Here is a 229,304-nt window from a genome sequence, read left to right on the forward strand (position 1 = left end):
TGGGGTAAGACAAACGCAAAAGGACATTATATCTCTTCCGAGAAGGCCTATCTCTTCACCCTTACGAACAATCAAGATGTACCACCGACGAAGTATGACATCGTAAAGAAGCCCTTCGCGATTTGTTACCACCCTGAGTAAGAAATCTTTCTTAATGTAATGCACGATTGTTTAAGAAAAATTCATCTTTTCATTTTGCTCCTGCTTTTAGTATAGGGCCGATATTTGGAGCTGGAGCCGATCTGCTGATAGCCAGCAACTGCAACGTCAACATGGACAGCTATAGTAATCTTCCCCATAGCTACGACGGCGAACACGCATCCAATACCGTTCTCATGGGTGACTATCACTTCTCCGTTCTTGACTACGAGGTCTTCACGCCGAATCATTCCGTAGCTAAGTCCAATCATTAATTCCTAAATGACTGTCGACGTCGATCTCGATACGTTCCTTGTAAATAGATTAATATGTTTGGTCGTAAGTCACATGATTTGAGGTGGCATCTAATGGAACCCCGTAAACCCGTGTCATAATTCTCGTATATTGTAAGTGTCGGTAGATTCCCGAGGGACGGTTATCTCGTGGAATTTACTTATAGCATGCTCGGGCGCACCATTTTTCTGGTACAAATTTTTCCATTTAATAAAGTGTTTTGTAAGAGTCTTTTACCCAGGACATGTGGAACATTCTATATACCGTATCGGACACCAAGCTAATACTTAAGTTATAATTTAATTTCGAGAGGAGTTTTATAGTTTCTACGACTTGCGCGCTTTGATTATTACATTATTTATTTATTAAATACGTTCTTCGGCTTCTGTATCGACATTTACATGTTTCGCAACATAAAAGGGTAGACAACGATGCCTGCTTTTATGACGAACGTGGACCGTACCGAAATGTGCGTCAGCCACCAAGTCATACCGATAGGGAGATTTAAGGACGCTAATTAATTGTAGAAAACTTTATAACGCGTCAATTGAATCGCTTTATATGGTTTTATCTTTAGACCGTTTGTATGCGTCTGTTAGATCTACTTGGCATGGGAATAGTACAGGATGATAATCCATTAGCCGTAATCCCAGTTCCTTTTTAGAGGCGTTACAAAGGTACATCTCTACCGTACAATAAAACGATGCTACGGTTTAACATATTAAATTCAGGGAACACCTCTTGCGAGGTCCGTTGGCTCTTCGTGGAGGAAATTGATATCCAATGCCGAATAAATCCTAAGAGGCAGGCAGGCAGTCGCATGGTAATCTCGAAATAACTCCTAAAAGCTACACGGATTGGGTAGAGCCCCCTAGGTCGGCTCGGGATCCCTCTACAGACGATAAATCGGTTTAATTGATAAGTAACAGTCGAGCGCCTATAGTGGGACCACTCGAAAACGCGACCTGGGAATGCGGCCCACTTGTAAACCCGCCGATATAAATTTCCCGCCTGGCACGTAGTAGTATGGCGAGACCCCTCCGAGGGCAGGAAGGGTGCAACGGGCACCAAGAAAAAAAAGGAGAACAACATCCTGGGACTCTTGGTGAGGAATACCGAGGGAATGTAAATGATCTGCTGAGGATATTTTGGGGAAATTGGACCTGGAGGTTTATTGCCATCGTAGCTTGCATAAGCGATTTTCATCCCAGGAACGTCAAGGATGCATCTTGGTAGACTGTGGTGAGTACTCCAATTTCTATTAGTGTTTTATTTTACCGTCACGGCTAACCATTCTCAGAATATTCCTTAAATATTCCTAATGCTCCTGGCGATGGTCTTAATCCGTGTGGAATTTTTTTCTTTTTCAGAATCGATGCCCCGTTCCAGCGGTGCGTGTTCCAGTTTACCCGGGACGGAGACGTAACGATCAAAGGGAAGCATTAAAGTCGGGACGATTCTCGCCGGTCGTCCCGACACGCGAGGATAAACACGTACCCTGTAACGTAACGTCGGGCACGACGCGACCGGTGATTATTCGGTAGTAGGAGCACCAGGGACGCGGTCGTGTTTAATAATGTGAGGTGAACCGTAACTCAGACCCGCGGTAACCCCTTGAACCGTGGTCACATAAACCAGGGATTTATATGCGTGGTACATTGCGAGGCCGGAGGACCGGCCGCGAGGCGACGCGGAGGGCTCCTCCATCGGCTCCGTCCTCTTCGTCCTTTTTCATCATTGGCCCGGCCTCCTCTCCCTATTTTCGGCGAGACCCCGGAATCCTCGGCCAGTCCCTTTACGCCCCCCAGGACCTACCTCCACGTCCAAGGTAATTCAAAGGACTTCCATCCCAGAATGATGTACATTGTACCGCGAAGTGGACCTACGGCGGCCTCTAATTTACCCTCCGCTTTTCATTTCAGAGCTCGACCGAGCCGAGAACGAAGTGAACCTCGGCGGACCTGGTGAATGAGAGCGGAGCGCCTTAGGACAATGGACCTCGTCGGCGCTCCCGTTTCGGCGAGAAATCCCCGACGGTTTTCGGCATCTCCGTGGCGCCGTGCATAATCGATTTCCCGTCTCCGTCTAGGACCCTTTATTCCGCACCGAGCCCTCGGTATTTCACGTACGGCCCGGAATTTATACGCGGCGTTGAATATTCATGCCGGGGCGTTATGAGTTAGTGCCGCCATCTTGGCCCCGAGGTTTATTATATTACCTATTTATGCTCGTAACCTTTCTACCTTCGGGTTCACACGCAACCTCGTATCTTCGCCCCGGCGACGACGTCGATGCTCCCCGGTGCATACCCGAGCCGCGTGCCGATCGCTCGTTAGAATTTCGCATGGCCGGTGGCTTTCATGCCTGATTCCGGAGTCGCTTCACGCTCCTCTCTTCGGGGTGTACTTTCCTCTCTTCTTGGCCCCTGCCGACGTACTCACCTGCGTACTTACCTGCCTCGATATCCCGGTATGCCCTGGGACTTTTCCTCGTGTGCGTACCCGCCGGTATCCCTACCAGCGTCATCGAGCGATCGTCATTCGGCGCGACGTCGCCTTACGTACAAATTATGCTTAACTAATGAGAATCTACAGTCCGATATCCTCATGAATCCCAACGGGGCACGTAGAGCTCGGCGACGTAGAAGAGCACGTCTCCTGCCTCTCTGTGCTTCTCCGACAGCGCCGTGGCACGATAAATCGATTTTTTTTTTGTTGTTTCTTTTTTTTTTTTCTTCCGCTTACCGACGCTACTTTGCATGCCGTATGAGCGAGGATTGCTAACTACCGATGTGTCGGGCTCGTCTTATTTTTCTTCTCCTCGCTTCTTTCGTTGTACCGGAGAGGAAAGGTATGGACGGTGTACGTGAAAAAAGGGGGTATTATATTATGTCGAATTGTACACGCGGTACTCTATACATTTAGTGCGACGCTGTCGATTCTCCTTGTTCCGTTGCAATTATGTACAATTACTTGGGCGATTAAGGTCGGCGTACCTTTCGCGTGATAACGTCCTTTCGGCTATCTACAGCTGTATGGGATGTGAAGCATCGCTAAATTTACAACCGCGGTAAATCCAGCACCAACGACAGTTGAAGGCTTAACTCTAGGTCTCTATACGACGTAATCACAATTGCACTCTGTTGAGGGAGTCTTATCACTTAGACTCTGGATATACGCTTCAGACGGCTCTAGCGCTCGTGCCTTATCGGGAACTCCCTTTTCCCTGTACACCGATCGGCGCGTATTTTAATCCTTGCGGTATTTACAAGTGTACTTCATTTAGGCTTATCTAGTCCGACATGCAGGACGAATCTCGGTCGTCGGGCGTACTGGAAAGTCCTGGGGATCCCCAGATGACAATCGTCACCGTGGCGTCCCCATGGCATCCCCATGAAAGACAGAGTCCGCGTATGTACAGGTGTACTTAACTCTAATTACCGAGAAGTTATCATAAGTACATGTAAACGTTACACCGATAAGGGGTGGTAGTCGTAAGGGTATCGTCGGCCGGATTCGACCCTTTCGGTCGATCCTCTTCTACCTCGGTCTCGAGGCAGAAAAAGGAAGCCGAGGGTCCAGGTTGGCATCTCGTTTACGGACCCGGAGAACCCTGGATACAAACGGCGCGTCCACGTTCTCGTCCCTAAGAGCGAATCTGTGTTCTGCCCGGGACGAGCCCGCGGGCGCGGATAACGCGACGGAAAGGTATTGTCTACCGAGCGACCCTGAAGAGCCGGGTTGAAGTGATCGTCCTAAGTCCGCGGAATTTCTTCCAGGAGCCGCTGTGGGTCGCCGAGGTGGTCCAGGTCGTCTTCGCGATGCCGATATCCGGGATCTTCGGGCTGCTGGACACCTGGGAGTGGAAGGGAAGAGTCCTCGAGGGACAATAAGAGGCAAGCGGGACCCGATGAAGGCGTACATTGGCAGGCGTCGAACACCGTGTAAGATAAAGCCCCTCGAAGCGTCGATACTGTCCGACACGTGTCCCCGGGTTGGTAACACGTCCCCGAACACGCGCCCGCGACCTGCCGACGTGTTTATCGGGCGACAGGTTGGTAAGAGGCGATCGTGCCCGTTAATTAAACCCCAGGAGTCTTCCTCGATTAACCCGCGTCCCGGTGCGGATATCGATGGATAGGTTCGTAGAGATTTGATTAGGACACTTTGGCCACTTTCTTCGGGTCTAATGGACCTAGTTTCGCGTCTTCCTCGAGGATTTTGGGGGTACCAAGTGATAGCCGGTATCGCTAGTCCGATGATATACGCTCCTGATTGATGGGTTTTTGTTATCTAGCTCTTCAGGCTCATGGAAATGGACTCAACGACCTGACGGATGTCTTCGTCTCGCCAGGGGAAAGGATCTTCCTCTGCGCGTTGACTTCGTCGAGTATCCTGTACCAGGGGATCACTAGTCGGTGGCTTATGGAGCGTGGAACACCTTCTTAAGACCTCGTCGTCAGGTCCATGGGCGCTGGTCGCCTCTTCAGGGGTGGGCTGTCCCTCTCGCTGGAGGTCCCCATGTCGACGTCCTCGCTCCCACTGGTCTCGCTCGCAGGGGTCGCACATTCCCTGGGACATCCTGGAGCCTTCATCGACAGGTCCATGGGGTTCTCCTGCGGCGGCGACCTGGGGCTAGCCGGCTCCGGGGTATTCCCCGGCGTGTTCCTTTCGGAGTGCGCCTTGCTCGAGGCTGGGGAATGACTCGGCGGCGTCCTCTGGCGCTTCAGGACGGCGTCGAGGTAGAACCTCTTCGAGTACGTCTCCATGGGATCCGCAAAGACCGCAGGTACGTCGCCGGTGTTCAATTGGTTATGGACGTAGCGGTCGTGGTTGCTGATGTCGTTGTTGTTGTTGTTAATGCTCCCTGTGTTCTCGTTGCAGGGGCCTTTGGCAGTGGGGATGGAGGCAGTGGCAAGGTTCGTGGCGACGGACTCCTCGTTGCCGATTGGCGAGTGTCGCAGGATCCCTGATGGGTGGCTCGGCATCAGGGGATGCGGTGCCCCGGGTGGAGGAGTGTATAGGTGGTACGGAGGGAACATCGCCAGGCTGGGAGGTGGGAGGAACGTCGGCGGGATCAAGGACATGCCTCCGAGGTGGAAGCCAAGGGGAAGACTCATCATCTCCTTGCCCAACGCCGACAAGTCGGCGCTCGCGTGGAGGTGCGGGTGAAGAGGTCTGAACCCCGGGTGGCCCAGGGCTGCTCTCCTTTCGGACACCTCGACGGAGCTGTCGCTGTTGTGTGACTCGGGCGAGCTGATGCTGGGCGACGTGGAGTTCTTGTAGTCGTCCAGGCCCAGCATCAGGACGTCGTCCTTACGCGGGACCTGGTGCATCCCCATGGGGGGGCTCGTCTGGCTACCCTGCTGCTGCATCGGCTGGTGGTGCTGATGGGAACGCTGGTGGTGGTGCAAATGATGGTGGTGCGATGACGGAGGTTGCTGCTGTTGCTGCTGCTGCTGTTGCTGCTGCTGTTGCTGCTGCTGCTGTTGCTCCTGCAGCAGGCAGTGGATCTTGAACCAGTTGGAACGGCGGCCGTATCTCGAGCCCGATTTTGACATCCCGACAAGGAGACATTTTCTTAAGCGGCATGCCTTGCAGGCGGTGCGATTCTTCTTGTTGATCACGCACTTCCCGTCGTTCTTGCACTCGGATATGCTGCTCAGGTTGTTGTAAGACCTCCCGAAGAAAGACTGTAACAGAGAAATGGGGAGACTTCAGTCCTGCGGTCCGAGGTCTGGAGCTAATTCTAATTCTAAGTCGTAGGATCACCTAGGTCCTGTCTTTATAATTAATACACGGACCTTGATGTATGTCGGATACTTCTGAAGCTATCTTTAAAAGATCTAGAATAAGCAGGACCTTGGCTCCAGGTACCGAGATTTTATACCACGCGTGGTGTAACTACTTTGCTTCGGTATTACCCATATGTTACCGTTCCGAATTGCGAAATTCTCGATTATTGTACCGATGTTTAGATGACGGTTAGGAGATAATGCTGCGAGGTAGATACGTGTTCGGTGTACTACATAACCCGCGGTATAAATATTAGGATCCTGTCGTCATAGGCCGAACAATTGGTGAGAAAACTGGAGGCGTCCGGAGTTCTTCGCCGAGAACGGAACACTAAATCGCCACGTAATTTGGTAAATCAGGGCCGCGCTATTGTATTCGGGCCGAGTGACATTACCGTGACCACACTCTCGTTGTTTCATTCATCGAGAGGGTCCCTGCCCCTCTGGCTCCCCTCTGTTCCTTGCCTTCCCAACGACGATGCTCCCCGGAATACGGAGGCGCGTGCGGCCTACTATTCGAGATAATTGCCCAAATGGTGCAACCAAGTGCGATTCCGACACGATTCCGTGACGGAAAGTGATACCGCTCACTTAGACTCGATGACGACAATGGGGACGGATCGACTTCGGACGCCATTGTTTACGGTTTCACTTTTGGGTATATTGGAGCTAAACCGGTGGTATTGTTTAATGAACGTTGTCGTTTATTTATGGGACGGTGGAGTACATTTTACATTTAGTCCGTTTCACATGCGATGACAATGTTAACCGCGGAATCTTTCAGGGAAAAGTGGCGACTTTGAGAGTCCAGGGCGACGTTGATGGGTTCTCGGTCTTCCTCCATTGTCTGACAGAGAGTTAGGACCCTTATAAGGATCGATAGGCGATAGCGAATCGCACGGCTCCGTTCTAGTTGTCGGCTTTACCGCGTACGTAACGCCGCGTAATGTCTGGCCTAAGTCTCTACGTTTGTCCGGCCGTGCAACGCCGGGGCAACGGAGCATGGGCGCTGCAACGACGCCCAGAAGTCCCGATGACACAATCGTGAAAATGCCACCTTCCACGTTGCGACGTCCCCTGGTTACGCAAACCCCCTACCGTAGACCCGCGAGTTCGGCTTGGACGCGCGTGCTCTGAATCCGACCTGGTAGTTAGGAGGAACTAAGTAGGTCCGCGATAGCCCGAGATTGTTCGAGGGCGACGAGGTTGCGATAACGACGAACTGCGAATTCCCTGATACCCCGGTTTCTTTGTACAATTGGAGTTTGCGGCCATTTTTATGGAATTCTTTAGACTACGGGAAGGTATCGCGAGGATAGATGGGGTTGAGGTAGGTCGAAGGCAATGAGTTCGCGATAACGACGAACTGGGAATTTCCTGATACCCTGGTTTCATTGTAACAATTGTTCGGTACAATTGGAGTTTTCGGCCATTTTTATGGAATTTTTTTAGATTATACCGGAAACGTATCGCGAGGATAGATGGGGTTGAGGTAGGTCGAAGGCAATGAGTTCGCGATAACGATGGGATGTGCAACGATAGGAAACACTAGTGCGTTTTTTTAAATATATTTTATATATAGTTATGGGAGTTATGGGACCCGATGTAGTTATGGGAACACGCACAGTCCGCTTTTACACCTGGGTGGACTTCGTGCACCCATAGAGGATGAAACGGTTCTGCTGTAAGTGAGTTTGCAAACAGCCCGGAGATGTACGAATCATTAGTGACGGTCGGTTTGTCCACGGGAACATCTCCTAGAAAATTTATGATGAATCCGAGATTTCTCGTCGCATTAATCGTAGATGCATCGTGCATTCCCTTCGTTACCATTTTTTATTCTCCCGCCGGTATGCAAATTCGTCGCATCGGGGAACCTCGCTCGAGAGCTCGAACCAATTGTTTCTATTTTTTTTTTTTTAAACGGAAAATCCGCGAAAAAATCGGAAGGGGAGAATTTCCTTTTTATTTAACGCAAATTGTGGAAACACCGAGGAACGACATCCGGTATGCACGTGCAAGGTGCATCAGGATATATCCATTAAAAAGACCGTTACGAAGGATGACGTATGGCTCTTCGGCCTTGTCCTTGGGCGGTTTTGCTCGCGCGAATCTCGGCTATTCACGGTGGAAGTCATTCTCGTGCTAGGATCGCGATTATCGTTCGGATTCGCGACAAATGGAGCGGAAGAGGCGTAAAAGCCTCCGAGGTGCTGGAGCGAAAAGGACGCGATACGCTTTCAACGGACATTCTCTTCGGGTTTAACCTGTAGGGTCGAGCCTTGTCTATTTCGTGTCAAAGCTCGACGCAATTTTTATGCAAAATCTTTAAAAGCCAAAAATCCCGCCGTTACGTCAAACGGTATAAATTATTACATTTTTGTTAAATGATCATTATCACTCGATGGGACATGTACCTTCTATTTTAAGAATTGCAGAATAATTTGCGGTTTAATTTTAAAAAATCCCAAGAGACCAATTCGGATTGTTTTGTTAAGTAAAGGACCTCTCGTAGATCTCGTGAGAAGTTTCAGATCATTTACGGTCGATCATTGATACCATATCGATGATCGATGCAGGATGCAATTTTAATGTCAAATCTCTAAAAGCCAAAAATCCTGCCGTTACATCAAACGGTATATACCGTCATTAGAAATTATTACATTTTTATCAAATGCTCTCTATATCCAGGCTCGACGGTATTGATGGGACATATACTTTCTATTTGAAGAATTGCATAAAAATTTGCAGTAAAGCTAAATATCCCCCTTTATATCAAACGGTCATTAGAAATTATTACATTTTTATCAAATAATCCTTATCTCTCCATATCCAGACTCGACGGTATCGATGGGACATATACCTTCTATCTGAAGAATTGCATAAAAATTTGCGGTTTAATTTTGAAAAATCCCAAGGGACCAATTCGGTTTGTTTTGTCAAGTGAAGGGCTTCTCGGGGGTCTCGGATGTTTCGGATCGCTGATACCCGTTATCGGTGATCGAGGTGGGATCGCGGCTCGTGCTCGCGATTTCCCCGGGCCGAGTCGGCGAGCCGTTTCAAAGCGGGCCGGCTTCCGGCGCTTCGCACTTGTCCGCCGCGATTGTTTGTTTCCGCCCTAGTTAACGATTACGTCAGCTCGACATTGTTTCGTTTCGTTATTTTCGTTTTCAGGCCCACCGTAGCATGTCACCTCCCTCCCTGTTCGCGCTCTGCTTGAGCGCGCCCTCGGCGCGACGCGTCGAGCTCTCCGGGCCGGGCCGAGGAACGATCGACGGACCGAAGCCGCGAGGAAAACCGCGGCCCACCTTGCCCAGACCGACGATTTGCGAAACCGATGCGGACCCGATGCGGAGAGCCCGCTTTTGCGAAACCCGGACCTGGGAAAGATCCCCGCCGGAGCGCGACACGAGTCTCCGAGACCCTTAGAGACCTAATTGTCAGTTTTTTCCCCATTTCTCGTGCATTTCATATATTTATTTACATACATTATGGGTTAAGATTGTTAACGAAAAAAATCCACTTATTTTAATTCCGCCAGACGGATCGAATCCAATGATTCTCGCCAATTTCCGAGACCCTTAGAGACCTAATTGTCCGTTTTTTCCCCCATTTCTCGTGCATTTCATATATTTGTTTACATATGTTAAGGGTTAAGATTGTTAAAGAAAAAAAAACTCTTATTTTAGTTCTGTCAGACGGATCGAATCCGATGATTCTTGCCAATTTTTGGTAAAATTCTTGACAATGATCCGCGACGATATTTGGAAACAGTTTTTCCTTCATTTTTTCTTTTCTTTTTTTTAAGTATAATCTGTAAAGAATCGTCATTTTATTCCCCGAAAAACAACTTTTGCGATCCATTTTTCTGTATGATTCTTTTATTAGTTTTTATTTTTGTTTCTATTAGTTATAGTTTTGTATCAGGCTAGGTCATGGTTTGAATACTCTTCCTAGCCATGTTGCGATATGACTGTTGGCAGTTTATGTACTTGGTCAGCCAAAAAATTAATCGACACCGATAATTGCGCCGATACTTTGAGAAATCTATTCCACGACGTGAAGTTCACGGTTTTGCGAGGAGCCGAACGCTTTGGCTTTAAATGGAGCTCGAGGGATTGCGAAAACGTGCTACGCGAGGCCGGAAAATTTTCTGGGGATTGAGACACTCGACCCTGGGACGAATTACGGATGGAAATGAAATCTATGACCGTCTGTGCGAGATTTCTAATCTTAACGTTCGATCCGTACTCGAGTGACGTTAATAATCGTTATCGTTTCAACTGGGACACTTTTCCTGCCGTTTTCTTCCGCAATTTCGCAGCTTGCCTCTCGAGTTCATACGATCAACTTTTACACATGCAAAATTAACAATTTCATATAAGAGTTTCAAATGTCGTCTAATGATGGGGCTTCGCAATAGTGCAAAATTTTTTCATGTTAATCTTTTCATATGTGAAGAAAATCCGTATGAACTAGAGAGCTCTGAGATCCGATTTTTGAGTTCATACGATCAACTTTTACATACGCGAAATTAACAATTTCATATAAGAGTTTCAAATGTCCAATGAAGGGGCTTCGCAAAGATGCAAAATTTGTTCACGCGAAAAAGGATCCGTATGATCTCGAAAATAGGAGACTAGGACCGATTGAGACGAATCCGGTAATCGAACGGCGATTAAGAAAACCCTATTGGGAAAAGTGTAGGAAACGGTCGCCGAGTTCCCGTTGAAAATTCAGTGGTTTAATCGGCTTTCGCGATTGACGACCGCACACGAAGATATTCCCACTTTCTACCGTCCCGGAGCTCGCCATGGGCCAATTGTCGTTCCTTACTTCGGTAATAAGAACCAGGTCCGCGAAAAGATTCGCGATGGACTGCGACATCCGTCCCGGACGGAACTCGCTATCGCTGAAAGGGGGATCTTTTTCTACCGCGGCGGAAAGTCCGCAATGCTTTTGGGGAAAGGGAATGAATTTCGAAACTATCCACTGACAATTGATTTCTAGGGTTTCGGGCTTGATTAATGATTGCGCGACATCGGGGCTGTTCCATTTTGCTACTTTCGTTTCCACCTCTTCGCGAGCCAGCCGATCGGCAGTGTCATCCTGCAATATTCCCGGCATTAAGTAATATTCATTTCTCCGGGATCGATTAATTAGGGTCCAATCAGCGATCTAGGGAGATCGATCCGTCCGGACAAATCGACGTCTCATCGGGTCGGTCGATCATTTCCGATCCTTCCTCTATCGGCGGCACTTTCCCTTCGTTCCAATGTCCCTTTAGAAATTTCCTTCGATTTTTCGCGGAGTCGGGAAACTCCCGCTCATTTCCTTACCACGCATCGAGCTCTCCGACCCGCGGGTCTAGGCGGTAACATTTAACCTCGATCGTCGGCGGGTCGTGAAAGCGAGTGCCCGAGGCTTTGTGAAATCGTCCTGGGAGGAAGGAAAAAGTCCCAATGTGTCGGGAAATTTGTGGACCGGTGGGCGAGGAATAATCCACGGGGATCGGGGGTCGTAAAGAGGCTGGGAAAAGAAATCTACGTACAGGGAAAAATTAACGAGGCAGTCATTGCGCGCGGCGTTAGATCGACTACTTGAAAATCCGGATAAAAAAAATTGAAAATCGATCTTTCGGTTATCAATATGGATACTGGGAATAATCCACGGGGATCGGGGGTCGTAAAGAGGCTGGGAAAACAAATCTACGTACAGGGAAAAATTAACGAGGCAGTCATTGCGCGCGACGTTAGATCGACTCCTTGAAAATCCGGATAAAAAAAATTGAAAATCGATCTTTCGGTTATCAATATGGATACTGGGAGCGATCTCGATGCGATTCGCGTCCAAATCTCGTTAGAGGAGGGAACTTAGCGATAAAGATACGCATCGCAGGGGGTCCATTCAGGGGCAATGCCTATCACATCCATCACGCTCGCACCGATAGCCATCTAAGACGCCTAATGTACACGGAACTTATCTCTGTCGATAATGTCTCTTTCGGTGGACTTACCTTACAACCTTCGCAGGTGAAGGCGCCGAAATGGAAACCGGCCGCAGGCTCGCCGCACACTTTGCACTGCTGATTCATCTGCGAACAGAAATTCCGAGGGAAACGTGAGCTGGTCACGGCCGAGAAGTCGCGGAAATACCGCGGAAATATCCCCGGGTGCCGTTAATCGGGAGAGACAGTTGCGGAAAGGGCGGGAAAAAAGGACGCCGCGCGGAGAAATTGTAGCGAATCCGGGAAAAAAGGGAGGGCTCATCCCCTGGACCGCAAAGCCATCCTCGGACCCGGAAAATGTGGTTTCAGAGGGATACTTGCGCAACTTCGGTCCTCGTTTCACTGTTAAATAAGACCTGCCACGCAATAGTTATCCGCTGCACCTGTTCTGAATTTTTTGGACCACCGAGAAAAATATAATAAAAAAATATCTGCGATTTTTTATTCCGCTCCCGAGTCGAAATGCTTATTCCATTTACAAGCTCTACTTATACTTGCGTACGTCTTGAAACAGTGTAAGAAAGGGTACTTTTCAATCGAGGTCCCACTTTGGACCTTGAGTGGCAGGTATTTAATTTTTTTTTTGTTTTCCCTTTTAATTCCAGGCTTATGCAGAATTTAATTTCCGTCGACGTCGATGATAGGGTCGGATTAGAATTTATTTATTATTTTTGCACGGACTCGGAGCGGGGATAAAAAATCAATCCGGGCTGGCGGTCTTCTGAGCGCGCGGTGTTATTCAAGAGCAATTTTGCGGAATTAATCAAAGTCACTTTTGGTATTGTGGAACGGCAATCTCGGTATTGCGTAGCATGCGAGAGGAAATCGTAAGGAGCAAAGGAAGCGACTGATTATTCTCCTCGAAACGTATTATTTCCGCCGACCCAGAAAACGCCGTGGCGGATTGTAGTACTTGCGGCAGGGCTGTATTTTGAATAAACTCCGTGGCGTAATCGGTATCGTGCACTTGTTACGACCCGCGGCACTCGGGAAAAGGTTTCATTAGGCATTACGCCGGTTGTGTCATGCGGTATTGCCGATGATGGACGTGCGTAAAACTCACGTCAAACGGGAAAGGATCGCTCGTCGAAACGCATTACCAACCCCTCCTGCAATTACTATTTCGCCAGTTCTTCCCGGACCCTCTTTACAAATAATTACCCGCGGCGGCGAGAAAGAGAAATCCAGAAAATTAATCGTCGATTAATTACCCGCGAGGGTGTTTAACTCCACTTTGAATAATTTCCCTGATTAACTTCCGCCGCTAAGTTAAGATCGAAACGGGGCTGCGTGTCGCGAAAATTGTATCGAAACGTGAAAATAGGTGTACCAACCCCTCGTGCAATTACTGTTTCGCCAATTCTTCCCGGACCCTCTTTACAAATAATTACCCGCGGCGGCGAGAAAGAGAAATTCAGAAAATTAATCGTCGATTAATTACCCGCGAGGGTGTTTAACTCCACTTTGAATAATTTCCCTGATTAACTTCCGCCGCTAAGTTAAGATCGAAACGGGGCTGCGTGTCGCGAAAATTGTATCGAAACGTGAAAATAGGTGGAAAAGGAGTAATTGCGGAGGAATCGCGACGGGCGTCGAAGGGGGTTGTTCATCCCCATAACGTATCATTTTCCCCGCCACCCGGAAAAGGGGTTCCCCGGGTATCTATAGTATTTTCCGTAACGCCATATCGAACCGTAGAATAAATCCCACCGTTCTAATCGTTATCGCGCACTTGCTCCGATCGGTCGGGGTTGAGAAAGAGAAGAGGAGGCCGCGCCGCTAGTTGCGCAATTCGGCATCGCGAGTCGGTGGATCGTGGCGATGCGGTGCGTTTTACGGCCACCCAGCGGAAAATCCTTGCGTGAGTGTGTATCCTTGGTACCAAGGTACAAATAAGGCAAATTCGGCCATTATCGCGGCCCGCAAGTCGCGAAGAGCCCTCGGAGTTCGCATCCTCTGCCGCGGAAAACCCGCCACGGCGAAGTTACGCGGAAAACGCGTCCCCAGCGACGTTCCTCCGGGATCTTTGAGATCCTGGCTTTCTTTTAGTTCCTATGTGAAGATGCGATCCGACCCTTCGGTTTCCTTCAAATCGACGGAATTGAAGATAGGATCGGCGCGAGGCGACGCTGTCCTATCCTCGGGACAGCGACATTTCTAACGCGGCATTAATCTTCGAGGAGAGCCTTCCTCTCTTCGAGTACTCATTACTTATGCGCAGATCGGTCAAGTATCCGTCTCCGGCATTTGCCTATACCAGTGTCAGACCATTCGGGTGTCGCAAGTCGCTCGTCGTTGTCGTCTATAAGTTTCGCCGGCGTCGGCTCGAACGACGCTCCCGCTGACTCGGGACTTTCGATCCCCTCGTAAATTAACATTTTCGACTTACTACGGCTCCGCGTAATTAACACTGTATTAATCTCCCGTAAGATCCTCCCGTCCTTCGGGGGAACACGCTCGCCGGCGAGAAAACCCGGATTGACCTTAAAGGATTACAAGCCGCGGAATCGACGCCGATCGCCGCGGGATCGCGCAACCGAGGCTCGCCATGATTTACGGGTTTATAAATCGGAGTGCATTATATTCCGGGATTTTCTCAGTCACACCCGGGGCCCGATACCGATCGCCGATAATCGCGAGATCGAGAGGCCCTTCTCTCCTATGCCACTTGCTCGGCTGAACGTAGAGGATAGGGAAACCGACAGGTGGATTCCAACTTTTGAGACCCTTCGGTGTAATTGCGAGTACTCGATGAATAGTAAAATAGTGGAATTCACGGTTTATACGGTAGGGATGGAAATGAAACGTCTATCCACCCACGGGTTTTCCTTTACGTTAAGGCGAAGTGAAACCCCCTTCAAATCAGTCGATTCGAACACAACACTTTTTTTTAAGGGTATTAGACCAAACTGTCCGAAACTTTGACGCATCACTCCTGATCGTCTAAGAATTGTCCTGGCACATTCAAAATTTGGATTTCTTTTTTTTTTTTTCATTTTTTAACTCAGCCCAGACCAGAACTAATATGGCGTCCACCTCTCGTATTTCGATCAATGTACAATTATCGAAGGCTCTGATATGAGGGCCGCAGAAAGCACGAATCCAGAGGATTTCTGGAGTTTTACTTCGATTTCTTTGTAATTATTGCACGGAAATGACAGGTGGAGTATGCCATTTGGTACAATACCCAATATAATTCGACACAGCTGTCAATATAAAAACCAACGTCGGCAAAGTTAGCATTTAGAAAAATCTTTTTTATCGACGTCGATCAAGTTCCTCGACGTGTTTCACTTCACCTCAATTACACGTTAATTGCGCGCTAATTATATGCAATTGTTAACGAAGGTTCGGCCCGATCTAAGGTGCGACCACGTTGGAGTTAACGTGTGACTATATGTTATTTTGAAAAAATATGTTAATAATTGTCGAGGTTGATAAAAAATGAATTACTTTGAGGCACGTCTCGGCTGTAATGCCCTACGATGTAATACTTTAAAGTGCCAGGAGAAAGACGCGTTGCAACGCCGATTTGCATTTCGACTTTATGGCACACGTAACGGAGAATTTATTTTCTTCGGTGTCTACTCTTTGCCGGATTTCAAGGCAGGTGCATTTCGAACCGAGCCCGGCTATAAGTCGAAATACTGACCCACATAAAGAATCTCCCCGACATTCGAGACTTTCATACGTGACGGTCTGTCGCTAAATGGGAAAGCAAATTTAAGCTAATGGAAGAGACATCGACTGTTTGATCAACCGTTTCGAGCATCGATGTCTCCTTTTCAACCCCTCTCGTACTTCGGCCCCATGTCCCTCTCCTTTTTCCTGACCTATACCCCACAGTCATTGACTCTTCCCATTTCGCATATCCGGGAACTCGAAGAGTCGGCATTTTACCGAGACATATTTGTTTTCCCATCCGTCGATATTTTTTATTGCCCTTTTAAACGAGGTGATAGATATACGCCGGGTTGATAGGAAATTCCTGGGATATTGTTTATAAAGCTCTCCTATCCGTACTACGATATCGCGACCCTGGTAGCATAGAATAATTTCTAAATGTTTCTTGAAAATCTCAATGACATATTTACATTCAATAATTTACAAACATATAGAGAAATATTTTTTAACTTATTAACGTAATGAAAATACATTTTTTACTTCACGACTATTGTCGCACACTTCATTTGGTATGAAAAAACACGAGAAATCTTTTTAATATGTTCGGCAGATAATATTTAAAAAATACTTGTATTAAAATGAAACGAAATGTTTTGTACGTCTGGTAGAAAAATATCATGAAAACACATGGAGCTGATATATAAATATTATAGAGATAATATTCTAAAGTAAACGTTTTGCAAATATTCCAAATGTCTGGTAAATGTTTACAAAATTTAGGATATTCGTTAAATATATAGAAAATATAGGAGAAATATTTTGTGCTACTAGGGGAAGGACGATCGATTTTCCAAACGATTTTATCGCGCGGCTCGAATATACCGATCGTTTTCTTTATTTAATTACGGGCTCTGCCTTGTTGCGTGGCATTTGTTGGCCGAAAGCTGATCGAGCTTTCTGCTCTCGGTGATCTATTTCTTCCGTTCTTTGTGCGTCCGGGTTATTGCATCGGGCCGCAAATGAGTCACGGCGCGCAATGACGAGCGACCGAATGAAGAATTTCACTCTTGCCGCAGGCTTTTCGCAATTGTCACAGCCGCCTGAACATTTTCGAGTTTGCCGGAAAAACCACTGTCATCGAGTGTGGTAATCGAGTCACGGTCCGCTCGGCGTACTTTGGCGGCCGTCTTCGCAAAACACCGGCCGCGCTTACGCTCGACACTTAATCCGATTTAAACTAAGTCCTCGGACGCCGTTTGCTCTCGTTTCGTTTTCACTTTTCTCGGGTGTACGCACGTGTACCCTGTCGTTCGACCGCTCTCTAGCAAGCCTAGGTGTCTAAAACCGAGGAAAAACGGTAAACAGACGAGGAGCAAGAAACTACTTCCTTTTATCCTAGAAACTCGCTCGAGTTTCGAGCCAGATACATTTGCGGCGAGAACCGCGATGTCGAGAGTCTATACGTGAATCTCGCATTTAAAAGCGTCCTCACCTTCGAAAGGTGTTGCCAATGCGATAATGGAGCTGACGACACTTTTTTTTTCGAGGATTTCTTATTAAGAGATGCATCGAATTGCTTCTTTTATTCGACGTTGTCAGGAAATCGAGCTTCGACTCAAATACATTTGCGGCGGGAACCGCGATGGCGAGAGTCTATACGTCAACCTCGCATTTAAAAGCGTCCTCACCTTCGAAAGGTGTTGCCAATGCGATAATGGAGTTGACGACACTTTTTTACGAGGATTTCTTATTAAGAGATGCACCGAATTGCTTTTTATCCGCTATCGTCAAGAAATCGAGCTTCGATTCAAATACATTTGCAGCGAGAACCGCGATGTCGAGAGTCTCGCATTTAAAAGCGTCCTCACCTTCGAAAAGTGTAGCCAATGCAATAACGGAATTGACGGCACTTTTTTCCAAGGATTTTTTATTAACAGATCCACCGAATCGCTCCTTTTACCGTCGTCAAAAAATCGAGCTTCGACTCAAATACATTTGCAGCGAGAACCGCGATGTCGAGAGTCTATACGTCAACCTCGCATTTAAAAGCGTCCTATAGCCAATGGTATAACGGAGTTGACGGCACTTTTTCCCGAGGATTTCTTAACGAGATGCATCGAATCCGAATATCGGCATCGATTTACTTAAGGAATCTCACCGTCACCTCCACTCGCGTTCGATGGCGATGGCTCCCTCGAGGACTTTCAGACGACTCTCGGCGTTTTCTATAAATTATTCCCCGTCCTCTCGACATTATCGACGCCGGTCTCGCGAGGATCATCGCCGGCCTCGCGGATCTCGCACCTCGATCATCAGGATCGAGAGGATCGCCGAGAGGCAGGCCTTGCCGAGTCCTCTTGCGCGATCCAGCCGTCCGTGAGAATCGTAACAGCTCCTTAAGGCGCGACTTTCATCGCAATCGTTTGCACGACGATCCTCGGAAATCGCGAAACGATCCACGGCCAGTCAGCATGGCGAGGAAATTCTTTCAGCTGGACTTAATCGATCCAAACTTGACGGCTTGCCCAATGATCGACGCTGCGAGAGATCGAACCCCTTCGATCGGTATTTCCGAGATCGGCGATCCCTTATGTATCTTCGTTCCCGTGATTTCAAGGCGAGAGATCAGAAATTCCCCTTTTTAATATCCTCCGATCCCAGTTGCATGATTTTGCATATGATATAACGAAAAGACAATGATCCATAATCGTATGACGGACCAATGTGCGTGTATTAATTCTTGGGAGTGCGTTTCATTGCGGAATAAGTAATAACAATTTCATGAACCGGATTTCTATCTCTAATTGAATTCTATAGCAACACCCTGGGATAAGAAAATCTTCATTTAATTAAAGAAATATTCCGGTAATTCGAAGAATAATTATTTCGCTCAGATATAGGACGAGGCATTTATCCGGAAGAACAATTTTTTTGAGTGAAATTAATTATTCTGCTAATTGACTGGACATTTCTTTGGCACTGTTCAAAGTAATAGTATTTAGGTTGAATGAATTTTTCCTTCTCACTGTGGAGTCACCACTTGTATTCCCGGTGAGAGTGCACCAGACCTTCGCGCACTTAGAGGAGCGGATTGCGATGAAAAATGTCGAATTCAGGGGCGAGTTGTAAGAGCGTGAAAACCAGTCGGCAGGTTTACGAAATCCTGATATACCATGCGGAATGAGGTATCCTACATATATCTTGTAAAGTCGGCCCGCCGATGGGGAAGCGAAACTGACCTACGACATCGAGTGTCGCGTTGACCCTCTTAACGTGAACCACGTCGAGCGAAAATCCGAAAGGAAAAAAAAAAAAGAACTCGGGGGAAGAAAAAGAAAAGAAACCGTCGGACAAATCGATCTTTATGGCGTCGTAAAGAGTGGCTCGATCGTTAACGAATGGACGCCATTTAACAGGGACGGGAATTGGACAGGGTGCGACACTGACCTTTCCCAACGAGAGCGTTTCCTCTCGTAAAAGAGAGTCCGACCTTCGGCACCTCCTCGGTGCCCTGTTTTCCTCCCTTTTTAGGACGCCTCGGAAAAAAGGAGAGAGACAAAGAGAAAAAATTGTAAGAGCGTGACAATGAGGGATTAAGCTTTACGACACCTCGCCCACCTTCTCGGTTTCCCCGAGCCTAGGTGCCGTGTTTTCACGTTCCGCACGTTTTTACGTGCTGTAAAAAGGACCCGGGGGAAAGAAGGGAAAAAAAAAAGGGCAGATAGAGTTTACCCGACTTTTTGTCGGCACCCTCCATTCCGTTTTATTATATCGACCGGGACGGACACTGTCGGAAATGAGGCTCCGAAGTTGTGCCAACAAGCCGATGAGCTAAACGGGGCAGTAAAATGGCGCTGCGAAGACTGCAGGCCCCAAAAAGGGACTCTGGGAGGAAACGGTGTTCCTGGTATTTTTTTTCTTCCCCCTCGGCAGGAAGAAATTATCGGGGCGGATTATTTGAAATTGTTTAAAAGCTCCGAGCGGCTCGCGGTTATTTATTTTACCTACGATTTATCTTCACTTTCGCTTCGGGTATTTCTACCGATACGTTCACCTCGTGGAACTCTTACTAAGTACTTCGCGCTTCTCAATCAATTAATTAAGCCTGAAATTCGCAGGACCGTCGCCTTTAATTATATTCATTAATCGCCCAGCAAGGATACCGATATCGATCATTTCAGAGCCTATCACCTTTCCCTCTCGTTATCGCGAAAGCTTTGTCCTGTCCTTCGGAAAACGATTCTAATGAAATCAGTTCCAGTTGTTTCGCGCTCACTTACTCGCGTACTCTACTTATTAGTAAATCGGTCATTGAATCGTTATTATTGACCCGTCGCATTAACCTGCAACCATGTACAAGGAGATTAGAATTCTCACGAACTTAAATCGGTGGCATCGAGTTCGATCAAGTACTCTGTGCTCCATTACTTAACCCAGGGCATACGCGTCAAGGTAATGCATCTAGAACGAAGAAGGGCGTCTTTCTTGTATTCTAGATAAAGATTGTATCGAACGTATCGGGAGATAAAAAAGGAATAGTCGCATTGCAATTTAATAATTTAATCGGCCCGCACGTGACTCAAGTTCTCCATACGAGGTACTCCTTATCAGTGAGGCATTATCCTAGGGGATTTTCATACGAGTTCGTAATTCCTCCCACTTTGTTCGCCATGTCTCACGGTTCATACACGGTCCCGAGTTTCGCGTGCGTTTCCACGGGTGGTTTAACAAAGTTCGTTTTGTCACGAACGGCTCCTTCGACACCCGGAGCGATCAATTTCGTCCGCTGCTATCATTACCCCGGCCTCTTACCGATCTCCGTTACCGACAATCGGGGATACAAAGAGGATGTTGACTGTATATCGCGGAGTCAGACATGGCAGAACCGAACATGAACCCCGTTCACGGAGTTCCGAGGAGGAATCTCTTCAGCCGCACGGTACTATCGCTAAGTTCTCTAAAACCACTAATTTCGGAACGGAACGAAAGATTTCTGCAGTTCGGAGCGTAATCGGTTCCCCTAGGGAGAATCGCGGGGTTAAGCGCGTGCAACGACGAAATGCAGATTGCGGTGGGAATGCAACGGCGTTTGGGTCATTAGGATCATTACGAATATAATGGAAGAAGTAGGCATGTACAATGGCGGACATGAATGCCTCCCCTGCAGATACGGCATCCCCTGTGTAGGATGGGAGGGCATTGATGTTTCCCAGTGTACAATGGCGGACATGAATGCCTCCCCTGCAGATACGGCATCGCTTGTGCAGGCTGGGAGGGCATTGATGTCTCCCAGTGTACAAGGAAGCTGCACAGAGCCTACCGATATTGTCACGCTTCCGCCTTAAGGGGATAAAAAAGTGCCATTCTATACATATGAAACGTCAAAATATTGATAAGACTTTCCTATAAACTGGATGCACCGAATCATTTGAAATTTCACCACGTGATTATGGAGGAATCCTAAGGAAAGACGCGTTTATGAAATTTTATAATACAAAAGAGATACGTAAAGAAATATTTTTTTAGGTGCACCAGTTAATTCAGTGCCGCGATATGAATCTGAATTCATCGTTTCGAGATTCTGAACTATATGAAATTAGTTTGATAATAAAGGGTTATTATTTCTAGGGTCATTGCAGGAATAGTTTGATCGAATCCAACATGGCGTTGCAGTTAATACCTCTCTCCGTGTCCTGTACTTTCTATTAAACACCTGACATTTTTTTTCCCCATCGAGGTTAATTCACCGATATTGACATTGATCCCCGGGTAAAAGTTTCAATTAAAATGTATTACATGCATGACATTTAGCGGGGAAATTGAAGAAAGGGAAAAGCGACCAGGAGACAGCTTTATAAGCGCTAACTTTCATGGCACATTTTCACTTGGAACGCGGAGAGTGATAAGAGGGAATACATTATCTAAAGATGATCAATTTATTTTATTAATGCGTGCAGGGGTAGCGATAAGCCGATGATAATAGAAATTTACCTTAATTAAAATAATTACTTCTGCAGTGGCAATGACAATCCTCGGACAGAACACTCATCCAGGCAGTGTACTCCGAAACAGTCGGCAATTTCCGGTACACCGTCACCCCCGGCACACCACGATCACTGTTCGATCCGAATCCCTAATTCGGCACTGGCCCAATTGGTCGTAAGGCCCAAACTTCGGTACCGACGACGGAATCTCGAAATCACCGTCCCCGAACGTTGCCGGGCATCATCGATTCACCCATCCCCATCCCGTCACCGTGTCCAAGGATGCTCCTAATGAGTCCCAAATCGGAGCCACAAGGCCCAGAAATAATTGTCGGCGTCCTTCCGACGCCACGTGACCTCGAGGTCGGGCGAAGAAAACAGTGCCCGAGATCAGGATTCACCAAATCACCTCGCACCTTGCTCCCGGAGCGAAAGGTCCCAGGGGCCAGTCGAGATCTAAGGCCCCGAAAACGCGGCGGTCCCGCGGTAGGTCCCCTCGGGTCCTCGGCATGCCCGCTCCTCTTCCTCCTTATCGCGGATAGGCGATGTCGCGATCGGTCGACGGGGCCCAAACTGTCCACTCTTCCGCGGTCCCCTGGGCCTCTTCGGTCACCTTCCCCCTCCCGGGGCCCTGTGGCCGGTACCTTCGGGATAACGGAGGTTATCCCGGGACCCGTGCACGATGTGGCTGCCGCACGATGACCGTTAGGTGAATGACTTTCGAAGCCGAGGGTGCAGTCCGTGGCCGATTCCTGAATCGCCGGCCCCCACCTCGGGGCCCGATCCGAGCGAGCGCCGCGATCGGTCGCGTACTTCGGGGCCTTACGGCCGCGCGACTCTGGGCGCGCAAGTCGCTCGGAGGATCACCGGAGAAGCGTGCTCGGCTCCATCCGCGGTGTGGCACAGGTGGGCCCGCTCGCCGGGTCCGAGCCGCCAAGTGGTGGGGACCGGGTGGGACTCACCTGGCCCCCGGGGAAGGGGCAGCGAGGGGAGGGGCCTCGGGGCTCCCCTCTCGGGCCCGGAGCCCTCGCTGGCCCTCCCCACGGGAAAACTCCGGCCGCCAGGAGTTTCCGCTCTGCCGAGCCGAGCCGCGACAGACTGCGGGGGCCTGCGCGGATGAAACGTCATTCTAGATTTTTTTTTTTTTTCATGAAAGGCCCAGAAATTCGGACCCACGTCCGAATGATAATTCGATGATATCGTTGCCAGAAAGTTATTGCCATTTTTGGGATTCAAGATTTGACAATGTGCCTCGCCGAGAAGCGACAGACTGCGGGGGCCTGCGCGGATGAAACGTCATTCTAGATTTTTTTTTTCATGAAAGGCCCAGAAATGCGGACCCACGTCCGAATGATAATTCGATGATATCGTTGCCAGAATGTTATTGCCATTCTTGGGGTTCAAGATTTGACAATGTGCCTCGCCAGGCGCGATAGACTGCGGGGGCCTCTGCGGATGAAACGTCATTCTAGATTTTTTTTTTCATGAAAGGCCCAGAAATTCGGACCCACGTCCGAATGATAATTCGATGATATCGTTGCCAGAAAGTTATTGCCATTTTTGGGATTCAAGATTTGACAATGTACCTCGCCGAGGAGCGATAGACTGCGGGGGCCTCTGCGGATGAAACGTCATTTTATATTTTTTTTTTCATGAAAGGCCCAGAAATTCGGACCTACGTCCGAATGATAATTCGATGATATCATTGCCAGGAAGTTATTGCGATTTTTGGTGTTCAAGATTTGACACCTCGTTCTTGAATGAAGCTGTTTTTCCGTGAAACATATTTTAACGACTTATTATGTTCATTGGTATATTGGCTAATTTTAACCTCGAAGGCTAATCAAAATGTGCCTTAATAAATTTTAATTGCGTCTTTTTCGGTGCTCGAGTGATAAGACATGGAGCAATAATTCGAGAAATTCCGGGGAGTAGAAAGGGGGTCAAGAAAGAATGTTACAATACCTCTAATTACTCGTAAGGCCTTGAGCCTTGTGAACTCGCGACCGTAAGGAAGGTCAGCATCAAGACCTATTATCTTGAGAAAGCAGATTAATGAGCAAAAGCAGACGTCGAATTCTCTATCATCCATCCCAATTCTGTGCATTTCCTATTTCTCGATTAACCGTCAACCTCCCGTATTTCGTATTAACCATCACAGACATAACACGAAGCAACAATGGAGAAACGAAAGGTTGCTGGCGATGCAATTGTTCAATAAGCAATTGCGCCCGCAAGTCGGAGCATCGTCAGCAGTTCTTCGGGGCTAATATTACTACTATTCGATTACGTACAAATGATTACTCCCGTGGTACAATAGTGCTCATGGAAAATCGTCATCGGATCGATGATTTCATAAGTCGCTCTCTTATTTATAATGCTTACTCCCCCACTTTAACCACTGTCATAATTAACGCGGAGCGAGATTAATTCGTTGCAACCTATAAGTTACATTACTTCGAGCTGCAATAACTTGTGTTTAGAATAGAATTAGAAAAACAAGCTTGCAACGCCTTTTTTATAACAATTCGACGTGCGGTTAAGTATATCAGAAGTGACAGTGGAGTACTTATCGCAGAAAAATAATCGAGGAAATGGATAAGTCGTGGAATTTTCAAATTTCGGGAACGGTGGGCATTCGTTTACTAAATGGTAATCCCATTTCGTAAAACGATGTCACTCGCTCGGACCGGGAATTATTTCGAAAGAGGCTACCAGTTATCGTGCAGTCGATCGCTCGATTTCTACGATTCGACGAAATTTCAGCCTCTCTCTGATTTTCTCCTGATCTGCCCTCTCTCTCGGTGTTAGAGGATTGCCTATCGGACCCTCTCTGTCGCACAGAGGTTCGGCTCTACGCCGTCTGATGTTACGAGCTCGAAACCCCCCGCTGGGAAAGGCGATGAGCGACAATTAGTGATACTCTCGAAGTGCCCTCCGGGTAGTCGGTAATTACCACCTTGTAGCTACACTTGAGAACTTTTACTTGCTTGTACGTCGTACCTTGAAACCCTGATTTTCTGACGATACTGCCCGTGACAGGAGGACAAGCTGGAAGGACGCCCGATTTCCGCCTCGACGCTTCTTCGTCGATCCACGTAATGGAACTCGGATCGATCGTATATCGGGAAAATCGAAAGTAACATTTCGTTCGAACGAGGCCAAATAATATAGAAATATACCCTGGATGAAGGGAATTGTCCTGCTGTGTTTCAGAATTTCGTTCACCTGAGATGTACCGCTTTCCGCGCCGAGAAAAAAATCCCATTTAACTGGAGGAGGATTTTCTTCATTTCAAGAATATAATTACTCGACTTATTTTACTCACTTGATTTATTCCAGTTTATTCCTTGAATTAAAAAAATATTTCTATATGCCATACATGTTTCCTTACAGACTTGTCAATTATATCACACGTGTTGCGATACCACTTGACCGTACAGTTTCTTATATTCGGTACCGTCTAATTTCAGAGCATCTAGACACGATCGATACTGCATAGAATATTAGTTTCATGAATTCTAAAGTCACTCTATTGTAATTGTCGATCGTTAGTCGTATGACGGTGGAGACATTACCGTAACGGTAAGGAAGTCCTTTTCCCACGCGTCTTCAAAGGGGCAGTGCGCCCTGTTTGAAAGGGGAAATCCCTTTTGGGCTCGCAATTTCTATTAGCTTACTTCTACCGAGGATTTCCTTACGGTCGTAGTTTTATTTCGAGGAAAACCGGGGGACTTTCAAGGAAAAGTAGGAAATCTGCCTGGGAATTGAGGGCATGCCCGAAGGACGGAGTGGGAGACAATGCCGGTGCAGGCCATTGTGTACTTCGCTCAAAAGGCCTCGAATGTCGTAAACCGATGATGGTGGTTGTACCGATCGTTTAATCGGTTTTCGGGTTTTACGATAGCGCTGCTTCGCCTCGATTGGACCCCGTAGACGCGTTTGCCTATGCGCGTTGTAAAAGCGTTGTAAACGAAAAATCCTTATTCGAAAATTCCTTTTTGCTCGCTGTCCGTTTCGGCTTTAGTGAATGTCCATTTTAAGCTGATCGGTGGAAAAATAAAAGGTTCGTTTGTCGGCGTTTATTCCAGGTCAACAGAAGCACCGAAAAGCAGCCGGTGGACTGCTAAAAGGATATTTTTTCCATTTTTATATCTCAATTAATCCGTGTATGACGAAAATGGCCCTAGCGAGTGATTCATCTCCGAAATTATTGCCTCGGTTATTTATACTTAATGCAAATAATTCAAATCAATGGCGAACGTGCATAATTATCATTGATTTTAATAGCACCTTATGAAGAGTTGAATTTAATTTTCACGCCTTCGGGAAATCGATTAATTAAAATAGAGCAGGATTTTTTTTAACGAGTTTGATTTTTCTTTACGTTAGCGATATTCGTCGCAAATTTGCCCTTTTAAGGAGAGACAAGGAAGTATCCCAATTCCTCGGCGGTCGGTGGATCAAAGATCTCGTAGGTATGGAAATCATTAAAAAATGCCTATCCATCAAAGCCGAGAGAAAGGGTGCGGAGCTTGCCACACGCACGACAGGACAAGGAAGACACGTGCGAACGTGTAATTCGTATTCGCACGATACTGGCAAGAAAACGGAGAAATAATTACACGACACCTCTTGGTAACCTCTCAACTTTGTTGCGAGATCCACCGAGGAGAGTATCGGGGTACTCCTCGTTTTCAACGCCGACATTTCCGAGAGGGAACGAGCAGGTGTATATACAGTACTTTCAAATAATATGACACCTTACATTAAAGATATCAGATCCCAAAACATTCCACTTGTCACCTGTAAATTTGAAAATCCCGCCGCCAATTCTCACCTGGCCCTTTGGCTACTAAAAGCGCCTAAAGCCTTCCGACGTTTGGTCGAATGTTGCCTGCACGTGTCGATGAATTTCGCCCATATGTCGAGAAGGTTCCATAGTCGAAAAACAATTTCTACGCTAACTCGGGGTAGATATATCGTATAAAAATTGAACGCACTTAGATGAAAACCCATTAAATTATTTATTATTATTGGCAGTAGCTTTTAGAATCATTAATTATCTAAACTTAAATGTTTATATCTAGGAAAGTTATACACCACGAGGACGTTCGGCTGACTCGATTAGCCGTTCTCATTCTTTGATATATATTTTTATTAATACAGTATGGATACTGGCGGCTATGTTCTTCCTTGTTGTAATGTATCTAGCGGAAGTGCATTAAAAATAATTGTTGAGGAGCATTGCAGAACCGGCTCGTCAGCTTTTGTACCACCGCGAGCGATGCTGGACGGTGGTAGTTCCGCGTTGCTCCGCGGAAGTTCTAACAGGTGGCGCCACGCGCACTGACCGGTGTGGCCACGGCAGTCGACGCGGTTCAAGGTACCCTCGCGTTTGTGTACAAACAGAACTTTGCGGACAAAGCGGGCGTGGACGGGAGAACGGATTTCGGGAGAAATATTCAGTCCGATTACGGCAGGTAGTCGGTGAGGATCTTCAATGGCGATTGATCACAGGTGAATTAATCATACTTATTCTATTATAACCTAAATACGAAGTAGCGAACGGGACAAAATGTCGGACGTAACGCCTCGCGAAGTTTCTAGAAAACGACGGTCGGTGACGGTTATTTTTTTAATTAGATATTCTGAAGGTAATAGAAATAGTTACTAGAGTAAAGTCGGTAAGAATGATATTCGTTTCAACCTTTCATGGAGATATGTAAGGGTACGTTTCTTATTAATACAGTCTATTATCGTTATGTTTCCTGGGATTTAATTCCTACATCATGATGATGCAATTCTAATCTAGATACGAAGTAGCGAACGGGACAAAATGGCGGACATAACGCGTCGCGAAGTTTCTAGAAAAAGACGATCGGTAATGAAATTATTTTTTACATTCGATATTTTGAAAATGTTAATATGTACTTATAGTAAGTTTATTTCGTTGGATATAAAAACCACTTAATGTGATTATTCGAGGCGATGTAGATATTAATACGTACAGTCAATTAATTTAATAACATACAAGATCTACAGATGCTAGTCACGTGTATTTGGTTTCCCATATATGTCCGAGATGTTTCAAGTATTTACAAAATTTGTCATCCATTAGCTAGAACAAATGAAGTGCTTTTCAAGGATAAATTGTGAAAAAGTGTAGGTTTTATATCAGTGTAGGTTTAAATCGTGTTTTTCTCGAACGATCAACAACAACTGGCTCGTTGGTCTAGGGGTATGATTCTCGCTTCGGGTGCGAGAGGTCCCGGGTTCAAATCCCGGACGAGCCCGTGGAAGATATTTTTTTTTATATTTATTTCCCTCCCCCGATTTTTCTCATCTTAATAGTATTCAGAGGACGTCCACGCATACTCAAGTTTTCTGAGCGATTCGCAAATTTATTCGTAATTCACAAGTCGTGTCCAATCGCGAGGCATTTGCATGAACTCGGACTGCGTACTCATAATGCAAGACGCGTAAATTACAGACTTTGTCTTCATCAGAAGACGACACGTACATACCTCTCCCTCGATTTTGCATCTCGTGAATTCAAAGTCGGAAAGGGCATAACGTCATTCGTTACGTTCTAACCTTATCCAGGATATATGGAATAATAACTTGAAATGAGTCCAGATATTAAACTCTGATATGAAACAAATGAGAGCGCTTTGCATTATTGCATGTAACACCCCCTCTAAGGATTATTATACCGTTGGGATTATTTTTCAACTACGATTTCACGTTCCCTTTTACACGCAAGGAATTATCCTTTTCTCATTTTTCCATTAATGACAATTAATTGGGAATTGGTTGGTCACCTCTTACGTGATACTTCCCTCGGCTTGAAATAGTGTAATGTACGATTGGAGTAGAAATACCGCGACCTTGTAAAAAATGAACGTCAAGTCTGCATGAGATATTAATTTCCTCTGTAGAATTTTTTAAATCTTGATCATGCCAGTTGGTTACACGGATTAGTACGAATATCTTCAGATTATGAATCGCGAATCAGGAGTCATCAGGGTGAAGACCGCTTAAGCGGAAACTTTCGGACTAATCGGAAGATCCATCATTAATCACGGATCCCGTTCGTTTCGTAAACGACTCAATTTCAAGTAACCGAGCAAAGTCGGGTATAGGACCTCTCCTTCGATATAGCACATCTTTAAATTCATCAGCGCCTGCAGCATAAATGCTGACATTTATGAGAGCCATCTTGGGATCGATGGGCTTTTTTATTTAAGACCTCATTGTAATTATTTTTAATAATTGCTCCCGCCTACGCAAAGAGGCCAGGTCGAACGTCTTATGGACCTCTTATGAACGTTTATGGACATCTTATGGACGTCTTATGAACGTACTATGGATGTCTTATGAACGTCTTATGAATGTACTATGAACGTACTATGAATGTACTACGGACGTACTATGGATGTCTTATGAACGTCTTACGGACGTCTTATGAACGTCTTATGAACGTCTGATGAATGTCTTACGGACGTCCGAGTCCCCTGGAGATCGCATCGTCCTCGGGTCGCATGAATCATGGTGATCTCGGTGCAAGAGGGATCGATTCCGGGCGAAAACGATAGATCGATCGGCGCGATCGGATGTTTCGCGGTCACTCGTCTGCGACCCCTGACAAGGCGAAATTAGGCGACCGATCGATCGATCGATTGACATCCCGCGACAGGTTCAATGGGGATAGGACGAACGTGCGATTCGATCGGTCGATTGCGTCCCCGGGTTTGGACATCGGGAATTAACGGGATGCCGAGTCGGTTTTCTTTTTTTTTTCTGTTTTCTTTTCTTTTTTTTTCCTTCCTCTCGATTATGGCGCCCATCGGGACAGGTTTTACAGCCAGGTCTTACTTTTTAACAGTCCCCATAAGTGGGCTCGGCGATCCCGAGCGACGTGTCATTTTGTTGTCGCTACTTAAAAACTATACTTTTGCGGAAGATTTATGGAACTGCGGGAGATAAAGCGCGGATACTTTTACGCCGGTCAGGAGTAAGTAGGTCTAGCTTTCGGATTGCACGTCATTTTTCTTTTTTTTTTTTTCTTTCCTTTCTTTCTTTCTCTCACTTTTACGTACGTTCGACCGACTTTTGATGAATGCCGGACAGCTGGGGGGTCTTTAAGGGAACCTTCGGTTAAATTATGGCGACTTTATGGATACACTGCCGATATGGACGAAATGTTTAACTGACGGGCCGATAACGGGAACCCCTTCGACTCGTTTTTCGATTATGGGCTACATCGAGGCTTTACTACCGGGGTGTTACTTCTTAACAGTCGCGCCGTTACATTGTTATCGACCTCCGTTAAAAACGTTTGGTCGTCATTAGGGGGAAATAAAGTTCCGCTGATTGATGGGGTTTTCGGTAACAACCCATTGCACCTCGCTGTGCAGGGATATTGCGCTTATCAACGTTAAATGAATGCCTTTTATCTTTGCTCCAGGCTCTCCGGACAGAAATCAGCTGATCGCGAAAAAGTAGGTGCGAAATGCAGGACAATCTGTGATTTTATTCCTCCCGATAATTGGTGCAAGTGTATGCGGTGCATTCACACGGAGTCTACATCGTCAACCTCTGCTCTGGTGAGTAGCTCGTTTATCAGATTGCCCACCAATATCGTTCATTTATCTTAACAATGAATTTCAATCCATGCTCTTTATCTCTTCTCCAGGGCTCCCGGGCACCAATCAGCTGATCGCGAAAGTGTAAGTGCGAAGTGCAGGACAATCTGTGATTTTATTCCTCCCGATAATTGGTGCAAGTGTATGCGGTGCGTTCACACGGAGTCTACATCGGCGACCTCTGCTCTGGTGAGTAATATCTATAATTCGCATCCTGCATGCCTATGTGGCTCGCACTCGTTAATACGGAGGCGCGATTCTCTCATTGCGGTTGCCGTTACTCTTACGTAAGCATCCGCGGATAGGCCTCGGTCATTTTTATTCGGCCGCGTGTCCCCGGTGCGAACGTGCCCTAAGAAAGCAATTAAGCCCCGTACACAAGTCCCGCCGACCTGGCTGCGTTTCGCACCTACTCGCAAAGAGCAAATAGAAATCCGCTCTTTAAAGCGTAAACTCGACGGCGCCAATTGCGTGGCCGGGTTTTCGAAAATCCGGGGAATTTCCATTGGATTAAATCGACCCGCGGTGAAATTGACGGCCCTGGGAAACGCGACTCGATTAGACCTCATGTGGGTCAGATGTAAATCGAGATGGGCGTAACTAATTAAGGCCTAATTAAATTCCCGCGTGCCCCGCCGATACGTGCGTACTATTACCTCGATACGCCCCGTTATCTATCCTTCTTTCCAGAAATGAGTCATTCTATCAGCTCGCATTCTACTACATTAGTTGCCTCGCTAATGACTCGCCGGTAACGAGGCACTTAGTACAAGGGAGACAATTAATTAGAATCAGAGGTTAAGGCTAGAATTTATCGGTAATACTTGAAGGGTCTCTTTTTATTTCTCTCCTGGGAAGTAGTCTCTCTGAATAGTCTTTCTCTTAGAATAATTGAACGTAAAGGATGAAAATTGAGGAATTTCTGTATTATTTACTTGTTTTATTTCTTAATGGAAAATTTGAGGAAAATTCGGTACGTCCTGATTGCTGTAATGTTGCGACCATCTCGTGATCATACTTTGTTTTATTTATTATTGGAAAATTTGAGGAAAATTCGGTACGTCCTGGTCGTCGTAATTTTGCGACCACCTCGTGATCATACTTTGTTTTATTTATTAATGAAAAATTTGAGGAAAATTCGGTACGTCCTGGTCGCCGTAACGTCGCTACCACCTCGTGATCATACTTTCGACACTTTCGAGCGATTGCTCAGTGCAAAGAAGAAGAGTCATTACGCAACCGACGACCGCCAGCGACGGCGGCGATGTCGAGGATGACAACCGAGTTGCCATAAAAGTGAATGCTTAACCGATAATACCTTTTGGCAATCGGCTGGTCTATCGCATCCGCGATCGCCTTAAGGCTTAAGGCCGGTCGCCGTCGACTTCTATTTTTCCTTTCTTTTTATTTCCAAGCTTATGTAAAGGTCACTCGATCGTCCAGAAGAGAATTTCCAGATTGACAGCCAAATGGAACGTCTCTCGCGAACACCCGGGTAACCGGTTGTATCCCATCCATTCGCGGGGATTTATTAATAACAATGACGACTTTGTTTACAATGCCGCGATCGGAGATTAATCGACGCGGTTACCGGGCCGGTGGTAAAAGGAGACACGTAATTGCAGGACATTTAGTCCCCTGTCGGCACGTCCTACGTGTATTGGAAAAGGCGTCCGCCTTCGGGATCTTCCTCCTAGAAGGAAGGTCCATTATCCGCCCGGTAATTATTTATTTTACCGCGCGATAACGGATCATTAGATCCGATACCTGGGATTATCTCGCCTTGGGAGAAAAAAAAAATCAGGAGACGCAGATAATGGGGCCAAAATCCAGATTCACTTATCGGATCCGCACTTGTTACGTGTGTTACGGCGATAACCCGGTACCCCGTAATTGCAGCTGATATTAATATTAATAATTAGCTAGAGGGGGGTAATATCCACGGTTCGATTCATAGTCGGCGGGCATTGCCGTGTGCACCCCGACGTGCAAACAAGATCACTCGCGGTAATTGCCATCACTTGTACGTGTGCCGGAGGCGTCCGTGTCGGTGCGCAACACTTACGCGAAATGAATGAAATTCTCATAATTAATCCCGCACCACCGTGACGTACTTAGACGCCGTTCCTAGGCATCATCCCTTCTCTCCTCTCTCGCGGGTTTAATTTCCCTCTCGACGCCGCGTAAATTAGCCGCTCCTCGCGCCTCTAATTAACTCAGATCAGTTTGCGGATTATTAATTGCGGCCTGCTCGCCGGGGTAATGTACGTCCCGGGTAAGATGGGGTTGAGCCGAACCTAGAGGCTTCGTGAAATGGCGCCCTTCTCACGGCACTTTGCGGATTCGCCGACATACGTGGTACGCAATGTCCACGTACTGTACGGTTACGCGCACTGTACACGATATGTACTCTATATTCTGGGACTACCCACACGCATGCCTCGGCGTAATGCGGCTGTACACGTACCGAGGGCACGCGCGCGCGCGGTACTGCGTGGACTGCAAATGCCCAGGGTCCGCACGCGTGCGCGTAATGCTCGCACTTATGCGTGACCGAGTCACTTGTGGTTACTATTTCCTTAGACCTTACGCTTTCAATTACCGAGGAGGGTCGCCTCACAGTTTTGCGCAATCTTCCCCCCTAGGCAAGGCGTGCGCGAGGTGAGAATAGACGGTGAATGATTGGAGAACAAAGGTTGATTATCGCGGGCCGTAAGCGTCGCGTGCGTCTTAATTACTCGTTATCGTGCCAAAGTAGTCGTTTATAATTCATTACTTCGCTACTATCACCGGTAGTGCCATCGGTTTAATCGCGATTCATGTCTAGGAGAGAGTCGCAGAACTCTGATAACGCCACTTGGGCGCTTATCAACGACCGTCAGACCGTTTCCGATGGTTCCTTCGCATTTGCTACCTCTTCGCCGAGACCGCTCTAGCCCTTGATCATTCTTATCATGTCTTTTTCATATTTTCCTACTAATGACATATGTCTTATCGGACTCCAATCGACTATTATATATAAACGTTAAATCCGAGCAAGGTCGAATATATAAAGGAGGACCGGAAAACCTTATCAACGGTTATCAGCTCCCGTTTCCGATGGTCCCTTCGCCTGTGCTACCCTTTCGCCGAGACCGCTCAAGCCTTTGACCATTCTTATCGTGTCTTTTTCATATTTTCCTACTAATGACATATGTCTTATCAACCATTCCGACTCCAATCGACTATTATATATAAACGTTAAATCCGAGCAAGGTCGAATATATAAAGGAGGGCCGGAAAGCCGTAATGACGCCACCTCGACCCCATCAACGGTTATCAGCTCCCGTTTCCGTTGGTCCCTTCGCCGGTCCGCTTTCCGTTGGGTCGCCCATCCCGTCCGAGCCCTTGACCCGGGTTCAGCCCTTAATCGCGCGTCCCTTTTTATCCCCTCGCAAATCACGGAGGCGTCGCCGATTACGCAAGCTCGCACCGGCAGCCGTAACTCGGGAGGTTACTCCCCGGACCCGGGGGGCTTAGGTTCGACCGGAGGGACATTAACGATCGGCGCGACCCGTAATGGGATTACTTTGCGTAAATCACCTGGGAGTCGCGCCGAACGCCGGACGACGAGTTCTCGGCCGCCTTGAGATACGTCCGACGTTTAACCCCGGGGTCCCGTCGGACCCGGCGTCGTCGCCGACGTCCCTGGAACCCCCTCCCCCGGGTATCGATCGCTTGGTCCCGCCTTTCCCGACAGCATCCGGATCCTCCTTTCTCTGCCTCCGCCCCGGTGCCACGGGTAAGCGTTACCTGGAACTCCGGGAATCTCTCTCCCGAGGGATACCCGTTCCTCTAATCGAGACTTTACGAGCACCCTCTATTCCGGCATGCGTGCCTCGTAAATGACCCCCCAGGACCCTCGACGACCTCTCCCACATTACCTCCTCCACGCACCTCGTTCGATAAGCCGCGGAACCTTCGCACCTTCGCCTGGTACTTGTTCCCTTGGGAAGGGTTAAGGTGTATCGGGAGCACCCCCCTGCCCTCTTAGATCGTAGCTAAGGCGACATTCATGATTCTAACCACTTATCAGGGAAAGTGGTTCCATATGGATGCTCGTTGGGTCTTTTTACCCGGCGGGACTCCACCCAGAAGAGACTCGGGCTCGACGAGCGTCGACCGCTTCCACTTCTTCGCGCGCCTCCACTTTTACGCCAATGTCGACTTTGTATCGGGATTGAGTATGAGGACGTTTATTCACGGGATGGATTCTTCTGAATTCCCGTAGGGCCCTGATTAGGGGGAGATAAAGACATCTTCAACACTCAACGTACTTCTGCTTTACGGAGGCGACTCTGGGGATGGGTCGACGGGATAAAAGGGCGACCTTGTACACCAGGGCCCCGTAATTTATTTTTACTTATTTCTCGGGAAGGGGCTCCTGTCGTCGTTTACAAGGCGAGGAGATCGACCGGGCGGATGGGAGGAAGTCTCGTTGAAAATTATTAATAATCCACGTCGAGCCATCCCTCCTGGCGCTCTCGACGCCTCTTGGACGAGCGATGGCGTCTTTGTCGAGACCGGCTTTTGCACCTTATAGAGGAACCCAGATGGACGGAAGAAAAGGGTGTAGGATCTCGGTGGATGATTGAATAACGCTAATAACAGCCCCGGTAGCTGTAACTTACAGGTTACGCGAGCGCTTCGGGCACCTCGTAAGTCATTCTCGAAACGTCGGCTCGACGGGACTCTTCTTGGTCGTCAAACCGGGCTCGGAAAAACTCCCCCTAACCCTGGATATACGAGATAAGAGACTCCCTGATAATCAGCCACGCAATTCCCCGCGTCTCTTTCGCTCTCTCCCTCACATCACCTCTTCTTCCCCGAATTGAAAAATTTGTATTTCATGTCATGGTAATGTAAAGTAACAGACGTTGAACGTCGAGTTCTTAGGAATACATCGAGATCGATGTATTACTTAACAATCTGACTATCCTAGACCCGTAGTTTAATATCTTAGGAATTTTCTTATCACGCTCAAAGTCACCCTTAGGTACGAGTACCGAAATGTGGACCTCATATGATAATTTAAGAATTTTAATTTAATTTTTTCTATCTTTATCCGTTAACGCGGACCTTTTTACACATTTCCCCGCTTTTCTTGAGTATCGGATTATTCATCAATTTCGTGGACTTAATCGACTCGGGCTCGTAGATACGTGCCCATAATTATGAAAGTGGTCTAAGTCATGTATTTTTTGTTTCGAAATTACATTGAATTAATTTCCTTTGAAATAATATGGCGTGAAATAACTGATAAACTCACTTTTTTCTTTAATCTTGACTTAGACCATTTTCATAATTATGGGCATATATGAGAAAAATCTCCTCGCGAGGTCTCTCCGACTGTTCGGGTCTCTCTCCCTCGCTTATCGGCGCCCCTCGCTCTCTCTTTATCCCTCTCGCAGCGCTAGAGGTGTAGTAGCAGCGGTTCGCACTTTGACCGCGCGAGGCGCTGGGTGCGCGCAGAGGGCGCTTATGCGGATAGATATATTGCGAGCAGCCTGGGCTTCCCCTTGAGGTCTTCATCGAGCGGCGACATTGAGGGATATCTCACCTCTGCCACGAATCGCTCGGGCATCGCTGCCGAGCGCTAATCACGCGGCCAAAGCGGGGAAAACAGACGAGTCCCGGTGTCTCTCATTAGCATAGTTCCCTGCCCCATTAGCACGCGGTATTAATAATCACGCGAGGGGCGAAAAAATCACCCGAGTCCTCTTCATCACGTCGCCCGGTGGAGGCGCCGATGAAGGCTCGCGTTAAGAAATTCCCCATCGGGGATTTTACGCACCTAACTTATCCTGCACTTTCGCGGGACTATTCATGGTTAGGAAAAATTACCTGGACATGTAATTACTCGGGTTAAGGACTGGGAGAAAGGAGATTTCCGTCGACGGTGGTTAAGGTCCTGGGAATACGGGAATTTTTTATACGTCATTTGATACTTGTTAACCCCTTCACACAGATTTTTTTTAAAAGAACCGGCTAAAAGAATCAATTTTTTTGATGTAAAAAAAAGCACTAGAACATTGTCTTGGCAAAGAAATAAAATTCTCGATTATATTCCAGGGTGCAAAAATTATAGTAGCATAAAATACAACGCCGCTCGAATTAACTCGAGCGCACAAGTTAAGGGGTTAATATTTCGTTACACCTGGAATTAGTAATTCATTTAACGTATTTTTTTGATGTGTGAAGTTATGTAAAATGCGTTAGATATTATGGTTGATGATGACGCGGGGCATCCAGCGGCGAGCCGCAGGAAATCTTGCGTTAACTTCTTATATGTTTATCCGTACGCTTAATGACATTGTGGTATTTAATTCGTACGTTTACTTCTGGCAGGAGGGTCGCTGGGGAATAAATGGCGAGCTCGGCTCTAGATATAAAGATTGGGAGATAAAGAGCGAGTTTTTGGTGGCATGCGGAATATGTGCGTCAGGGAGCGGAGGTATCGCGAATCGCGTGACGAAAAGCGGTTAGTAGCGAGTTACCGTGCTACCGCACGTCGCTATCTGCCACTTAATGCTCGATTAAAGTCACCCCGCAAGTTGAAGTCCACTTTCGAAACGTCCCGATGTTTCCCGGCCGATAAACACCCTCGAGGTTTGCCATATCACTTATGCCGCAATCCTTCAAACTTCGGTCATATGATCCTAAAGTTTCAAATTAACCCCACCGTTTTAAAAAGTAAACCGCGTACACACACCGGTAATTTCATTCTCCTCTTCTGCTCAACGTTCGAATACTTCGACAGAACAGGAAAGTTAATCTAGAAAGTTTGCGGATAAATTCGATATACCGTAAAAATTGCAACGAGGCACGGTATCTGGAGGTAGACTGGGAGACATCGATGCCCTCCCGTCCTGCACAGGCGATGTCGTATCTGCAGGGGAGGCATTCATGTCCGCAGGGTATACTGGGAGACATCAATGCCCTCCCGTCCTGCACAGGCGATGTCGTATCTGCAGGGGAGGCATTCATGCCCGCCATTGTACACCTAGGATTTTAATAATTAGCGCGCAATCCCGTCGCTATTGATAAGAGCAATTCGTGGGAGATTCGATAAACTTGTGTGTATAGAAAATCGGAAGAATCTTGAAATTAACTATCGACCTTTCTTTCTTTATCGGCGACGAGCGTAGGGATGGACTCGATTTTTTTTCTTCCGGCATTTTGGAGGCATTGCGTTCATTTTGGCATCGACGTTATCAGTTGCGGCGAATCGGGGCTTGGGAAACCGATTCCTTTCTATGGGAGTATCTGACAGTCATTTGCGGTTGTCCGATTTTGTAAATGTACGGTGACCCGCGGGTTCGCCTAGGCCCTCTCTTGCGGGTCGCGGGGTTGTCGAGGTAATTGGCATATGCACTTGCGTCGTGCATCAGGCGAATGCGCTTGTTGCTTCCTTCCACGTATCGCATGCCACGTCGGGATATAATCGCGCCAATCGATTACTTTGGACGGCCGATTTTCCGTCACGCGGATTCCGATCACGATTTTCCCCGGCAGCCCCGGGCGAGAGTTCTGCCCTTGGGAACGTGAATCCGGCACGTGATAGCAGACCTGACATGCACTTATCAAAAGCAATCCAGCTCTCGTTCAGAATCTATCTTGGGACCCCACGTGGCCCTATCCGTGATAAGGCAGAAAATCGCGATAATGGTTACACCCGAGTCGACATTTTTTTCATCCTACTCGGTACTTCTAATTACAGGCCTTAATTGGGGGTAACATCAGGAGGGGTTATATTTCTTCATTATTTATTGATATTTTGATAGGGGTGCCTCGTTTGTTATTGTTCATATTTCAATAATGGACGCCTTCGAGTGAGGATGATAGTGCCATTGCATCTTACGGTGGGAAAGATCTTGACGTAACGTGCCACTTGAGAAACAGGATTCGTCCACAAAGCGGTAATCCGCAGTGATAGGAACGTTTTATTATCAGTAATGTGAGCAGCCGGTCGCACCTATGCATCAGTGAGCAGAGAGATGATAGGCAGCCGTGCGGGAAATTGATATTGCCTCGAAAATTCCCTCGTGATAATTCCTAATTGAGACCCCGGTATATCGGAGGCTGTCGATTACCGATTATAGCCGGATAATCAATCGGATCCGTGGTGGCTCGATGTCGCGATAGGAATAACCGCACGGAAATGAAAGTAATGCGCCTTGATTTATGACCCTGGCCGCCGGTATTACGCGATTGCGAGCTCTCGGTGTCCCTTGGCTGGTTGGACACCTTCTTGGGCCAATTAGCATCTTCTTCGAGCATTTTCGGATAAATTATGGCACCTACATTACATGCACAATTATTTATTTCGATCGGAGGTCATCTCGATTAATATCATATATTTGTTATTCCTCGTCTTAAACAATGAAACACCGAGGATAGTAACGCTAAAAGGAGATATTTTACATACGCGGAAACAACCTCGCGGGAATTAAATGTAGGAGATAGAGTCCAGGAAATGTTGACAATTAATATAGTTGTTGTATAAGTTGTACCAAATGTGCGTTTATATTTATTGTAGTGGGCCCAAGGTCCCCCGGGGTTTTTAAATCCTTCCGATAATTCATTATTACTAGATTCACGTCGTCCGGTATAAATAAATCTCGGGAATATGGAGATGAAAAAGTAAGTAGGCTTAATTTATGGTCCCGGCCGCCAGTATTACGCGGGTGCGAGGCTTCCTCTAGGTGGTCTTCGAGTTTCGCTGGTCGAACACCTCCTGGCCCGAAGAAGATCCGCGTCGATCCTTCCAGGATAAAGGATCGGATCGGGTTTTGCGAGGCGTGGTAGCGCCCGGGAACGACACGGGGGTACACGCTCCTTTTAGTTCGGGATATCTCCTCGGCTACCCCGGTTGACGCGAATGCAAATGAGACCAGGGGAACCCCGGCCGACGTCCATTAATCACTCCGGACCAACCTCGCTCGCCTTCCAGAGATTCTTCGGTAAAAAGAGGCCACCCGAAGGCGGCTGCTCCTTTCTTTCCATTATACCTCCCCCGGGGACAGTTTTTCCCTTTTCCTTCCCCCGTATTTGTTCGAGAGTTTCTCAGGTGACAAATTGTTCCGACCGTAGTTCCGACGCCCGAGCTGGATTTACGTATATAACGCATTAAATTTACCAATCGATTTCGTTCATATTTCAAAAAAAAACCCTAAAAATAGCCCTGTATGTGTATGGCGTGGAACTCTACCGTGTCCTTTAATTTTGTATAATAACGAGACGGTAAGGTAATTGTCTAGATTAATGACGCTTTTAGGCGCCCTCGAGTGATTCCGAAAATCAGTTTTTCAGGTATTTGATGTTTCGTAATTATTTGTTTATGCCGGTGATCCCGTGTCTGGGTTTAGGTACCTTCGATTGACATTTATGCGTATGACGTCACTTAGTGGATTTAGTTACCTTCAATTGACATTTACGGGAATCGCGCCGCTTATTCGGGCTTACCCGCGGAGTGATATTAATCGAAGCCGCGATTTCGCAGCCGCTCGAGGGCCTACACGTGAAAAGGAATTATAAAAGCTGTCACACTCTTTGTCGGAATTAATGTCCCACTCGGGGGACCACCTTCGAGGGGTACCCTCCATGTGTTCCCGAAATTAAGATGCCGTGATATCATTCGACTCGCCACTTAAGCCTCGTCACGGTCCCGCTTAATCGTACATCCAGCCTCCACGTGAAAGTAATCGTAACGACCGGTGGAACGGTCAGGTCTTCTTTTCTCGGCGACAAAAATGGTCACACCTGACCGCGACTTTTCACCCACTCGCGCGAAACTCCGAATTTTTTGTTCGATACCCCTTTATAAATTGCTCCAAAAAAATAAAATAAAAAACGACGCCCCCGAATATCAAATGGCGGTATTTAATCCCTGGGGACGTATTTCATGAAAACGTCACCGAAGCGCTCAGAAAGGCAGAAAATGGCGTTTCGTTTCTTAGTGCAGCCACTATATCCGCAGAACTTCCGATTTTTTGTTCGATACCCCTTTATAAATTGCTCCAAAAAAATAAAATAAAAAATGACGCCCCCTTAATCCCTGGGGACGTATTTCATGAAAACGTCATCGAAGCGCTTAGAAAGGCAGAAAATGGCGTTTCGTTTCTTCGAGCAGCCACTCGATGCGCAGAAGTTACGTTGAGACCTCGTGTCCGGATTACGGTCTTCGGGAGGAACCGGGACCACCTTAGAGGGTTCTTAAAGATATTCTCGATATAAAGGTGGCATAATTTCACTCAACTCGCCACTTAACGTTCGTCAGTCGCTTCACGGTTCGGGTTTAATCGCGAGGGTTGCTCGGGAGAAGAGGCCTCGAGGTGGCGACGGGAGGCTCGGAGTGGAGGCCAGCCGGGGAAGAGGCAGAGATTGAATTAAAAAGCCGATGAACCGAGGCACGCAACGAGATTAAACGGGTAAAAATGAAGGAAGTTACGAATGCCCGCTGCGCATGCAACGCGTACCAAATGTGAGAACGTTCTAAATTACGCCCAGCCGATCCGGTGTGAACCCTCATCATCGCTCCGAGGATCGCGAGGAGGAGAGTCTTACGCCTTGGAGGGATCAAAGTGCGTACCTGTACGTCGGATAATTGCCGTTGAATTAATCACCCTAGGAAAGAAAAGCCGCAGTTTAGGAGCGGGGTTTAGCTGCAACCGGTGGACCGATAATTCATTACCCTAATGATCTCCCCCGTGAATGATTTCCTCGAGTTTCTTCCGCCCCGTGAGGAGGGTACGCTTCTTTTCTTTTTTTTTTCGACGGGCTTGCCAGTCATTTTGTTAAGGGGATGTGAAAGTGGCATCCGAAAGCTCAATCCTTCATAAAACTTTTAATAGAACTGGGTGTCTCTAATCGTTTCATACTTTAAAACGTGAATATGGAGACCATAAGATAAGTCCTGAAACTCGTGAAATTTCATTTTTTAGAAAATATTTTTAAGGCACTGAGAAAAATGTACGACTGGAGGGGAATCAATTTTAATCATACATGAACCTAGGAGACTTTTACTTATTTCTACATTTTTCGTCTAGTTGAAAGTACTTCACCTTTAATCCCCGTAAAGAAATAATTATTTCAATCATTGAAGGTTGCACTTGAGTCGACTATCCGATATTTAAACAGGCACATTTATTCGATTTCAAATACCTCATTTTTCTTAGTGCAGTTGCATTTCGAAGCTGGGGTCACCTGGAGGCCGAAAAATCGGGGTTCGATTAAAAAATCCCTTATCTCTATAAGAACGGGGTGTAGCTTCGTAATAGCTTCCGAGGTGTCATGAGATGGAGGGAATTTTAGTAGAGAGAGTCCAGAGGACTCTATTTTGAATCCATATCCATATTTATCTCCAGAAACCATATTTATCTCCAGAAATCATATCTATCTCCAAAAACCATATTTACCTCCAGAATCCATATTTATCTCCAGAAACCATATTTATCTCCAGAAACCATATTTATCTTCAGAAACCATATTTATCTTCAGAAACCATATCTATCTCCAGAAACCATATTTATCTCCAGAAACCATATTCATCTCCAGAATCCATATTTATCTCCAGAAACCATATTTATCTCCAGAAACCATATTTACCTCCAGAATCCATATTTACCTCCAGAATCCATATTTATCTCCAGAAACCATATTTATCTCCAGAAATGAAAGGGTCGCGAATCCTTCGCCCGAAAAATCGCGTTCAATTAAAATAGTCCCGACCGAAGTTGGCATTCCCGTCCTCGTTCGGTCATCTTTTTTATCCCCCTCCTTTCGGCCGTCCTGGTCTCCTACAAGGACTGGCACATCTTGGGGGGACGGCATCAAAGCGACCGAGTGATTTTACGGCCTACCTAAACAGGGAGCGCGCCGTTGCATTACGTCCAATTATCCGCGGAAGTACGACGAAACGAAGCGAAAACCGGGGCCTTGAAGACGCTTCGAAGACGTCCTACACCGGCGCACCGGTGGCGTAGACGTTGACCCGTGCCTACGAGGACGAGCTCGCTAATCCCCGGCAACTTCGACGACGCTTACCCGAACCTGGACAATACTTTGTCGCGGGCGCAATCACGCGGTTGCGTAACGCAATTAGGCCTATGCACGGCGGAACGAGACGCAACCGGGATTTGGCTGTTACGGCTAAAGCCACGCAGCTGGCCACTGCGAAGTGCATTTGTCTTGGACGTGGAGTATAACAATTATTCCTGGTGAAGCTGCATCGACTAATTAGAATATTTCTATATTCACCAAGGCGCCGTACACGTATAATCATCCCTAGTAGCATAGAATAATTTCTAAATATTTCTTTCTAATCCTTGCTAAGTATCTCTCGCGACAGATTTTTTAAAATGTCTCGTAGATTTCGTTCGAAGATATTTAAAATATTTGTTGAAAACCTCAGACATATTTAGTTTCAATGATTTATGTACATGTAGAGAAATTATATTTTTTTTTACTTATTAACGTAATAAAAATACATTTTTCACTTCGCGACTGTTATCGGACACTTTGTTTGGTATCAAGGAACACGAGAGATTTTTCTAATATTTTCGTGTGAATTTGATTTTAAATATTCTTAAAACTTTTGTAATGTATTCGAGGGATAATATATATAAAATACTTGTATTAAAATGAAACGAAATGTTTTGTATATCTGGTAGAGAAATATTATGAAGACACAGTGAAGTCACGTTACTTTTCAATGGGTTGTTGGGTTCGGGGGATGCATTTCCTTGCAGGATATGTACCGTCTAGTATTTTGTACAACATTAATTGGTACCGAGTCGTTGATAAGTATGTTCGAATTTCATGGAATTTCTGTACTTTCATTTCGAGTGGCGCAAAGACAGAGGGTCACATTACTTTTCAATGGGTTGTCGGGTTCTGGGGGTGCGTTTCATTGCAGGATATGTACTATCTAGTATTTTGTACAACATTAATTGGTACTAAGTCGTTGATAAGTATGTTCGAATTTCATGGAATTTCTGTACTTTCATTTCGAGTGGCGCAAAGACAGAGGGTCACATTACCTTTCAATGGGTTCTCGCGCTATCTCGAGCTGAGTGACATTACCCACATTCGGCTTTGCATAGCTAGTTGCGGTGATTCCGCGTGTTGCAACGGCAAGCGGCAGAGAAATGAAGAAAGCCAGCCGAATGATTTGGAAGCCAGCCAGGGGATAGGCGATGGGACACTAACGACGTGAAACGCTTGGGAATAAATGAAAATCGCTGGTGGATCCGCCAATCAGAATTTACGGCCGAGATCGCTATCGTTCATTACAAAGTCCTCGGTGATTTCACTCGAACGCGTCGTCGAAGGCGCATTTCTTCCGGAAGTTAGGGAGCGGCTACCTCGACGTACTTGGACGTCAATTTCGCGATTTCAAGCGAAATGCTGTTTATTCCAGCAAAAGCGCACAACTCGTTACGGCGCTAAGCATTGATCGAAATCATCAGAATGGAGGATAACCGATGATTATGCATAGGAAATTGTAAATAGAAAATGCCTCTTGATAAAAAAGGTATACGTTACAAGTGCCCCATTTGTCAGATTTTCCCGTGACTTTCAACGAAATGAATTCCACGACGTTGAGACTTAATTTCCGAGAGAGAGAAATTAATTTCATTGTTCTCCTTTGTCGATGGGGGTGTTTGAAAAATCCGAGATGCTTTAAGGATGGTCTGTATGTGGTTAAAAAAAAATGAGAGGAAGAGCGGAGATGCGCCGACATGGCGGACCAGTTCGGGGTAAGGATGCGAACTCCTTTCCCGCGCGAAAGGATCACGTTTGTCAGGATTAGGGAGGTCCTCGGGGAGGGTTTGGATTTCTCGGCGGTGCTAACGGAGCATGTGCGAAAAATTAAGGCCTAAACTGAGGAGAGTCTTTGGGATAAATGTGCGCTTTCGTGGGACTTTCGTCTCTCGTCGTCCGGACGGTCTCGCGGAATTAATGCGTCCAGGGATTTGGTGGTTGTCCCCCGAGAGGGGGCCGGTCCTTTATTTTGACAAGACTAATATTTATAACTACATTTCGAGACGCGAAATCCCCGCCTGCCATTTCGCCTTTTTCTTTGTCGACCTTTAATCCGATCCAGGTCACTTTATGCAAAGCAGGCTTTGCATACTATTTGGTGCTGATGCCGCTTTAGGGTGAACTCCTATTATGGGGTACTTACGGCTTATAAACTCCGAATTTCCGTGCCGAGACATTGCAACCGTGGAATTAGAAAGTTAATTGCGCGATACGTTGCTACGGAATTATTTAAATTCCTACAAAAATATTGCGCCTTTCGGTTAGAGCATTTTAATTGCCAAGACGATTAATCCCTAACGTATTACCGTAACTTGAGTTCTTTTATTTGCACATCTCGGATTAATATCGGATGACTCTGTTTTAAAGGAAAAAGGTAGAAACGTTCAGCGGCGAGAATCTCAGGTACTGGTTATTCCTTAATGCATTACCAGTAATAGTTTTCCGACTCGGTGACGACAGGACACGTCAAGCCCGATGTCGATAATCCGCTTAGCAAGTGCCTCGAAGATCGGTGAGACCTAAAAAAGAGTAAAGCAAGTCCTTCAAAACGTCACCGGCGTGATTGGACGATTTTTTAGAATACACCCTGAGCCTTATCGTCGCCAAAGTATGACTAAACGTATCCATGAGGTGTGAAATAAGTGGTCGACATCTTCGGCGTCAGCCATCGATCACCTTTTCCTCCTACCTTAACCGGCGATCTTAACCCGGCTGTTAATCCGATTAATTAGCGCATCGACAGTAATCTCTGACACCTCGACATCCTCTTAACGGAAACAGGTGCGCGCATATGCTTACCAGAAAATTAAAAGAAAAAAGAGAAATGCCGAAAAGAGCGGAGGACAGGAAACACGGGCCAAGTGTCCACCTCCATCGATCAGCTGATCGGCTCCCGATGAATTATTTCCAGGGGCGATTACCCCTGATTAGTGGGATAACCTGCAACCTGGCCGGCACATCTACATCGTCTCGACAGGTGTCCTTAGCCCGGATCATCTCGAGGATCCTTGTTCTCTAAAAAGAGGATCGGGGCCGCTGCACAAAGAAGAAGGCCGCCACCTCTAGCCAGAATAAATTCACGGACCGGGTCGTAGGCGCGAAATCCCGGGCGAAACGCTTCTTGCCTTAATGGCCGGCTCCAAAGAGCCGGAGCTGGACAATCGGTTTAATTGCACCCGGTCCCTGGTGGGTTCCTTTTCGATTTGGACCAAACGAGCGCGTAGGCGAGCCTCGCTCCTTCTTTTTGGCACTCGAGGTCGGCTGGTCGGCCAAAAACGTCGCGGTGTTTGCCAGACGTCAAGACTTGACTAGACCGTGGCCTTTGTAAATCTCTCCTTCCTCTACCAGGAAGCAGATTATACTTCTCGATGGACAGCCTCGTCCTGACTCCTCTCCTCTGGGTCGAAATCCTTCCCGCAAGGCCATGCCAGAAAAACCGCGGCCTGCCACTTTGCTCAGGCTTCCGCGTAGGACGTTCGTCTCTATATCGACGATTTTGATAGCGAGATCGGGATCTATGTACTGGCCGATGATCTACAGAGTTCAATTAGAGAGGGTTGACGATAAATCGTCATTAAGTCACTTTATTGTGTTTTAGGAGCGTCTTAGATGTCTGTTCTGTCTAACCCGCGAAAGAACTAGGATTGGTTTCGCGCCTAGTTGATTCTTCATTTTTTATTCTCTATTCCATGATATATCTGTTATATGTGCCCATAATTATGAAAGTGGTCTAAGTGATATATTTTTTGTTTCGAAATTACATTGAATTAATTTAGTTTGAAATAACTGATAAACTCATTTTTTTTTTTTTTCAATTTTGACTTAGACCACTTTCATAATTATGGGCACATATCATGCTGGGAAACATTCTCAATTCTTATTCTAATTGTTGTCTCGCCATTATTGGGACCATTATCCTTCCTGGAGAAGTGGAGGTAGGTGAGACTTTGCTTGTGTATGTCCTAGAAGTAGGACCTGGAACATCCCCTAGGGTTTTATGTAAGAAAGGGGTGGATGATTCCAGTCTAGCTCCCTCTTTTCTCTCGTTCTTTCAACCCCGACCAAAGGAACCAAGGAAATCTACGGGGACTCGCTCGCGAATGTCCGGGGAGAGCCTAACCCCTTCTCGGGCCCTTCTACAGGCTGATCCTCAATTCGACCGCAAACTCGTCCCGACTCTCCGCGCTAATCGACTTAGGTATATCCCGTGAGTAATATCATCCCATTAACCCCGGGGTCCTTTGGTCGTGCGCATAAATAGAATCGTCTTTGCCCGTGAACGCGATCTCGGCTCGGCGGGTTAATAAATGCGCATGCGCGCGGGTCAAGTCCCTTGACTGGATCGCCGGATGCGAATAGCGTTGAGGAGAAACTCCCGTAAATCCGCAATCCCGATAATGCGGATCAGCCGACACCTGCTCCGAATGGTAGAATGTGCACCAAGAAAAGGAAATCCAAGGTGAAGCTCTTACGCACTTCCAAGAGGAGTTGATAAGGGCCTATGTGTTGTCTTTACCTCCGATAGGAGCATCTTGGTGATATCTAATGATGTAAATCTCCAGCTTCAGGGGTGGCATTAATTATCCCGCAATTACGGGCTCTTTATGGTGTATATACAACTCCTAAATGTATCTCTTATCACCTCCGATTATGTGTTATTAAAATAATCTCACCTGACGTTCACTCTCCAGAATGCAACACATCATTTGTCATTCATCTTCGGGGATAAATAACGATTAAACGCTTTTCCTTTACTTGCTGAATTATTTTCGTAATTAAAGTAAGAGCTCTTGTAGATACCGAGGCGTGTTAACATTGAGTACCGGGCCCTTTCGACATATGGGCGAAATTCATCGAAGCGTGCAGGCGATATTGGACCAAACGCCTTTAGGTGCGTTTAGGGCAAAGCGATAACATGGAAATATTTTCGTATATTAGTCGTATTATTATGGGTGTATATTTTCAGTACGTGTCTCTATCTAGACTATTAGAAATGATCGAATGTTTATTAGTCCGGTTTAAATTCCATTTTATTTATTTATCTTTTGTTGTATGTACGAGGGACAGAGACGGCGTGGTCGGAAGAAACGAGCGGGGGTGTTTCTCTTTCTTTTCCTTAGATCGGACCTCGCGTAATCGTCCGATTAGGACACGTATGGAAACGCGGCACCACCTTCCGGAATCGCGTGCGGATCGGTCGCGGTTTCCTGCGGCCGGTGATTCATTCACTTTGCGCGGGACTGTTCGACGTATGCCACATCCCACGTGTCCATTCCACCGCAAGCTTACGGTTAATTACGAGCGCGTTGCGAGTACCGCCTTAACATCCAGAACGGGAAAGGTGGACGGGGCACCGAGAGTTTACTTTCGTGCGGTGTACGAGAGGAGCGTTAATCCGACCGCATGATTTTCGATTTAATGCCGATGGAAACGGACGTTAACGGGCTAACTTAAATTACCCCCGCTCCGTTTCCGACCACCGAATCGTTGCCTTAACTCCTTCGGTTAATCGACTGGTGGGCTCGCCCGAACGGGCGACTTCATAATTCATAAATCGCGTACAGATATGTACGACATGTCTGTCATTGACAGATATGTACTCGAAATCCAAGTCCCATAAGCCCGCAATCTAATCCCAGGGACTAATTGTCCGTAATAATTCTCTAAAGATTCTCCAGTCATTTTGGGGCAAGTGCTGGGAATTTAATTGCAGGTACCAACTGTCTAATTAGCTGAGAGATAATCGGTTAAATGAATAAAAACATGGCTATGTAGAGTATGAAATGCAATGCAAACGAACGGGCGACTTCATAATTCATAAATCATGTACAGATATGTACTCGAAATCCAAGTCCCATAAGCCCGCAATCTAATTCCTGGGACTAATTGTCCGTAATAATTCTCTAAAGATTCTCCAGTCATTTTGGGGCAAGTGCTGGGAATTTAATTGCAGGTACCAACTGTCCAATTTGCTGAAAGATATTTCATTAAATTAATAAAAACATGGTTATATAGACTTTGAAATGTCCATTTGACACGGCAACGTTCTTCGGTTAATCTTTTATCGCTTGCATTAAACCCTGTGGTAGGTGAATGTAATTTGGTAGAATTAACAGGAGTACTTGGTTTCATTCCCTGTAATATCTTTGAAAATTTATTAAAAAACAGTTTCCCCAAGACTCGATCGAAGGAAACGAGCTCGGCTAATTCAGTTCACACTGAGTCATGTTCCTTAAAGATGGAACGAAGCTAATAAATCGATTTTTGCGGAATTAACCAGATAAAGAGGCGGACAAAAGTGTCCGCGCGACGATCCTCCGATAATTCCGCGATGATCGGGAAATAATTCCGCAAAAATCAGGAAATAATTCCGCAAGAATTGGGAAGTTTACCCACGGTTCCTTGCGGTCTCTCCAGCTCGTAAGGGGGAAAAAGGTCCTTGCGGAGGACCGATCGCACCAGGACAATCTTCTCGGAGGTGTATCGAGTCCCCCGGGTCTCTCGGCGTCGCGAGTAACTCGGCGAGCAGAGCGCCTCTCGAGACAATGGGCGTCGATTGCGCAAATCCGCTTCCGGCCGCGGTTCGCCCGCGGATATTTCGCAACGGAGCCGCGGCAGGATGTCGGCGAGGCCCGGTGCACGGTTCCGTGGACGCGCCGATCCTGATCCCGAGGACCGGCGTCCTCCGCGCTGCCGGGGCTAGGTTGCGTTTCCGCCGCTAGACAAGGACGAGACGGGACCTCGCGCTAGATGCATCCTTCGCTGCACAAGTTAGCGGCTTTCTCAAGCCCGGCCGGTCAACTCGGACGGAACCGCGTGTCGCGAGCGTTGCCTCCGATTGCGACGACCGACTCGTGAGGACAATAGCCGCGACGAGTATGCTCAAAGAGGGATATGGATGCGGTATGGTGGAACGAGTGTGCTCAAAGAGAGATTTGGATGCGGTATGGTGGCATGAGTATGCTCAAAGAGGGATATGGATGCGGTATGGTGGTACGAATATGCTGAAAGAGAGATATGGATGCGGTATGGTGGAACGAGTGTGCTCAAAGAGAGATATGGATGCGATATCGTGGCACGAGTATGTTCAGAGAGGGATATGGATGCCCTGTGGTGGAACGAGTATGCTCAAAGGGAGATATGGATACGATATCGTGGCACGAGTATGCTCAAAGAGAGATATGGCTGCGGTATGGTAGCATGAGTATGCTCAAAGAGAGATATGGATGCGATATGGTAGCATGAGTATGCTCAAAGAGAGATATGGATGCGCTATCGTAGTACGAGTATGCTCAAAGAGAGATATGGATGCGATATCGTGGAACAAGTATGCTCAAAGAGAGATCTGGATGCGATATCGTGGCAAGAGTAGGCTCAAAGAGAGATATGGATGCGATATCGTGGCACAAGTATGCTCAAAGAGAGATATGGATGCGGTATGGTCGCACGAGTATGCTCAAACGAGATATGGATGCGGTACGAGTATGCTCAAAGAGAGATATGGATGCGGTACGAGTATGCTCAAAGAGAGATATGGATGCGATATCGTGGCACGAGTACGATTGCGCTTATCTATACGTACGTATGGATAATCCTGCTCTTTGGTGACTGTCGATCCTCCTGGGAAAGCCTGGGAAAGTCGGTGGAGGTTTTGCAACGGTAGTCACGTGGTCGATTCATTAGTTAGATCAAGCCAGAGACGTAATCGCGGAGGCACAGGTAAAGGTGATTTCCACGATGCGTTCGTCGTTAGGGTCAGGGAGCGCTAAAACGGAGAAATCGATTTTTTTCTTCCCCCGTAATTAAATAACATTTAATTCCGAGTAAAAATACGGTTTACGTGTTACCTACGCGGAGGGACACGGCATATATTCCCACCGCGTGAATTATGGCCACGCAAGGCTCATCACGAGATTCCCAGGTGATGGCGATGTCAATCAAGGGATATCGACACGTGCTGATTTGCTCAAAGGGGAGAAATTACTGCAACTGTACGAGAACGGGGAAAATAACATATCCCCATTGTCGAGAAACATTGAATCTCGAGCGGCCTCGGATCGTCTTCGTGGCTCGCATGTTCCTTGTTCGGATAAATGCGCAGTACCTGCAATTACTCCGAGTACATGAAAATTATTTTACACGTTTCGAAAAGAAGAAACAAAAAGAAATAACACTACGAAGGACATCCAGTTTCTTCATAATCGGACCTTACGCCACTCGCGTGTAATTTCGAGCCTGCTGTTAACTTTATCATATTAAATGATATTATGATAAAAAATGATATTATGATATTAAAAGTTCTCTTAAGATTTCTAATAAATACCGTTTAATTCCCTCGATTAGTTCCCTCAGAAAATTGAGTCTACTCTGCTTAGAAAAGGCACATGTGTATGTATGGCTTTTTTAGTACGGTAATCAAAGCTCCGATTCGTTGGTGAAAATTGATCGGTCAAGCTTCCAGATCCCTATCGGCGGTCAATTTAATCACTCTTCAGCTTCGATTGGATAAACCGATCGGGGAAGTTAGGTACGAAGGTCCGAAATACTTTGTACACCTCGTTGGACAGGGCTTGTAACGATCGTTTGTCTGCGATGGTATGATTAAGTCCCATTGTCGAGGATGCGAAGTCCGAAGGCGCTCCACGCTCTTCACCTTCGATCACCTATTATTGATGCGTGTCTTCGCCGGATCACGCGACAATGGAGGCCGACGCAATGAAAGGTCGATTCAGCGACTATCGCGCCTTAAGGTGATGTGAAAGTGGCCTCGAAGAGGTTTTGTCTATAAAACTTTTCTCCCAACTCGGTTTACCGAATGGTTTGAAACTTTACAACGTGAATAGGGAGACTACAAGGAAGGTCCTGAAACTCATGAAACTTCAATTCTTTTCAAGTTTCTTTATAGGTATTTTAAAACTATTTTATAAAAAATGAAATTTTACGAGTTTCAGGACCTATCTTAGGGTCTACATATTCACGTTTTAAAGTATGAAACGATTTGTGACATCCAGTTCTATGAGAGGTTTTATGAACGATTGAGCTTGAGAATCCGAGAGCTGGGTCAAAAGTCATTGCCGAAGTGTCATGCGACAAGTACTCGCGGTTATTTCGAGCCGAGGCATACGCATCGGGAGATATCATTTATGCGCATTATCGCGATACTATTATTAAGCCCCGCTGCAGGTGAAAGTCGGGGCATTACGCAAAGTCCGAAGATGGGGCCTCGTGTCCGATTGCCCATTATCGGCGCAAGTCTTCCATGGAGCACGCGACAATGCAAGGAATGGAAAACTTAGAAACAATTCTGGATCATTGTCTTTAAGAATGGGCATAATTATTGTAAACTGCTCTCCGCTCGTTACAAACCCTTAAGGTGACGTGAAAATTCCGTCAGGAGTTCTTGTTAATGAAACTTTTCTTCGAAATGCATGCAACGAGTCGTTCCAAACTTTACGTCGGATGAAATTTAAATTTTTAAGAAATTTCTATGTAGGCGTTTAAGACATTTTTTTTAAGACATCGAAATTTCATGGCTTTCAGGACCTTCCTTCCAGCCTCTATATTTACATCGTAAAGTCCGAAGCGATGCCAGTTGCACATCCCCTTAATATATAGAATCAGTAATTTCTAACCTATGAACGAGACTCAAAGTCGTTGCATCGTAAATCTGCACTTTGCACATGCAGTCGGATCGATTTAATTTCTCATCCCAATGATCATTTTTCTCTACCAGGGATATCCGCAATGAATTCAGGCGATATACGTAAAAACGCGTTATGGAGCGCGTAATGATGTCGGGTATGGACAGAAATTATCAGGTGGTGTCCAAGTAACGTCGATGTCTCTCATTATCAAGTTTCCCAATGAACGCCACTCCAGGACAGGTCGGTCGAGTAATGATCCGAAAACCCGAAGGATTCATTCGGCGTGAATAAAGAGGGAGGTAATCATCGGGCCGTCGCCGTCCTTAACGAATGGAGGAGGGCCGTGGCAAAAATGCCGATATATACCGCGTATGCATAATGCGCATATGTACGTACACACGGGGTAATATCCTTGCGATATATATTCCCGCGTCCGTAAGATCGAATAAGTAGGCGTTCGCTCGTACCTCCGAGAGTTTACAGCTCCGGAGTCAAGAGTCGCGGTCCTCTCGCACTCGGCGCACGTCAAACGCCCGGAGATACGAGGACTTCGACGTCGCCGTCGAGGATGCGGTTTCGTATTCATGTATGCGGACACGCCCCGGTAGTGGCGGCGGTCTCTCGCTTCTTGCCCTGGTGTCTGGTCTACTTCATTAGCGGCCCTCGTGTCCGCGCTTACCGAGTTTTACATATCCCGGAGAGAGAGAGAGAGAGAGTCGCCTCCCCTTCAGACTCGAAAACCAGGATAATGGGGCTTTCGTGTGGCGTCTCCACCTTCGAGACAAATTTCTTCACCTCTGGGTGGTGGATCGACAAGGGTTAAGTCGGAGATCCAGTTGATTATATTTTTTAATTGTTATTTTTTAATTAAACCGAGTTTTATATTTTTCGGAAAGAGTCGCATCTCCTTCGGACTCGAAAACCAGGATAATGGGGGTTTCGTGTGGCGTCTCCACCTTCGAGACAAATTTCTTCACCTCTGGGTGGTGGATCGACAAGGGATAAGTCGGAGATCCAGTTGATTATATTTTTGATTCGAATTATTCTTTAATTACACCGTGTTTTATATTTTTGATTCGAATTATTCTTTAATTACACCGTGTTTTATATTTTTGATTCGAATTATTTTTTAATCAGACCGAGATTTATATTTTTGATTCGAATTATTTTTTAATCAGACCGAGTTTCATATTTTTTATTCGAATTATTTTTTAATCAGACCGAGCTTTATATTTTTGATTCGAATTATTTTTTAATCAGACCGAGTTTTATATTTTTCGGAGAGAATCGCGTCTCCTTCGGACTCGAAAACCAGGATAATGGGGTTTTCGTGTGGCGTCTCCACCTTCGAGACGGATTTCTGGATGGTGGATCGACAAGGGATAAGTCGGAGACCCATTTAATTCTTTCTTTCGACTTAATGTACAAATGAATGATTAAAGGAAACCAGAGAGAATAGCGAAGACGTCGGAAACGTCCCTAACATTTGAGGAGATTCCAAGCGAAGCTACAATTGCGGCTTTCCGCAGAACTCCATTTCGTAACTACACCCCATTTTCCACAAAGTGGGGCCTGGAACGAGTCTCGGGGCTCTTACAAAATCCGCTCCTTACCTAACTAATCCATAGACCACGTAATAAAGGACACCTAACAAGGATTACAGAACGGCGAACCTAATTCCCGGCGCTTGGTAATCCGCCATTCGGGTATTCCAGGACCTTGCCTTTTTCACTCCCACAAAGTAGCGAACCATGTCGCGCGATCAAGTCCTAATTTCCATGGGGTAAAAAGATTCGCCCTGACGAGGAAATAATTGATATGCAATCTAATGATCGATCCCTTTTCCTGGGGCGCTATCGAGCCGCGCTCCCACGTGCATCCATGCATGGTGCATCGGATGGGTCCAAAGAAATTTCAATACCCTCCGAAAGGCCTCCACCTTCCACCTTGTTGCATTCCTCCGGATCCAAAGGAACCGTTCCATCGTTTCTCCGGTGATTTACGAGATCGCCGAGGCCCTCTAGTGATCTCATTGTCCCGAAACGGGAAGACTCGAGGACGGCGACGATCCCATTCTGGGCGAGGTCGATCCCTTGAATATGCATGCGTCGTAACAATGTGCCGTTGTTGGGTTGACTTTAATAGCGTCGTATCATGCCAGGGGTGCCCAAAGACGGGGACCATCCGAATAAAGAGCCGACAGGGCTGTCTTGGTTTCAACCTTTTCAGTCCCATCTCGCTGTTCGGATTTCACGTCGAGAACATCCCAGTCTGTTTGAACCCCATGATAACGCGATGTCCTCGGACTACAAGTTTATTTAGAAATTGGTAATAAATGTATATCACTTGTAGGACATAGTTGATGCACTTGTAGGACATAGAATTTATAATTCTACCACAGTTATATGTGCCCATAATTATGAAAGTGGTCTGTCATATATTTTTTCTTTCGAAATTACATTGAATTAATTTCGTTTGAAATAATGTGGCGTGAAATAACTGATAAACTCATTTTTTTTTTTAATTTTGACTTAGACCACTTTCATAATTATGGGCACATATGTACTAAAAATGCATGAATATTATATTATGAATATTATGAATATTTCTAACACCGCACTCATCCTGGTCGCGAGGATCGTCGTTGTTTAGCTTGTAAATCGTTTCGTGGAGTTTTTTACTGGACAACGAGAAGACCTAGGACGAGAGGGAGAGAGAATCTTGGATAAAGCAAGACGAATCGCAGTTAGCGATTATCGCTCGCGTGTCTTCCGCAGGGATTGACGCGGAATCGCGCCACCCTGGCCGGCCGGGGCCAAGGAGGGTCGCGCGTCGGGCATGCTCGGCGTGCCACCTCCGACCCGGGTGATTAATGGTGCTTTAATAACGTTAATTGAAGCCCTTAGAAGAATCGATACGGCGCGGATCGGACCGTATCGTTTCGAGATACCGATCGATCTTATGATAAATAGTCAGCGGCACCGCGGGCGACCGCTCCGACGCCTTCGCCTCCGCTCCGGAATATCTAGGCCCTAAGGGCCGGCCAAGTTTTTTTCCGAGGGCCCTCAACCAATCCCGGATGCACTTTTTCGTGCCCTTTGAAACCCCCCCTTGTCACTTTTCATATTTATACTCTGATCCTCCATCGCAGGGATATTCCAGACCGGGCCGCGGTTCTTAAGGCGATGCGAAAGTGACTTCTAAGATGATCATTCCTGAAACTTTGCCGTCTACGAGAGCAAATTGTCCGGGATTTCACCACGTGGATATTCAATCCCTAACCAAGCACCCGACGCTCGTGATATTTCGTGTTTGTGGAAAATTAAAAAGTCGGTAAAGGAATTAGAAAATAAGGTTGTCATTGAAAGTAAGGAGGAATGGTTAAACGCAGGGGTATTAAGTTAATCCGCTTTCCTTCCTTCCAAACTACAATTCTACACTCTAAATCCCACCCCAATATGTCGATTGATGTCGGTAAAAATAAGGATACCATCCCGAGTAGCTTAACCCTTTGGCTACTATTGGCGTCCGACGTTTGGTCCAATATTCCCTGCACGCCTCGACGAATTTCGCCCATATGTCGAAGGAGCTCCTAAGTCAAAGCATCGAACAGCTCTTACCGAGCACATTCATCCCATGCTCGTCACTAATTAACAGGGACCATTAATTACTCCGCGATTGAGTAAACGGAGGATCACCCCAATATGTCGATTGATATCGGTAAAAAGAGGGATACCACCCCTTTGGCTACTAACGGCGTCCGACGTTTGGTCCAATATCGCCTGCCCGCCTCGACGAATTTCGCCCATATGTCGAAGGAGCTCCTAAGTCAAAGCATCGAACAGCTCTTACCGAGCACATTCATCCCATGCTCGTCACTAATTAACATGGATCATTAATTACTCCGCGATTGAGTAAACGAAGGATCACTCCGTTTATAAGGATCTCGAGGAAGGATCGGCCACGCGTTGGCGCGCTCAATGTCGCCGAGGTCCTCTTCAGGGTGGTTGCAAAACGCATCTCGGGGCTGCTCGACTCGCAACGTGCTCGCGCTCGACCATGACCCGCGCGATAAGCGTCAACAATAGACAATGGCGATCCCATGCTCCACATACGCGAAGCACGGGAGGCACGCGAAACGGCGCGCTCGGGTAAGTGGCCCGGTGCACGCGAGGGGACGAGTGCACCTCGGTGCACCGCGACGCGGCAAAAGTCCTGTCGCTAATTGCGCTGGCGCAACCGTCGCATTGTGCGACCGCGGATTAATCGTCATGAGAAACGCCGGAGCGTGCCGGAGCACGCGCCATTGTAAGAGCCGCAAGTGTTACACGGCCTTTTACAATTCGGCCGGCCGCGAAAGTAAGGCGACGGATAGGCATTGCTGGGTAGGTGGGTAACCGGGTGGGTGGCTGAGTGGGTGGTGGCGAGAAGGTGGACGGTGGGTGGGTGCACCTCCTTCCCCGCTGGAATCGCAGGAGCTCATCGAGGTTATGGGGTTTGCGCAGGGGTTGCCCTCCTCGGGTCATCAGATTCCAATTCCAGTTTTTCTTAACTTTTGTCGCGTGATCGTTTGGATGTGATTTTTATTACCGGTGAAGTTTGTCTAGGAGGATACGGTCGCTCGATGAGAATGTCTAGGCGGTTTGATTGATGAATTTAAGGCTTTACGGAATTCCTTTTCCGAATTGTATGTCACCCATGAATATCCATCTCACCTGGTGAACACGATACTTATAAAATGGGGTTCCACCTCTCCGACACGAGCAGCTGCGTCTTAGAGCGCGATGAAGACGCGAGGGCAGAAGAGATTAAACTTACAATTAGAAACATCCCCTTAGAGCGAGTAATTACAACCTGCAGTCCACTGTACACCTTCCAATCAAGTACCTTCTCCTCGCCCGGGATCGCTTACGTCGGTATCGGTCTTTTGGCAAGAGATGTGCAAAAAGGTAGAAAAAGAAATGTGGAGGGCGAAGATCTTGAATTTTCACTCCCCCTTTTCCATCGCTGGCGTCTTTAATTATCCCCTCCGCGGGTCTTATCAAAGGACTCCAGGCAGGAACCCGATTATCCTTTAATGAAATCATCTGCCGGGGAACCAGTCGAAAATGGGCAGCTGGGCACAAAAGGCGCAAGGAGGGCGATCAGGGAATAGGTTCGATCATGCGATCCACCGATCTCTTTCAACGCCTCCGACGTTCGGAGACGTCAGAAACGAATATCCGAAGTCATCGGATTTTTCGTCCGGCTTGAATCGACGGTGCTTAGGCCAAAGCGGGGTCGAAAGCCAACTCTCGGAGGTTCTCTCGGAGCCACCCACGCGACGCCTTTTGACGCCTCTGACGCGACGTTTCTTTAGGGCCGTGTTGGCCCTTCGGATATCCCCGCCATGACAGATAATACAATGCCTCTAATATGCCGACCGGTGAAAAGGGTAAAGAGAGCTGGCCAGCGATGCGGCGCGGATGAATGGATCGGTGAGGATCGCTATCTTATCGGATCGCCGCTAACGCTACGAAGGAAACGAGCCCCAGTGGATCTCAGATCCGTGGATCGCTGGATCTTCCAAGAGTCCTTCCTAAGCTTCCTCGAAGGGGCTTCATCCCGCGAAATCAGGAGAATCATTAGAATCATAAAAATTGCGATTCTGCAAATTAGGAAAATTATACGACACTCGCGAAATCAAGAGAATCTTTGGAATTATAAAAATTGCGATTCTGCAAATTAGGAAAATTATGCGAAACCCGCGAAATTAAGAGAATCGTTAGAATCATAAAAATTGCGATTCTGCAAATGAGAAAAATCATGCGAAACCCGGGAAATCAAGAGATTCGTTAGAATCATAAAAAGTGCGATTCTGCAAATTAGGACAATCATGCAAATGAAGATTGCAAAAATCTCACGAGATTGAGAAGAGGGAAAAACACTCATGAAAGTTGCGCAGATCAAGATGATCATGTGAATATCGAGAATCACCCCAGATAATCATAATCGGGAATATTACCAAAATTTAAAAAAATCAGGAAAATCAAGAGCTAGATCATTTGTTAGGTCCCTGTTCATTAGAGATTAACGAGAGTCGTGTAAATTATTCATGCCGAATTGGGGATTTATTCTTAAGTCGCAAAGACCCGCTACTGGACACGTGCCCCCTGCCTTTTCTCGGTAAATGAGATCGAGTTACGAAATGCTTCGTTATCAACCGTGGAAAATCTGTACGTCTTCATTAGACCCGTGGTGTTGAAGATGTAGATGCGCGGTCGGAGCTATCAACTTGTTTCAGATTTTCTTCCAGATAGTATTATCACTGTACCGTAACCCTGGTTAGCGTTACGTGTACTGCACGTGCAACGACGGCCAAGTACGTCAATTAGAAAATTCGACAAATGGCTTTACGAAATGACAAAAATTAATTTATGTCCTGAAGATCCTAATTCCAATGAAATGCAAATAATCCTGTACAAGTTGCCCTTTTGTATATCATCTCAAAGCTTATATTGGGCCCGCAATTCAATGCAATGCACGTGCAACGAGGGCCGAGTACGTCAATCAGAAAATTCGACAAATGGCTTTACGAAATGACAAAAATTAATTTATGTCCTGAAGATCCTAATTCCAATGAAATGCAAATAATCCTGTACAAGTTGCCCTTTTTTATATTATCTCAAAGCTTATATTGGATCCGCAATTCTGTAGCTGTATAGGAAATTCGGGAGGGAAGGGTCGAGATCGTTAAATCGTCGTCGATCGTTGGCGCCGATCGATCATTCGTCACGCTTTCGATCTTGTTCCGCGCGGCCGAGCCGGACCGGGCTCGAATTCGGAGGATCGATGGATCTATTCGGATCGAGGCTGAAAGATCTCTGGGATGGTTCGGGCCCCGAGGTGCAAGGAGGCCTTTCGCATCGAGCTAATGGCACGGATTTATGTGGGTTAGGGCGTCGACTTCGTATGTGCAACGAGAAAATCTCACTTGCCGGGGCGAGTGACTCATACGCGTCTGCCCACCTAATCCGGCGTGTACTCGCAAGAGGAGAAGAGAAGAAGGAGGCAAGATGGCGTAAAGGGGGATAGGAAGAGGAACAATGAGCGAGAGCGACAAGTTGGACACAAAACACAATGCCGGCGTGGGTCCCGAGACGTTGCGACCAACGAGGCGAATCTCGGAGGTTTTTTTTTCTCTCCTCCCTCTTCCCTTTCTGTTTCTCACTTTCCATTTCCCTTTTTGATCCGCTGGCCTTGGATCTCGTTTCCGGTGCCGTGCCTTCCCGGGACAATGGCCCGGGGAAAAGGAAAGGGATGCAAGAAGAGAAGAATCGAATCGCGAGAGTAGCTCCCTTTTCTCCATACTTCCTTGGGCCTCGATGCATGGCTTCGTACCTGTTCTTTTATTTAATACATACCTCCGATGCGTCGTTACTCTTTGTGGAATAATTGCACCCGAATTTCTATTGTTGGGAGGGCGGGATTTTGTACGATTTTTCTCTCTTTGTTATTCTGTATCATTAGGGAAGTCTTTTTTTGGACCGATGAATTTCCTTCTTCTCGCGTTCGCTTCGTTTTCCTATTAGTCTTCGGATTCGTTAATTTCCTTTGACTTTACCTTACGTGACTGTCTCGTGCGTCACCTTTTCCTTTCGTTGGGAGATCGCGAAACCTTAGCTCGCGGGTTGAGCAAGTCGCCGACGTCCGCGAAGACGCGGGAAGAATCGCGGCCTGGTTTTTTTAGCCCCAGGAAACTCGGACCTTGGAACCATTTCTCTCTCTCTGCCCCCTTTCCTCCATCCTTTCCGCGAGTTTGATTTCTCTCCGTCTACCTCCGGGCACCGCGAGATCGCGTGAGATATCGTCACGCGAGAACAACAAGGCTGAAAGCCGAAGCTGCACTTCCGACCGCGCGATTCGATTGCGATTCGTTTCTAGTCCGGCGAATGAAATTACCGCGCCATTCAGTTTCGTCATTAGCATTTTATTTACCGGCTGATTCAAGGATTTTCCCTCCGGGACCTCGAGCGACTGCCGGAACGACGTGGCCATGATTTTCCCATTATTTTTTCCATAATTTTCCGGCACTTTGATATTGTAACTCCGATCTAAGTGAGAATCAGTTGCATCCTCTCCGGTGCATTTCCATTATTAATTCTATCACCACGAGAGATGATATCCTCCCAGGGAGAATAAACATCGCGGGAATTAATTTTAATGATTGTTAAAAAGGATTTTCATAATTATTTTCGCATAGAACCACTCGAGTCCCCTGCGGAGACTGTTCTAGTTTTCCTCTCATTCCCATTTTTTCTTCTTTCATTATATTTTTTTAAAAGTAGAAACGCTCGGAGAGGAACTGTTTTAAATTGTCCAAGGATCATGGGGGACCGTGAAAAAAGGAGTGCAAATAAAACCTGGGAGGCTTGAAGCGATTCCTTCATGCCACCAACCCGAGGACGCTCTATCTTACATCCTCTCATTTCCCATTTTTTTTCTTTCATTATATTTTTTTAAAAGTAGAAACGCTCGGAGAGGAACTGTTTTAAATTGTCCAAGGATCATGGGGGACCGTGAAAAAAGGAGTGCAAATAAAACCTGGGAGGCTTGAAGCGATTCCTTCATGCCACAAACCCGAGGACGCTCTATCTTATCCTGCGTTCGTGTCTGCTCGGAAACCTTCATTTTACGACTCGACGCGGATGGGGAATGAAAGCTATGGGGCACCTGTAAGCACGAGAGACCCATGGTCGTTTCATGGCGCGGTACCGGGCAGGTATGGCACGGGAAACAATGGGAAACGATCATCTGGGTATCGGTAAAGTGTGTTCAGGATCGTTCGGAGCTTTCTATGGGGTCGGTCGGACGGATTGTTCGAAAGGTGCTAAACTGCTCTAACATTGTTAAACCGATGTTCTCATCCCATTCATGTGAACACATTCACAAGAACTGTAAATACCGTGTAAAACAATATAGTACCCGCGCTTCTCAATTAGAGTTTGTCTCCTTAAACACTTACATGAGGGGGTACATTTTTTAAGTACTTTTAGCCATAGATAGAGAGTCGTTCAAATTCATGAAATTATGCCTCGATCCCTAGTAGCATGGAATAATTTATAAATATTTCTTTGTAATTTTCGCTAAATATCTCAAGCGACAGATTTTTCAAGATTTCTTGTAGATTTCATTCGAAGATATTTTAAATATTTTCAAGACGTTTATAATGTATTCGGCAGATAATATTTAAAAAATACTTGTATTTAAAATGAAACGAAATGTTTTGTATGTCTGGTAGAGAAATATTATGAAAACACATGGAGGTAATATTATATATATATTATAGAGATAATATTCTAAAGTAAACGTTTGGCAAATATGCCAAATGTCTGCTGAATATTTACAAAATATACGATATTCGTTAAATATATAGAAAATATAGGACAAATATTTTCTGCTACTAGGGATTGTTCTTTTTATCCTCTATCTTGTTTTTCAAGCATGGGGAAGTGGACATTTATTATCATATTTTTTAAATGAGTGTTTGGATTTTTTTTTGGGTGTCTCATCTTCCACACACATTTGTCTAGCAATGTGCTTTTCGCTTTCATCCTCGAAGTAAAGTCCATTGATCCTTACGTCGAGTTACACAATGGGGTGGAAAACCGTATCATAAAAGCTGTTCGCTGTTCTTCGAGGCCTTCGACGTCGCATTATTTAGCATAATCACGTTCAAATCATGCAACTGTGATTCGTGGGGAAAATCAAGAAAGGACTCACCGCTAGAGCGACGTCGTCGAACAATGGCCTCGTCTACACCCACGCACTTTGTCATATCTACCGTGCACACCCTAGTGTGTTACCTGTACCAACACATGAGCTCCCAACAACACTATCGCATTACCCATGACATGGTCGTTTCAGACCCTCCGAAACTTGATTTACTTCCCCTTTGTAATTTCTCTTACCACTCCACCAGTCACTCACCGAACCACGTCAACCTTGTTCGCCTTTACAGCGTTACATGTCGACTTGCAGGGTAAACCCGTTAATTCACACCATAATTCATATAAAAAAATATCTGAATTCTGCGTTAGCATTTAATAAAAAAAGAGTCTGGATTTCACCCCGTTTAACATTAACGATTGGGATATAAATTGGATTTTTTGTACATTTCAGTTATTACTCATTTACGCGTTACAGGGTAAACCCGTTAATTCATACCATAATTCATATAAAAAAATATCTGAATTCTGCGTTAGCATTTAATAAAAAAAGAGTCTGGATTTCACCCCGTTTAACATTAACGATTGGGATATAAATTGGATTTTTTGTACATTTCAGTTATTACTCATTTACGCGTTACAGGGTAAACCCGTTAATTCATACCATAATTCATATAAAAAAATATCTGAATTGTGCGTTAGCATTTAATAAAAAAAAAAGAGTCTGGATTTTAATCTATTTAACATTAACGATTGAGATATAAATTAATTCCTCAGTTATTATTCATTTTCATCGGACCAGTTTCTGCCGAGGGAAACAAAGTGGATACATTTTCACCGTTTTATCATTTTTCTTATCAGTGGAGGTCCCGTTTGTCAGGGTGGGGACAGACATTCCCTATATAAAGAGATGCGTGGTCGATCGCTCATCGGCAGTGACACTTGTCACCCGGGTCACGCACTAACTATATTGGTCTGACGCACACAGGTGCATACATGCGTGCGAGCGTTCGTGGTTATGACCGTAGCAGTGGCCAACTATGATCGCGCGTTCTCGGGGTGAAGACACTTCAGGGTCAGACATTCGCGCATCGATATGAGGACCTCGTCGTCGAGTCGATCGCTCGGCCTCATACGTATGTTACATTTGTCCCCACGAAGACCGGCCGTGAAAATAGTTAAGGAGTCCGCGCGCTCCATCCCCGGGATAAGCACTTCCTTCCCAGGAAACCGATCCAGAAGGTCGATCCTTTGAATTCCGATATCCTACCAAGGACCCGAGATACAGGCCTAACCTCGTATGATAATTAATAATTTCGCGGAAAATGATTTACTTCGTTAAGTGGTCAGTTTATTAAATAGAGAAGGAATTAATATTGTTATTAAAATGTATAATTCCATAGGAAACCGATCCTTTGAATTCCGATATCCTAGATTGTGCAGCAACACTTGCAAAAGGATCATTTCCCAAGCCGGTACCTATTAATAAATAATCGTAATAAAAATCGGAGAACCGCGGCGGATACCACGAGATCGCTCTATAAAAATTCCCGCGGTCTCATTAATGAGTCACGATTTCTTGGGTCAAATTCCTTGAATTCTCTCTTCGTGATCGGCCGTAAATAAAAGTCGGGCGTGAATCTTAAATCCCGCGCTAATGGAACACGGAGCCATTTCGACATATGGGGGAAATTCGTCTGACCGTGCAAGCAATATTGGACCAAACGTCGGGCGCCTTCAGGCGCGCTTAGGAGCGAAAGGGTTAATATAGGTAACTAAGGTGCGTATAAGCCGCAATTGAAGTTCCCGTTGCTGCAACTCGGTAGAAGGATTCCCATGAAATTGCCGGGGTTTCCGCGAAATACGCGTTTCCTTATGACTCGGTGTAGAATGCAAAGCGTCGCCCGGTAACGCCTTGTATCACAAGGCCGATTATCGTCGGTAATGGGTAATCGTTTCAGGGTAATTGGGATACCGAGGCGAGCTTGCGAGGGAATAACAGTGAACGGGACGTGCGAACATTCGTTAAGACTCGGGATCATTCGAATGAGACACCTGAGGTTGGGGCTAATTAGGAATTTCCTACGGTCGATCGGCAGGCCGAGTTTCTATTCCACGTAGACGGCGATGATTTTATTTCACTTAAATTCCGTTGATGGAAATTAAGTTTATTCAGGGTAACCCGGCGCAGGCCTGGATGGAATATAGATGATCCTCGGGAAGGAGGACATTCTTTCTCGGAATTAAGCGATCGCTGAACAATCGGTACACGTTTTTCTAGATCCAGCGGATCCCACATTCGGAGTCCGGTAACGTAGATTCTTGTCATTAGCCTGCATAGAAAATGCCGGCACAGATCCTGGCCTCGAAGAATCGGCGCCATCGATCCTCGATCCTAACTTCTCTCCGGGTTTTTATCACCGATTAGCCGAGATTTTTTAATTACGAGTCCGATCAGCTGATCGGGCCTTACACCGAGAAGTGTCATTACCTCGAGTCGCGACGTACAATTCATCATTGGAACTGTTATTAGAACGTAACTTTTGTATATAAATTTTCTCGGCGCCATCGATTCTCGATCCTAACTTTTCTTCGGGTTCCTATCACCGATTAGCCGAGATTTTTTAATAACGAGTCCGATCAGCTGATCAAGCCCTGCGATCGGGCCTTACACCGAGAAATGTCATTACCTCGAGTCGCGACGTACAATGGCGGACATGAATGCCTCCCCTGCAGATACTGCATTGCCTGTGCAGGATGGGAGGGCATTGATGTCTCCCAGTGTACAATATATCATTGGAACTGTTAAAAGAACGTAACTTTTGTATATCAATTTCCTCGAAGTCTCACTCAGCCATGGTATACTAATTGTATCACATTTCATGCATACATTTTATACACGTGGTGTAAATACAATACATAAGTGCAACGAAAACTTCGAAATTCATTCAGAAGTCTATAACAAATGTACGTCGCATTCACAAGTCCACCGCAACATTGTGCACTAAAAGTTGGCAGATTTTATGAACATTTTTTCTTATCGTTTCTTATCGTGCACCTACACAGGTTCTTTATTGAACATCTAATGGTCATCCCTATCTGTGATTTCCCTTATAAACAATTTCCTAAAACCCCATACCATATCCTGCATGATACATAACATAGCATGATTCTTGCAGCAACCCCTGAGACTCTGTGCAGCTATCCATGCAACAAAGGCTCCGGGATATTAATAGAACGAATTTCTAACAGAGAGCCGGCCCATCGGTCCCATTCGTGGGTGCCATTGGTGCCCATTTCCTCGGTGCCTCGGTCTTTGGTTCTCCGAATCCTCGAGTACGTACAATGTAGACTCGGTTTGCGGGAGAGAAGAAGAAAAAATATTATGAAAAATTGGACCTCTCGCCTCGAGCAGGAACAATAAAGCTGCGTTACGCGAGGGCGGGGGCGGCATTATCGTCGGACGTTAGCGGGTTATTCTCGCGCCTAGGGTCCATAGCCAATAGTTGCGAGCTAGAAGCCCACACGGTAGCGGACATTGTTATTCAAATCAGCCATTGTCTCCCGCGTCGGCAGATGCTAATTTTTCGGTACCCGCTTATTACACGCTCGGCGTTTCCAATGTGTCTGAATATAGAGCGCTACGGTCACGCGCGTCGGACTCTACGTGTCCCCAGAGGTCCGTCGCCATTGTCGCAGCGCCGACTCCCAGCGTCGCGACGCCGCGTTTCGTGACAAGCCGTCTGGACTAAGGTTGAAATTAAACGGCCGATAAATCTTGGGAACGGTTTTCCAGCTTTTTCCAGCCGTCGCCCAGGGTTACTTATTTCGAGGACATTCGTCCTGGTTACTTGCAGTTTGGGAATTGTCTTTGTTTAATTGTCCCCAGAGGTCCGTCGCCATTGTCGCAGCGTCGCGACGCCGCGTTTCGTGTCAAGCCGTCTGGACTAAGGTGGAAATTAAACGGCCGATAAATCTTGGGAACGGTTTTCCAGCTTTTTCCAGCCGTCGCACAGGGTTACTTATTTCCAGGGCATTCGTCCTGGTTACTTGCAGTTTGGGCATTGTCTTCGTTTAATTGACATTTTTAGAGGTCCGTCAACTTCTCCCCGGGAAAAACGGGACGGTCAATTTTTTGCATTCAAATTTGAAGGAATAGATAAACACATTCACTGACAGGGAAATTTAGAGGCTCTCTTGATACTTGCGAATAGTACGAGATGACTCGTAGACGGCAGTGGATGGATTAATTTCATCTTGGGCATTGTCCAAGATTTGTATCTTTGATATGAAAGTACTTTTTTGGCTCTAAGAAACGCATATTTATCGTCCGTCCGTTTCGGGGGTCTAAATTAAAATCGATGAAGTTTAATTTCTCGAGTTGATATAAAATTGCTGAAATAACTAGTATCAAACGCAGATCGATTAAACGATCGCGATCGCAGCCACCTCCGGCACAAAGTCCTTCCTTCGCTCTAAAAAGTGCGACTTTATCCTTCGCCCTCCATTTCGGGAGCCTAAGTTAAATTGATAAAGTTCGATCTATCGAGTTGATATAAAATAGCTGAAATACCTAATATCACAAACGCAGATCGATCGATCGAGATCGAGCCCACCTCCGGCACGTCGGTCTGGCTGGGAACGAGAGGGGCGTGCGAGCGACATCCTGCCCCTCGGTCGGTGCATCGTCGAGGTATAAATCATCGGTGCAAGGATTGCATATCAATCGGGGTGGGGCTTTCGCCTGACATCGGCGACCGGGCCGGCCATCCCCGCGCTTTTCCTCGTCCGGCGCATCGAGTGCACCGATGCACCGCGAGCAACCCTCGTTACAGATGCAGCGTGCGCGTATCCGGCGTGAGGTGGTCTAGCAGCTCTCGGAAACTAAAACTGCAACCCCTCCTCGTCTCTCGCCTCCACGTCTTTCCGTCTTCCCCAGGTCGGCCCCCGCTCCCCGCCGCCGCTTTTATTCCTCCCGATGACTCACCTGCCGATTCGCTGAAGAGAATCGTTAAGCAGAGTGCGCCAGCCCGATAGCGATTCCGGTGCGGACGGCGCGGCCTGCAGCTGCGGCCGCACGCACCTGCTGACGCGGAACTGCAAGCGCCGAGCGGAAAAGCGAGAGGGCTGATACGCGACGGAGGAATCCTTCCGCTGGGATAAAAGCCACAAAAGGGCACGGGATAAAATCCCTTTGTCTCCGACACCTGGTTCGACCAATCGAGGGAACTTGGATAAGGGCGCGGTGATTGCGGAGGGATGTAATGGTACTTAGGATTAACTAAATGAGACCGAGCATCCAGGTGATAACCTGGAGGGAATTCAATTCGGGATACTTAGCGCGGGATCTACCGTACCATCGATCGGAGCTCTATCGAGTTCACGTTCTCCATTTCTAGACAATGAGCAGGTCGACCAGGGCGTGCCCGTTCTGGCATTGTTCCCGAGGTAAGATACTAGGCCCCGAAAGGAAGCGTTCCCGAAGATAAAGCTCTCCGTCGAGGATCACCGATGAAAGCCCACGCTTTCTCCGCGAAGTCGGTCTTCCGGTTGGCTCGATTCCCAGGATCCATCTCGGGACATCTCCAGGATGCTTCCCTCCCTCGAGGATCCTGGAATTACTTCTGCAACCCCTTCCGATCCTCCGTATCCGAAGTACTAGGTCCCGAAGATAAAGCTCTCCGTCGAGGATCACCGATCAAAGCCCACGCTTTCTCCGCGAAGTCGGTCCTCCGGGTGGTTCGGATGTCCTGACTGGCTCGATTTCCAGGATCCATCTCGAGACACCACCAGGATCCTGGAATTACCCCTGCAACCCCTTCGATCCTCCGTATCCGAAGTACTAGGTCCCGAAGATAAAGCTCTCCGTCGAGGATCACCGATAAAAGCCCAGGCTTTCTCCGCGAAGTCGGTCCTCCGGGTGGTTCGGATGTCCCAGTTGGCTCCATTCCCAGGACCCATCTCGAGACATCTCCAGGATGCTTCCCTCCCTCGAGGATCCTGGACTTACCCCTGCAACCCCTTCGATCCTCCGTACCACCCGTCCGGACCAGCTGGAGGAAACGGAAGCGTCCAATTAGTCCCCGACACTTGTATGCAAATTCCAGTGATTTAGGGAACGCTCCCCCTGGGAAGTCGGGCCTCGGCTCGCGGCGTCCATTACCGCGGTGCGTGTTTTTTACGCGGGGGGATTTTTCCCCTTAACCATCGACACGTTTCCAGACGGCCGACAGAGGTTAATTAAACGGGGAGGGCGAGGGTGCTGCGATAGAGGCGCGAGCCACGATAAACGAGCGTGCCGTCTCCGGCCAATGGCATAAATCTCGCTTCGACGTAGTCCCGGGTGTGCACGCGGGTGTACGCGTGTGCGCGACCGGCCGCGCATGGGCGCGCGCTCCGCGGGCCACGCACTGGGCGTGTCGCACGCAACGCGCGGCACGTGGATACCGGCCCGGCTACGCACGAGCGTACACGCGGGTACACGCGGGTACACCCAAGGTACATGCACCCACTCGGGCCGCACAAGCGCCGCTCCGGGAACGCACTTATCTCCAGAGACGCGCGTTATCGGCTCCTCCCTTCGTGCCGTCCGTCCGATCTTCGCCGGTTCTCCGATTCCCCGATTCTTAATTAATTAAAAACCCCGCTAATATAGTCCTCGGGTCTAGAGGTACGGCAAGGGGCCGGATTTTCAAGTGCGCCGTCCACGTGCAGGTGCATCAAGGTGCACTTGTTTCGTCTTCCTCGTTATCGAATCCTGCCTCTTAGATTGATTAGAGTCGACTAGTAGAGGTTTAACTCATTTGCATCGTAAGGAAGGACGAAAAAGAGGGTCCTTATCACAGAAATTTCAGGCTGTATGATAGTGACCAGGAAAATTGTGCGTATATGCGCTAATGATGGAAATGAGTTAAGAACCCTGGTTTGGAGGAACTCCTGGCCTAGAACTTGTAGGTGCATTACTTGGCTGTAGATGCAGTTCTGCGCATGTGGTGTGTACTTTCCATTCCTCTTAGACTGATTAGAGTCGACTAGCTGCGGTTTAACCCATTTGCATCATAAAGAAGTGCGAAAAAGAGGGTCCTTATCACCGAAATTTCAGGCTTAATGATAGTGACCAGGAAAATTGAGCGTATATGTACGCTCCGGTGATAGTGACCAAGTAAACTGAGCTTATATGGTCGCTAATGATGCAAATGAATTAAGAACCCTAGCTTTGGAGGAACTCCTAGATCAGGGTGGCCTAGAGTTTGTAGGTACATTACTTGGCAGCAGATGCAGTTCTGCGTATGAAGCGCGTACTTTCAATTCCTCTTAGACTGATTAGAGTCGACTAGCTGCGGTTTAACCCATTTGCATCATAAAGAAGTGCGAAAAAGAGGGTCCTTATCACCGAAATTTCAGGCTTAATGATAGTGACCAGGAAAATTGTGCGAATACATACACGCTCCTGTGATAGTGACCAAAAATACTCAGCGTATATATACGCTAATGATGCAAATGAGTCAAGAGCCCTGTGTTTGGTGGAACTTCTGCATCAGGGTGGCCTGGAGGCTCGTAGGTGCATTACTTGGCTGCAGGTGCAGTTCGGCGCATGCAGGCGCGTACCGAGGGTGCGTAACGCCGCTTCGTGCGCCGAACGTGACCAGACGGCGTCCTGTCGATGAAAAAGACTGCTGATGCATGAGTCAAGTCTTTAACATGTCACCGGCGTCGCTCGCACGCCCATGCACCCGGGAATACGGGACGAGCTTACGGAGGATTCGAAAAAGGGAGACGCGGACCGTCCCCAGGAGCGATGACCACGAACTTGCTCCGGCTTTGTCGTCGCCTCCACCGAGGGACGACAGACGTGCCGACGCTTCTTTACTCTCGGGTCGCATTCGATGATTCGACCTTCCGCTTACTATACCCCGTCGAACAGAATTTTCCCTGCCTACCTCCTTATCATCCCTGATAATGGGGAAAAATCATGGATCATTTTCCCTCCCGGTCTAATAATTAATTAAAAAATCCCAAAGAATACATCACCAATTAATACATACCTCCCCTCGGACTGAGAAATACTTTTTTGACGGATGGGAAATTTCTAATGGAATTTAAACCAACTTATGGTACTATCGGGTATTATCGATATTCCTATTTTTTTATTTCTACCCTTTTAATTTGATTTCCGTTTGTTGTTTCGGATACTTTAGGGGGTATTCCTTATCATCCCTGATAATGGAGAAAAATCCTGGATCATTTTTCCCCCCGGTCACAGACTGCCTTCTAATAATTAATTAATAAATCCCAAAGAATACATTACCAATTAATACATACCTCGCCTCGGACTGAGAAATACTTTTTTAACGGGTGGGAAATTTCTAATGGAATTTAAACCAACTTATGGAACGATTAGGTATTATCGATATTCCTTTTTTTTATTTCTACCCTTTTAATTTGATTTCCGTTTGTACTTTGGGGGGTATTCGGTCGTTAATGTGCGACCTCTCGTTTTTTAAATCGGAGGACTCGTCTTCGTCACGCTTGCAGCCGATCGATGCAAATCTCCTCCCCGACACGAGGTATCGATTAAAACGTCACCTCGGAGCTAGTGATCTATGCCGACGGCTCATTTGTGAACGGTCGATCGAATTAAGATCAAGTTTGCCGATAAAGCCGGACACGCAACTCGGGGCCCGTCATTGGACGCGGAAGCGTTCGATTGGAAACGTTCCATGTCCAGTCGCGTACTTGTCAAGTGAGCGTCGAATTAGCCGAGTATCGTGTTATCTCCCACGATATGATCGATTTACCAAAGGGAACCGCGACCACCCGCGACCTCGGAAACTTTAAACGATCGTTCAAAAATCGTTTACTCTCCGACCGCAAAAGCGGATATCGATACGGCTGTCCTCTCGTATCATAAATCCCGATATTGATTTACAACGACCTTATCTTATTCGACACTGCTCGTGTACTTACAATTATCCCCCTTTTTCGGAATAAATTATGGGAATCCCGGTCAGTCTATTTTCCTGAATCGACTCTATGAATAGTTACGATATACAATAGAAGGAATACCTTGGAGCAGAGATTGATTTTCCCGGATTCTGGAGAAATTGTCGAGGGTACCGATTTATCGTCTGCTATTGAGTAATTGCTTTTAAGGTACCCAGATACGTGATCTGATTTCCCCATTGGGTTTCACTTCTCCGAGAGGCTCATAAAAAGCGCACGTAAGAAGTTCCTACGATTTCCGAGAGTGCACTTCGTTATTCACCATGTATTTCTCAATCATCGATAATAACAATGATCGATCTTTCCCACATACGCCACTCTTGGCCGATTCTAAATGTAATTACGATCGTCCTACCCGATCCTCCTACGCTCGGCAGAAAAATATCCGGCTTAACCAACAGACGGTGCATCAATATCGTGCACTCGTGCAACATACGGTATCGCATTACAGGAAGCATTGCATACTACTTGACCTATTTTTCTCACCTTTGTATTGGTTTACTGTTAGACTTCTGCGCATGTGACTCTCTTAGAGTATAAAATACCCTTACGTAACAATTGGGGACATTAGCGGGTTAATAGAAAAAATCTGCAATAAATTTTACAATCGTATTCACTCGAGGACTTTTATTTCAACCGAGGGATTTATGCTAAAAGTGATTTTTTTAGGGAGATGTGGAGTATGCATAAATGCGATAAATGCACCAATAGGGTCATGAAATGCTTCCTGTTATTAAAAGATCGCCCATTTTCTTAAAGTTAGTAATGGTCTTGCCGGGAATTATGGATTATGGATATTAAGGGGATTTTACGAGATACCCGAGATATCATCCTGGCTTCTTTGAGAGGACCGAGAGTCCTTTTTTTGCATCCCGTGCAAGCTCTCGCGTGAGCTTACGCCTCGAGGTGCAGAACCTGATCTCGGTAATGCATTCAAATGTATTCCTTATGCAGTTCTCTGGGCGATGCTTCGTTAACGCGATGTAAGTCGCCGGGTCGGGTTTAGCGATAATTTAATTATTACTTTAGATTTGCTAATTTAATGCCGGCGGCCCTCCAAGGAGAGGCCCGATGAGGCCGGACCGCTTTTTCGAGTCCCAGGGTGGCTTTGCCAATGAGTTTCGCCTTCTTCTAGAGACATGCATTCCTCTCGCTGGACCGCTTTTTATCCGGCTTTTCTTACGGCAGGAAGGCGCCGTCATAGAATTACGAGCGTCGATTAACTGGGCTACCGATTAAACAATTAATTGCCCACGAGTTCTTTCATTTTTTCCCCCCAGTGTCGCTCAGACGGGGAACGATATTCCATCCTGATCTTAGGTTATGTTTTTGGCCCAGAAATAATTTTCTAACGTAACTTACCGTAATTAATGCGACATGAAAAATTCATTCTACATATATAAAACGTGAAAATGTATATAAAATTATTCTCCAAACTGGGTGCACCGGATGTCTCTATTTCTATAATTTATATTTATAATAAGGATAAGGACTATCTCAGTACTTCTATTACTGGCAATTCAAGTTGCGTCTCGTCTATCTAAACGCGAGGATGCGAACAATGAGGATTTTTTATCAATTTTGTAGAGTTGATTAAGACATAAGCTTGGATACTTTTTAGGCGCATAAACTGCGAAACTGATAGTAAGTCGAGGTAAAGAAATCAAGGGAACGTCGTTGCTTAATTCCTGATCATGAGATAGCTCTGCTTAGGTGGGTCTTAACACCAGGTTTGGATTTCTTATGGCGCAACTTTGTAGGGGAATTATCCCCGAGAAGGTTTGTGCACATCCTGGGCTCGTCGCTTTTAACAATCTGTCGCAAGTAGAGCACGTGTCGACGACAACGAGTACGCCAACTGTAACTCGCTCGAATGGTAATGCCTCGTTGCTGGGTGAAATACCGCCGGGTGACTGGTGTCGAATATATATCATTATTTCATAATAGTCGCGGGTGGTACTACTCGAGGACTCAATTGAGAAAGCAATCGAAGCCGTGAATGTATTGACCCGCAATAGTACAATCGCTCCTCATAAACCGCCATTAAACGTTGAATTTCATTATCAACAATTGCAGCGAATTAACCTAGGGAAATAGAATATTTTAATTTAGCCATTAACGATGAATTTCATTATCAACAATTGGAGTGAATTAACCTAGGGAAATAGAATATTTTAATTTAATTAAGACCAGCACTCGGATATCTTATTTTAATCAAGGAAATATTCCATTGTGGAATTTAGAGTCTTATTGAGAGGTTGGGCAATTTGTATAAATGGGAAATAATTACCGAGCGTGTATGGGGAATACCGTAGGTATGGGACGTGTGTTAAGAGTCACGAGCAATGTTAAGAGTCACGATGCACTCGATGGGAGCGACATATTTTGTAGTACCGAGCACCGTTAGTAGTCTATTCCAGTCATACCAATCAACGGCGGGACTATTGAAAGAATCAAAGTAATTCGACACGGTGACAAGTGTGTAATCGCGCTGTCGCTCACTTCGTTAACTCCATTCAGTACGTTAGGAATTAGCATCACTATGTTCCCTGTGTACGGTCTAGACGCGTCGCAAATACGTATGTTCGATCTCGGTGCGGTTGAAGGGTCAGATGTAATACCGAGATTGTAATCCCGATAAAGGTACGGAACACGCGTTAATTCCTGTGGTGCCGTGTCACTTCGATCTTCCCTATAAATTAAACTCCGGAAAAAAAAATGGAAAGCCTGTTAACACTATTTCCACCACGATTTTGTGTACACCTATTTCCACCGAAAGGTTTCGACGAGCTGGAGGAAAATGATAATATTATATATAAATAAATTTAACGATTATTGTACGAAAGCTCAAAATATTAATTGAGAAAAAATGATTACTTTGAAAATAATTTCAAGTTACAATTTTAAATGGTGTCTTTCGACACCTTTCGTAGAAATAGTGTTAAGCACTATTCTGTGAAATTGAACCGATTTTGTTCTTCAGCTCTGCTCCACTATCGGCAGATTTGTTATACCATTTTTCTAAATTTCGTAGGTAATTATTTCTTACTCAGAAATTGTCGAGATTTTTCGTTGATTTAAAAACCCCTCTTCTGATGAGCCGAATTTTTTACCCCTTTTGTATTAATATTAATTCTCTATTTGATGAAGATTTTCATTTTATTAGAAAAATTCGTCATTTCGAGGTAGAGGCAGGAAAAGCCGTTTATGCCAGTGCGCAATGTCCGATTAAGACCTGACATTTCGAGGGGGGGACATTAACGAGCACTTACGTCAATTTGTGACGGCCGAGCAAGACCGGGCTCTTGGGGGAAGTCTTTTAACAACGGTTTGTGCAAGTTCGTACGGGCAATAGTTTCCCTGCGATGGGATTACAACTATCGAATCGAAGCAAATTGCTGTGCGTACGCGGCCGGGCGCGTTTGCATGCGTGCGGCTTACAAATGCCCGACGACCGCTGTCATTATGTAAGATTATGACATCCGTGACACAATCGCGCACCCGCGCGCACACGGTACGCCCTCTTTCCGTGACGCTCGTGCTTTTTCGCAACTTTAGGCTTTTCCACCGAGGTAATTGTAGCCAGTTCGCAACCGATGTCGCAATTAGTTTCCATGCTCATTTTCCTGGCCCGTTTCCATCTCTGTCGAGTTTTCCTCCTCCTTTATCGCCTAATCCAGGGGCCCTTGATATGTTCAAACTTACGGAGTACAATCGATTCTAAAGAAAATATCATCGCCGAACTCAGTACGGCTATAAAATGAAGAAAAACGCGTGCGGAAATGTATAAATATATAAAGCTGCAAAGAAAAACCCTAGGTCAAGGAGCCACTTATTTGTACCACGGGCATTTTTTACGTGAAAGTCTTGCATATAAAAGTTAATTGTCGCATTTTCCACGGGGTCTGATGTTCTTTCAGATACGTTTGGTAGGGTCGGTACCATTTAATTTCATACCATGAATTAATGTTCATTAAATGCACGATGTGAACACTTCTGGGCGATGAAATTGTTGACAATTCGTAGCTTTACCGCGGTAACCTGCACTCGCGTGGCTTTGGTTTACTTGTCGTACTGATTTAGCATGTATCGGTAATGTAAAGTTATTAGCGTCCAATTTCCCAGGTCCGCGTTTATGAATGGCGAGTGATGAGATTAAACATGGAATTACTGCCGAAGCTGCGTTGTTTGTTCATCGTCACGCTTGTAGTGGGAAGTAAAACATGATACACAATTTTCCAAATCATCGAAACGAGAAGTTGTACGTTTCACGGTACTAATAAATAAATACTAATACCAATGATCACTCTGTTTCGTGTAAAGGAGAGATATTTAAAATCAGTCCTTCATACCTATCCGGATAAAATGTTACTCGTCTTACCTATCTTGATAAAATTTTATTCGTCGTACTTATCTCGATAAAATGTTTTTCGTCGTCCGGAAAATTGCGCGAATTTTTATTTGCCGGCTTTTCTTGTTCATCGTCATGAATGTTGATTTCTTTTTTTTTTTTCTTTTTTTACGACGGGGAAACGTAATCGCTCTTGTAGGACGGATAATATAACGTGGAGGAGTTTTCCCTCGGAAACCGGAGAATAATTTTCCCCCAAGATCACCTGGTGATCCTCGATTAGCGCGATCTTCGAAATTGGCCGAGGTGCGCTGCTTACCGAGCCTCACCACGAGGTAACGATCACAATTACAATTACACTCGGGAATGGATCTTCCCGAAGGGTCGTACATGTGGCACCGAACCTTTCGTGCAGTCCGCAAATTTTTCCCCTCTGCGCCAGTCCTAATTATATTCAGACTTAATACATTTATAATGCCGCGTTATTTAACCTAACTAAGGTATGATTGCCGGCATTACCGCGGCTGTGGGTTTTGCCGTGATAACGACCGAGCAATCGAGAAATTCGCTCGGCGCATTCTGGAACGAGCTCGCCGGCGAAAGGACGGGAAAGCATTTCCTTTCGTCAGCGAGGCGCAAAAAGTACTCCGGGAATTACAATTAGAGAACTTTTTTTGCCCCGTCAACTTCTCTTAACCTCCATCATACTTATTCAAGCTAGTTACATATCGAGTCGTTCCATAATTTCGTGGATAAATTGCACCTCCCGCGATTTTCAGCGAATAGTCTTCGAGGATATTTTCATGCTTAATTGAAAATGATCCTGGCGAATAATCACGGGAAATTTCATGGGTGTCAGATCCTATAGTCTCCATGTTGATATTACAAATGTTGAAAGAAATTCGACGTGCCCAGTAGGACGAGAAAGCATTTCTTTTCGTCCCTGAAAATGATCCTGCCGAATAATCACGGGAAATTTCATGGGTGTCAGATCCTATAGTCTCCATGTCAATTTATATAAATATTAAAATAAATTCGGCGCGCCCATTTTGATGAAAAGTCATGATAACACTTTCCCCTCGTCTTAACTCCGATAATGAGTTGAATTTACTTTTATAAAAGGAGGAGAGTACTCTTCCATTTATATCTTTTGCAAGAGCGTGTACGTTAATTTCATCAATGCAAAGTACGAACTGGTCCCATTGGATCGGGTTGTTATCTCGTTGCAGAGCCTTTTGGCGAGGAATTTCATACGTAATCCTAATCTGCATCGCGGGATCTACATTTTCGGTGGCGTTTAACGAGGGGCTCGGCCAGGAGGGTCGGTGGATCCGTAGATGAACTCATCGGTAAGCTTCGGCTGAGGAATATGATTTTGTTTTCGTATTCCCGGGTCGGGCGAGGCGACATGCATGGCAAAGAGAAGAAGAGGAGTCGGACTACCGAGACAACCGGAAGCGACGAGGGGGAAGAGCGCACGCGTATCCGGTGATGATGCGGCTTTGAGGCGCACCCTTGTGTGGGAGGGAACACACTTGGCTTTTCGACCCGAGTGTTTTCGGGACCTGGAACGTCGACGATAACTCAGAAACCTCATCGTAAATCTGTTTCTAAGACTTCCAATCTCTATCGCAACAAGAACGATAAATGATATGCGACTGATAAGCCGTGAAAAAAATCCCCACACCTGAAAATAAAAAATAGGAGAGTGGGGAACACCGTTTAGGATATCGTAAGTGACGAGATATGTAACACTGATAACAATGTTACTTGAAAAAACTTGGAAACGTGGAAAGGTTTGTGTATTTTTGTATGTATGGTTGATGTAAATTATTTTTTTATAGTCGTGGTTTGGGTGATTGGGGAAATTGTGGTTATCAGAGGTCTGGTCCAATGGTCTATGATCCGGAGGGAGGCATCAGGGAAATTCTATTTCCGCTTTCTAAACTCACGTATCTGGAATGAGCTCCTCTGAAAGATGGCAACTGCTGATTGGCGTTCTGAAACCACGCATTTGTCGACTGTCAAAATAAAACGACTCGGGCATGCAGTCCATGCCGTGCAGTTACGCCGTTTTAGGTCAACAGGAAATACCGACGTTGTTTCATTTACAAGAGTCGGCATTTGCAATCTTGGAGCTGATGAGGGAACTTCGGCACTAAATGGGACGATCCTTCATGCCTCCACCTCACTTTCAGACACTACGAAACGAGATGTCCCCAATTTTCATTTTCCTTCCCGCTGTCAAAATGGGCACATGTTCAAAAATTAAAAAAAAAATACTATCTAAAGGTTGACCAGTGAGTAATAATTTTATAACGATATTAAACCTTAACGAAACCAGCTTTCACGCGAAAGCAGCGCCTAACCGCAAGGAGGAATTAACAGAAAATCATTTCATGGTCTTGGGAATGGAGTGAATATTTTTATTTTTTCCCTGGAAATATATGAAGTTTGTCATATATTTGCAGGGAAAATTATAATGGCGGGGTGTCGAAACGCGGCGGTATATTCGTTACTTCGCGGCCTAAATTCATCATGGAGTCGGGAGGAAACCCACGCATCGAGATCTCCGAGCTGGTCCAACAGCATCCGCCATTTATCTCGTGAGATGATCTGAAACCCAAGTAGCGGCTACCCGAGCTGACTACTGTGACCGGATCTTCCTTCCGAGCTGTGAAAACTCACTTTGTTAGTTGAAAACTCGGCTTGTTCGGGGACTTCTTCAAGATCTCCGGAGGCCGAGATTAAACCTCCTCTGCATGCCAAGTACGGAGACAATAAGCTGGCGCGTAATTGTTGCGCTTCCTGCGGTTTGCGAAAATGGTACAAAAGGCAAATCCTTGATATTTGTCGACTGGGATGTCACCTGCAGTTGAGGAAACGTAAAGTGCATCTCAAGAGCGGAAATAAAAATTCAAGGCGTGCCGTATAAAGATTCTAAGAGTTCAGAAGGAACGTTTAGCGATCGCTCGAGGTGGGTGAAAAATCCGTAGGATGGAAAAGGATCGATCGGTATCGGTGGTTTGGACTCTTCGAGGGTGATATCGACCCGTGAGAGAATTCCTTCGTGAAATCGAGATCCGGCTCCGGCGCGGAAGAGCCGCACGGAGGAAGGGCGGAGGACTTGCGTGCGGAAGGTGGCGGTGCAACCGGGCCGAGCAGAGAAGTGCACCGACAGTGATTTCAGTTATATAAGAGAGTGCAAGTAGTCTGTTGCAACTAGCCGATGCAGATATAAGCTTCGATCGCGTGCGAGACGGACCGATGTAACTCCTGGCAACAATACTGTACACCGGGCCTCCACCATCCCGGCGGAAGGTGCGTGTTGCAATCTCCCAGGACCCTCTTCGGGGAACCTGGGAAGCTGGGAGTCCCGAGAGGGCACTTCGGGTCCTGGAGGATCGATCCCAAAGAACGGCGTCCATGGAATTCGAAAACGGCAATTCCACGGAATACGTTTGGACCTATCCGGAGAAACTCCATTTCTGCGGAAGGCATCCAGATTGTGGAAGACGAGTCCATCCTTTGATATAGGAATTGGGGTTGTGGTCCATCGGTCCTTTATCAGCCTTAAGATGCTGATCCGTGCCGGAGCTCTTGGTAGCCTATCAATGCTCTTCGGGGAACCTGGGAAGAGTCCCAAGAGGGTACTTCGGGTCCTGGAGGTCCGATGCCAAAGAACGGCGTTCACGGAATTCCAAAACGGCAATTCCACGGAATACATTCGGACCTCTTTATCAGCCTTGAGACGCTGAACGGTGCCGGAGCTCTTGGTAGCCTATCAATGCTCTTCAGGGAACCTGGGAAGAGTCCCAACAGGACACTTCGGGTCCTGGAGGTCCGATCCCAAAGAACGGCGGAATTGGGGTTGTGGTCCATCGGTCCTTTATCAGCCTTGAGACGCTGATCCATGCCGGAGCTCTCGGTAGCCTATCAATGATCGAAGAGGGTAAAAACCCTTAGAGCAAATAAAGAACAGGCCAGTCCGCGATCCGAATCGATCCACATTTCCGAAGATTAGTATCCGGAGTCGGAGATCGCCGCGAGAGCGAAAAAGGAAGCTATCAACCTCGCCCGTTCCCTTTCCGAGGGTTTGCGATTTGCATCGCGCCGCGTGGAGGCAAATTCGAGAGCGTTTTGTGAAACCCCGGCACGATTCCCCGGCACGGATTCTCCCCGGGATACTCTCGGTGTTCCCGGGGAAATAAATCGTCCCTCGGCCGGCAGGCTCCCCCGAGTAATGCCCAGAGTTATTAGGAATCAGATAAGATGCGCGGCTCTCCTAACCTGAACGAAACTCTCGGTTCGCGCACCTGTCCCCTCTTGCGGACAAGATTTTCAGATTGCCTCCTCGTAAATATCGCGCTTTTCCCTTCCCCCCTTTCCCCCGGGACTCGTTAAAGCCCAGGAAACCCGGAAACGGGACGAATCCGCCATCGCTGCCGCGTTTTAACGAACTCCACCTGAAATCAGACACCCAATCAAGAGAAACTCCCGAATCGCGCACCTGTCCTTCCTAACTGACGTACGGGACAATTTACCGTCGGATAATCTCGAATCGCGGGGATAAATAGTACACGGGCGTTGGATAAATATCCCGGGCTCGGATGTCTGCTAACTAATTGGATGACATTTAAGGTTAAGTGAAACAACCCTTCAAATCAGTCGATTCGAGTACAAGACATTTTTTTAAGGGTATTGGACCAAACTGTCCGAAACTTTGACACATCACTCCTGATCATTTAAGAATTGTCCTGACACATTCGGAATTTGGATTTTTGGACAACATTTTTTAATTTAGCCCATGAGAAACGAAAGGGTCAGGACAATTTTCCGACAATTTAGAACACTCTGGTAATCGATAAACTCGCATTTGAACGGGATAAAGGGGAAAAAAGTGTTGTATGCGCTTCTATGCCAAAACGATGGGAATACGAGGTCTCGGAGGGAAGATTTAAATTGACCTGGAAATCACAGATGGCGCAGGGGGTCCCTCTGCAGTCAATTAGGGCCTCAGAAATCACGAATCCTGAGGATTTCTGGAGTTTTACTTCGATTTATTGATATTTAATGTACGAAAACGACGGGTGGAGTATGCCATTTGGTACAATACCCAATATAATTCGACCCAGGTGTCGATATAAAAACCAACGTCAGCAACGTAGAACGATTTCGACGCCTAGCGTCGATGTTTATGGCGCCGGCCTCTTCTATAAGTCGATATTGTGTCGGCAATGGTGGTCTTGTCTAACTTTCTTCCCTCGTGTTTGCCCGGCCTGCCGGGAAAATGGATATGGTGCGATAAATCAGCATTAATTGTACTTTCAATTGCATCCTCATAATTCCCCATCGGTCTCCCTGGTTTTCCCGGGAACAGGTATTGCGGTAATCGCGCGATATACCTTCCTCCTTCTTCCTGGGCGTTTATCTCCCTTTCGTCCCCGTCGTTCACCGTGATCGACGACCACTCGTAACTCTTATGGTTTGTCCGCGGATCTACCGATCTCCTGCAGGACTTCTCAGGGACTTCTAGCTCCCGAAATATCCTTCCGAGTAAATAAGGGGCCGAACGTGAGAGCTTTCTTTAATCGTCGATGCCTCCGGTTACGAGGCACTCCCTGCCTGATTTATCAACTCTCGGTGCGTTTGTCCACCGAGGATTTTGCGTCTCGAGAGAGGAACAATGCGTGGGTGTCCTCAGGACCTGGTGCCGTCGATGTACCGGAATGAACGGATCCTCGTGCCCTGAGAAAAAAGACTCATCGAACTGAAGAAGTATTTTCTTCATTCAAAGAATAATTTTCTTCATTCAAAGAATAATTTTCTTCATTCAAAGAATAATTATTTGACTGAGATACATCCTAATTGGATTATTCCTTAACTTAACAAAATCTCCCTTTGGCTCAAGGAATTTCTTTCCCAGGGGTAAGAAGGCTGGGTAGAGCGTTTTCTAGGGAATTTTCCAATTTTTCTAGGCACTCCGAGGATTCACCATATTCTTACACGTTGACTTGAAAACCTGAAAGAGCTTTCCACAACGTCACTCGCTCTTATTCCGTCAGAGTTTCCTTTTCCTCTCGTAAGTATTTATTAATTGGATTTCCGAAATCAATATCCAGGAGATTGAAGAGAAGAGCTTTAACTTTTATCCCGGAGTTTTACCTTATCACCTCGTGAGTCGTTCGTCTTCGGGTTCCTATCAGTGCGAGAGTGCCGCTCCAAGTCCCTCGATCGATCCATATCGATTAATCGAGGGGTACTTGGGGGGAGATTATGCATTTATTGGAAACGTTCCGTCTTTTGGCGTCGAAAGATACTTGGTTGTCATGTCGATCCCTCCTTTACAAGGATCGATCATCGCGATCGAGGGCTGCTCGTAATTCTCGACGCTCCCTCGGGACTCGGAGGACTGGCCCTTCCCGGCGGCTCCGGGAGCTCGAAGGAGCTCCCGAAATACCTTTCCGAGTATCCGGCCGAAGACGTGAGACCTTTTTGAAATCGCCACCACGACGCCGAGCTCGTTCCGGGGACATTAAAATGCCCCGGCGCTCGGTACATGACAATAAGTCTCTGCCTCCCTGTTCGCCAGGACGTGCTCTGGATACGGCCGGCACGCTCTTAAACCACTATCCGCTCCTACGGTCTTCCTACATCTTCCTTTGACGTATTTCCTTGGCTGCCAGCAAATATGGGAGGCGGGGATTGAAATGCACGAGATGCGCATCCTGTCTCCCGGCTTTCGGGGGAACGGGGAAATTCAAATGAGTCGCGAGAACGGAGGCGGGACTCGAAAGGACTCGGAAGGACCCTCTTCCTCTCGAGGGTCTTTGCGATTTACGCTTGTAAATTCTCGTTGATTTTTAACCTGGTATTTTTATATCATTGAATTGCGATTAAATGATTAAATGCACCTTTTTGGGGGACTCGGAAGGACCCTCTTCCTATCGAGTGTCTTGGCGATTTACGCTTGTAAATTCTCGTTGATTTTTAACCTAGTATTTTTATATCATTGAATTGCGATTAAATGCACCTTTTCGGGGGACTCGGAAGGAAGACCCTCTTCCTACCGAGTATCTTGACGATTTACGCTTCTAAATTGTCGTTGATTTTTAACCTAGTATTTTTATATCATCGAACTGCGAGGCATCGATTTTTCTCATGAATTAAATACGTTTCATTTGGGGATTCGAAAGGACTTGAGAGAATATCCTTCCGCTTTCGGCTCGCCGTTGATCTTCAATCCAATATCTTTAAATAATCCCCGGTTGTTAAATTTTCCTCATAAATTACATCAACTTTACCATAGGGAAGACTAACCTCTTGGGTCAGAAAATCGGTCTTACCTTTTCATTTTTCCTTCCACCTACTAAATTTTCTCTCGGACGTTGAAAAGCCCACTGACACATGAGTCTTCTTGCAATTGCCGTGACAATTGGCAGTTTAAAAATTTGTAGGGAAAATCAAGGAAAAAGTGTACTACCCTCACCAGGACTGGGAATGACCGAACTCCTCCGGTTCTTCGGCGTTTTTCCTGCGGATTTGTGGATCGGCGAGGAGGGCGAGAATCGACAGAGACCGGCGAGTCGGATCGCAGTTCGTAGCCTCTGCTCCATTTAGCGGGTTATTTCACCAACCGAGCTCGTATTATCCACAGAAATCGGTTCTAGTGAATGCGGGGTCAGAAGAGCGGACCGGCGCGAGGATCGCGTGCAGGACCGACTCATCCACACTCACATATTAAACATAAGTGGCACTTATCCGTACCTCCCGAGCCACGAGCACTTCTCGTCGTTGTTGCCCCCGTTGCCGTTGTATTCCTTCGTTGTATCTCGCCTTGTCTTCCACCTCCGCCGGCACCTCCACAATTTCGCTCCTCTTCTGGATTCGCGGCAGATAATAAGGACCGAGTGCCGTTTCCTTATTATTTCCCAATCCTCGAGTTCATTCTGACATTTTCCATTTTTCCGCATACGAATAGATACGCAAGACAAACGTCGCATAATTTGGAAGTTACGTATTTGATTGACGTTTGAAAGTCATACATGAAATTCGCATAAATCTCTAAATAAATTTTTAATAATGTGACATCGCGTTACAACTTCGGGAAATTGAATAGGAAAATTAATACACTTAGGTACTAAATATTTACCACGTATGTTTATAAAATATACAAATAAAATGTTACGGTTTGAAAGTCATACATGAAATTCTGAATTTCGCATAAATCTCTAAATAAATTTTTAACAATATGACATCGCGTTACAACTTCGGGAAATTGTATAGGAAAATGAATACACTTAGGTACTATATACCTACCACGTATGTTTATAAAATATAGAAATAAAATATGGAAATGGTGCAGCATGTCTGAAAGAAGCTTCCAAGTGTTATAAAGTGACAATATTTCATTAGACTGGGTGGTGGTCCATTGTCAATTTTAATCCCCCAGTCTGCAGAGTATAAAAAAAGGATATGTTAAAAAGAATCCCTGGTTTATCGTCCAGTACCTCCACTTACACAAGACCATAAGAATCATCGGAGGATCCAGGGTCTCCTCTGAGCAGCCTCTCCTGAGAGCAGAGGTGATGCTGGATCTCCTGGATCCTTGATCCGGAATCTGGAAGGGATCGGCTGGTTCATTTTCACCTGGGTTACCTTCGGCACACGATCACGCGCCATTAAATCGTCTGGAAAAATGGCAAAGCATAGAATATCCCTTTACACGGCACAAAAGCCCTCGACGTCCAGAGATCTCGGCGCGATCTCGGGGGGATCTTGGCGCCTCGTCTCCTCGGTGGATTCCGAGGGGACAGGGGCATGGAAAGCGCGCTAGATCTCGAGCAGCGATCGTTCGATCCGATGGATCTCTCGCCAAGGATCCGATCCTAAGCGGGGGTGAAACCGAACGCCGGACGCGGCGGCCATTATCAAATTATTCACTCGCACCGAGCGCCATCTATCTTCTCTCGGCGCGATCATAACGTGTTATTATTTGATCCTCACTTTGTTAGCGATCCGAGTCGTAACTACTCGCGATATCTACCTGCCGTAGATCCTGCCCGGTGATCTGGAGTACTTCTCACGATCGCATCCGACGCCCTCGAGGGCTCCAGGAGACCCGCGACTCTCTGCCCACGCATGACCCACGCACATGAGAATTTTTAATTAAAGATAGAGGATAGTTATTAAAAAAATGTTATTACAAAGGTTGTAGAAGAGGGATTTACCGACCTTCTGGAATTTTTCCCAGCGGAGGAGGATGCGGCGGAAAGGGGTGAGAGGGATCGAGAACGCGAGAGAACTCGATCGCTATTTGAACTTTTCCGTCCCTCTCGAAGCCGCTCAGAACACGAAGAGGCCCGTAATCGTTCACTCGGGCTCGATCTTATCGAGCGATCGATCGATGGGGTGGCCGATAACGCGATCCTCGATCCTGGGCCAGGACTCTTCGTGCCAATGCGATGCGAGATCGTTTTGTAACCGAGGATCGCGGGGGATCGAGCCATCGATTTCCGCCTAAGCGTCACCAATACCGATCTTTCTCCTCGGTTTACACTCTCTCTTCCCCTTTGCCTTTGTCTCGGCTCTTTCGCCGATCGCGACGAAGACGTTACGGTCGTGTCTATTGTCGCCGAAGTTGGCACGGCCGTTTAGAAATCCAGTTTGAGTTCCGCAAATGGAAAGAGCCCATGGATCACCCCATTAGCCTGACACCATCCGATAAAAGTAATTACAAAAAAATCCCGTAGCCTTGGAAAATTAATACAGCCGTATGAAATATTTAGAGACGCATCGAGTGTTACTTGAAAAAAAAAAAAAGAACCCTGAATTGTATTTAATTTCTACAACGTAGTCGTAAATTTAGTACACAAGTGTACCGATGTCCCTACAAAGTGTCAGGAAATCCTGATTATCTCTAAATAAAATGATAAATTTATTTACGGATCTTTAATAAATGTACACTAATTCAGGGTTAAGACGTCGGATATGTATAATTTTACTGCAGTTCCATGTACCGATGAATTTTATCATCGTTTTTCCTCGGGGCAACCTTATCGGACCACAACAGCCGGACACCCCTTCAGGCGCCTAAGAAATGTTTTGTTTCTTTAATTCCGTGAAATTGAATTACCCCTATAATTATTTTATATTATCCTTGGGTGCAAGGTAATTAACCTTCCGCCGGCACCCGGAAGAGGCGCCTCCTCGACACCCGGGACCCCCTGCGAAGTGCGTTCCCGTCGAGGCTCCGTCACGATCGACGGCTATCGGGTCCGACCAATCGGAGGCTTTCCACGTGCTGATCGACGCCTAGATTTTTCCCCAGGTCTTGCCTCGCAATTCCCGGTTTACCATTAAAGGCCGAGCCGCGATTACCCGTATTTATATTGCGGCGCGGGCTCTAATTGCCTCCGGTAATTCTCATAATCGTAAATACGCGCGTCAAAAGGTGTTGAAACCCCTTCGGCGTGGCTCTAGGAGCTCCCTCGGTCGGTAAATAAATCACGGCCCCCGGGAGAGAGATACGTAATCTAATTCCGAGGTATCGGTAGCGAGAGAGGATCGCGAGGATCGAGAGGATCGAGAGGATCGAGAGGATCGAGAGGATCGAGAGGATCGAGAGGATCGAGAGGATCGAGGGAGGCGCTTGGACTGGAGCCGCGGCAAAAGTCACGGACGCGGACGAGAAGGGCCTCCTTGCGATCCTTGCGATCCTTGCGATCCTTCCTCGCCGATCGGTGTAACGAGACGTCCCCTTGACATTCTCCTTTTCGATCCAACGGACGATCGGACGGTAATTCGAAGGAAATCGGCGCCACGTTCCTCCCGCAATTCGCCTGATAATTCGCCTTCATCATCACGTATCGCCCCCGCCGTCGCGATATACTTTCATTTCCTTTTCAATATACATTGTATAATGATTCATCGTATAAAAGGTCGTGGGAGAGGGGAATGTGCGCACCGACACGTACGTGTGGGTTACTCTGTCTCTCGGCCACGTGAGGTACCGATAACGACCGAACAGCTGACAATGGGTGCACTCAGAGGAGAAAAGCGGTCACCGATGAGTTGGAACATGTTGCGATTTTCTGCTGAAAATGCCGATCAGAATGGTCTGATCAGTAAGCATGTAGAGTGAACGTACTCATTCAGCAGACGAGCGCTAACCGATCGCTCAACAGTTGTCTCCTCTGAATGCACCCAACGACTCGATCCTCGGAATCGATCCTCCATTCTTGCTCAAATGGGTTCGAATGACTCTTAACCATGGATTTGATGCTTTCTAAACGTTTCTACGTATAAACACTATTAATCCCCGCGTTAATAAACGCTATAAAGACCTGGGCAGTGGCCCAAGGTGCGGATCTCGTATCACCGCGCGGCATCGATGATGGCGCCGAGAAGAACCGGACGTCCGGATCCTCCATTCTTGCTCAAATGGGTTCGAATGACTCTTAACCATGGATTTGATGCTTCTTAAATGTTTCTACGTTTAAACACTATTAATCCCCACGTTAATAAACGCTATAAAGACCTGGGCAATGCCCCAAGGTGCGGATCTCGTATCACCGCGCGGCATCGATGATGGCGCCGAGAAGAACCGGACGTCCGGTCGGTTCCTCAGGGCGAGATATCCCACAGGTCGAGATCGAGAGATCGAAATCCGAGATCCTCCGGGAATTAGATATGCAATAGGAAAGGACCGTCCCCCACACCCGTGTGTTCGGCAGCGGGCCGTGCGTTTAACGCTCGTAACTCGTAACGAGCCGGCCTTCTTGAGATTCGCGTCCCGTCTCTGAAACGGTGGCTCGAACGACGAGTGTCCGGTCGTTTGTCGAATTTAATCACGTAGAGGTTTAACGCATTACATCGAGAAGGGAGCGCGTGCTGTGTGTAGAACGGCCCGTGGGTGCAGAAGGGTGTGCAGGCGGGTGGGTGCGTGTGGGTGCGGACGGCGCTGTGGGGTGCGTGCGTCTCCACTCTTCTCCACTCTCCTCCACTCTTGCCAGCTCCCGGTGTTCGTTGACATTCATAGGGGGAAAACGAGCGACTAGGCGTCGATAGGTTGGCGCCACTATCATGGCGAGGGCACGCGAGCTGCCATTAAAGATGTCTGCGCAGACCGGATGCCCCGAGAATTTATGCGCCAAGGGACTTATCTCGTCAGCCCCGACACTTATCTCCTATGTTCTATTTATTCCTAACATTTACAAGCTCCTATGTTATATTTATTCTCAACATTTACATGTACAACTGTCCGAAGTAAAGAAAGCTTATCGACAACGGGTATAAGGGTGGCAGATGCATTGTCGATGACACCTGTTGGTCTCCTCCGTAAAAATGACAATTAGGACCAGGTTCATCCGCGTTGATGTCTGTCCTTAATATTTATTCGTTATGTTAAATCCTTCGGATGTAAAAATTATAATAAATATCATTATATCCGACGTAAAAATTAGAATAAAAATTATAAAAAATGACAGGGCCGAGGTTCATCCGCGTTGATGTCTGTCCTTAATATTTATTCGTTATGTTAAATCCTGCCGAAGTAAAAATTATAATAAATGTTCGGTAATTTATACAGAGGGTACGCGAAGTCGCAATTAATGACACCTGTCGTTGGTGTTCGTATAGACTGACAGGTGAGGACGAGGTTCCTAGGTATCGCGTTGTCAGGTAGGCGCCAACAGACACGCAGTTGTAGGTAAAAATGATTGCGCAAATTGAACACCGCGGATTTATGTAGAGCTGCAAGTACAGTACCATGCTGCTAGCGTTTGTAGAGATTGACAGGTGGAGAAATGTCTAGGCGTCGCGTTGACAAGCTGACGGCATTGTTGGAGCAAGTACAGGTACTCGAACTGTCATTAAAGACGTCTCGTACTAAGTGGACGTGGAGCTAAGTATCTCTTAACTAAACTTGAGCAGGATAACGACGTATGTAATGTTCATTCTTAATCTAGAAACATTTTTAATCTTAAATACGTAGTAATGAAATATTTCATAAGGAATACTCTGGGAGAGTTTAAACGATAAGAGGGATTTCAGACGCAGAGACCATGTCACAGATATGACTTATTCTACTTGTTGGTTAATCCACTTGTATGCATAGTTCTTCCTCTCGAAGCCAAATTATAATTACGTGTCGAAAAAGGAGCACGACCGAAATCGGTCCACTCTGCCCACCGGCCTTGGCGTATCGAGGACCAAAAAGAGCCTCCTTCAAGGGGAACGATTACTTATATATCGATAAGCTGTAATTAAAGTATGTAATTAAAAGAGTCCCGAACCTCTTTCCACGTCGTCGTTCCATCGGCGAACCTCGCGGCGCCATTTTGCTTCGTAGCGAAGGCAATCAAGGATAAATACCGTCCTTCCATTTAGCTTCTTTCAATTTATAAGGGGAGATAAACGAAAGGAGTAATGCCCGTAACCTCGGTATCCTTCAATTGACTAAACATTAAAAGAAATTACGAGAAAATCTCGTAATTCCAAGTAACTCTCGCAAGTATATATCTTTTGATTACCTGAAAAATATATTTGTACCCTTAAGTTGTCCAGCTAATTATCAATAAAATGGATAAAATATTAACGTAATATCCGCCGATAGAACAGCTTTGAGAGGGAGAGATGTCGCATGTACGTAGAAAAATCCCTGGTTATTCACTTGAATTGATCACTTGAAATATCTTTTGATTACCTGAAACATGTATTTGTACCCTTAAGTTGTCCAGCTAATTATCAATAAAATGGATAAAATATTAACGTAATATCCGCCGATAGAACAGCTTTGAGAGGGAGAGATGTCGCATGTACGTAGAAAAATCCCTGGTAATTCTTTTTAATTTTTCGGAGTTGAGTGTCCTCCAGGAGTTCGGCGCTCGTGGAGGAAGCCACCCCTCCGATGATCGCGAGAAATCAATTGATATGTGTCACGCAGCGTTGGTAAGCTTCCATGAAGACGCACCGGATGTGAGAGGGGTTCGTGGGCGACGGGCATTGTCTCGGGGCGCCTATGTGTCTCTTTTATCCGACCGACATGTCGAATGCTGGATGCATTTCAATTTATGCCCCATCTCAGAATTCACCTTCCATAATCCCGCCTTCTCTCTGTCGGGTCTTCACCCTCCCATCTGCGTCTCTCCCAGGAAGGCGTCCCGACGAGTAATGGCGGCGAGGTTCCTCTAAGAAATCCCCTCTATTGTCTCACCAGGAGTTTTCCTTGGACGCCCTCCTGGTATTTCCACCCCCGAGGAGGAAAATCCTCGAAGCCGCCAACCCTTTCCTCCCTGGGAATGTCCCCTGCGCCTGCGCCGCATCGAATCCCATTTCATTACCCGTGACAACAATGGGCTAATCGCTGAATTAATTAATAACCCGCTTATGCGGGGAATTGATTGAAGTTGTACAGAGGTGATCGGCGGATCGATCATCCGATCAAGGGTAATCAATCAAGGAGGCACCCTATCTCACTTGCTATTGCGATAAAGGGGAAAGACGGCATGAAAGGACTCGTAACTACGACTCCCGAAGGAAGTTGAACAATCGGGTAATTAATCACTGGGATTATTGTGTCTTCGGAGGGCAAGGGAACGTGCCAGGTCCTCTTTGTGCAGCTGCTCATATCCGAGGTAACGATTCCTTGGACCCTAGTCTCTACTCAGTCTACATCTCCCCCGATAGTACTGATAATAATGGAACGGGTAATTGTCACCTGCGTGGAAAAACATCGGCACTTAAACCAGGCACTAAATTACAATGCAGGACTAGACTAATTACACGGTACACAAGGCGAGCCAGGACGTGGGTGGTGGTCACCATGAGTCCCTGAAGCGACCGAGGGAAGGATTTAATCACTCCTCGACATTCCGCACATAAGGAGGATAAAGGAAAATATTTATTCAGCAACAAGGTTTATTATAGCTAACAATTTTAAATTAAATGAAAAAGGCAACACAGAGATGCCCTCTCTCGAAAAATTCGTTCATCACTGTTCTCTACCGGATTTGAGTAAAAAATATTTACCTGTACAAATGTCATGGATGCATTTTTATTTAATTCAGAAAATTATATCTCTCATTTCTCGTCATGAGAAAGCTTTTCCAGGTGGATAGATTAAAAAAATATAATGTTCTTGTGGATGAAACTGCCCCTTGACATGCCTTAGTTTGGATGGTGGTTTCACCCCCTTAAAGTGTCTAATGGCAGATAAAAAAAAATACGTGTCGCTTAGTTTTTAGTCTACTGTAACATATTATAAAAGAAATGAAATCGGAGAGATCGACCTGGGTACCTTCCTTGTCAGTTAAGCCATCAACGGGCAGATGGACATTAAGTCCTCCGAATCTTGGCCCGTAGGGTGGCAGGTTCACGTCGTTAATTTTTTCCTCCCGCGATCTCGCAGCTCGCAAAATAATGGGGTGTCACGTCCCGGCCCGGTGATGCGTGTACTCTCGCGTGGGAGGGTATTTCGCGGAGGGACCAGGAAGTGGGTGGCGTCGGGTGCCATAAGTCAAGGTGGTAACCGCGAGGTGTTTCTGCGGTTCGCATGCTGCGGCGTGATGGAGACGTTAACGTTGGGATTTCAAGAACCGACGGGAGGTAGGAATACGCGTGTGCGCGTGCGTGCTCGCGGTGGTAACGGGCGGTGCGTGCGTCGAGTACGCGAGTAAGCGAGTACGCGTACGCTCGTTAACGGCGCGGATTCCATCCGACGACCCGATTCGAGGTTCGAGTTCGCGCCCTCCAGTCCGAAGTAACTCCGCTGGAAGTATTACCCACCATGAGAATCCTCTGCCCGGCCCCCCTAGGTTCAAGAGGTCTTACGATGAAGTCTTACGGCGGCTCGCAGGAGGTTCTGTTATTGCTCGGTTTACCATAAACTATCGCCTGCGCGTTAAAATCTGATTACCCGTTTGACCTAATCGCTGATTCATGGGTACTTCCTCTTACGGGGGTTGTTTTACAATTCTTGGATCGCTCTGGGATTACCTGAGATCTCTATGTACCCCGACTTGCTCTTAAAGAATCTGATTACTTGGCTGGTGTAATCCCCGACTCAGGGGTACGTACTGTTATGGGGGACGTATCGAAATCGTTACATCGGCAATTCCTCCAATATAATCGATTCACGAGTAGGTACACTGGGAGACATCAATGCCCTCTCATCCTGCACAGGCGATGCCGTATCTGCAGGGGAGGCATTCATGTCCGTCATTGCACTTATTAGTCTTGCTCCGAGTTCATCCGAACATCTGACTCGAAATGAAACGCACGATTTCCTGAATTAGGTATCGAAGCAGACAAGTCGTACACTGGGAGACATCAATGCCCTCCCATCCTGCACAGGCGATGTCGTATCTCCAGGGGAAGCATTCATGTCCGCCATTGTACTTAGGGTAACCAGCTGAAAAGGCCATGAAACGCGAACGTGCAGAGACCTCCGCAAAGGGGCCGCAGCGTTTCACCCGCGGAGAGGGAGGACCAGCGGTCAAACCGCGCGAACACACACGACGTTTTATTATCCGGGAAACCGCAATTACGGTGCACGGCATAATATTTGGACCGTTATCGCGATACCGAGCTTGTAGAACAACGGTAGATTAAACACACTCGTACGTAGATGCACGCTAGTCCTTATCACGCGGACCCACCGTGCGACCATCCTCGGTATTGCTTTGCGTGAACAACAAAAGGGCTATAATTTCGAGACTAGAACTATATTCCAGGCGTAATGGCGTGTCAGTTTACCATAATTTACGAGGGAAGTTCGAGTTGGCCAGTGAGCGGATTTTTCTGCGGCTTCGAGTGCTCCTGGCTAGAATTATGCGTAGAGTAGCGTAATCAGTTAAATGGCCGAGCCTTGCGGTGGTTACGTTAGAGGCGAAAAGGTAAAACCGAGTCTGAACTTCGTTTCGCTCTTCATGGTTATGAAGGAATGGCCTTGTACGCGTGTAAATGGCACACGCACGTTAATTATGGATTTGGTGATTTCGCCACTTATTAAATGGCCACGTGTCGGCAACACGATTCTTTATTTACCGTGTACCTTTCTTTTCTTCACCGATTGTTCTCAGCCTTTTTCCACTCCATGAAAAACGGAAACTTCCCCATTGAAGAGATTATCATTAAAAATGTTGTATTAAAAATTCATACTTGCAGAATATTTCATTAAACGAGGAAGGGAAAATGAATTCTTGCAATTTATGTAATGAGTCTTTAGAGTGTGGTCTGGCTAAGTGAAGCGAGATAGGGAAAGCAGATCCCTTAGATTTGCGCAATAACTGCCGACAGGTTTTCCACTATTATTTAATATCTAATAAAATGTATAATCTGACGGAAAAGTTTAATTCGCCCCCGGGACGAGTATTCATGAGAGTACTTGAACTTACTCCCACGATATCGCCCTAGGGAACCCTTTCGCCGCCTTCTTTGCGATATGCAACGCAGTGGGCGTCACGGTAATTAATTTTTGCTCGATAATTAAGACATCCAAGAAAGCAGGGAGATGCACCTCGGGCAAGGTAATTTTTCACCTAAATATCAGGTGCGTTATTCCCCGCAGGAGGATCAGCATCCCGAGGACGGGACATTTCCCAAAGGATATCCCATCAGCTCGATAAAAAAACCTCCCTCCCCCTTCTGATGACTTTCTAAGACGACAGGCGCAATTCCGACGATTACGATAAATCCCGGAATTCTTTTCGTGAGTCTGCACGAAGTCGTTGCGCAACTTCTGCAAAGACCCGCAAATCGGGAGAGCAGAGAAGAATACGTCGCCGAGTGACTTTTGCCACTAATATGACAAGGAACATCCTCGTTAACGTAAACGGTACGATTAGTTGTTAAACGATGTCTCATAAGAGATAGGAAAAATCGGGAGAACAAAAGATGGACTCATAGAGTAAGTCAGATGAGATCTTTCGGCGTCGTCGAATCCGACTCGGAGTTTCGAGCACGAGGTACTATAAGGAGATAAATATGAAAATGAAAAACATTTCCCGTAATTAACGTCGAGAGGAGTTCCCTTATTTTCCGGAAGTAGCGTAGCATCGTTTTAAATCATTTCCATAATCACTTTACATTGGAAAATCTGAGATGCTGGGTCCAGACTCTGGGATCACTTTCTGCGGAACCGGCCATTGGCGTTAGGTTTTCCTCTGGGGATTTCATGGTTTCGAGGCTGAGATTCTCTTTGCAGTCCCAGCCAGATCCATCGGAGGGAACTCTGCGGATAGGCAGGGGAAAAGAAAGTCGATTCGAATAGATGAGACGTAACCTGGTGAAAGATGGCGGCGAGGTAGGTGGGAGAAGGCCAGTCCTGGAGGAGGCAGTCGACCATCTGGCCCACGAAGGTTTCGTGGCCTCGCGCAGATTATTAATTGTTTCATCTCTGCCTTATCCGCGCCTCCTTCTGCACGACTAAGCAAATACGGGAGGCGTAACCCTCGGTGATGTACGAGCTTAAAAGCCCTCACGATCCCAGGCCTCTTCGCAGAGAGGGTTATCGTCTGACTTATAATTTAAGGTGGGAGCACGCGGATACGAGTCCGCCCCGACGTTTTCCGGTTCAGGAAACGTAATTGCTTACCGGCCCGATCCTCGGATAACGTCGTCGAATCGGCACCAGACACCCCTCATCTCGAGGAGTCATCTCCGAGAGCCTCGGACCTCACGATATTTCCTGCCACGATTCAGGGGATGCAATCGTTCCGCTCGGCCCGGAGGATCTCGGCCATTTCGGAGCAAGGATCCCCAGGATATTTAGAAAGGATATCGTCCCACTTTCCGTTCCACCGAGGCAATGAAAAGGTCCCAGTTCCTTAAATCTCGTCCTACTCGAAATTTCGATTTTTCTCTACAATTAAGGTGATAAGAAAGGGTGATTATATATATACATAACACTTTCATATCACCTCAAGGACTAGATGCAATTTTCTCCTTCGGATTTTCTTTGAAATGTGAGACGTAAGAGGATTCGACGACCCGGGGTCTCCGTCATCGACGAGTCCGTGATCTCGCCGACGTCATCTGGAACTCCGCGATGACGCGGAGGTTATCTTCGATCACTGATCGAACCTCGATTTTCCTGATAAGAGCCCCGGAGCGATTCCACGTCTCGCTAGGATTAATGGATCTCGCATCCGGTATTTTTTCCCGAATCTCAATGTGAAAATGAGGTTCGAAGATGAGGGAATTAACGGAATCGTGAGGTTTTACCGGACCTCGACGGGCATTTTTAAAGGGACCGGTTAAGCGACATCGGGGCCGGCCATGGGAAGATATTTGCATGCCGCGCGAGAGAGGCTCCGATGACGCAAGGCTTGATTAAGATCATTACGGGTGATACGGAGATCGTCATCCATCGATCGGAGGATCGATCGGTTCCGCCCACAGCGATTTACCCAAGGAAACCACGCGCCCGGATAAGATCGGCGATTTTTCATAACACGTGGGTACCGGGCCCGGTCGGCAGACGATCCCGACGCTCGGCAATCTCCAGCAATCGTCGCCTCGATCGGCAAAAGAGGTCCAGTGCTTCGATCCGTGGCCCGGAGGGATTTCTCCCTTCCAGCCTGTAGAAATAGCCAGGACTCGCGATTAAACCCCCACGTGGGGGTAAAAATAAGAGAGGGGACGTAATTATTAAATCGTAGTAAGTCGCCTACGGGGAGATGATCGGAATCCATGATGGGACATCCCTGCAGTCTGCACCTCAATTCCTAACTCCGATTTTAGGACCCTAAAGTAATTTGACGCAACGTACAATGGCGGACATGATCGCTTCCTCTGCAGATACGGCATCGCCTGTGCAGGATGGGAGGGCATTGATGTCTCCCAGTGTACAATGGCGGACATAAATGCCTCCCCTGCAGATACGGCATCGCCTGTGCAGGATGGGAGGGCATTGATGTCTCCCAGTGTACCAGTAGGGTAGAGTACTGCCGATAAATGCGTTCCGTCGATCCGCGTAGTGCATACATTCCCGGTACATCGCCCCGGGTTTACGGTGTACTAATTTGCCCTAGATTAATTACACTTTTGTCATTGTCCCACCGAGCGAGCGACAAGTGCAACATGGCGGCGGCTGAACGATCGACGCGAATATCGTTAATGATCGTGGATTTTATTTAGTTTCTTCACCCATTTGCATCGTAAGGAAGCATGAAAAAAGGGTCCTTATCACCGAAATTTCAAGCTGAATGATAGTGACCAGGAAAACTATATGTATATGTACGCTAATGATGCAAATGGGTTAAGAAATAGATGCGAACGTCCAGTCGGAAACGTTTGTGATAATGAAATCAGTGACTTGACGCGAAATTTCAATGTATCCAGTTCTTTAATTTCTGACAAATTTAATGGTTAAAGGATTGATTGTTTGACTTCGGTAATACTGCTATCAAAGTACATGAAAACACTATCGGCATCGAGACTATGTTGCTATATCCTCATCATTAGGGTTAAGAAGGGAAGTAAAGCTAAAGATGTCATGAAATAGCGACACGTCGGGTACTTCACCAACTCCAGGACCTCAATCTTGCTCTTGCACTTTGAGAGCGACATGTCGGGTACTTTACCAACTCCAGGACCTCAAGCTCGGTCTTGCTCTTGCACTTCGTTCGCACGGATAGTTCTCGTCCCAATAAAACTGCCGCAAGTTTTGACCAGTCGAAACATCCGATTCGTCGCGTCTCCAGTCTCAAAATGGTCTCGGAGAATTGTCGGGATTGTTCCCGATTGCGGCTCGACTCCCGAGGGGTTTCGTGGGGACGCCTAGCTGGGAAGAACCGCGAGTAATTTCACCGGTGGAAACGGGGTTTAAGGAGACCCACGGTGTGGGAGTCTCGGGGTTTGGGTTCAAAGGTTCGCGATTATAACATTCCGGGCATGCCGTTTCGTGTGCATCAATTCGGTACGCCAGTTCCCTCTTTGTCGGGCTCTCGGGCTGCGGTACCAACCTTAGGCCGGCGTTCGCCGACTCGCCTCCTCCACCGATGCACACACTCTTCCTCCTGGATCCGCTGCACGAGCTGTTCTAGAAACGCAATCCGCCGCTTCGAGCGTGCTCGCATACCATCGCCCAGAGAAATCTCTCAATTTTACCCCCGGAGCCCTGGAAGCTGCGGAGGAATCCGAGGCCGGCCGAATTTTGCCCAATCTCGTTTAAGCCCAAGAACCGCTTATGGAACTTTCCTCCAATCTGGCCCTATTTCATCCTTGCAAATTTCTCCACCTGGACATGGGGCCCCAAGGAAGGTCCTGACTCCCATGATATTTCATATTAAAATTCCAAAGTCCGGCAATAATTCTAGAAAATGAAATTTCAATATGACGTACAGATGATGATGGTCTACAGTTTCATTAACCTTCATCGAGTCTACGAAATTCAACAAACACAATGGTTTTATTCATAGAAAATCCTTGTAAATTAGAATTGAATAGGAAATCCCGATTTTGGATCCTATGTATAATGGCGGACATGAATGCCTCCCCTGCAGATGCGACATCGCCTATGCAGGACGGGAGGGCATTGATGTCTCCCAGTGTACCACGATGGAGAGTGGCACCCACAAGCGACAGTTTCGCACCCCTGGTCATGTCATAGATGAATACTTCCCCCTGAGGAAAAAAGAAAGAAAGAATTCAATTGTATCGCACTATTATCTCGGAACACACGTCAGGACATGGACAAGTATCTACGACAGCTCATACAGAGAGCATTTTACTGGGGAACGGAGTTACACTTATCACTCGGTGGGAAAACCTGCGAGGTCGGCCGGCTCGAGAAAGGCTCGATAATATCGAAACGAATGTTCACTTCCGACTCGGCCGAACGTATCGGGATAAATGTAAATCGAGGAGATTTGTTGCCGCGTTGACACTTTGCTCGAGCGTTGTAACGCAACAATTGCGGTAGCACCAGCCGCTTTGTGTGGGACGTCCTTACAATGGTATGACGCCACCAGACGGTCCAGAGACTGTAAACTGGATCAGCGAGAGATTTACAGTAACTGGGGTTTTTGTAAACGACTTTATCGACCCATTGTCTGGCGGAGATTCCTCCTGGATTTCGATTTAGGACCCCAGAGGGAATTCCATTTCGGGAACCGTCTCGTGGAGGCTCCTGTGGTCCAGGTTTCGATCATGGGAAGAAAGGCGTAGAACGTGTACCGGAGTACGTTTGCTCGTTTAAGGGGCAATTTTAGTATTGTTACCTAAGCCGCAGGTTAAGTGAACGAAACTTAACATTTACGTGTAGCCTTTAGTAATGATCGGTCTCGGGGAACACGCGAAAGCGGAGTTCACTGAGACTTCGTTCCGATTGCAGCCGCTGCGCCGTAGACAATGCTTAAATATCCTTGTACCTCAAGGAAACTGGGAAATTCGTTTCCCTGATTTGCCATTTCGTTGATAAGAAATTTCCTTTAATAGGATTTAAAGTCCTGGGAATCCTCGAGGTTTCAATGCTGATGATCTTAGTATGCCATTTTAATATGTGCATTAAAAATGAGCTGACAGATACACGTGTCACTTCGTTGACCGTCATTCAGCCTATTTCGGCAAACCTGACGGAATTCGTTAGGCGGAGAAATTTGAAGAGAAAGTTAGATTTCTCAACCGGTTGCTAACAGGATTTTGACTTTTTATTGCCTTTTTCGCTCCTCCTCTCAGCACGACACTTCCATTTTGGAGGTAATTAGAGAAAAGTTCCAGCTAAATTCTAGCCAGCCGTTTTGAAGGAAACCAGCCTCCGCAACGAATAAGTACGATTTTAATTTTTCCTTACTCCACCCCGAGAAAAAAATGCTATTAAACGTTACAACGCGACTTGGGAAATGCCGATAATTCCTGAAAACGATGATATTCAATCGCGGTTGGTAAAGTTACGATTCCTAACGTTAACCTTTCTTTTTTTTCATAGACGTACAAAATATGCCATGTAGGGATTGGCGCCTGTTTAACAGTTGCATTTTCTCGGTGCACCGTAATTCTGGTACTGAGGCGGAATTGCGAAAAACCGGGGAAAATTTCCGCAGCTTGGGTTTGAGAGTAAGGTACCCATTTCGCGGGATATCCCAGCTGATCGTTTGTTATTCCCATGTAAAAGCCACCTCGTTTCCACATTTCCGTGGGAAATGTCCCGGATTAGCTCCGCCAAAAACCGCGGCGTCTCGGCCGCAGTCTCCCGACGCGTTCCCGGCGGGTTCCTCCTGGCTGACGGGCGCATAAATAACGCGGAAAATGGACGACAGCGACAAAGCTGGCGCTGATTTCGCTAGTAAAGCGCGAGCGGGGAACGGGCGAACGGCCTTCCGAGATGGATTTATGCCAGCGTCATTAGGGATTAATTATACGCCTTGTCAGGCAGCTGATGCCGTTCCGGCGACCACCGATGGCCCCTGAAGGAGAGACCGAGAGAGCCCCAGACCGGGTCCCAGGACCCGGGTAGAGAGAACCGATCATGAGGAGACCCGAGAGGAAGAGCACCCGCCATCATGATTTACGCCTCGGTTAAATCCCCGAGACTTTAGTCGCGATTCGATAATAAGGACGGCTCGAGAAGGTGAGGTCGGACCCAGAGGTGCGATCGGTTCGTTATCGAAAGGTCAGCTCCAGGACGGGATAAGGTCTCGGGCCTCTGATTCCACCCTGCCCAACCATTTGCAAATGGCTAAATAGGGCGTTTGCCAATGGCTAGATAGGGCGTTTTTCGGGCATTTTCAATTTTCCCGGGACTATATACGCCTACAAATGATAGAATCGATGGATAGAGGTGACTGGACCTCGAGGTGGGATCGTAAAAAAATCGGCAGGGAGAATTTCCGGTTCCCTTTTGGGCTGAGGGAAGTGCAGTCACCCCAGGATGGTTCATCCTGACGACTAAGGCAGAACTCGAGGGCTACATCCCGACGACTAGGCAGGATTTGCCTAATGTCCACGAGGATTTCCCCTCCGGGCGCGTGTCGCCCTCCTGTCCATTGTCATTCATCAGACGCGGACAGAGACAATCATCCTAAGAGTGTCCTTCCTCGATTCGAGTAGAAAGTCGAGTCGCGAGTCGTAGGTACACCCCGCGTAGGTCGGCTGGAAGGTGGGTACCTACTTAGCTAGATTGCGGCGTGGAGCGTTTATCTCGAGGCGATCGTACGAATCGCCGTTTCCGCGGTTTCGCCGGTTTCGCGGATTCCGCGATCCGGAGAAACCGTCCCGGGAGGGACGAGAGCTGACGCACGCGACGCACCCATAAGGACGCGCTCCGGTCTCACGTACTTCCTTAATGCCGAATGCGCCATCCATTTCCTTGCCATATAAGTTTCTATCAAAAGCCCGGATCGTAATCCAGAAATCTCAGCTGACCCCTTGGGAATATGCACGGAGAGAAACTTGACGCACGCGCTCGCCGAGCCCGATGTAAGAGTTCCGCCGGCCTGGAAGCATCTCGCAGGAAGTCGGGCCCAAAAAGAGTTAGGGACCCACGGGGAATCTTTTGCGTGATTCGGCATGCGAATGCGCCAAGGAAGGTATGCAAGCGCGGCCCCTGTGAGCCAGGATGAACGACATCGAGATGGGTGCCGGAGGAATTTTGGGCCTTACGGGGATTCCTGGGCCCGGGGCATGGGAACGGAGAGGGCAAGGACTCGGGAGATTCTAGAGAGAAGGGGGCAAGAACGGGGAGCGACGTTTTCGAGGTTCCTCTCTCCTAGAGCGGGCCCAGCGCGTGGGCCTCATGGGGCCCCGTATTTGGAGAACGGGGAAAGGGGAGCGGATCTTCCAGAGGGGTCCGGCGGAAGTCTTTGTGGCACTTCGAGGGGGGCCGAAGTGCCGTCCTCGGTGAGGCCCTGGGCCCTAGGGCCCGCGACTGGCAGCAAAGTGCCGGCGCGGCGGTCCGATAATTAAAACCCGATTAGTGGCTACACCCGCGCCGTATTTCAATAAATCAGAGAGAGTGGCCTGCCCTTTAGCGTTTCTGGGCCTCGCGAGGGCCCACCGGCCCACTGCCACATCGGGCCCAACTCCTCCGAGCCGAGGCACCGCCGAATGGCGGGACACCCCGTAATTACCTGCGAGGTAGGCCTCGCTTCACGTCCGTTACCGATGCGCTTGAGTCTTTGCGCGAGATGGGGACCAAGAGGCCCGGATTTTGGGCCCGGGCCCAGTACGATTGCCTGTGCCACAAGGGTAGATGAATAGCCCCACTCATATTGCCCTATTGGCCCTAACTATCCATTTTGGACACACAAAATCGGAATTGCACTCCTGAGTAGTGCCCCAACTCGGATTATTGGAGCATAAGGCCCACCACTGATCGCGTATCGCGAAACCACATAATCTGGAGCGGCTTTTATTGTGCGGACCAAATTCGATCGGTTCGATTGGGCCTTGCGTGCCGAAGGAACATCACCGATTTCCAAAACCTCCCTCCGATATCTTGCTCCTCGTGTTTCTTCCGGCCTTACGAGTCTTCGCAACGGGGGCCCGATTCGACCGGGTGATGCCCAAACTCCAGCTATCGTCTACACCGTCGCTGGTTACTACTTTGTGGCAATATGACCTCTGAATTTGTGCCTGGAAAGGGAAGTCGTCCAGTTACACGCGATCCCCCTGCTTCGCCCATGCGAATCGGGCTCGATCGCTTCAATTAGAGTCCAGTGGGCCCAATTTTCTGGGCCTTGCGTGCTCGTAGAACATCCCTTGACATTCTGCTCCCGGTATTTCTCCCGATTTGGATCACTGAAATTAAAACTGGAGACTGGAACGGCGCCGAAGGTAGACACTGGAAACTGGACCCACCCATCATCATTTCTTAGAGCCTGGCAAAGGATCGTTATCCCGGAACCTAGATGCATTATTACCTATCCTACTTCTATTAAACGAAGACACCTTCAGGATGCAGAAGAACTGAAAGTTTCAATTCCATCCAACATCCCTTTAAGCTGAAACATCAGCCCAACATTGAACCTGCGCAGCCTATCAGACGTCTCTTCCTCCTCTTCCATTCCATACGTCCAACTTTCGATCTTTCACGTCCTATTTAATGAAAATCAACTCCCTTCGGATTCCCTAAATACATAATTAAGGCCCACAATTAGAGGTTAGTCTAAAACCTGGAGTTAAAAAATCCCGCCCACTCCAAACGCCTCCACCCCAGATCGAGCTGGGGAGTTCCGGGTCCCAGACCATTCCGGCACCGCCGTGACCCCGGGTCACTCGCATCCTGCACGGATCCTATCCAGCCTCCCAAAAGGAGGATCCCACAATTCCACGGGTTCCTCTGGATCTCCCCATTGGAGTCATGCCCCACATCGGAGGATTCCGATCAATCCCGGAGCCAGGTTAAAGTTCCAGGCTCGCGTGCTGGTGGAACATCTCTGGATTCGGCTGCCGAGTTCCTCCCAACGGGTCTGGGGGTCCAGATTTGGGGCTATCGGTTCAGGGATCCCTTGGCTAGGGTCACCCGGTACGTCGGGACGGCAGGTGTAGCCTGGAGGCGAGGAATCGCAGAGAGGATTGCGTGGGCGCGTTCTCAGGGTGGCTGGGATGCGTCACACGCGAATCGCGCCGAGGAGAGGAGGAGACCGCGAGATGAGACGAGATGAGACGAGATGAGAGGAGGGAGCGAGCGAGAGGAGAGGAGAGACTCTCGAGACAGCTCTCGAGCGCCGATATAGGGACCTGTAGGCGAACTATGCCGGGTATCCAGGTTGAAGGTTGGGCGCTACGAAGCTGCAGGAGAGCTAACCAGCTCGGCTAACCGGCCGCAGTCGAAGACTGCTATCCTGAGAACAATCGGACCTACCGACCGACCGCGTGGGCGAGCCATCGGCGAAATATGCATTCCTGGCGAGCACTCGCGCAAGGATTATGCGATCGCCGGTAAAAGTACCCTGCACCACTTCCCGGGACTTTCCCTCGGGATCCGGCCGCACTTCCTGCCGGACCCCGTTGTCTACGGGATGAGCCGGATGCTGCTCGAGGTGGAGGCCCTTGGACAGGGACACTGATTCCTCTTGTCAAGGACCCGTTGTTTCAGGGATTGCCGACCTCGGCGATGCCTCCGGGGTGATGGGAACCTCGGGAACCAGAGGGGGCCGCTCTTGGTACCGAGATGCTCCTCTTCGTGGTGGACGCGCGTTCTCCGGTTGGCCATGCTTGGAGACTGGAACAAAGGTGCAAGGATGTCATTTTTTTCTTCAGCTCCTAGAATAACTCCAAAGCTTTGAGGCGCTGACTAAACCTTTGGAGAAGTTAAACAAATTAAATTTATTTATATTATTAAACGAATTAAAAAAGAAATTAAATTTCATGGGGGGTCAGCACCTCCTTTGTATCCTCCGCATTCACGCCTTACGAATGCACTTTGGGAAATTTGGGTATCGTTTGAAATTTCTCTTCCTTCGATTTCTTTTGTTGATTGGTAGGAAAGATCCATTCGTCCTAAGAATTTCTTTTTTATTCCAGAAAGTGAGTTTTGTCGCAAAGTTGACCCTTTTTAGACGTTTTGATGCTTTCTTGCGGAATCGTCTAATACGCGATGTATGAATGAATTTACCTCGGGGATGGAACGAGGATGAATGAGTACATTGAGTCGGCGAGCATCTGGCTCGAGCATTGTCGGCACTTCAAAGGGGAGCTCGTCACTGCTGCAAAGGGCTCGGTTCACTCGGAAAGGCATGCTTCTTTATCGGAGCATGGACGCACAGGAGCGACGAGTGCGATCGTAACCCTCCACTTTTAGCATAAACGATCGCAAACGATCGCAAACGAGCGGAAGGGGAACCGAAAGTATGTTAACGGACATGTACGAATGATCGTTTAACCTCGCTTGATAGGTTCCCGTGAAACCTGAGAACAACGATATTTTATTGAGGACATTGATGGCGAGTACGTGAAAGGGAAGGTTCGAGCGTAAAAGGTGATCAATTTCATTTTCGCATCTAACAATAACTCCTTTGTATATATAGATCCATGTACAAAATCGAATGTACAGATTTGTAAGAAAATTCAAGTTAAAGAGATTTGGGCATTGTTACTTTTATTTTTTATTTCTATCATTTTTAATACACCTTGATCGAGAGGATAATGAACTATTGTTAACGAAGTTATCCAGTCGCTGATTTCTTAGACGACGAATTGAAATAAAATGGCACGAACGAAAACGGTTAATTTTAAATGTAAAAAAGCATTTCATGAACATTCTCTAGAATTTAATGTCCTAAATTCGTAGAGAAGTCGCAGAGGTAGGAGCTTCGTCTTGCTATATGGAAACTGTTTAGAAATTCGAAGGAAGAAGGGACATCCTTCGGGTGGAGGCGCCCTCCGAGCGCTTATCGCAGGTTCCGTTTCACTTAAAAAAATCTCTAGAATGTAACTTTCAAAATTCATAGACAACTCGCAGAGTCTGGAGCTTCGTCTTGCTATACAGAGACTGTTTAGAAATTCGAAGAAGGGACATCCTTCGGGTGGAGGCGCCCTTCGAGCGCGATCGCGGGTCGGAGGCGAATTGTGTTCGCGATTATAACGATGCGCCTCCAAATTGAGGCGGTCCTTTCTTTCCAGGAGAACGATCATCGGCGATAGGAGGAAGGAAACGATCCTGTCGTGCAAGGACTCGTGGTAACGAGGTGCAGACTGTTACGAGCGACGGCGAAGACACGCGGGTCAAGTCACTAGTCGGCGTCCTCATCCCGGTTCGCGAGATACATCGTTAGGAATAATGGGACAGCCTTGCGGTTGGCGAGCGTGCACTCCGAATGGTCGCCATGAGAAATGGCAGGATTACCGAAACCCGCAGTTTAAATTAGAAGCGTACAGACTGGAAATTGTGCCCGCAAATTGTGCCGTCCGCATCCAATTCGCCCTCCGGAAACGTCTAAGCACCTTTTGTTCCGGGCACCATCATTAGACTTTCATCTAAACTTATCGCGATTCCCGGTTTTCTCTCAATTCCTCTAGTTTAATGACAGAAATTCTCCAAGGCAGGAAATTAACTTCCACTTCCTTTCTTCGATCCCGATCCGAAATGTCGGGGGCATTCCTGGAGAAAGATTCCTGACTTGGTTACCGTTTCAATTTCATGAGATTTCATGATTTCATGGGGTACACTTCGTGCCGGGGAGCATTACTTAGAACAGAAAGCCGTGATTCTCCGGTTCCCGAAGTTGGTTTACCTCCTTTCGTCCCTTCGTTTGCTCGCTTCATTCCGAGTGTCAAAAATCTAAACGGGCCCCATAAACCATGGGGAAGTGTTAATGCACCCAATCACGCGGATCTCGCGGGCCCTAATTTTCCCGCGTAAATCGTCTGTAATACGTGACGTCATCGTACATCAGGTTACCCGCGCTGATTGGGTGCGAGAATTGGGGCCCCGCCAATTACCGAGTGACCCGTGCGCGATTTATGGGGTCAGTCGTAACTCATACCGCGACTCGCTCTCTTCTCGGGCCCTATTCCATAAGTCGGCACCATAATCCGACACGTAATGTTTGCTCCCCGCAAAATCATCCTTCATACCACTTTAGGGAACGGCGATAACAGGTTACCTTGAATATTAAATGCAAAAATGTCCATCGGTTAGAATTCTCTTCGGCAGTCCCAAGAGAAGAATCGCCAAGTTGAAAGACACCGCCCAACCATTTATATTAATTGTTAACCATATGATCCAGGGTGTAATGTTGCTTTTCTACAAAATACATCCCAAGTTTAAAGACACCGCCCCACCATTTATATTAATTGTTGATCATACGATCCAAGGTGTAATGTTGCTTTTCCACAAAATAAATCTCGAGATCACAGATCAGATTTTTGTTTTTTTTAATTTTACGAGGCGGAAGATCGATTCATTTATCCCAAGAAAAAGAGATTAGAGTAGAAAGCTTCCCTTATCATCTATTAATTATTACCGACCCGACGAGGGAATTACTTTGTAGACTGCCGGACAATAAAATAAGTTGCGCCGCTACCGCATGTTCCTGTAGACCAATTATATGATCATTTATTTCTCTTGACGTGAACGAATGAATGCTTGACATTCGAGTCGGCGATAACAAATGTTAGTGCTCTGCCCTAAGGTACTGACTGTACTTTCAGAAACTAATGCATCGCCCCTGAATAACAGAAGTTTCCTGTCTGATTCGTATGCAGTCTTAACATGGGTCAACCGGAGTTCATTAAACGCACATTGAGAAGCTCTGAATGTTCATTATCTGAAACCACTGGTGTGGATTAAGAGGGAGCTTCGTTTATTAATTAATAATTGCCGACAGTCCTTGAAAATCACTTCCTGGTCCCACTTCTTTCTTTAGACTTACTCATGGAAAGGACGAAATGACATTTCCATTCTTCACTATCTTATCAATTCTCGGTCTAAAAAATTGTCCAACGCTTTAAGGAATTAAATTTCAGTTTATCAGGTAACGACGCTTACCTGATATCGATAATTTCGATTTGAACCGTGCCTTTCCTTTCAGCACGTGGAGGGAAGGATTCTTGGACGAGGGAGGATAAGTTCCCGGGATTCTAAAGACATTCCCCGATTCCCTGCTATTTGCCGATCGCCGCTCGCCTTGGAGCTGGACATTTCTTCGATATCCTCGAATTTATCAGATCGTTCCGAGCTTAAGTATCGTTTACGCGAGGCATGCACCCCGGCGTATGATTTGACGGGGCACGACCCTCCACCAGGACTCGGATCTTATTCCGCGTCTCTGTAATATCGGCGGCGAAGGAGCGCGGATCGAGATTGGTTCTGCGGCCGATTCTCTGGTGTAAATCATCAGTTGTCAGGCCAATAATGAGCGATCTTACTTTAACCGACTTCTACGGTTAGCCGCGACTCGAGAAAGCTCCACGGCGACGAGAAACGAAGAAATGTCGCTAACCGCGACGAGCAATCCGGCGAAACGGTCTAATCGGACGAGGAAGTCGTAAAGTAGATCCTAAGACTTAAGGTGAAGTGAAACCCCCTTCAAATCAGTCGCTTATCATACAATACTTTCATTCTTGATTAATAATACAACGCTTTGTTTTTAAGGGTATTAGACCAAACCGAAACTTTTACACGTCACTCCTGATCATCTAAGAATTGTCCTGACACATTCAAAATTAGGATCCTTTAAAAAAAATTTCATTTCATTTTCTCGATTTCTATATGTCTTATCATAAGTGGTCTTTCGATATGTTGAAGCTTTACAGCACTTGAGCAACGCATATATGGGTTGCTCAGGTGGCGCAAAGCAGGTGAGTTGCTCAGGTGCTGCACAGCAGGTGAGTTGACGTTTCGTCATTTTCTCGACTTATAAATATTTTATTATTTTCTTTTTTTTTTATTATGATTGGGCGAGATGGTCAATAAACGCCCAAGGAAAAGATGGTTGCAGGAAGTGGGTGCTTTCACCGCAGGTTTTCCGGAAATGAGACTTTCTTGGAGGTGCACAGGTCGTGTACCCCCTTAGAATTGACAGCTCTTGTGTCGTAAATTCTGAACAGAACCAGGTAAACATCCTATAACATGTAAAAGTCAACCGAAGCGTACAAACATTTCGCGCGTAAATCACATTAAATTACAGAAGCATTAAATGTTTAAAGCTCCGGTTCGAGTGCAAGTCCCCGACAGTATTTGTACGATTCGGAACAACAATATGAAAGGTCGGGGATGCAAAGTCTATTTTCGATCTACGATGTCTGAAACGTCAAGACCGACCTATTAAAAAAATGAAAACGTCCTTTTACAGCAACAATTATTATCAGGGTGTCGAATAGTCCCTGAAGTGTTGAGAAATACCTTCGACAAATCGGTTCGCAATCACAAACGATTCGTTTCAAGTAAATTTCCTCCTGACTGCGAAGTCTGATACGTGTAAAAACCGATCAATTAGAGAAGATGAAACATTCCTTTACAGCAACAATTACTACCAGGGTGTCTAATAGTCCCCGAAGTGTTGAGAAATACCTTCGACAAATCGTTTCGCAATCTCAAACGATTCGTTTTAGGAGAATCCTCTCCTCACCGCGAAGTCTGAAACGTGTAAAAATCCATCAATTAGAGAAGATGAAACGTTCCTTTACAGCAACAATTACTACCAGGGCGTCTAATAGTCCCCAAAAGTGTAGTGAACATCAATGGTCGGTCCGCAGCCTCAAACGATTCGTTATAGGATCGTCCCCTGGAGGTCTGAGCACCTGACGAAATCGCCTCGCCCCACCTGTTTTCGAATCTGCACTCCCTAAGGCCTGAAAAATCGTCTTTATCGGCACTTATCCTTTAACCCGTGTTCGTAATCGGCCAGGGATGGCCCCCTCTGCCCCCGGGCATGGGTCCAGCTCTGCGAACGGGACTCGGTAAGAAAAAGCAACGAATACCGGGGAACCTACGCTTTGTAAAATGGCCACACGTTACTTGACCCATTGCATTAGGGGTCGCGGAATCAACGTAAATTAAAACGAACGATTTAACGTTCTAGTGTCAGCGGCCCATTGACTCGAGGTCGTCTTCGGGGAAAACTCGGGGTCGCGGCTCGTCTAGGAGTGTCTCGGGGCCCAGGGGGGCATTTTTCCAGTGGGTCCGGGTTTGCAGGTTGCGCGAAGCGGCGTGCGCGATCGACCTGCCCGCCGGAGCTCGGTGACCGGGCCCCCCGGCCCCCTGGGCCCCAGGCCCCACTCCCCCCAGGCCCCTCCACGCCTCCACCCCGCCACCGCCGAGGCGCATAGCGTCCTCGTGTGGGCGAGGGGTCATGGGTCGCAGACACACCGCAGAGGCGCTCAACCATGGATCGACTCTTCCCTTTTACAGAGTCCTGTCCCACTCCCACCTCCGCTCTTTCGGACTCCCACAGGAAGAAGTCCTTCTTCAGGGGAGGATCGACTTCCTGGGACCTCTTCCGCCGAACTAAGACTCCGAAACACTTTTCTGTTAGCCCTTCCACATAAGTGCGTCCGACGTTTGGTCCAATATTGCTTGCACGCTTTAAGGAAATTCGCCCTTATGCCGAAAGGACTTAGCGCTGAAGGGGTTAAGACACTTTTCTTTTCTTCGGGTCTGAAATACGACTTCTTGGGACCTCTTCAACCGAACTGAGACTCCGAAACACTTTTCTGTTAGCCCTTCCACATAAGTGCGTACGACGTTTGGTCCAATATTGCTTGCACGCCTTAAGGAAATTCGCCCTTATGCCGAAAGGACTTAGCGCTGAAGGGGTTAAGGCACCTTTCTTTTCTTCAGCTCTGAAATAAGTTTTCAACTCTCGCACTTTAATAGTTATCTAAATAACATTATTCCGACGGTACGTAAATTGTGAATTTATATATTACTCACTTTCCTGCGGAATTGTACAAAATTACGGCATTCTGGTTTTACAAGAATCGTTATCATTTTAGTACTAACAGTGTGTGGATTCTATGAATATTCTTAACCATGTTTGGTAATTCGGGTAAACTGCTCTCGCAGTTTGTACGTGTGGTTTTGTGGTTCAACGCGGAGTAATTTGATTTTAGGAGGGAGGTCGAAATTCGAAGGACATCTCGTTATCCCTGGTCGGGATTCCCAGTTGGGGAGCCTTGAGTAGAAGACACCGCGTCTGAGGCACAGGTGGAGGTACCGTATCGGAAGGTGCAATGTAATATCTCTCGTTGCATTTGCATACATTAGCGCGGGGGAATATTTCCTTATCACGGGATACGAGTGCCTTCGAGAGCCGGGCTCGGTGTCTCGTAATTAAGGACCCGAAGGTGGAGTCGTCTCGTCGGATGCGCAGGTGCCGTGTCATAGGTGGTACCCATGTGGTACCTATGTGGTACCCATGTGGTACCCTGGTGGTTCCGGACGTGGAGGTGGACGGCAGTCGTTTGAGTACTTACTGTACACTGCCGTGTCATAGGTGGTACCCATGTGGTACCTATGTGGTACCCATGTGGTACCCTGGTGGTTCCGGACGTGGAGGTGGACGGCGGTCGTTTGAGTACCCGCTGGTACCCTCAGAGGATGGGAGGGACCGACTCCTCGCAGGATGCATGTAAAGGGAAGGACTCGAAGGGAAAGGAAGGATCGCGGAGGTCGAACGTTTGTACCGGTCGGGCGACAATGCGCGGACAATTTGTCCGCACCGCGACACTCGAGGTGAAAATACGAGAGGGGGTCCCGGAATGGCAAAAGGGGCGAAAAGAAATCCAGGCAGGCCCAAAGGAAGGGAGGAAGAGGGGCCTGATACAAGGGACGACATCGAGGACCCTCCCCATAGGAAAGGTCGCCCCGAAAGTGTCGGATCATTATCAGGTCTGGAAAGACAATGAGCGTCGCGTTGTCCTTTCGCGCCTCCTCTCCTGGAAAATAGGGAAGGGTGGACTGCAGGATGAAAAACGGCCCGATGGTCCCGATACCCTGGAAAGGACGATACGAGATTAAAGGAAAACAGGGCCCCTGAAAATCTGGACGACTTAGAGAAGGGGCCTTATGTCCTACTCCAGTGGGAGCTGATGAAGAGAGGAAAAATCCGGAATAATTCATTTTTTTCTGCATTTTCGATGCATTTAGTGTCCGATGGACGGAATGTGTTCCTCGAGGAGTGGTTAGAAATTAATAGGCTGGGGACAGAAGTCCCGAATAGGAATACAAGGCGTATTGGAAAGCAGTCGGAGAAAGCGGAGAGAGGTCGGGGTCCACCCTCGGGGGCTTACGGGGCCCGAGTACGTGCTACCCCGAAGATGTTAGATACCGATCTTTTTCGGTCAGTTTGCGGCGAGGAACGGTCCTCTTTCACAGTTTCTACCCAAAAGCGAGGGATTTCACCGGGTGGAATTCGAGAGGGGACTTCAAAGCTTCCGAGGATACGTGCAGAAACTCCGTATCAGCTGGATAAGGAGATGAGGAGAGGCGAAAATTGGGAAGGGGCAATTATTGGACGGCGAAAGCGGTCGAGGGATATGGGAAAGTCTTTCTGAAAATATATCACGGCCCTGGGCCCTTCGGCAGGGAACTCGCGTCGATCCGGGACGACTGATACCCATCTCCTTCGGCGGAGAAATTGAATATGCCTAGCCACACGTTTTTGGCAACGATGCAAAACAAAGGGGGACTAGAGATAAGGACGGGGGACCGTTCGAAAAGGGTAACATCAGGAGAGATCTCGGTATCGGGCCCAAGATCGTCGGAACGGTCCGGTCGACGACCGGCTCATGCATAAATGCGTCAACGTTTCGCCCGGGTTATCTCTCATCGGCAGCTCGCCACCTTACCGGCCGAGCATAGATTTCCAGGTTCTATCTCGAACCTGCCTCCACATCTCGGCCCTTTCCGACTTCCTCCCGATCTTCTAGGTCGATCTAATAAAGAATATAGGACGAGAGGATCTAACAAAGGCTTTTGAAACCAGGAAGACTGTCTTGGTATCAACTTCTTCGCATGTATTAATTTATTCGGTACTTTGGGGATTTTAGTATAAATGTATACTAATTCACGTTAAAGAGAAATTAAATTCCCAATTTTCGATCTAATAAAGAATATAGGACGAAAGGATCTAACAAAGGCTTTTGAAACCACGAAAGATGTCTTGGTATCAACTTCTTCGCACGTATTAATTTACTCGGTACTTAGGGGATTATAATATAAATGTATACTAATTTTCGTTAAAGAGAAATTCCCAATTTTCCTACGATCTCCCTGAAGGGAGCTTTACGAATATTCCCAACATAGTTGAATTCTGAATCGCAGAGTAGAATTCATTAAACACGATCTCCCGAAAATCAGAGCAGAAGGCCCAATGGAGGTTCCTCTCCTTCGGCAAACAAAGAGCGAGCCGGCCTGAGGGTAGCCGCAGGTGTAAAATCAAAGAGGAACAGGTAGAAAGAGAAGAGGCGCACAAAAGCAGTCCTTCGCAGCGCCATTTAAAGGCTTCGGCCGGCTCGTAAAGTCTCATCAAAAAAGTCGAATTGGCCGGGTCAAATCTCGACGAGCGCCGATAGATCTCGGCCGCATGACTCGAGACTTTTCCTAATTGAAATTATCGTCCCGTCATCTCCTCTCTCTCTTCCTCCGCGCCTTCCGGATCTCTCATTATTGCGGGAAAACGGATAGAGCTTGATGGGAGGGAGAAGAGGCGATCGGCGAGCAGGTCGCGAGAAAGAGAGACGGCGAGAGGGAGCTGGTGCTACCATTTAGAGTCTCCGGCTCCCGTGGCGGGTGCTCGTAAACTCTCATCAGAGATCGAATTGGCCGGGTGCGCACCAAGTCGAAGAAGTGGAAGATGTGGACGAAGTGGACGAAGTGGAAGATGTGGAACTGGGAGCAGCGCCGACTAATTCCCGAGTGATGAGCTGCCCGGAGTCGCGGCCCCTTCTCGGCCTCCTCTTTGGCCCTTCTTCCGCGTCCCTCCGCGTGCTCCTCCACTCTTCATCGCCTAGCCTCTCCGGCCACGTACGTATAAGTAACCCACGTGTCCGGGGCCCAAGAGTTCCCACGCGTGAGAGGGAGGAGGACCTCGACGGAGAGGAGGGGTTCTTTCGGCTTGCAGAAGACGGCAATCGGCGTAACTGCTTTCCCCGGTGTGGTATCATACTTTACCGCGTCCCTCCCGAAGACCCGATCCCTCGTCCTCTGGAGACGGCTAACGGATCATCCCCCGTAACGCCTAGAACCGCGATAATGCCTTTTCCGGGACGTGACGAGACGTCCAGGAAGCCGTTATCCGGGAGACGAGGTGCCGGGTACCATCTCCTCTCCCGACGAGTCGCCGGGGATGGTGCAGCTTCCCATGTGGAAATTAATATATTTTTCTATATCGAAAAGATATGTATAAGGAAATTTACTACTTTTCACCGGAAAATGTATGCTTTTTTAGATCATGTTTCCGGAGATATTCCCGCCGGAACCACCATGGGTCTTGTACAGATTAAATTATTCGTCATTATGGTGCAGCTTCCCATGTGGAAATAAATATATTTTTCTATATCGAAAAGATATGTATGCGGAAATTCACAACTTTTCACCGGAAAATATATCCCAGATTAAGTTTCCGGAGATATTCCCTCCGGAACCACCATGGGTCTTGTACAGATTGTTATTCAGTATCATTTTTGCCGCTCTTGATTTTTCTTACGTTTAATTCCCTTTTATCTAAAATTACTCTCACCTATTTGGTGCATTATTCTTGGAGGAAGAAATTCAATCGAAAGATTGGAATTTAAAACAATTTTCTGGATTAGAGCGGGAGGCGTTCGACCGCGGTAATACCGTTTCCGTAAAACACCGAGAAGTCCGTACCCCACGTAAGATCGCTAATGATCATAATTGACGAATATTGGTTCGATAACGCTTTGCCCTTCCGGAAAGCTGAAAAACGAGCAATTTATTCGCTGCAGGTCCATTATGCAGAGTTCGCTAGACTTACGCCGTTTAATTCTCGCCCGGCGAAAAGTGGGCTTCCTGTACCCCATAATTCACATCCTTGTCGTTATTACCTGCACGCACGCACCCACGTACTCCCCTGGAATCTCTAGAATGCATCCTTGTTATTGAGACGTTACATTTATAAACATTAAAAAACCCCCCTAGAAAACAATCGCCGTACCATCCGAACGGTACCCACCAAGCATATCAAGGAAACGTCATCCCGTTATCACAAACCTCGTCACCATTCCCTATCATTCCTGCCCTAAGAAAAAGATATCACTTTGCCAAAACAAATACATATATCATTGCCTGTATCATATACAATCTCAAGGAACAATGATTTCCTACCGAAGAAAAATCATATCGTTGATAAGGAGTTTGGTCTACTCTTCCTCACGTTTCTTAGGACGTATTCGTTGTGGCAATGCATATTTCTTTGAGTAAATTTCTTCTTTATTTTCATTTTTTTTCCTCAGAGTAATTATCCTAGGTTTGAAATTACGCTTTTCTACATAGAATTATCGGGTATCGATAACGAGACCCGAAACGCATTTCTTCTTTCATTTTCTTCCCCAGAGTAATTTTTATAATTATCCTAGGTTTGAAATTACGCTTTTCTGCATAGAATTATCGGGTATCGATAACGAGACTCGAAACGCATCTCCAGGGGGGCGACGGGTGGAGGCGCCGAAAGGGAAGGGAGCCCTTCGGAAAGTTGGCAAAGTCGAAACGAAGGAAGAGCGATGGACCGGAACGCGTTACTTCTCGGAACGCATCCATCTCTCTTCCCGAGCTTCTCTCTCTTTCGAAGGGAACGAGCCGGCCAAGTGATTCATAACCCCGGGCCCGATACGTGGCACGACGCCTCCCCACGGCTCTCCCATAACTCGGTGACTAACTCCCATAACGCGGCGTCGGCCGGATCGTAAGAGAAGCCGATGATGGCGCAATCCGCGTTTTACCCGCTTTAACTTCGTCCGTTGTTGCCCCATTCCGTTGTCGCGCCCACCCTGGAACGTGGCTGCCCTCTGGCTGGTCGGAAGCTCACCTGGACGAGGTGGCCATCCTGGGATCTGATTCTCCAGTTCACATGGATTTTTTCTTTTTTTTTTTTTCGCATACGAGTAGATACGCATGAAACATTTCGCATCATTGCGAAGTCGTGTTGGTGAAAGTTTGAAAGTCGTATATGAAATTGCCAAGTTCGTATGCAAATGTCGATCGAATGAACGGATTCTTTTTGCATACGAATAGATACGTTTTTTCATGTCATGTTGATGGTCAACGTTTGAAAGTCGTATATGAAATTGCGAAATTCGCATGCAAATGTCTATGGAATGAACAGATTTTTTTCGCATACGAATAGATACGCATGAAACATTTCGCATCATTGCGAAGTCGTGTTGGTGAAAGTTTGAAAGTCGTATATGAAATTGCCAAGTTCGTATGCAAATGTCGATCGAATGAACGGATTTTTCTCGTATACGAATAGATACATCTTTTCATGAGAAAAATCGGAGTACGTTAACGATAACAAGATAAATAAACAAAGTACAAAAATATTAATATGAATGCAGGAAACTATAATAATAAAATAGTAGAGAAAGAGCGCAAATACGAAACGTTACATACGCATTGATAAGTGTAACAGTGGAAAGATGTTCACCCTTAGGAAATGCAAAGCCAAGACTGAAAGTACCCTACGATTCGGATTGTTGATTACGCAAATGAAATATATTGCACAGTGGAGGCCGGGAACGTGCACCATAATGATTAAAATTATTCACGGAGCTTTTGATAGGCGTCGAAGTCCTGATTGGAGTAAACCCTATTGTACTAGATATACTGCCTTAATCCCCAAAGCGGAATAATTCCACCCTGGTACAAACGCAAACCGATAGAAAGTGGGTGGCGGTTCTCTAAACATCCGGTCCCTAGGGACCGGTCTGAGGAAACTGCCGGTAATTAAGTTGATCGACGTCTACCAGATATTAGCGGAGCCGATCAATCGGATATCGAACTTGGCGAAGGCGTCAACTCGGCGCGAACAAGGCACCGCGGTTCCGCGTCGTTTAACAAAAGCACCGCTCCTAGGAATTAGGTCGCGTCTCTTAAATCTTGTCGGGAATGAACCTTGCGGTTTTCCAAGATGAATAGTCACCGTGGCGAATGAGATTGCACGTGGAATAGTTTTTCACGGGAGCCGGACGCGTAGGAATATCAAAGAGCGAGGTGTCGGTACAATTAGCATACAATTTTGAATGAGCGTTAGCCATGGTAATTACGTGGCAGCTGCGTGCCACCATAAAGGACGCACCTGTTTTATCTTAGATAATGAGCTATTCGCAATATATTACATTTAATATTTCCTTTAATCGCCGCCAAGGTAGCACCTTTGCTCACCGAAGTGACGCCACCCTAAGTACCCGAACGTGAGAGACACGTTGACGATGAAACTGAAAATCCCGTGACTGGATAAAAACCCAGGATTACAACAAACAATTTTCCAAGAGTTAGACCGTGACGCCTTTTGCCCCTTTTTCGAACGATTACTAAGATTACACGTGCATAAATCTTTTGGATATAGGTCGACGAGTGTCCCTAGATCATGGTACAGACGCGTCATACTAAGAACCTACTTACCATCGATCAAGTTAAACAACAACTAACAATGTATAAAATGACCCGTGACAATTTACCGAAACTGCTGATTAACATAAAATTACATTCCGACATTTGAGGCAAGTGGAGGCAAGTACTCCCTCGATAAGTCGAGTTAAACCGACATTTCTGGCGTCATCAGGAGCGGCGTCCATCTTGAAATTTCCTTCCCCGGCATTCTGGTTAAAAAGTACCCACGTCCCGACGTATCTGGGTAACCTAGGTCGGTCTAGAACCACCTCTGTCCCGTACCAATGGATCAGGACGCCTAGACAAAGGACTAGAAGTCCCGAGGGTGGGCGTCGAGTCGCCATGTTGGAGAACGGTGGACGTCCGTTCGGTGTCGGGGTGCCAAGACAAAGTCATTCTCTCGTGGCCTGGAATTACTATTCCGCGCGTACTCCCTCGATAAGTCGAGTTAAACCGAAATTTCTGGCGTTATCAGGAGCGGCGTCCATCTTGAAATTTCCTTCCCCGGCATTCTGGTTAAAAAGTACCCACGTCCCGACGTATCTGGGTAACCTAGGTCAATCTAGAACCACCTCCGTCCCGTACCAATGGACCAGGACGCGTAGACAAAGGGCTAGAAGTCCCGAGGGTGGGCGTCTAGTCGCCATGTTGGAGAACGGTGGACGTCCGTTCGGTGTCGGGGTGCCGAGTCAAAGTCAAAGAGCGCAGCCGGCCGGGTTACGTGAGAGCGCCGCCTCGGAGGTTCCCCTCGGTTGGCTTGACACGCAGGTAAACGATCGTTTGTCCTCCCACCTTCGATTGTCGTCGGGCGTTGCATCCTCGACACACGAGGTGGGTGCCCGCGAGTCTTGAGTAATTGGAACACGACCTCTGTCAACCCCCGCTGGCCATTTAGGGCCAGCGGAAACGAGTCCCTCGAGCAGGAGAGGAAGCTCCCGACCATCGGTTGGCCAACGCCCCCCAGGACTCGCGATTCCCCCCATAGATGTGCAACGTGCATTTAGAATTACGCACCTCTTGGTGCCTCTCGTTGCGTTAGGGTCCGCCGACTTGGGGACCTTCGCATTTAAGTCGGCCCGCGCCTCGCTCGGTACGTCCGCGCTTTATTGTCCACCCACCAGGATTTATGCTAATCCGATTCGTGGACGCGGTGTCGGAAATGCGAAGGAGTAACGCAGGATATTGCGAATGGTTCCAGGCCTTCGCGGAGCGTCCTAATGAAATCGCTGGAGGATGAGGTGGCAGGAGCTCTCGAAGACGCGGGGAGGTTGGCGAAAATGGAAGTAACCTCGATGGGTGGTATCTATGTCCATGAAGAGGGGAACCTCCTCCTTTTGGGGTCATTTGCTGATCAGGGAAACTGGGAAAGTGAGATTTCCGATGTAGGAGCACTCGATTCGAGGGGTTCTAATGAAGTCGCTGAAGGATCAAGTGGTACCAGCTCTCTGTTGATGTGGAGCTATATGCACGGAGGATGGCGAAAATGGAAGTAACCTCGATGGGTGGTATCTATGTCCAGGGAGAGGGGAACCCCCTCCTTTTGGGGTCATTTGCTGATCAGGGAAACTGGGAAAGTGAGATTTCCGATGTAGGAGCACTCGATTCGAGGGGTTCTAATGAAGTCGCTGAAGGATCAAGTGGTATCAGCTCTCTGTTGATGTGGAGCTATATGCACGGAGGATGCCGAAAATGGAAGTAACCTCGATGGGTGGTATTCATGTCCAAGGAGAGGGAAACCTCCTCTTCTTGGAACAGTTTGCTGAGAAATGAAGCTGGAAAACTGTCTCAGAGCCATATCTCAGTCGATGGTATGCATTTATTCCAACACGCGTTTCGCGGTATATTAAAATCTGTGAACGACAACGACTTGTCACCTTTACTAAATTTACGGTGGTTTTTACGTGAAAAACTGGCGGACGGAGCCCAGGCTTAGGTAGATTACGACCTCGTATCGACAAGGTAACGATACGAGGGATAACTCATAACGCATAGTCCATGAAATACTTAATCCACCCTGAATGTGGAGGATTTATGATCCCCGTATTTTTCCCCGAAGCATGTCCTATTCAAATTGGACCACGTCCAATTCAAGGATTGAAACGTCTGGTCAAAGGTATGAAATACGATCCTTAGTCAAACTTTACGAGACTAAGCGTCCCGTATTTTGCAAGATTTTGCCCACACTTTCTCCTCGTACAGTCTCTCAAGCTTTACTCATGGTGCCATTTTTCCGGGACGAGCGACGCGCGAGGGAAACAAATTCTACCAGAGCGGTGTCAAAATGTAGCTTCGCAATCGTAGGAAGGAGACTTTATCGTCCTCGGAATAACGTTTAAATCGGTTGAAATTATCAATTGACCCCAATTTGCATTATACAACTCCTGGCGAGGACTTTTATCGTTCATTCTCGAGGACTATACGTATGTCGAAAGCTCCTATAATCCCAAGAGACCGAGGGAACGAGTTTCGCGATTCGCCATACCCGGAAATTTCACTTAGGGCGAACAATTTCCCGATTGTCTCGGTCCTTAACGAGGACCTGTACTTGGGACTTGTGTTAAGACTAACGACGAGTCTTCGCCCACGTGGGAACACACCCCAAAGGAGGAGCAATGTGTAACAATCTCTTCGCGGCTGTCAGGCGAAATCAGGGATTAGTCATCCACCAAGTAGGCGCTGCGGACGAATTTATTATTTCATTCGTCTCTTAACTTTTATCCGGGTACGCCCATGAATCAGTTATGAACAATGACACGGGGACTGTGACATAAGTGTAAAACATTGGACCGAAATGAATTATGGGGCTGTTATTTCACTATTTCATGAACCGAGCACAATCGGTGAGGAAACACGAGGTAGAATAATGGAACCTCCATTTGTTGACAGAGGAACCTCAATATCATGGCTTGTTATCAATGAGCCAAAAGTTACGTACGATAATTCCACGTGATTTCATTAATCAGAATGGTTTTCGCGACAATTGTCCCTTTTAAGAGGTGATGCACTTAGGGAGAAGTTCAATGCAACGTGGATGTCAAATGCGACGTGGATGTCAAATGCAACGTGGATGGTCAAATGCAACGTGGATGTCAAATGCAACGTGGATGTCAAATGCAACGTGGATGTCAAATGCCACGTGGATGTCAAATGCAACGTGGATGCCAAATGCAACGTGGATGTCAAATTGAAGGCTCCTAGAGTGCTCGGAATGTCTAGAAATTTGACATCCCTCGCCGTGGAACGATATGTAGATGTGGTCCCTGGATGGAGCGGGGTTTACGGGGGTAACTCAATTTGTAGTTACAAACGAGCATAATATGATAATGCCGAACCCGAGCTCGATTCACGGGCGTCCGCTTTGTTGGTCGGACTTGTTCGGATGCTTGACCACCCACCAGCGTTCTGTCATTTGTTCACGTCTGTCAATGGGTCACCCGCAAGGCCGGAGGGATGTCGGAAGAATTTCGAGCAGAATTTCACCGGGTTCGATTTATTTAGTAATTTCACCTGGTCATTGTTAGGACTTCTGCCCCGATAGCCATAACATCGCGGATAGACGATACGCCTTGTCAAAAGTGTCTGTATGCCGACATCTCGACCTAGTATTATTAACACAATTCGCGAGCGGGAAATTTTTATAATTTTCAAATACGGAGTACCGGGGAAAATAATGAAATTCTGATTGCAATCAGGAATAGAATTTAAAATGACGTGAATTCACGTGAGCGGCAACCAGGAATAGGACTTGAAAAGACGTGAACTCACGTCAGCGGTCGCGAATGTGTTAAAGTCCTACCCTAGTCGGATGACATTCGTACAATAAGGCTCCTGGGAACAGGGGTCGAGAAATTCAAGCAACCCTTTAATCTCCCCTTCTTACCGATCCATAGACCGAGAGAGTGCGAGCCACGTGGTTAACAAGTTAAATAAATTTCTCCCCTCGTATCATCGATTTCTTCCTGTTGGCCTCGCCGCGTTCCTTCCTCCTCCTCGTCATCCTCCGGCTCGTTGCTGGAGGCGCGTCATAAATAATGCCTACCTAATAAATCGGCTCCGAGGCTTATTTATTTTCAAACTAATTTGTTACGATCACGCGCTAGCGGCCCACGAGGGTATTCTCCGTGAGGGCCTTTTTCCGGATGGGCCCCACGCAGGAGGCCCCTGGGCGCCGACTCTCTAACCTCCTCCTCGGCTTGTCACTCCTTGACAGTCCGTCGCCTCCACGGCAACTATTTCGCGCGATACCAGGCCTAATTGCCCGACGTGGATTAATAATCCCCCTGTCAATTTGCCGCGGGTTGACATCCCCGGGACCCTAGGCGGAACCCGCGGACCGGCTGTCACGTTATTAGACCCTCTCTGGGCTCGTTACCATCGCCCTACGTGGATTTTAATTTCGGTCTCTCAAGGCTCTACGTCGACCCCGTACAAGGAAGCAATCACGAGGAACGTTAAACTCTTGTACGAGCTGCGGACAGTTGGTGAACACCGAGTACTTCCAAAGGAAGGCAGCAATTAGGAGTAGGACCTCCGATATCTGGCGACACAATTTGCGGATGCAAGTTCAAGACCTGGACCAATCAGAAATATGAATTGCACCAATCGGTTTCATGTACCTAATTCCAATATGAATTGCACCAATTGCACCAATCGATTTCTTGTCTAGTTTAACGCGTCAGGCTAAAAATTGCTGATGTTGTCTAGGTCAGTGTCTCGCGCTTATATGTATGATTACAAGTAGGAATTGACCGCAAAATTAATAAAAAATAGCGCTTCAGTTTTGATATCTCCCCTTTCCTAACATGCGGACTTATTTCCACTGTCGCGCCAGTTGAAACATTTGAAACGTTTTTAGAAACGTTTAGTTTTGATTTTTCATTAATTACGGTCTAAGTACCGCGGGCTTGAAAAACACACGGAAATAATTAAAAGATTCCGCTCTATGTTCTCGTTTATTACTTCGCTCCAGATAAAAGCGACTCGATTAAACTTAACGGGTAGAAAGTTAATTAACCCGTTCGTTTCAGGTGCGCGATATTTCATTCCGCCGCGACGCTTTCCGGAAACGCGTTTTATTGTCCGATCCCTGAAGGAGACATTTAGACGTCCGTCATTTCCGTCGATTCCGTCGAAGAGACAAGTTCATCCCGGAAGTGTTCATCCCACACTCGTAAGGCGATAGCTTGTCAATTGAAACGAACGGCTCGGAGTTCTTCTTCTTCTCTCTCTCCTCTTCGCGCATTCGCTCCCTCTCCAATAAACTTGTCACTCCGTTGTCAAGTGAGGTGTAAGTTTCGTCCTGTGCGCGATCTAAAGTTCTATAAATGATGTACGACAGTGCGAGCATTACCGGACCGGTACTTTCGCACTTTGTATCTCCTCACGTCACGAGGAAAAGAAATGCATATTACAAGTTCATCTCGTTTCCCGACGACTCACTTAGAATCGTCTCCTTGTATCTTCGTGCGATCTATTTTCCGAGCCTTTCCCAAAATCCAAAATTTCTAAGGAACTCCAATGGGAATTTGCATTTGTTTTTTAGAACATACACCTCACGTACGAGTCCTAAGTTTAATCGAAATTATGAATAATTACATTTTCCTCGATGAGCAGATTTACCTTGTACTTCAAACATGAATCTTCGTGTATGAAAATAGGGTACCACCCTGTTAAATGTTATGGATTTAATATGAGATTTTTAATTCATATGACAATTTCATTTGGATTATATTTCATGAAAAGTTGCTTGGACCAACTTGCACCGTTTTAAAGTATGTAGACTATATGCATCTACGAATGTGTTATCAATGTTTCGTTGGAATTAAGTTTCCAAGTTATCATTTTGAATATGTTTAAATTATTTCTTGCAATGCAATAGACTAGTCGAATGAATTCCAGGGTTCACGACAAGTCAATAGCAGAATTTGTCGAATTTTGATATTCGAATCGAAACAATGAATCAAAATTCGCTCCAATTGTGAGCTCGAATGTGTTATCAATGTTTCGTTGGAATTAAGTTTCCAAGTTATCATTTATGAATATATTTATTTCTTGCAATACAATAGATTAGTCGAATGAATTCCAGGGTACGGGATGAACCGTTCACGGTACGTCAATAGGAAAATTTGTCGAATTTTGACATTAGAATCCAAACAATGGATAAAAATCCGCTCCAATTGCAAGCTGGTCCCCGGACCATCATCGAAGCCGATCGATCGGACGATCCTCGATAAAGTTAAGGACCCACGGCGATTCCCAGCAGAGAAGTTGAAAAGGGAAAGAAGAAAAGAAAAGCCAAAAGCGATCTCCCTCCAAGTGGGTTATCGATAGGGGGTCGAGACGGGGTTATCCAGCCACGTATCGAGATCTCCCCCGCGGATCTCCCGAGCGCGGATATTCCCCCGAGGTGGAGAGTCCACGATGGACCACTGACTGCGCACAATTAGGGCTCGGGCGTATAAGAAATTCATCTTCGTTGGATGCGCGAGATCGGGACCCGCCGGAGAAGATCGATTATCAATCATTCCACCGCGAGAGATCGGCCCATCCCGACCGATCGTGGCCCTGGAAAAAAAAAAACGACCGCCACAATGCCGAACCATTTCGCCGATATTTTATTCCCAGCCGGCAAAATAACAAAAGGATTTCCCAAGGAGTCTCCAAGGAAAGAATCCCCCGTTTCACCCTGACACTTATCGCGTCGATAGACCCGTGATTACGCTCTTTTTTTATCCCCATCACCTCGCATGTGCAATGCCCCGTCTTATGTGGTTTTAAGGACAACCGATTAAGTGCGCTCTCGACAAGTGTAATAATCCCAACGAGGTGTAGTGGACGTAAGCGAGGTTTTTCTCGCCCTCGAATTAGCGTTTTTACGGCCAGCCGCATTACCTGCACAAGCGAGGCAAACGCCGCGCATTAAATGAAATTATTTCTTTTGTCCGCCTAGTCTCCTTCTTTTTTTCCCCCCTCTTTCTCCTCGCGCAAAGTGCGGCCGAGCTTCGCGGACGCAATAGTTTCTTTCTTTCCTTTTTCTTCTTTTCTTTTCTTCCGCGGAAACGTTTGCGTAAGCGTCGATCCGCCGATTTGCGGATCGGCGTCGCGTGTCCCGACGCCGTCGCATCCGTCGCTCCGCCGTCATTGTGGCCGCGTGATTTATGGCGATGCCTCGGGTGGAAAATCTTGCCGATTGCGCAACATTTAATAAAGCGATCCCCGCACATCGACATCTCCCCGATTCCCGTAATCTCCTCTTCCCAGCCTCTCGTGCGATCGCGGATTGAACTGGCCGATCTCGACTCTTGCGCAAGACCCCTTCCTCTTCTTCTCCTCGGATTCCCGATGATCTTTTAATGACAAACGACGGCGGTAATATTTTTCTCCAGACGACCTGTTAATCGGTAATCAACATTCGACCCGATGGGACCCCTAATGACTCCCTCGGGATTTTTTTATTGCATCTTTCGATGGTCCTTACCTCTGCACTCCGGCATTGTACCCCAATTAAATTCATTTCTTCAACATGATTAACGCGGAATAAAAATACCATCACGGGGTAAATTCAATGTACAATCTAGGCCTCGATCGCAGAATGCCGCGATTGCACGAGGGCGATTGGAAATGATTTAATTAGGAAATTTAATCGATCGGCGCCTCCACGTAATCCTTCCATCACCTGGCACGCGGTGAAACCTTTCGATAACGATTTCTAATTAATTCCCAAGCGCTTCGCATTTCTCCGTCATTGTCCCGGCGTCAGTCCATCTTGCACCTTCGGAGCAGACGTTAATTAATTCAATTCATCAATTTACTTGTAATTCCCCCCTAATGACCGGGGCTCCACTTCGACGCTTGCACTCGCCGATTTGCCGCAATTACTATCCCGGGAGATTTCATCAATTACGAGATGTGGATCACTCCGGATGGGGTCGAGGAAATCCTATAGGATGCTCCTCCGGATTCGCTGCAAGCCGGTCGATATGAAATATCGATGAAATATCGATTGACTCCGAGTGGTGGTCGCCGCGCGCGAAAGTCTCCGACAATCATGGAGGATTAATAAATCCCGTTTTCTCCGACCGTCACTTTCTGAATGCCGGTTGGATTGTTAACACGTCGTATCTCACCGGGATAGAAATATCACTCTCCCATGAGATATATGTGGGGAGCTCTTTTAATCCGCGCGAGTACGCGCTAGTACGCGCGAGTACGCGCGAGCGTGTAGGGCCACCTCCGTTCTTATGTCTGACAAATGATTGCCAGGCTCTCGGCAGATTTGTATGCTTTCTACATCTTGGCTCGGTCATCTGATGATGCAAACGACGGAAAAAGGAGGATGCGCGTCTTCCGTTGAAAATCCACTTTATGCACTTTATGCACTTTATGCACTTTATACACAGGACCGAGGTCTTCCACAATCGCGGCTGATTCCTCTGCAGGACTTTGTGGATATGAAAACTCCTTATCACGCAACTGACGGACGATTTTTACGATTTTGCCGATCGACGCGACTACGCCGGAAGTATTTTGACATTAATCGATAAGAATCGGCAGCTCGTTTCTGGATGTAAATTAATTGTTACAGGGCTTTGTGTCTTCTAAAGATTCGGCAATGAACTCGAGACTGGGTAGGAATTAACTGATAGTGTTTTATATATTTTAAAGTTCCGGCGTTGAGGCCAACTCCTGACTCGATCGCTGGTAAATTCATGATTCTGATAAATTATCAAGAAAATAAAAAATACAGAGAATCCAATATTTTAGTAAATTGTACCGTATTACTGTAACATTTGGCCGGGATTTACCTAAACACTTCGCGTAAAAAATTGAAGGACTGACTAAAAATTTGTATCACGTCGACCAAACACTTTGTGGTCCAAATCGCATTCTGCCGCGTGACCAACAATTTCATTCATTCCATGAAACATCTTTCCGCGCGTTGTTTTAATTTTATTAACCTGCGGTGTATTTTTTATTATTTTTTTCAAAGACGTCAGAAGGGAGTTCGTCCGACCAGAATCTGTAACAAGCATAGCCCATTTGAGGAAGATCGTCGGTTATCCCCAGGGCGAACGCAGAACCATCGGGCCTCCAATTAGCGAACGGCCGCGGAACTCGATCCGCGATTCCGGAGCCGCAGGTCCGCGTCGCGCAATTTGCCTCCGCATTAGACTAAGCCGTTTCGGGTCGTAATGGTCGGCCGGCAAAAAAGCGATTGCATTTTTTGCGGCTTACCGGAGATATTAAAATGGGCAGCCGGGCGATGTAATTGCGGGCGATAGAGGTTGCGGATCCGGAGGACGTCCGAACGCGGCGGTCGTTCCGGGGCGGAATCGCCGGCGACGAGGCGGCCTCGGGAGCTCCGGCGGGGGTGGATGCATCGACAAAAGGAGCAGGACGAAGAGGATGCGCACCGGGCAGGAATCGAGGATCCCGCGGGCCTGGCCGCACAAATTACAGGCCAGCTCTCGGCCGCGTAGCGCGGAAGCTGCGGACGAGCCGCAACTCCCTTTCCGCCGGGGCCGAATCTAGAGGGGAGATCGCGCGGCTCGAAGGTCTCGATTCCAATCGCAGATGACCTCGCGGATTCCGGAAAAGGTCCACCGTAATTCATCCTGCCCGACTTCTTCCGGAGCCTCTTGGAGGAGACTTTTCGGCGCCCCTTGGCGAGAAGACTCGACTGGAGGGACCATCCCCTAGAAAATCGGGAAAAACGAATTCCCTCTCCGCCGGGGGTGAATCTAGAGGGGAAATCGCGTGGCTCGAAGATATCGATTCCAATCGCAGATCCACCGTAATTAATTCTGCCCGACTTCTTCCGGAGCCTCTTGGAGGAGACTTTTCGGCGCCCCATGGCGAGAAGACTAGACCGGAGGACCCATCCCCTAGAAAGTCGGGAAAAACGATTTCCCTCTCCGCCGGGGTTGGATTTAGAGGGGAAATCGCGTGGCTCGAAGGTATCGATTCCAATCGCAGATCCACCGTAATTAATCCCGCCCCACTTCTTCCGGAGCCTCTTGGAGGAGACTTTTCGGCGCCCCTTGGCGAGAAGACTTGACTGGACATTCTCTAGAAAATCGAGGAAAACGATTTCCCTCCTAGAAGGTATCTCACTCATCGTCAAGAAATCAGCTGGCGATCGCAAACAGAAATTCCCTGAAACCTCGTCGTCATTTTAATTTATTACCAATATTTAATTTATTACCAATATTTAATTTATTACCAATATTTAATTTATTATCAATATTTAATTTATTACCAAATCGCGTTTTTGGTTATCGAGTAAAACCTAAGGCAATCGGTTCTCCAAGAAAAGAATCGTTATCACTAATTTCCGACTTCTTCAATACTCGATTTTACTCGATAAACCAACAACGCGATTCGGTGATAAGTGACGTTCCTAATTAAAGTTTCAGTGATTCCCGTTTCCGATTTCCAGCAGATTTGCACTTAATTTCAAGCGTTAAAATCCACGACTTCCTGAATCGGCTGCGATCGATCGCAAGGAAGAATTCCTCCTGGTTAAACTGGTCCACCTCCATTCACACGGTATGGCTTAGTGCGGGAATTGAAGTAAGTCCCGCGTCACTTAGCGGCGAATTAAGTGAAATCATAGGAAAGAAACGAATTTTCCTCGGCGCCGCCCCAGCTTTACGTAATATGGTCTTCGATCGCAGACGCCCATCACGTATCACCGCGGCGCCTTTCTATTCACATATAATCTTAGCCGTGGAGCTGTTAGGCACATTTTGATTATCGAGCGCACCAACACGACTGGGTATAATACCAACATGCCCCCTCCTCCCCTCCCCATCCCGCCCTGACTCGGTAGGTACGCATTATAATGCATCCACAATGCATCGCGGTGCACATCAAAGCTGCTACGTGAGCGACCACGGGCGATGCGCAAAGCCAACTTCTGATTCTCCCCGGGGAACGGAGTCGGAGCTTTCCTTTCCTTTTTCTCGGGATTTTTCCCTTCCTTCCTGTCTTACCCTTTCGCGAAAATTAGGGGCTTCGTGAAAGGGCACCGGCCTGGGAAATATCAGGGAGGCAGACCGTCCACCTTTTGAAAATCGATAGGAATTATGGATCAGGTTACTTTTGTATTCTCCAGGAATTAATTTTAAGAGCGATGATGGACGTTTCAAGTGTTTGGTTGAAGGCAGGATGCAAGGGAAATTCACTGAAGGTTCGGCAATTTTTTGGTTCAGTCTTTAACGAAAGGTAGCGATGCACCTGGAAGTGCATCGCGGACCGTGAGACCAGGAGGCGAGTTGACGACTTCACTTAAAATTGCGGATTCGTTGTGTCGCACTTGTAACCGAGTCATTTCTTATCGTGAAACTGGGAAGAAGTCGTCAGTTTAAAAATTTCCATAAATATAAATCGAGCGAGTTGACGACTTCTCTTAAAATTTCGAATTCATTAGTTGATTCCATTGTGTCGCACTTATAACCGAGTCTCACCATTTCTTACCGTGAAACTCGAAAGAAGTCATCAGTTTAAAAATTTCCATAAATATAAATTACCTCCCATATTGAAATTCGCTATTGTACCGACCATCTCAGGCATCCCGACGTCTATGCACTTCGAGGTCTGCAAAGGATCGAACCCGGGTGCAATCTAAAGAGCATCGCGCACCGTGAGATCAGGAGGCTCGTCGAGGGCGTCGCTCGGAATCGCAGAATCGCGGGCCGATTCCAATCAGAATGGTCCGTCGCGGTGGCGCCACGCGGCGAGGCCGCGTAATGCGCGTTGGCGTCCGTCTCATAATACGGTAGCAGCGACGTGCGGAACAATCACCGCGGAGGAACGGAAGGGGAAAGGCGGGAGGAATAATAAGGAGGAGAGCCGAAGAGGAGGATGGAAGCCGGGGTGGAACGCGAAATAACAATCCAAGCAGACCATCCCGGTCGGCGTGTGCTAACTAATGGCATTCAAAATTAGCCCTACCAGCAGTGGAACTACTGGCGCGGCCATTCCGGATCGTGGACCAAAGTTTCCGGGCGCGAGCCATCCCGCGACCGCAACTGCGGCCGGGTCTCGGAGTAATTACTTTTAAGTAAGTAATTAGTCTTAGACGTCGGCCGTCGTCGAACGTTTACCTGGTTATTACGGTTAAGCTCCCCTAACTCTCTTTTTTTTCCTTCCGCCCCGCCACCTCTTCGCGCGGGCATTGAAATCCCCAGTTCCGCCATTAGCCAATTCAGGTCCCTTCCGTCGTTTTCACTTTTAACCTCCCTCTAACCTTCCTACACCCCCTTAATACATAGTTCAATAGTTTGTACATTCTTTTCTGTCTATATCAACCCCCTCTGCGATGCACCCGTGATATCAGGTTCCGTTTAAACGCGTCCTGACTTATGATTTCAGTTCTTAGGGTGTTAATTCCCCTGTTCCCGGTGTCCTGCTACCCCATACTCTCTTCCCACGACCCCGTCGAATTTTCCCCCTTTTACTCCGAAGTCGTTGGCACGTGTAAAACGACGATATATCGTTCGGTACTAGAAGGGTTGGAGGAATCACTTAGAGTACCGAGACTTATCTCGACGCCAGGACGGTAGCCACCAGGTGCGCATCGTCCTTTTACTTCCTCGTAAGTGATATTTTTCTAAAATCCCCATCGCTACCGTTTCCGGCCGCCTCGGTCGAGCGGGACCTCCCTCGAAGTCAATTACCCCTTTCCTCGGGCCGACTTCTGGCTAGGCCGCTGCCGCATCGTTATCATTACGGCCCGCCTCGTTACGGCGCGTCATTATCGCCGAGAGCCTTTTCCCGTCTGGGTTCGCAACGTCGGGACGTCCTCGCGTCCTCGGGCCTATTTTCCCGCCCCTTCCCGCCGATTTCTAATGGACGGAGAGGTCGACTCTCCACTCGTCGAAATCTCCTCGATTCCTCTCCCGACTTGCGCGTGTCGAAAGGCGCTTTTCGAGGTGGACTCCTGGGGGACCCTAACGACTCGCGCGAGCGATTGTCTCGGATCGGTCGTATAATCGGCGGCGGAGGGATAATTAGACAGGAGACGACTGCCGACGTTAATGAGCGTTGCGTTAGATTTCGTTCTAACCCCGAAGGCAAGAACTCTTCGGAGAAGTTTCGTCCTGTCCCGCCGCTCCTCCGGCCCGCTTTCTTTCCGCCTCCTGCGCACCCGGACCGGCCACTTCAGACTTTTTACTGCCTTCTAAACGCTCGGACGCGATCATTTATCATCGCGGAAGCATGACTGGGGACTCGCTTCTGTTGGCTCGTTTCCACGCAAGGGCGGAGACCCGGACGAGATGGGAATTCCCTCGTCCCCGTGGAGGCTCCAGAGGAGCCTGAATTTTTAACCAATAATATTGGCATTTTGTCATTCTATTCAATTTCCCATACGAATTTTTCTTTTTTCATACATTTTATTTATGTATTTTATAACGAGCTGGACATTCCCTTCAGCCTGGGTTGTCGATGAGAAATATTGGAAGTTTGTCATTCTACTCAGATTTGGTCCCTACTCCCGGAATTCTTGCTCGTGATTGGGTGGCTCCTCTGCAATCAGGAGATGGCTCCTCCTGTTTCTTTTTTTCTTCTTTTCTTTTTCTCTATTCCCCTGGATAATTTGGCCGAGTTGATTGTCGTTGACCTAGAGTTTCTTGCCCGTGATTGATGGTGTATAGAGACGGGAGCAAAAGTCGCGGGGTCGATTGACGAACACGAATGTATAAAACATTAGGTGTTAGATTTCTCAGATTGGACGTTTTAGAAAGTGAACCCTTCGGTAGGATTGTGCAATTTACTCTCCGGAAGAAGTTAAGACCCTAGAGTTAATACCAAGATCGAAGGAAGAGTCTAGGGAAGTCATCGGCGATTTCAAGAACTCTGAGATACTTTTCCTGGTTATTTTCAAGTTTCCAGGGTGTTGAAGTTGAGTTTTCACTCGAAAGGTGACACAAAAGGTTGTGATCTTTCGTTAGGAATTGGTTGTTTCAATGGAAGAGGGGGATTTCATTTCAAGATTCCAAGATGAGAATAGGGATTTCTTCGCTGACGATTTTAAGGAACTAGGGGTATGTCTCATTTTTGGGCTTCCAGGGGTTAATGTCGAATTTCTGCCCGAGCCGTGGCAAGAAATTCTCTTCTTCCCATAGCAGTCGATCTCCCTTGATAACGATTAGATGGTGAATCGAGGAGGAAGGCTGCAAAGGATCGCGACACCGGTCGCGGCCTCCGAACAGGTGTATCACGTGCGGAGAGCCGAGTTGGTCGGGTAGCCTCTCTTAAGGCTGAAGTTACTCTTCTGGGTGAAAGCGTTCTTCCAGAATCGATCGTGAAGGATATAAAAAATCGAAACTATCATCAATCGCAGCTCCTTACGTGAGAATATATTAAAACACGGAATATCATAAGGAACGCGCAGATTAAAAATACGACGGCCAGGGTTTGTACACTGGGAGACATCAATGCCCTCCCAACCTGCACAGGCGATGCCGTATCCGCAGAGGAGGCATTCATGTCCGCCATTGTACACAGAATACCCATTAATGTCTAGTAAAAAGAGCGTATCGTGCCCCGAAGAGGTGATCCCTTGATTTTCTTGGTAACAAACAGTGGCAATAACTCAAGACAAAGCATTTCTTTCCACGACACCGAATTCTTGGCAGGGAAAGCGAGTTAATAAGTAAGAAGATTGCGTGTACTCGGCTCTCGAAGGTTTTTTTACGCGGAGCCAGACGATTGTTAAGGCTCGCCCACACAGTTAGGAAAGGTTCCCCTGCTGTCCAGAGTGTGAGTTTACACGGGCCAACAGGAGCCATTTGGGTCTTGCTTTATTAATCCACAAAGTGGGGCCTCCGTGTGGGCTCACCCACGCGCCGCCCCTGAGAGACGCTCTCGTCGCCATCAAAGGGTCTCAGGTTCCCAAAGAATCCAATAGAGCCTGAATTAATGGATTCGGCGTGGTTCCCATTAATCAGCGGCAATCGCGGGGTTTCCGGACCGGAGGGAACGGCGCCGCCATTTGTCAGGACGCCGGTCCGCAAGACCTGCATCGTGGAGGTCCCAGCAAATCGGGTCCAATCAGTGCTAACTGTCATGCTGGCAGCCGTGGCGGAATTTTGCCCACTTTTTATTCCAACGTACAACAATTTAAATACATTTCGTTCCGCACTTCCTCGTTTATACCGGCTGGATCAACGTAGGACGCCATGGCGAAGAGCGACGGAAGAAGATGGCGAATGAGTTGGGTCGCCAAATCGGCTTGGGTTTCTCTAAAGTCGCCGGCGTGGATATCTCGGAAACGTAATTCGTGAGCAACGTAGCCGGATTTAATGCGGACTTGATAAAGAGCTTTCCTTTTTAGCGGCGCTTTTGCCGACTGCAAGTGCGCGACGGCACGCAAGGTAATTCAATATGGCCGCGCCGGGGTCACCCGGCGATCGGTAGGAAATGCTAGGAATCCAGGCAAATAAATAATGTTGTAACCGTGTAATACGAGCATGGCGATACAAGATATTCATCTACGTGTAAGAATTCACTCAGGGCTTATGAGCTATTAACATCTTCGACGGTTTAAAAAGGTACTGACCTTTTCCAACGACACATCCATCATTTCCCTGTTTAGCGCACCGAACCTCGTGAAAGTACAACCGATGCGTGCCTAAATCGATCGGGCATGTCATTTAAATGTTCCCACTTGTACCGACGTCACCAAACATTTATCACCTTGCCAAAATACATATACATGAATTCGATATCATCGGTACAAATACAGGAATATGTACGTGCCCATGATACCATGATACGTATAAAATATGTATCTTAGACTTTTGATAGACCTCATTAGAGGAGGATGGATCTTACGATATATTGCCGAATACACAAATATATACACGTGCCTGTGATTAAATGATATCAATCATCCATGATACGTATAAAATATGTATCTTAGACTTCTGGTAGACCTCGTTAGAGGAGGATGGATCATACGATATATTGCCGAATACACGAATACATATATATGTGCCTATGATAAAATGATATCAATCATCCATGATACGTATAAAATATGTATCTTAGACTTCTGGTAGACCTCGTTAGAGGAGGATGGATCATACGATATATTGCCGAATACACGAATACATATATATGTGCCTATGATAAAATGATATCAATCATCCATGATACGTATAAAATATGTATCTTAGACCTCCAGTAAACCTCATTAGAGGAGGACGGATGAAATGAGTGGAATCGAGCCGCGTCTCATCCTTGGGTGGAAGAATGCCTCCCAACTCGAAAACGCGTCCCTTCGTCCGAGATCGCGGAACACTCGTGGAAATTACCATACCGGAGAGGTCACATGAGAACCGCTGAAGGTAGAATGTGCCGTCGGTAAGATGTAGACCCACTGGAGCGTCCTGAAGCGCAGAGGCCCCATTACTTGTGTCCACAATGTCGAGATATTAACCCGCTTCACCTGAATGCTCGCCATGCCCGCTTCTCTTTCTCCGGCCGCAAGAAGAGGACGCGGCCAGGCCGCAGGTGGAGGAGGAGAAGAGAAAACCTAACCTCGCTTTACTCTGCGTCTCCTCGTGCCTGGAGAGGCGGGCACTTGTCCTGGAATTCTCCGGGGACAAGTGGCGTTCGAGTGCCCGTTTCCGCGTTCGAATCGCTGCGGAACCGCCGCGGAAATCTCGGTTCCGTATTCGGAGAAATCTATGCCGTAGTGTGCTCGGGGATCGGCGCCTTAAATACCTCCAATGAAATCCGCATTGTTAGATTGATTATCGCTAGGACCGACCGATTAATGGCGATTTCCGCGTGATCGCGCTCCCGCGGAATGACGGCGGAAGCTGCCGCATGCGATACCACGACTCGTTGGATTTGATAACGTCTAGGACACTTTTCATGTCTTATATAAGGAGTTTGAATCCGATAGCTTCATTAAACGAGGGTGTTTAATTGTGATTTACGAAAAAAGCTCCCGCAAGCGTTTTTACGCTTGCGGGAGCTTTTTTCTCCAATTTTTGTCCCCACCACTGTCACCAATTTGACAGATCGAATGAAATCGGGAATTTCTATATTTTCGGCACTTCTCACATCTTATGCTGAGCATTGAGGTCGGTAGACGTGACGTTGCTCCACCGAAAGTGTAAATCATAAAGTGAAATCGGGAGGAGTTACTTAAAGCGTATTTGGGCAAGGAAGATGCTCCGCTGCTTCCATTAGCTGGATGTACTTACTGTGAATAATTGAACGGTTACTCGAGTCGTGTGCTTGGCGGGTAATGCGCGCGTATGAAACTGAACTTCATAAAGTTCAGAGAGAAATGCGATTGTTGGGTATCCCTTTCTCCGGCCGATGAGATACTTATCGTCGGGCTAGATATTAATAAATATTAATAAAAATAGATAATAGATATTAATAAAAAAACGGCCCTTTTCCCTCCCTCGTCGTACGCCCCATTCGCGTGAATTAATTGAATAACAAACGGGAAATAAAAACCATACAGGGGCAATTTTTTAAATACGTCCTAGCCACGTGAAAAGTACTCCGTGTATCAATTTTTCCTGTCATTTGACATTTATGACACCTGGTACCGGAGATCACGAAGGTACGATTTACCTAAGGTACGCACTTTTCGCTCCTATGCTCTCGATTTTCTGTAAATGACCATACCATAGGATGCACTTTCACGCAGCTTCTAAATATTTCCCTCCACCCGGAATAAGATATTAGACAGGACTGACGTCCTAAGTACTCTTCGTTCGGGTGAACTTCATCCTAAGTGCAGCCTCTGCACCTCTCATGATTCGCGCAATATGGAAGAATGACTCGTCAGCGAACCGCGACAAATTGGAAGTCGGAACGCGGCTTTATATCACGCGTGCACTCGTGCACGTAACGCGGTTCCATGTCCCGTGGGTGGATTACCCTTTACCGGCGCATCTTGGCACCGACACGCACCTCTAGGTGCACCTCGGTGCACCGAGATGCAGTAAAGGCGTCCAGCCTCCGCGTGGTGGAAATCGACAACGAGTCCACGCGCGGCCCACGCGGCACTTTCGCAACGGAGACGATCCGTTATGACAATAACTCGATTTTATTGCCTGCCTCCGTCTCCGTTCCGCCGTTCCTCCGCGTCTTTCGCGAAACCATCCGCAGAAAAGACGCACCCTCTTTCCGACATTCGCCGCATACCGCCCCGACCGTCTCCTCGGATTCTCATATCAGGATTTCCCGATAGGAGTGCTCGGTACACATGTAAACGTCCAAATAAATTATGGAAATCAATATTTCCATTTTTTTGTCCAACTACACTCGGCCATTTCCACGATTTCGCGGATCTTATCTGGAAGGGATGCAGATTTTTCCTTATCAGACCCTCCACCTTGTAGGAAGCAACACGTGGGTTGATGATACATTTACCCTATGTTAATCCCATATATGTGTAAATTATGTGCTTCCATATTTATAGGTATAACTGATAGCACTCACTAGGTTGCAAATTTCGATCTACTCTTATCACGATAGCTCGGGTTAAATGAAAATACTCCATTTTTATCTGGAATAGGTCCCTATGATCGATATGACGATAGTCATCCGTCATTCGACGGCATCTCTCGTTTAGGGTTGGCGATACATTTACCCTATATTAATCCCATATATGTGTAAATTATGTGCTTCCATATTTTTAGGTATAACTGATAGCGCTTACTGGGTTGCAAATTTCGATCTGCTCTTATCACGATGGCTCGGGTTAAATGAAAGTACTCCATTTTTATCTGGAATAGGTTTCTATGATCGATATGACGATCCGACGACATCTCTCGTTTAAGTTAAACCCAGGTTACCCGCTCAGAAATTATCACGGGTTATCATTCGACCTCGGGTTACGTTTCGGAAGGCGAGCGAATGGGGTCTCTTGAATTTATCCCAGGCTTTGTGCATTCACTCGCGAGCGCGCGTGTTGCGAAACGCATAATATGATTAGAATATGTAAATCACCGCGGCAGTGCGCAGCCGAATCGTTTAAGTAAAGGATTAGTGTTCTATAGAAGACTTTACGATTCAATGAAACTCCCTGCATCGCGTATCTGCTCCGAATGTCCGCAAGAAGTGCCAGAAGAAACGCATCCGACTTTTCGACGCTGGTGGTTCGAGGTCCCCTCCTCGCATTCTGGACTTAGTGAACGAAGAGGCGTAAACACACCATCGGCATAAACCACCAACGGCGAACGAACGTACAGTCGTCTACAAACCCTGGACCTCTTCGCCTCTTCCCCGACTGCGGAATCGGACCCTAGAATTGCCCCTTCGATGCGCGATAAATAAATCGTTTTATCTCCCCGATCGTTTCCTTTACCTTTACAAGACTCCAAAAGTGCGGATATAAAATCGACCACCCGGGCATCGAGATATCGCGGCGAGAAAAGCCGCATTCGATTACTACTGGGAACGGAATTCAATTACGGATCGATGAGCATGTATCGCGTTGCACCTAGATGGGTACTTCAGATTGTCTTTCATTTTTCATAATTTATGGGATACGTGCCTTTCAACACTTTTTTTAGGCGAAAATTTTGGATTTTGCAGCAATTAATCGCATTTGATTTTTACTGGGAACGAAATTCAATTACGGATCGATGAGTATGTATCGCGTTGCACCTAGATGGGTACTTCAGATTGCCTTTCATTTTTTATCATTTATGCGATACATGTCTTTTAACATTCTTTGTGTCGAAAATATGAAATTCTGTATAAATTCAATTAATCCTGCCAGTTCACAACGGACGCGGACAATTGGGACGGTACTCAAATGAAAGGTGATAAAATGTTGCAATTTCGTACAGTGCACTGCCAGCGGCATTAAACCAATGGAACTCTAAAAGTCATTCTAGGGAACGTACGCGACGTCCATTTAAATACCACTTGATAAGGAATTGCGAAGGGCAGCATTCGATTTTGTAGCTCGATTGTACGGAGAGCCACGGTGTTACATATTAGTGTTAATAATTCACGATTTTACGGCTACGAACTCGTGAAGTTGGCATTACCGGCAAGCCGCGGGCACATCGTGTATGTCTGTACACGTACACAGAGGTACAGGACCGACAAACTGCCTTCCCTTTCGCTGTTTTACCGATCCTGCAACCGTGCAACCCTTTCGAACACCTACGACGCTACCTCTCGTAAATCTTTCTCTGATGAAAAACCAAATCGGCCCTTTTATTATTTTTTTTAATCCTGGGACTGGCACACGAAATGGCCTCCTCCCAGCTACCGGTTCGCACCGCGTACCTGCCTTTTGCTTATTTTTATTCATTTACCTCATCAAAGTCATCCTCTTGCAAAACAATCCGCACTTTTTTCTGAACCTCCGACCACGTGACTTTTGACAGCCACGTGGTCACCCATGGAAATAAATGAATTAATTGAATTTGACTGCGAGCTAGGGTGGAAAAGGGGATATACATGGCAAGCAGGTCCTCAGGGCATAATTAGTGTTTTTTGGAAAGTACTCGACAATTTAACGTTTCAAATGTTTACCTGGGGAGAGTTTTAGATTTACGCCTTTTTAAGGAGGATCGGATTTATCGATCTCAGGTGGACCTTTAATCCCTTTGATCATTTCATTTTCCGATATTTTGGTGTAATTTCAATTAAACTTCTCTCGGAAGCCAGAGGCCTTCCTTTGACGTCATGTCGGCTTTGCGAGACCTGTCATTACCAGGGCTGGTTATTGCGGCTGACCGATCATGCGTACGTCGAGCACGCGCGTGAAATGCGTGGGAGTCTCGACGACGAAGTGTCTCGTGCTCTTCACCAGGTAGGAGAAGGACAAGAAGATCGCACAAGGTGCAAGGGGGAACAAGACGGACCGAGAGAGTGCCTCTTGCAAGCTCATTACAGACGCATGTTTACTAAAGTACACATTTCAATGAGTTCCTTTAGCTTCGATTATCCCTAAAATATGTTAATTGATATGCATTAAAATCCTTCTCATAGTGACATTAAAAATAAATAAAAAATTCCTGGCGAGGAAAGGGAAGGTTCGATCCGAGTCGTGAGAAGCCACGAATGCTCCTCCACGTTATAAGGAAATGCAAGAAAATCATGAAAAAATTATTTTTGCACAAGATCATAAAATTGCCAAAGAGTCAGCTCGGCTATTAATTTCAATTAATCCTTCTCATAGTGGCATATTTCCTGGCGAGGAAAGGGAAGGTTCGATCCGAGTCGTGAGAAGCCACGAATGCTCCTCCACGTTATAAGGAAATGCAAGAAAATCATGAAAAAATTATTTTTGCACAAGATCATAAAATTGCCAAAGAGTCAGCTCGGCTATTAATTTCAATTAATCCTTCTCATAGTGGCATATTAAAAGTAAATAAAAAATTTCTGGCGAGGAAAGGGAAGGATCGATCCGAGTCGTGACAAGCCGCGAGTGCTCGTCCACGGGATGTCGAAATACATTTAAGGAAGGATCGCCCAGGGCGCGCGAGACTTCTTGCCGGTCCGATTTAACATGCAGGATGATAAAGATCTCGGCATGCGGTCGTGTCGAATATTTTCGTGTATCTTTCGACGTTGGCGCGAGAGCGCATCTCGAATCGAACGGCCGCCACGCGCGGATCGCGATCGGTAATTAATTCCGATCGAACGTCAGCGGGTTTCCGTGACGGACGCATCGCGATTATATTCGCTACGTTTTGCCGTTGAATCGTCGCTGAATCGCCGCTGACCCGTAAAAGACATACCGCGTGACTTCGCGAGAAGATCGAGGTTGTGCAACGGTTGTCGAGAATTCGCTCGGCGATGCCTCGATCGACATGTTCCCCGGGCTTTCTCGTACTCTACATGTTCTTTATACCCCGAATAATTTCCGCGTTCCTCATATCCCGGGTATTCCTCATATATCCGGAAACTATGAAGCGCCGCGCCTCGAAACCGCGGATTTCATCGACCTGGCCGCGACCTGTCCGGTGGAGCATGGAGAACGATGAAACCCTGACTCTGGATCCATACTGCAGAGAGGATCTAAAAACCTTTATTTTCCCTCGGGAATTCTCGATAATTATTAGGAATTTTTATTTTAACCCTTTCCCTATCGCCCGGCTTGAAAATAGACCCCGAATGAAATTCCCTTCACCGGAAGAAATATTTTCCTCATCCGAAGAATAATTATTTCTGTTTAGAAAACGTTTTGTTTAAGTGAACCGAATTTTAGTTGAGTTCATCGAACTCGTTCGCTTCCACTAAAGCGTTTAGCTAAATTCATTTCAAAGCGTTTAGCTAAATTCATTCATCGCCGGCAATTATTATCGGTTTGATATGGAATAAATGTGTATCGCTGGTTAAATATTTGTTTAAGGAGTCGTTTCTGGTATCCTAGGGTAACGGGGGTCTAGGAATTCTCGGGTCACTAGGATGTCGACGAATTAAGGACGCATCGGGGCGTAAAAAGAGAAGAAAATATCTCGGTGCAGGTAAGTGGCAAGGTGATACCCCATTAGGCGCCCCCCATCGGTTCAGGAAACGTTACGGTGCCAGGATTCCTCTAGAGGTTGATACAAGAATCCCCATCACTTAGTTAAGTTTTTACACCCTGATAATTTCCATCCGAGATAATAAGAAACGGCATGATAACGGAAGTTAGTAGCAGACGGCGGTGATGGGCAGCCCACCCTGGCGGTCCGCAAACCATGAAAATGGCGACGACCACCCAGGGAAAAATCGACGGAAAACATCTACGGGATCACGGGTCGTGTCGCAAGGCGGATGCATTTGTAAATAATAACAGTCCCGGTTAATTTTGCAATTGCGACCATTTCGCCAAGGGACCACTCCCGGGGACGTAACGATCCTCCAGGAACCCCGAGGTCGAGGAATTAAGGACGCACCGGGTCTTCAAAGAAGAGATATATCCCGAGGTTTCCAAGTTACGAGCTTGATATCTCTATATATTGTTAAGAGCGATTAAGGCCACCGTAAGTTCCCAAGAAACTTGAAAAGGATCTCTCATCAGGATCAGGTGAACGCCGAACTTTAACCGAGCGATCGCCCCTTGGGGGACTGGTTTAAGTAATCGCCGTTTAGAAAAGTACTTTCGTGTCTGCCGGTGGTTTATCCACCGACGGGTCTGAACATTCATCTACATGTTTCCCTGCCGCGTCAACGGCACGGTAGCCCCAGGATCGGTGTCATCATCATTGGCATACATACACTTATGATAAAGCGAGTGAAATATGGAGACCCATAAGTGGACGAGTCTTCTCGCCACCCGCGATGCCTCCTCTTCGAGGACGCACTAATTCCAACATACAAATACCCTCACCTCCGCACGTAATAAAAGTATTTCCCTGGATCAGTACAATTTTTTATTCCTTACCGTAGAATATGCTCATTATATGGATAACCAAAGATTTGGCTGCCACGAGAAAATTCATCGATCAATGACATTTCATCCATCGTATAAAATGTTGTAGGAGAACCACCCTAGATACTAAATTAATTTCCTAAATCCAATCGTGCCTAATCTATAGGATAAAAATCCATTTAAAAGTCTTACGAAGTCTAGGTTGAAAATAGCAGAGGTACACTGGGAGACATCAATGCCCTCCCATCCTGCACAGGCGATGCCGTATCTGCAGGGGAGGCATTTATGTCCGCCATTGTACACTGGGAGACATCAATGCCCTCCCATCCTGCACAGGCGATGCCGTATCTACAGGGGAGGCATTCATTAATCCCTTTAAAAGTCCTACGAAGTCTAGGTTGAAAATAGCAGAGATACACTGGGAGACATCAATGCCCTCCCATCCTGCACAGGCGATGCCGTATCTACAGGGGAGGCATTCATCAATCCCTTTAAAAGTCCTACAAAGTCTAGGTTGAAAATAGCAGAGGTACCAAACATACCTATCGTGGACACTATCAAGGTTCTCCAAAATGCCAGCTCCAAATCAACCTCAGTCTTTCCTAATCTTCACCATATCTTGTCTTGCACCCGATCTAATCTATACAATAAAAATCCCTTTAAAAGTCCTACGAAGTCTAGGTTGAAAATAGAGGTACCAGAGATACCTCTCATGGACGCTATCAAGGTTCTCCAAAATGGCGTCTCCCGGTCGACCTTTCCGCGTGTGCGTGGCCGCACGGCGAGAGGGATCGGTATCACGCGACCGGCTACCATCACGCTGCGTCCAGGCCGCATCTCGGCGATGTCGGAAAGGCAATCAGCGCGATATTAAGGCTGGGGTCAAGCGAACGAGGTGCTCCTCTCAAGGCCAGCATCGCGTCTGAGCGTCGCGACCCCACGGGCGCTTCACGCACCCATGCGGCTCCCATCCGCGCGTATCGCGCATCGCCGGCATCGCAGATGACGATATCGCATGAGCGCGCGATTCGACGCGGTTAATGCGCGAGAACCGAACTATTATGCCGTAATGTGTCTATTTCTCAAGCAGATGAGACCCGGCCGACCTCGCACCCTACCGCGATCTTTATAGGTTAAGAGAGACGGGCACCGCTCCCTCGAGGCCTCCGATCATTCTTATCCAAAGTTCAATTTTAGGGCCGCAAAACCACCGGATTTCATTTATGAACTTACATTTTAAGCTTCTATATAGACTTCGACAGTTTAAGTAGACAATAATTGGTATGGTATCCCGGTGTACCGCACGAGTGTACTTCGCTTTAATTCTGACTCCACTTAAATCCTTATCACCCTCGATTATAATGAATTCTCGATTAAGACGTTGATATTTAATTAAGAACATTTTAAAATTGGAATGTACATGTTCAAGGAATTCATTAATCTTCAATGTCATGTCATTAAGACGGTAGAATCGCAGAGGAAGAAGTCATCGTGCAATGGAGACTCTTCCCGAGGAGGGAAGAATAAAGAGGAAGAAAGAGTACACAACGCTGTATGAAAGGGAATTTCTCCTAGGAAATCTGCCGACGTCGCGACAGTACATTTACGCCAGTGATTAAGTTATTACCGCTGAATTTATGATCGAGCCAGCAGTAAATTATTGCGGTTACGCCAACTCGTACTCGTACGAACTGAACCGCAGGGACACTTAATCTGGAACATGGGTTTTAATGAGATCGATTAAATTTCTAACCAGCCGAGTACAAGATAACGCTTTCTCACGGTTACATATCTTACCGCTTTTAGCATCGCATTCATATTCCACGTTTCATCATAAACCGCGTGGAGAGCACGAAGACGACCTTTAGTCGCGAAGCATGAAACGGAAGAGGAAACGCCGAGACCCGAGGACACGGGCTACCTACAAAGGCGGGACATGGCCTAATCTTCATCCCAGGATTACCATAAAATAAAGGAGACCGATAATAATTAACCGTAATTTACGTATCGTTACCTCGCCCTGGCAAACCCTTAAGTAACGCCGCGGTGTCCTCCCTTGTACCAGTTTTCATGACGTCGGTCTTACCTGGTCCATATTTCCGAATAACGCAGCACCAAGTCCAACTATAATCATCGGTCACAACCTACGTGACCATGGTGAAAGTAACTATTGCGTGCCTGGTATATCTGGCTTTGGTAGCACTCGGGCCTCTTTCAGATATTTAGAAATACACGAAATGGACTAAATTCCAAAATAAACATTCATCCGTGTTACGGTCCGAATGTAAAAAAAAAAGAAGAAATTACCGATCGAAGGGGTAACTTTTAGGATTCAATTAAACCGATATGTAAGTCATTCCTGGGCATGCCGTAAAGCACCTGACGTTGGATGTATCACTGAGGAGGTTTTAGAGGAAACGTTTGTCGCCGTGAAATATGATTCTGGTGTAAACGCTCGTTACAACGAGATTCGTTACACGGTCTTAAGTGAAACCCCTCGAATTGAGGTATTTCGCATATCGAAAGGCATATCTCTCAGCGCGAGAAATCGATCGCGCGGATTTATCCGACCGAGTCGGAATAGTAGATATAGTTGGGACTCAAAATGTAGCTCCTATAATGAATCCATTAAAAGAGAGCTCTGAATCATAAGGTATGATAAATACGCGTCGACGGCACGTTAAAAGCAGCGCCTATCGGATCGGCTCGCCTCTCCGTCTTATGCTAATGCCGGGGTTCACGAGAAATGTAAATGACCCCGTCGATTTTGTAATAGTTGTTAAACATTGTGCGCTCGTTAACTATACGCCGAGTGATTCATGGCCCTTTTAATTGGCATTCATAAATTTGCCGTCTGCCATTTCTTTACGAGCGGTTGCCGCTAACGGGGGTTCGCAAGGATGGTAATCGGCTTTGGCGAATCCCAGCCCCCGAGACCCTGCCAAATGCTAAATCCATAGAAATTCGCGAAAGGACACGTTTAATAAGATTCTTCGACCCACCTGATAGTAAGGCAAGGAAACCCTGGATTTTTATGCGGCACTCGAGAAGCCCTTACTTATGAAGGCTTAAGGGGATGCGAAAGTGGCGGCGACTTTGCAACGCGAATATGGAGGCTATAGGATGCTTCTTAAACTCTTAAAAAAAAAATTAAAAATAAATATCTATAAAAATATTTCTAATTAACTGAAATTTCCTATATTCCCAATACAAGTTAAAAATTATTCGGTATACCCATTTCGAAGGAAAGTTTGATAAACGGAGCCTCTTCGAGGCCACTATCACATCGCCTTAACTTGGAAATTAAATTCAATCCCAGAAATGGCAATATAAATGAAATTACCAGGACACTTCGTCGCTCGAGTCGTTACAGCTGAATAATTTTTCTAATCAGTCTGTTGTAAACATTTACCAGTTAATGGAAACTATAGGTAGTGGTTTTATGTCTCCTATCGATTATGATTAAACCCTCCTTAATAATCTCTTCTTATGCGAGCAATATTTTCTGCTTATTGGCGATCCCAAAAAGTCACGTCCCGTAAGAATAACCAGATCGGCACGTGTGAACTTCTTTGAGTGTTAGTTAACATAAACGAAGCCGTGGAAAAAAAGACTCCCAGGAATCGATGACGAACGAACTCGAACGAATCGGTCGAGTAGCGTGCTCGAGTTCTGACTTCTTGCTCTCCTTTTCCCCTCGCGTCGTCTCTTTTCTGGTTCTTGGTATTCTCTGCTCCAAGAGTGAGGAATTCCCGAGCCCTTTTTTTCCTTTCATGGTAACCGTGCGATATATCGGGGACCTCTTATGGGTGTGCTCGACGGCTCGACCCAGAAGAGGTTGAAATAATTTCCCGTCCTGGAACCGGTGTGAATAAAAATCGACATTTCGGGTAAAAGATGCCCCAAGAAGAAGAAAAAAAAGAAAAAACGTCGTATCGAATCGACAAAGGAGATATTTCGTCGATTCTGAGAGAATAATTCACTGAAATAGCCTCTAATAAATTACTAACTTATTTAATCCAAATGGTCATTCTTCGAATTAAAAAGTATATTTCATTCGGTACTATTCAACGAAATACATCTTTGGTTCAATGAATTTTTTTTCCCTCACTGTAGTACTTAAAAAGTCAACTTCGAGTCCCGGGGTCCAATTCTCGAATTAATAAGGATTTTTTCCCATGTTAGATTCGCGTGGAAGAAGAAAAGAAAAATGTCCCATTATTGCGAAGTCGCGTTGTCGGTCATTTGAGAAATTTGGGAAATTAGATATGAATTGGAGAATCAGGTCCCTAGGGATATCTCGGATAGTCTCCACAGTCCCAAAGAAGCATCAAAATCCTCCGAGGTCTCTTATGAGGTTAACAAGATCGCCGCGAAGGGTTCCCTATGCCGGTCGGCGGTGGACGCGCCTTTTAGTTCCGCACCCTCCCGCGCGCGGCGCTATCGGTCGCATCCGCGGCCGCTCGGAGACGCTTCGGATTTTTCCAATCCGGTGCGGGATTTACGATTCGCTCGCGTATTCCGAGGACACCGGGGCTTTATCGAGCGCGGCGGTAACCTTTCCATAACTATCGCGTATGTTGCCGTAGATCAACGGTAACGCCGCGGCGACCAATTTACCGAGCGACCTCTCGCTATGACCTCCTCCTCCGGGTTCCCCTTCGCGTAAGGTATATCGCGCGATATTACCTACCTTGTACCAACCTTATACCAACCTTACGACCAATCTCACCTGTACCCGAGCGCATCGTCGCGGAGAGGCCGTGACGCAACGCACCGCACTCCCTAAGATCGCGACCGCGTAACCTACCGATTCACCTTAGACTCGATCCCGAGGAGGTATGATCCACCTAATTAAGTCGAGGGCAGATCCCGACTCTACGCGTGATCCTAGATCCACGGTAAAGGGGATAGAAAGGTGCGAATCTAGAATAGAGACACCATAGAGACAACCGTGATGTTGTGTCGGTAGGGTCAGCAAGGGTTTGGTACATATGGGGCAGTGTGGAACACCTATGTGGGTTGGGAGAGTTAGACTCGATTTCGAGGAGCATGATCCACATAATTAAGGTGAGGGCAGATCCCGACTCTACGCGTGATCCTAGATCCACGGTAAAGGGGATCGAGAGGTGCGAATCTAGAATAGAGACACCATAGAGACAACCGTGATGTTGTGTCGTTAGGGTCAGCAAGGGTTTGGTACATATGGGGCAGTCTGGAGCACCTTTGGGATTCGATAATTCCCACCTATGTGGGTTGGGAGAGTTAGACTCGATCCCAAGGAGCATGATCCATCTAATTAAGTCAGGGGCAGATCCCGACTCTATGCGTGTTCCTAGATCCACGGTAAAGGGGATCGAAAGGTGCGAATCTAGAATAGACACACCATAGAGACAACCGTGATGTTGTGTCGATAGGGTCTGCAAAGGTTTGGTATGTATGGTAGCACCTTTGGGACTCGAAAATTCCCACCTATGTGGGAATTATCGAAAATCTCAAGCAGAAATTGAAAATCGTTGGAAACCATCAAAACACTGTCTCAACTTTAAGTCCGAACGTCACTACTTACCGAATGGCATTACCTATCATATGAAATCAGAGGCAATCGTCTCTGAAAGAAGTAATTAATTTTTCCTGATTTCCGAATGAACCCCTCCGACTAAACCTAAAGGACGAAAAGCGCCGCGACGGCGGGGGCATGCCCACCAGAAGAGAGTTTCCCCCAGGAGTGCAACCAGGAAAGCAGTGGACGTCGGATCGGTTTCCCCGTTTCTTTCTCCGATCGCTCGAGAAAATCCCTCGATCGAGACGTATGTACACATCAAGTTTAACGATTGCCCTCATACATTAATGTAAGTGCTGCGAGGCGGACGGAGTAGCTGCGCGGGTCGGGCGTCCCGGCGTCGCGACGCGGAGGGAAAGATATCCCAGCTAAGAAGGAGGCCGCAAGATCTTACGGGGGCCCGACGCCATAGGTTTTCTTGCGATCCATCGAGCGGATCGTCGGCGTCGGCGCATTAAAGTGAAACCACGTTCGGCGGGTCCGGGACTGTCCCGGACCGGTGCGGCGTCGCGGCGGCGTTACACCGTAAACGCGCCCGCGACTGCGACGGACGTTTTGCCCGAGCTTTCCCCGCCATGCTGAAACGAGCGGAAGAAGATCTTGCCTTATGCGCAACGCAGCCTTCGACCGACCATAAATCAGACTCCGCTTCTTACATCCCGTCGTTTGCCATCGCGTACAGGTCAGAGGGGACCTTGCTCGCTGGCGGTTCTGCTCGCTCCCAGACTCTTTCCGGTATTATAGGGAGTCGTCGTTCCTCTTTGCACGATCCTCCATCCTCGCCTCTGCCTCTGGCGAGATCTCTCGACGAGTTCTGCCACTTTGTGGTCCCTATCCCCCCGAGGGCGAAAACCGAGGTAGTAACCCCGGGCACGTGCCTTGAAACGTCACTCGCTCCCGGAAATTGGACCACTTTCGTTTGTTATCAGGTGCTAGAGACTGGATTTTCTACCCTTTCCTTAAATTAATTAAAGCGGTATTATAGGGAGTCGTCGTTCCTCTTTGCACGATCCTCCATCCTCGCCTCTGCCTCTGGCGAGATCTCTTCTCTCGACGAGTTCTGCCACTTTGTGGTCCCTATCCCCCCGAGGGCGAAAACCAAATCAGTAATCCCGGGCACGTGCCTTGAAACGTCACTCGCTCCCGGAAATTGGACCACTTTTATTCTTTCCCAGCTGCTAGAGAATGGATTTTCTACCCTCTCTAATTAATTAAACCAAGTTTCAATGTGCCCATGTGACGCTAATTCTTGATTATTAAGACACCTTCAATCAGATCCCGCGTAAGCGTAACTGCAAGCACGCCGAAGGGAACTAGAGAATTTAATGGTTAATGGACCATGATTACCCATTACAAATTAATGGATAATGGATTGGGTTGCCGGTGTTAAGTCGGAAGGTAACACGGAATGGAACAATCCCGTGTTATCGGGAGTAATGCGTTATTCGCAATCATGGCCGTGTCAATTGCATTTTCTATGGTGGAAGTCACGTGTCCAATGATTCCGGGGCTCCGTGCATCTCGTTTTCTCGCAGATGCAGGTCGATTAGGTTGAGAACCCCGATGTCATCTTCTTAGTGCAGCCACGAAGAGGTCGCTTTCGAGAGTGGGGCTCTATGATCCCGCGCATAGCACAACCGGTTGTCTCCTCTTTTCAATGCACGCCGAGGCGCGTGTGCGTGCGCACACCGGCGTGTGCACGCCTTCGCGTTTACTCGCCGGCTATTCGCACGCACGCATAGCCGAACAATATCCCTAACCAGCGAACGATTCCACCGTAATTCGAGAGCCCGGCGCGGTTCGCAACCTCGGCATTCGGAAGGGAAACGCAGCATCCGGCTGGACCACAATCCGCGGATAGGGCGGATAAAAAGATTTCGCACCTGGTTCCGGGGCCGACTTTATCGTCGTTACCGAGCCTTGAATCATACGCGGGATAATGTCTCTTCGCATTAGCGGGATCAAATTGATATTCGGGAGTAATGCTCTGGTCAAGGTTGAGTCTGCGTTCTCCATTTACGTCGGTGCAGGGTTCCGCCATTATGGCGACCCCGAGGCTACCTATTCGACCTGTGCGAGCAAAAGAAATTGGTACCGCTTTCGAGAGGAACGGTATTGTACTACAGAACCTGAAACGGTACCGATATCTCTTGTCGAGATAAAATTAATAATTCGGAAGTAATGCGCTGATCTGCGTTCACCATTTATGTCGGTGCTGGGTTCCGCCATTATGGCGACTCCAATTTGACCTATGCGAGGAAAATAAATTGATACCGTTTTCGAGAGGAACTGTATTGTACTACAGAACCTGAAACGGTACCGATATCTCTTGTCGAAATAAAATTAATAATTCGGAAGTAATGCGCTGATCTGCGTTCTCCATTTATGTCGGTGCTGGGTTCCGCCATTATGGCGACCCCAATTTTACCTATGCGAGCAAAAGAAATTGGTACCGCTTTCGAGAGCAACGTTATCCTACTATACAACCTGAAACCTCTTCTCATTGTCGAGATAAAATTAATAATTCGGAAGTAACTCCCTGATATGCGTTCTCCATTTACGTCAGTGCATAGTTCCGCCATTATGGCGACCCCAAATCGACCTATGCGAGCAAAAGAAATTGGTACCGCTTTCGAGAGCAACGTTATCCTACTATATACAACCCGAAACCGTACCAATATCTCTTCTCATTGTCGAGATAAAATTAATAATTCAGAAATAACTCTCTAATCTGCGTTCTCCATTAACGTCTATGAAGGGTTGCGCCCCGATGTCACCCCCGATGCTACCGCCTCAACTTATCCAATCAACAAGATCTAGCTCAATGTTCCTTATCATAAACCTTTGTTAATGCCTCTCCCCATCTTCGAGCCGCCCTCGATATTCGGGAGTAACGCACCTCAGGATCGCCGATGGGGTCCTTGCCCCCATTTACTCCGGGGCAGGGTCGCGCCATTATATCGACCCCGAGGCTACCGCTCGATCGTGACCCCTGACCCGACCCTTAATCGGAATACCGGACAAGCCGAGGCGATGCGTGCGAGTTGGGTATGACGGGCACGTCCTAGGTGCGACACCTGGGTTCTAATGGCCATTCGATAAGGGGCCCCATTAAGCTCGATCAAGCGGCGGCACGGGTCCGTCGCGACGCCTCTCCGCGGCGATTAATACATAATTACCCTGGGACCATTAAAAGTACAGCCGAACGGTCGCGTGGTACCTAGACGCGTCCACCGTACGTCATCGTCCGGGATACTTAACGAGTCGACGACGATACTTGGGGAGTTTAATCGACGTATGTAATCCCAGAGAGTAAGTGGGCACTTTCTTTTCCCGTTTGAGGTCTATCCGCGCCTCGGTTCCTTTTTGATGGGACTTTTACCGTCCACTGGGGCTTCCTCGCGACCTCCGACCTCGATGCGAGTCGAGAACGAGAAGCTGTTGGGTTTGAGTTAGATACGACGCTCTTCGGTGGGACACTCGCGTTCTAATGGGTCCGAGATAACGCGGGCCAATAAGATACGCTAAAGGATCGTCCTGGTGCAGCCCGCTCCTTGTGGGGTCCTCGTAAGGCGCCAAATTAAATGTCCAACTAGGTCTGTATGTCTTCTATGTCGGCGCCGTAGGGGAAGACTGCTGACGGATAGAAAATCTCCCCTCGACACATTTGTGCCCATGATTATGAAAGTGGTCTAAGTCAAAATTAAAAAAAGAATGAGTTTATCAGTTATTTCACGCCATATTATTTCAAAGGAAATTGATTCAATGTAATTTCGAAACAAAAAATATATTACTTAGACCACTTTCATCATTATGGGCACGTTTCATCTCCTCGCTCGTGCCCCTCGTTCAAGATATGTCGTATACAACTGTCTCAGGTTTAATAAAAAAATTATTCCGCGACACTGGTCGAAAACATTTCAGCAGGAAAATTGTCACACTGTAGTTACACCCTTGCCAGTAGGATTTCATCTCTCAAGTGCATTTACATATGCCAGTTACCGAAATGAAAATTATTCTAAGTAGGAGTCTAATAGTTACACACATTATGTTGCATACAATCTAAGTTATAAAGTTTATATTAAAATTCATGAACAAATGGCTTAACCTCACCCCCGAGAGATGATTTTCGAGTAATTAGATTAACAACGCGTCTTAGATGTCCTGGATGAACCCCCGAGTACTCGGGCCCACCTGTCGAGCCCGAGGACGGGTTCACCAGGAGTTCCTCCCATCTTTCCATATTCCACGGTCCATTGCTCCGACTTTATGTCACCGTTAACGTCACGCCCGTTAGCTTATCCCGTAATTTATCTCGTTTGCATATTAATTTTCCCCGCGGTCCGTATCACCAGAGCCGGGGGGTCGTCGATGCATCTCCGTCCACTTATCCGCATCGTCGCCGACCACTGGGAACGAGTGCGTCGTCGACGATGCGGTCGATTTTGCCGCAAAATCGATCGAAAGGTTCGACAATTGGGGAGAGATTCGACCCGTTACCTATCGAGAGTACAAACGAATGGGAGGAAATGTTCTTTATGGGAGATTTATGGGGTCTTATCACTCACTCCGCATCGGGCGTCGCGGGGGCGTATATCGTGAGAATTTCCGCGCCAGGTGCGTGACGCAATGGCATAATGGAGTAGGGCTGTAAGGACGTGGACGTTAAATTGTAACGTGCGTGTACAGGGCACTCCCGCTCGATCGGCCCAACTGCCAATCAGGAAACGCCTCTGGCCACTATCGGCGCGGCTCGATCCGTTTCGGACCGTCCTCCGGAACTTCTGCTCCCCAGGTGGGAACGAGTGAATATCACCATTTTGTTCACATCCGATCATTTATACTTAGAGACTTACCGATAATAGCCTCATATGATCCCCCATATCCTCATAACGCACTCGGAAATCAGTGAAAACGATATACCCTTCTTCGATAACCGATTGCCCTTGATTTCATATGCTAATCAAAACTGCGATTCGGTGACAAGTGACGTTAGGATTTAAAATGTCGACAGTACTTCGATGACTTACAGTCATTTCCACGTGATTTCAAATGTTAATATACAGGATTTCCTTAGGGAACTCCCCCTTGCACCCGGTTTTTATAACGTGATCCATGGTAGGTAGTACACTGGGAGACATCAATGCCCTCCCATCCTGCACAGGCGGTGTCGTATCTGCAGAGGATGCATTCATGCCTGCCATTGTACATAACGAGCTGCTGGAATTTAGTTACACCGAAGGGGAAATGAGATTCGTGGCCAAAAGACGCTTATCAGAGTAATAGTTGCCTTCAGACTGTTTATCGAAACATGGCACGGTTAGAAAAAAAAAATTAGAAAAAATAGGATTATGATACTGGGTGATAACGCAAAGGTCTATAAACAAAATATACGGCAAATGGCAGAGAGAACCACCTATATGCTGTTATATATAATGCACAATTCCTATTTGTTAAAAGGACTCAATTTAATTCCCCACAAAAAAGACCAACCTGACCACGTGCGCGTCGATCTTTCGGATAGTTCCTTGTCATGGGTTAAAAAGATAAGGGACCAAGATGCGTTGGAGAGTGTGCTCGATAACAGAGTTTCAAATCTCAGATCCCTTGACCCTAGTCGGTAACTTTCGTCGGTATGGGTCATCTTCAGGACTCGAGATAGGGAGCCGGGAATCTCGAGTGGGACCTGGTTCCTGACGAAAGCGGACAAACGCCCAGGGCGTGGAAAGACCAGGGGGTCCACCCAGCCTCCTTCGTCGCCAGAGCCACTCGTAATTATGGATCCAAAGGCACACCATGCCTTTTGAAATCGGATCTACCAGATATTTCTCGGGCCCTCGTGCGGACGAGCCCATCGTCTCGGTTACAATTTGTGTTCGCACTTAAAAGAAACATTACCCTCGGGGACCCGGCCAGGGACGAGATGGACGCCCCGTGTGTGGTCCCACACGTATATATTATATGTATTGCCTGCTCTGCGTACGTAACAGACGAAATCGCAAACGTTTGTTACCGATTCGATTGGCCCCCTTTTACGACGTTCCTGAGACTTTTCGCAAGCAGGATATTCGCAAGAAAATATATATTTAAATTTTTATACCATTTTTGGCAGAAGTTTTACTCCCACTTGGTGTACTAATTTTATGACATCTCCAAGCAACGCTTATAACATACGTTGCAAATTTAATACATAAGTGTACTGATTTTTCTACCAATTTAACAAACCTCCAATGGGACGTCACAAGGTTAGAGATTTATCATTAATTTATAATGATTCACTATTGAGACGTGAAATTTAGAATTTTATAGCGGTCGTATGTACCGAAGGTGTATGAATTTTATGATTGTCTTTGACAGGGTAGTCATTGTTTCTCTCGAAATGGGCACTAATGTAATAATAACTGCGTTATTAAATTGCGTATCGGGGATTTATGTCGCACAGGGTGGTAAAATCGCGATGAGTATGCAAATCGCACTTTTTCACCATTTGCTCGCATCCCTTTCCCGTGAATTCCGTAAATCGTTGGATCGGTAATGCCATGATTATTACTTAAAAATTATAATTCATTAAACGACACGGAATCTAATAACGAAGAAGGTCGAGTTCGAGCATGGCTTTTTTATTTATTTCCCGGCGATAGGCCTTGGAGGAAAGAAATGCCGACCCAGGGCTGCCTCATTTATATCCAAATCCTGACAAACTGCTTCTCTGCTCGAATTACCATTTCCTCCGGCCTCTTTTTATTCCCACCGATTCTTATTCTTCTTGCTCTCGGCGCCCTCTGGTCTCCTTTTACTTCCCCGCGAAACAATAATTAACATAACAATTTTACCACTGCCTTAACAATTCTCTTATTGGTCAGACCCACCAGGGAACGTTCTGCTTTCATTAAGGAAATGTCGGTTCAAGTCATTCTTTCTTAAGGAAGGAAAAGGAATCGATTTTTCTTCGTTTCACCCCTTACTTTTCAATGATTTTTCTCAAATTAGAGAATTGTTAATTAATTATACCTACGAGTGCGTAGGAAAAATTCCAGGAAAATCTTTACACTGATATGCTTTTTTTAAATTTTGCAAATGATGCCCAATGAACTTATCAACAAGTAACGAAAATTCATCGATGTTGCTTGCACAATTATTTACACTAATCCGTTTTTTTTTTTTAATTTTGCAAATATTGCTCAACGAACTTATATGAAGAAGTAACGAAAATTCATCGATGTGTCGTGCACAATTATGTTTTAATTTTCTTTTGAGCTTCCTCTGCAGGTCTGTGGAGAAATCCGGAGGTCTGATAAAGGGAGAACTATTTAGGAGCGATGTCGAGCCAACGGATACCCTTTTCGATAAGACCGGCCGATAAATGCCGATTTCTAGAGACCATACCGAAATACCAGAAGGGGCCGTTAACGTTTACGATTAGCGTCCTTAACGACCCGGTTGCCACGATTTACAGTGGCGAGATCGATGCTCGCGATAGCGACCAACGATTTGACTTCGATATCGCGATTTTTCGAGCTCTCGATGTTCCTCGCCGATCGGGGTCGCGAGTGATAGCACAAGATAGTCTTTGAGAAATGTATATTACTCCAAAGTAATTACACATTCCGCGCGAAACCTGGGAGACCGAGATAAATAGAAAACAAAAATAAAAATAAAAAAAAAAGAAATATCCAAATTTTCAATGTGTCAGGACAAATCTTAGATGATCAGGAGTGATGTGTCAAAGTTTCGGACAATTTGGTCTAATACCCTTAAAAAAAAAAGCGTTGTACTCGAATCGACTGATTTGAAGGGGGTTTCACTTCACCTTAAGACATATCAAAAAATGAGACTCCTCGATCCCTATCAATAAATCCAGTCCCTGAAAACCCGGAATACCCTACTTTCCCCCCGTGACAATTCGATCGAAAAATCTCCAACGATCCTCTCGGCATAATCCAATAACAATAAATCCTCTCGCGGATGGAGTGTAGCATAATTAATTCGGGGCCTCCTCAATATCTGAAGAAGGCACCAGGAACCAGAATATCTACGACAGTTATCCCATAACTATGCTCCTCTCTTAACAAGCGAGGCGCGTGGATGTCCCAAGGCGGAGCAATAACGATAACGGTGCCCAAAAATCGGCGGTATCGGGTGTATGAGGGGGATAAAAAAAAAGAGAAAAAGAGGAAAAAAAATAAGAAAAAGAAAAATAGACCGTCCGAGGTTACGAAATACTCCCGAGGCCGGAATAACGAGCGATCGGGGAGTATAATTCCTCGATAAAACATCCTGCCCACGATTTCGCGGGGTCGCCCATATCGCCGGTCTGACGAAGTCCGGATTAATGGTGGAATTATGCGGCTAAGTAGATTTTATTCGATTTGGACGAAGACCCGCGGCTCATTTGCATGCCACGTGGAAATCGACGCTCTTGGATTAGCGCACGCCGATTTATATATATATATATATATTCGGCTGTTAAAGGTGTCACCTTCTGGGACCGGCCCCGATCATACCAGGTAACCGGAACTCGATCTTCGGGAAAAGTCGTAAACGAGAGATCGCCCGATAACTGTCCACCCGAAATATTTCGAGGTAAATCGTTTCTGGAATTCGATCGATTAGGCGAGAGAGAGAGATAGCCACTTAAAGGAACCGGACCGGCAATAAAGAGGACGAAAACCGTGTCGCGGGCTCGGCCTTTCTTGGAAAGTGATTCCGCAGTTAATAAATTACTGGTTCGCTGGATTTCGGGATTTTTTTCGTTTTTTCGTTTTTTTTCTTCAAACCACTTCTTTGGAATAATTAGAAACGCTGAATTTTCGTTTGCAACCCCTCGGTGAAAATTATAGATACTTTTAAGGGACCCTTCGTTCGAGTACTTCACGTTCATTTATGTACTTTCAAGAGATGTTCTTCAGTGTCTTCCTTAATTTTTTGTTATCCGTCGTTAATGTCTGAAAGTCAAGAATGTGCATCCCGATACGCGGACATGTTCATGAAAATGTAAGGGAAAATTACCTAAATCGTACCTCGTGTACATTTGTTATCTAGCATTACGTTAATATCCAGTACTGGATGCCTTTTTTCCAGACTGGGTGCACCCAATCATTTGAGAGTAAGGAGGAACGCGATGCTCATAAAGATTTCATTTTTCAAAAGAGTATATGTGTCTCTTGGTTCAGTCTGGGATAAGTACAATTTTTTTCATTTTTTTTTTTTCTAATAAAATTTCACGAGCACCACATTCTTCCTCCGTACATCCGCAATCACGTGCCGAAGTTTAAATGATTCGTTGCGGCCATTTTGTAGAAAAGTTTTGCAAATATTTTCACGTATTGATACCATCATCGCGTATTGAATCGTAAGGGAGAAATCGATGATAAGACAGAGTCCATCTCGAGTTATCTTGAATTTCCTGGAGGGATTTCGCAAAGTAACGAGTCCTGAGCATTGTTTTTAATTTAAGATAACAGCAATTTTTTTATTTAATAAAATTTCACGAGCATCACGCTTTTCCTCCGGACCTCCAAAATAACGCCCGAAGTTTAAACGATTCGTTGCGGCCATTTTGTATAAAAGTTTTGCAAATATTTTCACGTATTGATACCACCATCGCGTATTGATGATAAAATAGAGCCTATCTCGAGTTATCGCAAAGTAACGAGAGTCCCGTCCCTTGCGAGTCGCCGCAAAGCGGTTTCCGCTCGATCCGGTCGTTCGAAAAATCCCCCGCCGGTCTCGATCTTTGTCGAATATCGGCTCGTTCCGCGTGCAAAACGCGTCCTCGGGCATCGGCGATTCGCGGCCAATTACGAGGGCCGATCCGGTGTAATGCGAGGTTTGCGGAGCGATCGCGCGGCTTATTAGCGAAGCCCCCCGCGTAGAAGGGAACCGGCGACGCGACACGAGACGGAGCAAAACGACTCATCGGAAAAACGATCGAGCGCGTACGTGTGCCGAGGGGAGTCCGGCCGAGCAGATCTATGGGACCGCTACTAGTTTTTCTCAAGATGGCGGCCCCGATCTGACGCGATCGGTTCGCCTTTCAGCCGCCAACAGAGTCCCGGCTTCCCGGGAGTCCTCGAGGGTTGTTTATCGCCCCATAAATTGCGCCGATCTTTCCGCAGCGCGTGCGCCCCGCGTTACCGGAAATCGGCCCCGGATCTCGCTACTCCCCCTCCCGGCTGGAAAGAATATTATCCGGGATTGATAAGGTCTTTCAGGAACTCGGTACGGTACGACATACCGTGGTATATGCTTCTTGGGAAAGAGGAGAGCGGAATAAAACACGGTAGCGTCATCAGGGGGTGAAAAGAAGATCCCACCAAGAGGGCGATGTTTATGAATCTTTTCCCAGCATCTAATCAACGGTGGAAGCCTCGGACACGATTCCTCCTAATGATTGTCTTCAAGAGGATCATCCTAGTCTTATCCACCTAAGAATTTCCAATGCGATCACAATTCAAGCGAGATGGAACTCTATCTGCCACTTGGAGCTCATCAAGACACCAAGACCGTGATATCAGTAGGGGGTTAAAAGGAGATCGCGCCAAAGGGCGCCGTCTAGGGATTGTCCCAGAATTGAATCAACAATTCTCAAGAAAACCATCCTAATCATCCCCACCTAAGAATTTCCAATGCGATCAGAATTGAAGCGCCATGAACTCCATCTGCCACTTGGAGCTCATCAGGACACCAAGACCGTATCAGTAGGGGGTAAAAAGGAGATCGCACCAAAATGGCAGTTTCTACGAACTTTTCCCAGCACCTAATCAACGATGGAAGCCTCAGGCACGATTCCTCCTAACAATTGTCTTCAAGAGGACCATCCTAACCTTCTCCACCTAAGAATTTCCAATGCGACCACAATTCAAGCGCCATGAACTCTATCTGCCACTTGGAGCTCATCAGGACACCAAGATCGCGATATCAGTAGGGGGTAAAAAGAAGATCGCGCCAAAAGGGTGGCGTCTAGGGATTTGCCCAGCATCTAATGAACAATTCTCAAGAGGACCATCCTAACCTTCCCCACCTAAGAATCTCCAATGCGATCACAATTGAAGCGCCATGAACTCCATCTGCCACTTGGAGCTCATCAGGACACCGATATCGCGGTATCAGTAGGGGGTAAAAAGGAGATCGCGCCAAAGGGGGGGTGTCTAGGGATTTTTCCCTGCCTCTAATCGTCGGTGGAAGCCTCGGTAGCCGTCGTCCTCGCACGTGACTTCCCACCGAGTGATTTAGAACAGCCACCGAGGAGATTTCCTGGCCGGGTGCCGGGAACGAGCGCTCGTATATTCTCGCCGCGTCCGGCGGCATATGGGGAGCGCCGATCGGCTAAATATTACATCGCGGCAGATTCCTATCGGCTCTACAGCTTACAAGCCCGCGTTCGCCTCGGGTATTGCCGATTTATAAAGCGTATAAAGAGCGAGTCGCGCACTCGGCATATTTGCCAATCTTTCCCTGATTTATCGCCCCGTCCGGGAGACCTTATCTGCGGCCGCGGCTCCTGCTCCCTCCGACGATGGGTGCAGTTCATGCGACAAATTTATGACCCTACGCGGGGGAGGATTTTCCTAGAGATCGGCTTGTATCGACGGGAGAAGCCGCGATTCTCGGTAAGGCCGATCCGATATCGAAGATGGAGCCGAGAGTGGCGATCTCATTCGAGGATTTACCACGTTAAAAGGGTACTTAGTGACATTTCGTTGTCCCGACACGATGTATCGATTTTATATCGAAGATGGAGCTCAGACTTGCGATCTCATTCGAGGATTTACCACGTTAAAAGGGTACTTAGTGACATTTCGGGGAAATTTCGTCCCGACACGATGTACCGATTTTCCTAACACTTTTCTAACCATTTCACTGCACCCTTTCTATTGACTTTATATGAATTTTTTTCTTCTCACATTTTGAGTCATGTAGGCTGGCGGGATTTTTAAGAGTCCATGAGGAGCAGGATATATAAACGTAATAATTGATATCTTATCATATGGTTCATGTTTTGGTACATCTCGGAAATATGAAAATCAGGATTTTAATTTTCCCATCTTTCGGGCTTAGTTATACGTTATATTCTCCACCATCGGCATCGCTTGGGGTATTTTTTTCAAAACTTGGAGTCTCGAAGAAAATACTCGAGCCGTCTCGGTTTACTATTTAACGAAGAAGACGGCTCAACGAATTCCGTGGCACTCCTGTTTGAAGAAATTGCTTCTTGGTACGACCTACTCGATTCTCTCAGGTGAGGATGCACTCGGAGAAAATTGGTTTGCCATGGGAAACCTCCCAGAGTGGATCAATATTTGTTTGGACCTGGCGATCCATTCGAGAAACTGGATCCCCTTTTATTTACCATTAACGGCGCGTCCGACAAAATGGACCTTATCGTCCGTCGGAGCGTCTTTTAAATATCCACCAAAATGTCCTCCTATTTTAAATACGATTTACTGGAATAGGAAACACTTGGGAATTCCCCTCCACTACTTCTGAAGAAAGTTTGAACCAACCCATATTTAATTTGAAATAAATCTCAAACGCAAAGCAAAGGATCTTAGCCCAAAAGTAACAGTGCAATTGCGCCATCTTAAGCGTCGAATAAGGATGCATTAAACTGCATTATTAAACATCGACACAACGACTTCAGATTAAAAGGATCACCCTAAATAAATATCTTAAGAGAGCTGCTGAATTTTCGTTCCTTCGAGCTGCACCCTCGTAGAAGAGGGTTCGTCCAGGGTGGCGGGGATATCTATTGGGTTGCTGCATAAGTCATTGCGCATTTTTTCAAATATAAAAATGCGCGCAGATATTAAATGTTTTAACATAACGTTACATGTTATTTCAAAGAGAAATTTTTTCTCCGCAAGACAGTGTTTTAATATTTTCGTTAGATTTCATTTTTGAGGCCATATATTGTGCCAATTCTCTGGTCGATTGTCGCGGGTCTTCATGGATGGTCCGATCAGCAACACATAAAATTATGTTAAAACATTTAATTTCTGCGCGAATTTTTATATTAAAAAAAAAATCCGCAATGACTTATGCATCGACCCGATATTTTGGAAAAGCGCGCAGTGGATATCGAAAATCCAATCGGAGTTGCAAGGTGCATCCTAACGAGGAGATTCTTCCCTTGTCCCAGTTAAAGGAGTCTGCCGATCGGACTTGACATCCGATACCTCGGCTGTACCCCGGCAGATACCTGTCGTACCGACGGTTCGCGTCCACGGTAACGGCGCCGTACAACGTGCGAACAGGTCGCGGCCGGCGTCTCGAAGATTACAAATGTGGCGTTGATCCCGACCGTTTCGGGGTCACGTGAACGCTCCAAATTATATGGAGCGAGTCATATCCCGGCATAGCCGAGAGCACGCCGAGAGGTGGACGTGATCGGTCCCGGGTGAGGTCGGGTCACGCGGACCGCTTCCCGATCGCATCGTCGGGACGTCGACGTCGCCTTTACCGACGCCACGTTCCCGTCGACGTGTGACCGCGGCCTAGGGAATCGTTTAACGAATGCGAGGGTTTGACCCGATTGGCTCGTTGGTGGACTTTTTACAATTGATTCTGCAAGACCTTGCAATCCATCGGTACTCATTTCAGATCCTTCGATGGAATGGGAGGTGTTTCGGAATCCTAATTAACGCGAATATCTTGCAGTTTGAGGAGATAATGCGGGGTAGAGGTCTTTATCGAGAGGAGGAGATTGAATGACAATTTCCGATATTGGTTGAAGATGAATAATCTCTTCAAATTTCACGATGAAGTTACACAGCTTGCGGATACTTTGCCCTGAGAAAAATGAGCTACTTGAAATCAAATAAATGTGTCTATTTAAAAATCGGATAGTTGACTCAAGTGAAATTTTCAAATAGATTATCGAGAGGGCGAAATTGAATGACAATTTTCAGTATTTGCTGAAGATGAACGGTCTCTTAGTATCAATGAAAATTACAGGAAGAAGTTGGATATCTTGCGGATACTTTGATCCATTTCGACGCAGCCATTGACATTACTGATCAATTATGAATATTAGACTCAATTGATTCTGCAAGACCTTGCAATCCATTGCTACTCATTTCAGATCCTTCGATACAATGGGAGGTATTTCGGAATCCTGATTAGCGCGAATCTCTTGTAATTAGCGGACATGAAGTGATACAAAGATCATTTTTCAGAGAAGGAAATTCAATGACAATTTTCAATATTGGTTGAACACGAATGATCTCTTTGGATCAAGAAATATTTTATGAGGAGGTTAAGCTCGCAAAGCTCATCGGCGAATCCCGCGGGAGGAATTCCCAGATTTCAAGCGAATCCATTATCGTCTCTCCGATAAGGGCTGAACTCGAAATCCCTCGATACCTCGATCCATCTCTGGGATTCCACGGCAGAGACGATGCAGCTTCTTTCGCTCCTTTCTGATCCTTTTCTCCCATGCATGTGCATACCGCCGCATAAACTCGTGTTCCCTCTGATTTAACATTTCTCCCTCTACGTTTCAATGAGCGAGATATTTTTTTATGTCACGACTGGCATTCGCATATTACCTCGAAACGCACAATGTCGCAACGCAAAACGGCACGTAATTAAATTCGATAAGATTACATATATTGCCTTCAAACAGCAAGAATGTTCATAACACAATTACGAAAATTAACATTCAACCCTTAAAATCTGTATCCCACATACGCCATTCGGTACTTCATCATATTCCCCTATACGCAATTGCGATTAATAATACCCGGGACGAAAAAAGAAAAATCTGGATCCACACCTTGAAAAGCGACGTTTCCATTTTTCTTTAGTACCCACTTACGATACGATGAGGATAGGCAAAAATAAATTAATAACTCCCGTCTCGGGGTTAATTAACCTTTAGCAGGTTCAATTTCAAGCATTTGATATCGTTAATAATTCGACGATTAAATCGGAGATGGCAAAATGGAATAAATTCGAGGATCTTCGCCCTCCCGGGGATGAACCCTGGGTCCCGAAAGGGTTCCCCAGGGCTCCAGGATTCCGGGGTCGTCCACGTAATTTCTCCAGGTCGGTCCTCTCTTTCCCATGGAGCTGCGCGCATGCGCGTAGCTTGGCATAAAGTATCGCTCTTACTAGCGAGGAATTCTCCCGATCTCCTCCGGGGCGTCCTCTCCTCTAAGAGGCAGATCCTGGAGAATTCCTCGGCCGCTCTATATATATATCAGCCGGACGGAGGACATATTTCGAACTCGTCCTATTTATTTATTTTATCCCGCCACCCGCCTCCCGCCGCGGGAGGAGAGGACCGAGATTAAATTCTCTCGAGGCCTCCTCGTCCTCCTTCGCGAGGTAGGGCTAAGTTATGCATTTCGGTCGGCCCTTGGGACCCCTCTTCCGACTTATCTTCGGGGCATCTTCCAGGAGAGCGGCCTCTGACCAACCGGGGAATGCCGGGCCCCGCTTTGGCTCCGTAAATCACGGATTAAAATACGCTCTCGGGATGCCCTTACCCCGAGCCCGATTCCCGGCCACTCAAAATGAGACGTCACTGCCCACTCTAACTCATGTAATTACTCTCCCCGGATCCCAGAGGTGGAACGCTCTTCAACAAATATACCCTATCGCCGTGTCGGCGCTTCCTGACGGATCGACCTAGGGAAATTAGCTCGATTCGACATTCCTGACCTGGGACCAGGGAGAAAAACCCTATACGTCGTTACATTTTCTGCTGAGTTCATTTAATGCAAGCTGATCGATTTCCGCTTATTTTTTTATCTGGTACTCCAGTCGAGCTTTTATTTAAGGGTGTCGTAAAGTTAAGGGCAACCCTAGGTGGAGAGTCGCCAGAATCCCAAAAATGATCTTACTTTCGTGGCCAACATTAAGAGAGTCCCTTAAAGAGATGCAATTTCTACGCGATGTGTGAGACATTTCATGAAATTTTTGAGGCTAATCTGAGATATTTCATAAATCCTAAAAATGATCTTATTTTCGTGGCCAACAATAAGGAAGTCCCTTAAAAAGGTGCAATTTCTACGCGATGTGCGAGACATTTCATAAAATGTTCGAGGCTAGTCTGGTGCAATTTCTACGCGATGTGTGAGAAATTTCATGAAATTTTCGAGGCTAGTCTGAGATATTCCTGAGCATGTTAAATCCAAGCATTGGAGTTAACTTCGGTCGTTATTTCTTCCCTTGTGATTCGTTCTCCTGTTATATATTATATACCCACCCGCGGGCTCGGTCGAATATACCGAAATAAATAGGAAAAAATAAGGAAAGTCCGAAGCTGATATTTTCGGTTTAGGATTAGGCATCGAACGCCGCCCTAGAAGAGAGCCACCTTCGGCCCCTTTCACGTGTTTATTTATTAACCCGAACTAACCGGATTTACTCCGAAATAACGCCGCTCTCTGGGTCACCCGGGAGCGGGGCCGACGGCTACCGTTTTACTAAATGTAAATAACGACCGGCATTCTACGATTTTAAGTCCAATTCCCCCCCTCCTAGATGAATTCCAAAGAGAGAAACTCCAGAACGATATTTTGGAAACCGAAGTGCCCAGAAATAAGACCGCCTAATATCTAAAACCGTCAAATTCCTTTCTTTCTTCGAATTACGTTAGCCGAATCAATTAGATAAATAAGAAAAATGTAATCCCTGGAAATAAAGGATATTAAGGCCATTTTAGAGCTCTTAAAAAAAAAAACCCTCAGAAGCAGAAATAATAACTATGTAGACAAGAGCTTATCGTAATGCCTTCTTCGGGTCCATTTACCCCCGAACCGATTTTCTTCTTTCATACTTCTCCACCATGGGTTTAATTTTCTAAATATCCATTATATAGTTAAATTTATATCTGTACCGCCACCTTTAGATTTGATCATCATGGGTTCATTTGATAGCGACGATATCAGGCCACAATTGAGGAAAGCTCTTATTTCTGCGATACGGATATAAATTCATGTTTAGGGAAGAGGTTTTAAAAACTCACTTTGATTTCCGCTGAAGATCGAATCGACGTTTCCAGCGGCGACTACATTTCTTCCTTCTCGGGTGATCTTCGAAGCTTGAGGGCGATCTTGAAGCACGAGGGTGATCTTGAAGCTTGAGGGCGATCTTCGAAGCTTGAGGGCGATCTTCGAAGCTTGAGGGCGATCTTCGAAGCTTGAGGGCGATCTTGAAGCACGAGGGTGATCTTGAAGCACGAGGGCGATTTTCGAAGCTTGAGGGCGATTTTCGAAGCTTGAGGGCGATCTTCGAAGCTTGAGGGCGATCTTCGAAGCTTGAGGGTGATCTTCGAAGCACGAGGGCAATCTCTTCTTGTTCTGGCTGGATGTCCCATACTCCGTTCATTTCCACAATATAGATCCAAATTCTCCATCTTAGGGACCCATTTCGAAAGCACACTTCCATTTTCCCCAGGCATATTAATACATTCCCTCCTTCTCGAGCGATCTTCGAAGCACGAGGGCAATCTCTTCCCCAGGTCGGATGGCGGGTGTATAGGTAGATACCCACTTCTTGTTCTGGCTGGATGTTCCATGTTCCGCGGCGCGGCCGGCAGGGATCGGACCTCGGTAATTGGAGCGATCGGCACTTGTTTTCGCACGGCGCGATCACGACTTACAGGCCCGAAGGTGGAAGGCTAGAGACTCATTACGCGCCGCTCGAGCTCGCCATCTAAAGCCGCAAGGACGAACTTACCTCGCCGACCACTGGCGAGTCCTCGCTCCACCCTTGCCTCTTCTCTATTAACTATTAGCCGCGCGATGCGCGCTGTGTATACGGTAATTGGCCCTTAACCCCCGCCTCACCCAGGGTGCTGCTCTGCCCGGATTCGCCGAGTTTACTTTCCCCTCGCCCCCCCCGCAATCGGAAACCATTTCGACAACACTGGGATTTTCCCCCGACAGAATGCTCTCCCGTCGTACACGCCTTTACCATACGGCCATTTGCGTCCGTTTAATCGAAATTTTTTTATTTCAACGTTTTTCAAAATTTAGACGTTTATCTTTTTCTTCTCCATCGATGCACCGTGCTTTTATTATTCACTCAGGAAATCGGGGATTTTCAGCTCGATATCTGTGGGGAAATCGATGGAAATGATCGAAACGTCAGGATTTTCAGGACGATCTTTGGTTTTATCGAATTACGTTGCCGTTTATCATATGAAATTATGTGCAATCGTTCTGAGCGAATTAAATCATGGATTTTAACGTTTGAAGTCATGTGAAAATCGGCTGGAAATCTATGGAAATCATCGAACCGTCACGATTTTTAGGACGATCTTTGGTTTTATCGAATTACGTTGCCGTTTATCATATGAAATCATATGCAATCGTTCTGCACGAATAAAATCATGTGGAAATCAGGTGGAAATCGACGAAAACCATCTAAACGTCACAATTTTAAGGCCGATCTTTATTTGTCATCACGTAGCCGTTTGTCGTATGAAATCAAATGTATTCGGTCTTCAAAGAAGGGAGATGTTTTTTTTTTTCTTTCCGAGTGAATCCATCGGCAATCGATCAGAAACTTCTGTTCGATAACGTGCTCCATTCTTTCCGATAACGTGCCCCATCCTTAGTCCGAGAGGTATCGCCCAGATCCATGAAACGCGACCGAAGGCATCGTACCCTAGGAGAGATTCGAGCCGCACGAGGACTCCGTTCCTCTTCGCTCATGATAATACGCCGCCATGTTATTAGACATTATTACACGTTATTACGTATTATTACACATTGCCTAAATCGACCATCAGCCATAAGTGCGAGGCGATTCGGGTGAGACGGCGCGAGGTGACCCGGGGTCGGCCGATCTCTGGACCGACCAAGAGGGTCTCGCCGACTCGGATCGACCTCGGTCCCGAGGAGAGGAACGCGATAGAGCGGTCTAACGACGATATTGTGCACTCGGTTTGCGAGAGCCGGAGCCCCGGGAGTTACGAGGACAAGCCCTCGTAAAGAGGAAGGCGCCCGCGCTCTGCCTTCCTCTTCTCCGTCCAATTGACTCCCGCATGCCGAGGTAGGCACGGACCCCGAGGACGAGGAAGAGGACCCCGCTACCAGCTCGTGAAACTCCCGGTCCGACGGCTTTATACGACAGTCCCTTAATCGATTGCGAGGCAGCGCCGGCGTCCCGGCGTCGCCATGAGAACCAAACCCCGATGGAATCGTCCGGATCCTTCAGGAAGAGGGTCTTCATCGAGGTCGAATCCAAGGAAGCGACCCTGCCTGGGGTACCTTTAAACGATTCCGGGGACGACCTTGGTGGTCGATGGAACTCCCTATCAGAGGCCCTTGGAGATAGGGTGTACCGAGTTCGGGATTTAGGGCTAACTCTTTGCGGTAGACGGTATGACACCTTCATTGCGCTTGAACTGATTCTATGATACGTAATTGGTCATGAAGGAACGACGAAGCTCCTATTAATGTTAGTTCTAGTATCAGATCTGTTTAAACCACGATATGGTTCTTACACCGTGACGACTCCGGCTGATTAAAAAGCGTTATCACGGTTATCAGGGAGGTACCTCGGACGCCACTTTCATATCACCTCAAGGAACTTCCTATCAGAGACCCTTGGAGATAGGGTGTACCGAGTTCGGGATTTAGGGCTAACTCTTTGCGGTAGACGGTATGACACCTTCATTGCACTCGAACTGATTCTATGACACGTAATTGGTCATGAAGGGACGACGAAGCTCCTATTAATGTTAGTTCTAGTATCAGATTTGTTTAAACCACGATATGGTTCTTACGCCGTGACGACTCCGGCTGATTAAAAAGCGTTATCACGGCTATCAGGGAGGTACCTCAGACGCCACTTTCATATCACCTCAAGAGCATAGTTCTGCATCCTATCGCGTCGAAATTGTTCGAGACCAGTAAAGACAATGACTCTCGTTAAGAATCACCTGAAATCGGTGAGAAGTCATTTGGTATAAAGGAAGTCCTAAACAGCGCGGTAGAAATCACAGAAAATCGCTGGAAATCATTGTCAGAGAGATTTTAATGCTAATATTCGCTTTCTACGAAATTACATTGTCGTTTATCCCGTGAATCATGATCATTGGCAATCGGTTCTCGAATAAGGTTCCGCTTGACGGAGTAAATTCTCCCCGGAGAAGAGCCATGGGATGAGAGGGACCAGGAAGGACCTCTTTTGGCTCCCGGATCAGCTGACGGGAAATCGATGGATTTGGCTCCCAATTACCTCGTTACTTCGGCAGGTAACGAGGTATCGGTGACGAGGGATGGTCAGTTTAATGGGTGTTCCATACTTTCGCGGTTTCCAGCCGGAGAAATCCGCTGGAATCGGTTCCCTCCCTTCGGATTCTTCCTCTTCGGCGCAGAAGGTCGAGGCGTTAGGAGCTCCAGCAACTTTCTACGATCGACCATTGATCACTAAAAGATCCCGAAGCCGCGTAGACATTTCCCAACAGCCTGCCTCGGGGGGCTAGTTGGCCCAAAATTACCGTATCACGGGTTTAAATGACCCGCCGACTAATTAACGTCCCGCGCCGGATGAGTTAGAGCAACGTCGACGACGCGTCCACGCATAATCTCTAGGTCGCTCCTACCCAGGGCGAACGTCGACGTTAGAGGTCCCGATATCCCCAGTCTTACCAAACTGGTAATTATTCCCCGGAAAAGTTGCCGAAGCCCGGCGCACACCTGTGGTGCCTTCCACTTTCGTCAGGTGTAATTCTTATAATTACGCGATGATCGCCCTAGGTCGAGAGTCCTCGAAAGTCGCCCAGACGAGGGGCTATTCTCACCTGGACATCAGTGAAAACGATTTACTTATTTCAGAGCCGATTGCCTTTGATTTCATATGATAAGGGAGAATGCGATTCGGTAATAAGGGACGTTAGGGCTTAAAATTGTGACATTTTCATGATTTTAAGCGTTAAATCCATGACTTGAGAATTTTAAGTGTAAAATCCATGATTTGAGGATTTTAAACGTTAAATCCAAGATTTCCCTCGCCTCCTGATGACGAGTCCAGGATCGAGGAGGATCTGAGATAGGCGGCCCTCGGGAACTCGAGATCTTCATGTGCGATTCGGTAATGAGGGACCCTAGGCCTTACAATTGTGACATTTTCATGATTTTAAGCGTTAAATCCGTGATTTGAGGATTTTAAACGTCAAATCCATGATTTTCCTCGCCTCCTGATGACGAGTCCAGGATCGAGGAGGATTTGAGATAGGCGGCCCTCGGGAACTCCGGAACTCGATATCTTCATGTGCGATTCGGTAATGAGGGACCCTAGGCCTTACAATTGTGACATTTTCATGATTTTAAGCGTTAAATCCATGATTTGAGAATTTTAAGTGTAAAATCCATGATTTGAGAATTTTAAGTGTAAAATCCATGATTTGAGGATTTTAAGCATTAAAATCCATGATTTCCCTCGCCTCCTGATGACGAGTCCAGGATCGAGGAGGATCTGAGATAGGCGGCCCTCGGGAACTCCGGAACTCGAGATCTTCATGTGGATACGCCTTCGAAAGCCTTTAGCGGAAGGGCTTTGCGCATGATTATGCGCTTACGTTCAAGCGAGCCCGACGCCATCAATTTAGGCTCGTAAAAATCCGAATGGTAATCGATTTATGCCCGCTAATCGATATCGACGCGGGGTTAAACTGTCCACCCACCCCGACCCCGAGAGTACTCGTTCCTGGCATTTTGCTCGACTGCGTGAACATGCGCACATACGTTCCCTGTATTCCTTTAAAACCTTAATTTCGAGTTTCTCGTTATGGAAATTTCTGAAAAAATTTAAAAAAGCGTCACCAAGTCATGCGCGTAAAGTAGATGCTGATAAAATGACAGAATACCAGGTAGCTCCATATGGAGAAGAAAAAAATCGGGAAATTATTAAAAATGATATAAAAATTAAGGAAAAAATGTTAACGTACCCTCGACGGGGTTCGGGATGACTTTTATGGGTGTTTTTCCTTTTCGGGGTACAGGGCGTTATTAATTAATAGTCTCGAGTGCAAATGACATTAACAGAAGATGTTAGAAGTGGACCGGAGCGGTAATATCGCGTAATCAGTGGAGACTGCGACCAGGTAGTTGATAATTACAACACGCGCAATTAACATTAGAAATACCCCACGTGGCGAGGTACATAATGGCCGTTCGGGTATTTGGTAATGGAGTAATTAAATCAGCAAAGTGCCGCCTACTTGGCGGTGAGATATTTATTACCAATCGGTAAGTTTCAATCCGCCGTATGAAATTTAACGATACGGGAGAGATGGTTTAATGTTAAGGATTTTTCTTTCCACCATGGCAGTAGTTATGGCAGCCACGTATAGCAACAAGGACGACGTACGGTCAGAGGTCCGTTTTGCAAGCCGACTCTCGATATGATTTATGACGCGGTGTTTAATCGATCATTAATTAATACCGACGAGAGGTTGAATTACTCGTCCCCGTTCTCCACCCTCGAGTTACGATAGGCACCGCTTTGGATTTTCTCTTATTTATGGGAAAAGTTAAGCCGGCCTCCGGCTCCTCTGAGGAGATGGATAGGCCTCGCCAATTAGTTAATAATTCAATCTAATTACGATATGGGGACTCCCTCGGGCGGAGAATCTTCACCTGGGAAGAACGCGAGGAGTAACCTCCTTCTTTTCCCTCGAAGATCCGCCTAACTTTCTTCCTCTCTGAACTCCTGACCTCTCCTCTATCTCTCGGCCTCTGCGACACATCTCGCTCTTTCTCTTCCCTCTTCTACTTCCTTCTCTCTCGGCTCAACCTACGAGAGTTACACGTGCCATCGCGTCGTTTAAGCCCCGGAGAAAAATGAAACAAACTTTCGGATCCCGTCCCTCCTTTCGCAACCGCTCCTTCCCATGTGAGAAGTATCGTAACCTTATCGCCGATTAGTTTTTCGGGTTTAAAGGCAACGTCATCAAATCAACTTTGGACGCCTCTCCGATAAGGATTTATGACAAGAAAAATGAAAATGCAGTGCGATGCATTAGTAGTTTCATGCAAGAAAAATGAAACAAACTTTCTGATTCCGTCCCTCCTTTCGCAACCGCTCCTTCCCATGTGAGAAGTATCGTAACCTTATCGCCGATTAGTTTTTCGGGTTTAAAGGCAACATCCTCTTCAACGCCATCAAATCAACTTTGGACGCCTCTCCGATAAGGATTTATAAAAAGAAAAATGAAAATGCAGTGCAATGCACTCTGCGCAAGGTGGATTCCTCGTGGCAGGTGCATCTCGAGCAGAAATCATCGATCTTGGATCCCCTGAAGTTCGTTTTGACCACAACTCTAGAAAAACGGATATATGTATCGAGGATCAAAGTCACCGATTTCATGACCGTACTTCAATCTTAAATTAACATGTCATACGCGCTTTCATGAAACTTATACGGGGTAAAAATGTTCAACTCGAGAAGACACGCAATTGGAGTTTAAATTATTTCCCGCTTTATGGAGCAGCCAGGGATCGATTTATGGGAAGGAGCTAGATAACGGAAAGCGTCCTGATAAGAAATAAAAAAATTATAAAAAAATCTCAGAGTTCTAATTCGAGTCAAACGGAACCCGCTATCTGGGAGGGTGCATTTTTGAGGAAGGTCTTGGAAACTGCACCGATCGCTACCTCACGACTCGATCCGTAATGCATCCCATCTGTCTCATCTATCTCCCAGCAGAATATCGTTATTCCGATATATCGACATATCCACTTCTCCGCGATCGGGTCTTTCTGGTGCACGAGGAAGACTTCTTGTCGGAGTGCACACGACCAAGATTCGCGATCCCAGCTGCTAGTCCGACTTCCGACTGTCGTGGCCTCCCGTAATAATCGATGTCTCGAACGACTGTAGCAAGTGCATTCTAAGAGATGGAGAAAGAGAGGTAGAGAGAGAGAAAGAGAGAGGAGGCTCAGCATCCGAGATTCAAGGAGACCTTTACCTACCGCAACGCTTCCGTTTGCACGCCGAGAGGGCAACTAGCGACGAGCACGATTCGTCTCTTGGAACTCTTTTCCAGGTCGATTCGCACTTTCGATAACGAGGGGCGATAAACTCACCCCCAGCTTGTGGCAATGCCCTTCCCGATTTCTCCGGTGTAGTGCCATTTAACCCGACCTGACCCCGTGGTTGCCTATCGGGTCGACTTGCACCTCGAAGAACGAGGAGGTGTTCATCTCATTTGTCCCGTTCTACCAGACATTTCAAATGGGCACAATGCAACACTGCAACTTGTTCGTTTTATTACAAGATTCTCGAGCTACGAGCGCTCTCAGAAATTGATTTACCATCCTTCTTAAATTTTTGAGGAATTTTCACTGGGCGCGCGATGGGATTAGGCAGTTTCATAAAGAGATTCTTTAGTCATCCGTTGATCTCGGAAATTTATTTACTTATTTTTTACATTCTTGAAGGAAAGACCTAGAGAGAGGGGGAGGAATTGTAACGATGTAATAGTGGCCTTCGGGCTGATTTCCAGAATTAACGAAGTAATGACGGATTTATTATCGATTTTTTGCTTTTTAGGGGTTTTAAGCGCCTTTAACATCGTCCGCGCCCCTTGGCTTAGGGTCGAAAAAGGAATTGCAATTTCGCCGAGAGAAATCCGCTCGTTGTAAATACGCATTATTTACGGTGCACTTTTAACGGGTAAGAGAGAAACCGGGAGCCCATCGCGAACGCTTCCGTTACAACTCGAGGCCAGAAAGCAGAGAGCACGATTCACCTTCCAACACTCCTCCAGAGATCGATTCGCACCAGAACTTGGATAACGAGGTACGATAAAGTTACCCTCGTTTGCGCCTACTTCCCAATTCCACCGACCCTTATCTTATGCTCGGCTTTATCGATGCTTTCGCCGCATCGACGAGAAGCTCCCTAACTTCCTGCTTCGAAAGGAAAATCGTAAAAAAATTAAAAATGGCTGCAACAAAGTACCATATCAGTCGTTCAAGGTGATATTAAGTATATTTAGTTGAAGCGTTCCAAAAACTTTGAGGCTCTAACGAGAAAAAATGAACCTTTGAAGGTGTTCATTTTTTTCCTCGTATCGACGAGAAGCTCCTTAACTTCCTGCTTCGAAAGGAAAATCGTAGAAAAAATTAAAAATGACTGCAACGAAGCGAGGACTTTGAGGCTCTAACGAGAAACTCCCTAACTTCCTGCTTTGAAAGGAAAATCGTAAAAAAATAAAAAATGCCTGCAACAAAGTACCATATCAGTCGTTCAAGGTGATATTAAGTATATTTAGTTGAAGCGTTCCAAAGACTTTGAGGCTCTAACGAGAAAATATGAACACCTTCGGAGTTCATATTTTCTCGTTAGAGCCTCAAAGTCAAAGAGAAAAAATGAAACTTTGAAGGTGTTCATTTTTTTTCTCGTATCGACGAGAAGCTCCTTAACTTCCAGATTTTAATAATTAAAAGGCTTAGGAAAAAATAATTGTGCGTACAAATTCTTTCGATGAAATGATTAATTCACGATACAAAAATGGTTAAAATTAATCCTATGGCTTTTTCGGTATTTATTTCTCAAGTTTGAATTCCGTCAAACTGACGGGTCCCGTAAACCTAGGGTTAAAGGGGCCCTTTAATTGTTTCATTCCGAGGTTTTATGCGAGCAGGTGGACGAGTCGCTCGTTTCGGTAATCGCGGGAACGCGATAATTCACGGCGACCCACATATGCACAGGTAGATATGAATCGCGGATTATAAAGTTATAAATAAAGAGGAAGGCCCGAGTGAGAGCTCGTGGAAAAAGAGAGTTCAGAGCTTTGTAGAGGTTATCATCACCTGGCCCGAGTGCATGTCGCCGGGGCAGATTATGGACACTCGAGCTACTCCGTCTTCTTGCATCCCGTGACACCTTGGCTTTGTCGCGAGATAATCAATCGCCGATTAGTTAATGAAATTATTCCCGGCGGGTGAGAGTATTCGCGTGTACGACGGAATTATTAAAAATCCGAGGCCCAGGGATTTAATTCCTCTCTACGATTTTTTCCTTCCAACGTAACAGGTTTAATCTGACGATAGTTGTACCTCCAGACGAGACTTCTAAGTACACGTTGAATTGCGCTCCGTGGTTCTTACTTTTAATATCGGTAATAGGTTTTAATAGGTGTTCCTCATTTATTCTTATTCATTACGAGTGATTGTCGAAGACTGGAGTTACTCGAGACTTTGGTTTCGTCTCTTGGTCCTTCGCTAAGGAACTTTGGGATCGGTAAAATCAATGAAGATGTATGAACTATGGGAGTAAGTGCTATCCTAACGCTTCTAATTAATCCAATGATTCGTCCTGCCTTTGGTTTATGTTATGTCGAGCCTTTGGGACAAGATAGGAAAGGTATTACAAGACACGTTGAAATTCGGGCAAGCGATCCAGCTGACGAAGGTTCGACCGCTGAAAGGAAATCGAGAAGACCGTCCTTCTAACTGTCATGTTTTATAACAGGCGTAAATTATACCTTACTAGCACGGCCGATAAAACTCTTTCTTTCCCCAGCGAGCCACTCGTAAAACGCCACAATTAAGAGGCCGAATTCTGCGCCCCTCGGATCCAAAATCTCCAGGTGTATCGGGCCGCATAAAAATTCAATTCAGGAGCAATGCTTTTTTATCCTACCAGAATGGCGTGCACTGAAAAGGGCCATTCACAACTATCATGAAAAGATGCATTAAACTATATACATATTTGTAAGCAGCTTTTAATAACTACAAGTCCCTTGATAATAAATATATTAAGATCCAAGCATTTTTCAGAACTTAAAAAAATGCAGGAATTTTTTCATCGATATACGATTTCTCGTGTCGCGCTTTTTAGATTAATTGTGCGTTTTTTGCGATGAGATGAATCTTTATTTTTAGTCGTTATATCTCATGAGATTTACTTGTCTTTATAAGAGATTAGGGATTGGTATTGTTAAACATTATTGATCATAGGTAATTGCAGGATGGTTAAGCAGGGAGAGTTATCCCTGAAACGGAGTAACTTTTCTAATAAAAAATGAGACGAAATGGGGCTGTTTTCCCTAAGAGGAGGACTTAAGGGCGCCTTAACGACCATCTATCATCCGAGGCTTAGCATTACATTACGCGATGGAGTAATCGCGTGATAGTTATCTTCGTGAGGAGTACTTTCTGTAAAAAGGCAGGATAGAAAGGGGCGGTTTTCCCACGAGGAAGTACTATAAGACCGCCGTGAAGATTTACTATCGAGGAACGGCTCTTGAAACTAGTAGAATCCTTAAACGTCGGGGAGTATCATTCATCCGGGTTCTACGTACAAAAGTAATTCCAGATCGATCGGCAATGACGAACGAGCCGTCATTATTGGTCGAGGCACGTTCGCGACGATAGAGGACTATTTATTGGTCGGCTTGCCGATTGCGATCGATCGGGTTCTGGATCGATTTTCATTAGTACTCGCACGCGATCCTGACGAGATGACGGGATTTTGCTCCTCCGAGCACTAGAGACCACTTGATTGCCGGAATGGCCGATCCATTTAATCGGAATTGAGTAATAACTGGCACTTTGTTAACAACCGAGGAAAACCCTCTCCTGAGATTGAGCAATTTTCACCTCGGAGAGCTTTTTACTGCCTTTACGTAGGACTCGGAAGGAGTCTCTTTACGTGAAACTGGGATTTTTTGGGAGTTACAAAAATGTCAAATTATTAATGAATTCTTGATACTTGCTAATTAATATGTATGAGCCTCATATTGACCTATATGTAAGCTTTATGTAGTATTCGGAAGGAGTCTCTTTACTTGAAACTGCGATTTTTAGGGAGTTACAAAAATGTCAAATTATTAATGGATTCTTGATACTTGCTAATTAATATGTATGAGCCTCATATTGACCCATATGTAAGCTTTACATAGTATTTGGAAAGGGTCTCTTTACTTAAAACTGCAATTTTTAGGGAGTTACAAAAATGTCAAATTATTAATGGATTCTTGGTACTTGGTAATTAATATGTATGAGCCTCATATTGACCTATATGTAAGCTTTACATAGTACTCGAAAAGAGTCTCTTTACTTGAAACTGCAATTTTTACGTACTTACAATAATGTTCCATTATTAATGGATTTTTGATACTTGCTAATTAACATGTATAAGAGTTTCGAGATTGCTGAAATACCCTCGACCCGATATTGGAAAATGGTCGAGCTGATTCGATTGCTCCTATCGATCTCTCCTTACCAGGAACCATAAAATTCGGGAGTAAGATTTTTGACATCGGCCTAAGAAATTCTGAAATTTATGAAAACGGCCTTATAATTACAGTTCTACTCTCGGTTTTCCATTATCGGTTGGCTGTACTCCGGCGAGAGATTCTCGAACGGGTTAATTGTTTGCGTGGGCAGTACCATGTCTTCTTTTATGGACACGTATGCGTAATAAGTCATTACTTTAGCGCGTACGAGCCCGAAGGGGTTGTGCTCGATATCCCCGGTCATTCCTTTATTTATCATGCCGACCAATTAAACCAATTGACTTTCATTTCATTGAAAACAGCAACACGACAACACGCCATTAACGTTTTGTATTTATTTAAAGGAATAATTAATAAATTTTGGGCGGTCAAGAAGTAGAGTTTCGAGCCAAGAGCACTTTAATTGAGTATCTGTAATCTAGGATACCGATAAACACCACTTAAATTACCTGACAACCTAATCTCGTTGATTAAATAATTTCTCATATTTATTTTAAACATAATCTCTTAACGATTAAATCCACAAGTGTACTCATTTTACTCTAAGTTACGTCAATTAATTTCACGAGGATTAAAATGACACCACTTACTCCGATAAAACCGTGCCGATTAATTTCACTGTACGGATTAAATTGATTTCATGTACTCTCTCATAGGATCAAGACAATGAATTTCATGACGATCAAATCCCGTTCCGAGGAGACGACGTCAATTGAATTTCTCCATAAACGAAACTTGCTCTTCTAGAGACCCGGGAAGCATCGTAAAGTCATCGTTGCATCTTGAATGCGCAATTAATCAGTGATATTTTGTTATTAATCCTCTCACGGGGAGAAATAATCCCAATATCATCGGCGATTAAGGCCGCTTGATCACCTGGTCGATCAATCAAAGGTGCTTTCGTCCCAGAAACCGCTGCTTCCCCTGCGCCGCCATAAAGCATCCACACCGATATCACATTTTTAATTGCACAATCAATTGGCTTAATTTTTTAATCCTCCGCCACTCGCTTACAGGAGGCTCCTCCGAATCATTCGCACAGCCTTTTCATTATCCTCCTCGCAAGCGATGACTTTCCACCGAGAAGAAATACGCGCCGCTGGGAGTCATAAACTGTCAGCGTTGAGTTCGTATTTTTTAATTAACCAAACTCATCAGCTACTAACCGATCCCCCTTAAAGGCGTATTTCACCAGGATTTTTCCTCACACGAGGCGTAGAAGTGCGCGTTACCGTAGCTCGAAATTTCCCGCGAGACGACCAGGCCTCGGGAAATGATTTTTCCTCGGTACCTCCTTCCGGATAAAAAATTATAAAAAATACCCACGGGTCGGCAGTAATTATTTGTAATTGATGCGCCCATATACGTACCGTTTCGTCGATTACCGTAGACATAACGTGAAGCTCGAAATTTCCCGCGAGACGACCAGGCCTCGGGAAATGATTTTTCCTCGGTACCTCCTTCCGGATAAAAAATAATAAAAAATACCCGCGGGTCGGCAGTAATTATTTGTAATTAATGCGCCCATAAACGTATCGTTTCTTCGATTACCGTGGACATAATGCGAAGCTCGAAATCTCCCGCGAGACGACCAGGCCTCGGGAAATGATTTTTCCTCGGTTCCTCCTTCCGAATAAAAAATTATAAAAAATACCCACGGGTCGGCAGTAATTATTTGTAATTGACGCGCCCATAAACGTACCGTTTGGTCGATTAGATCGTACCGATGGTTGATTAAAAAGAGCACAGTGTTGCGCCTCGATACTTAACCTTGCCAACGGCGTCGAGACGCCCCAAGGGAAGAAGCTTATGCAAGGCCGGGGGGAAACGGGACGGGGACCGAGCAATAATTATAACAAATTGCTATTTAATTGCTTCATTGCCGCCAACGAGTTTCACTCAAGTTGCCGTGCTGCAACGAGAGTACCGCGACTCATTAAGGTCGCTTCTCGCTTCACCCGATGAGAGATCGAGGGATGATTCGATCGAGTGATGTTTATTGTTCCTTTTTGCAGTACAACATTTACCCTGGTTAATTTCCAGTCGATTTAACGTTTACATCCGAAGATCCCCTGGATTTTTAATTTCCCTCCTGACATCAGTAGACGACACTTTATATTTTTTAGATGTGCGCCTCGCCATACCTCGGATAAATCCGGGAAATGTCGCTGTCAAATTAATTACCTTAATTACGGTCGCAATTGCGCGGTAAATCAGTTTTAAGGCCGTCGATCAATCATCGATCTCGCAATGGGCGAGCATTTGCAATCGGGAATCAAAATTAAGCCGAAGAAATGAAAGGTGCACCTGCGTTCACCTGGGAGTATCAATTATCTTTGGCAGCCCAATTCAATGCGTTACATCTTCTCAATATCGACGTCCGAAGCTGTTTTATGTAATCGGGTTTAAGATTTGAACGGTTATAAGAAGATAAAGCCGGGGATCGAAAATATATCCCGCAAGGAGCATTCGGTCCTTCGAGCTGGTGGATGAAAAATTTCGCAAAGTCCTAGGCCGTCAATCAGGATCATTATTTATCCGGATGACGATGATGTACATGATGAGTCTTGTGAAAGGTCCAAAATGGATGTACATTATTGCTGCGGTGGCACGTTCATTTTTTGACAAGCTATAATTCGTAATCAGTAGTAGTCCAATGGTGGAACCACGTGTTTCGATAGATTCTCGAATTTGTGATTACTGATTACCCATCCTCGGTATGACTCTAGGGCTATTTTTTTAATTTCATCCGGATTTCTTTTTTCGCATAGAAATTCGTATAAGAAAACGTCGCATTGTTGCGAAGTCAAGTAATTGGTCAACAATTGCCCCTATTTTCAATTTCATCCGCATTACTTTTTTCGCATACAGAATCGCATAACAAAACTTCGCATTGTTGCGAAGTCAAGTAATTGGTTAACAATTGCCCCTATTTTCAATTTCATCCGCATTACTTTTTTCGCATACAGACTTGTATAACAAAACGTCGCATTGTTGTGAAGTCAAGTCATTGGTTAACAATTGCCCCTATTTTCAATTTTATCCGCATTACTTTTTTCGCATACAGACTCGCATAACAAAACGTCGCATTGTTGCAAAGTCAAGTAATTGGACAACAATCGCCCCTATTTTCAATTTCATCCGCATTACTTTTTTCGCATACAGACTCGCATATCAAAACGTCGCATTGTTGCGAAGTCAAGTAATTGGTCAACAATTGAAAAGTCCCCGGAATTCTCAGTTTCGCATGAAATCGGGTTCCAGATACGAATGAAAGTTTCTCGCGGAAGAAAAGAGAATCAGGGCCCGACGGTCGGCGACGACGCGGTGCGGGGGTGTGCCCCGAAACTGGGGATTGAGACGAGAGTCGACCTAGTACTCTGTAATTTATGAGGCCGTATAGCCGACGATATTTACAATGATGTCTGGCGCGCGTATAAAATCTTTGCATCGCGACCGCGCCGGGGACTCCCCACTGGTTTACGCCCGGCATACATCTCCATATTATACCCGAGCACTGTAAATATCGTGGGATTTAATTTCCACGGGGCCCAGTTTATGCTTGCGGCGGCAATAAACATTAAGCCCTTGTTGCACCTTACCGCTGCCGTCTCCGTCCTCGGGGCCAGGGGCCCCGAAGTCGCATAAGTCGCCCCTGCGGCGCGACCCGCGAAAGCACCCCCGAGCTTTCGGATTATACGGCTAGATTGAAACTTCCTCTCCCATCCGAGCGCGAACGGGCCGTAAATTATTTCAACGGCAAACGGGACGCCGGACACATAAAAAGAGTCCGTAAAACCTGTCGTTAACTGGGCAAAAATCGGATCCCCAAGATGGCGCGCAATTCACGGGAATTCACGTCCGCGGAAAGGAAAGTTTAAGCGCTCGTTTCTGCATCCCTCGGGAGACGAGTCCAATAAAGCTCGGCATTTTCCCCGTGGAAATATGCCGGGATGTTTCGCGTTATTATTTATTCGCCTGGGCTCGGTTAACGAGTCCCCTTCGAATCTTCCGCCACGAAAGGGTTAAACATCGTCGGTGTTGTTAATCTATTCAAAAGTAAATATATTTAGAATATATTTAAATATATTTATGTTATAAGGTATCATAATGTAAATATGTTTTGGAGTCGGAGGACGATTTTATTTGGAAACTTTTCGTGTAAAATCACTTCTTTATCACGATGTAAAGGGTGACTTTCGATATGGAAGCCGATAGGGCGACCTTGCGCGTTCTCCCTTCTTCTCCCCGTTAGGGCTGATGCCGATCTCGTCACAGGGACAAAGGCACGACCCAGCTGATTATGATTCGAGGCAGACCTCCGCCGGCGCAACAATCCTGTATAATAAAACCTCTGGAAAAGGGCATACAGAAGATCGGTGCCATGAGGAGAAACCGATCTTCGACGAGGTCCTTTTGATCCCGCGCCGCAACACTCCCGATGCCCCATGGTGGCAAAAAATCGGCAAGAACTTCCGCCTGGCCTTCTAATAGGATAAACCGGAGATTTACTAGGAATCGTTCGAGGCCATTCGGAAGATCGACTTCCACGAGACGTTTCCCTCGCGACAGAAAATCCCTACCCGACAAGAGCGCCATTTTCAGCGTCCAAATCCACCACAACCATTTCTATCCGAAATTTCAATCCTACCCTAAGACCCCTTTGGTTGACTTTTTACTCCACATAAAATGAGAATTAAATCCCACTATCTACGTAAAACTGCCGGAAATGGAAATATATGCCCATTTGAATTCCTAAAGGATATGATAAATAATTCCCAGGGGAATCCTTCTCCTCTAGCGGGAGAAATTGAGACAAAATCGACATTACATTTGCTATACAATTCCCTTCTTTTTTTTCCCCGCGTTTCAAGGTGCAGGTTTTCGTCCCAAGGGGCACCTGGGTAAACCCGGGGTAATTAGAGCAAAAATCATTGACATTGCAGGAAGTCATTGATGATCAAGGAGCAGATTTCCTGTGGTCGTGGACTTGCAGAGGTAGAGACGTAATTCGATGCAAAGAATGGCTCTCGACGGTGCACATGGAGAGAGAGGGCGAAAACAGGGTGACGTACTTGTGTATATGGAAATATTAATGTTAAAGAGAGAAGATCTCGAGAATGGACCGCTGGAGGTGGAGGTAGATACCTCTCGTTGTGTGGAGGGAAAGCACAGGAACGTACTCTCGACATAACGGGTAGCAATGTAACCAGATCACGACGAGCCGGACTGGCCTTCCGAGGGATCACGACACGACGTCGTATTACGATTATTAACAATTACAATTGATTTAGCATTGTTCCGTGCGGGTACCCGCGCCTCGCATTATTCAGATTTATTCAAGAGCGCAACCTCGTAAAAGGATGCTTCGGATTAAAAATCGAAATTCTGCGGGGCAACGCTCGACAATTTCAAAACACCGTCGACCCTGATTTCCGAAATGTTTATGTTAAGGAAAATTGAAAATCTACGCAAAGAATTAAGGAGATTATCTGGAATGTCAATGAAACATCGAAGAAAATGGGTTAATGAAAATGATGTCCTTCTTATTAAAAGTCCTTCGTTGAATCTTGACAACTGAATTTTTATTGTTATTCGGGATGAATGTTTGTATTTCCTTTAAATACGTCGGTTATTAAAGCGTTGCATTTGTTGTTGAATGTTGAGGACAATTTTTCACGATTTTCTTATGTAGAGCCATTTCGGTAAGTTTCCACGCGTTGAAGTCTCCAAGGTGTTAATGAAAATCATGTCCTTATTAAAAGTCCTTCGTTGAATCTTGACAACCGGATTTTCATTGTAATTGGGAATGTATTTCCTTTAAACACGTGGAGGAATCCAGAAAATTAAAGCGTTGCATTTGTTGTAGGATGTTAAGGACAATTTTTTACGATTTCCTTATGTAGGGCCATTTCGGTAAGTTTCCACGCGTTGAAGTCTCCAAGGTGTTAATATATCGCTTAAAGAAACTTGAACCGGTTGGTAATTGGGTACAGGGATTTCGGGAACGATTTTAATCTGTAATTAATTTTCCCCTTGGTTATTTTTCTGGTAGATCCTACTTAAGACATTATTATGGGTAATCGGTTGCCTTGAGTAGCCAAAGCGGGAAAGAAATAAGCGAAAGCAGGAATAAATAAGGTCGTATCGGCGTCTGGGAGTAGCCATGGGAAACGAGTGTTCTCCGCAATCGAGATTTCCACGTAGACTCGTATGAAAATTCTCATGTACCCGAGACAACGTACATTACCGGCACTAAATTAAAGGCGACACGGGACAGGAACTTCGTACCTCCTTTGTAATGCTCCAAACAGAAACAATCATTTAATTCTCACGTAACGTGGATTCTCCATTCTCCGTTGAACTGTAAACGATGAGTCGTCTCGTTATCTCTTTCCTAAGGCCCTCTTACAGGGGAAACTTTTCAATTTTAAAACCAATTATAAGGAAACACATATGCCCGCTTTCGTATCGTAATCAATTAATGCGAACATTAACGAATAGGTACACGTAAGTGTACCTCTATGCGTACGGTACTTTATCGCCGAGGGTAATTATTGTTTCTCGCGTTCGCATTCCAGGTTATCGAAATGCCATGTATATAAAAGTGGAGAGCAAGTAGCGTAAAACGTGCAATAAACGTAACGTAACAAGGAGAAGTCATCAATTTCCTTGTACCTGTATCCCGATCTACAAGGAGAAATCCGGAAAATTAATAAGAAAGAAACGTCTTATCGAGGCTGTCGCTCACAATTCTTAATTATTCATTTAATATACATTCTCTCAAATTATTATACACTAAGATTTAATTATTAATTCACTCGACTTCTCTTGTATAATCCCCGAAACCTGGTACTCTCCAATTTCTAAGTCGACAAGATGGCTTCCCGGTTTCATCGATCGCTTTTCCTGATTCTTTATCGAAGATCCGCACATCGGAGTGAAATATGATAATTGCTCGGAACATTTCTCAAGGCCCAGTGCCATTTCCTTACGAAATAACCAACTGTGGAAGCCGATTGTTAGGCCACCGGCGTTCCTCCTTAAAAAGCGAGCTGAAAGGCCGGCCGTAAAGCGAGGCCAAAAGTGCGCGAGGCGGTAATGAAGGATACTTTTCCCTACCATTACCGTTCTCATCACCGAGCTACTTTATTAACTCGGGCCCAAAAGGGGCCCGGTAAATACGGCGAAACGCAATCGCGGGGAGGATGTCTCCTCGGTCCTTTGCGAAAGGAGGAAGGCGCGGAAAGAGTCCGAGTCGTATGAGAATTTATCGTACGGTGAAGCTGGCGAGTAAAGAAGCCGAAAGGGAGACGGAGAGGGGAAGAGAGAGGAGAGGACGCCTTGTTATCGCGCAAGAGAAGGACGCCGAGAGAGGTTTCTCGTGGCCGTCGTCCAGGAATTGCGTAACTCGTTAAAACGCTCCATTAGAGATCCGACCTATCGCAACGTGCGTAGAGAGACGGAGCACCTGCGTGGGGCAAACTGCACCTATCCAGGTGGCAGTCGCAGGACCTTCAGGTCCTACCGCCTCCAAAAAGGAGATCCAGGGTAGGTGGAAATGATCAAACCTGCCCTGGTCCCCAATTTTTCATTTTCACCCTGAAGGACCTCTCCTTAATTTTTTTATTTTCGCCCTGAAGGACCTCTCCTTAATTTTTTTATTTCCACCCTGAAGGACCTCTCCTTCATTTTTTCATTTTCACCCTGAAGGACCTCTCCTTAATTTTTTTATTTTCGCCCTGAAGGACCTCTCCTTAATTTTTTTATTTTCGCCCTGAAGGACCTCCTTAATTTTTTTATTCTCACCCTGAAGGACCTTTCCTTAATTTTTTTATTTTCACCCCGAAGGACCTCTCCTTAACCCTTTTAGTGCCGGGCGAAAAAGAGGTGCTTATGCGAAGATAACCAGCCGAATTTTACGATTTTACTAGGATTTGGAAAAAGGCTCATAAAAACCAAACGAAAAGCGATATTTACATAATTCAAAAAGCATGGTATTAAGGACAAAATAGAGAATAGAACTGTGACGCTAATTTTTCTATATTCATTGAAAATGACATTAATAACAAAGGTATGAGTGATAAAAAAAAAAAGAAAAATTGAGTTCTCCGTTTCAAATCGTAATTGCACATAGGAAAAGTCATCTTTTTATCATAAATTTATATAGACCGTTTATTCCGGAATTTAAGATTTCTCATTTTTAAACACAAGAATTACCTTCCTCGAAAAAAGAAAAGGAGAAAAAAAGGAATCGAGTAAACCGCACGTTTGGGCATCAATTGTTGAACAATATGTATTTCACAGTTCCTGAACGTTGATATGCAGGATTTCGGTCACGTTTGGGCATCAATTGTTGAACAATATGCATTTCGCAGTTCCTGAACGTTGATATGTGGATTTCAGTCACGTTTTGGCATCAATTGTTGAACAATATGTATTTCGCAGTTCCTGAACGTTGATATGTGGATTTCAGTCACTTCTGCTCGAGATTGTTGCGGCTACTTTTAATGGAGATCGGGAAACTATCCCGGTCGCGGTGTGAAGTATTTCCCCGGTGCGAACTGCATAGGCGAATTTAATGGCCGAATTAACTGACGTTTACGGGAGCTTATTACGGCTAATTGATGCGGGGAAGAGTCTTTGCGAGGGCACGGTGAAATCCAGAAAACCCGCCGAGAGCTGCGGAAGAACCAGCGATATATCTTTGTACGAGGCTTTACGGCCAAATTAGCCGATAGATAAGTGAGCTTACATTGTAAATTGATAAGGAATAATCCCTGGCAGGTTTCGAGCGAATTGACGCTGACTTGCTTCCCATTTTTCCCCGGGATTCTGGAGGAAGGTCTTCCCCAGGAGCGTCCCGTCCGCATGCGGCGCATCCGCGCCGGATCGAGAGCGGCGCGCCGCGGACCGTTTAAAAGCCGATTGCGGTTGGCAAGGGAACAGTGCCGGTAATTTATTGCTACCATTTAAAGCGCCATATAATAATAAGCCAGGCACAACTATTTCTTTATGTCCCGGCTCCTCTCGCGGCCGATCGGCGCTCCGACAATTAAGGACGCGCGCTTCTCATAAAAAGGCGCGTCTAATAACTACCGGGGAAAGTCATTCCGGAGTTATGTCGGGAGCTACGATCCCGAAGTAGAGTCATCCCAATCCGTTAAGTCTGCTCCGAAACGCTCCTGGTATTAATTCCCCTCCGAGTTCGTAACGATCCACGATCTAGGGAGAGATCGGCCAGTCACGTAGGGAATTTTTCCTAGTTTCTAGGACGCGAGGAAATATTTCCAACCCTGCCATGGATGTCAACATGTACTAATTCTATACATTTTATAAACATTTTATATACCTGACATGTGCTAATTTTATACATTTTATGAACATTTTGTAAACCTGACATGTACTGATTTTATACATTTTATGAACATTTTGTAAACCTGACATGTACTAATTTTATACGTTTTATGAACATTTAGTAAACCTGACATGTACTGATTTTATACATTTTATGAACATTTACAAACCTGACATGTACTAATTTTATGCATTTTATGAACATTTTGTAAACCTGACATGTACTAATTTAATGATAATTAATGATAATAAGGAATACCTATATGATGAAGACTCCTAAGAGAAAAAGATGCTTTAGATCAGATTAATGTACGGTTGTAAATGTATATAAATTATTCAGAATTAAAGAAAAAAAAAAGAAGAAATGAATTGGCGGATAATGTAGCCAGAATTTTGTTTTCAAGTCATTCGACAAGTTCTGGACTTGTGATAAATACCGTCCGCATTGCGGAAATTTCTCGCGTCTCGTTCCTGCGCGGAATACCTATATCATGAAGACTCCTAAGAGAAAAGGATGCGTTAGATCAGATTAATGTACGGTAACGGGACGCTGTATAACTCTTGCCTCTCTCGAATATTAATCCTCTTCCCGCGGCTAATACTCCCCTGACGTCACGACATTACTTCCAGCGAGCGAAAAAATATATTTCGCGGTCCGCATCCGCCTATTCGACGTATTTAACCATACGGCTTTTTTAATGAGCTAAGCCAGAGAAATCGTCTCCGGTCATAAATAAATCGCTAATAAATTCTCTAATTTCATCCGCGAAACATTACAAGTCCAGACATCTTGGAAGAACTCGACATCAATAATGGGACGAGGAAACTCGGTAGAGTTTCGCGCCAAGTATATTTAAAAGCGTGATAAAAAAAATCGGCACGGGAATACTTCACGCCAATGTTCGGCACTTCAACTCTCTAGATATTTCTTTATCAATTAAGAGAACTTATCATGGACCAACGTTTGACACGATGAAAGTACCTTTCGTTTTATAGCGGCTGTAATTTTCTCAGAGTCTTTAAAGCGATAAACTAAATACATAAACAAAAAGGTAGTTCCAACGTAAGACTCCACTTTTTAAAGACACGACTGAAAGGTGTGGTAAATAATAAAAGAGTAACAATGGTGCAAATGGGTAACTCCACGTGGGTAGAATACGCGTGTGGTACACGCACACGTGGGGAAGGTGGAGGGGAACGCATGCGCGGAGTATGTGCGGTGACCGTGGGTAAGATGGATTTTCTCGGTGCGATGCTACCACGGTAAGTAGATCATGTACAACGGTTGCTCTTTGAGAGACCGCCGATGCGGCCCGTTCCTGGTCAAGGCCTCGTGCCATCGCGTAATCGATCTCCCCGAGCGCGGATCGATGGATCGATGGATCGGCCTCTAGATCGCGATCCTCGAAACCGCCTCTTGGCAAATCGTCCCAGCCTGTCAATTCTCGCTCGCCACCTTTTATCGCCGTGATTTATTGGTCCATCCGGCGGACTCGTTTAGGTTCGACCACGTGGAGAGCACATTCGGCCGCGGAACGCGATGGCGGTCTTATGGAAATTTAACTAATGCCGTTACGGTGTTGCCCGATAAAGCGACTCCGATCCATTAGAGGGCTCGTATTTAAATGCGCCCAACATTGCGCGATACTCTTAACAGAGTCCGGTGGGCTTGACGTTTGAGGTGTGTGAACCGAGGGTGGAGTGTGTCAGAAGCGAGAAGGGTGGTTTCCCGGCTGATTAAAGGGTTCACTGGCGGATATGAATGCCTCTCCTGCAGATACGGCATCGCCTGTGCAGGTTGGGAGGGCATTGATGTCTCCCAGTGTACGTCTGCTTCGATACCTAATTCAGGAAATCGTGCGTTTCATTTCGAGTCAGACGCAGATACGGCATCGCCTGTGCAGGTTGGGAGGGCATTGATGTCTCCCAGTGTACGACTTGTCTGCTTCGATACCAAATTCAGGAAATCGAGCGTTTCATTTCGAGTCAGACGCAGATACGGCATCGCCTGTGCAGGTTGGAAGGGCATTGATGTCTCCCAGTGTACGACTTGTCTGTTTCGATACCTAATTCAGGAAATCGTGTGTTTCATTTCGAGTCAGATGTTCGGATGAACTCGGAGCAAGACTAATAAGTACAACGACGGACATGAATGCCTCCCCTGCAGATACGGCATCGTCTGTGCAGGATGGGAGGGCATTGATGTCTCCCAGTGTACAATGTGGACATGAATGCCTCCCCTCCAGGTACGACATCGCCTGTGCAGGATGGGAGGGCATTGATGTCTCCCAGTGTACGGAGGCGCAATTGATTAGGTAGCTTTCGCAAGATCTCTGGTTAACGTAGGTTAATTAACTACGGTGATTAAGACCCCAGACTGACGTTTCCATTCGGTTTAAATGTCCTATTTCCCTATTTCTAGGTTTCTTAAGTGGGATGGAAGTCACATTTAGATTTGATACATTTTTTTTCCTTCACAGAAAATCAATTGATATCGACTATCAGAGTGGATAGATCACCTCTGTGTACTTTCTTCTTTGGTTTTCAATGAATTCGTCCCGTCTGAGACGAGTGGATGCGGTCTGGCAGAAAATACGGCGGAATGAGGGAAGGAGGATTGCGAAACTATCGCATGCATGCGATCTGTGGGTGAATATCTAAGGCAGTTCATAAATCAAGAGGCGCACGTACGAGGCCACGCAAAGTGCGGATTTATCCGAGGATTCACTTTGCGGCGATCTGACAACGTATGGGTGAAATCCGAACATATTTCTCGGGCCGAGTAGCCTACCGCGATGCTCCGGCCTGACCTATGCGATCAATAAGGAAGAAAATAGGATTATTACAGGAGGGAATTTCAACGAGTGGAAACCGGCAATGCCCAGACATCGTCGAATGTCTCGGAATTAACCTCCGGCTAATGAAGGCCCATCCTGCGAGAATCAATTACGCCAAAATTGGGGAGGCAGGGCCAGTAGAAAGTTTTCAATTGACTTATGGAAAATGGATGCACCATATAGAGAGTCGTGCTCGCCAGGTCGACCCCTTTTAAAGGCTCTGTTGATTTAACTCCGGGGAATTATTAATTTTTAAACGGTTCCAGTCAAAGTTTAACACTTTTTAAGCCCGACGTTAATGTCGCGGTTTGTCAAGCCGTCCAGAGGACTCGGAATAAAAATCGTCCTGTCCGATGTGGTTTGCGACACCTTGCGGTGTATGTTAAATACTCCTGGTGTATGCATTACGTACATGCAAAATGTACACGATGCTTCTAAAGAACATGACTGGATATGGGAGGCACGTTGGGAAACAATTTTACGTACGCTATGTATAAGGTACTTTATAAATTATTTACTTTAGCAAAGAGACCCGCGAAGGATGAACTTACTCGGGGGCGTTTTCTAATTTATTTATCTGGACGTTATAATTAAAAATGAAAAATCCAGTTAATTTAAATCCGGGAAAAGGTGATCCCCTCAGCTCCTCGTCTTCGTTGGACGGTTTTTCAGTGCGTAATCATCACCCGGGCCTCGGATCGGCGACGAAATTTTTCATGCAAATTAGTCCTCGGGGGACCGGGCAAGGGGTAAGGGCGATTATGCAAATTATCCGAATTGCGCCCTCGCGAGATGCAACGTGCGTACACGAGGTCGTCGTTAGTAGGTCGACGCGATACGCGGATTCGGGGATGGCCCTGGGACGTCGTTGCGACAAGGACTCCCCGCGACGAAGAGCTCTTTTCCATGATCCGTCAATGGACCAGATCGGAGAAGAGGGCCCTTAAAACCGAATTTCGACACGGGGCCATGGGGACCCATGGGGTCCGCACAGTCCACGCCTCTTCCGGGTTCTGCGCTCTGCCGACTCCGCGACGAATCGGAAATTGCCGGTCCACCACCACCAGGAATTGAGATTAATTGATTTTTGTCGGGACGACCGGGCCCTCCGGCATTGCGCGAGTCTTGCGCAACTTCCCAGGGGATTAAAAAAAGAAAAAACATGGTGAAATTCGCCGGGTCGTCGAAAGCCGTCAGTTCAACTTTTGGAGTAGGTGCTCGCAAGGGTTCCCACTTTGCGCCGATAACGTATCAGGCTGTTCCATAGATTCATAAAGGTTCAAGTATTGATTTTCTGCGGCGAAATGGACCGTGGTATTGGTCAATGTTTGGACGCTCTTCAGGTACCATTAATCCTGGTACCACCCCAGGATCTCTTCATTAATTAATTCATTAATCCAGGTACACTGGGAGACATCAATGCCCTCCCATCCTGCACAGGCGATGCCGTATCTGCAGGGGAGGCATTCATGTCCGCCATTGTACTTATCAGTCTTGTTCCGAGTTCATCCGAACATCTGACTCGAAATGAAACGCACGATTTCCTGAATTAGGTATCGAAGCAGACAAGTCATACACTGGGGGACATCAATGCCCTCCCAACCTGCACAGGCGATGTCGTATCTGCAGGGGAGGCATTCATGTCCGCCATTGTACCACTCCAGGATCTCTTCCCACCCCTTTCCTGAGAATCAATCCTTCGTATCGTCCACCTTCCTTCGGGACCCTCACGACCGATCCTGGATCTCTATCCTGCGACTCCAATCGACAGATGTCCGTTTCCAGGGTACACGAAGAAGAAGATCGTTAATCGGGAACTCGGAGGCGCCCGTTCCAGGGCTCGGGACCGAATCCCGATAACCGGTGCGCAGAAGCTCTCCCTCGGGACGAGTTCGGAACCTTTAAGGGCAATCCGTCTGGGAGCAATATATTACGCGGCGCGAAGTACCGCTTCGAAAGAGTCTCGAAGGCGAGTTTTAGGAGCATCTCGTAGTAGGCAGAGCAACCGAGGGCACTGCTCGTAACTCACGGCAGGATTATTAAATTAATACCAGCGGGCCCACCTCGCGCACGTTGGCGTGCGAGAGGATAACCACAGGTTTCCAGTGTAATAGGGCCCTAACGACACAGGGCGAGCGTTTACACGCCCCTGGAGGCGCGCGCGAGCGCGAACGATGAATTAGCGACGATCGCCGATCGAGTGACTTCCCGAGGATCTATCGATCGGTGCCCGATTCTGTCGAGTTCCATCGAGTTCCACTGGGTTCCTTCGACAATGTATAGGGATTCACGGGTCTCAGGAAAATTTAGAAGATTCTGAAGAGTGATGAATTAGGGACGATCGCCGATCGAGTGACTTCCCGAGGATCTATTGCTTGGTGCTTGATTCCGTCGAGTTCCATCGAGTTCCACTCGTTCTGAAGAGTGATATGGGACCTCCCTTATCTTTACCAAGCAGCGATACCCAGGAGATCGAATAGACTTATCTACTCTAGAATGGTTCCAAGGTAAGGAAGAGGATTCTCCTGGCACTCGATGATGAGTGATATGAGACCTCCCTTATCTTTACCTAGCAGCGATATTCAGATCAAGTGGACTTATCTACTCTAGAATGGCTCCAAGGCAAGGAAGAGGATCCACCTGGCCCTCGAAGACCGAGGAAATTGTCAAAGAACTTATCGACCCGCTTCCAACTCGATCGATGCATGTAATCGATGTCACCCGACAGCGTTCGGATCGATACATCGATCCGGGGCCGAAAACGACAGTCGCTCGTCGGCCATCCTGACCGTCACGTCCAAGAAGGCGCCTCGTTTAACGACGAGGAAGCCGAGGTTACTGCCACCCGAGCCATAAGAGATAGCAGTACTTTTTAAACCACCTGCCACGTTACACTTGCGGTGCCAGACGAGCCGGCATTTTTCCTCGAAGGAGCTTTACGAGGTCCTGCAGTGTCGCATGTATATTAAGGTACTGGGTACTGAGTATAATGCCGGCAGGTGAGGAATCCTACGTCACCTGTAAACCCGCCGGTACGTCCTTAAAAGTCCCGCCAGGGGTAACGAACCCACGGAGGAATCATCGCTGCGGAGGCATTCCGAGATACGCCCGAGACGATAGGTACGGAGAGGCAATGACAATTGCGGGTGCGCACTCGCGGGTACTTACATACCCGCGTATGCGCCCCGTGTCCCTACGCGCCCCTCTCCTAACTTCCCACGGTGGCGGTAAACATTAATCGAGACGTCGCTCCACATAGCGCGACACTTTCGACCGTGTCGGGAGGATCTCCGCCGGGGCATCGCTTCCTGGTGGAGGCTTATTAAACTGAAAATTAACATAGCACGCGACCCGTGTGAGTGCCGCGCGAGTCGTGCACCGCCACGGGGAAATTTATCACCATGGGAGCAATTAATGGGATTTTTCACGGGGGGACTCCACGACGAGAGAGCGCGCTCCGCCGGGCGCATGCTCTCCGGCTCATGCTCCGTGGTCACGTCCCGTCGCGGTACCAGGGCCAGGATAGTCGAGACCGCCATTACATAATTTGTTAATCGGCACCACCGAGTCCGGCCGAGTCCTCGTGGACTTTCACACGCTCCCGATTTCCGATCGAGAGCCTCCGCTCGCCGGTGGTCAGTTCCGAGCCGATGCGCGGGGGCTTTCTATGTGCACCTCGGTTAGGCCAGGATACCTAAGGCCGTTTGCGCCGGGTCCGGCGAGACCAGCGCCGGCTCCGGTTCCGATGACCATTCCCCGTAAGATTACATTGTAGTGTTCCGCCATCCGGTTCGCTAGGTCCAACGCCGGCGCGCCGGACGATCGGACCGGTAGCCGAACCGGATCACGGGGGCAAGCTCCCAATCATTAAGGGGATGTGAAAGTGGCATCCGAAAGCTCAATCGTTCATAAAACTTATCTCCGAACTGGGTGTCTCAAATCGTTTCATACTTTAAAACGTGAATATGTAGACCCTAAGGTAGGTCCTGAAACTCCCGAAATTTCATTTTTTATAAACTATTTTTAAAATACCTATATACAAATTAGAAAAGAATTGAAATTTCATGAGTTTCAGAACCTTCCCTATAGTCTCCCTATTCACGTTGTAAAGTTTCAAGCTATTCGGTAAACCGAGTTGGGAGAAAAATATTATAAACAAAACCCCTTCGACGCCACTTTCACATCACCTTAACATCCCATCCGGGAAAAGCGCCGGCGCCGGTTCCCTTTTCGCCGGTAATGCAAACAGACGAAGGTTTCACTGTTTCTGGCCGAACAATCAGGGGAAAGAGCGTCGGAATAAATAATTAATCTCGGCAAAAGAAAGATTTACGGGGAGTCGCAACAGGAAGGAGTCGAGGGAGCGTGGGTCACTTAGCGTCGGCGGCGTCTCTCTTGGCTCGCAGAGGCACCCTTATTTCCGGGCCGCGATGATATCGCGAGGACCGCTCGCGATCGCGGCGAGTCCGCCCTCGGGGCGACCCGAGGCTCCTTAACCGGCAAGCAGATCGGCTCGCGATCTCCCCCGAGGCCGGGAGTAAAAAAGGCGCCCTATCGGCGTCGCGGTAGCTATAGAGTGCCGGCCGAGTTTGACGTTAATTGGCTGTAATTACCGGGCGAACCGCTTAATTAGGCGGGGAGTTCGGGCTCGCGGCGCCGATTCCGAAATTTATCGATGCACGCCGCGTGCGCCTCCTCTCGGGACGGCGCGCATGCGCGATATCTAGCCGGGTATCGCGCCGCGCGATCGCGCCTTTAGGTGCTAAGCGCATGCGCGTAGCCGCCCGTTAATTAAGCGACGCCACCGCGAGAGCGCGCCCCTGCCGATTTTTCCCGGGGCGGAAATCTCTCCTCCCGAGGTCGCCCGATTTTTCCCGAGTACTCCCGAGGGGGAGGGATCGTCCCTATCGTCTCCACCGAGTGCCGCGCGATGGTTCCGCTCGGTCCCGCGGCGCCACCGTCGCCCGCCACGCCCCTGCGCGAGGGGGCGGGTGGGGGGTGGCAGGCTATATATACCCCCAGCGCAATTGCAATCCGCCAGAGACGTCGCCGCCGTCGGATCGTTAGCGCGCTCGGAAGTCGCCTCTGGACCCAGAACTTAGGATGTACCTCGAGCTGACCATGAAGATGGGAACACGACGATGGTCTAAGTAAACGGCAATTGTAAGAAAAAACAACATTCATTGTCCAATTTGACACGCCAGGCTGAACATCGCAGATAATGACTAGATCTGAGTTTCGCGCCTTTATATATATATTTGGCGCGAAGCTCTACCGAGTTTCTTAATTATTTTGTCGAGATGAGGAAATCCTAGCGATCTAAAGGGATAACATTTACTCTTCTCGACATTTATTTGGTAGTGTCCGATCGCAGGATCCTCTTGGGGAAATGCATGTCTCCTCGAGTCGACGAACTTGTTCTTTTCTCCATTTTTCTCCATTTTTTTCTCCATGAGACAGAACCTTGTGTCTCTAAATTAGATCCCCGGGTCCCGGGAGGTCCTGCGATGTGGTTACTCGTTTCTTGATAAAGTAAACACCGCCGGTAAGTAAAAAAAGCTGGTTAGCTCCGGCTCGTTACTCCGGCGGCGTTTAACGCTAACGCCTCGTCGGCGAGGCCTGCAGTTTCGATTTCACGGCGGTAAGTGTCGCCTTAGGTTGCGCCGTCCCCTCTCGCGAGCAAAGTGCTCGATGGCCTGGAACCGGAGGTAGGGTACCGGCTAAATGTCACTAAGGGGTTTGCTTAATCAAGGGCCTGGTTCACACGACTCATCCCGGTACGTTTCCCGGCTAACTAACTGGTCTACTAACCATTAGCGTCACGCGATCACAGTCGACGCCCAAGCCGGTCAGGGCCGATCTACCCGGGTCCACTTTCGCGGCCGATCCGATCTTCCCCTCCACTTCGTATCGATTTCCGACATCTCGTTTCCTCAAAAGGGGGTCTTTTCACTCAGGAAATCATATACTTTATTGCTCGATATCACCGGGAATCACAATTTAAAAGCCGACCGTCGCTTGTTACCGAATCGCCCTGTCGTATGTCATATGAAATCAAAGACAATTGATTCCTAAAGAAGGAGAAAGAACCGATTTTAAATCACTATCCATTCCAGAGAGAAATTTTTCCCTAGCTCGGAGACCAGAAAAGTGCATTCGAAAGTGCATCCCGAAGTCTCGCGACGAGATGGATCCTCTGAAAGAAAAAAAGAAAAAGAAATCTGTCCCTTGAGATATTAGGGAAGATAGGGAAAAATTAATCTTCGCAAATTATTCCCCTAGGGTACCTTCGAACGGTTCTCAGGGATTTCCTTCCTCCAGGGGAATCCGTGTGATTCCTCCATCTCCCCTAGGACTTCCAAAGGATTCCAAAGGATCGGTAGAGGACAACTCGAATCCCCGATATTCCCAGGAATCGATTAGCGCCTTCCTCGAGGTTCGCCGCGAAGAAGAGCTTCTTACCTTCCTCGAGTGAAACCGGTCCCGAGAGAGTCCTAACGATATTGGGCTTGGGTCTTAACTTAAAGGCGCGATCGGCCTGAAAAATCGGCCGTTCCTTTCCTCGCCGACGAGCAGAAGGGATCGCTATAATTCGAGGAACGATCGCCGATCCGCTTTCGCGTTGGCCGCGATCTCTTCGGCCTGTGAGCGTGTAGACGTGGCCCTGAACTCCACTCGCTAGGTAGGAATCGATTTGCGCTCTAAAGACCGGTAGATCGCCCCAGGTGGGGTCAGGTCGAGGAGCACCGGCGTTTCGAGCACGTGGGAAGTCTTTTTTCCGACCCGTGCGAACGACTCTTCTCAAATCGGTTTAGCTGACCCGTGGTCATCGCGATGATGGACGTCCATGGGTGGACCCACGAGACCCGGGTTACCGGTCCATCGTCTTCGGCATTTCAACCATACATTCCTATCGCATTTTCCTCGCGTTTCTGGGTCAGAACCTTTACTTGCCTAGCGGCACAATTTCATCTCAATGACAGAATTACTCGTTCCAAACTTCGCAATGTGAATATCCAGGCTTTAAGGAAGGTCCTGAAATTTTTCATCAATTTCTTCCTAGGTGTTTCTTAACTTTATGTACAAAAAAAGAAATTTCACGAGTGTCAGGACTTTCCTTCTAACTTGTATATTCACATTGTGAGGTTTGAAACGATTTGGCGCCCTCAGTTCGGATGTCGCTTTCACATGCCCTTAAGGTGATGTGAAAGTGGCGTCGAAGAGGTTTTGTTTATTAAACTTTTCTCCCAATTCAGTTTACCGAATGGTTTGAAACTATGCAACGTGGATAGGAAGACTATAAGGAAGGTCCTGAAACTCATGAGATTTCAATTCTTTTGAAATTTCTTTATAGGTATTTTAAAAATAGTTTATAAAAAATGAAATTTCGGGAGTTTCAGGACCTACCTTAGGGTCTACATATTCACGTTTTAAAGTATGAAACGACTTGAGAAAACCAGTTCGTAGAAAAGTTTTATGAACGATTGAGCTTTCGGATGCCACTTTCACATCCCCTTAAGGCGCATTGAAGAGTGCACCGAGGGCAATGGTTCCGTCCTCGTTTTCTTGAAACATTAGGTCGACTCGAAGATACCCAGGAGAGAGGGATTGATTTTCATTTGATTTCAAGTTCCATCCAAAGTGCACCTTGCAGAAGACGCACCCCTTCTTCGAGAGATACTACTCGAATGATCCCTGCTATTTGCTAGGAAGAGCGTCCGACTTAACACCGATCGGGACGGATCGGAATCGAACCTGAACTATGAATCTCTAAAGCCGTACACGTGTCTTCCCAGGGGCAAAAGCATTGCCTTTCCGACGCCTATATCACGCCATGATACCATAATCGAGTCGGAGGTGGATAACTATTTCCGATATCCATCCGCCATTGATACCGAAATACGGTAACACGCATTTCCCACGGCGCTTATCCGGCTGTATGAACCTGAAATCCAGTTTAAGTCACAAACAAAATTAACAGGCTTATTGGAATGTTCCTGTGATGTAAACATTTGTGTCATGTTGAGTTTTGTTTGTGGCATTTTCTTTTTACAAAAACCAAAACGGTTCAAATAGCTAATGAAATTCCGAAATCATGGAAATTTGGATTTTTCGACTCTAATGGGTTCTTTGACTTCAGGATCATTGCGAGCCTCCCAGAACCTGAAAAACGTTAGAATGGTAATTTTCGAAATTTTGTTATTTTTTTTTCTAACCCTTTGGCTCCTAAGAGCCCGACATTCGGTCCAATATCGCCCGCACGGTCAGACGAATTTCGCCCATATGTCAAAATGGCTCTATATCCAAAGGGTTAAGTTCTGGTTTTTGTAAAAAGAAATCCCACGAAAAAAACTCAACATAGCACAAACATCTACATGACAGAAAATTCAATTATGCCTTTTAATTTGTTTTGTGCCTCAAATTGGATTCCAGGTTCACCCAGCTTATCCCAGGATTCAAGTTCCCGGGCATGTCGGCGCGTACCAGGATAACCTCGTTATAATAATAAGAGTCATAGTAGTCAAACGTTAAAATAGTAATTTTCAAAATTTTGTTATTTTTTTTTTAACCCTTTGGCTCCTAAGAGCCCGACATTCGGTCCAATATCGCCCGCACGGTCAGACGAATTTCGCCCATATGTCAAAATGGCTCCGTGTCCAAAGGGTTAAGTTCTGATTTTTGTAAAAAGAAATCCCACGAAAAAAACTCAACATGGCACAAACATCTACATGACAGAAAATTCAATTATGCCTTTTAATTTGTTTTGTGCCTCAAATTGGATTCCAGGTTCACCCAGCTTATCCCAGGATTCAAGTTCCCGGGCATGTCGGCGCGTACCAGGCTAACCTCGTTATAATAATAAGAGTCATAGTTACTCATTGAGCTCGGCTGTACTCGAAACTCGCACGACCGTCTGGCATTCGCGGCGCAGCTAATGCCGGCGCTCAAAGAGCCGGTGAGCCTTATCCGGGACGGATATCGCGATAATGCCGGCGCTAACAAACCTCCTTGCGACCGATTCACGGCGGGGAAAAAGGAAGGGTGCCTCGGAGGGATAAAATGCCTACATTCCTCCGGGGCCGACCACGGCCGAGGATCGGGGATTTTTCTCATGGCGTAGGAGGCCCCACGAGCGCGAAGAACAAAAGCGAGTCCGGCGAGGGCGAGCACTCGCGCGAGCGCATGTCAATGCCGGCAATTAAGCCTTGTTTGGTGAACCGCCGCTAAACCGGCGATCGGATCCACTTTGTTCCGTGGTTACCACGCTGTGAAGCGCCGCACTGATTTATTTCCGCGGGCCCTCGCCGGGGACCAATCTCTCTTTCTGGACCGCCGAGGTGGAGGCTGACCGCGGACCGTCTTGGCTAACTGGATCGAGTTTTTTCCCCCCTACGCAGGAGGAATCCTTTTTAAGATCGACAAACTGCGCCAACTAGCCATTGCGAAAGACCGAGGTGGCTGCAGATCGGAAAATCCACATAGATAGAGGACTTGGACTCTTTGGGAGGCAGGGATGCTGCATAGAGATGTGGGAATTTCGTTGAGGTGGATGGAGATGAGTCAAGGGAATTCTGAATAGCTAAGAGAGGATTCTAGGAATCTATGAAGGTATTCCCGACACTAGGGGGTTCTTAAAGGACCTGTTTTAATTTCCTCCCATGGGATGTAGTTCCGCTTTGCGGATGATGGAGAAGTTCGGTATGAACTTGGGTACTGGGTCGAGTGGATCTAATCCTTAGATGGTGCGAATCCTTTGAAGCCTGGATAACTATGCCAAGGATGTGCTAGATGAGGATGCGCTAGATGATGGAGAAGTTCGGTATGAACTTGGGCACTGGATCGAGTGGATGGAATTCGATCTTTAGATGATGCGAATCCTTTGAAGCCTGGATAACTATGAGATGAGGATGCGCTAGATGAAGGAGAAGTTCGGTATGAACTTGGGTACTGGATCGACTGGATCGAATTCGATTCTTAGATGATGCGAATCCTTTGAAGCCTGGATAACTATGCCAAGGATGTGGTAGATGAGGATGCGCTAGATGAAGGAGAAGTTCGGTATGAACTTGGGTACTGGATCGAGTGGATCGAATTCGATTCTTAGATGATGCGAATCCTTTGAAGCCTGGATAACTATGCCAAGGATGTGCTAGATGAGGTCCTGTAAGCCCAGGTCTTGGAAACTGGAAGAGGGATGGAACAAACCCATGTCTTCCTCGAAGGACTTTGGGTACTTTATAGAAGTGCGATAGGAGGAAAAGTTCAACCTATTACGGATAATCGGGTTGTGCTAAGATAATGAAACGGAGCTATGAAGAAGCTCCTTCCAATCCCAGATTTCCAAGGAATCGAGTTACCTCGATCCCGGTCATTTAATTTATTTCCGCAGGAGTCAGTCCCTCTTTCCGGGCCACCGAGGTGGAGGCCGGCGAACTTGTGCCCGGTTAACTGAATCAAGTTTTTGCGACTCGGTGCCCTTCGGATCCTTTTACGTCCGAAGACCCGACTCCAACTGACAAACTGTTATCGCAGCCAATTCTTTCCCTCCCTTCATTGATACACTTAAATACCCTCCACCCTCCTACGGAACGATTCTTTGAAAATGCCGTATAAAAATTGGGATACCCCCGCCGCAACAAAACATTCTTACAGCACGGTACAGCTGGACTTAATAAACTCGGGCAATCCAGCAGGAATGTGTGCAATACAAAGTGTTCATCAAAACACACATTTTTAAATTCCACCCACCACGAGTCCGCTGAAACTCGACATTTTGAAAATACGGATCGTATTAACCGTGTAAAGAGAGGGTGCGGTGTCTTGCCAAAACGTCCCTACGGCATCAAAGGAATCTTTAGGAACTCTTGCAAACTCTACACAAATCCAAAGCCCCAAGACCCAATCAGTGAATTACCAGGAATCATCAACAGCGGTCCCCAGATCATCATCATCATCAATAACGAATCCCCAGAACCGAGATCAGGATCCCCAGCCTCCGTCCTGACGGACCAGAAGAAGCGCCTTGCGGCGTCGCTTCTTCCGTCCTCCGTGAAAAACCTCCAGGATCGCCATGATCGCAACATCCTCTGCATCCGCTGCAGCCCGAGGATCCATCGACTGGCTTCCTTACTTAGCAGGTGCCAACTGCGAGCGTAACGACGCTGGCCGATCCGTTCCTCCGGGCGTCGCGGCGCGACGCCTACTCACACCAGGACGCGCGTTGACAGCTTGCGTCGCGCCTCGCGCGTGCTCACACGCGGCCGGAGTCTTTGGTCCGCGATCATTACCCGTAATTAACCGTGATGGCTTGACATTCCCCATAGATTTATCTACTAATTACACTAATTAATTTATCCCCGCCACCAAGGGGGGCCGAGTTCTTGCGCCGCCGGGCGTCGCGCCGCGTCCACGGGGCGATTCCGCCGACGCGGGACCATGCGGCTTTGCGGCGCCGGCTGCGTTTTCCTTTCTCTCGGGGTTTCCTGGCCACTCGGCATTTTTTCCGCAGACGCGTTTCTTTCGACGGGGACCAAGTGACGCGTTTGGTCCAGAGACCATTACCTGTAATTGACCGCGACAGCCAGGCGGTTCCCATAGACTTATCCGGTAATTGCGCTAATCGATTTATCAGCTCGATTAAAACCCGAGCCCGGTTCTTGCCACCAAAGAGACGCACTCTTGGATGACGCGATCGGCAGGTTGATCATTTCAATTATCCACCGGTTTAAACGGAATTATCAATTAAACGCGATACGTGCGTTCTGCTCGATCCTTAAAGGATACGAAAAGTAGAGAGATAAATAGAATGAAATAACATCATGACCCTTTCATGTCACCTTAAGGGGTTGGACTGATTTAATTAAATGTCTAGCTGGTTAATGGATCGAACGGCGTGAAAAAAAATGTCCAGGAAGGGTACACACAAAATTATCAATTAAATACTACACGTGCGTTCTGCTCGATCCTTGAAGGGATACGAAAGATAGGGAGCTAAATAGAATGAAATAACATCATGATCCTTTCATATCATCTTAAAGGGTTGAATGGCATGGAAAAATATCACCATCATCATCATACTTGGATCATGATCGAAGTCTCTATAAACCGGGTTAGATCGTTACCGTTTAGCTAGCTAGATCAAACGCGAATTGAAAACGAAACTCGAGAGGGTCCATTCTCGGAAGATGAAAATTTGGGGCATGGGCCGAGATTGAAGTTTCATGTGGAGGGATTGAGACATCCAAGGAGCCGAGATGTAGAGCACGTGTAATGGTTCGTCCCTGAGGTCCCGAATGCCCTCCGGCTGATTTCGACAGTAATGAAATTAGGGTTTTTTGTTCCGCCTCGTCACTATGCGGATATCTCGAGGCGGTCCTTGATCCAGTTTTTTGAACCCGGCAGTATTTATGCGATCGAGGAGCGCATCTTACATAAGGAATGGCAATCGTTCCAATCGATACACGTAATCCAACTTAACGTGATTACACTTTTGCGACGTACCTCTAACCGTCCTGCATTAATTTTCTATCATGAATATTAATATTTCATATCGTCCATTGTCCCAACCGGGGATAAGTTGAAATAAAAAGAAGAGGAAATGTATAATCGTGTAACATAAACAATGAAATCTATGAATTAGGATATACGTATACATGACATCTCACGTAAGGAATGACAATATTTTCAATCGACACATCCCTAGTAGCATAGAATAATTTCTAAATATTTCTTTGTAATCTTTGCTAAATATCTCAAGTGACAAATTTTTTAAGATTTATTTATATACATATAGAGAAATTATATTTTTTAACTCGTTAACATAATAAAAATACATTTTTTACTTCACGACTATTATCGGACACTTCACTTGGTATAAAAAAAGCACGAGAAATTTTTTTTAATATTTTCATTCCGCTATTTCATTATGGGAGCAAAACGTGTGATTGCTATTATTAAAAAGTTCATAATGTATTCGGCAGATAATATTTAAAAAATACTTGTATTAAAATGAAACGAAATCTTTCGTATATCCGGTAGAAAAATATGAAAACAGAGCTAACATTATATAAATATCATAGAGATAATATTCTAAAGTAAACATTTCGCAAATATTTCAAATGTCTGTTAAATATTAACAAAACGTAGGATATTCGTAAAATATATAGAAAATATATGAGAAATATTTCGTGCTACTAGGGACGTGACATCTAATTCGTGTAAAAATCCACTAGATATACAATGTAAGGAAAATATGATCCATATTCCCCGTTTATGCAGGTTTGGAATTATAGATCATACATAGCGGTGATTATGGCAAGACCAACTAGTACACATCGCAACTCCCGGTCGGTGCGGACCGATCGAAGTCATCGATCACCTGGAGAAGAGGTGCCGAACTGTTGGATCGACCCGTCCGTCGAGGATCAATCGGGCGATCGATCGGCAAGCCGAGAAATCCCCAGGCGTTCGCATTAGCCAGATTAGATCGGATTAGACGGGCAATCGATTTTTCACGGGTGCCCCGAGGAGGGCCTATCGGAAACTCGCCCATGGCGCAATAATCGATCGGATCTCTCGTGTGAACCGGCCGTACGAAATCGCGGCCATGAAATTGCGGCCCGATGGCCGCAAGGGAGTCTCCTCGTTAAGGCGTCTCGTAACGAGTTAAACATGCCGCAATCGCATTGTCTGCCGGTAATTGCACGTTAATAGATGAGAACTGGGCCTTTTCGAACCGCGCTGCCCGACACGACAATCACCGCCAGGGAAAAAAAAAATAGAAAAAAAAAAAACGCCGAGCCTTAAGCGGCATTACCCTACAATTGTAACGAACTGTAACGATCGTTAGCGGTGTCAATGAAAGGGGCTCTCGAGTTAAATATCGGCCAGGTAATGCCGATTGTAATTACCACCTTGCGGATGTCACTTCGACACCTGGGAAGATGTTGACGTAAACGGTAACCAGATAAATGGCATTACCCTACAATTGTAACAATAAGCTTAAGCGGCATTACCCTGCATTGTAACAATAAGCTTAAGCGGCATTACCCTGCATTGTAACAATAAGCTTAAGCGGCGTTACCCTACAATTGTACAATAAGCTTAAGCGGCATTACCCTGCATTGTAACAATAAGCTTAAGCGGCGTTACCCTACAATTGTAACAATAAGCTTAAGCGGCATTACCCTACAATTGTAACGAACTGTAACGATCGTTAGCGGTGTCAATGAAAAAGGCTCTCGAGTTAAATATCGACCAGGTAATGCCGATCGTAATTACCACCTTGGGGATGTCACTTCGACACCTGGGAAGACGTCGACGTAAACGGTAACCAGATAATCGGTGACACCGGACACGGTAATTTAATCGTCTCTTATCAGGGCTTGATAACCTCCCAGAGGATGTTCCAGGATCATTTCCGAGACTTACAATAATGATCCTGAATTTTAAGGGGATGTTATCCCGCGCGTTCCTCTCCCACTTCCGTGTACGAAGATACCGTGGCATGTCTTGGATTTACACAGACTGCGGGGTTATTAAAAAGAATTACTCTAGCCCTAGGCACGTTATCATTACCTTGTCCAGGGAGAAGACGAGGCAACTGTGTAAGGGAAGGACGCGCAAAACAGGCGAAATAACCGGACAGGGAGAAAGGTGGAAAGAAAGAAAGGGAGAGAAACCGTTTGGCTATTTGCGTGTTGGGTTAGGCCAACTCGTCCATCATAATCGGGTAGGATGTACGCAAGGCGCTTGGGTCAAATTAAATCCGAAGCATTTCCTTATAATTAAGTGATTCGGCCGATGAACGCTCGCCGGGATGACTGACGTCGGTAGGGCTATCATTAAGCCGAGTCCGCAAGCGCCGCTGCGTCGACGCCGGCGTCGGACTCGGCGTCCATGCGACGCGCGAATCCAACTACGCTCGAATGTCCCTAGAATTGGAACTGGTAACAATTTCCCCGTGAAAGTTAGAATTGGATGCATCGAGAGGGAAAAAGAAATGTCACTGGACCAAAGAAACGTTTTGTTAATTCAACTACGTTAATTCCAATTACGTTAATTCCAACTGCGTTGATTCCTACTGCGTTGATTCAAACTATGTTAATTCCAACTACGTTCAAATGTCCCTAGAATAGGAACTGGAAACAATTTGCCCGTGAAAGTCAGACTTGGATACACCGAGAGGGGAAAGAAAATGTCATTGGACCAAAGAAATGTTTTGTTAATAAAAATTCGTCAATTTTCGTAAAAACTCCCCCAAATGTCCCCCAATTCGAATGCTCACTTAAACGACATCAATTTTTATAGAATACTCATAAATAATAAAAACGCCCCGAGGTACTCGTTGCTCCATTCCAATATCTGACTAACGCGCTTTTCTTTTCTTAAAAAAAAAAAAAAAAAAAAAGAAAAACGTCAATCAACGCGCAACCTCTCGCCGTCGCTTCGCATGCGAGAATGTAGAAAACGAAATGAACGATCTTAACAAATGAATCACGGGGTTACGTAACGGAACTAGTGTTATACTTTGAGATACACCGATGCAGGATTTTTTCCACCCCGACTACTTCTGTCGATGAATAGCACCAATGTGTGGACTCGGCTCCTTTTTTCACCTGACTTTTCGATGAAATAATGAACAACGACCACCGGCCAGTTTCTTCAGCCCAATTCCGCGAATCCTTGTCATGCCTACCGTCTTCGATCAGACATTATTAACAGTGCTGTCACGCTGACCAAGCATCGGGACCAACAGTCACCGCAACTTACCGTCAAAAGGATCCTCAAAGGATCATCAATTCCCCTATTTAAGAACGGGAAGAGACGCCAACGGAACTCCTGCGCAATCCCGAGTCCTTGACCAAAAGACCTGTCCGAAGAACTCGTCCGAAACAAGGACCTCATCGTCAGTTATGACAGGTCGAGGTCATAAAAAAAGTGCTAAATCGAATGGAGTTAGTCAAAAATATCTTTCCGTCAACAATGAACCTCCCGATGGTGAAATTATTTCCCTGCGGTTCTTTAATTTCCTTCATGATCTGCGTGTTCAAGGGAGGATGGGAGTTTCTGCTCTTTAAGGTGACGCGAAAGTGGCGGCACAGAGATCTCGTTTAAAAATTTCTTCAATGGGTGTTTCTTCATTTCTTTTTACTCAAAAATGAAATTTCATTTCATTCATCCTTATAGCTTCTATATTCAAATTGTAAAGTTTGAAATGATTCGGTACATTCGGTTCGGAGAAAAGTTTCACGGACGATCGACCCTTTCGATGCCACTTTGACGTCCCCTTAATCACTTTAGACTGCACAAATCTCCACATATTAATATATATATTAAATAGACACTTCATTGAAGATTTCTTTTTCATTCACAAAAGACGCCTTAACGCGCCGACGAAAGGGACGCGATTGTTCGAGCACTTTGCGACGGTTCTTGAATTAATAAAAAAAATTGGTACACCAAATTTCATAAGCAGTCCCAAAATTAAGACCGAAGCCAAATGTGTCGGTTATCACCTGGAGTACACTCGATGCCATTCCATAAGACTCGGCATCGGGACGACATTCCGAGCCTGGAAAGGAAACTCCTTAAACTGTGAATTGCTATTTAAAAATTAGGGTTAATTGGCGGCAATTACACCGATCGAAGAAGTCGGTCCCAGGCTCTACCGATCCCGAATTAATTGATCTGACCCAGTGGCCGATGTAGGGGAATTCCGGCAAGGCGATAACAGAATTGCGTGTCCACGGCATTGTTGGTTCTTCCGGACCTTGGTCAATTTCTTCGGGGATGGTCCGGGAGAAAAACTTGTCCGGAACCAGTTCAGCTGTAGGTTCGCGATCGGAATCGATATCCCGGGACCGATCGATCAAGGGCCTCGTTTTTTGCAGTCGGCAATGTCTACGACTCCGAAGCTCTCTCTCGGTGTGAAGGGAAAGGCGGGGGCAAGGTTGCGCGTTTACTCCAAGGGAGAGCGGACAGAAGTGCACCTACTCGTTATCAATTTTCCGGGGAATTATCAGGAGATTGTGCGCAAGGGAAACTGAGAACGACGGGTCCTTGAATGACTTAGATTTTCCGAGCCCACTCCCCGACACCTCGGTTTCCACTTATCGCAATTAGAATATAAACCCAGCAACGCTTACCCGAATTTCCCAACGTACCTCGACGTAACACCTTAGATCCTAAATTCCGAAAGACTAATTGCAGAAGGACGTCTTCAGCGCCCAATTATACCATATGTTCTCTACCACTCGCACAATTACACCCTTCAACCACAATTGTATCAGTCCAGGACAATAACCACCAAGATCCACCTAACAAATCGACCCAACTCCTCCCGCACTCCACCCGAAATTTCCATAGGACCGCACCCTGCAGGGAATTGCAGAAACATGACTGAAATTGAATTGCATAGAGGCAGTCCTCATTTCCAAAGTGCGCTTTCCCGAATTTCCCGACGTACCTCGACGTAACACCTTAGATCCTAAATTCCGAAAGACTAATTGCAGAAGGACGTCTTCAGCGCCCAATAGTACCATTCGTTCTCTACCACTCGCACAATTACACCCTTCAACCACAATTGTATCAGTCCAGGACAATAACCACCAACACTTGACCTACCCTCCAAGATCCACCAAACAAATCGACCCAACTCCACCAGCAATTTCCATAGGACCGCACCCTACAGGGAATTGCAGAAACACGACTGAAATTCAATTGCATAGAGGCAGTCCTCATTTCCAAAGTACCTGTCGCAATTACCAGGACCTAGGAGCCGTAATGTCACCAGGAGAGGAACGAGCCTCCGAGGGCAAGGATCAAGATCGCGGCCATCAATATCGATTGGCAGAGCGGCGCCTCGGCAGAACAATTCCTCCAGGTGTTCCTTTCCCGATGCTTCCCCGGAGGTCCCCTACCAGGTTGCACAGTGGAGTGCAACCCTGATGGCATTTCAAGGGTAATGCGCCGGCGAACGTGAGAATTCCTGGGGCTCGTGTCAGCATCCACCGCCGAGGATCCCATCGAGGTCCTCCTCGGCTCTCCTGTATAAGGACGAGCGAGCGATCGACTCGGCTAGGGAAAGTGAAATAAATAAATAAGCCCCGCGGAATTCGTGCGATGATAATAAAGCGATATCGTCATCTCCACCGAGGCCAGGACTCGGCGAGAGCCCAGGAACGCAGCGGTCACTGGATGCGCCTTCCCTGGACCATTCTAATATCAAGGACTGCGCCGAGGATGGACGAGAGAAGGAGCAGGAGAGCAAATGCAGCCGACCTCTGACCCGGCACGATCAAACCCGGAGGATATCTGACTCATGACGTCCCATCCCGAGTTCTAGGCGCGCGTCGACGCGTGAGGCGCCGAGACGCTGCTCGGGACGTCAACGCGAGCTGCCATTAAATCCACCCAACCGACGGATGACGTCTGAAGGATACCTAGTAGCATAGAATAATTTATAAATGTTTCTTTGTAATCTTTGCTAAGTATCTCGAGCGACAGATTTTTTTTTCAAGATTTCTTGTAGATTTCATTTTCAATATTTCTTGAAAATCTCAATGACATATTTGGTTTCAAGAATTTATATACACATAGAGAATTATTTTTTAACTTATTAACATAATAAAATTACATTTTTTTACTTCGCGACTATTATTGGACACTTCGCTTGGTATCAAAAGACACGAGAGATTTTTCTAATATTTTCGTTCCGCTATTTCATTATGAGAGCAAAACGTGTGACTTTGATTTTAAATATTTTTAATACGTTCATAATGTATTCGGCGGATAATATTTAAAAAATACTCGTTTTAAAATGAAACGAAACGTTTTGTACATCCGGTAGAAAAATATTATGAAAACACACGGAGGTAATATTGTATAAACATTATAGAGATAATATTCTAAAGTAAACGTTTTGCAAATACTTCAAATGTCTGGTAAATATTAACAAAATGTAGGATATTCGTTAAATATATAGAAAATATAGGAGAAATATTTTGTGCTACCAGGGATGTATGGAATTTTAATAAAGACGACCAACCGCGAGATTTCGACCGACTGATGATCGAGCGCTCTTGACAAAACTCCCCGCATAACATCTAGACGTCGATTACCTCCTTCGGCCAGTAATTACAGGCCTGAATTAATTAAACTACCCTCCGTGCACAGAAAATCCCACCCTCCCAACGGGAGGTTTAATCGGCGAAGATCTCGAAGATGTGATTTCGTGCCCGTCAGGACTGAAACCTCAGGAGAGAGGAAAAGTGGCGAGGAAGAGACACCTGGTGATTAGCGATGCCTAGGGATCATGTATCATTAAATGCAACTAATTAACGCATGTTGCACTAAGCCGTGTCGCAAGAGAGGCGCGTCATCGCTCGAATGGGCATAGATGTAGTTACAATTTAAAGAGCGAATCCGCCAGTACGATTAGGTGCCGTGAACTCGGAGTAGGTCTCCATCCACGAACACGGCCGGGATGACAGGTGTAAAAAACTGTCACGAGGAGCCCACGACGTGGAGTCGAGGCGCAATAAGACGGGCGTCATTACTCGAGGATCAAACGCGCCAGCGATTCACGGGATCGTCATTAAACGTCTCTAACACGTCGGGTCTCTTGACACGTGTCAACTCTCGGAGGCTCGCGCAATCATCGGGGCTCTTCTCAAAACCTGATAGAATCTCAGCCCGAGGATCATCCGCGCCGTCGACGGCGAATAAACTCGAATCACCCTAATTGACACCTTATCTGTACAAATTCCCGGATCGCGAGCCCAAGGCGGATTGATCCACCTTTTTCACGGATCCCCGGAACCATCTCCAGGGTGGGATTAATAAAATATCCTTATCTATCCGTGTAGATGAAAGAGGTGTCTGCCTGACTCGTTATCGTTTGGCTCGGACTGAAAGGGAAGGGGTAAAAATGAATCTAGAATGAAGACTATGATGAAATGATTTAGAATGAAGGCTACAATGAAATGATCTAGAATGAAGACTACAGTGAAATGATCTAGAATGAAGACTACAATGAAATGATCTAGAACATGAAGCGAGCCCGATACTCTTCGGCCAGCTCTGAAACTGACCTCGGTCACCGTACGAGTTATTCCCACAGATCTGAAGGAAGGGTACCATCATTCGCGTTAGGAGAATTCAGAGCCTCCCAGAACCTCGGGAACGTTGAAATGACCATTTTCAAGAATTCCTTGAGGTACCAAAATGGAGCCGGTCCAAACCTAGGAGATGAAGCGAGCCCAATACTCTTCGTCGAGCTCTGAAACTGACCTCGGTCACCGTACGAGTTATTCCGACAGATCTGAAGGAAAGGTACCATCATTCGCGTTAGGAGAATTCAGAGCCTCCCAGAACCTCGGGAACGTTGAAATGACCATTTTCAAGATTTCCTTGAGGTACCAAAATGGAGTAAGTCCAAACCTAGGAGATGAATCGAGCCCGATACTCTTCGTCGAGCTCTGAAACTGACCTCGGTCACCATACGAGTTATTCCCACAGATCTGAAGGAAGCGTCGCCTTAAATTACTAAATCAGGTTTACACCTAAGTCTCCGCGTCACCTGGGCCGGTTACTTCCGTGTAATCAAGGTCCTAGGCCTTTCAAAGTTCCAGAGCTCCATCCTAGTCCCTATTCTCCAGCAGAAAGAGCCGATTCCCACCCGGCATTACCCTTTCAGGCGACGCGAGGCCCCTCATTTGATCGGTCAAAATGATCGATCTCTCTTGTTCGGGTCCCGAGGAAGTGGTCAGCGTGAACTGCCTCGGCCAAGAGTTAGAGGGAAGGAGAGAGAGAAAGATCGAATGGAACGGCAGCCGAGGTATTCCCGAGCAGGAAGAGCCTCCCAACAGGTGAATACGAAAGACCGTCTAGAGCCGGGGCTCGTAAAACGAGTGACGGTGCAAAAGAGCGCCAGCCCGGGGACGTGATCGAGCCGATCGAGCCGATCGAGCCGATCCTACGAATGGTTACGCCGTACGGGACATGATTATCGGACTATCGAGTAATAATTGTAATCTTCGCGGGGGATAATGACGACTCGGTGCCAGGACCGAGTGCAAGAGGTGACACCGATGCAACGGCGCTCGGCAACGATCGATCACCCGGTAACGCCGCCATTTTTTTTTTTCATCATTTTCTTTCTTTTTTTTTCCCTCCCCCAGGCATCCCTCACCCCGGCAATCACGCCGACGATGATGACAGTGACGACCGTCCCGCGATGGCCGTCCGCCCGATGAAAGGGGGGAAAATCACGGCGAGGTGCGAGGAAAGTGCGTAATTAACGAGGTGTACCGAGAAACGATCGGTGACTTCAAGGTGCACCTAGAATCAGCCGACGGTGGGAAGGAGGCGATAAGACGCGCGCGTGACCGAGGTCAGGGTTGCGGATAAAAATCCGCTTACACAGTGCAAGTGCAGTTCATATGATAGGTCTTTGGTACGTCTTCTTGCTTCTCTCGTTTATTTACGTATAATTCACAATTTATGTGTTTTATACACTTTCCAGACGGGGAAATCCCGCTTCCGGGTATATACAATTATTCGGAATAATTCCCGTAATCGTGGAGATTTTAAGGTTAAGTGAAACCCCCCTTCAAATCCGTCGATTCGAATACAACACTTTTTTTTAAGGTTATCAGACCAAACTGTCCGAAACTTTGACACGTCACTCCTGATCATCTAAGAATTGTCCTGACACATTGAAAATTTGGATTTTTTGTGTTTCACTTCACCTTAATAAACGGAGACATGACTCCGGAAATTCGAGCTGCTAATGGAATATGAAGATTGCTCGAACATATGCAGGCATTGTTCGATAAGCGGCATCTTTTTTAGTCCCCCGTGAGAGAGTCCTCTCGCGACCCTGAGATATCGATCCTATCGCGGCCGATCCTTGATCGAAGGACATCTCGATCGACCGACTTGGAAGACAATACGATGAGCCCGATTGGAAGTTACACCACGCCGTGGCGTAATTACTCGGTGAAATGACGATCTTTCGAGAGGGGAATGTTTTATCGGGGGAGTCCGCTCTAGGTGTAAAGGGGCGATCGATGGATCCAAGAGGCGGATCCATGATCTAAGTCACTCCGCTCCCTCTAACCTTTTTCCGCTTGCGGAATGCTACCCGGGATCTAACGTCCACGGTCGAGGATAACGCCGAGCGATCGGTGTGATTCATTCCGGGATACCATTAAATTTCATGCCAATGATTTTACCTTACCTCGGAATCGATCATAATGACATCACTGGCTATTGAATGCCACGATTAAGTAAATCGAGGAACGAATTTAGCCCCGCTCTTCGTATCGTTACTCTCATCGAAATCGCACGATATCGTTCCCCTAATGTTCGGCCATGATGACGTCCCTAACCATAGGATGCCATGATTAAACAAGTGATTTTATTTAAATAAAGAACTGAAAAAAAATATATATTTTTCTCAGTCTAATGTTCGGCCATGATGACGTCCCTAACCATAGGATGTCATGATTAAACCAGTGATTTTATTTAAATAAAGAACTGAAAAAAAAAATATATATATTTCTCAGTTTAATGTTCGGCCATGATGACGTCCCTAACCATAGTATGCCATGATTAAACAAGTGATTTTATTTAAATAAAGAATTAAAAAAAATATATATATATTTCTCAGTCTAATGTTCGGCCATGATGACGTCCCTAACCATAGGATGCCATGATTAAACACGTGATTTTATTTAAATAAAAAACTAAAAAAAAAATATATTTCTCAGTCAGGCAGTTTATATCGCCTCTACGTGTTAAAAAACAATTCTCGCGAGGTCTCTTTTCGGGACCCACAGGATGGTCCAGGGTGGATGCTGCGGAAGGATGCGAGACCTCCGAAGGTCCTTCCTTTCCTCCTCTCTTCTGCGCCAAGTTCACCACGGCATTCACTCTATAGGTCACGCCATTCGCGTCATTAACACGCCTCTTGATTTATTACGGGACACGGGAAAGAGAGAGAGGGAGAGGTCGGGACGGGAAGAGAAAAAGAAAACGGGGGAAAAAAAAAGGAGCCGACATCCTGCGGGATTTCGACTGACCGCCCGATAATCCGTGGCTAATAGCCGTGCGCGTGCATTACGGAGCACGGCCGGAGGAATTAAGAGGGATTAAGGGCGTCTCTTCTCGATTTACCGGTAATTGCCCTCGATTTCGCCCTTAAGACCCGCCGCCTGCCGTGATCTTCGAAACCTTTCGCCAGGATGAGCCCTCGTCCCAAAAAGGATACCCCTTATCGGCCGATCGAACTCCATTTCCCCTGAGTATACATCACTCGTTACTTATTAATTACCCCCTTAATGAGACTACTCCCGAAAGTATTATAATATATNAAAAGAAACGCGAAGACCTCGGTACCAGGTACAAGATAAGTGCGTCCGACGTTTGGTCCAATATTGCTCGCACGCCCTGATGAAATTCGCCCAAACGCCAAAAGGGCTTAGCGCTCAAAGGGTTAAGAAGATCCTCTGTATTGTCGATATGCAAATAAAAAGTTGTTGCATAAGCAAAACCCAAAACCACGTGGAGCTGTACCGAAGAAAGTGTGGCATTAAACGACGATCTCAGTATATTCAATTGTGGAGTATCGTTAATGTTCATTGTGACAAGAAACGACGATATCTCTACATAATCCTGGGTATGGAACTGATCAACGAAGTAATCCAGAAATTCGGCAGAGCTAGGTATGATAAGAAATGATATGCAAATATCGACAGAAGAGGCCATCCTGAAATTTAATTCGCCTTATGCTTAAATTTAATAAATAACGCCAAACTTTTTCCCTCCACCGCATCAATGTAAAGCCTGATGTAGCCGGCCTTCTATCCGCAGAAGGAGATGCACTTGCGCAACTGTTATCCGGTTTCCAAGGAACTGGACCTAAGTGTCTAATCGTGTCACCGCGGGTAATCTTGGAATCGCTAGGTCCATTATCAGCCGCGGGATAAATCCGCGGTAATTAATCCCGGTGAGATAGTCGGTGAGATCATTGAAAAGTCAGATTATCGGGGCATTGGGAGATAACCGGTGAGGTCGTTCCAGTGATCTACGCGATTAGAGCCGAGTGGAGAGGCTCAAAGAGATAGGGCAGTCCTCTGGCGGTCCTTCTTCTCGTTCCCCCGCTCATCTGCCGTCCACCTTCTTCTTCTCCTTCTCCTCTTCTTCCTCTTCGTGGTCTCTCTGGTCAGTGTCCCCAGGCGACGCAGATAATGCACCGGCGGTAACCCTCGATCAACGGGTTCTCTCCGGGCGATCTGCCGCCGCGTTTACGCGATAAATTCGCCGATCTAACCTCTCATTCCCGAGGCTCGATAAAGACACGTGGGGTTCGTTAACTCCAGCTGGGAAAGTTGATCGAGTTTTTTCTCTCCCCTTTTTTTAATTATGCTAGAACGCGTCATCGGATAAAGAGCGACTCCTGGTCCCCCAGTCTTGAGGGGGATGCATCGTCTTGATTTTGATTTGACTTTACTCATGTTTCGATCTCGAAAGGCTGGATAAAGACACGTGGGGTTCGTTAATTCCTGCCGGGAAAATTGATCGAGTTTTTTCTCTCCCCTTTTTTTTTTCAGGGGGAAATTATGCTAGAACGCGTCATCGGATAAAAAGCGACTCCTGGTCCCCCAGTCTTGAGGGAGATGCATCATCTTGATTTTGATTCGATGTTACTCATGTTTCGATCTCGAAAGGTTCGAAAAAGACACGTGGGGTTCGTTAACTCCAGCCGGGAAAATTGATCGAGTTTTTTCTCTCCCCTTTTTTTTTCAGGGGGAAATTATGCTAGAACGCGTCATCGGATAAAAAGCGACTCCTGGTCCCCCAGGCTTGAGGGGGATGCATCGTCTTGATTTTGATTTGATGTTACTCATGTTTCGATCTCGAAAGGCTCGATAAAGACACGTGGGGTTCGTTAACTCCAGCCGAGAAAGTTGATCGAGTTTTTTCTCTCCCATTTTTTTTTCAGGGGGAAATTATGCTAAAACGCATCATCGGATAAAGAGCGACTCCTGGTCCCCCAGGCTTGATGGAGATGCATAGGTTAGCGGGAGATGCATCGCCTTGATTTTGATTTGATGTTACTCATGTTTCGTCTTAAAGCTAGACCAGAAGGGTGTAATCAGTTACGGCAACCCCTGCTACTTAGTTCCGATGGAGACGTACGAGGATGATTTACTTTTACCGAGGCGATTAATCTTCCTTGCGCTATGGAGGTTGCGCTAATGAGACATTAGTGACAATGTTCTTGATCGGGAAATTGCTTCCCAGCGACCGACAAGAGACGTTCAGGGCCACGATTGAAATCTCCAGAATCACTATATCCCTTCCGGTGTAAACACCGAATCTACTTTCATGTCTCGACTGATCCATCTCGTCAGAATGTCCGATTTCTCCCGGTAGTTTACATTTTATTTGCACATATTATCGCCGTTACATATATAGTTTACATTTTAATCTAGCAAAACTACCCCATAACGAAGCTCGCGTTCCCTCCGAGATCTGCAATTTTCTAAAGGTGTACAGATTACAATTAAAACCGAGGGTGTGCCCATTTAATCTACACATTTTATTTTATTTACACATTTTATCGCCGTTACATATTATATAGTTTGCATTTTAATCTAGCAAAACTACCCCATAACGAAGCTCGCGTTCCCTCCGAGATCTGCAATTTTCTAAAGGTGTACAGATTACAATTAAAATCGAGGGTGAGCCCATTTAATCTACGCAGAAGAAATGGAAGTATCTGCCATTTTTAAAATGCAAAGGGGGACGTTTACGATTTAATACCGATAATTGAATAGACTCTAATTTTCGTCGGTACATCACCCAATACAATTCGACACTGCTATCACTATAAAAACCAAGGTCGGCATTTAGGAAAATCTTCTTTACCGACGTCGATCAAGTTCCTCGACGTGTTTCACATCACCTTAATAAGAGAAAACCGAGTCCATCGGAAAAGGATCCCTCCTCCACCCGGGAAATCTCCTATCCTGAGAGGAGGTCCTCGCTCTCTCCGGCGATGTCTCTCTTACGAGTCCACGAAGTCCTGGGGAGTCGTTCGCGAGGTCTTACGGCGATCGGCCGATGGAAATAATCCGCCTCGAGATTTTTCCCTCCATCCGCGAAAAGGTCATACCGCGCGTACCGAGTATATACGCGAGTCACAATTTATCGCGCCGAGAACCAATTACAGAGACGAACGACAGGCCCGGGATAATACAACGCGGCGTTTTCTCTTACTGGATTCATCGCGTGTCCTCCTTACGATTAGGTAATCTGTAATACGGTATTATTCCCGGAGGAATTATCCGATACCTCCGACGACTCGATCCGAAACGCCGACGGATGACTACGCCATTCTTCTCTCTGTATCTTTTTTTTTCTAACGACTTGTAGGAATATATTTGTTTCCCTCGATTGAGACTTATGTACGGAGAAGTTCATGTACGGTATCGAAGTAATACATGACGACCTTGTTATTATAATAATTTCGGATTTTTACAATTAACGTCAAGTGAGAGGTAATGAGACTCGCCCCGTCTTATTGGACGATAGAGATCAAACCGGGATGTTCTGTAGACTTTTCATTGACATTGGATAAATTACACGGTTGTTCTTTGTAAGTGATCGTACTTTTTATGTCAGAGATATTACTGCGTAAGAAATGGTAACCGCGAAAAAGCCTCAATTTAAATTACTGTGGATTTACTAAAAGTCTTCTGAGGCTTCGAGACTGTCAGTAGCACCGTGAAGCCGGAAGTTATGAGAGATGAAATTTTGAATTACATTGAAATTTTGTCTAAAATGAATGTGTAAGTGATAGAATTTTTGCCAAGCATTGAAATTTTATACAAAATAATTATTGACTATCGCCTGAAAATTGGGCTATATATTGCACCCATTCCTTGAAAAGACGCGCAGCATCCTTCGCTCGTCGGTCGCAGATATTCCTAAAACGATCCTTGAATGGAGCTAGGCGATGAAATGTTTCCCAAATATCGAAATTCAATCCAAAATAATTCTTGACTATCGCCTAAAAATCGGACAAAAAATTTTCCCTCAAGAAATAGCATTCTACCCATTCCTTGAAAAGACGCGCAGCATCCTCCGCTCGTCGGTCGCAGATATTCCCAAAACGATCCTTAAATGGGGCTAAGCGATGAAATACTTCCCAAATCTCGAAATTCTCTCCAAAATAAATCTGTTATCACTAGCAGAATCGAATAAATCTCGAAATTGAATCCAAAATAATTCTTGACTATCGCCAGAAAATCGGACGAAAAAAATCCCTTCCTCTCAAGAATTAGCATTCCGTCCATTCCTTGAAAAGACGCGCAGCATCCTCCGCTGGTCGGTCGCAAGTATTCCCTCGGCGATCCTTGAGCGGCGCGATTAGCGGCGGCGCTCCGACAAGCCCGCGGACATCCCGGGCGATCCCGCGGCGGATCCGCGGCGGATCCCGCACCGCCGGCGGCGTCCGCCGACGAAAGGGGACCGGCGCATGCGACACATGTGTACCACCGCGGGTAACCGTATGCAAAGCGAGCGATAAAATCAAATCCCGTGTCCGGTTGGTACGTGACTGACAGGCCGGCTTCGTCACCGCGGGACGCGAGATAAAAGGAGCGCATAACAAGGTGCCTGGCGAAACGACTCGGTGCATACACGCGTACCGAGGCATACTCGGGGCATACCCGCGCTTAGACGCAGGGCGTACGTACGTGCACGGCGCGCGACACGCCGCGGCCGTGCACCTGCACGTAATGCCTCTCCCTCTCTTTCCCTCCATCGCTGCACCGCGAAGGAGAGAAAGAGAATCCTTTGATGACTCCTGATCCCTTTGCCGGCCGAGCGGTATATGGGGCCGTGCGAATCGGATCCCATCGAACCAGGGATCATCCGGACCTACGTCTGGAATCTCTTCCGCGAGGTTCTTCCTTCGGGAAGAAAGTGCAGCATCGCGGTTCACGATTTTCCGCGATTTTACCGGTATTGCGATCATTTTCGCGTCATTTTCTGACCGCGATGCGTCGTTTATCTCAATGGACTACTTTTAGCACCACCCCCATGACGGAATTTTTTTTTTTTCTTGACGAGTCTTTTCGGTATCCATTATCGACCCGGACGTCCCATCACCTTCTTGAATTAATTTTTTTTATCATACAACGACGAAGGGGAGGGTACGGACGTACACGGCGTTGTTGCAACCTCGTGCGTCGTCCGCGCGTATCGCGATCCCTGGTGCAGCGTTCTCAACGTCAAGGAAGACACCTGATTCCTTCCCGGCGAGCTCCTCCCCGAGAAACCCGGTATATGGACCGTGCGAATAAGATCCCATCAAGCTCGAGGAGCTTCCTGCGGAGTTCTCTTCGGTAGTCCTCAGACCCTAAGGTCGTCTCTGGGAGCGGAGATAAAACCGCGAAAAGCGAGTCCCTCCATCAATGGACAAAAAGTCCCTCACATTAAGGGAAAAGTGCCATCCGAAGAGTCAATCGTTCATGGACCTCTTCCCCGAACCCAATGTACATTTATCTAATAATTTACAATTAACTTGAATAATTATATCGGCAACTTATATCCCGACGTACACTGGGAGACATCAATGCCCTTCCATCCTGCACAGGCGATGCCGTATCCGCAGGGGAGGCTTTCATGTCCGCCATTGGACAATGCCGCCTTTCCGTAGCGTCGACAAATTATTTCACCAAGCCAAGTCGTTCATGGAACTCTTCCCCGAATCGAAAGTACACTTATCTAATAATTTACAATTAACTTGAATAATTATATCGGCAACTTATATCCCGACGTACGCTGGGAGACATCAATGCCCTCCCATCCTGCACAGGCGATGCCGTATCCGCAGGGAAGGCTTTCATGTCCGCCATTGGACAATGCCGCCTTTCTAATAATTTACAATTAACTTGAATAATTATATCGGCAACTTATATCCTGACGTACGCTGGGAGACATCAATGCCCGCCCATCCTGCACAGGCGATGCCGTATCCGCAGGGGAGGCTTTCATGTCCGCCATTGGACAATGCCGCTTTTCCGTAGGGTCGACAAATTATTTCACCAAGCCGGCTAAATAATTCCCCTAGTCGATAAATAACCCGGCCGATTCCATTAATTAATTCCCCGTCAGCCAGCTCCAGATTGCGGGGCTGCTATCAGTATGTTAGAGGCTTTTTTCCATGTACCCGTGTACTCTACGCTTATGCGCGGGACGCATTTATGTGGCCTACGTGCAAGATACGCGACATTCCGCACCCCGTGCATACGCACGCGCGTGCATCCCACCGATGCACACGCATGTACGCGGGCAAAAAGGAAGATCGCTCGTATCTAATGCAATGCTTCTCTAGGTATCCTAGGTATCCTGACTCGGCCTCGTTAATGACTTTTATCCACTCCTCTTTATTTTAATCTTCACCTTATCAGGTAGATAGGAAAACTTCATCTGACGTTTCGGGACTTTAAGGTGATCCATCGTTCATGGATCTTTTCTCTTTACCGAGTGCGCGGAATTGTTTAAATTATCACAGTCCCTGAATAAAAGCCCTGACACCGGTGGGCTTCAATTGATCATTATGAAATTCTGTATAAACTCTTCTAATTTTGTATAAAAATGAAATTCTATGGGTATCTGACGTTTGGGGACTTTTAAGTGACGCGAAAGTGATCTATCGTTGATGGATCATTTCTCTGTACCGAGTGCGCGTAATCGTTTAAATTATCACAGTCCCTGATAAAGGCCCTGACACCGGTGGACTTTAATTGATCTTTAAGAAATTCTGTATAAACTCTTCTAATTTTCTATAAAAATGAATTTCTATGGGCATCGCGACCTTCCGATCCTCCGATCGACGTCAGATCCAGGTAAATCTACAAGTCAGAAATCCTCGTAAAGATCTCCCGAGGAATTTCAAAATCGAGGGAGACCGAGATACGCGGGATGGCTCTTGGAATGCACCGCGCACCAAGTTGGGTAATGTACTCGAATTACTCGAAGGAGGGCACGAGAAAGCGCGGGGAGAGGAGGAACGAATGCGTAAAAATAGCAATGAAAGCGAATCGAAGAGAGTTCAAGAGCGAAGGCCTCTTACGGAGCGAGGGAGGGAACGAAAAGGAGAGAGAGACAATAGGTCGAATGTAAATGAGAGAACGTGAGTCTCATTCCCGATCGGCTGGCCTTCGTATGAGACTTCGATTCTCTACGAATTGTCTTGATTTCGTGGGAATTTTATTTTCGATCCTTGTTATTTCATTTCTTTCGTGCCGACCCAAGGCTGCCTAGTTAAGGCGTTTTTTCTTTTATAAATCAAATAAGAGAACGAACGGGGAATTCCTCTTCCCGACGAAGTTGTCTCTACTCCTGCCAGCCGAAGTCGCAATTATTTCACCGAATTTCCGAACGAGAATCTTTCCTTTCTCTGAATATATATGTAAATTTCCAAATAAATATCCTTTCTTATTCACGGCTCATGTGGTAACATTTAACAATATTTTTTCCCGCTCTACATACGGGAGCCTACCGATTAAAAAATTCCGGGATTAAACAACTAATTCTAGACTTCTCGATAAAAATTTCCATTACATGTAATGATGCCAGTAACCATGAGATTAAATAAAAAAAAATCTAAAAAGACAATCTATCCCATATACTTGGCGTCGCGCACATTTAAATAACATTAAACGTGAGCTTTTCGAACAAAAAGAAAGACTCGTCCCCCTGTCACGGTTATCAATTACAGCATAAGATAAAAATTCGCATTACATGTAATGATGCCCGTAACCATGAGACTAAATAAAAAAAATCTAAAAAGACACTATATCCCATATACTTGGCATCGCGCACATTTAAATAACATTAAACGTGAGCTTTTCCAACAAAAAGGAAGACTCGTCCCCGTGTCACGGTTATCAATTACAACATCCAGTGCGGGACGAATCGAAAAGAAAAAAGAAAAGGAAAATACTCGTCCAATCAGCAACTTTATAAAACTCTGTATTAATCCAGCGCTAATGAACCCCAGCTCCAGATAAGCCTCTCGTCGTAAAGAAACTCCCGGCCCCCCCGCGAACATAAAAAAAAAAGAAAAAAAGCCAGGAAAACCCGGGGGCGCCGCGAAGTCGGCCTTCCGAAATTTCGCGACTTTTGTCGCGACAATCGCCGGAGGAGGCGAGTTTTGTCGCGACACTTCGACTCGATCGACCGGTTCGCGTGTGTTTTCTGCGTCGAGGCTCGAGCCGGGCCGGTGCAATTATTAAATTTTCGATTACTTTAGGTAAGACGGGTTCGGGCCGCCCCCTCGGGATGCTTCATCCCCCCCTAGGGGGAAGAGGAGGCCGATCTCGAAATCGACGCTCATTTTTCCCGCCGACCGGCAATTATAAACCTCCGAGAGAGTCTGCTCTCGCTTTTGGGGCCTCTCTCCCCGTGATCGCTTTTTATCTCTCCTCGGATCTACAGGGATACGTAGGCGCGTGTACGCGGGTCTTACGCGCGGCGGGCAGCTCGCGCGTATGTACGCATTACGCGCGCCACTTATCGCGCGCGTCCGCACCGAGGGGAGTACGGGCCCGACATGTCCGCATCGAGAGAAACTGGACCACGGGTAGCAGGATCATCTTCACTTGTCGAACGAACCATTAATTCCCCTACCGAGCTGGATTCGGTATAAACTCGATGCTTTTAATTGGCCCAATTAAGGTGAAGTGAAACCCCACGTCAAATAGAATAATTTCTAAATATTTCTTTGTAATCTTTGCTAAATATCTCGAGCGATGGATTTTTTTTAAGATTTCTTGTAGATTTAATTCCAAGATATTTGAAATATTTCTCGAGTACGCATTACACGCGACATTTACAGTGCGCGTAATGCCCGCTCGTGTCCGCACAGAGGGGAGTACGGGCCCGACATGTCCGCATCGAGAGAAACTGGACCACGGGTAGCAGGATCATCTTCACTTGCCGAACGAACCATTAATTCCCCTACCGAGCTGGATTCGGTATAAACTCGATGCTTCTAATTAGCCCAATTAAGGCGAAGTGAAACCCCCCGTCAAATCTGTCAATGCGAATACTACACCTTTTTCTTTTTTAAGGGTACCCTAGTTGCATAGAATAATTTCTAAATATTTCTTTGTAATCTTTGGTAAATATCTCGAGCATCGAGAGAAACTGGACCACGGGTACCAGGATCATCTTCACTTGCCGAAAGAACCATTAATTCCCCTACCGAGCTGGATTCGGTATAAACTCGATGCTTCTAATTAGCCCAATTAAGGTGAAGTGAAACCCCCCGTCAAATTAGTCAATTCGAATACAACACCTTTTGACGACGTTGACAATTGAAATGGAGTAAGAGTAACACAAATGGAAAGTAATCACGCCCAAGTCGACCAGTACCGAGCGCATTTCGCGAAAGGATAAGAGACAATTAAGAATAATTAATGGCATCAATTCCCTTCGATTTAGATGCTTCGACTGTAACCCCATGCGTAGATAACTTTACAATTAAACGAAGTAATTAGGGAAAGGTCGGGAAGGAGGTCTTGAGAAATTTCAGTGACGATCTCGGGAGCATGTCGGTTGTTACTTCGTGCCGTATGGGGCTTATCGCGTACGTGAATATTTATCAGCAGGTGTGGGGGCGCGACGAGATGTATAAATGGAATAAAAAATGAGAGATAAAGAAAACGGGAGCAGGTTCCGTGAGGCTGTACGGGGGAAACTGGACCACGTGTAGCCGGATCATCTTCCGTTGCGAAACCAACTGAAGAACCGGCTCTCGGTGAGTTTCGGCCACGGGAATTGGTAAAAAGAAACGGAGCAGTCGGCCCATGTACACGTGTACTTTAAAACCTGGCAATATGTACCGCGTCCTTGTCGCTCCCCTATTTACCTCGCTAGCACCTCCAGGAACGAATCAATTATTTCGGTAATTAAGGACACGGCGTCACGCGAAGGAGGGATACTCTCCGGCACCTTTTGCGTCACCGATGGTCGGAATCCTCGGAATCCGGGGCAAAGTCGACCCCGAGGATATGATTAATAGTATTTGTTAAGCACGGCACATTCATTATGAATTTTAATGCAACTCTTAAAGTCCAATGTATATCAACGAGCCCGATGGAACGCTTTCGTTGTGCCTCGTGAATAATAAGCCGGACCTATTACCAGATCGGGTAATGTAATGCGATTTTAAATTAATCAACCACGCTGATCGACTCACCTGGTTGGATAATTTTTCAATCATTATCACGGACACTCTACGGAATGTGGAAATAAAAATATACGCTTCACGAGCCCTACTATCATCTGCAAAATGGAGGAAGGATCTCAGGATGACTCCGAAATTGCAAAGTATGGGTGGTCGGCAATTTGATATTTGTACAAATCTATCTAAAGATATATCTAGAATCAATCCGTGGATTATTATGTCCGAATAAAGTTTATCTCCCACTATTAACATTGTTCTGCAATTTGTTCCCACCTAGTCCTTATTATGTACTATCTTCTGCAAAATGGAGGAAGGATCTCAGGATGACTCCGAAATGCAAAGTACGGATGGTCGGCACTTTGACGTTTGTACAAATCTACCTAAAGCTACACTTTGAATTAATCCGTGGACTATTCCCTCCGAATAAAATTGATCTACCACTTTTAACATTGTTCTGCAATCAGTCTCCACCTAATCCTTACTATGTACCATCTTCTACAAAATGAAGACAGGATCTCAGGACGACTCCGAAATGCAAAGTAGAAGTGGTCGGCGATTATCCTCGTACCTCCACCTACCCCTCAAGGAACTTCCCTAGTTAATTTTCTCCTGGACTTTGTCTCCACCTGGAAGTCCCTATCTATCCCCTACAAAATGAAATAACGATCCCAGGACGAATCCCAAATGCAAGGTACAGGTGATAGTCGATTACCCTCCTGCCCTAATCGACACCTGAATGAACATCCCTTTTAATTTTCTCCTGGAGTCTCCACCTAGTCCTTACCATCTACTACCCTCTACAAAATGAAATATCGATCTCAGGACGAATCCCAAATGCAAGGTACCGGTGATGGTCGATAACCCTCGCCCCTTTATCGACACCTTCGGAAGCGGGATATCACTCCGCGTCGCCCACTCTGGATCGGCGTCGCGGCGGTCCGATCTCGTGTTTGCCGAGCCATTAGAAGCTTCGTTACCGTGTCATTGCCGCGATATCTCCGACCGGGTGTACCGGGCGGCGGGGCCCGGCGCACAATTATGCATCCCAGAAGACAGAACATTAATTTATGGTTGAAATAAGGACCCGTGCGAGCGCGTGTCGGCGCGTCCGTTGGCGCGGACGAGCGTGGGCGCCGTGAGTGCCTCGCTTAAAACATTTCTCTGGTTCACCTCGTGCGTCCACCTCGACGCGGGGCATGTTCGTTATTTGTACCCACGTAAGAGGATTCACCTCGTGCCGCGATGCAGGCGATTAATAACCGAGGTGTTTCGAATAAATTAAAGCATTTATCCCTAGGGACCGGGGCAGCGCCGGGGTCAGCCCCCAGGACGGATTCCGAGAGGCGGGGACACGAGGCGACGCCGACGTCGGCGTCGACGGGGTGCTATTTCCCTATGGGGCTACGGCAAACCATCCTGAGAGGGTGAGTTTCGATTTTATTCTCATAATTAGGGGAAGTAAGACGAGCACTGTTTGGGTACATTTGCAGGATCGTAGAGGTTGGGCGCAATTTATGATAACAGTGATAAGGAGTATGAAGCCCGAGGTTTTTTCTTATTTAATCATGTTTTGCATTATTTTCTGACTCTACTTTTGGGTGGGAAAAAGATCGGATGAGGGGACGTAAGACGAGCACTGTTTGCGTATGTGCATTTGCAGGATCGTCGAGGTTGGGCGCAATTTGATAACAGTGATAAGGAGTATGAAGCCCGAGGTTTTTTCTTATTTAATCATGTTTTGCATAATTTTCTGACGCTACTTTCGGATGGAAAAAGATCGGCATAGGTGAATCTTCGACCGGAGTAAATTTAAGATGGGGTGGTTTAATATTCATCTTTATGTCTTTATAGAATTTTATTTTTTGTTTTTTTTCTTAGGTTTACTTTTCATAACTCATCGAAGTAGTGTTGGGAGGACATCTCGTGAAATTCGAAATTCCGCCAAGATCAAGGATTTCCATTTTGGGAACTTCTCCGAAAGCGAAAAGCTTCTGGCGCGATCTTGAAGAATCGGCTAAAGAGGAAGATAAGAGGGAGTGGATTAAAAAAAAAAATACATCGAACGGCTCTTTATTTACCTTTCGGTGATAGAGATAAATAGAGTGCCACAACAGGAATACCACGTCGTTTCGCGTGGTGAAAACGAGCCGAATGGAGCAGATCGTTGCTGCTTGATGACGGCAGACCCGTCGAACGGCTATGTAGATGAGTACTAAACGAAGTACTGAACTTTGGTACTAAAGATGTACTAAAAGTGGGTGCTTCTTGGTTTAGTCGCGACGACTCGGAGAAGGAACGGCAATCGGTAATTAATAACGTGTGTTTATAATTGTAATAAAATCCCCAAGGCATATAGGGACGACTGGCATTACCGCACTTGGGCAAGTTTTTCGTTGAAATATTTACACGCAAATCAAGCAAACTACTACGATATTTACATCCCCATTTAATTTAAATAACGTTAATGAAAAATATTTAGCCATTATCATCCCCCTTCCCTATCCACCTCATTTAATGAACGCACTCTTCCAGAGTTTCTATTTTAAAATTCAATACTTTTATTATCAATATGAATGCAGGGATCTTTAAAAATTCCAGGTGATTTATTATTGTCGTTTAAATAGCAAAATTATAAGGAACATATTTAGGCCCAAATGCGAAGGAAAAAAAAAAGAGCAAAACTGGGTTCCAATTTCGCAACTAAGAGCACTTGTACTGTGGGAGAGCCGTCCATTGGTATTCGGAGCGCCTCGACTCGCGGAACCTTCAAATGCAAATTTCTCGAGCCGCTAATTAGATCTTCGGCATTACTTCGGATTAACCTTTCCTCGTGTAGGTCTAGCCTTTACATACCAGAATTTCTTAGCATCTCGGCAAACTATGCCCCTCCATACCTCGGGCTAGAGCGTGCATCTCGAAAGCGCCTTAAAACCCGAGTACTCACTCCTGGCCTCGGTACTCTCGGGTACTGTATCTCGTAAATCGTACCATCCGGATTTAATCGCGAAAACGGTGGACTAAGAGATTGCACTCATTACCCTGCGTTAAAGTGATAGACGTTACCGGTCTTCTCTCTCTCTCTCTCCTTTCCTACTTACACGCCACAAATCACCGAGAACCTTAAGATCCCATTTACTCCTTCCCCAATTTGATTTCGATCAATTTCGCACTATTTACAGAATGTACTTTCTTCCCAGGTATTTTACGCATGATCGATTGTCGATGTTAACGCATTCGCGACCGCTGACGTGAATTCACGTCATTTCAAGTTCTATTTCCTGTTTGCCGCTGACGTGAATCACGTCCATGACGATTACACGATACAAGTTAGCGGCAACCAGTTCGAGAATTTCATTATTTTCGACGGTACTCAGAGTATTTGAAACGGAAAAAGTTTGCCGGTCGCGAATGTGTTAAACACTATTTCTACCACGATTTTCTATATACCTATTTCGACCAAAAGGTTTCGATGAGCTGGAGGAAAATGATACCGCCAAATAAATTTAACAATTATTATACGAAAACTCAAAGCATTAATTGAGAAAAAATTATTAAACTTTGAAAATAATTTCAAGTTAAAATTTTAGAAGGGGCCTCTTGACACCTTTGGTAGAAATAGTGTTAACACCGGTTAGAAACAATGAAATTGTTCCTAGAGTAAAGAAATATATCTAAAGAGGTCCCAGAGGAGGAAAAGTTCCCGGGCGTAATAACAAGGATTGCGGCAAAGGATCCTAGGGTGATTAACGAATTATGTATATACCATGCATAAGGCATATTTACATACATAAATATACATCCTGTAACATGCAGAGCTGACATCTGAACCGCCTATCTCGCTCGGATCCGACGCAGCATCCCGCGATCCTGTTCCCACTCTTGAAGGTTAGGGACGGATCCGATCAATATTCCGCGATGGTAATTAGAAGGTCTCGTTACCGTTCCTCTCTCTCTTCGGTAGACGTCACTTTCCCGCGAGTCGTGATAACGGTACGTTATCACGACTCGCGGGAAAGAGAACACTCAAGAAATGGATCTCAGGGTCCGTAATCATATGCAAATCGATGGAACTCACCGAAAGACAATCACATCAACCCCGACCGTCTCTTATCACCGAATCCCATTATCACAGTATTCGCCCCCTGCGGACTCGATTTACGCGTAACTAAAAATCCGCCAGTACAAAAGGGAAATAAAAAACATTGGTAATAAAAGCTACCCTAGTAGCACAAAATATTTCTCCTATATTTTCTATATATTTAACGAGTATCGTACATTTTGTAAATATCTACCAATTTGAAATATTTGCAAAACGTTTACTTTAGAATATTATCTCTATAATGTTTATATAATATTACCTCCGTGTGTTTTCATAATATTTCTCTACCGGATGTACAAAACGTTTCGTTTCACTTTAATACGAGTATTTTTTAAATATTATCCGCCGAATACATTATGAACGTATTAAAAATATTTAAAATCAAAGTCACACGTTTTCCTCTCATAATGAAAAAGCGAAACGAAAATATTAGAAAAATCTCTCGTGTCTTTTGATACCAAGCGAAGTGTCCAATAATAGTCGCGAAGTAAAAAATGTAATTTTATTATGTTAATAAGTTAAAAAATATTTCTCTATGTGTATACAAATTCTTGAAACTAAATGTGTCATTGAGATTTTCAAGAAATATTTCAAATATCTTCGAAATGAAATCCACAAGAAATCTTAAAAAATTCGTCGCTCGAGATATTCAGCAAAGATTACAAAGAAATATTTATAAATTATTCCACGCTACTAGGGTAGTACATATAAGCTTGAGAAATGAATCATCAGGGCGTTAATTCCGGTTTAATTAACCACGTTAAAGGGAGCACTTGTCGGGTGATATCAAAGGCAAACTCAAAGTTGGAAATCGTTTTCGCGGATTTCCGAGTGAACAGCTGATCCAGGGGATGATCCTAACCTCGAAGTCGCGGGTTCATCCCCGGCTTAACCTTGAGGATGATTAGAAAGCAAAAGGTCCCGGAGATGGGATCTTCGTTCGTTTGCCCGCCGGATCACGACTCGTCCTCGCTCCTGCAACCTGTGCAACCTGTGCAACCTGCGCGATCCTTTCGGCGATACAGGTGCAGCCCGAGAGCCGGCGCTCGGTGAATCGGCTGCCGATTCCGGAGGGATCCAACGGCAGAATCATTCGGGATAATTGACGGGGGACGCGCCGGACGAATTAAGCTCTCGAGATCTACCGAGCGACCCATTCTCCTGCCAAGATCCCGTCCCGGGCTTATCGGCCCCGATCGGCCCTTCCTTTCTTAACAGCGAGAGCTTTTCACTCCCCGTGGACGGCCCTGATTGGGAGTCGAGTGATATGCCGAGAGGTGAGACGGATCGCCGATCGAACTCGATCGCTCCGGTTCGATCTTAGATTTATACGGAATTTTAGTTTCTGCACTTTATTAGCAATTTAATTGCAGATATGATGGTCTTGATTGGGGGTCGAGTGATATGCCGAGAGGTAAGACGGATCGCCGATCGAACTCGATCGCTCCGGTTCGATCTTAGCTTTATACAGAATTTTCCTTCGTTTTATCGGAATTTTTATTTCTGCATTTTATTAGCAATTTAATTGCAAATATGATGGCCCTAATTGAGAATCGAGTGATAGGCCGAGAGGTGAGATCGAACTCGATCGCTCCAGTTCGATCTTAGCTTTATACAGAATTTTCTTTCATTTCATCGTGTTTTTTATTTCTGCATTTTATTAGCAATTTAATTGCAAAGTGATGGCCTAGATTGGGGTCGAGTGATAGGCCAAAAGGTGAAATCATACTCGGGCGCTCCAGTTCGATCTTAGCTTTATACAGAATGTTTTTTCGTTTCATCGTGATTTTAATTTCTGCATTTTATTAGCAATTTAATTGCAAATACGATGACTGATTAGGGGTCGAGTGACACGCCGAGAGGTGAGACGGATCGTCGATCGAACACGATCGCTTCGATTTAATGATATTTTCATAACAGAACTCTTAATAATTTTATCATGATTTTTGTATCTTTACCTTATCATTATATTCATTTCTGCATTTTATGAAAAATTTAATTTCAAATACAGTGCATGAGTGTGATGAACGAATGAATTTTATGAGTGATAAGATGATTTATGGCGAATCCATGATAAATATAAATTAAAATACCTAGCAAATGAATACGATAGGAACATAATGAACGCCGGTAAATGACGAAGATGATGAACGAATAAATGTGTTGAAAAAGAACGGGCGAGCATTGAAATATTATGAACGATGCTCTGGGATGAATTTAAAACACGGCGAAACTAGGGCAAATAAATGATGACATGTATTGACACTTGCGGTAACTCGTTAAATGCACTTCGGTGCTAATTAATTCTTTCGATAATTCCGGGGGGAAGGGGGGACTGAACGTATTTGCACAAATCTTGTATTACACGGAGCGACGCCGATTAAATGTGTCGGATCACGTTACTCTTGTAATCTGCATTTGCTTAATCTTCAATGACTGTTGCGCGTTCTGGGATCACGATCGGTCGGTATCACCGGAGCAATCTGATACTTAAAAGTCACACTACTAAAGGTCGGATTCCACTAGCGGGTAACGCTAACTCTAAACCGCTTATTGGCATAATCCAATATTGATTCCTTTTGAACTATTTCAGCGTATATATCGCAGCCGAAGCAACGTCGAACGCATTGCACCACGTAATCCCGCCCAGAAGGCGAACAAATTGTTAATAGACAATAACAACTCTCTGGACATCGAATGATCGGCCTATAAATCCCCTAAGATCCCACAAAAAGATTTCTTGGAGATACGGCATCGCCTGTGCAGGTTGGGAGGGCATCGATGTCTCCCAGTGTATAACCCTGCCGTATCATTTCTTGACAAAAGCGGTTAGGTAACGCAATTACGGCCCATAAATCCCCTAAGATCCCACAAAAAGATTTCTAGGATCAAACGCCAATGATTTGGCAGGTAGGTAACGCGTAATTATGAAAACACGTGTCTTTCATTCGGCATTTTGGAGCTAAGGGAGTATCTCTTTGATTTTCTCTAAAATTCCATTTTTTTTTAAACCACTCCGAGAAATAATTTCGTCGAGAGTAAGATATGTTCTTCTGTCCTGGGGAGTATGTACACGTTTATCTAGGCATGTACGGTGGCGGACATGAATGCCTCCCCTGCAGATACGGCATCGCCTGTGCAGGATGGGAGGGCATTGATGTCTCCCAGTGTACATTGGCGGGCATGAATGCCTCCCCTGCAGATACGGCATCGCCTGTGCAGGTTGGGAGGGCATCGATGTCTCCCAATGTATAACCCTGCCGTATCATTTCTTGACAAAAGCGGTTAGGTAACGCAATTAAACATCTTCGAGCTAGCGAGGCCACGTGGGACGTGTATAATTCACCGTCTAGGAGAGAGACTTCCGCGGTAGCGAGGATCTAAGGAGGGATCTCGGGCAGTATCGATCTCGACCAAGGGATCCAGGAGAGCCGAGCGAAGAAATCCACCTGTCGACACCGAGTCCCCTTATCCCGGCCTCGAATCGACACGTTCGATTCAATGAAGCCCGCTCCGTAACTGACGTAATCCCGAGCCCGTCGCGCCTCGTGACTGCCGGGCTCATGACTAAAAAAACGCCTCCCACCCGCGGTTACGATCACCACCCCCCGGAACCTCCCCATGGGGCATCGACACCTGTAATTAATTGCGACTGGACGATCCCTGAGCATAATGGGAGGCTCGCAATCAGGTTACCCTCTTCACCTACAATGTCGCGTGAGAGACGTGGTATATCAATCGAGACAAACGTGAACAAAACGTGATATGTCAATCAGGCCAAATGTAAACGATACGTATGAGAGACGTGAAATGGCCCGATGTATGACCGACATTTTTCTAGTTTATGGCACGAGCTATGGGAATTTAAAGATTTCCCCCTGCAGATACGGCATCGCCTGTGCAGGATGGGAGGGCATTGATGTCTCCCAGGGTACATATCAATTAGATACCGTGGTATAGACATTAAAAAGTCAATCTCAACGGCTGTAAAATCCCTACAAACACCGTAATTTCGTAATCCCTAGTTCGTAATATCTAATAAATCCTTATTGAGAAGGAGGTGAAGGTAGATTTCTGATATTCTCATCCGAAGGGTTAATTGAAACTATTCTCTCAACGTTGCAGATATCACTCTATAAAATCAGACAAGGTGTATCATACTTATTCGTGTTCCCATAATTGTCCCCTTCCTTCTTATAAGGATACATGTACAATGGCGGACACGAATGCCTCCCCTACAGATACGGCATCGCCTGTGCAGGATGGGAGGGCATTGATGTCTCCCAGTATACATATCAATTAGATACCGTGGTATAGACATTAAAAAGTCAATCTCAACGGCTGTAAAATCCCTACAAACACCGTAATTTCGTAATATCTAATAAATCCTTATTGAGAAGGAGGTGGAGGTAGATATTCTGATATTCTCATCCGAAGGGCCAATCCTTTGTCGACGAGGGCGTCGCTTCCGAGCGCGGGGTCGGCGCGGGGCACCGCCGTCTCGTGTCGAGATATCCCACGGCATCGGAAGATTACAGGGTTAGTAATTAATATATTGAGCAGTAATTAATATATTGGCCCGGGACCGGGACGCACCGTGTTATTACCGGCTCGGGCTTTCTTTTTTGCGGCGACAGATTCGGCCGGCGAGGCCCCACGTGCATTCCTCCACCTCTGAGGACCTTGCCCCGAGCGCGCTCGATTTATCGGTGATAATTCCCACCCCGATATCTCGAATTCGCCCCGGGTTTCGTAAACGGTCCGGAGATTACAGCACGTCGTGCCGATCGGTACACCAATCGAGTACCTACCGATCGGCGTTGCGCCGACGAATTACGACTTATCCCCCCCAGCTACGCGTGGCGTCTCCGTCAAGTGGCCGATTTTTTACATCCCGAGCCGGGTGTCAATTTGTGAATCTCTCCGGGCGAAAAAGAAGCAGGATCAAGTACCCTTTTTATCCAATATTTATTACACTGCCTTATATTTATCACGGGGCCCTACAATTACTCCTCGCAAGGAGCAAATGCAAGACCGCGACCGTTTGGCCTTGCATTTATTTCAAGGCGAGGAACATGACCGATTTTGATCATCGTCAATTATACCGACGTTTTATTAAGTGAAGATAATATAGAGCGATTTAATATAATATTTTGGGGGGGGAGGGATTTCTTTGACTTATTAAAATATATCCTTATTATTTTCGATTTACCTCGAAAACCCGAGTCCCGGTATCATGATCGAATGCAGGACGGTTAAAATGTTGCTTGAAATATTGTCCGTCCTAATTATGCCGTGAAAGCTGAAAATGACCCTTCCATGATAAAGCGGGAATGATTAATCAAATCTTAATGAGTGTCATAAATCGACGTACGACGCGCCGGACGTAGCTTGATTTCGGCTTTCTTCCTGAATATCTTTTTCATCACGGTCCAATACATAAACAATACATTTCACGTACATCCCGTAATATTAAAGGCCACCGAACATGTCTATCCCTTAATCTACATTCAATTTAATTTACATTCTAATTTCATTCTCCATTTGAAATACTCCAACGTACGCGTTCATTCGAATTACGTAAAAGAAAATTTGTCAACGTGTAAATTAAAATTATCACCCGTGGTTTTGGGAACAAGAGGGTCCTGTGACGATACCCCAGAAGCTGTTAATACCCGGAAGATGTTAATACCATATCATCATCCTGGACACGGTGCAAGAGGAATCCCGCGTCCCGGTTATTTAGAGGAAGGGAAAAAAGTCCCGATCGTGTATAAACTTTTTCTTGACCCGCCATTACGCGGCCCCGAGGGTCTCCATTCTCGTGCGCGTGAATCGTGTCCGCTCTCGCCGATATTTTATTATAATTTAAATGTTTACCGATTTACATGCCGCTCACGCGGCATCTCACGCAACTCGGCTGCTATACGGTAACGCTCGTGCGATTCGCCGGAGCCCGTGGCCAAGTTACCTGTATTGCATTAAAGATGCTACCGAGGGAACTGGCACAATGTTGCACCGCGAAAGTCCCCACAAAAGTGGGAGCATCTTCTAAACGACCACTTCCGAGACGTAGAGTGGCGTACGTGAATGCCTCCCCTGCAGATACGGCATCGCCTGTGCAGGATGGGAGGGCATTGATGTCTCCCAGTGTACGCGGGCAACGAGACTCTGTACAAGAGATGCTCCTTAATAATTAATATTGCCCGAATTAATAAATGTATCCCTGACTATGAAAATGGTCCAAAGAACATAAAACAACCTGAATCTGTCCCATACTTCGTAACGCGTACATTTAAATGACATGTCAGCAAAATTATTTCACCCGTTGCAACAAATTAATTTGTTAACGGTGGGATTATTCCCACTGTACGAACAAAGCATTGCCAGAAGGATAAATGTCCATTTCTCGGCATGGAACACACGGAAATTGGATTAAATCAAAGGGTTAAACCCGAGTACCAGGACTCGACTCGGGCGGGTTTCCGCGGACCAATGCGCGAGCCGCGACAAGGGAAATCTCTAAGACCCAAGACTAAGGTATTGGCGCGTCTCGCTCTTCATTAGGAGATCCTCTTCCCATTAGGAGGATCGTCGATTGGACGGGATCGCGGCGATGCCTCATCCCGAATACGCGGTGAAATCTCTCCCAAAGCAGGATGAGAGGAAGCGTCGAAGCCTCGAGCGCGCGCCGTTAGGCGGCGCTACCTGCGCCTCGGTGATATAACGCTATCGCGCATGCGCGATTGATATAGAACCCGCCGTCGGGAATAAATACTCCATTGCGGGAACGTCGGTGTTACCTAAATATTCATGGGGCGAGCCCCCGCAGTCCTGGGGGAGGGCGAGAGAGACGCCACGGGGAAGCGCCAGTCCCGGCGGAGATGGACGCTCAGCGCCGTCTACGGCGCGTCGCGACGCCGCGCTTCCTGATGCCGCCGCTCTCGTGGCTTCCCTTTGCTGCGCCGTGGAGACGCTCGCCGCCGAGACGCAGTTCCTTTACCGGCGAGACTCTTTCGCCGTCCACCTGGCGCGACGCTTAATATGGCGCCGATTGATCGACGATCGGAAGGGCGATATCGGGGAGTCCTCCTTTAGATTGCTTATCAGTTTAGAAGGGGAAATCTACGGCGTCTAAATGTCATTTTTCCTGTTTCATTTTTTTTTATCGATACTTTGGCAATGTTTCACAATATTTTCGTACGTTTCCTCATTTTTTTTTAACGATACTTTAGCGATGTAGTTTGACAATATTTTAGCAATGGCATTTTTCGTACGTTTAATCATGATTTTTTTAACGATACTTTGG

At 46.5% G+C, this 229,304-nt stretch overlaps 2 protein-coding genes, 1 long non-coding RNA gene and 1 other non-coding gene across 8 annotated transcripts in view; 3 read left to right on the forward strand and 1 right to left on the reverse strand.

Annotated features, from left to right (window-relative positions):
• LOC105696556 (kelch-like protein 17) overlaps window positions 1–675 on the forward strand; it is a 15,053-nt gene extending 14,378 nt beyond the window's left edge. For all 5 annotated transcript variants that reach the window (XM_012419121.1, XM_012419123.1, XM_012419124.1 and 2 more), the window contains exons 9-10: window positions 1–137; window positions 212–675. The exon at window positions 1–137 is cut by the window's left edge and continues 42 nt beyond it. In XM_012419121.1, coding sequence (XP_012274544.1) covers window positions 1–137; window positions 212–413 — 339 coding nt within the window. In that variant the 3' untranslated portion in view covers window positions 414–675. The remainder of the gene's footprint in view (window positions 138–211) is intronic.
• A 3,702-nt stretch (window positions 676–4,377) lies between these two features.
• LOC105696376 (knirps-related protein-like) lies at window positions 4,378–12,320 on the reverse strand. The gene is made up of 2 exons (XM_012418795.1): window positions 12,243–12,320; window positions 4,378–6,124 (listed from the first exon to the last, which is right to left on the reverse strand). Exons 1-2 carry the CDS (start codon window positions 12,318–12,320, stop codon window positions 4,877–4,879), a joined length of 1,326 nt encoding a protein of 441 aa, XP_012274218.1. The 3' UTR covers window positions 4,378–4,876.
• A 14,917-nt stretch (window positions 12,321–27,237) lies between these two features.
• On the forward strand, window positions 27,238–221,150 carry LOC105696383. The gene is made up of 5 exons (XR_001103715.1): window positions 27,238–27,361; window positions 30,312–30,450; window positions 30,540–30,678; window positions 219,194–219,320; window positions 219,775–221,150. It is a non-coding gene; the product is annotated as an uncharacterized LOC105696383 (long non-coding RNA).
• Trnap-cgg lies at window positions 28,066–28,137 on the forward strand. The gene has a single exon. It is a non-coding gene; the product is annotated as a tRNA-Pro (tRNA).
• Window positions 221,151–229,304: the final 8,154 nt, after the last annotated feature.

Source organism: Orussus abietinus, unplaced genomic scaffold (genome assembly GCF_000612105.2).
Source record: "Orussus abietinus isolate OABI.00-Male unplaced genomic scaffold, Oabi_2.0 scaffold15, whole genome shotgun sequence".
NCBI classification, from domain to species: domain Eukaryota; kingdom Metazoa; phylum Arthropoda; class Insecta; order Hymenoptera; family Orussidae; genus Orussus; species Orussus abietinus.

What these genes read in the sequence shown, in the direction of transcription:
- LOC105696376 (XM_012418795.1), bottom strand. Translation starts at nt 12,320, where the DNA reads ATGAATCAGCAGTGCAAAGTGTGCGGCGAGCCTGCGGCCGGTTTCCAT. An exon ending in TCACCTGCGAAGGTTGTAAG is followed by an intron (nt 6,125 to 12,242) that starts GTAAGTCCACCG and finishes TCTCTGTTACAG; the next exon opens with TCTTTCTTCGGGAGGTCTTA.